The sequence below is a fragment of the Carcharodon carcharias genome, chromosome 10 (genome assembly GCF_017639515.1).
Source record: "Carcharodon carcharias isolate sCarCar2 chromosome 10, sCarCar2.pri, whole genome shotgun sequence".
NCBI classification, from domain to species: Eukaryota; Metazoa; Chordata; class Chondrichthyes; order Lamniformes; family Lamnidae; genus Carcharodon; species Carcharodon carcharias.
In genome coordinates this window covers 38,688,596-38,976,953 of record NC_054476.1, presented here as the reverse complement: position 1 = coordinate 38,976,953, position 288,358 = coordinate 38,688,596, and the positions used below count along the sequence as shown (strand labels likewise).

Here is a 288,358-nt window from a genome sequence, read left to right as displayed (position 1 = left end):
TTAATGAAAATTAACACACATTCATGGTTCCCTCTCCAAGTGGCAATCTAAATTCCCTTTGACAATTTATAGATTCTTATTCAAAACAGTGGCAGAAAGTTCCATATTCTAACTAGACTCCCTGTTTAAGTAAAAGCTTTTCTTGCCACTGATGCTTAAATTTGGTAACTTGGTGCACTGCCCATAGAGTTAATAAGTTATTAGTTGTCTTATAACTTTGAATCAAAAGGATGATGATGTTGGCAAATGGAACACTTTTGTTAGCGGCAAGTGTTCTCCTGGCCTCAGTAAGGATTGGCAGCTTAGTATTGATTTGTGCTGTGGGTATACCAAGCTTATCCACACGGGCATGTTTCACACAGGTGATGTTTGGGCTTCTGGGATGTAATGTTTTTGTTATAATCTGTACACGGGTTGTAACAGATATGGTGGAGTTGATCTGTTAATGTACTTGTAGTGGAATTATAGTCTCTGCTTCAGAGACCATTGTGTAGTCTTCACAGATCAGGTAGGAACGCCCACAATTATTGCAGAGAGAGTGCATTTTCTGTTGCTCAGTGACCATGGAGCAAATGTAATTGCACACAAGGTAATTTTGTCTGTTCCCCTGCTTGCATAATTTAGTGAGGAGACAGTGATAATTAAACTCGGTATCCTGGTATGAATGATGGAGCACTGCAGATGATGCCCAAGAGCATTGATGGTGTCTGATTTAGTTGTGACCTAATGGAAGATTACTTCTGATTATTAGTCTCTCTTCTCTTTCCCTGATGCACAGTATTGTGTGTGCCAGACAACAGGACTCTCCATGGCTCTATTCCATTCCCCCAAGGCAGCTTGTGACATTGTGAGCACTCGGGCTGCCAGTTTTGCAACTGATATTTCCTCATTTCCCAGGACGCTGGCTAACAGGCTGAACTAGCAGCACGATGGCTGCTTCTCTCTCGTCAAAGTCCAGGCCAGGGAGGCAACAAAAACCATGAAATTGCCGCTTGTGCCTATTTAGAAAGAACAGGTAGACTGAGTGAGAGCAGGGGTGAGTGGGTTATTCAGGATGGACTAGTGCAGGAAAAGCCAGCACAGAAAGACTAAGAACAGAGGATGACCAGAGGAAAAAATTGTGCACATTGGGACAGAGAGAGACACCACAGACAGCAGAAAACCATACAGAGAGGAATGAGAGCATGATAAATTAGAATAGGGGTTGGTTACTCTGCCTCTTGAGCCTGTTGCTCTTGATTGTTGGGGTAACTCTGATAACTTGGAGTCATTAACCAGAGCAATACCAAGGTTCTCCCACAGAGGGCACCAGCTTCATCCCTTTTCTGAAGAAGAGTAATATGGAGTCGAAACGTTAACTCTGTCTTTCTCTCCACAGATGCTGTCAGACCTGCTGAGTTTTTCCAGCAATTTTTGTTTTTGTTTCAGATTTCCAGCATCCGCAGTATTTTGCTTTTATCACCCCTTTTCATGCCTGCCTGCCTGTCTCCAACAGCTGTAAGCGTCCAACCCAGGGTACAATGACACAGCCAGTAAATTAGTAAATAAAGTCATTATCTCAGCTTCCACACTGCATTCACCCTGGATGTAAAAGATCCCATTACACTATTTCAAAGAAAAGTGATAGAGTTCACCCCGGAGTTCTGCCCAACATTTATACCTTAAATAATGCCACTAAAAACATTATCTGGCCATTTATACGCATTGCTATTTGTGGGAGCTTGCTGTACGCAGATTGGCTGTCCTGTTTCCTATTTTACATCAGTGACTACACTTGAAAACATTTCATTTCCTGTGAAGAGCTTTGGGATGTCATGAGATCGTGAAAGATGCTATAGCAGGCTTGTCCAACCTGTTCACGTGGGGGCCACATTTCAACATTTTTCTCATTCAAGGGGCCGATGAGAAAATTTCAGAAAGATAAACTTAATTTAAAAAAAATGCTGAGGTATGAAAAGAAACAACCTGGTAAGCAAAGAAAACACAAATAATGATGAGTATTAGAGTGTAAGAGGGTGTGTGTGTGTCCGGCTCACTCCCAGTCTCGGGTGCCCACTTGCTCACCCTCACCCACTGAGAGAGTGAATAAGAATGCATGTTGGTGTGTGGGTGAGGGTGAAAGAGAACCATGATACTGGGAGTGAGCCAGGCTTATATTCACACTCTGCCCCATGCACGTTCCTTGTCTCCCCCCCACCCCTCCCCTCTAGCCCGGGCCCCCTCTCTACCCTTCTCTCTCTCCCCCACAGCCTCCAGTTACTCACTGAGTCAGACACCATTAGGACCTGCTGTTGCTGCCTCAAGCTCCTGACCACCTCCGCCCTGCAGGCCTCACTCCCTGGGTCCAGGTCCTTGGCTCCCTGCTTTTGGGCTCCACGGGCCTGGCCTCACCAGCCTGCCCTGCTTAGCAGCCATTGCTGGCCCAGCCCACCCCGGGGCCCCCTGCTGGATAGCCCTGTGCTATAGAAATGCAGTTTAGGCACTGCTTCTGATAATGGGAAATGTTGCCATTTGTCTGATACAGATATGAGGGGGGCAGCATGAATGGTGGAACTTATAAAAGGATTTGATAGATTGTGGAAGAACTTGCATTTGTATGCCTTTCATGACCCCAGGATGTCCCAAAGTGCTTTGCAGCCAGTTAAGTACTTTAGAAGTTAGTTACTATTGTAATGTAGGAAATGCAGCAGGAAGTTTATGTACAGCAAGATTCTACAAGCAGCAATGTGATAATGATATGGTGCTCTGTTTGAGTGATGTTGATTGAGTGATAAATGTTGGTCAGGACACTAGGGTGAACTCTCCTGCTCTTCATTGAAATAATGTCATTGGATCTTTTACATCACCAGAAAGGGGTAAATAATAATGCCTCCATTTATTGTATCATTTGAAAGGCAGCATCTGAGTGCAGCACTCCCTCAATATGACCCCTCCGACAGCGTCGCATTCCCCCAATACTGCCCCACTGACTGTGCGGTGCTCCCTCATTGCTTCCCCTTTGTGCTGCTCTCCCTCAGTACTGTGCCTGAAATGGGATTTGACCCATGAACTTCTGAATTATAGGTGAGAGCGCAACCTTCTGAGCCACAGTTGACACGATTAAATTCATTGACTATTTTGGACAGGTCAAGCAGCTATAAAATGTAAGTCTCTAACTCTTTTTAGTGAGCACCACCACCACCAGTAATCTCCCTCAATTGCTTCTTGCAAAGATGAAAAAGCTGAGGAAAAATTGACCCAACGCCTGTGTTATTCTGCCCTGTCCAGCTCATATAAAACAAACCCCTTCACTGGTCAATCACTTATTCATTGTAGATCACTTTGTCTCCAACATTCTTCTGTTAGTCATGAAGTAGCAACTTCAGCCTGACTACAAACACCATAAAGACTGGCTGGACGAACAGCTGTTCCATTCCACCTGAATATGCAATCTGCTTGAACCACTTTGGTTGTCTTACAGCTCAGCTCCACCCATTTTAGCAACTGTGACTGTTTGACACAACCCCATTTTGAACAGGTGCAAGAGAGTGGAGAGGGAGGGGGGATCAAGTATCCCTCTATAGGGACAGATTTCATCTATGTATTCCTGTTCAAAAGCAATCTACTACAAATATTGGAATAAAATCAGAAAATGCTGGAAATAATCAGTAGACAGACGGTTTGGTGTTGCCTGACCTGTGTTCCCCGTATTTTCTGTTTTTATATCTTTCCAGAGGTGTGGTTCTCAAACTGCCTCCAGTACTCAAGATGAGATCTACCAAAGCAGCACTTCTGCCATTTTGTATTCCAACTTCTTTGAAATAAAGGCCAACATTCCATCAGACTTTTTGATTACTTTTTGTACCAGTGCATTCATTTTTAGTGATTTGTATGCCTGGACACTCAAATCAATTTGCTCTTCCACAGCTCCTGGTCTGTTGCCATTAGGAAAATATTCCAATGTCTTTCTCCAAAGTGGAAGGCCTCACTCTTTCCCACAAACTGCCACAATTTTTCCCACTTAATTAATTTTATCTTATGTCCAATTGTAACTTCCTTCTTGCATCTGCACAACTTAATGTGCATTCTGACTTAGTATCATCTGTAAACTTGGATAAATAACTCACCCTTCATCCAAGCTATTGACAAATATAATGAAAAGCTGAGGCTTCAGTATAGATCTCTGGGAGAAACCACTTGTCAAGTTTAGCCAATTATCCCCACTCTCATATTGCGAACCAATTACCAATCCATGTCATAAGTTTACCTCTAATTCTAGTCACTTTCATCTCTAATTTCTTCCAGCGCTCCAGATTTTAATTGTTCCACATTGAAGGTCATGCCTTCTGCTTTCTAGGCCCTGGGATTCCCTCCCTATACCTCTCTTTCCTTTAAAATACTCATTAAAGTCTGCCTCTTTGACCAACCTTTTGGCTATTTGGCTCGATGTCAAATTTTGTTTGATAGTGCTCCTGTGAAGTAACTTGGAATGTTTTACTAATGGTAAAGGTGCTATATAAATATAAGATCCTATAATTATAAAATCTTTTACTGTTAACCTCAATATCACTTGCAAGCTTGTCTTTGCCCTCATTATTTTCTTTGTATCCTTCCATTGTCTTTTGTAGTGCTCTCGGTCCGTCGCATTTCTACTTGTGTATGCCTTTTCTTTATGCTTAGTTCTGTCTCTTTCCCTGTTTGTTGACCATTGTTGCCTAACTACATGAGTTAAGCTTCTGCCTTGAGAAGCATGTACTGGTTTTGAATTGGCCCAAATGTTCCTAAAATGCCTGCCACTTTTTGCAGGTTCACTCATTAATGGGTCAATTTATTTCTCACCATTTAGAATTTGCTGTACTTGTGTTTAAAGTCTTTTTCTCTATGGTAGGGGAATCAAGGATAAGGGAGCACCATCTTAAAATTAGAGCAAGGCTATTTCAGATTGAAACTGGGAAGCACTTCTTCACACAAAGGGTAGTGGCAATGTGGATTGGTCAGGAAAACTGGCCTCTGCGTTCCGGGAATGTTATTGTTCTAGTCACCAGAAAAGGGCTAGGCTCTACTCAGTCAGTGGATTTCTTCCAAGGTGTTTTAGAGAATAGGACCTGTTTGTATAATTAAAATAGCATTATGGTGCAGCAAAGAGTTCTATAGACTGAGGGGCAGTCACAATTGTGTGAGTACACTGGGACATTTCACTCCCATCACAGCCTGCACTGATTGAAGATTAGCCAATAATTGCAACAGATTGCTGTTTATTTACAATCAAAAGAATGACAACATATCATTTTGAAACGATTCGCAGCCAAGAGCAAATTTATTGGGGCCTGTGTTGAAGGGGAGGCTGTGGACTGGGGCCTGTGTTGAAGGGGAGGCTGCGGACTGGGGCCTGTGTTGAAGGGGAGGCTGCGGACTGGGGCCTGTGTTGAAGGGGAGGCTGCGGACTGGGGCCTGTGTTGAAGGGGAGGCTGCGGACTGGGGCCTGTGTTGAAGGGGAGGCTGCGGACTGGGGCCTGTGTTGAAGGGGAGGCTGCGGACTGGGGCCTGTGTTGAAGGGGAGGCTGCGGACTGGGGCCTGTGTTGAAGGGGAGGCTGCGGACTGGGGCCTGTGTTGAAGGGGAGGCTGCGGACTGGGGCCTGTGTTGAAGGGGAGGCTGCGGACTGCGGCCTGTGTTGAAGGGGAGGCTGCGGACTGGGGCCTGTGTTGAAGGGGAGGCTGCGGACTGGGGCCTGTGTTGAAGGGGAGGCTGCAGACTGGGGCCTGTGTTGAAGGGAAGGCTGCGGGCTGGGGCCTGTGTTGAAGGGGAGGCTGCGGGCTGGGGCCTGTGTTGAAGAAGAGGCTGCGGATCATAAAATTATAGGACGTTTATGGCATGGAAAGAGGCCACTTGGCTCATCATGTCTGGGACAGCTGAAAAACCAGCCACCCAGGCTAATCCCACTTTCCAGCATTTGATCCATAGACCTGCAGGTTACTGCACTTGAAGTGCACGTCCAGACACCTTTTGAATGAGTTGAGGGTTTCTGCCTCGACTACCCTTTTAGGCAGTGTGTTGAGGAGAGGGCTTGAAGAGGAGGCTGAAGATTGGGGCCTGTGTAAAAGAGGGGGCTGAGGATTTGGGGCTGTAGAGAAGAGGGGGCTGAGGATTGGGGCCTGTGTTGGCTTTAGTCTCATGTCATTTGCAAAATTTGATCCATCAGGTGAATCTCTGGACAGATTTGAAATGTTTCTCTGGGCGTTGGAAAAATAAACCTGACAGGGTGACTGCATTTGCTCTGAGCTGATCCTCTGGCTTGTTGAAAAAGGACAGACAGTCCATGATGTAAGAGTGGATCCTGTCAGGGAAGTCTTTGATGAGTTGTTGTGAAATAACCCTCAGGAACTCCATGTAGTTCAATGTAGGCTCCCCTAAATATTTTGTAATCATTGAAGCTGCCTTGGGTGAGATAATGAGGGGGACGACCAAATGCAGTGTCAGGTTGCAAGACCGAGAAACGTCCTCGTTATTTCCATCTAGCTGCAATAACAAGCGAACTAGATTCGAATGGATTTGTCTGCACAGGTATGATTTGGGATCTCTAGTTCCACACTTGGCTAAGATCCCGAATATGCTCAACGCCTCAGCCCTTACTTTATCACAGGTAAATTCAAAGAATGGTTGTATCCCAGTGAGGATTTTGTTTAGAAAGGGTTTGACAGTACTTGCTTTCAACAGCTTCAAGTGTTTACCAAGGCAGGAGAGCACCTCAAACATTAGTACCTCATTGTCGTGCTCCCTGGATCCCATAATACAAATGATTGAACACAGTACTTGGCGAGAATATTTTTCTATGCAGTGAGGAGCTCCGGTGATGACGTTGTCCAATCCCCTGATACACAATAACTGAACAACAGGCGAAGAATTGACTAGACATTGAAGCAATCTGCTCATCAGGGTATCTGTGAGCTCCAGCTGTGCGACCCGTGGAGATCTTAAAAGCTCTCCGAAGAATGCAGCCACGGTGACTTTCTGACACTCTTGTAGGGTGGGGATGAGTTCTGTGAGCTCATCTACAATTCCAGTCAGACTGGCACCAGCATATTTACCCATTGCTTTGGCCAACTGGACAACTCCTATATGGCATTTTTGGAGATCCATCATTTGATTCCAGCCTTCATTTTCCATCATACAATTTAACACTTGCTGATTCCCTGTCTGATCTAGCAAGCCCATTAGAGTCTCTGCACATTTCATACATATGTCCCCACTTCTAGGTGTTTGCGGCTGAATTGCAAATCCCATCTGCACCACTTCAGAATCAGGAATAAAAACTTTGGGTAGGCGAACAGTGACAGAGGAGTTGAGATGAATGAGCAGAGCACTGAATAACTGTGGAAACAATTTGGTTAAAGCCTCTGCCGATTCAGGTGTGTTTATCATCTGACACAGAGCATAGACAGCAGCCAGCAATTCGAGAGTAGGATAGAGTGTCACCTTCTCACTAATGGAATAGGCTTTCTTCTCCCCAGATAGTAACTGTTTGTTCAGTGTGTCCAGAAGTGCTTTCATTGCGCTAGGTGCACATTCTGTGTCCTCAGCTAGTGACCTCCATATATCAGTGGTGTACTTGTCTAAAGGGACAGGGTAAGTGAGGAGACATGATACAACTGCTGTTGTATTGTGCTCGGCAAGAATGGCAATACTCCGCAGAACTGAAAGTTTCACCTCTTTGCAAAGATTTAACTGCAGTTGACCCCTCAACACTGCAAGTAACTCCGAAACCAGATTCTGAAGTTCACTGCCATGCTTTTTAATGATGGTTTTAATGAGGATAGCAGCTGCACTGGAACAGCTGGGGCATTGATCGGACAATCCGTTGAAGGCCATGAATAGCAGGTTGCCCAACTGGTCATGGGGCAAACACTTTGAAATGACCTCTGCGACCTGGCAGCATGTTTGATGGAGGACTGAAGTGTCAGGGTTAATTAACTCTTCTCTGACTGATTTTAGAACCTCTAGCTGCTCCTTATCCTGATCCAGATTGGTGCTTTCATAGGATAACCAAACGTTCAAGATGATGTACAAACAGTCCATGGCCATCTGCCCAATGGATAGCGATGGGTCTGCACAGCGTGGCATTATTCGTCCAATCAAAGTCCCCATGTTAATTAATGCCACTACATTACTGACATCGAGCTTCTCCATGTAATATTTCAGCAGTATCAACGTCATGTTCATGGCTCTCTCTCGTTCATGGTCCTTTGTTGAAATGATCCACTCTTCAAGTTGTTTAAACATGGCCTGAAGACCTTCAGAAGACAGGTCCTGAAGTAATATTTGCTTTAGAAGCTCTTGCAGGGCAGTGATAGTTTGGGTATAAAGTATTGTGATCTCTTTGTTACTATCTGTGTCTTTGTCTTTATCTAGTTCTGAAGGTAGAATGCTGAAAGTACTGGTCAGGCAGATATGAATCAATTGGGAGGTGTCCATTTGGTTTGATTCAGTATGCAATTGTACAAGATGTAGACAAGCATTCATAGCTAACTGTCGAACAGGGCTGTTCAGCAGCTCTCGTGGTTCGGCCTCAATAAGACCCTGCATGTAGGTTAGTAGCTCTCTCTTTCTAATGAAGTTGAAGGGAATACTCTGGTGATTTGGGTGTAGGGATCTGGCTATCATTGTTATGGCCTTTATTAGGCTAAGCTTTAGTGTGTAATCCTTGGGTTTGGCCTTTAGGCCATGACCACTTGTAATGAATTGATTAACAACTGGCAGAATATGGGTCTCAATTCTGGACAGCACTAGTTCCTCAGGTGCATAGAGTGCCATGTTCCCAAAGCACAGAACCAGTGTGCTTTTAGCTTGATCTAGATCCAAATCAGGCTTACCCCTATTGATATTGAAGAAACTGTTAGTACACCTAATTCTGTTAGAATTTGCAAACTCCTCCAGGCTACTGAGGGTGTCACTGAAGTGGGTCATGGCACAGAAACCAATGGCAATGGCTGCTCCCTCTCTCTCTGCACTCTCTCTGTGCTGCACACTCAGTAACATTTGGTGAAGTTCCTCTTTTATATTCTTACTGCGGACCTGACTGAGCACTATGCCAAGAGCTTTATAGAGGAAGCCCTTCTCCTGTGGGGAATGATGATTCGTGTCAATCTGTTGACACAGTTCGTCACTGAGCTGATCGGTCCATTCCTCATCATCAATGATATCCAGAGTTTTAGACAGGAACAGCAACAGTTTCTCTTCCCATTCTTGTTCAGGTAGAGACTCCACTAAATTGTCTTGTAATTGGTCAACTAATGTTGGCAGCTCCTCATCCCACCCGCTCCCTATTGCTGGGTGGATTTTAAAGCTCAAGACTTGCAGTAGTCTCAGTGCTGCAGCTCCTCGGCTTCCCCCTTGATAAGGGCAACAGGACACAAGGAGGAGCCGGGCCAGCAGTGCCTGAGCTTTAGGGATATTGGTATCCCCATTGTAAATAAATGAAAACTTTTCACTGCTGCCTTGCAATTTCTTCTTCCCCAGATGTGCTAAACAGTTACAGATTGTTGTTAAAGCTTTGGTATATTGAGTCAAAATGACACACTCCAATAAAAATGACCAGAGAACATCCTCCATCTTCACCGTATTTGTGATCATAAACATCACTGTTTCACATACTGTGACTAAATCTTCATCTGATACCTGCTGTTCCTGATGATTGATTGATACCAGGGTGGCTGAATCAATGGATGCAGCACACTGTCGGATGAGGAATTCCACCATTGCCTTTCCTTCTTCCGGCTCAAGATAACTGTGCTGGACCAGGGCACATATTACTTGGGCAACTAACTTCTTCTCCTGATTGGTGCAATTGTCCAGGAGCATTGGTTTAATAGCGGTCACAACTTGAGCCTTCTTCCCCTCTAATTGTGAGGAGACTGAGCTGATGAGGTGTCTCAATATACTGAGAGTTCCCACTCTCATTTGTTCCTCTGTATTCTCTAACTTGGGTAAGAGGAAGTCGACCAATGAGTCTGCGTAAGCTGGGGCCAGAGCTGTGAAACAGCGAAGGATCTCGTTCTGGTTCTTCATGGCATGATGGCTGGTAGTCCCCACTGAAAGGCACATCTGCTGGTGGAGATTGTTAAGCAGATTATCCAGCTGTGCTTCCAACCCAGGGTACCTCATGTCCATGGCAACAATCAGTAACCGTCGTAGACACCCTGTGATAGAAAAATGTCCAGGATGTTTCTTGTAGAGAGACAGGATACCTGGAATTATCCTGGGAAGTTCTTTCTCTAATATGTCTTTGGGTAGCAGAGAGCTGACATAGCCTAGAGCTTCCACTATATGGATGTTCAATTTAGAGGGCTCCTTCTCAAGCCACACCTTGAAGAACAAACTATAGATAGTGCTAATCTCTGAGGAGAAAGATTCTTTAGTCACTGTAGGTTCTGGGGCTTTCTCCACATTTTCCAGGTAGGTCAGGATACTCTTGCTAAAACTTCCCAGTGCCGCAGCAAAAACAACTTTCAGCTCATCCTGTTTAATTCCAAGGAGAACTGGAATCATCGTCCCTAAAATAGATTTAAGAAAAGGCACCATGACGTATACATTTTCTGTTGATATTTTGGTCAAGGTCTTCACCATGTACGCATGTGGAAGATGCCCCTCCTTGAAATTCTCCATCGTCAATTCAACAAGTTGATCCATAAACCTGAAGCTCATGGTAACTAGGAGATTGCTTGCAGCTTCCTGGCTATCAGCTTGCACTCCTGTTGATTTAGTGATCCACAGTGCAGCCAAAGAAATAACTTTCTGTGCTAGAGCTTCACTAATTTGGTCAAGCGTTTTTTTAATAATCTCCGCCATGCTGTCCAGTATTACAGCCACCTGTGGAGCTGTCAGTCTGGTGTGATTGGACAGATAGTCATGACAGACCATTAACACTATCTCTGGGTGGTGATATCCCAGAGAGTTGAGACTACCCAGTATTATCTGTTGAGAACCCTCATCTTCCCCAGTGGCCATCTTCACAAGGCTAGCTGAAAATAATTCCACGTTGCGATGCATTTTGGAAATCTTTGCACAGACTGAGACTCAAAAAGCTGAAATTCCTCAGTTCAGTATTCTAACGTATTAATGGTCTCTCACTAAAGATGAGACTTGACATGCTGAGCCATCTGATTTCCTGTATTTTTCTCTTAAGTTCTAATTAGTGTTCTATAATTCGAAGAAACTTTTTAATCAAGTATTTTATGGCTAATTGTTAATTAAAGAAAATAATTGTTCACTCATTCTGATATGTGATCTCCTTCAAGCTTGTCTCTTTTTTGTCTAAGTCTTCTTCTCCGATTAGTACTGCTTTGCAATATTTTCAATCCTCCCTGCAGTAATCTTCTAGATTCAGGTGGATTTGATAAAACCTTGCTTTTGCATTCTCTCTTAATGGCTATCATGTGTACAAATGCGCAATGTGTGCCACTTTGTTGTGTTTTGTCACCTATCTGTTGTTATGGTTTTCATTGTGAAGCCAGATGACATAACCCTTTGGTTGTGATGTAGAACTTTGAGTGGTGGCAGTTTTAGGTGGGTAGTGATGTGGCCTAGACATGAGATGCATACAAGGCAACCACCCCAACCCTTAAAAGCCATGTTGGACTGTGCTCCCAGTAAAGATCCTATTGTACCGAACTCTTATCATACTCATGCCAAAATATGGCACTGTGGAGCAGCCAGTTCATATTGCACAAAATTAGAAATAAAAGATCTGACCAACCTAACCTTTCACTAGTTAGAACATAAAAGTATAATTCCAGCCCCTGGCATTGAGGAGCCTTCACCTTTGTGGAATAGTATCAAAGAATATGGAGTAGGGTCAGATGCCATTTGTAATTGGCTAGAAAGTTTTGGTTTGTGCACACACCACAGGCTAAACAAATGATTCCTGTGTTTTTTATATGTGTATTCACAGGGATGGAACTGCATCATGATATCCAGAGCAAATTGTTGTGACGTCCAGTTTATTGTATAAAATGGGATCTCAAGTTTGAATCAAGAAATAGAAAGAAAGACTTACATTTATATATCACCTGCCCCAGCATGTACTGAAGCGCTTTACATCCAATAAAATACTTTGTGTAGTCACTTTGGTAATGTAGGAAACATGGCAGCCAATGTACATATAGCAAACTTCCACAAACAGCAATATGATAATCTATTATAGCTATTGTTTTTTTAAATTCATTTTATGGGACATGGGTGTCAATGGCTAGGCCAGCATTTATTGCCCATCCCTAATTGCAGTTGAGAAGGTGGTGGTGAGCTGTCTCCATGTAGGTACACCCACTGTGCTATTAAGGAGGGAGTTCCAGGATTTTGACCTGGCGATTTTGACCCCAGTGAAGGAACAGTGATATAGTTCCAAGTCAGGATGGTGAGTGCTTGGAGGGGAATTTCTGGGTGGTGGTTTTCCCATGTGTCTGCTGCCTTTGGCCTTCTAGATCGTAGCAGACCTGGGTTTGGAAAGTGCTGCCTAAGGAGACTTGGTGAGTTCCCATGGTGCATCTTGTAAATGGTACACATTGTGTCTGCTATTCTTCGGTGGTGGAGGGAATGAATGTTTGTGGAAAGGTTGCCAACTAAGTGGGCTGCTTCATCCTGGATGCTGCCGAGCTTCTTGTGTTGTTGGAGCTGCACTCATCTAGGCAAGTGGAGGGTATTCCATCACACTTCTGACTTGTCTTGTAGATGGTGGACAGGCTTTGGGGAGTCAGGAGGTGAGTTATTCACTGCAGAATTCCTAGCCTCTGATCTGCTCTTGTAGGTTTTAGGCTAACTATTGGCCCATACTGGTAGAACACCTTTAACCCTTTCCGAATAGTGTTATGGGATATTTTGCATCCGCCTGGTAAGGTAAACATAACCTTGGTTCAATGTCTCATTGGAAGGATGGTACCTCAGGCAGTGAACAGAGTGCTGAGCACTCTGGAGTGAGAATCGAACCCACAATTTTCCAACTCAGACAAGAGAGTGCTACCATCTGAGCTATGCCTGATATTTTACAGAGGAGAACAAAGAACTTATTTCCAACGTAATTTCCCCCCCCTGCCCACCAGCAAATATGTCGAATAGCTCTTTCAAACTAGCAAAGGTCCAGCCTTTGGGCCTGCTCTTGTCACAGTACTTCTGCAGTTGTTAATCTACTTGAGAGCTGGCTGTCTTTGATGCACTTATCCCCATTAAAAGTTATTTCACTTTCTCGCCTCGGTCGTTCCTCTGGCCAAGCCCCATCTTTGATCCCTCAAGTCCAAGAGGAATTTAGCATATCTGGCACACAACTGATTTAGCCCATCTGGCTGGACCAGGGAATTCCATTTTTCCCCCTGGATTGGGCATACATTGCTGTTCCTTCATTGAAACTAGGTCAATATCTGTATAACCATGATGGAGAACTGGCGGCATAGGGACTGCACCCCTGCCCCATTCCATATTAGGGCATAGAGGGACGTGTAGGAGACATGTGTAGTAGACGTGTAGTGGTCTTGCCAGCATTGCATACACCCTGAGAAGAAGTAAAACTTCTGAAAGGTTTCTTGATCACTAATATGAACAAGGTGTAAATGAAAGATGCTTTTACTAGAATTTTTGGCATGTTGCCTTGGAAAGCAGCCTTGGGCCACATTCAGCGATTCAACTGCTTAGCGAGGAATTGGGGTGACTGAAGTCACCAGTAAGATTTTTACCCTTTGTATCTCATCAATAACATGTTGCCATCCTTATCCTGGCCAGGAGTCTTCCTCAGCTCATTGAGGCATGCCAGAGTATATAGTTTTATGCTTCCCCCAAGAATATTTTGGATTTTTGGTCTTTGAGCAAATGGATATGAAATGAGCAGCAAGCGAGAATGTGGAATTAAGGCAGAAGATCAGCCATAATTGTATTGAATGCTGGAGCAGGCGCTATGGAGCCTTTAAAGTACTTCGGTTGTGCTGGAGTGGTGAAAGGTGCTATATAAATGCAGGCCTTTCTCTGAATTTCTGGGCTCTAAAACTGGAGATTCCATTTTACACAATAAACTGGATGTTCTGATGTCACAGCAACTTCCTCTGGATATCATGATGCTGTTCAATCCCAAACAGTAGGCATGGTCTACTCCTGCTCCTACTCCTTAGGTTCTTATGTGATATCACTTCATTCTTTCTTCTAAGCCTCCATTTTCTTAACTTATAAAGCTTACCTACTTGCCTTTTCCTGTATATAATGTAATTCATGAATAAAATACTCGTAATTTGAACTCATTCCCATTTGCTGGGGTGAGCTGTGTTTCTGTACTACAGGGATGAGAAAGCATCATCAATTAGCGAATTTCCAATTTCTGACATTGGGGTTTTGGAAATCTACCATTGGCATTTTCCTTTCTGACCTTCAGACCCGATAGTGACTTTTGAAAAAAAAAATCAGAACTGGCAGTTTAAAAGCCCATCGGAAAAACACGAAGCTGCCTGAAGTTTGGAAGCAGCAGCTCCTACTTAGAGCAACTGTTACAATTCTTTAAAATAAAGCCTGAATATAACTGTCTGAAGGTCTTTCCTGCTCTCAGCAATTCCGTTTCTTTTTAAAGGGCATTAATTATTAGTTAAACTGACATTTGTTGAGAGCAGGAACTGAAAGCAGAGCAGTGATTGGAGGAGCAGCAGGCGCATGAAAGACGGAGCTACTCCTCCAATCACATGTTTTGTCTCTTCCCATGCTGGCTGCTCTAGATCCTCCAATCACATGTTCCCTCTCTCCCAATCTTGCTGCTCCTCCAGGAGCAAAATGTGATTGGGGGAGCAGCAAGAGCAGGAGAGAGGGGACCTGTGAATGGAGGAGCTAGAACTTGGCCAGTCCTGCTGGTCACCTTTCATCTGCAGTGAATGATTGGTGATGACAACCTCCAGGAGGCTGAGGAGAAGAAGCAGAAAATGAAAGAACAGGAGGGGGTGGTCTCTGCCAGTAACGAGGCTGGAGCAGGCCCCGAGGAACTGTCACTTAGGCCAGACCCAGCTGTCATCTGCATCTGCAGCATGAACCACTGCTGGGTAACTGGAGGGGACTAATTTGGTACTTATTCCAAGTAAGCTAATGCAGGGCCAATCTGAATGCCTTCCTGAAGCCCGTCCTGCATTAATTTTCTCCAGGAATTAATTGCTATTTGGTGCAGAATAGACAATGGCACGATAATAACTGTGAGGCAGGGTGCAAGATTTAGTTTCTAGGAAATATGCCCTTCCTGGAGGCTCTGCACAGTTTAATGGCAGGACCTGATTTAATTTTTTTCAGTTTCCCAGTTGTTAGCAGTTAAATTGATTGTCTGCTTGTCTGTTAGGTAGACAGCTGGGGAATGGAATGGAGGTGAGTTGAGCACTTCTGGGAGGGGGTGTGGGATTTGAACATTTGACAATTGGAGTGAGTTGGACATCTGACGTTAGGAGTGGAGAGCATAAGAAATTGGGAGGTGAGGGAATTGGACTTCAGAGATTGGGCGTAGGAGTTGGACATCAGACATGGAGCCACGAGTGATTTGGACTTGGGGGCAGGCAAGTTGGATGTTAGATATGTGGTGGGGATGTTGCTTGGCCAATTTATGCAAAATTAGGTTGAAAACAGCACAGGCTTGTCTCAGATGGCCCCTATGACTAAGTAGCTTGCTAATACCCATTATCTAAGCTTACTTGTAAAGCTTGACCATTTGGACCAATGATCAGAGGGTGGCTGGTGGCTTGGAGCAATACTCTATATGAGGCATGCCTTTGGAAGAGGATTAAAGGAGGTGGTTCTGTAATGGAAGAAATACTCAGCACAATACAATTTATTTTTATTTTTCAAAGCATGAATATAATTTCTAGCAATGTTTTCCAACAATTTTTTTGATTTTAAGGATTACTTCTTGTCTTAATATCTTAACAGTTGCTATGTTACATAAAATGTAAATGGTAAAATCAAATCAGATGCATTTATAAGACAACTAGCTGAATCAAATTTAATTATCACAAACATGCTACTTATGGAAATCAGTAGCTTTAATGTAGCTTTTTCTGGACATTTAAAATGATGCCTGCTTTTAAATTTTTTTGTAAATGTATGGGAGGAGAGGTGTATGTGATTGCGTGGTGGTGAGGTTGCGGGGTGGTGAGGGAATGATTCTAATGTGTGTGTGTGTGGGGGGTGCTGTGGAAGGAAGAGGGGCCTCACTGAGTCTTCTGTCATCAGGGAATATGGAGAGTTTGGCTGAACCTACATGAGCATATAAAATAATATTTTTACAAAATAATTTAAAACACATTTTCATATTTATATGCTGTATTATTGTATGTTGATCTTTAATACTTGGACTTTAATAATTATACATTGAATATTCTATGCTGCTTTATGGGAGGGTTTTTTTGCTGTATTTGGGATCATGTTAAAGTTTTTGTATATTCTTTCATGGTATGTGAGTATCGCTGGCAAGGCCAACATTTATTGCCCACCCCTAGTTGCTCTTGAGAAGGTGGTGTTGAATTCAAATGGGGTCACATTGGAGAATAGTTTGAGGCACTGCCATTGTCCTTTGCTTCATTTCACATGTACATAATCCAGCAAGGTCATGTTCTGTTGTTAGTATTGACTTCATCCTGTATTACATGCACAAATTGAATTCTGAAATGCTGAGGTCACTTTGGTAATTTGTTACAAATGCATTGAGGCACAGTGTTAACAGTAATAGAAGGTAAACAAAGGGAAAACTAATGTTTCTACCCAAATCTAATAATGTCACCTATTTGAAACGGCCTTGAAGCATTTGCATTTCATTACAGATCATAAAGTGCTATAATTGTATGATTCCTTGTCACAGAATTCAGTCCTTATTGTCTTTGGCCACTGTCATCCTTGGTAATATATCCACCTGTTCCGTAAGCCTCTTGACTGTTGCACCATATTGTCTGATCCCTCAGATTTAGGAATAGCTGATTAATAATACTCTCTATTTTTCTCTTTGTTTTCTTTGCCTGGGTTCACTTTGCTTTGTAATTTCTATCTCCACGTCACTGCTTCAGGCTTTGCTTTGTCTGATTTTAAAGTCCAAACTCCTCCTCCCTTCTCATTGCCATTCCATCTCTGGATTACGGCCCCTGTCCTTGTTGCCTTGCCATGTACTGTGGCTAGCATGTAGTAATCTAAGGATGTAAACAGTGTCCAAGGTTATGCCAGCAAGGTAAAGGTGATCGGGCCAAAGACTGCGTCTTTGTGGAATTAACACAGTGATGCAGCGCCTATGTGACTTGGATGTTGCAAGGTTATTAATTTTCACCAATTTACTGGTTATTCTGTGTATTGTGATCAGTGAAACTTTGACCCTGTGTAATGTTTTAAGTACCAATCTCAATTACTGTAATGTTGTCTTTTTTTTTAAATACTATGGCTCTCTCCTCCCATGGTGGAGTGTATTAGTGTTGGGCACAGTTACAGAGTAACTGGCCAGTATCTTGCCCAAGCACCTATTTATGCATAGAGGAATGTGGTTTGAGTAATTTGAGACATGATGTGTAGCGAGCTTGGGAGGAACAGGTGACTTTGGACTTATGGCTCCCAAAGCTCTCCATTAGGGGTTTTCCTCACCATGTCCGAGTCTGTTATGGACTCATTGACAGAGATTGGTTGCTGTGATTGAACAAAACTCCATTATTGTTGGATCATGTGACTACCAGGATGGTAGAAGGTGAACTAGATAGACCTGGGAACTTTATTGTGTGGCAAATCCTGTGAACTTACACAATAAGTTTCAGTCAACTATTTGATTAAAGGACACAATATAACTGAAGTTCACAGATTGACTAGTAATTGGGAACAGGTACCTTGGCCAATTAGATTTATTTTCCCTTCCCTCCATAATAGAGGAACACTAAGGCCAATTATAGTATACAGGGTTATAGGGAAAGGGCACCATCATGGGACTAATTGGATAGCTCTTCCTACAAACTGACAATGGGCCAAATGGCTGCCTTCTGTGGTCCTGTATAATTTTGTGATCTCTGCTGTCACCCTAAGATCAGCTTCCTACGTTCAGATATTTTCTCAAGAAGATACTTATTCCCCTTGTAGGCTATTTCAATCTTTGTTTTCTGAAGTATTCATGCTCTCAGCAATTTGCTGCATCCTTCCTTATTATAACCTTGTAAATAAATCTGACTTTTTGTTTTTACACTGGATGGAACAATCAGGTGGTGGCAGGACAACGTGTTGGCCATTTCACTGTGGTGGGTCAACCATTAATCCCAGTGTAGTCTAACACTGACATTGCACATAAAAGAGCAGATTTTAGTTCATGGCAGACTTGGTTTGCGTATGGAAACTGTATTTTTGCCATAAACATGATTTCAAAGCAAGTTGAATTATAGTTCCTATACAAGAGTTGACATTTCATAGAATCATACAAAACAGAAGGCCATTTACGTTGTGACAGGCAGTCTTGTCAAAGCAAAAAGATGAACAAGGCAACTGCCCTGCTCTTCATGTCCACAATTAAGAAAGTAATAAATCTCCTTGGCCGTCATTAGCTAGAATCCCCAATGTGTTTCATTCTTATTGTATCTTTTAAAATTTAGTTCTCCCGAGATTTATGTTATGACACAGACTCTCTGTGATTAGTACTGTTAGTTTCTGTCTCACTAAGATGTTGAATCAGATCCTCTTGTTTAATCTTGTACTTCCTCTGATTATTCACTTGGGTATCTTTCAAGTAATGAGCATGTTGGGAACTGCATGTATACAGATATCCATTAATGCTGACTTAACAGCTGGGTAATGAGGTACTTTGTTATACTTCAAACAGCCTTAAGAGGAATATGTTGATAGGGTGCGATGAAGGCAAAAGGAGGTTCATATGGAGCATAAACACTGGCACAGACCAGTCGGGCCATATGGCCTGTTTCTGGGCTCTACGTTCTTTAGTGATCTAATCTGACCAGACACAATATTCGAGACAGAAATGGACATGCTGGGAGCTGTTTATGCAGGTTTACAGCAGTCGCAAAGGTGAACGAGTAAAACTTAGCAAACACTTGTTGGAAAAGCAGACTGAATCACTGGCACCAATGCAGGAATCAGATGGACTCAGAGCCTATGGCTAACTTGCACTACTGAGGAAATAGAGGATCAGCAAGAGATCTGAAAGAACAACACGGCAGTAATGTTAGATGATTTTAATGAACCAAAGGTAGTTTAAAAATAGATAATCCATGTGGTCAAAGTGTAAAGCACTGTTTGGAATGTATATGAGATTGATTCTGACATCAGTAGGTAGGAACAAAGGAATTGCTAGCCATGAAACAAGGTTCATCTCGTTTGCCATCTACCATCCTGGCAGTTGCATAATCCAATCACAGTGAAGTTGCTGACTAATCACAGCAATCAATCTCTGTCAATTACTGCAACAGACTTACTTGAGGCAAGGGGCTGAATGGCCTACTTCTGTTCCTATCTGGCTCCTTTTTAAACTCTAGGTGGAAATATCACTACACCCTAATGACATGCACCCTAGGCTGCTAAAAGAAGAAGAAACATGCATTTATACAGCAGCTTCAATATCCTCAGGACATCCTTAAGTGCTTTACAGCTAATAATTTACTCTAAAACGTGGTCACTGTTTGAAGCCAGACCTGGCAGCCAGTTTACACACAGCATGGCACCATAAACAGAAGTGAGATAAATGACTGATTTATCTGTGGTTGAGGGATCGATGTTAGCTGGGATTCTTATCAAGGGACCAGTGTTAGCTAACACTGTTTCGAGGGATCTGGGTTGATGGGGACTCTGTCAAGGGATCAGGGTTGGCGGGGACTCTAAAAATCCATCTAAGTGATCTACAATCTGTATTCACATGCTTGTCATTTATTTTCCTGTTCTACAGGTCTCGGCACAAGTGCAGTGGACCAAATGCTTGATGCAGAAAACAAACGAATGGCAGATAATTTGTCCAGCAAAGTGTCCCGGCTCAAATCGGTTTGTCATATTTTAGTTTCTAACATCTTTAACGCCTCGTCTCAAAATCATCCATGACTTTAAAATTCTGGGCTTCTCTTGCACGCATGATCCCATTAACCAATGTCAATTAGATGGTCTTGGTACGGAATTGTGATGCTGATTAATAGATCAAAGCAGACTTGCGTTTGATGAAGTTCTTTCAAGTATAATCCAAACCTGTTTTTAAAATGCTGCAGCACAATAATCCTAAAAGCCCTCACTAGATTCAGTTGAGAAGACTAATAGGTGCCTGGGGATGATTAGTCAACTTCTTCTAAAACCTGTGATTACTATTATTCATCAATTTGTTTGATTCACAAATGATGGATTTAGAGTAGCTAGTAACTAATGGAGCAGTTTAAGCTGTTTGACCACACAGTTCAGATTTTTGTCCATATTTTCTCTGGATTATTCATTACAATAATGATTAAGATCCTTGGGAATCATTTAAGGATATGATTCCAAAACAACAGCTGTGAGGTGCAGCCTATCTGTTCCAGTCAAATGCATGAAAGATTAATTCATGGGGAGAATTTAATATTAGCAAAATATGTAGCAGGTTGAATTCAGGAAAATGTTATAAGACACTTCACAGAGATATGAGGAAACTGGATGCAAAGGTGGAGAGGCTAGAATGGGGAGATCAAAAGACTAGTCAGTGTTGGTGGGGGGGTCCTTAACTTAATTGAGGGAGATGGAAGGGTTTAAGGAGGAAATTCTAGGGAGCAGGGCCTAGTTGGTTAAAGCCAAGGATGCCAATGGTGGGATGAAAGGACTGGGTCCAGGGTGGGGGCTGGTGCGTGAGGCGGGTTGCATAAGAAGTCAGAGGAATAGGGAATTAGTGGAGGGTACAGGTTGTAGGGCCTAGCAGAAGTTGCAAAGGTAGATATAGAGGGTGAAAGCTGGTCAGAAGAGCATTGCAGTGAATGAGTCTGGGGATAATAAAGACGTAGAAAGGTTTGAATAGCAAGTGGGCTGAGTTAGGAGCATGGTTATCAGGATAGGGCGGAAAAGTGAAGTTGATATAGATAATCAGCCGTGATCTTATTAAATGGCAGAACAAGCTTAAGTAGGTGATTTTGTGATGGGCAAGCTACGGAAGTCAGAAACGCAGCACGTGATTGATTAACCAATGCTGCATACAGTTCAGTCTGAGGCGGTGATTGGGGAGAGGGATGGAATCAGTGAGCAGAGAATAAATTGGGGGATAATGACAGTTTTGCTTTTCCCAGAATTTAGTTAGAAGAAGTTAATATTCATGGAAGGCTGGTTGTTAGGCAAGCAGTCTGACAGCACTGAGGCAGTGGGTGGATCATGGTTGCCTCCTTGTTGAAGCTCAGCCATGTCTAAGAATGATATACCCAAGAGCCAATACGTAGATGAGGAAAAGGGGCTGTGATGAATCTTCGGGGGGGCTTCTGAGATAACCAGACTGAAATAAAACAATTAACGGAGATGCTTTGGCTATGTTGAAATGCGTAAGAGGGCAGTCCCTAGTAACTGGACAACAGGAGCAATGTTGGAGGAAGTTAGTATGGTCAAACTTGTTGAAATTGCAGAGAAGCTGAGGAATGATACTGCATCACAGTCAGAGAATGGTGCTGAGACTTTGAGGGTAAATGGTCAGCCATTTTGAGCAAAACCATACAGAATGTGAAAAGAAAGACTTGCTTCTCTCAACCTCAGGATATCTCAAATAACCTTACAGCCAAAAAAGGCACTCTGACAGTGTGGCCCTCCCACAGCACTGGTGCTCTGACCCGTACTGGTGTGGCTGCTTAGATATTGTGCTTCTGTCTTCCCTGGTACTGTGAAGAGGAAATGCAATCACTGAACCATGGTGGACACCTGTTGTGTATTGTAACTTGCAGTCTTTGTGGATTTCTAACCATGGATTTTATGATCCTTAGTGGCCTTGGTCTGTGTCAGTTGTTCTGTTTGTAGCTTGTTAATAATCGATTCTCTGTTCAAGCAGATTGCTCTGGACATTGACCAGGAGGCAGATGAACAGAATAGATATCTAGATGGCATGGTGAGTATACAGGCTTTACTGATTATTTTCAAAAGGGAAAAAACCCACAATATTTTATTTAGCAAATTTGGCAAAGCACTAAATTGAGAAATTGAAACTAGAGGCCATCCTGCATTATTGCACTGACACTTCAAGACAGGCTAACAGGAGCAGCGAGAGCTGATCAAGCTCAGGTTTTGAAAACCTGTCAGTTGCAGACAGAATGGAAGATTGACTATGTTAAGAGGTGATGTTATTTTGAGAAAGGAAAGGATGTGTTGGAGTCAGAGAGGCTACAGTGAACCTTGATTTCAACACAGTGAACCTTGATTTCAACACACTAATAAAATAAATGGGGCATAAATGTAAGATCATCACCAGAAGGACAGGAGAAGACATCGTGCCTTTCTTACATGTAGTTATTAAGGAAAGTCCGAACAGAGATTCTGGGTGAAGCAGACCCCAGCATAGCTTTTAAATGTGACATGGATAAATATTTGGTAAAGAACATTTTCAGAGGGTTTGGGAATGGTAGTAAGGGAGCAGCTCTTGCAGAGAGCAAGTGGCCTACTCCAGTGTTATAATATTTAAGGAGACAGGGTACTCAGTAGTATGGAGGAGAGCTGCCTATGATAGGATCAATTAGAGTGGGCAAGTGAAGCTGAGAAAAAGAGAGAGATCGGAAGTGAGAGAGGAAGAGGTCGGAGGTGATTGGTGGCAGGGGTTCTGTCTGTTTAATTGTGTACTTAACATCTCGCCCAGGTGCAAGTGCACTGAAGCTTCAGATATGGAAGATTGTTCTAATCTAGATTTGGTTTGAATTAATTAGATAGTTTATCTTTTAATAAGTTTTTTTGTTTCTTTGCCAGGATTCTGATTTTTTGAGTGCTACTGGACTTTTGACAGGAAGTGTGAAGAGATTTTCCACAATGGTGAAATCTGGCAAGGACAATAAGAAGTTGCTGTGCTACATATCTGTCGGGCTGGTCCTTCTTTTCTTCATCTTGTACTACCTTGTCACCAGGATTCAGACTTGATCTGTTTACAATCTCACAGTGTGACAAGGAACAGATCCAGTGACTGGCGAATAATTGCCAAGCTTCATTTGGACACAGCCAAGAGGGCTGACTGCTCTCTCCTTTGCACCAAAGTTTTTACTTACAGCAAGTCTTCAAGTGGTTCCCTTGATCAGCCTGGGAATCAGTGATGAAGATGCACTTTACAGAAGTGGTGAGGGAACATGATTTTACATGACATTGTACTGTACTATGTCATACACATACACACTAATGAATAGTGCAGAAAATGGACCAGTCTCCAGTGAGAGTGTTTTATGCAATGATAAGCCTGTATTAGAGCCCCAATCAATCCCTTGGAGGAAGAGGAGGATAAATCAGGACTCCCGCCCACACGCAGCTGCCACTTCTTAAAATAAATGATTGGCAAAAGGGCAGCTTTAGATTTATTAATTCATGACATTTTAATTTTTCAAAGGATGTTTAGTAAGATTAGTTCCCAAGATGGTGATAGTTTACTGATTTAATAATCTTTTGAGTTAAAGGACTTAGTTTCCAATATTCATTTTTGTTGCTTACAATAGTGAAGTATGATAATTGTGAATCATTAGTGTTTGCTTTTATTTTCCTCAATAAATATTGATCGCCTAAACTGTTTTAAACTGTAGTTGTGCATACAGTTTATTTTCCATTTGGTTTACCCTGCCTGCTTTGCTCAGTTACTCAATGCAGGCAACTGTGACCTGGTCCCTTGTCCCTCAGCCATGCATAAGCTTGGTACTTATTGACTTCATTGTACACCCTCAAGGGAATTTAACTACTTTGTTACATAAGGAGACCAAAACAGTACACAGTACACCAGGTGTTCTCTGACCAAGGCTTTATACAATTGTTGTAAGGCATCTTTACTCTTATAACCCCATCTCTCTGTAATGGATACTAACATACCATTTGCTTTCCTAATTGCCTGCTCTACCCGCTGATTAACTTTGTGATTTGTGTACAAGGGCACCATGGTGTCTCTAACTACCAACTTCCCAGTTTATCATCATGTAAAAAATATTATGGTTTTCTACTTTTCCTACCAAAATCGATAACTTCATGCATTATACTTTATCTGTCAAGTTCTTGCACATTCGCTTAACCTATCTAGATCCCTTTAAAATTTCTGCGCTCTCCTCTGTAGTTTTCTTTCCCACCTAATCTTTTAACTTCTGCAAACTTAAGGATACATTTGCATTTGGTCCCCTCATCTAAGTCATTGAAATAGATTGTAAATAGCTGAGGCCCAAAAACTGATCTGTGCAGTACCCCACTAATTATAACCTGCCAACGTGAAAATAACCCGTTTATTTCTACTCTCTCTGTTAACTGTTACAATCCCTGTAGAGACCAATTTCTTTTAAAGAAATTTTGAGACATGAATTTCCCAGTGACCAACACAGAACCTCACAAGAAGATTTCGTGTTTTATGACTTTTACTGTAACAAGCAGACTAAAGATCAATATTGTCTAAACATTACTTAGTAGGCAACTAATATACTAAACTACAGAAAAGGTATTCCCTATTAACTTCTTAACACAACCAAAACCCCCACGCCATATTTATACATTATGCTGTACTCTCAGGAGAAGTGTAGCCTTGTGTTTAAAGTCCCTAAGCTCCGCCTGGCTTTAACAGGATTTCTCCTTCCTGCCCCACCTGAATCTTCTAGTGTCCTTTTAAACAAAGTCCCCTTCACTCAATTTTCTGAATATATACAAATGGACTTGCAGTAGCAAGTCACTCACTGGCAACCACTGTTCCCCCTAACCCACGCACCTGTGTAGTCATGCCACGGCCCATCAAGTACAGCCTACATACTGATGATTAAATGAGATTCATTGCCACCCGAGCTCATGAACAAAGAACTGGTAGACTCCTCTGTGACAGGAAATTAAAGGACAAGAGCAAAGCTCGACAGGGTTAATCAAGTGAAATTAGTAGCTGAAATTCACTCATGTCAGTTCCTGGAGCCTGAAACTACGTGATTGCGTATTTCCCTACTGCCGGCTCGTCAACCCTTATGCTCGCTTTTCCTCCTGCTCGCCGGTTTCCCCTCTGACCCTTCCACCCGCTGTTTCCCTCCCACCCACCACTTCCTTCCCTGACCCTTCCACTTGCCACTTCCCTTCTCAACTCCCCCATTTGTGGTGCCTCGCACTTTCTCATTCACTTCCTCCCTCTCAACACCTCTCTCCCAAGCCCTCGCTCACAATGAGGGTTCGGGAGGAGGAAGTGGCAAGAGGGTGAGGCGACGAGTAGGAGGGTCGCGGAGGGAAGTGGCAAGTGAGAGGGACAGGGAGAAAAGCACCGAGCAGGAGGATCATGGAGGGAAGAGCGAGCAGGAGAGAGGCAACAAATGGGAGGGTCGGAGAGGGAAGAAGTGACAAGTGGGAGAGAGGCAATGAGTGGGAGGGTCAGGGAGAGAGGCAGTGAGCAGGAGAGCGGTGACAAGCGTGAGGGTCACGAGGGTTAAGAGAAGCGGTTAGTTGGGAGAGGCAGTGAGCTGGAGGCAGGAAGCGATGAGCAGGAGGTAAGTTGAAAGAATTAGTGAGTTGGTAAGAGGATTTTTGGGCCAGTTAATACCACTGATCTAATCGTTCTGCTGCAGCTGGTTTTGTAGAAGAAAATTGATCCGAAAGGCATTTAACACACAAAAAAAACAAGAGAATTTCTAGGGATTTTGTAAAAAGTTTTGGATTCCTAGCCCAGTTCTCCAAATAATAATGCAAAAGTTCTTGTGAGGTTATCTCATAGTACATTTTAAACCTTGCATACTTCCAAATACCACCTCTCCCCAATTCATTTTTGTATATGTGTTGGATTGGACAGACAAGTGGCAGGTGAAGTTCAATGCAGAGAAGTGTGAGGTGATTTGTTTTGGCAGGAAAAATATGGTGAGACAGTGTCAAATAAAGGGAGAGCTTCTAAAGGAGGTGCAGGAACAGACGGATCTGGGTGTATATGTAGATATGCCATTGAAGATGGCAGGGTATGTTGAGAGAGCAGTTGATAAAGCATATAGTATCTTAGGCTTTATTAATAGGGGCATTGAGTACAAGAGAAAGGTGGTCATGTTGAACTTGTATAAGACACTAGTTAGGCCTCATCTGGAGTACTGCAGTCCAGTTCTGGCTGCTATACTTGAGGAAAGATGTGAAGGCATTGGAGAGGGCACAGAGGAGATTTACAAGAATGATTCCTGGGATGATGAACTATAGCTATGAGGATAGATTGGAGAGGTTGGGACCCTTCCTTGGATAAAAGAAGGCTGAGAGGAGACTTGATAGAGGTATTCAAGATCTTGAGGGGCATGGACAAGGTAAATAGTGAGAAACTGTTCCCACTCAAGAGAACATCAAGAACTAAAGGGCACATATTCAAAATAATTGACTGAAGGAGTAAATGTGTTGCGAGGATAGATTTTTTCACCCAGAGGGTGGCTGGGGTCTGGAACAAACTTCCTGAAAAGGTGGTGGAGGCAGGTTCGATCGAGGTATTCAAAAGGGAATTGGATTGCTACCTGAAAAGAGAGAATGTATAAGGTTATGGGGATAAGGCAGGAGAGTGGGACTCGGTGGAATGCTCTTTCAGAGAGCCAGTGCAGACTCAATGGGCCATTTGGCTGCCCCCTGCATTGTAATGATATTGTGATACTTCGTGAGAGACGGTTTACTTTAAAAATGGTGAACCGATTTATTCCTTTACAATTCATAGATTTTAATTTTAAAAAACTGTAGGTGGAATAAGTGCCATTACTTCCTTAGAAACTACCTAAACAGTCATTCTTCCCCCTTCTCTCTTTGTCAATTCCCAGATGTAGTTTCCCCCTTCAATATTCATTTAATTTACAGGTTCACTTTTTCTCTCTGACCTTTATCCTCCAGTTCCCAAGAGGCAATCTCTCTCCAAATTCATGGAGGCATTTTACCTCTGCCTGATTATGTTTGTTGATGTGAATAAATGATTCAGCTATTTTCCCCTCTATTCATTGCAGTCTTAAGTAAAGTAAACACTCAATTTACTAAAAATAAAAGTTGCCTTTTTACATTTTCTATCAATTCAAAAGACAAGCTTGTTTTTCCAGATAGCATCCTTCGGGCAGATTTCATACGTCACTCCATTTTATCTTGAATTAAAGGAGCTAGTTTAAAGCATAACCATTTTATCAAGTCCAGCGTGTTGCATGTTCAGTAGGTTTCATGAAGAGGTTCTGAATCTTGTAGGGTTGAACATTATTTATTGGTAGCATAAAATGATGTACATTTATACAGGGCATATCCCAAGCTGCGAGCTAACTCCAGGCTTGGTTCTACATAGGTATCTGTCCAGTCCACAACTAACTCTTGCCTCAGGTCATGTATCTCTTTACATCATATTGTGGGTAGTACTGTTTCCCAGTCCCATATTACCCTTGGTATGCCAGATACCCTTATACTACACCTCTCCCCAAGTCTTTATCCAGTGTTTTTACATGACAGTCATGCTACCCCTTCTCTCCCACTCAAGCCCCTAGCTTTATAAATTCGGACAGCCTGGAGGCTTGACAATTTTTCCACATCTCGTTCTAGTCACATTCTGAGGAGTGATAGGCTCTGTTGATTTGGACAACCTTTGCTGATTTGGAGTCAGAGTTGGAGTCTGTGTTTCTGGCACTTGGTTGTCATCTTCTGAAACGCTATTTTCGCTCCTTGGGGTTGAACTTCTCTTTGTCAACTCCCCATCTTCTCTGCCTGGGACCACCAGCTTGTCCTGTTCTTTCCGGAGAGAATGTTCACTCCGTTCATTCATGGTATGGACCCAGCTTTTCTTTTCCGTATGGTCCGCTGTGATCCTTGTGGGAGTTAAGGGGGCTCTGCCTGTCATTTGGATGTCTGTCATCAGTGGGCTTACCTTACAGTTTGGCTTTTATTACAACACTGTCCTTCCGTGTGTCTTCATACCTCAGAGGTGTGCTCTGGTGAGCTGATGGTTGCTAGTTGTTTGCTCCAGCATCATCTTTCAGCTTTGCACATGACTGGAGATTGCAGTGCCGTGTCGTGGTCTTTACAGGTAGTGTGACTTACAGGTAGTACTCCAACCATTGGAGTCTGGGGTTGAGGCTCATTCTTGTGTTCCTGGTCATCTTCTGTGTGTCTTCCACTCAAGGTACAGTGGTAATTATCTGAAGGTTTGGCTGGTCTGACCAAAGAGAAACTTCTGCCGCCTGCAAAGAAATTGGACAAACTGGCTCTGTGAAGAGTGAAGCCATTTCAGAACTGAAGTCCCAGTCGCGAGTCTCTTTACTGATGGACATCTAGAGAACTTGCAAGTCCGTGTAATTGATGACAGAGGTGTTGACATCTTCTACCATTTTAAGAAGATTAAGGGCAACACAGGCGTCTGAAGATTGGTTTTGGATGACGTACATGACTTTACATGTCTGCTTCTCACTACATCTTAGTGATTCGAGGATCACGCCTGTGACTGGAAGTCTGATTCTTCAGGGCCATCGAGTCGTGTCTCTGTTATTCATAGCCAGAGGGGTCTCAGCCATGGTTCCTTATCCGAGAGGACTGTAACACTGGCTCCCATGTCCAATTTGAAGTTGGTGTGGTTTGACCATTTACTGAGATGTCCGCTTTCTAAAAAGAGAATACAGAATCCTTGACGTCACCCAAGAAGCATAGCTGGGACCCTTACTGGTGTGGTACCTCAATCCTCCACCCGTCTGGGTGTCTTAGCTTTGCATGGCTTTCTGAAGTGTCCCAGGTGGTTGAAGCTGAAACACTACACTGAGGTTACTGACATTGCTTTCGTTTGTGAGGTCGTTTGGCTCCTCAGTGCTGACATAGCCATCCACCTTCTTGGGGTCTCTTTGGATATTGCCTTCCTTAGCCTGGAATCTGTCTGACCCTTTGTTGTTTCACTAGGTGGGCAGTTGAGGTTACTCTGTACCGTGGCTTGCTTTCGTCAAGTAAAATGGATCTGTGCTGTTTGCGGATTTTAGACTGTCTGACTATCTGGATGGTGTTTTCTAGAGTCAGATCTTCTTTGGCCTGTACTATGTCTGGCAGGGCCTCGTCACCCACTCTGGCAACACTTCGAGTTCTTACGAGTTCTGACTTAAGGTCACCTTCAGCCAATCCGTATAATTTGTTTATAAGAATTAATCCATTCTCCTGTTAGGCACGTTCGTTGAATTCTGTGCTCTCCAGAATTTTATTGCTTAGATTAAAATATGCATCGAATAATTTTAGAACTTCATCAGATTTATCTGAGGATTTGTTTATTCTTTGCCTCGCAATAATATCAGCTATCGGACGTACTGAATCAAGTAATGTATTGGCTTGTTCAGCTTCTGCTTTGTGATCTAATCCTGAAACTATCATGTATCCTGAGAATCCTATCCACCAAAATCCCCAATTTTTCTTTGGTCTGGCCCTTGGATCAGTCCAAATTAGTCTGGTAATGTTGATTTGTTGTCCATGGTTGCTTTAAACTTCAGCTGAGTACAGCTTTAAATGCTGCGCAGGTTTTAAAGATGGTGCTGTAGTACCAAAGAGTTTTCCCAGAATTATTGCATTTTGGCAGGCTGCCGTGGTGACGGCATTCCTGATCTCTTTTTGGGGGTTTTGTTTTTTTTGCAGCAATTTGTTAAATCTACAGCTTGGGGCCTTCCCTGAGAGAACAGAGGGTTTTCGATTTTACAGTTGATTCCCAGCTTTGGCTGAGGTTCTTAAACCTTTTTTATTCTTATAACAACCTCGGCCGTCACGTGGTATGGTGCCGACTCTGAACCTGAACTGGCCTTGGTGATTTTGGAAACAGGCTGCTCTGACTTTTTTTCAGCACTGAAGCTTTTTAAGTTAGTCCTGACTTAGAACTGAATTTTTTTGCTCACCCCTGCTTAGGTCCTTTGACTCTGCACTCTGTGGGCATTCACAATGGACCTTCACGAGATCTTTTGGAGTTCTCAGCTGCACTGTAGATATTTTCTTCTGTCTTTCAACTTCCAATTCTGCAATGGAGCTTTCAGGCAATATCCATCTATGTCTTCACTTCAGGTGCTTTTAATGGGGTCAGAATGGTGTTCCTTAGTTTTCCAGCATTTGAATTTCTGTTGCAGTTTCTCTGAGGCTCTGGGTTTTTCCATTCACTGCCACCATGTCATACGTTCAGTAGGTTTCACAAAGAGGTTGAGTCTTTTATGGTTGAATGTTAAGTGTTTATTGATAACACATGCCTATGTACATATATACAGGGTATAGCCCAAGCTATGAGCTAACTCCATGCTTGCTTCTCTGTCCGGTCCACAACTGACTCTTGTTTCAGGTCATGTGTCTCTTTATATCACATTGTGGATGGTACTGTTTCCCAGTCCCACATCAACCCTTGCTATGCCAGATACCCTTGAACTGCACAGTAGTCATAAAATAACCAATCCTCAAAGCCAAAATATTATGCTCAGTCCCATGAGCCCTAATTTTGTGTAGTAATTTCTTATGTTCCACCTTATCAAATGCTTTGTGAAAATCCAAATACACTATATCCACTGGTTCCCCTTCATTCACTTTGCTCATTACACCCTCAAGATACTCTTAGCAGATTTGTCAAACGTGATTTCCCTTTTATAAAAATAAAAGCAAAATACTGCGGATGCTGGAAATCTGTAACAAAAACAAAAATTGCTGGAGAAGAAGACAGAGTTAAGGTTTTGATTCCGTATGACTCTTCATCAGAACTAAAGGGAAATAGAAATGTGGTGAAATATAAGCTGTTTAAGGGGGGTGGGACAGTTGGAGCTGGATAGAGAGCCAGTGATAAGTGGAGGGAAAGGAGAGATTGTCATAAACAAAAGGTCAAAGGGGTTTTGACAGTGGTGATATTAGCTAAAGGATGTGCTAATGGTGACATTAAGGGTAGAAAGCAGGATGAGCAAGTGACAGGTGGCCTTGGTGGGGTGGGGGAAGGGATCAAAATAAAAGGTGGAGATAAAACAATGGATGTAAATAAATTTTAAAAATAATAATAGGAATAGGTGGGAAAAGAAAAAATATTTTAAAAATAATTATTAGAAAAAAGGGGGTGAGGATGGAGGAAAGAGTTCATCATCTGAAGTTGTTGAACTCAATGTTAAGTCCGGAAGGCTGTAAAGTGCCTAATCAGAAAATGAGGTGCTGTTCCTCCAGTTTGCATTGAGCTTCACTAGAACAATGCAGCAGGCCAAGGACATGTGGGCATGAGAGCAGGGTGGTGTGTTGAAGTGGCAAGCGACAGGAAGGTCTGGGTCATGCTTGCAGACAGACCAAAGGTGTTCTGCAAAACGGTCACCCAGTCTGCGTTTGGTCTCTCCAATGTAGAGGAGACTGCATTGGGAGCAGCAAATGCAGTGGACTAAATTGAAGGAAGTGCAAGTGAAGTGCTGCTTCACTTGAAAGGAGTGTTTGGGCCCTTGGACGGTGAGGAGAGGGGAAGTAAAGGGGCAGGTGTTGCACCTTCTGCGATTGCATGGGAAGGTGCCATGGGAGGGGGTTGAGGTGTAGGGGGTGATGGAGGAGTGGACCAGGGTGTCCCGGAGGGAACGATCCCTGCGGAATGCCGTCTGGGGGTGAAAGGAAGGTGTGTTTGGTGGTGGCATCATGCTGGAGTTGGCAGAAATGGCGGAGGATGATCCTTTGAATGCGGAGGCTGGTGGGGTGATAAGTGAAGATAAAGACCCTATCGTGGTTCTGGGAGGGACAGGAAGGTTTGAGGGCGGATGCGCGGGAGATGGGCCGGACACAGTTGAGGGCCCTGTCAACTCCCGTGGTTGGAAAACCTCGGTTAAGGAAGAAGGAAGACATGTCAGAACTATTTTGGAAAGTGGCACCATCAAAACATGGGGGCGAAGAATCTGAGAGAATGGGATGGAGTCCTTACAGGAAGTAGGGTGTGAGGAGCTGTAGTCGAGGTAGCTGCGGGAGTTGATGGGCTTGTAATGAATATTGGTGGATAGTCTATCACCAGAAATTGAGACAGAGAGGTCAAGGAAAGGAAGGGAAATGTCATTGATGGACCATGTGAAAATGATGGAGGGGTGGAAATTGGAAGCAAAATTAATAACTTTCTCCAGGTCCAGATAAGCATGAAGCGGCACCGAAGCAGTTATCGATGTACCGGATTAAGAGTTGTGGGAGGGGGCCTGAGTAGGACTGGAACAAGGAATGTTCCACATATCCCATATAGAGATGGGCATAACTGGGGCCCATGCGGGGACCCATGGCCACACCTTTTATTTGAAGCAAGTTAAACAAGTTTAAGGAGGAATTGTTCAGTGAGAGAACAAGTTCAGCCAGATGGAGGAGAATGGTGGTGGATGGGGATTGTTCGGGCCTCTTCAAGGAAGGAGCGGAGAGCCCTCCAACCATCCCGGTGGGGGATGGAGGTGTAGAGGGATTGGACGTCCATGGTGAAGAGGAGGCAGTTGGGGCCAGGAAACAGGAAATTGTTGATATGATGTAGAGCATCAGAGGAATCGCAGATGTAGGTGGGAAGAGACTGGACTAGGGGAGAGAGAATGGAGTCAAGATAGCGAGAAATGAGTTCCGTTGGTCAGGAACAGGCTGACACAATCGGTCTGCCGGGACAGTCCTGTTTGTAGCTTTTGGTTAGGAGATGGAAGCGGGCTTTTGAGGTTGGGAGACTATGAGGTTGGAAGCTGGGGAGGGATGATCTCCAGAGGAGAGGAGGTCAGTAACAGTCCTGGAAACAATGGCTTGATGTTCAGTGGTGGGGTCATGGTCCAGGGGGAGGCAGGAGGAAGTGTCTGCAAGTTGATGCTCAGCCTCTGCGAGGTAGAGGTCAGTGCACCAGACAACAACAGCACCACCCTTGTCAGCAGGTTTGATGACAATATCAGGGTTGGACCTGAGAGAACAGTGTGCGGCAAGTTCAGAAAGAGACAGGTTAGAGTGGGTGAAAGGAGCAGAGAAATTGAGACGACTGATGTCACACCGACAGTTCTCAATGAAAAGATCAAGAGCAGGTAAGAATCCAGAGGGAGGGGTCCAATGGAGGGAGAATATTGGAGGTGGGTGAAAGGATCTGCTGAACGGGGGGAGGACTCCTGCCCAAAGAAGTGAGCACGGAGATGAAGGCGGTGGAAGAAAAGTTCAGCATCGTGCCGAGCCCGGAATTCATTGAGGTGAGGCATAGGGTATGAAACTGAGTCCTTTTCTGAGCACTGAACATTCACCATCAGAGGGGTGTTCCTTTTGTTTAAGATATCTTTGGCAATCTCTCCTTTGCCTCCACCTATCACTGGCCCTCTATCCAGCTCCATCTGTCCCACCCCCCTTAAACAGCTTATATTTCACCACATTTCTATTTCCCTTTAGTTCTGATGAAGAGTCATATGGACTCGAAACATTAACTCTGTCTTTCTCTCCACAGATGCTGTCAGACCTGCTGATTTTTCCAGAATTTTTTGTTTTTGTTCCCTTTTATAAACCTGTGTTAATTCTGTCCAGTCATATGATTTTCTGAGAGGCCTTGCCATTGACTGTTTTCCTTCTAGTTTTCCTTCTAGTTCCTCTTTCTCTCCAACATTCTCTCTGACTAATAGAAACTCTCCAACCTGTTAAATTTAAAATTATCTCCGAGACCCTCACTCCATCTGAACTCTACAACCTTCACCATCCTGAGAATGCTCTGCTCCTTTGACTTTTGAATACTGTACATGTCCCCACCCCATCCCAATATTAGTGACATTCTGGGTTTCTTCCTGTATATTTCTCAGCCTCCCTGTCTACCTTTTAAAAGCTTTCTCAGAACCCCTCTGACCAAACTCTCAGTCAACTCTGAATCTGTCCCTTTCTGTTTTGTGTTTCCTTAACTCTATTCAGTTTCATTCACAATTCCTCCATGATAGCAGGACCTGGACAACACCCAGGCTACTGCTACCATTAACCAAAGAAGCTTAACTGGACCAGCCATATCAACATCATAGCAATAAGCCTCTGATATGCCAATGGTAGCCAGAGTTGAAGTGTCTTCTCTGTAATGAGTGTGTTGGGCTCACTGTTTGTTAGTAAGCAGAATACCCATCACTGCCTTGTGAATTAACAATCCTGGTCTCACAATGTTGTCTTTATCAGATTTTCCCCTCTGGGATAACTTACATATCACTGTCTCTGATAGATCCTTTCCCTTAAAAACACCCTTCAAACCCACAAAAAAAAGTAAATGAGACAGAGAATATCTTACTAAATGGTTTATTAAATAGTTCAAGGTATTACAATTAAACTATTCCTTTAATTCAGAGGTTTAAGTTTACATTTGCAACCCAATACATTGCAGCTACCCAGAATAGAACTCTGTTGTAAATATTCTGACTGGTTTGATCCCAGTGAATGAACCATGGTAAGAATCCCTAGACCAGTGCAACTTGTGTTGATGTGTTAACTGAAATGTTATGTTACCTGAGGGATCACAGTTTACCTATACAGTGTTATTCTATCCTATTTGGGGCAGTGTGGATAAAAATTCTTGGACTAATTCACAGCTATTGAAGATTGGAGCCTAGGCCTACTTTGGTTCAAAGGCCACCATGTGTGACAAATGACTGACTACTCCATCTGCCCTTTGCTTGGTCTTCCTGGCTGCGAGTTTGATCGAACTGGCGTTTATGGCTGTTCCAACAATTCACTTGCTCTCAAGAAGAAGGAAACAGATTTATTTTGACTTCTGCACAGTGAGTATCAGGGAGCTTTTAAAACCTAACAATTAAAAGTAAAATACTGCACATACTGGAAGTCTGAAATAAAAACAGAAAATACTGGAGATATTTAACAGGGCAAGCAATATCTGTGTTTCTCTCTCCAGTATTAACATTTCACATTGATGGCTTTTGACGAAAGGCCACACATTTGAAATGTTTACCCTATTTAATGCAGTTAATGGTCCTAATATTTATTTTCCTCTTGTGCGGAGGTGTCCAACTATACTTTGTAACACAGTGGTATGACTGAAAGTAGGAGATGAATATATGCAAATCGTTGACATGGACCCATGTCCCATCACTGTGTGGGGAAATTGTAGACACACTCACGTCCCAGGTACAGACCCATGTCCCATCACTGTGTGGTGAATCACAGACACAGATCTACGTCCCATCACCATGTGGGGAAATCATAGATGCAGATTCGCGTTCCATCACCATGCAGGGAAATCACAGACACAGACCCACATCCCATCACTGTGCAGGGGAAACACAGATACAGATCCATATCCCATCACCATTTGTGAGAATCACAGACCCGGAACCACGTCCTATCACAAGGTGTGAGAATCACAGAGATCCATGTCCCATCGTCATGTGGGGGAATAACAGGCACAGACCCCATCACCTGGTAGCTGATTTTTAAAAAAATCTATCACTTGGGATGGTCTCTACAGAAAGTTTGAAATATTAGACAAAAAGTATAGTTAGTTCCTAAATGATTCAGAAAAATTTCAAGGAAAGGAACTCAGATCAGAAAATGGCAAATTGTATACAAGGTTAAAACATTTTCTAAGTAATGAGTTTGTGATGTTACACAGCATCGACGATTACTGGTGCCAGGTACTCAGAATGCCTGATGCCAAAGGAGAAAGCAGGAGCTACATTGCGATTCACTACAACCTGTGTGTGAGTCAAAGAGAGGCATTGTAATCAATTTCAGGCAAGTAAAATGAGCATTTCAAAATTGTTGTTAGCTTCATTGTGGATAATTAAAAGCAATTAGAATATTTAAATCAAATCTATCTTTTTTTGTACAAACATGTTCTCAGATTATAAAGTGAATTAAAACGGCACTGCTCCATAATCCTCTGAAAACAATTCAGTATATCTCAAATTGCCTTTTAGATGGAATTTACAATACAGGAACAGGCCATTCTGTCCAATTGGTCTGTGCTGGCATTTCTGTTCCATGCATGCCTCCCCTCACTCTTTTATAAATATAGAGTTTATTTGGTAAGTAGCTTGTGTAGGGAAGCAGTCTGTGCACACACATTACTGAATGCTATGCTCACTTGACACTCAGCACTGTCCGAAATTCAGTACTCACATCAAAAAAATATACTTAGGAAATGAAGAGTATAAATAACAAACATATATATTTGAAAATCTCTAGTTGAACTGGCCACTTCTGATTGGACAGGGCTCGACTGCAACAGAAGATGCTTCAGGCCATCATTTCTGACATATTTAAACTTAGTCTCTGACGAGAGTTAAAAATTAATTTCTGTTGCTGACTCTTCAATTCTCTTTCATTTTTCAGACCCCATAAACTGGGGCCTTAGGAAAATGGAAGGGATCACAGAACATAATCCCAAAAATACAGGAGACTGTAATTAATACAGCATTTAACCAGTTTTAATCAATTGTAGAATGTGAGTCCAAGATCGCAGTTGCTTTCTCAATCCTAGTTATCTTGTATTCTAGTTTTTGTATAATTCTGAGTTTTATAAATTTGGCCGTTTTTAATTTCTCTAGTTTTGGTTTGCAGAACCTTTGGTCTCCATTATTTCCACTTACTTGATTGGAGTGAATGTGAACTGGCAATACGACATAAATGCCAGTGTGCAATTTACTGCCATCAGGAGTTGTGCAGGATTCACTCAGCTGCACAATTGCACAGTTGGTCACTTGTAAAGTATTTTATTCCAAGTAAATTTACAATGCTCACCACTGTAAAGTACATTTACAGTGGTGGGCAATTAGAGCAAGAGAGCATCATGCTGAATACTTGAAGGTTCCTGCACAAATGAGTATCTTTCAATTCATCCCTTGTGCATTGTATGCTTTAAATCTTTTACTTTGAAAACAGCTGTGGAGTGAATACTTGCTGTAGAATCTGTTCCTGACTGCCACTGATAGCTCTTTCCTGTGACCTTGTGTATGAAGATTAAGGAATGCCCAATGGCATCTACTCTAATGCTATCTTATCTGTCTACACTTGCACTTGTGTCAAGAAATTGCAGTTTAATTTTATTTTCACCAAATCAATGCAGAATGAATAGGGCAGATTCTCTGTGGTCTATGTGAACTGAATATGGAATGACTTGAGAGAATAACCAATTTAGTTCTGCAACAAAACTACTTTTCTTGTTTGTTCAAATTATGGATTGTTCTTTTTAAAAACTTCCAAGACTGTTAGAATTCATCACAGGTTCTACATTTTGATTGTTACTGCTAATTGCTGTTTGTTCATCACAGCTGAATTAAAACCAATGTTAAAACTTATGACGGATATAGATAGGGTCAGTGAGTAGGCAAAAATCTGGCAGGTGGAGTATAATGTGGGAAAATGTGAAATTTTAACTTTGACAGGAAGAATAAAGAAGCAAAGTATTACTTAACAGAGAACAACTGTGGAATTCCAAGGTGCAGAGAGATCTAGGTGTTTTAGTGCATGAGTCAAAAAAGTTAATATGCAGCTGCAGCAAGTTATTAAGAAGACCAATGGATTGCTGTCCTTTGTTACGAGAGGAATTGAACATATAAATAAGGATGTTATGCTCCAGTTATACAGGACATTGGTGAGACTACATCTCAAATACTGTGTGGGGCTTGGCCTAAATAGCCAAGTGGTTATGGTACTGGGTTTGTAACCCCAAGATCAAGAGTTCAAATACTGTGTGCAGTTTTGGTCTTCTTATTTAAGGAAGGATGTAAATGCGTTGGAGCCGGTTCAGAGGAGGTTTACTAGATTGATACTTGGAATGAGCAGGTTGTCTTATGAGGAAAAGGTGGACAGACTGGGCTTGTTTCCACTGGAATTTAGAAGAGTACATGGGAACACCACCACGTGGAAGTTCCCCTCCAAGCCACTCACCATCCTGACTTGAAAATACATCGCCGTTCCTTCACTGTTGCTGGATCAAAATCCTGGAACTCCCTCCCTAACAGCACTGTGTATGTATCTACACCACATGGACAGAAGCTGTTCAAGAAGGCAGCTCACCACCACCTTCTCAAGGGCAACTAGGGATGGGCAATAAATGTTGGCCCAGCCAGTGACGCCCACACCTTGTAAATGAATTTTTAAAAATGTGAGAGGTGACTTGATTGAAGTATATAAGATCCTGAACGGTCTCACCAAGGTGGAAGTGGAAAGGATGTTTCCTCTTGTGGGTGAATCCAGAACTAGGGAGCACTGTTTTAAAATTAGGGATCGCCCTTTTAGGACAGAGGTGAAGGTTTCTTTCTCTGAGGGTTGTGCGACTTTGAAACTCTCTGCCTCAGAATGTGTTGGAGGTGGGATCATTGAATATTTTTAAAGCGGAGGTAAATTCTTGTTAGGCAAGGGAATCGAAGGCTATCGGGGGTAGATGGGAATGTGAAATTTGAAACACAAACAGATCAGCCATGATCTTATTGAATGGCGGAGCAGGTTCAAGGGGCCAATTGACCTACATCTGCTCCTTTTTCGTATACTACTGATGTGACGAAAAGAATAAGTCTTGAACTCATTACCATCAGTAATTAACAACAACTTGGATTGATATAGCTTGTTTAAAGTAGTGAAACTTCCCAAGATGTTTCACAGGAGTATTATGAAACAAGACTTGACACTCAAGGAGATATTAGGACCAGTGCAATCCAAGAGGTAGATTTTAAGGAGTGTCTTAAAGGAGGGGAGAGAGATAGAGAGGCGGACAGGTTTAGAGATAAATTCCAGAGCTTAGGGCCCAGGCAGCTGAAGGCACAGCCACCAGTAGTGGAGTGATTAAAATCAGAGGTGTGTCAGAGGCCAGAATTGGAGGAGTGCAGATATCTTGGAGGGTTGTGGTGCTGGAGGAGGTTACAGAGATAGGGAAGGGATTGGCCGTGGAGGGCTTTAAAAACAAGGAAATGAAGTTGAGGCACTAGTTGACCAATGTGGGTCAGCGAGCACAGGGGGTGATAGGTGAATGGGATTTGGTGTAAATTAGGGTACAGGCAGCAGAGTTTTGAATGAGCATGACAAACACGCTGGATAGGTCAGACAGTTCTGGAAGGTTCATATTTATTACCTTCTCTGGACTGTGACTCCCCGGCCCTGGTTTCCTTGTTGAATCACTGGGCAGCTGGTTCCTGCCTATTATGCTGTACTGAGGAGGTTTGTACTTGTATGTATTTGGATCAGTGACTTTATATGCCCCAGGTCCTGGAGTCTGAGGAGAGAAAATAAAAATAGTGTTTTGAAAAGGCCTTATGACCCTGTCCTCTGCCTTAAACATTCACTCACGGGTGCACAGTGGTGGCAGTGTGTATCATGTACAAGATGCACTGCAGTAACTCACCAAGCCTCCTTCAATAACACCTTCCAACTGCGTGACATCTACCAGCTAGAAGGACAAAGGCACCTGATACATGGGAACACAACCACCCGCAAGTTCCCTTTCAAGTCATGCACCATCCTGACTTGGAACTATATCACCGTTCTGTCACTGTCACTGGGTCAAAAATCCGGAACTCTGTCCCTAACAACACCGTGGGTGTACCTACACCACATGGACTGCAGCTGTTCAAGAAGGTGGCTCACCAGCTCCATCTCTGGGGCAGTTAGGTGTGGACAATAAATGCTGGCCTTGCCAGCGATGCTCAGTTCAATTAATGAATAAGTAAAAAAAGTTGACTCATAATCAAGAGATAATATTGAACAATCTTTGTTGAATTGCTGAATTGACCAATCATAAAATTCAATAATTAATTCAAAAACAGTGCCTTTTGCCTTTTAAGGTGCCAGCTGTGGCTCAGCGGGTAGCACTCATGCTTTTCAGAGAGAAGGCTTTCCCCATGATAACTGGTAGACAATCCATCACCTCAGAGCACAGAACAGAATTGCTTTCTGGGTTTAAACAGGCTGCTATCCCTAATCATCCCAACAGAACTTTGGAAAAAGAATTAGTCAATCGTGGCTCAGATAGGTACGAAATACTTTTTCAAAGTCTCTGCCATTTCCTTGTTTCCTGTTATGAATTCACCAGTCTCACCTTCTAAGGGACCAATGCCCACTTTAGCTATTTTCTTCCTTTCTATATACTTATAGAAGCTTTACTGTCTGTATTTATATTTCTTGCTAGTTTTCTCTTGTACTCCAATTTCTCTCTTTTTTTAAGCCATCCTTTTCCGGTTTTTAAAATTTTCCTAATTTTCTGAGCTATCACTAATCTTTGCATCATTGTGCATCTTTTATTTTTCAATTTGATACCATGCTTAACTTCCTTAGTTAGCCATGGATGGTGGATCCTGATAGTGTCTTTCATTCTTAAAAGAATATATCTTTGTTGAGAGTTATGAAATATCTTCTTAAATATCTGCCACTGCTTCTCTATAGTCTTACCTTTTAATGTATTTTCCCATTCCACTTTAGCCAACTCTGTCTTCATATCCTTGTAATTTCCATTACTGAAGTTTAAGATACTAAATTCAGACTCAAATTTTTCACCCTGAAACTGAATGCAAAATTCTATAATGTTATCATTATGGATCACTCTTACTTAGAGGATCCTTTGCTATGAGGTCATTAATTAGCCCTGCCTTATTATATATCACTGTTGTAGAGTGTTGGATACAGGTCTTAATGAAGTCTTTGTAGTCTTAAGTAGACTAACTGTATTGTATTTATTAATTACAAGAACTATGTACCTATATGCAATAAGGGATTCAAGCCAGGAGTTGGCTCCATGTTGCTTGTGCACACAGATCTGTCCAAAACTAGACTGACTCCAAGGTGTGGGTCATGTGTTCTCTTACATCGCTGTGTGGCCGGTAGTGTATTCAGTCCCACTTTAACCCTCTATGTACCAGACTCTTATACTACAATTACCAGGTCTAAAATTATCCCTTGGCTCCACTTGTTATGACCTCATGATAGTCCCTGTGTGGCACTATGGTAGTGCTGCATTGCTGGAGGTACCATCTTTCAGGTAAGACATAAATTAAAGTCTGCCCTGTTGAGTGGATGTAAAAGAGCAGGGGAGTCCTTCTCAGTCTCTGGCCAATATCTATCCCCCAACCCACACAAAACAGATGATCTTTTATTTCATTGCTGTTGGTGGGATCTTGTTGTGTGCAAATTGGCTGCTACATTTCCTACATAAAAGCGGTGAATTTGTGCTCAAGTCTCTAGACTAGGACTTGGACCCATGATCTTCTAATTTAGATGTACGTGTTGCCCCCGCTAAGCTTCCAATTCCTTTTCTACAGTTATGGTTAGGTGAATGAGGGGGTATTCTGTCTAACCTTGCAATGTTGTTCTAATCTGTGCAAGTGGTAGTAGGTCCAGCAATCCCAACTTTTGCATTTGATGTCATTTGTTTGAAAGGTGCTATTTGTCCCAAGGTATTATTTTACATCTGTACTTAATTTTCCACATGCAACAGCAAAGCAAACTAGGGCAATTCCTTCCTGTAGCAGCTATCACCTCTAAATCTAAATATTTAATCAAATCTCATCTTGAAAGAAAGAACCAGTATTAATATAACAAGTTCTCAAGATCTACCAAAGCAATTAAATACATTAAGTGTGGTCATCTTTATTATTTTGACAAACATGGCAGCCAATTTTTACACAGCTAGCCCCTTCAGGATGATGTAAAGGTAGTGAAAATCTGGACCTCTCCCCCGCAACAACACTGTTGATGCTAGAGATTGATTGAAGCTTTAAAGACTGAGATGGATAGATTAGATTGCACATCAGCCATAATCTAAATGAATTGCAGAGTAGGTTTGGGAGGCTGAATGGCCTCCTTCTGCTTCTAATGTTTTAAGGTCCTAGGAACAGCAATGAAATAAATAACCACTTATATTCTAAGACGTTGGTTGGAGGGATAAATATTAGTCAAGATACCACGAGAACTGCCCCCTCTTTGTTTTACGTCCACCTACAATTTTGCAGATGGGGTCTCGGGGGAAATTATGGTGTGCTAGAGTTTGTAGTGGTATTTAACCCCATGATCTGACAGAGATTCAAGTCCTACCAACTGAGCTAAGGATAATACCCATGACTCAATGCTGTCAGCCAGCTGGTCTGTGCCAGTGTTGCTCTTTTCTTACCTATTCAGCAGTGTCCTAGAAAGGACCAGATGGTGAGCCTTGGATGGGACAGGATGGTAAGTGCTATACAGGACAGGATGGTTTGCCTTGTTCCCTGTAGAGAAGGACTGAAATACACCCCATCAGGAGCTTAACCATATGTTGAGGCACTGGTGTAGAACCTGTGCCCATCACAAAATGGCACAGGATTAATATGCAATTTGTATGTCAAAACCTTATTCAACAGTCTTCAAGGTTACACATCCATAACTCTTTTTCTCTTTCCAGTTTCAGAGCATTCTCATATGTGCTTATCCATGGCCTTGTTCCAGGTTCCATGTCAGCTAGTTGAAGAACCGTTCAGGGCAGGACTTCATAACATAGTGTTATGATTCAATTGTATGTTGTGATGTGACGGGAACACCATCACCTCTACACCAAACACCATCCTGGCTTGGAAATATATCGCCGTTCCTTCACTGTCACTGGGTCAATATCCTGGAACTCCCTTCCTAACAGCACTGTGGGTGTACCTACAGCACATGGACTGCAGTGGTTCAAGAAGGTGACTCACCACCACCTTCTCAAGGGCAATTAGGGACGGGCAATAAATGCTGGCCTTGCCAGAAATTATCACCCCAGGAACATAGGAATAGGAAGAGGCCATTCAGCCCATCAAGCCTGTTCTGTCCTTCTCAACTCCATATACATGCCTTTGCCCCATATCTTATAACACCTTTGCTAAACTTATAGTCAAATGACATGGGAGAAACTATTTGCTGTATCTATGTAGGTGCACTGAACTAACTGGGAGCTTTGTGATTACCAACTCCCCAAACCCTGAATGGGTCTGTGCTGTTGCCAGTTGCTTTAGACATTATAGAGCTGAGGTTGCTGCTGGCATGCCAAGACTCTCACACCAGATACTAACAGATGTTACTGAGGTGAAAGTGCTGTTTGGAACCAGGTGTAGACAGATGTTACCTTCTGGAAGTCCTCATGGAAACTACCGACTTTACTTCGTCCACTGAGGGAGAAATTGGCGGAAGATGATTTGTTTACAATGTTCGGGCCTAGTACAGAAGGCAGTAGATAGGCCGCAGGACCTGAACAAGAAACAGTTAAGAGCCTGTTCATTGATAGATTTGCTCCAGAGAAAGAATTTAACAATAAGAAATTCAGCTATAGCAAAATGATAAGATCTAATAAAACTGGTCAGCAAATTAATCTGTTTCCATGGCCTGAATTTTACCCTTGACAGGCGCACGTGATTGGTGGGCTCAGGAGCAACCGGGAAATGGACCCCTGACCACAATTTCACGCTGGCTGGCCAATGAACGGCCAGCCAGTGTGAAACACCGCTGAAAAGCTCATTGTTGCCAGGTGGGGGCGGGCGATGATGTCACCGCGGGTGTAGGTGAGCACTGTGAGAGAGCTCCCTGAAGGCAGATGGCTGTCTCAGGGAGCTGCAGATCTGCAAATGATGAAACAAACCTGTAAAAAGCTGCAAAAAAATGTCCATGCATCACAATCAAGCACCTGAAAGCATACCTCATAAAAATGCGGATATTTATTTTATTTCATAACAGAAATTTCATCCCGCACTTGGATGGGGTTTGATGAAAAATGCAAAGGCCGCCTGGCCAATTCACCTGTCCGCCAACCATAAGGTTGGATGAGCCATGAAAAATCAGAGACAATTGCACCATTAATGGGCTTAATTGCCCTCTTAACTGTCAGTGGGCATGCTTCTGACTTTTGCGTGCGCCTGTCGAGTGAAATATCGTGCGAGTGCACAATGATCTCGGGACATCATCTCACGCGATTTTAAGACCGATAGGGTTGGGTGTGTGCCCGCCCGCAGGGTTTAAAAGTCTGCCCCATGGCAATTCTATGCAGATAAACAGGTGTTACTCCTGTGAGAATCGACACCACTGAGTGACTAAAGTCAGTCCCGCTAATGCTGAACAAGACAAGTAAAGTGACCACACCTGGTGACCGGTCAGTCCTGAAACCTTTCGTCCTCCCAGCAATGGAAAACGAAGGAGCCACACTGAAGGCTGACTTCCCAGCCTTCTCCGGGGAGTAAGTACCTGTGCAGAGATCAGACATGACAACGTTCAACACCTGCCGAAAATATCATTCCGTTATTTATTGTTTTGCGAATGCAAATTCCTGAAGCCAAGTGATAGCCTCCTCATTTGCTGAGTTTAAGGTGATTAATCCACCACTTAGCCTGTAGAGGGGACACTCCTCAGTAATATGCAGCATTGTTTGTGTCTCTCCACAAGTGAATTTCATTCCATTGGAACAGTTGGCTCAGACCTAACTGCAGCCAGGGGCAGGACCAAGGTAGTCAGCACAGTATTAAACCGAGGGGGAGTCAGATGGGATGCAGTCTGTCTGTGAAAGGGTGGGGCATTGAATCAGGTACAGAAAGGGTGTGGTGTTGGATGGAGTACAGTTTCTGAGAAAGGGTGTGGTGTTGGATGGGACAAAGTGTGTGCATGTGTGTGAGTGAGAAAAAAGGACAGGGAGTTGGGTGGGATACTTGTGAGTAAGGGTGGGGAGTTGGATGGGATACAATGTTTATGTGAAAGGGGGAGTTAGATGGTGGAATGTGATTTATTGATATACATTTTGGGGATGTGTGCTGTTTGCTTTGTTGTATATTGAAATGAAACTTTGTTTTATATTTGCTATGTTAAAAATGTATTAATTATGAAATATGGGTACCTAGAATTAAACACATATCCATTATTAAAACATTCAGCTTTGTTATTGGGCTGGAAACTGTCTCACCATCTGCTCACACTGGCCTTATCATTCGCTCTGCACTATCAATTCTTTTCAAGTATTTGTAAACCCTGTTATCATATTCATACTTCACTAGGTTACCTGGGCCTGGGGTCTGGAATGGATTGATGTCCTTTGGCCTGCCATAGAGGGAGTAGGCTGGTGTCCCATCCCTGCCTCTCCTGGTGAGCAGTGATGGGATGAGGTAGGCTGGACCCGGTGAGCTGTCCACGGTGAATCTGGCATGTGTCACTCCAAAGCTGTATGCTGGAGACTTGTACTTGGTTGCATCATGCTGGACATAACCTGGACAAGTAAGTATCGATAACATCAGAGACTGGCTGGTGAGGGCAGAGGGGCAGAATGAAGACATAGGGAGGCAAAGTGAAGGAGCAGGGTGGCGGAGAAGAGTGGTGGATTGAAGCACGGAGAGATGGAGTGAAACAGGGTGGTAGAGAGGCAGAGAAGGGGTGGAGAGTTGGAACGAAAGGGTGGAGAGTCAGAGTGAAGAGCATGAGGGAAGGGGTTGTATGATACGATGAACAAGCTGGTTGCAGTGGCATGGAGACCGAGAGCTGCTTCTGATCCATTTCTCAATTGTCATTCTGCTCTGTTACAGGACATTGATTCGGTCTTTCACAGCACAGTGCGCCTAATGGATAAATGGATCTCTTAACCCTTACAGTGCAATGGTGGATTTATTCCCTGAGTACGTTAACATTTGCAAGTGTCTGTTAGATTTTATTCCCACTGAAGAAGTCAATAATAATAAAAATGGAGAGATATAGAAGGGCCTGCTGATTCACCATCATCCAGTCTCTACTCTTGCACAGAGTCATTATGTGTTATCCATATAAATTCATGTTCTTCAGTTCTCTGCCCAAAGGCACGTCTGACCCACAGCACCACACGCTCCACCACTGATAGGGCAAGGGGGTAGGTGCCAAATCTGTAGTAGAAGAGTCTGGTACATAAGGGGTTAATGTAGGACTGAGTACAGTACCACCCACACAGTGATGTAAGAAGACACCTAATCCAGGCTCAGTCTGGAGATGTACATAGTTGGGTTAAGACCTTATTTCCATACCTGTACCTTCTACTGTAAATAGTTATGAATTGTTAACTATTAACATACTCCAGACTGGAAGTGTACTTCATGGTGTCCAAAGCAGGATTCTTCAAAATCCACACCAACCAGAACAGGGATCGAACTTGGTGCTGTTGGCAACAATCTGATCCACAACAGCCATCCAGCCCCTCAAGGCGTACAAGTTACTGTGGCAACATATACTTTTACATGCATGTTATAGCCTGGAGCTATGGATAGCGATAGTCGAGACTCCAATTTTCTTTCCATCACATGGCTGACCAGGAATCTTTCCCGCTCTTACCACCTGCCATGTGTTAGAGGATTTAGAAGTTGATACCAGTTTGGCCATGTTATGAGCACATCTTCCTTGGCCATCAAGTCCCGGAGTGGGGCTTGAACCTAGAACTTCTGGCTTAGAGGCGGGAGTGCAACGCTGCGCCACAAGACCTCCTTTCAACTAAATAGGAGGTGTTAAAAGTTGATAACATGTTAACATCAGATTTTTTAAACAAATTGATCATTGGGGTTTTTTTCAGTCCAGCTGATCTCCAAATCAATGCTTAAGAGTTGAATGAGTATTTTTCAGCAGAGCTTGTCACATCCCTGGAAGTTCAGTTGTTTCACTGATACCCGATACAAGGTTAATCTTTATCTGAGTTGAACATTGGTGACACAAAACATGGTGTATTTGTCCTCAAAATAGAGTCAGAGGAGGGTTTCACAATAACAAATAATAGTGGTCATAGTAGGTGTAAAGACAGACAAGCACACAAGATTGATGCCATACCCAAAACATAATAATTTAACATTAGAGAGAAGTAGATAAAAAGAGGAAAGCATTTAGAATATTAATCGTTGATCCTTCCAATGTTTAATATGTACCCTCCATTAACTGTACCCTCCATTTCCTCCATTGTTTAATAGTAATAACTGTACCCTCCACCTCATGATGTCCCTATTTCTCACTATGCTTACTCTGCTCAAAGGGCAGGATTTTCCAAATTGAGACTAAGCCCTGAGGCTGAGGTTAAATTCAGATTGCATACGAACATACATATGAGCATACAAATTAGGAGCAACAGTAGGTACCTTGGTCTTTCGAGCCTGCTCCGCCTTTCAATGAGATCGTGGCTGTTCTGATTGTAACCTCAACCCCACATTCCCTCCTACCCCCGCTAACCTTTCACCCCCATGGTAATCAAAAATCTGTCTACCTTTGCCTTAAAAATATTCAAAACTCTGCTTCAATTGCCTTTTGAAGAAGAGAGTTCCAACCATCTGAAAAGAGAAAATTTCTCCTCATCTCTGTCCTAAATTGGCGACCTCTTATTTTTAAACAGTACTAGATTCTCCCACAAGAGGAAACATCCTCTTCACATCCACCCTGTCAAGTCCCCTCAGGATCTTATATGTTTCAATCAAGTCACCTCTTAATCATCTAAACTCCAGCCGCTAAAAGCCCAGCCTGTCCAATCTTTTCTCATAAGACAACCTTCCCATTCCAGGTATTAGTCTGGTAAACCTTCACTGAACTGCTTCCAACCAACTTACATCCTTCCTTAAATAAGGAGACCAATACTGTACACAGTACTTCAGATGTGATTTCACCACTACCCTGTATAACTGAAGCATAACCTCCCTACTTTTGTATTCAATTCCGCTCACAATAAATGATAACATTGTATTAGCTTTCCTAATTACCTGCTGTACCTGCATACTCGCCTTTTGCGATTCATGTACTAGGACACCAAGATCCCTCTGAATCTCAGTGCTCTGCAACCTCCCACCATTGAGATCAAGCTTGTCAAACGTCTGGCCCACAGGCCAGATGCAGCCTCTGAAGCCCCTATGTGTGGCCCCTGGAGGTAGTTTTCAAAATACATTTCAAGCAGGTGAGTTTCAATGGAAGATTCTGCATGTAGCTGCTCCTCCAATCAGAGACTGCTCCTCTACCACCATGTGGGAAATAATCAGTCTCTGATTGGAGGAGCAGTGAACACCGGTGTTGGTGATTGTGCTGAGGGCTGCCGGGCAGAGGGAAGCAAATGTGCATTGGGAACGGAGTCAGGAGCACTGGGAATGGAGTCTGGGGAGTCAGGGGTGTCAGGGATGGAGCCCAGGGAGTCAGGAACATCAGGGCCCTGGAGGGTGAGGTTTTGGTGGGCCCAGGGAGGAGACGGTGCCATGATGAATATGTGGAATTGAAAGAGTGTGTCTGTGTCTCTGTGTGTGTGTCTGTGTCTGTGTCTCTGTGTGTGTGTGTGGATGTTGGGGGGGTGAGAGAGTGAGTGTTTGTGTGTGAGGGAGTGAAAGAGTGAGTGTGTGTGTGGGAGAGAATGAGAGAGTGAGTGTGTGTTGGGGGAGTGAGAAAGCGATTGTGTATGTGGGTGGGGGGGATAGTGAAAGAGTGTGTGAGTTTGTGGGCAAGTGAGAGAGTGACTAAGAGAGTGTGCAGGCGGGAGTGCGAGAGACTGAGTGCTTGTTGGGGGAGGGGGGAGTGTGAGAGACTGAGTGCGTGGTCGGGGGCAAGTGTGAGAGACTGAGAGTCTTGGGGTGGGGGAGCGGGGGAGCGCTAGTCTGCCTTGTGACCAGTTTCAGGTTTCTCACTCATGCTCACCACTGACACATATACACGTACTCACTCACAGTGAATGAGGGTGAGTACCCTGAGACTGGGAGTGAGCCGGACACACACACACTCTGACCCTCTCACACTTTGGTCATTTTTGTTAATTATTCTTTTTTAATTTAACAGTTTATTGCTATGACATTTCTGTACTTTTGCTCAGCAATTGTTTTTTTCCTTAAAACCCAGCTTTTTCGATTTATTGTTGTGCCAAACCTTATCCTTTTGAAATTTGCTCATTGGCCCCTTGAGTGAGAAAAATATGCAAATGTGGCCCCCCAGAGCGAAAAGGTTGGACAAGCCTGATTTAGGTAATATGCTTTTTTTTTATCCTTCCTGCCAAAATGGACAATTTCACATTTTCCCACATTATACTCCATTTGGCAGATCTTTGCCCACTCACTTAACCTATTGATACTCCTTTGTAGTCTCCTTGTGCCCTCTTCGTATTTTACTACCTTACCTATCTTTGTGTCATCAGCAAATTTAGCAACAATACCTTAGGGTCCCTTCATCCAAGTCATTTATATAAATTGTAGAGAGTTGAAGTCCCAGCACAGATCCCTGTGGCACACCACTCATTACATCTTGTCAACCAGAAAAGATCCATTTATGCCTATCCTTTGTTTCCCGTTAGCCAGACAATCTTCTATCCATGCCAATATGTTACCCCCTACACCGTGAGCTTTTATTTTTCATAATATTTTGATATGGCAGCTTAACAAATGCCTTCTGGAAATCTAAATTCAGTACATCCACCAGTTCCCCTTTATCCACAGCACATGTTACTTCTTCAAAGAGCTCTAATAAATTGGTTAAACGTAATTTTCCTTTCATAAAAGCATGTTGAATCTGCCTGATTACCCTGAATTTATCTAAGTACTCTGCTATAACATCTTTAATAATAGCTTCTAACATTTTCCCTATGACAGATGTTAGGCTGACCGGCCTGAAGTTTCCTGCTTTCTGTCTCCCCCACTTTTTTGAATATAGAAGTTACATTCACTATCTTCCAATCTAATGAAACCCTCCCTAAATCTATGGAATTTTGGAAAATTAAAACCAACGTATCAAGTATCTCATTAGCCACTTCTTTTAAGACCCTAGGATGAAGTCCAGGGACCTGTCAGCCAGCTGTTCCAACAATTTTTTCAGTATCACTTCCCTGGTGATTGTAATTTTCCCCAGTTCCTCCCTCCCTTCCATTTCCTGATTTATAGCTATTTCTGGGATGTAACTTGTATCCTTTATAGTGAAGACTCTCAAAATACTGGTTCAATTCATCTGCCATCTCCTTATTTTCCATTATTAATTCCCCAGACTCACTTTCTATCGGACTAATGCTCACTTTGTTAACCCTTTTTGTCTTTAAATATCTATAGAAACTCTTACTATCTGCCTTTATATTTCTAGCTAGCTTTCTCTCATACCCTAATTTTTCCTTCCTTATCAATCTTTTGGTCTTTCTTTGCTGTGTTTTATATTCTTTCCAATCTACTGACCTGCCACCCATCTTTGTACAATTATATGCTTTTTCTTTAAGTTTGACACTAACTTTATTTTTTTTTAGTTAGCCACAGATGGTGGGTCCACCCCTTGAAATTGTTCTTTCTCATTGGAATGTATCTTCTGTGTATTCTGAAATATCCCCTTAAATGTCCGCCACTGCATTTCTATTGACCTATCCCTTAGCCTAATTTGCCAGTTCACTTCAGCTAGCTGTGCTTTCATGCCCTCATAATTGCCATTATTTAACTTTAAAATACTAGTCTTGTACCCACGCTTCTCCTCCTCAAACTGAATGTAAAATTCAATCATATTATGATCGCTGCTACCTAGGGGTGCCCTCACAATTAATTAATCCTATCTCATTGCACAATACCAGGTCTAGTATAAAAACAAAAAAACGGCGGATGCTGGAAATCCAAAACAAAAACAGAATTACCTGGAAAAACTCAGCAGGTCAGGCAGCATCGGCGGAGAAGAAAAGAGTTGACGTTTCGAGTCCTCATGACCCTTCGACAGAACAGTTCTGTCGAAGGGTCATGAGGACTCGAAACGTCAACTCTTTTCTTCAGGTCTAGTATAGCCTGGTCTCTGGTTGTCTGCAGAATGCTCTGTTCTAAGAAACTATCTAAAAACATTTTATGAATTCTTCATCTAGGCTACCTTTTCCCACATGATTTTCCCAGTCTATATGCAGATTAAAATCCCTCCTGATTATTGGCATATCTTTCTGACAAGCTCTCGTTATTTCTTCCTTTAAACCTTGTCCTACTCTATGGTTACTGTTAGGGGGCCTGTACACCACTCCTACAAGTGACTTCTCGCCTTTTTCGTTTTTCATCTCTATCCAAACTGTTTTTACATCCTGGTTTCCTGCACTTAGGTCACTCCTCTCTAATATGCTGATACAATCACTAATTAACAGAGCCACCCCTCCATCTTTCCCTACCTCCCTGTCATTCCTAAATGTCATGTACCCTTCAATATTCAGGTCCCAATCTATGTCATCCTGCAGTCATCTCTCTGCAATGACTATCAGATCATACTTATTTCTATTTGCATTCTCAGTTCATCAGTTCTGTTTTGAATGCTACATACATTCAGATACAGAGCCTTTAGTTTTGTCCTTTATTATTTTTTAACCTCTAGCCTTAACTGCTCATTTACTCTTAGAATTGTACCCCCTGTACTTTTTGTCCCTTCTTGTCACAGTCTGATATTGGTTCTCACATTAATACCATTCTCTCTTGTCTTTTCTCTGCTCTTTGATTTACCACATCTCCCAAATGTTATCCCTTGCCCCCATTTTTTAGTTTAAAATCCTCTCCACATCCCTAGTTATGTGGCTTACTTGAACAGTTGTCCCAGCATGGTCCAGGTGTAGAATGTCCCAATGGTACAGCTCCCACATCCCCCAGTATTGGTGCCAATGCCCTATGAAATGGAACCCACTTCTCCCACAGCAGTCTTTCAGTCACGTTTCTAATTTTTTTGTACCCTATGCTAATTTGCATGTGGTTTCGGTAGTAATCCAGGTCCTGTTTTTTAACTTAGTGCCTAGCTCCTCATCCACTCCATGCAGAACCGCTTTCCTAGTTCTACCTATGTTGTTGGTACTTAAATAGACCACGACAACTGGATCCTCCCCTTCCCACTGCAAGTTCCTCTCCAGCCCCGAGCAGATGTCCCAAACCTGGCACCGGTCAGGCAACTCAGCCATCTGGACCCTCACCCTTTTCTGCAGAGGTAAATGTCAATCCCCCTCATTATACTGTCCCCTACTACCACTACATTCCTGTTTGCTCCCTCCATTTGAATGGTTTTCTATACCACAGTGTCATGGTCAGTTTGCTCATCCACCCTGCAGCCCTGACTCATCCAAACAAGCTGAGAGAACCTCAAACCTATTTGATAATTGCAAATGCTGAAAGCTCCTACACTCCTGCCCTCTGGGTCCTCTTACCTGCCTCACTCATAGTCACACCTTCCTGTTCCTGACCACTGGCCAAATCAGAAGACCCTGTCCTAAGTGATGTCACTGCTTCCTGCTACAAAGCATCCAGGTAACTTTCCCCTCCCTGATGTGTCACAGTGTCTACAGCTTGGCCTCCAGGGCAATGATTCTGAGCCAAAGACCCTCGAGCCACAGACACTTATGGACCTGGATCACACTGGTATCCACGAGCTCTCACAAGCTGCAGCCTTGACACACCACCTGTCCTGCCATCCTTAAAGTATTTTAATTAATTATTTAATTATATTATTCACTTATTTAGTTTCCTTTTTTATATATTTTATTAACTTTACCACCAGTTTGTATCCTATTTTAAACCTCAGGACTGGAACAGACCTTACCAGATACTCACCAAACAGCTAGCTCCTTTCCCAGTGGTAGTGCAAGAACCAATTCCTACAAGGTGAAAACAGTAGAAAAATCAAAAGGAAAGGAACACTTCCTTCCCTCCTCACCAAACTCTCCCACTCACCAAACTCCCAAGTATGCACTCAGTTCCAAAGCTACACTCATTTGCTTTAGCTATACTAAAGAACCCTGAATTTATGATAAACTGAACTGGAGCTAAAGAAACCAGATGCAACCAGTTAGCTAATTAACTACTCAGCTCTCTCAGCAGAGTATGTTTACCCTGCCTAAGGCTGAAAGCAACAAAGAAACTTAGTCTACTTACACAGTACTCTCCGCTTACGGCTAATTACAGACTAGACTAGATATTTCAAGAATAAGATTAACACTTAAAACTCCCCCGCTTACCAAGATCCCAGGTATGCACACAGTTCCAAAGCTGCACTCGATTGCATGGCTGCTGACTTTCTTGGCCACCTTCTGTCATGCCTTCTTCATAAGTCTTATTGACCAACCCGTCCTGTCCTCTGGGAACCAAATCTTTCTCTGTTCCCTTGCCCCCTGCAGAAGCACATTCAAGGAGTCATTAAACTTTGGCATCACCCTTCCTCTGACTTTAGCCATTTTGGCTCCCCCCGCCTGCCAAACATTAGTTGACTGCAGATGGGAAAATCCCTGAAGATGTCCTGCCACCCACACTTGAGGCTGTATGGATTTGACCCCGGCATTGAGACACAATTAGAAAAGTTCTGCCCATGGAATCATACAGCGCAGAAGAAAGCCATTTGCTCAGTTGTGTCTGTTTTGTATCCAACTAGTCCAACTACCACCCCCCCTCCCCTGTTTTGCTTGTTCCCTATAGCCTTGTCATTTTTTTTCTTTCTGAGTAAAATGTCCTTTGCAAAACTGCTATTGCATCTGCTTCCACTGCCCTTTCAGGCAGCACATTCCAGATCATAACAACTCACTGTGCAAAAATATATCTCCCCCTTTAGCCTTTGCCAATTACCTTAAATCTGAATGCTCTGGTCACCAACGCTCCTGCCACTGGAAACAGTTTCTCCCATCAATTCTATAGAGAATGAGAAATGTTCCAAATCCATTCAAGTGTTGTTTTCTCTGAGCTGATCGAGGTTGACTGCCTTAAATAGCGAACTGTGATAAATATAGTTGCTGTATCACAATTGAATCCATTAATCTGCCCTATGAATGTGTGCTTTTGTCTGTATCCTGAGAGAGCTTCCGAAGGGGGTGATTAGTGACTATTTACGTAGAGAAGCAGTCATCACTCAGTAAGAGACTGCTAGCTACACATGTGTCCTGGAGAGATTCTCCTCTTGACTTCTCACATCTCTTTTAACCCCCAGCATCCCCAACTTTACTTCCAGCATTTCCCTCTCTCAGAATCAGAAATACCTTGATAGGTTCTTGACCTTGTTCCGTCTGTTAAAGTCCACACATTTGGAGTGAGACTCGCTGATTTTGGTTCAGCATTGATTGATCGTGTGGCATCTCAGGTTCACTGTGTGTTAAATGGATTTGCAACAATTCCCATTCTCTTGGATCATAAAAATCACCCTTGTTTCCCATGTGTTGATGAGCCTTCCAGTAAATGGGGAATTTGACATTTGAAGAATGATGTGCAAATCCATGTCCCAATCCTCCACAGCCCAGTTTATTGCCTCTCCTAAATTATCCTAAGTGTCTTTCACAGCAACTTGCATTTATATACCTCATTTAGCAAAGTAAAACATCCCAATGCATTTCACAGGAGTGTTATCAAACAACTGTCACACTGTCCCACAGAAGGAGATATTAGGAGATTTTATCCCCACGTTTAATCCTATTTTCAATCTTTTTTCCCACCACCATCCCCTCCCCCCACCCCACTCCTTCAAGGGTCATCTGTTACTTGTTCATGTCGTTCTTTCCAGAGTGCTTACCTTTGTCCTGCTATTATCACATTCTGCTTTCTGACCTGAATGCCACCATCAGCACCTCCTCTAGCCAGTACCACTATCATTAATACCCCTTTGTCCTTTTGTCCATGGCATCTCTGGCAATCTTTCCTTTGACTCCACCTATTACTGGCCTTCTATCCAGCTTTACCTGCTCCACCCCCCTTAAACAGTATAAATTTCATCCCATTTTTAACTTCTCTTTAGCTCTGAAGGACTCGAAATGTTAACTCTGGTTTTTTTCTCTCCAGAGATGCTGTTAGACCTGCTGAGTTTTTCCAGCATTTTCTGTTTTTGTTTCAGATTTCCAGCATCCACAGTATTTTGCTTTTATCCCTAGAGCATTATCCTGGGCCTCTGGATTACTAGCCTAGTGATAATAACACTATGTCACCACCTCCCTTTATCATATAGTTTGAATTAATTACAATTTTTTTTTGACATTCTTACAAGATAAGTTGTTCTAAATTGGCAGTGTGAAGGAATTAAACGATCAGAAGATTATTTCACTGACGAGGGAGGGAGGGTATCCTGCTTTCCATTATCCATTGTCCATCTTACAACATCTTTTCAGTACCAGACTGGAGCTGTGTGGGAGCCGCACAGTTCAGATTTAAAACAATGCTGTGGGTTAAAGAACTTATCTGGACACTGTGATGAATAAACATTGTCAAAGGGAGTGAAGAGCTGTACAGTGATGCAATCATGCTATCTGCTCCTGAATTCTGACAGCAATCTCCACTTGCCTGGATGAGTGCAGAACTCAGGCCAGAGCTCCTGATGTTAGCTGCTGAGGTTTAATTATTACCAATACTGCAAAACGTCACTCAGAACTAAATACTTTTACTTATTCTTTCATAGGATATTGTGGGCTAGGTCAGCATTTATTGCACATCCTTAATTACTCTTGAGAAGTTGGTGGTGAGCGTCCTTTGTGTTGCAGTCCATGTGACGTAGGTACATCCACAGTGCTGTTATCCAGTTCCAGGATTTTGACCCAGCGACAGTGAAGGAACAGGGGTCTAGTTCCAAATCAGGATGGTGTATGGCTTGGAGGGGAATTTGCAGGTAGTGGGGTTCTCAGGTATCTGCTGCCCTTGGTGATAGAAGTTGCAGGTTTGGAAGGTGGTGTTGAAGGAGCCTTGGTGAGCCTTGCTGCAGTGCATCTTGTAGACGCTACATAATGCTGCCACTGTGTGTAGGTATTGAAGGGAGTGAATGTTTATTGTGGTAGATGGGGTGCTATTAAAGAGTGATGCTTTGTGCTGGATGGTGTCGAGCTTCTTGAGTGTTGCTGGAGCTGCACTCATCCAGGCAAGTGGAGAGTATTCCATCACACTCCTGCCTTCCAGATGGTGGACAGGATTTGGGGAGTCAGGAGATGAGTTACTTGCTGCAGGATTCATAAGAAATAGGAACAGAAGTAGACCATTCGGCCCCTCGAGCCTGCTCCGCTATTTAGTAAGATCATGGTTCATCTTCTTGTGTTTCAAGTTCCACATTCCCATCTAACCCCGATAACCTTTGATTTCCTTGCCTATCAAGAATCTATCTACCTCTGCCTTAAAAATATTCAATGACCTGCCCTCCGCCACCTTCCGAGGCAGAGAATTCCAAAGTCGCACAACCCTCTGAGAGAAAAAATTTCTCCTCATCTCTGTCCTAAAAAGATGACCCCTAATTTTAAAACAGTGCCCCCTAGTTCTGGGCTCACCCACAAGAGGAAACATTATTTCAAAGCCCACCTTGTCAAGACTGTTCAGGATCTTGTATACTTCAATCAAATCACCCCTCACTCTTCTAAACTCCAGTGGAAACAAGTCCAGTCTATCCAACCTTTCCTCATAAGACAGCCCACTCATTCCAGGTATCAAACTAGTAACCGTCCTTTGGGCTGCCTCCAATGCATTTATATCATTCCTAGCCCCTGACCTGCTCTTGTAGCCACAGCATTTATACAATACAAGGAGATATGTCTTGGTAATCTGTGAGATGGTTGGCAGGAGTTTTAATTATATGCTATTGAATTGGTCTTAAAGCTACCTAAGGAATCCAGAGGAGGCTATTGTTGGCAAGTTTTACTGTAATTTAATCAGTGCGGTTCAGTGACTGGCATTGAGATCTCTGAGTCACAAACTTTGCTCCAGCACCAAAGCACCTGGCACTGCAGTGCTGGAGTGCAAGCCCAATAAACTAATTGTTGCTTTGGAGATTATTTAAAGAGCAGGAATCTCTCAATGGGCCGTAACTTCCAACTATCATCAGAAAGTGCTGGCCCACAGGAATTAAAATAAATAAGTGCACACTTACCTGGTGTTGAAAATTACGCTGACCATTCCGTTCACTGGAGCTGCTTGGGGCCTGCATTGAAAGGCTCCTCGCAGGCCCCAACGAAAGGTAGCTCTGGCGGATTCAAGGAGGCCCCGCCCCCTTTTTTGTGGTAAAGCAGGTAAGGTTAAAGGGCCAGGGAAATTGACAGGCCAGGGAAAAGGTAAACATCTAAGGTAAATGGATAGGATTGGGGGGGGTGGGGGGGGAGTGGGGGTGTCAGGGGGTGGTCCGGGGGGTTGGTCAGAGGTCCATGGGTGGGTTTGGGGGGAGGCCCATGGGATTGGCCTGTTTCTTTACAATAGTTACTCAGAAGTTAGAAGAGGTTTTAATTCTTCTAACATCTTCTGCATAACCATTCGTGTAACCCTGGCGAGCCATTCAAAGTTTGCAATTTAAACCGCATTTTCGGATTGTTCCCAGTGCAGCGCAATTGTCCAGAGGAATTGTGCACTTCTGGGTAATTGTTGTGCAAACCCTTACCTGAGAAATTCCCAGAGGCGATTCCCCAGCGCATCTTAAATATTACCACCCAAACCAAGATGAGCAAACAACTTGTATTTCTATAGCAGCTGTAATGGAATAAAGCACCATGAGGAGCTTCACAGATCAGCACCAGTCAAAACCTGACCCTGAGCCACATAAGGAGATGTTGGAACAAGTGACCAAAAGCTAAATCAGTGGTAGGAGCATTTTAAAGGAGGAAAGAGAGGCAGGGAAGTTTTGGGATGGAAGGGGCCGGTCATTTATTTTGATTTCTGCTTTTGTGATCTCACAATGCACAAGTACCTGATGTATCTCCTACCTAACACTAACTGCACTTTGAGACCAGCTGAGAATGGAACAAGTGTTCAATAAATGCAAGTCCTTTATCCAGTTTAGGAGATGTGAACTATCCTGGTTTCACCCTGGCCAGGAGCAATTGACTTCTTGCTGCGCGTTGTACACCATACAATGTAAAACACATGTACCAGTAAGTTTTGATGAAGAGTCATACGGACCCGAAACGTTAACTCTTGTCTTCTTCTCTACAGATGCTGTCAAACCCGCTGAGCTTTTCTAGCAATTTTTGTTTTTGTTTCGGATTTCCAGCATCCGCAGTACTTTGCTTTTAGCTTGTACCACTAAGATGCTGACTCTTATTTCCACTCATAAAAAGCTCACATTAATTTCATACTCAGCTTATCTTTTGCTTCTTTCTCTCTCTCAGCCCTTAGAGTCGGAAGTCTGAACCAAGGTCTCAGCTTTCACTATAGATTCTAGAATGGGAGTGTTAGTTGCCAGGACCGGCAAACCGCTTTCATTCCTTCCCCTGGAGCACTCTACCGAGTGCCAATTTACTGAAATACAGCTGGGGACAGCACTGCAGCCTGCAGATATTGTGCAGAGGGCTGTGGGGGAGAGGAATGGTCCGTGGACTGGAGCATTTACCAAGCGAAGGTTGTGTATTTAGCACCTACCTGTGGAGCCCGGGAGTCCATACTTAGGCCCTGGACTGCTGTAAAAAGCTGCAATCGGTCCTCTGGACCGATGTGGTCTCCAGTTTCCGACCCACGTCCCGTTACTCATCGCTGCAGCTTAAAGTGACAGGACCTTCAAGAGAAAAAAACGATTCATCACTATCCCGGTTTCACCCTGGCCAAAAGCAGATGACTTCTTGCTGCGCGTTGTACATCATACAATGTAAAACACATGTACCAGTAAGTTTTGATGAAGAGTCATACGGACCCGAAACGTTAACTCTTGTCTTCTTCTCTACAGATTCAACAAAGCCACACTTCTCACACAGGCTGTAGCAAAAATACAAGGGGAGCAGCGCTGGATTAGAGAATGAAACGTCTTTCAATGTGATAATATCTGTCTATTAGTGTGAATGTCAAAGAATGATATCCCCACTGCCGAGGCTAGATTAACGCAACAGGCAATGTTCGGGCGGGGGCGCGACAGTGGGGTTCGGGAGAGTCAATGGGGTTGGGGAGAAAGGGAGTGGGGTTTGGGAGAAAGTCTGTGGGGTTTGGGAAAGGCAGTGGGTTTGGGAGAGAGGCAGTGGGATTTGGGAGAGAGGCCCTGGGGTTTGGAAAAGGCAGTGGGATTTGGGAGAGAGGCCCTGGGGTTTGGAAAAGGCAGTGGGTTTGGGGAGAGGCAGTGGGTTTTGGGAGAGGCAATGGGGACAAGCAGTGGTTTAGGTACTTACGGACGGTGTGTTGCAGCTTGGAGCCCTGTTCCGAGCAAGTGCTCTCAATGTCCCTGAGTTCAGATTAAATCCAACAAACAAACTCTGCCCTGAACTTCCGATCTCCATGGAGACTGTACACAATCCCCATAGCAATCCGCTCCACTCCAGGATACAGCAACAGTTCCGTGGGTGATTCCGAATCAGCGCCGGTTCCCGGGAGATTGAATCAGCCCTTGCCCTTGGAGTTTGAATCAGCGCCGGTCCAGGGTGTTACTCCGGATTAGCGTCGGTCCCATGAAGTTATTGCAGATCAGAGTCGGGCCGGAGTTACTCCACCCGCCGTTCCAGACAATTCCAGTGTGAATGGAATTGGTTTGGGGAACTGGAGGGGGAATGGCTCGGTGTCTCTCTGATATGTTGTTAGTGTGTGACCCGATCTCTTCAATGTCTTCGAATCATTGAATCATACAGCACAGAAGGGGCCATTCGGCCCATCGTGCCTGTGTTGGCTTTTTGATCATTTGATCATGAGATCTAAATTATTTATTTCTATTTGTGCACTCAGTTCAGCTATTTTATTATGAATGCTTTCATTTTATTTTTTACTGCTATTATTTGATTGGGCGTTATTCGTTGTTACCATTTAACTGCCTGTCCCTTCTTGTTCATTCTGCTTTTCTTTACCCATATGTCTATACTGCTCTATTGCTTCGATGGTTCTCTTTAGCTATCAAAATCTTCCTTCACCTGACTCCCCCCCCACCCCCCCCCCCCCCCCCCCCTCCCCACTATCTTTTAGTTTAATGCCATATCCAATATACAGCCCTAGTTATATGGATCACCAAGACAGCGATCCTCTCAGTGAGGCAGCTTTTAACTGAATGTGGCATCAAGGAGCCCTATGAAAACTGAAGTCAATGTGAATCAGGGAGAACCTCTACTGGTTGGAGTCATGCCCAGCACAAAGGAAGGCAATTATGGTTTTTGGAGGTCAATCATCTTAGCCCCACAGCATTGCTGCGGAAGTTTCTCAGGATAATGTCCTAGACCCAACAATCTTCATCTTTTAACCTTCAGAAGGTCAGAAGTGGGGATGCTCACTGATCATTCAATTCCATTCAAAACTCTTATATATGTTTCTCTCTCTTTAATATGTAAATTCCATTGTTCCCTATATTTTTGGAACTTTACATTTCCCATAATATAAAAACTTTCATGTTGCCAATATTGTCAATAACCTTTGGGAAAAATAAGCACACACCTTAGCCTTGCTTCTCTGTCTAGTTGTAAACAGTCTAACATCCCTTTGAAGTCCAGACAATCCCTTCACTTATCGGAAAATGCAAATTCCCCTCACACCACAGATGCTAAGACAGCATCCATGTTTACTCATTAACATTTCAAGTACATTTCTACACCTTTAGATAATTTCAAGCCTGCAGTCTACCTGATTCCAAATGTAATTAAATCACACAGAGAGAATCATACACGCTCACACACATAAACCTACTTGACAATAAACCAGAATAATATTATGAAAATTATTATGCTTTCATGACAGTTACTTATCACAGAATTCCCAGCCTCTGACCTTGTCTTGTAGGCACAGTATTTATATGGTTGGTTCAGTTAGGTTTCTGGTCAATGATAACCCCAGGACATTGATGGTGGGGGAATTCAGCTATAGTAGTGTTGTCAGGTGTCAAGTCAAGATGGTTAGAGGTGGTCATTGGAGATGGTCATTGCCTGGCATTCACGTGGCACAAATATTACTTGCCACTAACCAGCCCAAGCCTGAATGTTGTTCAGGTCTCGGTTCCTCATGGCCCTGGTTTCTCAAGACCTCTAAGTTCCTTGTCCTATAGGAGGTTCACAACTCCTGGCAGAAGCACTCTCTCTGTCTGTTCCAAGCTGAAAGCTTCCAAGCGAACTGTTTGCTTTCCCTGAGCAAAACCCTACAACCCATCTCCATGGTAATGTGGCATACTTTTCAGATGTTCCAAACAGAAATGGAAACTCAACCCTTTGATTTTGTGATACGTATGAATAATTTATACCTCTAATTAATATAATTGTCCTCTTTCCAGACTCACTAGTTCCACCAAAAGCTCCAAGATATGGACCATCCATTGTTTAAGGATACCACCACACACCCCCACCCCCAACCTTCCAACTCTGACCGATTTGAATAAACACAGGTTATTACTTAACTATAATTAACCCAGGCTTGTTTGATTTGCATTTACATCAAGGTTGTGTTTTCCATTTTTCTATATTTTCAAAAATTCCAATTCCAAACTAAAGGTTATTTTCTAAAACTTAGTTATAAAATTAGATATTCACAATACAAGGCACAAGTTAGGAGTGTGATGGGATCTCTCCACTAGCCTAGATGAGTGCAGCTCCAACAACACTCAAGAAGATCACCAGCTTCCAATCTAAAACAACATGCCTGATCAGCACCCCTTCCATCACCTTAAATATTCATTCCCTCCACAAATGGCACACAATGTGTACCATTTACAAAATTTACTGCATCAATTTGCCAAGGTTCCTTCAACTGCACCTTCCAAACCTGAGATCTCGACCACCTAGAACAATGTTCTTCATTGCATGGCCCGCGAGCCAATACCAGCTCCCATCGACGCGAAGTGCGGCTACCCAGCCAATGGTGTAGTGCTGCCGGAGCAGGGCCTGGAGAACAGAGTGCGGCAGAGCAAAGGTCCAGAGTCCTAGGGAGGAGAGGCTGGCTGCAAGGTGTGTGGCCTCTGGAAAGAGAGGCTGGCTGTGGGTCTGGGGCCCCAGGAAGGAGAGGTTGGCTGGAAGCTTTGGGAGTGAGCTGCTCCAGAGCATTGCAACAGGTCATGGGGTAGAGAGTGGGGTGGGGAGGGAAGAAGGGACTGACTGTTTGTGTGTGGGAGTGAGAGAGAGAGAGAGAGTGTGTGTGTGTGTGTGTGTGTGTGTGTATGTGTGTGATTGTGTGTTTGACTGAGACAATGTGTATGTATGTGTGGGAGATCTGTTTGTATCCAGGAAATGGACCCACACCTTCAGGAGTGAGGTGATCCTGACATTGGCCTCCACGCAGGGAGGTGTCACCTGGCATATTGATGCTGTTGGCGACTGAAACTGTTTAAGGGGCATCTGCCATCGCAGTAGCATACAGGTGTGTGCCACCATCTCATCGGGAGAGAGAAGCACATTCTGCAGGTAAATCCCTCACCCTGGTACTGTGGCAAGACCAAGTCAGTCCACTTCAAGCCTGCATTCCCCCAGAAAAAACAATGTATTCTGCTTTTCGATTAATGTTCTTTTTTCCTTTGTGTTATTGCAAGCAGGAGTGAATCAGCAATAGCATCTATTATAGCAGTCAATGTGGCTCTCACATAGCAGGCTTTTTGCTAAAGTGGCCCTTGCTTGAAAAATAGTAAAGATCACTGACCTAGAAGGACAGGGTGGCCGACACATGGGCCATCACCTGAAAGTTCCCCTCCAAGTCACACACCACCCTGACTTGGAAATACATCACCATTCCTTCACTGTGGCTGGGTCAAAATCCTGAAACTTCCTTCCTAACAGCAATCTGGGTGTGCCTACAGCACAGAGGCTGCAGCCATTCAAGAGAGTGGCTCACCACCACCTTCACAGGGGCAATTAAGGAAGGTCAATTAATGTTTACCTCATCAATGACATTAACATTCCATGAATGAATAAAAAATGCTTTCTTTCTCCGAAAGAAGATGTTCTTGTTAGTCCCTAACTAGCCCCACTCTTCCTTTGGCTACTCTTTTAAGATGTATATGTTTATAAAAGATTTTACTGCTCCCTTTTATATTATCCACTAATCTTTTCTCATACTCTCATTGCCCATCTTATTCCCTTTTTCAGTCCTTCTCAGTACTATTCTTATTCAGCTTGATTCTCTATTATCAACCTCGCATTTATCTTAATTTTTTCTGTTTCCTCTTAAACTCTATAATCTTGGTCATCAAGGATCTCTCACTTTGGATTACCTTCCTTTCCCCCTTCTGGGAACATGTTTGTACCCAAACTATCTCCTCTTTGATATCTCCAGTCTTCACTATTCCAATACATTCCTGGCTAGCCTTCCACTTGACATCCTTTGTAACATTAAGGTAATCTTAAACTTTGCTTCCTGCAACCTATCTTGCCCCAAGTTCATTCATCCATCACCCTTGTTCTCGCTGACCTACATTGGCTCTTGGTTCGACAATGTCTTGATTTTAAAATTCTCATCCTTGTTTTCAAATCACTCCATGTCCTTGGCCCTCCTTTTCTCTTTAACCTCCTCTAGTCCTTCAAACCTTCGAGATCTCTGTGCTCCTCCAATTCTGGTCTCTTGCACATAATCAATTTTTATCACCTATCACTGGCGGCTACGCCTTCAGCATAGGCCCCAGGCTCTGGAATTTCCTCCTTAAATCTCTCTTCCTTTATCTTCCCCTTTAAAATGCTCCTTAAAACCTATATTTCCTTACGTGACTCAGTACCAAATTTTATCTGATATTGCTCCTGTGAGGTGCCTCGAGACATTTAACTAAGTTAAAGGTGCAATAAAATACAAGCAGTGGTTGTTTAATCTCCTTGTTGGCTGGGGATCGACAGATGAAAGGCTACAATCTGACAGGTGGGTTTTAGGCAATCCTTATCTTCCCTAATATCTAAATGAGCTGGAAAATTCATTCTATAGTATTAAGTAGATTTGGCACATTGTCACATGTTGTTAATTGGATGCCAATTGAATCCAAGCTGCATCTCCATTTATGCTTCTGTATGAAAGGAAGGCAATGGATACAATGCAGAGACCCTCTTAGTATCTTTGGATCTCTATTCTCCTCCCTGTGAATTGATGTTAATAGGGTCCTATTGAAGAATTGTACCCATGTAATTTACCACCTGACTCTGCGGATTATAGGATTTGCTGAGGAAAACTCCAAGGTTTTTACATTTTCTTTTTTTAAGCAGTTTGTCTCTCATTTAAATGTGATTACGGGTGTATTGCTATGTGTTTTGGGAGGTTTCTTTGTATTCTTTCCTCTATAAATAAATTTGACCAAATAGTTTAGCCTGTACACATTGGCCTAGCAATGTGATACTTTCTGTCTTTGGAAATGATACGAGACTGTGGTGCATATCCCAAATATTTGCCAGTTAATAGTTTATCTTGGTGTCAAGTTAATTGTTGAAAAGGTTGACTCTAACCTGAAGAAGATGGTAAAGCTCACAGCCCAGCTGGGGAAAGTGTAGTCTAGCTGTAAATGTCAAATCAAATGTTGGGAAAACTGCAACAGTGAATTGAAGATATTTCTTGACAATAGTTCTTCTACTCGATTCTTACAGATTACCTTGTTCCTCCATAGTGCCTTCACAGAACTAAAATATTTTTTGTTTTTCAGATCAATTTCCACATTTTTAATCATCAGATTTTTACAGCCATTTCTTCACCTGTTTTAAGGTATCCCTGGCAAAAAGTTCATTATGTGCACTGCATGCAATGAAATTCTAAACCTGATCTTTGCAAAGAAGTTTACAATCTAATTATTGTGTAATGTGGTGTCAATGAGATTGGTGGGTAACATTCCTATATCTGGGTCAGAAGGTCATGGGTTCAAGCCCCACTCCAGGGACTTAAGCACATAGTCTAGGTATGACATTACCAGTGCAGTGTTCAGGGAGATCTGCACTGTCAGAGTTATAGAATTATTGAGTCTTTACAGTACTGAGAGAGGTCATTTGGCCCATCGACTCTATGCCTGCTTTCTGTGGAGCAACCAGTCCTGCTTTATTTAACCCTTCATGTCCCTCGTTCCCTCATGTTCTCATCCAATTTCCTTTTGAAATGATTGATCATCTCTGCTTCCACTCAGTGCATTCAGTGGGTTTCAGGTTGTTACAACTCACTGCATAAAATAGTTCTTCCTCCCGTTCCCTCTGCATTTCTTGCCCAAAATCTTAAAACCGTGTCCCTCTGTTATTGTACCATAAGCTAATGGAACAGCTTTTCTTTCTCTGTTTTATCTAAGGCTGTCACAATCTTATACACCTCTATAAAATCTCCCCTCAATCTCCTTTGCTTCAAGGAGAACAGCCTCCAGCTTCTCCAACCTAAACCCTTGTAGCTGAGATCCCTCATCCCTGGAACCATTCTGGTAAAACTCTTTCACATCCTCTCAAGGACCTTCACATCCTTCCTAAAGTATGATGATCAGAACTTGTTGTGATATTTTAGTTGTGGCTTAACCAGGGCTTTGTGAAGGTTCAGCACTACTTATCTGCCTTTGCACTCAATACTTTTATTTATGAAGCCCAAGATCCCATATGCTAGTCTCTCAATATGTCCTGCCACCTTCAAAGGCCATTGCTTATGAACTCCCAGATCCCTCTGTTCCTGTACACTCTTTGAACTGTGCCATTTAAGCTATATTGTTTCTCCCTATCCCTTCTGGCAAAATGCTTGCCTCATTTGTGTGGCCATTCTGCTGGCCTATTGATGCCCTGTTGTAGTTTAACCTCTCATTCAAGAGATGGCATTCCCAACAGTGCACTGTTCTCTGAGTGCTACCCCTCTTACAGTGCAACACTGCCTCAATACAGATCCTGCTACAGTGCAGCACTCCCTTAGTACTTCCCTTGGACACTGCAGCTCTCTGTCAATGCTTATCCTCTGACAGTGCAGTGCTCCCTCAGTATTAGGACTCCAAATACAGTGGTCCCTCAGTACTGCCGCTCTGACAGCGCAGCAATCCCTCATACTTACCCTCCGCCAATGTGGTGCTCACTCAGTACTACACTGGAGTATCAGCTTGGATTATGTGCTCAAGTCTGTGGAGTTGGACTTTAGAACCAGAAACATCTATGGCTCCAACTGACCCCTGAATAATTGTTGAAATTAGAACTGTTGGCTGTTGCTTTGTTTTTTTTAACTCTAAATCGTTTGCTGTCTAAGCTTTAATTAAGTGAAACATTCTGGAGGCTATGTTACATTCTAATAATTTTGTGCACTAAACTGAATCCAGTGGCAGGAGGGTCAGTAACCAGATGACACAGATATAAGATAATTGGCAAAAAAAACAGGAAAAAAGAGGAAAATATTTTTATCTTGAGGCCCTCCGAAACCCTGCTGCCCGTGACTTAACTTGTACCAAGTCCTGTTCTTCTTTCACTCAGTCTTTGCTGACCTACATTGGCTCCCGGTCAAACAATGCTTTGATTTTAAAATTCTCGCCCTTGTTTTCAAAGCCCTCTATTGCCTCTCTCCTCTCTATTTTTGTAATCCCCTGCAGCCTCACAAACCCTCTGAGATATCTGTACTCCTCTAATTCTGGCCTCTTGTGCAGGTCCCATTTTAACCACTCCAGCGTTGGTGGTCGTGCCTTCGGGTGCCTTGATCCCAAGCTCTGGAATTCCTTCCTTACACCTCTCCATTTTTCTACCTCATTTTCCTCCTTTAAGAAATTCCTTCAAACTAACCTCTTTGACCAAGCTTTTGGTCACTTGTCTTAAAATCTGCTTATGTGGCTCGGTGTCATATTTTGTGTCATAATGCTCCAGAGCAGCGCCTTGGGGTGATTCTTTATGGGAAAGACACTATATAAATATAAGATTATGCTGGTGGTTGTAATAGAAAATATGCACTACCTGAAGCAGCGGTGCAAGCAGTGTCAATAGTAACTTTCCAAAGGGAATTGGATAAATATGCAAAGGAGCTAAATTTGCATGGCTGTGGGGAAAGCGCAGGGAGTGAAACTAGCTTAGATAGCTCTTCAAAGAGCTGGCAAAGCCACAGTAGGCTGAATGGCCTTTTTCTGCGCTGTTTCATTGCATGAAATTTTAAAAAGCTAATTAAAATGCTAATGCAATCATTGTATACACTAATAGCAAGGATAGCAGAAAGGGAGCAGATTCCATTTACACTACACACCTAAGAAAATCATAGAATCTTAGAACCATTGAATAGTTACAGCACAGAAGGAGGCCATTCGGCACATTGTATCAATGCTAGCTCTCTGCAACTCAATTAATCTCACTCTCATGCCTTTTCCCCATAGTCCTGCAAATATTTTTCTTTTCAGACAATTATTTAATTCTCTTATGAAGGCCTCAATTGAATCTGCCTCCTGCAAGGTCTCAGGCAGTTGTGATGAAATCTGAAGTGTGCAAGCTGTTGCCTGCACTAGCTTTTGGTAAAGCCTGTAATTTTTGAGACATTCCTTAAATGGAAACAGAAACCAAAACTTCAGGCTTCTGGGGAGAGGTGGACTGTAAACCGACGTCCTGGCTGTGGCATTTTCTGGGAAATCAGCCTTAGGTTGTTAGGGAAATGGAAGGTGATTGGGGAAATAAAAACAAAAAGCTCAGGGATCAGTTTTCAGAAGGAACAGTACAGGCTAGCAGTGAAGTGCTGGGTGAAACAGCTGAAAAGACTGAAACCTGAAGAGTGTCCTCAACTGAGCTAAGGTGGTTCTGCAGAAGTGAATCTTTTTGGTGATAAGCATATCTGTGGAACTCAGATAAATTAAAGCTGTTGCTGGGTGGGGAGGGGGGGGGGTACTTGATGAGCAAATCCTGTGTGAGGGAAAGAAGTTGAACTCTACTTGAGGAAGCCAGGGTCTTGGGGACTGTATGTGTGCAATATGTGCTGGGGGAACTGCCAGTAAATCAGTGAGATCTAACTTTGCTGTATCAAGTATTCAAAGTGTAATTTATAATTTCTATTGAATACAAATTTCCTGTTAATTTATGTTTAATTTATGCTGATTTTGGTTTGATTGTTAGGGTTAAAGATATAAAAAGTGAAATCTTGTCCATTGGCTTTGTCTGTTTTTGGGAAGTTTGGCTCTTTTAGTTTATTGGTCTCCATGGAGATCAGAAGATAGTATATTCCAGATCCTAACTGCTCAATACAATATGAAAAGAAGTTTTTCCTCATGTTGCCATTGCTTCTTTTGCCAATCACTTTGGATTGGTGTCTTCTGGTTTTCTATCCTTCTGCCAATAAGAACAGTTTCTCTCTATATCTACTTTGTCCAAACCCCTCATTGTTTTGAACACCTCTATGGTCTCTCCTCTTAATTTTCTCTTCGGTCTCTCCTACGCTTGCTGTTCCAGCTCTTCCAATAATGAATTCCCTCTCTCTTGCTCTTGCTGCTGTTCCTTCAGTATCTGAGAGGAAATCTCTGATTGGAGGAGTGTGTGGGAGGAGTATGTGTTTCTGTGTTTAGAAGACCTGCTCCTTCTCACCCACACTGGCTGCTCCTCCAATCATAATTCTGGCCGGTCCCATGAGACTTCCAGCTTGTCCTCCATTGCTGGTGATGCGGGGACATCACCTTCCTGCTCTTTTACCACCCTCACCACCCTCTGACCACCACCCCGCTCCACTCCTGGGGAACCTTACCCCTGTTGTGCAAATCTCGCATTTGGCAACCACATTAAGGTACACGTGCTAGTATACAGGGCCACCAGATACTTGTTCTTGGAGTGGGCTCTCTTGTTAATGTTGAAGCAACTCTCCAGGTGGACTGAGTGCCTGGGAATGCAACTTTGTGCCTCTATTTGAACTGTCACTTTGAACTAACAGTTATTGAGTAAGTTATCCGTGACTCTGGTCATTGTTCTCAATAACAATATAAAAGTGGCCTCAAAATCTGAATCTTTAAACATGCTCTATTTAGTTTCAAGTGAAGGTGAATATCTCCTTTCATCAATATTGCCTATAGGTCATGACTAGTCAGTGATTCTCTTTATTGTGTGGATTTGCTTCATAGAATCATTCTGGAAAAAATTATAGTCCTTAATTGCAAATGCAGCATTTTGTCACAAAAGGAACCTCAAATATTTCTATGGGCAGAATTTCACAGTTGGCATGTGGGGGCGGGCCCGACGCACATGCATGTAAAATTACATGTGATGATGTCGGGCGTGCATCCCGACGTCACCGCGTGTCATCTGATATTTCGGAAGGTGGGCGCAATGAGTTCGGAGGCGCGCCCATCATTAATTAACATGCAGCATTAATTTGTTTTTCCTCATGTTGCCTTTGGTTCTTTGTCAATCACCTTTATTCATGTCCTCTGGTCCTCGACCCTTTCGTCAATGGGAACAGTTTCTCTTTATCTACTCTGTCAATACCTTTCATAATTCTGAACACCTCTAATGAACCTCTCGTCAACTTTCTCCAATCTATCCACTGATGTCCCTCATCCCTGGAACCTTTCTCTTAATCTTTTATGCACCTTCTCCAATGCCTTCATTTCTTTCAAAATATTGCCTTTCCTCATTCTTCCTATGATAATGTGGCACTTCGCATTAGCCAGCAAGAAAGAGCAACTCCATCAAACATCAGATGAGAGGCACCCTCTACATGGTCATACACCTGCACCCAGCCACCTAAAGTCAAGGAAGAGCTTCATGAACAGCGTTGTTCCATTACAATCAACCCCATCTGAAGCCTGCATCGCCTTGTGGAAAGACTGGCTTGCCAGTCTTGAACAAACCCCAGCGATGGAAATTCTACCGGATGAAAGCCTTCCCCCAGGAGCTAATTGCAATTGGGCAACCTGAAAGTGCCTTAACAGACTTAGGACTGGTGTAGGTCATTCAAAGGTGTCCCTAAGCAAATGGAGATATACAGCCTGCCTGACAACTTGTGAATATGGAACTGAGCCACAGACTATGCAACATCTCCTGCAATGTCTATTGCTAGAGGAACACTGCACTGTTGCAGATCTTGCCGAATTCAACAGCAAGGCCCAAAAATGTGTCCAGTTCTGGCTGGGCCATGTATAGACTGTCCGTGGACACGATAAGAAAACATCGCTGTGACTTGTCCATACATTTCATAAGCATGTCGGTGTCCCCTTGAAGTCTAACTACCTCCCAGAAACTCACATCTTGACTCCCTGAAGTCTTTCAATCATCTGCAAGGCACAAGTCAGGAATGTGATGGAATACTCTGGACTTGCCTGGATGAGTGCAGCTCCAAAAAAACTCAAGAAACTCGACACAAGCCAGGACAAAGCAGCCTGCTTAATCGGCACCTCATCCATTACATTAAACATTCACTCCCTCCACCACCAGCACAGAACGGCAGCACTGCAGCAACTCAACAAGGTTCCTTTGATAGCACCTTTTAAATCTGCGCCCTCTACCACCTAGGACAAGGGTAGCAGATGCATGGGAACAGCACCTGCAAAGTTCCACCTTCAAGTCACACACCTTGCTGACTTGGAAATATATCACTGTTCCTTCACTATTGTTCGGTCGAGATCCTGGAACTTCCTCCCTAACTGCACTGTAGGTCTACCTACATTACATGGACTGCAGTGGTTTAAGAAGGCAGCCTACCATCACCTTCTCAAAGGCAATTGGAAGGATATCAAGATCTTGGAGTGTGTACACAGGAGGTTTTACAGGATGATTAAGGGACAAAGGAGTTCAGTTATGCGGAGAGATTGGAGAAGCTCTCAGGGCAGAGAAGGTTAAGGAGAGATCTAATAATTCAAAATTATAAGGGGCTTTGATCGAATAGGTAGGGAGAAACAGTTTCCCCTGGAAATTGGATCATTAGCTAGAAGCCATGGATTTAAAATAACTGGGTTAAAAGAACTAGAAGGGAATAGGAGAAGAAATTTCTTCATACAGAGAAATGTTAAAATCTGGAATGCATTGTGTAAATTGGTGATGGAAGCAGATTCCATAGGAGGTTTCAAAGGGTAATTGGTCATGTACTTGTAGAGGAACAATTTGCAGTTTATGAGGATAATGCGAGAGTGTGGGACAAATTGATCGCCCTTTCAAAGAGCTAACACAGGTACATTGGGCTGAATAGCCTCCTCCTATGCTGTATTATTCCATGATGGTATTTTATTTAAAGAGTATGTTTAGATTTTAAAACCCTCATGAAACCTTATCCCGCCCATGGATTAGGTTTCATAATTTTTCTGAAGGCCGCCTGGGCTCTTCGGCTGCCCACCAACCTTAAGGTTGGGTGGGCAGGTCCATTAAGTGTTTTAAGCACCTCACTCAAAGGGCCTTAAGTGGCTGTTGACAGGTCGGCGGGTGCCCAGCCAAGTCGGCTGCGTGCCCGCCAAACTGAAAATCTAAATGACTTGCGGTGATATACGGACGCCCGCCTGATGTCACCATGTGTAATTTTACGTGTCAGCGAGTGGGCCCTACTCTAGCTCGCTGAAAGGAGAATTCTGCCCATACAGGATTTTGAAAGGGATTGTCAGGGTAGATGCTGAGAAGATGTTTCTAGTTGTGGGGAATGGTGGCATTGTGGTTATGTCACAACTAGTAATCCAGAGGCCCAGGCTATTTCTCTGGGGACATGGGTTCAAATCCCCACAACTGCTGCTGGTGGAATTTAAATTCAGTTAATAAATATCAAGCTAGGCTCAGTAATGGGGACCATGACAGCTATCATTGATTGTTGTTAAAAACCCATCTGGTTCACTAACCTCCCTTTAGGGAAGGAAATCAGCTGGCCTACATGTGACTCCAGACCTCAGCAATGTGATTCTTAACTGCCTTCTGAATTGGCCTAGCAAGCTGCTCTGTTCAAGGGCAATTAGGGATGGACAACGAATGCTGGCCTTGCCAGTGATGCCCATATCCCAAGAAAGAATTTTAAAAAACTTGGGGGCACAGTTTTAAATAAGAGATCTCCCAGTTAAGACAGAGATGAGGAGGACTTTCTTCTCTCAGAGGGTAGTTAATTTTAGAATTCTCTCTTCCAGAGAGCACTGGAGGTTTGCTGCCTATATTTTTGGCTGAGTTAGACAGGTTTTTGATTGACAAGGGAGTCAAGTGTTATGGGAACAGGCAGGAAAGTGGAGTTAAGGCTATATCAGATCAGCCATGATCTTATTGACTGGTAGTTTAGGCTCAAGAGCCGAATGGCCTACTCCTGCTCCTATTTCTTAGTTCTTATGATTTTATGTCTACCGTGTTCAGGATGTTGTTGAACTTCTTTGCAATATTTTATTGTTGTATCAAAAATGAGCCTTAAACAGTATGCTGCTTGGATAAAGGTTTTGGATATGTGAGTTCAAATACCCTTGCAGTGAGGGTTTCAGTGTTTATACTGGGAGTGAATATCAATCAAATTAAAAAAGAACTATTTGCACAGGTCTGTCAAACACTTTATGGCCAATTACATATTCTTTTGAAGTGTAGTCACTGTTGTGATGTAGGAAATATAGCAGGTAATCTGCGTTCAGCAAACACCCACAAACAGCAATGTGATAATGACTATAAGATCAGATAGTCTGTTTTTTGTGACATTGATTTAGGAATAAATACTGACCAGGACATTGGGATATTAACTCCCCTGCTCTTCTTCAAAATAGCACCGTGGGAACTTTTACATCCACCCAAGCAGACGGGTGGGCCTTGGTTTATGTCTCATCCAAAACAGCACCTCAAACAGTGCAGCACTCCTTCAATGCTGTGTCAGGAATGTCACCCTTGATTTTTGTGCTCAAGCCCTGGAGTAGGACTTGAATGTGAAGCCTTGTGATTCAGACACTCACTGTAAATTAATGGAATTTTTTAAGACTTTAACTAATAAATAAATAAATGGCAGGCTGCTCCAACCTTGAGAGTGGCCAGGGAGTGGCGTCAGTTGCAGCAGCTTGAGCTCCAGGTTGTGGAACTTGAGCAGCATCTGGCATCACTGTGGTGCATCCATGAGGCTGAGAGCTACATGGATAGCATGTTTATAGATGTGGTCACCCCACAGTTTAAAAGTGTGCAGGGACAGAGGGAAGGGGTGACCACTACAAAGTTAAAAAAGAACAGGCAGGTAGTGCCAGAATTCCTTGAGTGCATCCCACTCTCTAACCATTATTTAGTTCTGAATACTGATAAGAGTGATGGTTCATCTGGCTCAGCTGCACAGGACTGGGAGTACAAGAAGCCTGGAAGAGCAAAAGTGATAGGTCATTTGATAGTTCAGGGAACAGATAGGTGTTTTGTGGCCATAGATGTGAATCCAGGATGGTGTGTTGCCTCCCTGATGCCAGGGTCAATGATGTCCCCCCTGAGGGGGGGGAGGGTGAACAGCCAGCAGTCATGTTCCACAATGGTACCAACAACATAGGTAGAAAGAGGGATGTGGTCCTGCAGTCAGAACATAGGGAGCTAGGTAGAAAATTAACATGCAGGACCTCAAAAGTAGTAATCTCTGGATTACTTCCAGTGCCACGCGTGAGTACAGAAATAGGAAGATAAGACAGATGAATGCGTGGCTGGAAAGATGGTGCAGGAGAAAGAGCTTTAAATTCCTTGCAGGGCATTTTGCTAGTGTTGTTGGGGAGGGTTTAAACTAACTTGGCAGGGGCATGGAAACCAGGAGAAAATAACAGGAGGAAACCAAGAGAGGAGTACCACAGTGCACAAAACACTGGGAGAGACAGATAGCACTAAAATAGAGAATAGAAAGTTAATAGATGGGGTCAGAGTAAAGGAGAAAGTAATAGAGTCTGAATCAGGGATACAGTGCATGTATGTGAATGCATGGAGTATGTATGGTAAATAAGATTGGTGAGTTATAGGCACAAATTTCAATGTGGAATTATGTTGTGTCTATAACAGAGACCTGGCTCAAGGATGGGCAGGACTGGGTATTAAGTATTCCTGAATAGAAGGTTTACAGGAAAGATAGGAAAGGAAGAAAAGGGGGAGGGTTAGTATTATTGATTAAGGAGAACATTGCAGTGCTGGAGAAAGAAGATGTCCCAGAGGGGTCAAGGACAGAATTTGTTTGGCTAGAGCTAAAGACCACAAAACGGTGCAATTACATTGCTTGGTGTAGTCTATAGGCCACCAATTAGTGCAAAGTAGGTAGCGGAACAAATCTGCAAAGAAATTACAGAGAGGTGCAACAATTATAGAGTAGTTATAATGGGGAACTGTTCAGGAGAATTTTCTATAACATCATGTGTCCAGTCCAATGAGAAAGGAGACATTGCTAGACCTGGTTCTTGGGAATGAGGTGAGCCAAGTAGATTAAGTGATAGTGGGAGAGCATTTAGGGGACAGTGATCATTGCATCATAAGGTTTAGGAAGACTATGGAAAAGGACAATGAACAATCCAGATTAAGAATAATTAACTGGGGAAAGCCAACTTCAGTGGGCTAAGAATGGACCTGGGCCGAATAAATTGGAGCCAAAGGTTGGCAGGGAAAATGGTAGCTGAACAATGGGCTACCTTCAGAGAAGAGATGGTTTGGGCACAGTCAAGGTATATTCCCTTAAAAGGGAAAGGTAGAGCAAACAAACCAAGAGCTCCCTGGATAACAAAGGAGGTAGAAATTAAGATAAATTAGAAAAAATGTGCCTATGACAGATGTCAGGTAGGAAATGCAATTGAGAATCGGCTGAATACAGAAGGTTCAAAGGGAAGATAAAAAAATAAATACGAGAAGCAAAGAGAGAGTATGAAAAGAACTGGCAACGAACATAAAAGGAAATACCAAAGTCTTCTATAGGCATATAAATAGTGGCAGGGTGGTAAATGGAGTAGGGGGGCTGATTAAGGACTCAAAAAGAGGATTTACACATGGAGGCAGGGAACATGGCTGAAATATTAAATGAATACTTTGTATTTGTCTTTACTAAGAAAGAAGGGCTACCCAGGCCATGGTGAAAGAGGAGAAAATTCAATCACTAGAAAGGTTTAAAATTGATGAGGAAGAGGTATTGCATAGGCTGTCTGTACTTAAAGATGATAAGGCACCAGGATCTGATGAGATGAACTCAAGGATATTGAGGGAAGCAGAGAAACTGCAGAGGCACTGGCCATAATTTTTCAGTCTTCCTCAGACTCAAGGGTGGTGCCAGTGGACTGGAAAATTGCAAACATTATACCCTTGTTAAAAAAAGGGGGTAAGGACAAGCCCAGCAACTACAGGCCAGTCAGTTTAACTCCGCTGGTGGGGAAACTTCTAGAAAAAATAATTTGGGGTGGAATTAATCATCACATGGACACATGTGGGTTAATTAAGGAGAACCAGCATTGATTTCTTAAGGGAAAATCATGTTTAACTAACCTGCTGGAGCTTTTTGAAGAGGTAACAGAGAGGGTTGATGAGGGCAATGCTGTCAAAGTGGTGTAAATGGACTTCCAAAAGACATTTGATACAGTGTCGCACAACAGGCTTGGGAGAAAAGTTACGGCTCATGGGATAAAAGGGAGTGTGGCAACATGGATACAAAATTGGCTGAGTAATAGGAAACAGAAAGTAATGGCTAATGGATGTTTCGGGCTGGAGACTTGTTTGTAGTGGAGTTCCCTAGGGGTCAGTATTGTGACCCTTGCTTTTGATATATATTAATGATCTAGACTTTGGTGTCTCGGTAAAATTTCAAAATTTGCAGATGATATAAAACTTGAAAACATTGTAAACTGCGAGGACAACAGTGTAGAACTTTAAAAGGACAGAGACGAGTTGGTGGAATGGTGGATAGGTGGCAGATGAAGTTCAATGTGGAGAAATGTGAAGTGATACATTTTGGTTGGAGGAACATGAAGATACAGTATAAAATATAGGGTATAACCCTAAAGGGGATGCAGGAGGGGAGGGACCTGGGTTTATATGTGCATAAGGCATTCAGGGTGGCAGGACAGGTTGAGGGAGCAATTAATAAATCACACAGTATCCTAGGCTTTATTAATAGGGGCATAAAGTACAAGAGCGAGGGGGTTATGTTGAGCTGTATAAGACACTGGTTAGACCTCAGCTGGAGTTCTGCGTACAGTTCTGGTCACCACATTTTAAGAAAGATGTGAAGGCATTGGACACAGAGCAGAAGAGGTTTATGAGAATGACTCCAGGGATGAGAAGTCCCTGGATTATATATAGGTATATTTGAGAAGTTAGGACTCTTTTCCTTGGAGAAAAGGAGGCTGAGAGGAGATTTGATAGAAGTATTCAAAATCATGAAAGCCCTGGACAGGGTAGATAGGGAGAAACTATTCCCATTGGTGGAAGGATCGAGAACCAGAGGGCACAGATTAAGGGTATTTGGTAAAAGAAGCAAAAGAGACATAAGAAAAATATTTTTCACACAGTGAGTGGTTAGGGCCTGGAATGCGCTGCCTGAGTGTGGTGGAGGCAGATTCAATGGAGGCATTCAAGAGGGTTATGAGGAGAAGCAGGAGAATGGCACGAGGTGAATTGCTTATTTAGCGAGCCAGTGCAGACACGATGGGCCGAATGGCCCCCTTCTACGCTGCAACAATTCTGTGATTAAAATCCAATTTTATTTTGTAAATTAACTTCACACCACAGACTGACGCCTGATTGTTCTGATGAAAGGTCACAGATTTGTAACTTTAACTATTCTTTTCTCTTCACAGATGCTGCTTAACCTGCTGAGAATTTCCAGCATTTTCTGTATTATTTCAGATTTCTAGCATATGCAGTATTTTGCTTTTATATTTTGGCCTCTGATTGTGTGTATATTTACTTTTTAATGCAGTTAATAAAATGCTCCTTGCTGAATTATTTTGACTAAAATCTGAGCGCAGTAAAAGAGGCCAAAATAAAGTTCAGAAAAAACACATTTCGCCAAAAGTTTGCGCACCGAAGTCACGCCCCCTCCTTCTCGGGTTCGGCAAAGATCCGCATCACCCGCGCCGTTGGGAGGGTTCGGGATCACTCGGGCCGGCGGGAGGATTCGGGATCACTCGGGCCGGCGGGAGGATTCGGGATCACTCGGGCCGGTGGGAGGAGGGTTCGGCATCACTCGGGCCGGCGGGAGGAGGGTTCGGGATCACTCGGGCCGGCGGGAGGGGTCGGGATCACTCGGGCCGGCAGGAGGGTTCGGCATCACTCGGGCCGGCGGGAGGGGTCGGGATCACTCGGGCCGGCAGGAGGGTTCGGCATCACTCGGGCCGGCGGGTGGGATCGGGATCACTCGGGCCGGCGGGAGGGATCGGGATCACTCGGGCCGGCGGGAGGGATCGGGATCACTCGGGCCGGCAGGAGAGTTCGGCAGCGGCCGGTCGCCGCTCGGCGAAGAGGCGATGGAGGCGAAGGGAATCGGCATGGAGTCGCCTGAAGTGACGGCAGTTTCGGTGATGGGGGAAGAGCAGATCGACATCGCCGAACAGTTGCCGAGTGCGGACGAGAGCGGCTTCGCAGGCGAGTGTGGCCGCGAAGGGTGAGGGGAGCACCGGCTGGATGTGAAAAATAAAAGGAACCGGGCGGGCCCTGCGGCAGATAAAACAATAAATAAAATTAAATGAAGCGAGGTAGCGTCGGCCACCCAGCCGGTTCAGGCTCGGGAGGTGACAGGAAAAGCCGAGCGGAGCCGAGCAGGCCCGAAGGGGTTCGGCTGCAGCTGTCGTTCTCGGCCCGATGCAACCGGAATTATTTTACCGCCGACTGATATTGAGTGTTTAAAGGTGGTGGAATCGCCATGCCGGGGAAAACAAATCATTGGTGGCTCGAGAGGGATATGGTGTCGGGTAGATTTTGGGGGAAAGGAGTGTGGGGAATGGTGGGAGATTTTAAAGGGTGGGGAAGGAGTGGGGCTTGATTTTGGGGGGTGGAGAGGGCTTGAATTTAGGGGTGCAGGGGAAGGGGTGGGGGGCTTGATTTTGGGGGGTGCAGGGGAAGGGGTGGGGGGCTTGATTTTGGGGGGTGGAGAGGGCTTGAATTTGGGGGTGCAGGGAAAGGGGTGGGGGGCTTGATTTTGGGGGGTGGAGAGGGCTTGAATTTGGGGGTGCAGGGAAAGGGGTGGGGGGCTTGATTTTGGGGGGTGGAGAGGGCTTGAATTTGGGGGTGCAGGGAAAGGGGTGGGGGGCTTGATTTTGGGGGGTGGAGAGGGCTTGAATTTGGGGGTGCAGGGAAAGGGGTGGGGGGCTTGATTTTGGGGGGTGCAGGGAAAGGGGTGGGGGGCTTGATTTTGGGGGGTGGAGAGGGCTTGAATTTGGGGGTGCAGGGAAAGGGGTGGGGGGCTTGATTTTGGGGGGTGCAGGGGAAGGAATGGTGGCCTTGATTTTGGGGTGGAGGGAAAAGGGTTGGGGGAGATTTTGGGGTGGAGGGGAAGGGGTAGGGAGTGATTTAGGGGGAATGGAGGGGAAGAGGTGGGTGGGAGATTTTGGCATGGAGGGGAAGGGGTTGGGGAGATTTTGTTGGATAGGGGAAGGGCTGGGGTGGATAGATTGTGGGGATGACTGTTGGATGGGACTGTGAAGTGTGTTCTAGTACTTGTGAGGGGAACTGGGGTGGAGGGTGTGGATTGAGGGGGGAGAAAATGGTACAGGAAATAAGGGGATATGTGGATACGCTTCTCCATGGGTTGAGCGGTGACTTGTCTGAGGTGTAACTGAGGCTCGGGGACAAGGTGCGATTGGGGTGAGGGGGAAACCAGGATCCAGGTATACTGAGTTGAGGGGACATCCAGGAGAATAACAGGGTTTGTGGCAAAATGGAAGGGGGTGTTGCATGTACAGAGGGGGAGTGAGAGATTTGTGATCAATGCTATGAACCTTCAGCCTGGGTTCTGATTCATAGAGTAATGTTTGATGCCATAGTATTCTTCCTCAGGTGAAAATGCTGGCAGGTGAACAAGCAAATTTGAAATATTTTTGAAAAGTTAATAAATTTATAGATGGAAAATTCTTGTGTGACAGGGAATTTGGCAATAAACTGAGAGAATATGAGCAGAAGTATGTTCAAGTGTCAGGGTTTTCTCACTCAGCTCATTGTATTGGATTATATTGGTGGCAACATGCTTTGAAGTTATCTGATGTTGATAATTCACCACCTCCAATTATTCCCGCAAGTCATGGCTGATTGCAGCTCCCTCATTCTCATGTTCAAAGTGCTTTCTTCACACTTGATCCCCAATTTGGAGGTATAGAATCTGCAGTTTCAATTTTTGCCCCTGGTATTCCCAGATGGTGTCCTAACCAACATCTAACCAGGCCCATCTCTGCGTAGCTTCCAAAATTGGCACTGTGCAAATGTATTCCCCAACTGATGTGGACACCAAATATTAGACCACAAGTTCAATGAAGGGTCCTCCTGGCCCACAAGGGTTTGAGGACCTGGTCTGGCTTCATTCCAATTCACTGACCATTCACGCAGTTTTGATTGACTAGAATTGATGAGATCGTTTTAACTGTGCACCATCATATTTTACTAGCACGCAGTCACCCTAGTTACCTGAATCATAGGAATTGTTGGGACCTTCTCTCGCCACATAGGTTTCCCCAATCTTCTGGCTCTTGAGTTGTTTGCATATTGGTTCACTGATGTCCTTTTTGAAAGGAAACCTACTGTCCTTACCTGGTCTGGGCCTCTATGTGTTGCACTAAACCTGCTTGACTCTTCACTGGAATGACAAGAGCTAGCTGCTTAATTGTGTCAAATTCATTACATGATCGAGTGACGCCCTGCATAGCCCTCACTAACATTTTGGGATTTGCACCAAAGTTTGGAGGTCTGTCCCACAGCTTAGTCGACCAACAGCCTGACATTGGTTAATAGATAAGATTTTGTGAGTGTGCCAATGCCCCAGATGTCTTCACCACCTTTCCTGGGCGTACAGATAGCCATTTGGTAGTACAAAACTTGAGTCCTGTGAAAAAAGACACGTTGTCAAAGCTTTTTGTCTAGAACTTATCAAGACAATTCAAAAGAATATCAAATTGTAAAGGGGACAGCAATTTATATTGCATGAGAAGAGAGTGCTGATTAGTTGGCAGGTGAACTCTGATTGGTAGAGGCATTGTCATGGAGAATGCACCAGTTAACTGATAACTCTCAGTTGACTGCCAAGCTTTGTTTAAATTCAATAGCTCGCAGTGTGGCTCACTTACACATGCTGGAAGCTACATATATTAATACACAGGGCCCTGTCCTTTGTAGATAAAAAAAACATATACAAACATTGCGCGTTTTTCAACTAAACAAAATGGCATATTCTTCAGGGCAATGCCTTGACCAATCATAGTGAACCTGCCTGGTTTGAATTGGAACAAAATTTGGCAGTTAACTGTCAGTTATCAGTTAACTGGTGCATTCTCCATGGCAACAACGTCAGCAATCAGAGTTCACTTGCCAACCAATCTGTAAACTCTTCTGATGTAGCATAAATTATCGTTCCCTTTACAATTTGGTATTCTTGCAAATTGTCCTGATGGGTACAAGACGAAAAGCTTCAGCAATATGTGTCTATTCCTGGGTATATTCTGTCCCACCAGCAGGACAGACCCACCAGAGATGGTAGAACAGTATTTACAGTTGGGAGGGAGTATCTCTGAGAGTCCTCAACATTTATTCCACACCTCAAGGTCTCATGTCTTCAAGTCTGATTACCACCTACTGCCCTCAGCTGATGAATCAGTGCTCCTTCATGTTGAACACCACTTGGAAGAAGCACAGAATGCAGTCTGGGTGAACAACATCAGCATCCACAATCAAGAATGGCTTGGTGACACTACCACTGATTGAGCTCGCTGAGTCCTGAAGGACATGTCTGCCAGACCGGGCCTGCGGCAGGTGAGAAAACCAACATGAGGGGAAAGACCTATTGGACCTCATCCTTACCAACCTACCTTCGCAGATGCGTCTGTCCATGACAGTATTGGTAGGAGTGACTGCCACATAGTCCTTGTGCAGCCCATACCTGTTGTCATGTTGATCCTCCATCTTGTGTGACACTACCAATGTGCTAAATAGGATAGATTCAGAAAAGACCTAGCAGCTCAAAACTAGGCATCCATGATGCATTGTGGCCATTAGCAGCAGAAGTGTATTCAAACACAATTTGCAACCTCATGGCCCAGCATATCCCCCACTCTACCGTTATCATCAAGCCCTGGGACCAACTCTGGTTCAATAATTGCAGGAGAGCATGCTAGGAGCAGCACCATGCAGACCTGACAATGAGTTGCCAAGCTGGTGAAGCTATAACATGCATACTAAACTGTGGAAGCAGCATGCAACATACAGAGCTATGTGATCCCATGACTAATGGATCAGATCAAAGCTCTGCAGTGCTGCTAAATCCACATGTGAATGGCGATGGGCAATTAAACAATTAACAAGAGGAAGATGCTCCACAAACATCCCTATTGCCAATGCAGGTAGGAACCAGCACATAAGTCCAAAAGACAAGGCTGAAGCTTTTACGACCATCTTCAGTCAGAAGTGCCTAGTTTTTAAAAAAATCATTCATGGGATGTGGGCTTTGCTGGCTGGGCCAGCATTTATTGCCCATCCCTAACTGCTCTTGAGAAGGTGGTGATGAGCTGCCTTCTTGAACTGCTGCAGTCCATGTGGTGTAGGTACACGCACAGCGCTGTCGGGGAAGGAGTTCCAGGATTTTGACACAGCGACATTGAAGGAACTGTGATATATTTCCAAGTCAGGATGGTGAGTGACTTGGATGGGAACTTCCAGATGATGGTGCTCCCATCTATCTGCTGACCTTGTCCTTCTAGATGGTGGTGGTTGTGAGTTTGGAAGGTGCAGTCGAAGGAGCCTTGGTGAATTCCTGCCGTGCATCTTATAGATGGTACACACTGCTGCTACTGTGCGTTGGTGGTGGGGGGAGTGAATGTTTGTGGATGTGGTGCCAATCAAGCAGACTGCTTTGCCCTGGATGGTGTCAAGCTTCTTGAGTGTTGTGGGAGCTGCAATTATCCAGGCAAATGGGGAGTATTCCATCACACTCCTGACGTGCCTTGTAGATGGTTGACAGGCTCTGGGGAGTCATGAGGTGAGTTACTCGTTGCAGGATTCCTAGCCGCTGACCTGCTGTTATAACCACAGTATTTATATGGCTAGTCCAGTTCAGTTTCTGGTCAATCGTAATCCTCAGGATGTTGATAATGGATTTAGTGATGGTAATGCCATTGAACGTCAAGGGGCGATGTTTAGATTCTCTCTTGTTGGAGATGGTCATTGCCTGGCACTTGTGTGGCACGAATGTTACTTGCAACTTGTCAGCCAGCTTCAGTATCTGAGGAGTCGTGAGCGGTGCTGAGCATTGTGCAATCATCAGCAAACATCCCCACTTCTGACCTTATGATGGAAGGAAGATCATTGATGAAGCAGCTGAAGATGGCTGGGCTGAGGACACTACCCTGAAGAACTCCTGCAGTGATGTCCGGGAGCTGAGATGATTGACCTCCAACAACCACAACCACCTTAATTTGTGCTAGATATGACTCTAACCAGTGGAGAACTTCCCCCTGATTCCAGCTTTGCTAGGGCTCCTTGATGCCACACTTGGTAAATTGCTGCCTTGATGTCAAGGGCAGTCACTCTCACCTCACCTCTGGAGTTCAGCTCTTTTGTCCATGTTTGAACCAAGGCAGTAATGAGGTCAGGAGCTGAGTGGCCCTGCTGGAACCCATACTGAGTGTCAGTGAACAGGTTATTGCTAAGCAAGTGCCACTTGACAGCACTGTTGATGACCCCTTCCATTACTTTACTGATGATCGAGAGCAGACTGACATTGGCCATTGGATTTGTCCTGCTTTTTGTGTACAGGACATACCTGGTCAATTTTCCACATAACCGGTAGATGCCAATGTTGTAACTGTATTGGAACAGCTTGGCTAGGGGTGTGGCACGTTCTGGAGCACAAGTACTATTGCCAGAATATTGTCAGGGCCCATAGCCTTTGCACTATCCAATGCCTTCAGTCATTCCTTGATTTTACCTGAATTGGATTGAAGACTGGCATCTGTGATGCTGGGGACCCTCTGGAGGAGGCTGAGATGGATCATTCACTTGGCACTTCTGGCTGAAGATTGTAGCAAATGCTTCAGCCTTATCTTTTGCATAGATGCGTTGGGCTCTCCCTTCATTGAGGATGGGGATTTTGTGGAGCTTTCTCCTTCAGTGAGTTGTTTAATTGTCCACCACCATTCATGACTGGATGTGGCAGGACTGCAGAGCTTAGGTCTGATTTGTTGAGTGTAGGATCACTTAGCTCTATCTCTCACTTGCTGCTTGGCATGTAAGTAGAACTGTGTTCTAACTTCACCAGGTTGACACCTCATTTTTAGGTATGCCTGGTGCTGCTCCTGGCATGCCCTCCTGCACTCTTTATTGAACCAGGCTTGATGGTAATGGTTGAGTGGGGGGTATGCTGGGCCATGAGGTTACAGATTGTGTTCAAGTACAATTCTGCTGCTGCTGGCCCACAGCACCTCATGGATGCCCGGTCTTGAGTTGTTAGGTCTGTTTGAAATCTATCCCATTTAGCACAGTGGTAGTGCCACACAACACGATGGAGGGTATCCTCAGTGTGAAGGTGGGACTTTTGTCTCCGCAGCAACTGTGCGGTGGTCACTCCTACCGATACTGTCATGGACAGTTACATCTGTGGCAGGCAGGTTGGTGAAGTCAAGTATGTTTTTCCCCTCACCACCTGCCACAGAACCAGTCTAGCAGTTATGTCCTTTAGGACTCAGCCAGCTCGGGGTCAATAGTGGTGCTACCAAGCCACCCTTGATGATGGGATTGAAGTCCCCTACCCAGAGTACATTCTGCACCCTTTCCCCCTTAGTGCTTCCTCCAAGTGGTGTTCAACATGGAGGAGCACTGATTCTGCAGCTGAGAAAGGAAGCATGGTAATCAGCAGGAGGTTTCCTTGATGGGATCCAGGTTCGATGTTGAGGACTCCCTCCCAACTGTATACCACTGTGCCACCACCTCTGCTGGGTCCACCCTGCCAGTGGGATGGTGATAGCGGTGTCTGGGACACTATCTGTGTGATGGTTATATCTGTGAGACAGCTCTCCCAATTTTGTCACAAGCCCCCAGATGTTATTAAGGAGGACTTTGCAGGGTCGACAGGGCTGAGTTGTCATTTCCAATTTCATTTTGAGTGGCTTACTAGGCCATTTCAGAGTGCATCTGTGACAGATTAAGGGACATTTGATGATTTTTTAATACAACAATCGACAACGGTTGTCATTAGACTTTTAAATTCCACCATCTGCCGTGGCGAGATTCGAACCTAGGTCCCCAAAGCGTTACCCTGGGTCTCTTGATTACTAGTCCAGTGACAATACCACTGTGCCATTGCCTCCCCTAGTCCAGCTCTGTTTCCTCCTGAGGTTCCCATTACATAGATACCAGGCTTTAGCCAGTTTGGTTCACTGGGCATAGTGAAGACTATGGACCCTGACAACATCCTGGCCATAGTACAGAACTAGCTATATCCCTAGCCAGGCTGTTCCTGGAGAGGCACAACATTGGCATCTACCCAACGATAGGAAATTTGCCCAGGTACTATATGTCCTGTCCACAAAAAGCAGGGCAATTCCAATCTGACCAATTACCCCTATCAGTCTACTCTCAGTCATCATCAAAGTGATGGAACATGCCATTTACAGTGGCCATTAAGTGGCATTCACTCAGTATCTAGAAGCACAAGTGCAGGAGATGCACGGGAACACGAGAACCTGCAAGTTCCTCTCCAACTCACATGCCATTCTGAATCGGAACTATATCACTGTTCTTTCACTGTAACTGGGTCAAAATCCTGGAAATCTCTTCCTAATAGCACTGTGGGTGCCCCTACACCACATGAACTGCAGCGGTTCAAGAAGGCGGCTCACCACTACTTTCTGATGGGCAATAAATACTCGCCCAGTTAGCAATGTTCATGTCCCAAGAATGAATAAAAACATTGTATGGTCACTCTTGATTCCTGCAGTGAGTGCTGGATAGAAATTTGCTACTGTTCTCGCATCCTGCACCCACCTTTGATCACGAATGAGTACCAGCGTTCAAATTTCACAAATAGATGGAAATATCGCAGAGGATGCAACCCCTCATTAGCATTTCATTCTAATACACCTGCCTAATTACGGGTGGGATTATTCAACAATGCAAGGACTAGGGACGGGAAAGTGTGTGGGAGAGATGTGGGGGAGTGTTGTGTTTAATTGATGGGTGGGGAATATCACCACTGTATGTTCCTATTATAAATTAAAAGTTAATGCAAGTTTGACTTTCAGGTGACTGGCACAAGTTCAGATTAGCAGCACACAAGGTCTTTGGTCTTAATTTCCATGATGGTCCTAGATGAGTGTCAATGTTCCCAAGGAGCCCTGGGAATGCGGCAGTATTCCTGGGAGGGAGTTCTGGGGGTGTGTCAGTATTGCTGAGGGGGACAGGAGCGTGTCAATATTTCCAAGGGTGGGAAGTGGGTGTTGCTGGAGCACATTCCCAGGAGGGGTGTCCTGGGAGTGTGCCAGTGTTCCTGGGAGAATGTTCCTTTACTGTGCCAGTGTTCCCGGGAAGAGATCTTAGAAGTGTGTCAGTATTCCCTGGGAGTCCTGGGAGTGTGCCAGTCCCTTGCACTAATGCAAGGAAGAAATAAGCTTGTTATTTTTAATAGTTATTTTTCTACTGGTTTCTGGATTCCAGAAGTGACAACAGTGACAGTGGGGAATATGGCTGGACCCGCGGACAATGTTTTTACAACATCTGTTGCAAACGCCTCTATATCAGAACACGTGCTGGTAAGTGGTTTCATTTACTCATGCATTGGCTCACACATCCTGTGTTCTTTATCAGTTTAAATTTATTTTGCACTGATCTTGGTGATGTTCTTGGATCTGTTTGCTGTGTTGGTACAGTATATGTAGTAGCGATTCTTTTCCTGACAAAATCAGATTTCTATCAGTGTTAGCTGTGGCTCAATGGGCAGCATAGTGCTGTGGAGTCAGAAGGTCATGGGTTCAACTGCCACTCCAGAGACTTTTTAAAAATTTGTTCATTGGTTGTGGGCACCGCTGGCTAGACCAGCATTTATTGCCCATTCCTAATTGCCCTTGTTCAGAGAGCAGTTACGAGTCAACCACATTGCTATGGATCAGGAGTCATGATCTAGGCCAGACCAGGTAAGGACGGCAGATTTCCTTCCCTAAAGAGCATTACTGAACCAGATGGTTTTTTACAAAAATCAACAATGGGTTCATGGTCATCATTAGACTTTTAATTCCAGACTTTACACTGGGTTTCTGGATTACTAGTCCAGTGACAATACCAGTATGCCACTGCCTCTTCTTGAGGGGTTAGATAGGGCTGGATTTTCATGGAGTTGGAGAGACTTTGTGGAGGTATGAAATAGTGGGTGGGATCTGGATCTGGAAGTCCCGCACCCATTCCAGGGGTTTCCAATTTTCGCAGCTGTGTGACGTAGAGCACACACACGGCTGTTGCAAATCAGCCAGGCTGTTTAAAAGTTAGGATAGAACAGCAAGTTGTGATTTTCACTCCCAAAAAGTCCTCAACACGCAGTGTGTGTTCCATAACTTGGTGGCAGATGGTTGAATTTGAACATATGTATTAGGAGCAGGAGTAGACCACCTGGCCCTTCAAGCCTGCTCCGCCATTCAATAAGATCCCAGCTGAGATTATCCCTGGGCAAGCCTGATCCGAGGGGAACTCAGCTTGATAGATGCTAACTTTTATTTGTTTGTTTAGATACTGAACAGAGGCACAGGAGTCAGCTGATGAACTTTTAACAAAAGAATAAAACATTTATTCAACAAGAAAAGATTAACTATATTACAATACTCCTTCACCTAAAACTATACCTTTACAGATATACAGATTTATAAGGGTAACACAAGTTACAAAAGCTATCTTATACTCTAATGGCCCACAGTAAGTACACAGTCCATGTACCAATGAGCACTCTGTGGTCAGACACACCACACTCTGAAACCAAATGACAGATGCCGCCTCAACTAGATGCTATGGATCTCTCCTCAATTTCCCCCAGATTCTTGTCACATCGTGAGCCAACCAGTCTACTGAACTTCTTCTTTCACACAAGGGTTTCTGATCTCCACTCTCCAAGAACTCCCCTTGGAATTTTCTCACAAAGGGACGCCTTCTCTCAGGCGCCTTCCGCAAAGGTTCACCTCCAGGTTTTCAAACTCTCCTTCTGATATTCTTCTTCTCTAGGTTGCCACATGCTTTCAAGCTGTCTTCCATGCACTCTCTCTCTTCTCACTTACTCAGCTGTCGTAAGTACTACTGCTCCTTTTGCCCATAGCAAAGAGTTACTGACTTTCAGCTGTTTGTTTGGATCTTCTGGCCTCTTGCAAGCTGTTCTCACTTTAAATCTGCTTTTTTTTAAGCTTGAAGCTTTAACCTTGAAGCTTGGAGCCTTTCTCTGCCCCTCACTCTTCACTTAACAGGGCCTTTTCTAGGATTCTGTCCTTCCTATGGCTAGAAGGTCTGCTTTGGAATTTCCCCTCTTCCACTCCCTGGATTTTGGGGCTTTTCCTTACCTTGGGATTGGCTATCTGTCCCTTCCAGGTGGCTTCATTTTTGCAGCTGCCTTCCGAACCAGCTGAACTCCAAACAGCTAAACAGCTTCCAAGTCAAACTGCTGTCTTTTTTCTTCCGTGTGTGTCTATAGGAGAGACCTGTCTCTCTAGCCCCCTGTTGCTAGGCAACAGTCCAATTCTTCTACCCTTGTTTGTTTACCTTTTCTTTAGGAGTTGTAAAACTCCTCATTAGAAATGCAAGCACCTTTTAAAGTGAAACTAAAACTCCATTTGACCTTTCTTAACAGATACAAAAATACAAATCAAACTCAAATACCAAAGCTAAAATTCATTCCTAACTCTTAGAAAATACAAATATAGCTTATTTAAGCTATCTCTATTTTCTAACAATGCTGCCATGACTCTTTCATCTTGAGGGAATCAAATCTGCCGCATCTTTTTAGCCTATACTCCAGGTCCATAGCTGGCTACTGGGGACATAAGTTTCCCATTGAGGAGGTGGATGCATACTCCAGTGCACCAACCATGATGGTAAAAGAACATTGTTATAATACCAGTTACCTTCAGATCAAGGCACTCATCGAGGAGGCTAATGGACTTTTAAAATGTGTTTCCAATGCTTTGACCGCTCGGGAGGAGCACTGCAATACTCATCTGCAAGGATGTCAAGGATAGTGGTGGCCTGCTGCATAATATGGCACAGTGAAGGAGTGTACAGATGCAGGATCCACTGTGAAGTAGATTCCTTTTTGGAGGAGGAGCCATTTCCCTCAGATGAAGATGAGGAGGAGGAGAAGGGTGACATTGGGGGAAATGGTGAGAGGTGTGACCAGGTTACTTAGGGCCAGCTCAGCCCATGATGCCATAATCAACAGGGAGGACCGAATACAGAGATACTTCAACTAAGCAGCATTGAGGATCTTGCTCCACCTTCAGAAGCAAATGACTGACAAGCTGTTGCTACGTAAGTGTCCTTGAGATCTTCCAGGAGATGCCCATTCCCCAGCAAGAGAGAAAATCTGCATGTCTCTTTGAGACTCTCTGGCATCACAATGGCTGAGTTCTTCACAATCAGAAGTCTGGATTCATCCATCTTGAGGGATTGACCTTGAGATGCCCTTTGCCCTGGAAGTATACCCTGGAGGCTGCCACAGAAATGGAGATCAAGTCACCTCGTAACAAACTGAAGCCTGGCCCCTATCTCAGGAGCGCACCTATGTATTGAGAGTTGAGACTCATCATGTGCGCATATGACTGCTCGACTAACAGAAACGCTGCAACTCTAAACTATGCAGGATAAAGGCACCTATATGATGGCCAAACCATTCATTTACTTTCAGTTTAAACTGGCACCACTTTGGCACTTGTGAAACATCCACAATGGTCATTGCAGCAACTCACCATGGTTCATTTTTAGACCGTGGCCTGTAATACCAAGAATGACAAGGACAGTGCTGTATTCCTGAAAGGCATATGCAGTGCTGACCTGTGAAGTCACAGCTGTGCAGTGAGTGAGGATTTGCAGAAATCTTCCTGCCTTCACCTCAGGACTATGGGTGGGCCAGACGGATTGTCACTTATAAATTGGTCTACTCAGCACAATCTCCTGAAAGACACCAGCGAATGGAAACAAAATGGTCAAGGGGGGGCTCATGACGTTTATATCCCACAGTTAACTGCTATCAGCACTGAAAGCATTAGTAAGCACCCGACTTTACTATGCTGGGCTTGGATGGCCACAGTCAAGTATCAGGGAGACAGCTGGCTGCAATCTTCAGCGACACTGGTAAGAGTATACGCCCAATCTGCATTGCCCTCTCTTTCATTGGTTTAATGAGCCTCGGGTTCGCATGCCCATCCCTGGTCCATGCCACCTCCTTGGAGTTTTGCGTTCTCTTCTCCTGAAAGTAATCAATAAAGACAGATTTAAGGTAATTGAATCTGGCATCTAAGGAAGAGCCTGATCAATTTGGCAGTGTGCCACACTGTGTATTCAGATGCCACCCATTAATGCTTGGACATACAAGAGCATCCTATCCATTCGGTCATCCTTATTGATGGGGAAGTCTGTGCCATTTGTGTCCCTTCTGATGCCTCAGTCAGCTGACATCCAAGCCAGAGATAAATGTGTGCTTCTGTCAAACAACTTGTCTTGCCTGAGTGCAGAGATCATTGCTTGTGGCACTATATCCAAGATCTTTCATATTTGCCTGTTGTGCTCACTGCGGCTGCTATTTCCTATAAAGTTCTTTTCATATGGCTAGAGGGTTCCTTCCATCGGTTGGATTCAGGATATCCCTCTGGCTTTTGACCCCCTGCACCAAGATCTCTAGGTCCTGGTCGCCGAACCTGGATGCAGCTACTCCATGAGACTCACTCACACAGTTCCTCTAGGACATTCTGCCATGACAACGAAGGAATCATATAGATGAGTATGGATTCTCTTTTTCTGCAGCGCCACTCAATACCCATGTATAATCACATGCTGGAACCTTAATCTCGAGTTGTGCACAGACTGGTCTTGTTGGAGGGTCTGGGCATAGATTGGGTGGATTGTGCTGGTGTATAAGCACCCTAAAATGTCATGGTGTGTTCTAGAGCTTATAGGATCCTGCTGTATTATTCCCTTGGGGTCACACTTGCCTGTAAGGACAGTGTGCTGATGTAAAAGTGATAGGCGAGGCACTTTTGGGTGCCCACACTTGAAAATGTGATAGGTGAAAGGGTATGTGGCAAGACATTAGGGATCTGCTTGTGGGGTTCTGATAGCAGCCCCTGAGGTGTAATGCTTATTTCGCTTGCTGTACAAGTGTTGTGGCTTGCTGCAGCTGCAGACATCTACATGGCTCGATGTGGCAGATCTTTGCGAGCAGTGAATGACAGATGTGTGGACACTCTTTACACATTTACAATAGGCAGACTTCACAATCTAAAGTTTCCTACAGAAGGCTCATGATGGGCTATCTTTTGCATTAGTATCCAGTTGGCCAGAATTTACTTTTACTCACATGACGGCATTCTGAAGTCTCCTCTCACGCAGTCTTCCCAAATTCTCCTGACTCCTGCTACACGTCTCGGGTAAAAATCCAGGCCATAATCCAAAATCTAGGTGGACACTCCCAGGCAGTACTCAGTGAGTGCTGCATTGTCAGAGAGGCAGTACTGAGGGAGCGCTCACTTCTGCAGGTGGGATCTTTTTGATGAGACTTTAAACAGAGATCCCATCTGCTCTCTCAAATAGATGTAAAAGAATCCATGGAATATTTGAAGGAGAGCAGGAGATCAGTCTCCTCTGATATCTTGGTCAATATTTATTCCTTAATCAACATCACTAAAAACAGATACTCTGGTTATTATCATTGCTGTTTGTGGGAGCTTGCTATTCAAAAATTAGCTATCACGTTAGCTAAGTTCTAACAGTACTTCATTGGCTGTAAAGTGTTTTTGGGACATCCTGAGGTTGTTACATGTGTTATATAAGTGAAAGTTCTCTCTTTATTTAAATGATTGGATTTGTTTACTTATACTTTCCTTATATACTATTCTGCTCCCTGTCTCCTTCTCCTTGATGTGACTACAAGGTTCCTGTTCCAGACTTGCTACCTACTTTATGGCTGGTTCCCAGAATTAGTTTTCATCCCTCAGTTCCCATTCCCATCCACAGAACTTCCACATAATCCGCATCTAGCTCAGGTGACTCCCTCCCCGCCCTATTTGACATAGGATGTTAAACCCCTCCCAGTGCTTTTCTACCTCTGTGAAGTAATTTATTGTATCCCTTTGACATTTTTATTTTTTGAATATTTATCCAATTACCTCTTCCCTGAATTAAGGGCGCTGTATCTGAATGCTCGAAGCACTCGCAATAAAACAGATGCATTGTCAGCTGAAATTGAAATTCATATGTGTGACCTAAAAGCCATTACAGAGATCTGGCTACAAGGAAACCAAAACTGGGATCTGAATATCCATTCAGGAAGGACAGGAAACTGGAAAAGGGTGGTGGGGTAGCTCTGTTAATTAAAGAGGACATTGGTACTGTAGTTAGAGATGACCTTAGTTCTACATATTAAGACATAGAATCAGTTTGGGTGGAACTAAGAAACAGCGAGGAGCAGAAAACATTGGTGGGAGTTGTTTATAGGCCACCAAACAGCAGTTGTAATGGAAATCACAGTATAATTAGAGGTGAGTGTAACAAGGGTAATACAGTAAGCATGGGGGATTTCACTCTACATATAGACTGGGTAAACCTAATTAGTACTAATATGAAGGACGAATTCTAGGAATGTATGCAAGATGGTTTTCTAGAGTGGTACATTGAGGAACCAACTAGTGAACAGGCTATTTTAGATCTAGTATTGTGGAATGAAAAAGGGCTACCTAATAATCTTGTTGTAAAGGAACCTTTGAGGAAATCGTGACCATAATATGATAGAATTTTACATGAAGTTTGAAAGTGGTGTCCAATCAGAGACTAGGGTCTTAAAGCGAAACAAAGGAAACTATGAAGGTATGTTGGGCAAATTGGCTATGGTAGATTGGGAAACTACATTAAAAGGTATGATGGTAGGCAGGCAATGATTAACATTTAAAGAATTAATGCATAGTTTACAACAGAAATACGTTCACTTAATGCACCAAAACCCAGCAAAGAAAGTTGAAACCGTGGCTAATGAAAGAAATCAAAGTTTGCATTAGGTCAAAAGAAGAGATGTGTAAAATCGCCAAAAAATGGTAAGCCTGAGAATTGGGAGCATTTTGGAATTCTACAAAGGAGGACCAAGAAAAAGATTAAGAAAGGGAAAATAGAATGAGAGTAAACTGGAGAGAAACAAAAAAACAGACTGTAAAAGCTTCAATAGGTATGTAAAAAAGAAAAGATTAGCAAAAACAAATCTGGGTCCATTATAAGTGGAGTCAGGAGAATTTATAATGGGGAATAAGGAAATGGCAAAGAAATTATGCAAATACTTTGAGTCTGTTTTCATGGTGGTAAATACTAAAAACCTCCCAGAAATAATGGATAATCAAGGGACCAGTGTAAACAAGGGGCAGGATTTTACGTCCCATGGGTGGGTGCATGCCCGACCCGATCAGGTGTAAAATCATGCGCGATGACATCGGACGAGCATCCTGACGTCATTGCACACTCGCGCAATCTTTCGGTCAGCAGGCCCACGTGAGAATCAGCAGCGTGCCCACCAACAATTAGAGGCCTATTAAGGCCCTTTAGCAGGTAATTAATTTGTATTTTTCACTGCCTGCTCAACTGTTCGGTTGGCGGGCAGGCGACCTTTGCATTTCTTACTAAACCTCATCCATGGGTGGGATGAGGTTTCCGATGGCAAATAAAAAAGCGGAGAAAAATTTTCTACTTAACTTCAAACATGTCCCTCCTCATGTGACTGAGTCACATGTGGGGACATGTTAATATCATCTTTTAGAACTTTATTTTTGTTTCTCCAATTGTTCAGCTCCCCGAGGCAGCTCTGTGCCTTCAGGGAGCTTTCAGCGTGTGCTCCCGCATGCACGCGCACACTTCCGCACTTGCCCTCCTTTCGCCCCCACCCCAGCAGAGTTGAGCTCTGAAGTGCACCTTTCAAACTGGTTTGCCATTAGTTGGCCAGCCAGCGTGAATTCGCAGTCGGGAGCCGATCGCAGGCTGTGAACCTTCCTCTGGCTGCTCCCAGGTCTGCCCGCCACGCCCGCCCAATGAAGAGAAAATCCTGCACAAGGAAATACAAGATATTAATATTAATAAAAAACAGCAGTAGAGAAATTAATGGGACTTTAAGTAGATAAATCCCCTGGACCAGATGATATACATCCCAGAGTGTTGAAAGAAGTGGCTGCAGAGCTACTAGATACATCTTTCAAAATTCTATAGATTCTGGAATGGTTCCTACAGATTGAAAGGTGGTAAATGTAACCCCACCATTTAAGAAAGGAAAGAAAAACAGGGAACTATAGACCTGTTAGCCTGACATCAGCAGTGGGGAAAATGCTAGAATCTATATTAAAGGATCTAATAACCGGACATTTAGAAAATAATGGTAGGATTGGGCAGAGTCAGCATGGATTCATGAAAGGGAAATCATGTTTAACAAACCTGTTGGAGTTTTTTGATGATGTAACTAGCAGAATAGGTAAAGGAGAAATGGTGGATGTGGTATATTTAGATTTTCAGAAAGCTATCGATAAGGTTCCACACAAGCAGAGGGAGCTTTGTTCTGACTCGGGAATGCCTTATACTGATGCTGTCATTGTCAGGCATTACTCAAATGTTCCACTGTAATGTAGTAAAGTCACCATTAGAGGGCATTAATGTTCAGTTTTCCAGCCCAGACTCTGGACTGAGGGCAGGCTGTGAAAGACCAATATTCTCATCAGCATGCTGTCAGGCTCAGGATTTCTAGAATTCTCTCTTTTCTCTCATTTTCACTTTATAGAATATTAGATGTTTGGATTAGAGATTACATCCTTGAAGTTTTATAAAAATCATTCTAGAAATTTACAGTGTAGAAATTATATGGGGGCTACAACTTAAATATTATGTAGAGATAATAGTTTAGCAATTACATAGAGTTAATAGAGTAGAAATTATATGGAGGTTAAAGTTTAGAGATTACATGGTGTTTGCAGTCTAGAATTACATACGTTATTACCTAAGAATTTCATATCTCTTAAAGACCAGAAAGTAGACAGGATTACAGCCTAAGGATTAAATATGACACTACATGGAATTACATGATTGCGGTGTGGAAATTACAGACCAGAAACACGTTACTAAAGCTTTAACACTTTCATATAACATTCCTCTGTTTTCTGGTTCATTGGAAGTGTTTACCCCTTTATAGTAAGTGGTGCCTGTGTTATACTACAAATTTTAATCATTCACTGATTTCACAAGCAGTAATTTCTAACTGTCCTAGTTGATTTGAGAAAAAGTTTATTTTTTTCTATGACTCTACTGTGTTCATCCCTGTTGGTTATAAACATACAAAAATAAATGCTCCTATTTTATGACTTACTTTTCCAGCATCGCCATGTGTCACACTCAAGCTTTTTCTCACCCTACTTCTCAAATTAGCCCTGTTCCTTCATCCTCTGCCTATTTCTCTTTTAGCATTTCACACCCTCCAGCTCACACAGGAGGGATAGAACAAGCAGGACAAAGGAATCATTTAAACAGAGTTGTTGATGTTTGGAAAATATGAGCAGCAACCTTTGAGTGCAGGAAGAGAGCATCAGATTGTGAAGCCTGTTTACGAGATGTGAGATACATTAATGATTTTGAAATCTGAATGTAGCCATTGTTAAAAAATGTTGTAAATTCTCAGCAGGCCTGGCAGTATATGTGGAGACATAAATAGTTAATATTTTAGGTTGATGCCCTTTCATCAAAACTGGGAAAAGTTCGAAATGAAATAGGTTTTAAGCAAGTGAAAGGAGGGAGGGTGGGAAGAAGAACAAAAGAGAAGGCCTGAGATAGGATAGAGGGCAGGAGAAATTAAATGACAAATAGGTTGGTGGTGCAAGGCAAGAGGGAGTGGTAATGGGATAAATAAAGAAACAAAAGATGTGTTTAGAGGAGCTGTGAATGGCAGAATGATGAACAGCTGCTGCCTGAAAGTGAAGAAATAGCAAAACAAGACAGTAAAACCAAAACCTGCATGGTAAAAGGAAATAAAATGGGGGCAGAGATTTTTAATGAGTGCAGGGCTGAATTAGGCGAATATTGTGTGAAGTTAATGCCAAATACACAGCAAGTTCATTAAGCAGCAGAAAAAGTTTAGAGTTTTGGTAATACTCCTCTGAGCACCCTCACGCTGTGAGTCTTACCTGTTCTTTTCAGCTGATGTCTTTCTAAATTTTCAGTTTTAATGTTTATAGTTTTAACTTTTAATCCAGTCAGTTCGGTGCTTGAGATTGGGGTCCTGACTTTCTTTGGGTGGCCTCACAATTTGAGATTTCTTGCTCAGATGCTGCTTATTTTGCTCTTCCTCAGTCGGGAAGAACCACACTTCAGATTGGAGAAGGACTCCCCACCGACAAAGCAACGCTGATAGTCGTTCACACGGACGGGAGCATTGTGGAAACAACTGGATTAAAAACACCCAGCACACCCATAACTCCAGGTACTGTCCTGTACTGTCCTGTGCTGATCACTTCTCAGTACAATCAGGGGAAGGAGAGCTGGCAGGTGGATTGAATCATGAGAGCCACTGGAAGGAGTGCTTTCTGGTGGAGGGGTGGAAGGGAGTGGGTTAGAGTTTGTTAGAGTTAGCTGTGCTGCGAGGTTACTTCTGATTAAAGCTCCAGTTGTGCCACTGACAATCTAAAGCACCAGCCAGTGTCCATTTGTCACTAAACAACCCAACTTTCAGCTGCCCTTCCTCACGATCACCCCGAGCTAGGATTGCTGGCTCTGTATCCTGCCTTCTTCATAACAAACAGCAACTACTTGAATTTCTGCAGCAAAACATTCCTAGGTGGCTCAGAAGAGCATTATCGAATAAAATTTGACACTGAGCCAGCAAAACAGTGAAACGCAGAGAGAGCGAAACAGCAAAACACTGAGACAACGAAACAGCAAAACACTGAGAGAGCAAAACAGCGAAACACTGAGATTGTGATCGTGATATTAGGACAGGTGACCAAAAGCTTGCTCAGATATGTGGGTTTTGAGAAGCATCTTAAAGGAGGAGCGAGAGTAGGAGAGGTTTAGGGAAGGAATTCTAGAGCTTAGGGCCTAGGCAACTGAAGACATGGCGCCAATGGTGGAGCAAATAAAATCAAGGGCATGCAAGAGGCCCAGATTGGAGGAATGGAGGTATCTTGGAGGGTTGTAGGGCTGGAAAGGTAACAGAGATAGGGAGGGGCAACACCATGGAGGGATTTGAAAATGAGGATACCAAGGGAGGGATTTTCTGACTCCACCAGCAGCGGGTAGGACAGGAAAATTTGGAGAGCAACTAATGGTCAGTTGACTTTTAACAGTTTTCCAAATATTCCCATCCTGCTCGCAACGATGCCTGCCATTGGCGTGACCGGAAAATCTTGCCCCAAGTCTTTATTTGAAAACATATATTGAGTTTTGAATCCACTGATTCTTATAAGTCTTTGGTAACTGCACTTCTAAATTTTCCACCTTAAACTCTAAGCCCCCTCTTCCTCCTCAATGTTTTAAAATCAATATTCATCAGGCCCCTGAATACAAAGATACAATGAGGAATCTGTACAAATCATTGGTTAGGTCACAGTTGAAGTACAGTGTATATCTTTGGTGTCTTGTTATATAATGGATCACATAAATGTGCGAAGTAGCATGATGGGAGTGGAAACATTTATGGTGAACTTGGGAACATGGTTTTACGAAAGGGAAAATGTGTTTGACAGATTTAGAACAGAATTCAAGAAATAGAAGTAGAAGTAAGCCTTTCAGTCCTTCAAGCCTGATCCTCCATTCAATAAGATCATGGTTGTTCTTCTACTTCAACGTCATTTTCCTGCACTATCCCCATATCCCTTGATGTTTCTAATATGTAGAAATCTATCGATCCCAATCTTGAACTTACTCAATGACTGAGCTTCCATAGTCCTTTGAGACAGGGAATTCAGAAGATTCACCACCCTCTGAGTGAAGAAATTCCTCCCCATCTCAGTCCTAAATGGTCTGCCTCTTATTCTGAGTCTGTGTTCCCTGGTTCTAGCCCACCCATCAGCCAAGGGACACAATTTTCTTGCATCTACCTGTCAAGTCCTGTAAGAATTTTGTATGTTTGAATGAGATCACCTCTCATTCTTCTAAACTCCAGTGAATAAAGGCCCAGTCTATTTAACCTTTCTTCATAGGACAATCCCTCCATCCCAGGAATAATTTAGTGAACCTTCATTGCACTCCCTCTATGGCAAGCATATCTTTCCTTCGTTAAGGAGACCGAAACTGCACACAATCCTCCAGGTGTGATGTCAGCAAGGCTCTATATAATTGCAGTTAGACATTTTACTCCTATCCTTAAATCCTCTTGTAATAAAGACCAAATACCATTTGCCTTTTTAATTGTTTTGCTTACCTGCATGTTAGCTTTCAGTGACTCATGAATAAGGCCAACAAAGCCTCTTTGAATTTCAACGCTTTCTAGCCTCTCACCATTTAAGAAATACTCTGTGTTTCTGTTTTTCCTACCAAAGTGGATAACCTCACATTTCTCCACATGGTATTCCATTTGCCAAATTTTTGCCCACTCACTTAGCCTCTCCAAACCCCCTTGAAGCGTCTTTGTATCCTCCTCACAACTCACACTTCTACCTAGTTTTGTGTCATCTGCAAACTTGGAAACATTATATTTGATCTCCACATTCAAATCATTGATGTAGATTGTGAAAAGCTGGGGCCCAACCACTGATCCTTGCGATACCCCATCACAGCTCATAGCTTGCCAACTTGAAATGACTCATATATTCTGACTCTCTATTTTCTGTCTGTTAATCTGTTCTCAATCCATGCCAGTATATTACCTTCAATCCCATGTCCTCTAATTTTTTTTACTAACCTCTTATCTAAAGCTTTTTGAAAATCTGGTTCCCCCTTATGTATTTCCAATTACATCCTCAAAAAACTCCAACAGGTTTGTTCAACATTATTTTCCTTTCATAAATCTATGTTGACTCTGACCAATCCTACCATTATTTTCTAAGTGTCCTGTTATTACATCCTTTAATATAGATTCTAGCATTTTCCCTACTACTGATGTCAAGTCTGCAGTTCCCTATTTTTTCTCTCCCTCCTTCCTTAAATACATTTGCCATCTTCAAATCTGCATGAACCATTTCAGAACTTTGAAAGATGCATCTAGTAGCTCTACAGCCACCTCTTTCAACACTCTGGAATGTAGATCATCAGGTCCAGGGGCTTTATTTACTTTAAGTCCCATTAATTTCTCTAGCACTATTTGTTACTAATATTAATATCTTGTGTTTCCTCGTTTACACTAGCCCTTGATTATTCATTATTTCTGTGAGGTTTATAGAACTTACATCTGTGATGTAACTTTCAGGGTCGATAAAGGGGAACCAGTAGATTGGTATACTTGGATTCCCAAACAACATTCAGTAAAGTGGCCACACAAAAAGGTTGAAATGCAGGATAAGGATTCATGGAGTTGGGAGTTAATGTTATTAGCATGGATGAATGATTAGCATGGACAGGAAGCAGAGAATAGGAGTAGACATGGCATTTTCAATTTGGCGGGCTGTGACTTGTGGAGTGTTACAATGATCAGTGGTGGGTCCTTAGCTATTATAATCTATATTCGTGACCTGGCTACATTACTCAATCTCTTCAGTTGTCAGTTTGTTGACAACACAAAGCTGAATGGGAATATAAGCTGTGAGGAGGACACAAAGAGGCTGAAAAGAGATATAGACAAGTTAAGTGAGCAGGGATCAGGTGGCAAATGGGGTATAATGTGGGAAGTGTGAGGTTATTCACGTTGGTCACAAGAATAGAAAAGCAGAATATTTTTTAAAAGGTGTGAAACTTTTAAATGTTGATGTTCGGAAAGACTTGGGTATATTTGTACAAAAAACAGGAAATTAGCATGTTGATACAGCAAGCATTAGGAAGGCAAATGTCATGCTGGTCTTTATTGCAAGGGGTTTGAAGTGTAAGAATAAGGAAGTCTTGTTACAATTGTACAGGGCTTTGTTGAGACCACACCTGGATTACTGTGTGCTGCTTAGATCCCCATATTTTAGGAAGGATATATTTGCATTGGAGGCAGTACAGTGAAGATTGACTAAATTGGTCCCTGGGATGAGGAGGTTGTCCTATGATGAGAGGCTGAGTAAATTGGGTCTATACTGTCTGGAGTTTCGATGAGTGATTTCATTGAAACATATGAAAGAATCTGAAGGGGCTTGAAAGGGCAGAGACGGAAAGGTTGTTTTCCCTGGCTGGGGAATCTAGGAGATAGGGGCACAGTCTCAGGATGAGGGGCTGATCATTTAGGACTGAGATGAGAAATTTCTTCATTCAGGTTTGTTAATCTTTGGAATTTTCTATCCCAGACGGCTGTTGGTATTCCATTCTTGAGTATATTCAAGGTTGAGATAGACAGATGTTTGGTCTTTCAGAGAGTCAAGGGATATGGACAGTGAGTGAAAAAGAAGAATTGAGGTAGAAGATCAGTCATGATCATATTGAATGGCAGAGCACACTTGAGGGACTAAATGGTCTATTCCTATTCTTAATTCTTATGCTCCTACTAGGGCTGGAGCAGGGCCAATTAAACAGGGATTTATTGGAAGTGAGCAAACTTATAACAGGGTTTCATGGGTAAATAGTGAAAAGGTATTTCCACTGGTCAGTGACTAGGTAACAAAGATGTGAAGTCAAGGTTAGCATGAGGGGTAAGGAGACAGAAAAAGGAATCTGTTCATACAGCGGCAGTTTGAATATGGAATACATTGCCACAGGCCAGAGGTTTTTAGTCGGCTGTATTATATAAGGAGAAGTGTTCATGCAGTGGTTGTTGGGGGTTTGGTTATAGACAGACACTGTAGGCAGAATTTTATGGACATAGCAAATAATTGAAGTTTGAGACAATTTGCAGTTCTGGAGCCCACACTTCTCGACAGCATACCGCCGGTACTTTTACAGGAAGTGGTCTACTAATCAGCCATCCAATTAAGGATGGTGGGTGATAGGCCTGACATCAGATGGCCAATTGCAGGGCCTGAAGGGATGGTCAGCTAGCAGATTCACTGGAAGAGATGAGCATTGCTCAGGCAGAGGGAAACCTTGGGATCGGCTTGATTAGGAGGCATACTCCAATGGGCTCAGACAGAAAAGAAAGATGAAAGCCCAAAACTGACAAGGCTAGAATCTATTTCATTAGAGTTAAGAAGCATTACTGGGTATATTCTACAGGCTACCAACTAGTGGGAAAGATATAGAAGGCCAAATTTTCGAGGAAATTGTAGATGTACAAAAGCTATAGAGTAGTTATAATAGGAGAAATTAATTATCCTAATATAAACTGGAATGGTAATAAATAAAGGGCAGAGAGGGGAAGAGTTTCTGAAGTGTGTTCAGGAGAATTTTCTAGATCAGTATCCTTTTGGTCCAATGAGAAAGGAGGCATTCCTGGATCTGGAGAATGAAGTGACAAGTGGGTTGCGAGGGGAAAGATTTCAGGGACAGATAAGATGGAATCAAAGATTGGCAGGCAAAGCTCACTGAACAGTGGGCTGCCTTTAAAGTGGAGATAGTTTGGATACAGTCGGGCTACATTCCTAGTAGACGGAAAGGTAGGCTTATAAATAGTAAAAGGGCAGTTAGAGGAGGAGTAGGGGTGATTGGGGACTAAAAAGGGGATTTAAGCGTTGAGCAGAGGGCATGGGGGTGCAGGAGCACCTGTCTGCTTCTGGTGAGTGAATTGCCAATTCTACATATAGGCTGCCCCTATGCGGGACCACACAGGGAAGCTGTCCCGATGGGGTTTTCCCTTTTTTTCCAGTACCCCCACCTCCAAGCATGTGATAAAATTTCCCCCCTGTATGAATCTATGTCATTCTAAGAAAAAAAGCAGATTATCTGGTCATTATCTTGGTTCTGTTTGTGGATTTTTTTGTGGGTAAGTTAGCTGCCACATTTATTTAATTACAACAGTGACTATACTTTGAAAGTATTTCATTTGCTGCAGAGAGTTTTAACATGTACAAAGGTTGTGAAAGGTACTATCTAAAAGCAAGTCTTTTGGTCCTATTGTGTTTACTGTCTGCTGCTTGAAGCAAGCAATACAAATGGACACAGTGGCCTGTATTTTCACAGGGTTGTGAAGACTCCGAGGACCTTCCAAAACGGTGGGTGGATCCAGAAGTCTCACCCCCATTTCTAATCGATCCTATTTTTGCCTTGGGGTGGTGGAGGAGTGGGGAAACAGGGGCAGGACGTGACTCCCATTTGCGGCAATCCTAAACTAAGCTGGGCCATTTGAACTCAGTGCTGAGTTCAAACAGATCCCATTTTCACTGGAGCAAGGGCCTTATCTCACAATGTAGGAGCTATGAATCTTTGGAGAAGTTGTAAATGCTCTTGAAGGTGGATAAGGTCTGTAGAACTGTCAGGTCATTTAAATGGACAGCCCTTTAAACATTGAAAGAATTGTCTGTCTGTGTCAGTGAGAGTTGAAAAATATCTGTGCTAGCAATTTCAATAGTTGTTTCAATAGTTATGTGCTATCATAAAGCATTATTAATGTTTCACTGCTTTCAGCTACCTATCATTGTCACAGTGCTGGGGTGGGGGTTGTAACTCTTTCAAGTACAAACACGTTTCCATCTGTTCCTATTCAGATGAAGTTACATTGTTTCATAGTTTGCCATTGTGAGATTTGAACTCTTGATCTTGGGGTTACAAGCCCAGTACCATAACCACTTGGCTATTTAGGCCAAGCCGGGGTGGGGTAGGGGTTGTAAGTTTGCAGTTGGATTCAACGATTAAACGATTATCTGTCTTTGATATGGGTTATGGACACAAGTCTGTTTGTTTTGATAATGGATTAAGTACTTGAAGGCAATTTAATGTTTTGAATGATCATTCATGAATGGATTTTTTTTAATATAGTGAACTCTAATTGATAATTAGAACTTCATTTTATTTCATCTCAGCATGGCACCTGAGGCCTACCCATGATGGATACTGGATGAGTTAGCTTGGAGGTTGTAAAAAGTAGTGGGGGGGGTGGGGGGAGTCATGAGTTAGCACAAGGCTATAACGGGCCAAGGGTTTGGGTGGAGAATATGGCTTGAGTTGGCATTGAAAGTATGAGGGGCCATTGGGGGCGGGTGGCAACATGGGTTGGCATGTATGGGCATGGGGAGTGGGTGGAGGAGTGAAGAGGGATGAGGGCTAGAGAGCCTAATGTTTAAGAAAATAACTAGGATGAAGTCTCAGAGAACCAAGGCAGGCCTTTTAAACAGCCACTCGGCAGCTGCTGTGGCCGCCTCTGATCTTGTGTCTTGGGGGCAGCTCTATCCCACACCCGTCCTCCATGGAATGAAGATCCTGCTATTTGGGGCACTTTTTTCTGAGGCAGGTGCAGCAAGCCAGGAAATTTTGCGATTCATGCTACCCGACTCTAGAGCAAAAATCTAGGCTAGTGTCTCCAGTGATGTGTGCGAATTTGTCACTATCTCTACTGAGTCAGTCATGGTATTTAAAGGAAATTATGTAAACTGTTAAAATATTGGCCAGGTTTTGGAGTGGATAGCTTTGATGTGGAGTTAGCACAGGTACGGCATGGCGGGTACTCATGCTGGCTCCTATGATCTCCACAAACTAACTGGTTCCCAGGCATTCCAGACCAGAGGTGGTTACTTCCCATGAGGTTTTCTTCGTTCTGGGACTGAGAAACTATGAAATTTCCTCTGAATCTTGTTATTATCTGATCACTGCATCATCTTTTTTTATTTGAAGGGACACTATTTGAATAATTGAAAAAGAAGGGTCTTTATGTTTAATGTTGTTTCTGTTGCTTTTTTACCAGGTCCACAGATATCTTCAACTCCTCTGACACAAGGCCCTGACAAAGAGGGAACGAAATACAACTGGGATCCTTCTGTGTATGAGAACGAGCTACCAGTCAGATGCCGGAATACTAGTGGAATTTTGTTCAAAAACAAACTTGGTTCAGGTGAGAAAATCCACAATTTCCTAGGGTTTTCCCCACCAATGCCTCGGTCTGGTGTAGGCTAATTGATAGAGATTGATCAACGTGGTTAGTCAAAGTCACATGATCCAATGGTATTGGAGTCAACCAGGATTGTAGAAAATAAACTAGATGGACCTTCATCCAGCAATTCCTATGTTCCTGGGTTCCGACCAGAATTCCTGATGATTGTTCTCTTCCAAAGGAGAACCAAAGTGCGATATTTTTCCACAATGAATATTTCTAAAATGTAGATGTTGATGCAGTCTTCGTATTAAGTCAGTTCACCACCAGTCCTGTGGTGCAAGCACGGAACTTTGTTCTGTTTGGAATTAGCTTGGTCTGGGGTTTGGGAAACTGACTGGAGGAGGAACCAGTTTGGGTGGGGTTAACCAGCCTGGGTGGGGGCAACTGATTTGGATGAAATGGCCTGGATGGAGGGTTCAGGTGATGGGGTGGGAACTGTATTGGAGGAACCAGCCCAGTTGTGGGGAACTGGCCTGGGTGGGAGGAACCGGTCTGGATGGGGAAATCAGCTCAGGAAAACCAGCACGGGGAGAACTGACCTTGGTGGCGCTAATCTGTGTTCTTCAGTGGTGTTGCCAGGCAAATCTTTCCAGAGGGGGTGTAGGATTGGTGAATTGATTGTATGAGAGCCCAGGAAATCTCAATATTTTAGAGCCCCCTGTACACCATGGAGGCTACTGGTAGCCCTAGGGATATCATTGAGCACTTAACCCTGTAGGCAATCTCTGAACATTTAGGTCAGCCTATGATCCTGGTCAGGGGACAATGAGCTTGAAACAGGGAGCGCCAGCTCTGTGTTTGGATCTCGTCCTCAGTATCCATGACTATCCCAGGGTGTTGCAGACCATACAATCAGAATCAAACAGCACAGAAAGAGAATATTTGGCCCATTATAGTGTGCGGGCTCTTTGAAAGAACTGTCCAATTAGACCCACTTCCCCATCTCTATCCCTGACTCCTGCAAATTTTTCCCTTTCAAGTATTTGCTTAACATCCATTTGAGAATTATTATTGAATGTGCTTCCAGCATCCGTTCAGGCAGAGGATTGTAATCATCATAGCTCACTGCATAAAAGAAGTCCTCTTTTCTTCTGTTTGGCTTTTTTTGCCAATTATTTTAAATCTGTGTCCTTTAGTTACCAATCTTCCTAGCACTAAAAACAGTTTCTGCTTGTTCACCGTCTCAAAACCACACGTAGTTTTGAACATCTTGAACAAATCTCCCCTTAACTTCTCTGCTCTAAGAGGACAAATTCCAGCTTCTCCAGTTCTCCGAATAACTGAAACCTCTTATCCCTGGTATCATTCCAGTCAATCTCCTCTGCGTTCTCTCCAAGGCCTTGGCAAAAATGTGGTGCCTAGAACTGGATATAATACTCCAGCTGGGGCTTAACTGGTGTTTTATAAAGGTTTTGTTTTAATTGCTTGCTTTTACAGGAGAGAATCTGAAATGTCATGTCCCCTTAGGTTAAGTGAGCTATAACCTTTCTGAAAATCTATCTGTTATCACTTAATCCTTTCCTGCCTGGTTCTGACCTCCAGCTGTGAGGTTCACTGGACTTTTTGTTATGCTAAGGAAGTTTGTTATCCTATGTGCATCTTATTACAAGGCAGGAGATCTTTAATTGGCTTTGTTAGATGGAAATGAGTGTTCATATTGAAAACAAAAACAAAAATACCTGGAAAAACTCAGCAGGTCTGGCAGCATTTGCGGAGAGGAACATAGTTAACGTTTCGAGTCCCTAAGTAAAAATAGAAGAGAGGCGAAATATAAGCTGGTTTAAATTTCACCTCTCTTCTATTTTTACTTAGTTCTGTTGAAGGGTCATTCGGACTCAAAACGTTAACTGTGTTCCTCTCCGCAGATGCTGCCAGACCTGCTGAGTTTTTCCAGGTATTTTTGTTTTTGTTTTGGATTTCCAGCATCCGCAGTTTTTTGCTTTTATCTTAGTGTTCATATTGAGTTACTTTCCTTTCAAGCTTTACCTTTAATAACTGGGCCAGACATGTGGGCTTAAAAGGAACTGTGAATGACCTGTGATCTTATTTTCAGGAGGACGGGGGCGTTGCATTAAACACGGAGAGAACTGGTTCACTCCCACGGAGTTTGAAGGCATGGCAGGACGAGCTAGTAGCAAAGACTGGAAAAGGAGCATTCGATATGCTGGGCGACCCCTTCAATGTCTGATACAAGTAAGGGCACTATAATCATTGTGAATGTTAGTGATAATGGCTTAGTAATCATCGCTGCTTTAGAACATTCTGTATATTTTATTGTTGTGTGAATCTGCATCATAAGCTGTCAAGAGGATGGAGTTCAGTATGATTCTCGCTATGGTCAGCTTATAAATTGTTCAAAAGCAAAGCAGTGTACATCTAATAGCCAACACAAAAGATGAGAGATAAAAAGCCAGCTTTTAAATGCTGGCTGCTTGTGACATGCAGCTTTAAACTTAGAAATCTTTTAATATATACATGCTTTCGTAGAGTTATAGAAACTTACAGCATAGAAGGAGGCCATTCAGCCTATCATGTCCATGCTAGCTGTTTGAAAAAGCCATCATGCATAGAATATTTTCTGTAGCCCTGGAAGATCTTGATCCTCAAGTTACTGTCTAAGTACCCTTTCAAAATTATTTATGGAATCAATTTCCATTATCTTTTCAAGTAGAATTTCCAGATCTTGATAATTCTGCTTGAAAACATTTCTACTCATCTCCACTCTAAATCTCTTTTCAATGGTTTTAAATCTATGACCTCTTGTTTTTGACCCACTTACAAGAGGCAATATTTGTCCCTATCTGTTCTATTATTCTATTGTTCTATTCATCATCTTGAAAACTTCTTATCCTTCTCACTTCGAAGGAGAAGAGTCCTAACTTTTCAATCTCACCTCATGATTGGAGTTCCTCATCCTGGGCAACACCTTGGTAAACTTCTTCTATCCCCTTTCTAAGGCCTTTACATCTTTCCTGAAGTGTGGTGCCCAGCATTGTCCACGATATTCCAGCTGAGGCTCAACCAATGATTTACAAAGTTCTGACATGACCTGTTTGTTTTTAAGGCCTTTACGTCTTTCCTGAAGTGTGGTGCCCAGATTGTCCACGATATTCCAGCTGAGGCTCAACCAATGATTTACAAAGTTCTGACATGACCTGTTTGTTTTTATATTCTCTGTGTTTATAAACCCAAATAATCTAAATGTTTCTTTAACCACCATATCAACTTGCCCTGACATCTTTTAAGGATTTGTGACCCTGAACATTAAGGCCTCTTTGCTCATCTCTTCTTTTTAAAATCATGCTGTTTACAGTACCGTCTTTCCATATTAGTCCTTAAAATACATCACTTTTCCATATTGAATTCTACCTGCTCATTTAACCATCTTGTCATCCTGAAGTCTACCAGCAACTCTCATCATTATCTATAACGTTCTTAAGTTTTGTATCATCTGAAAACTTTATACGCTGCTCCCTATACCCAAGTCTAGGTCATTAATAAATATTAAGAGGAGTAAAGGACCTATAACTGACCCTTGGGGAATACCAGTCCAAACCACCTCCCAGACTAAAAAACTCCATCCACCATATTTATCCTTTGATTCCTGTAACTGAGCCAATTCCATGTCTATATCGCCATTTTCCCCTAATCCCATTGGCTTCTATCTTCCTTATCAGTCTCCCATTTGGCACTTTGTAGAATACCTCTGAATGTCCATATATACAACATCTACTATGCTACCTTGATCAACCTTCTTAGTTATCAATCACACTAGTCAGACACGATTTATCTTTAACAAATCCAGGTGGGTTCTCCATGATTAACCCATGCCTTTCCAAATTAAAGTTTATTTTGTTGCTGATAATGGTTTCCAGTAATTTTCCCATCAATAATGTTAGACTGGTTGGCCTGCAGCTTCCTGGTTTATCCTTCTCCCCTTTTTTTGAATAGTGATATAACTATTAGCAAACCTCCAGTCCTCTGGTAATACTCCTGCATGCAATAAAGCTTAAAAGCCTGTAACAAATGCCTCAGCTATTTCTACCTTTGATTCTTTCAGCAACTTAGGATCATTCCATCTGGACAAGGTGATTTACCAACTTTAAGTAATGATGACCTTTTTAGTATGTCTTCTCTATCTATTATTATTCTGTCCATTGTTAAATTTTGAATAACCTCAAACTGTGTTTACATAAGGACATAAGAAATAGAGGCAAGAGGAGGCCATTCGGCTCCTCAAGCCTACCTCGCCATTCAATAAGATCATGGCTGATCTGCCCCAGGCCTCAACTCCTCTTTTGTGCCAGCTCCTTATAGCCCTCAACTCCCCGATATTTCAAAAATCTATCTACCCCCTCTTTAAATACTTTGTGATCTACCTCCACAACTCTCTGGGCAGAATTTTGTGTTTGATGTGCGGGGGGGTGGGGTGGGGGGGGGGGTCCCCCCACACGTCAGCACGTAAAATGACGTCGGGCGAGTGTCCCGATGTCAACGTGTGCTATCATGGTATTTCGCTGGGTGGGCGTGCAATGTAGTTTGATGCACGCCCGCCATTAATTAATGGGCTAGTTAAGGCCCTTAAATCGGCAATCGATGCCGATTTTCAGGCACCCATGCGTTCTTCGGGTCGGCGCACGGGCACAACGGGCAGGCAGGTAAGAGACTTTTTAATAAAACTCATCCACGGACAGGATAAGAGGGCTCAGTGGGATTGTCAATCTGGTCTTTGAGTATTTATTGCAGAAAGTTTTTTAAACTTGCCTGTGTGAGCTGTAGCAGTTCAGAATGAATTCCAGCAGCTTTCTGTGTACTTTGAAGCTTCAGTTCACCAGTCTGCAGTCAGTAATCTTTATTGGGCCTGCAACTTTCCGGAGGCTTCCCTTTAGCCTGGGTATGGGTTCTGACATCTCCCCTGGAGGCAGCTCCTTTGAGGAGGAAGGGAGGGATAGAATAAGGAGGAGGCCAGGAGTGCACAAACAGCCTCCAGGGGAGCCAGGCACAGGCACAAGGGGCACAGGGCCAAGAGGTGGTCCAAGGTGGAAGGGCCCGCAGAAGATGCCACTATCCTGCTGCCGGGGTATACAGGCGGCGAAGTAGCTACCTCAATATGTCTGAGGTGCAGTGCCGAAGGAGGCTCCGACTGTCAAGGGAGACAGTCAACTATATCTGTCAGATGATTGGCCCTGAGATCTCTCCTAACTGCGTGGGTGGACACCCCATGCCAGCGGCTCTGAAGGTCACAGTTGCCCTCAACTTCTATGCCTCTGGCTCCTTCCAGGGTGATCTTTACGGTGTCTCCCAATCAGCTGTGCAAACTTGTATCACGGAGGTCACAGATGCTCTGTTCAGGCTTGCATTGACCTTCATCCGCTTCCACTGGGACCAGGCAAGCCAGACACAGTGAGCCAGAGGCTTCGCAGCCATTGCTGGCTTCCCCCGTGTCCAGGGTGCAATAGACTGCACACATGTGGCCATCAAGGTGTCAGCAGGTGAGCCTGGTGCCTTTGTCAACAGGAAGGGCTTCCACTCCATGAACATGCAGATAGTGTGTGATCACAGGATGCAGATTCTACAAGTCTGTGCAAGGTACCCAAGCAGCTCCCACGACACCTACATCCTCAGACACTGCCAGGTGCTTCAGTGCTCCAGCCTGGCTGGATGGTCGGCTGCTGGGTGACAAGGACTATCCCCTCAGAAGGTGGCTCATGACGCCTCTCCACCAACCAAGAACAGAAGCTGAGCAGCGCTACAATAGGAGCCATGCCTCTACAAGGGCTGTGGTGGAGAGAGCCATCGTCTTCTCAACATGTGCTTCCGATGCCTGGACCGCTCAGGGGGCGCACTCCAGTACCCACCAGATCGTGTCTCGGTGATAATGGTTGCATGCTGCACTCTCTACTATCTTGTGCTGGAAAGGGGGGATACAGTGGACGATGCAGATGTTGACGCAGTTGATACGGCTGCACACGATGAGTCCAACACTGATTCTGAGGATGAGGAAGCACAGGGGAATGATGAGGGGCTAAACGCTGACCCGGGACTACACCAAGGAGGCAGGGACACCCGGGACACCTTAATCCAATGAACCTTCAGCTAGCTCAACACAAATGGATCAGGAGCACCTGCCTTGCCTGGCACTTCCATACTCAGCACTTAAGTGCTACATCTGTCACTTCATCAGCTGCAACTAAGGGCTTTGGACATAAACCTCAATGTTCACTCAAACATTCATGACATGTATGTAAAACATACAAATGCAGAACAAAGGAGCTACCCTCAGCCATGGTAACACATCTGGTTTTAATTTTCACTATCATAAGGTCACACAAAATCAAACCAAAACATTTTTCAAACATGAACAAATAATAATTTCCTAATCTAGGGCCAACACAAAAGCACCTGTGATAAACCCATGGTGTGCCTAAGGTGCCTTATGCTTACATTTACAGGTGCTACTTCTTGGTGCCGCCCCATCACTCGGAGTGGCATTTGAGACAGCCTGCTGACTCTGCTGTCCTGTTGGCCTCGATGACCTTGGCGGCCGTCCTCTGGCCCTTGGAGCCTGTGCTGGCCCCGCCTCGGAGGGATCTGCCAGGTCCACAGCTGACATCTTCACAGTCGTCTCAGCCTCACCGGATGAAGCAGTTACTGGGAGAGGGGCGGAAGAGCTGTTGCCCTCATCCGGAGCGCTGTGAGAGGAGCCCGCAGATACGACAGGCAACTGCTGCGCCGACGTGAGGTCATCCCATACATCCCTGCTCACCATCGATGGACGGGCACCGAGCTGGGAATCTTGAAGCCCACACCATCTCCCAAATTGGCAATGACCAGCTGTGGCCACAGGCGCTGTGAGGGCTTGCAGGTCCGAGCTTGACCCCAGGAGAAGCTGCTTGTTCTCTTGGAAGCCCCTCTCCAAGAGTGTCGCCACTCTCTATATGGATAAGCATGACGCTTTGCCATGAGGCTCATTGCATCACTGATGTTCCACGTGGACTCCTCCAACATGGACACCAAGCGATGCATAGTCTTATGCAACACTCCCAGATGCTCTTGCACATCTGGCCGCATTTCCTGCAGCTGCTGTGTTGCGGATGCCTCCAGAGGCATATTATCATGCACCGACTGAGCATGAGCCTGGTCCCCTGCAGTCCTCCGACTGCTGGCACCATTGGCACTTTCTGTCTTTGCCAGCTCCTTCAGCAATTGTGAAGTGTCCTCTCCACTATGCCCCTGGTCACTAGCTGATGTTGCAATGCCCTTCGATGTGCTAGTATCTGCGCTGGTGCCTGCCTCGCAGAAATGGTGTGATGCAGGTGACACTTGATGGCCCCCAGGTGTGAGAGGGGGCATCTGCAATTGCTCCTGGTGGACAGGCTCTGATAATGCCGAAATTAACAACAAGTACAGTGGATCAGTTAGTGTGCACCCAGTGACAAACTTCATCCCTTTCCCCCAGCGCATTATGTGCTCAACCTTCCAGACCTATGGAGACGAATATTGGTGGGGTGGCAAATAGTCAGGAGGAGCCCCTAATATTACAGGAAGATACAGACGGGTTGGTCAGATGGCCTAAGGAATGCCAAATGGAATGTTATGTGGATAAGTGTGAGGTAAAGCATTTGGGCAGGAAAAACAAGGTACAGGAATACACTGGAAATGGTAGGACCATGGAAAGTAAGGAAGATTAGAGGGACCTTGCTGGGTATGTTGACAGGCCCGTTAAGGTAGCAGGACAGGTACATAACGCGTTTAAGAAGGTAAATGCCATACTTGCCTTTATTAGCCGAGGAATAGAATATAGGAACAGGGAGGTCATGTTGCAAGTGCAGAAAACGCTGCCGAGGCCACAGCTATAGTTCTGCATGTAGTTGTGATAGGCGCTTCACAGGAGGGATGTGATTGGAGTGGAGAAGGTGCAGAAGTCGTTGACCAGGTTGCATGCTAGGCTGGAGAGTTTGAGTTATGAGGAGACATAGCATAGACTGGATATATTTCCCCTGGAGCCGAGGAGATTGAGGAAGTGACATTATTGAGGTTTAACATTATGAGGGGCATAGATAGAATCAACAGAAAGGAACTTTTCCCCTTGGTGGCATTGATTTAAAGTAAGGGGCATGAGGTTGACAGGTGAGGTGATGAGCAACTTTTGCACATAGTAATGTGGGATGCACTGCGTGAAAGGGTGGTGGATGCAGAAACCCTTCTAATATGTAATAAGTATTTGGATGTGCAGTTGGGATGCCATGGCATACAAGGCCATGGGGATAGTGGTCGGAAATGGGATAAGGCAACATTGGAAGGTGCTTGACAAGCGCATCTTCAAAGGGCCGAGGGACCTTTGTCTATGACCCACATCTCTGATTGTATCAGTTTGTGAATGAGCAATGTTGCAGCAATAATGATTCAAAAAATCACCAATGCTATGGATGGTGGGAAGACAAAGCAGGTGTCACTGCTGACCTCAAATACCTGGCCGTTCCACCCCTGCCTCACCGACACCAGTGGACCTGGGCGCATGGCACCCCTCAAGTTCCAGGGCCTCCTGCTCGAAGCAGCTTAAAATCATCAGATGGGCCTGGCCGCCTCCAGTCCGCGAACCTTCACAGACATTGTGAGCATTTTTCTCCTGAAAAACAGAGAAGACCACTCACTGCGGCTAATCACACATGGACTCTGCACGCACACGCCACATGCCAACCACAGTGGGCCATATTAGGCCTCCAGTGCGTCTTCTCCATGCTACTGCTGATCAGTCACACAAAGATAGTATGCCTGCTCCCAACCCCCCTAAATGGCCACCTTAGACACATTCTGCATCCATCACTTTAGGAAACACACGGTCTTAGCTCCCATAGCAAGGATGCTCAACTACTTGCAGCGTCAAGGGCAGCAGATGGCTCTTGGCCACGAGACCTTGAGGCTTCCCTTCCACAATCTCATCACCGTGAACAGGACATGTGTTGGAGTTCTGAGAATGTGCCTAGCTGCATCTCCTGCAGGTTTCCCCCAGACTACTGATGTGCGACTAAGAGCAACACATGGTGCGAGGGAGAACTCATCTCCTCATGGACCACTCAGGCTGATGTAAGCATGGGCACTATCTGCTTGCTCACCCACATACGAGAAATGGCCAACATGATTCAATGCAGTCACAGCAGTAAGACTTCTGGAGGAGGGCCCTCAAAGGCTAAGGCTACCTGCTGGGTTAAATGCCCAATGCCAACTAGGTACTCACCCTTCCAGATTGTTGAAGCACTTACGGCACTGGATCCAGGTGCACCACACCACATTGTGGGAGCTCACCACCTCCGCCACCTCCTCCCAGGCACGTTTGGTCATGTGAGGGGGGCCTCCGCCTCCCATCCTGGGGGACCAACACCTCCCGCCGTGCTGCCACCTCCTCGAGGAGGGCAGCAAGGCAGTCATCAGAAAAGCAAGGGGCACGTTGGCCTACCCTGCAGCCTGCCCTGTTCCTGTGGCAGACCCTGCAGCCTGCCCTGTTCATCTGCCGTTCCCCCCAGACTGTCCTGCTCAGCAGACCCCTTGCGGTTGGATCTCGAGGTGGCCATGGTGAGCAGCCTACAGGAGGCTGCCAGGCCTTCTTTCAAACAGACTGCCGAGTCGCCATTGGACCATTGGTCTGTGCACGCCCGCCGCAGCCTGCACACTCCCGCTATCCACGGGAATCGGAAATGCGGTGGGTGGGCCTTAATTGGCCTGCCCACACAAAATGGTGGTGCGGCCCTGATCGCAGGCGCCGATTGGGGCCGCGCCCGCCCACGTCCGCTCCTGCTCCGCCCACCCGTCAAACAGAAAATTTTGGCCTCTGGGGTACAGAATTCCAGATATTCACTTTCCTCTTAGAGAAGAAATTCCCTCATGTCTCAGTTTTAAATGAGTGTCCCCTTATTCTGTAACTATGTCCCCTAGTTTGAGATTCCCCCAATAGTGGAAACATCTTCTCAACATCTACCCTGTCAAGCCCCCTCAGGATTTTGTACGTTTCAATAAGATCACCCCTCATTCTCCTAAACTCCAATGAATAAAGGCCCAATCTGTTTAGCCTTCTTGATCAGTCAACTCTTTCATCCCAGGAATCAGCCTAGTGAATCACTTTTGAATTATCTCCACTGCCAGTATATCCTTTCTTAAATATGGGGACCAAAACTGTACACAGTACTCCAGGTGCAGCCTCACCAACACCCTGTACAGTTGTAACAAGACTTCCCTATTTTTAAACTCCAACCCCCTAGCAATACAGGCCAAAATTCCATTTGCCTTCTTAATTACTTGCTGCACCTACATGCTAACTTTTTGTATTTCATTCACAAGAACACCCAGGTCCCTCTGTGCTGCACTTCTTTGCAGCCTCTCTCTATTTAAATAATAGTCTGCCTTTTGATTCTTCCTACCAAAGTGCATGACCTCACACTTTCCTACATTAAACTCCATCTGCCAAGTTTTTGTCCACTCACTCAACCTTAGCAACAATTAGACTTTGTTGCTTAAAGGGGCAAGACAAATTAAATCTAACTACTCCTTGAAAAGGCTTGCAATTATACAGCACCTTTCATTGTATTACAGTCGACCAAAACCTAGACGGCCAATGAAATATTTCTTAAGATGTAGTCACGGTTGCAGCAGCCAATTTGTGCACAACAAGATCCCACAAGAGGCAATGCAATAATGACCAAATAGTCTGTTGTTAAGTAGTGTTCTCTAAGGGATCAATGTTGGCCAATGCACCTGGGAAAATTCAAGTGCTCTTTCTCAAAATAGGGATCTTTTATATCCATCTGAGAGGGCAAACATGGTCTTAGTTCAACGTCTCATTTGAAGGATGATGTGCCGGAGGGGCAGAACTGAAGGAGTACTGCACTATTGATGGGGGAGTGAGGGAGTGGTGTACTGTCTGACGGGCAGTACTGAGGGAGAGCTGCACTGTTGGAGAGGCAGTAGTGAAGGAATGCTGCATTGGTGGAGGGGCAGCACTGAATGAATGTTGCATCATGGGATTGGCAGTACTGAGGGAGCACTGCATTGTTGAAGCAGCAGTACTAAGGGAGCACTGCACTGTTGAAGGGGCAGTACTAAGGGAGTGCTGCACTTGTCGAAGGGTGGGTACTGAGGGAGAACTGCAGTGTCACAAGGACAGTACTAAGGGACTGCTCACTGTCAGAGGGTCGGTACTAAGGGAGTGCTGCACTGCTAGTGGGGCAGTACTGAGTGAGTGCTGCATAGTTGGTAGAGGCCAGTACTGAGGGAGCACTGCACTGTTGAAACGGTAATACTGAGGGAGAGCTGCATTTGTCACTGTCAGGCATCTGGGAACCCCATGGCCTCTGACAATTGCCTTTGTAACATACCGCAGGGAGAATAAGTGAGCCGTGAGGAAAACTGCATTGACTCAGAATCAAAATGGGACAAATTGTTCTTCTGAGAGCTAATCACATAATTCTAAACATTCATTTAAATCTTGGAATACTGACAAAATCAGCATTTAGGCCTAACAGTCTCTGAGCTGCTAATGTTTCTGGGGATGTCTTTATGCTGTTGCACCACTTTCCATTGCAGCAGATTGGCTCACCAGTCACATCACACCTTGCACACAACCATAAGATAATTGTTCTTTGTTTACTTCTGATTACCTTACATTTTAAATAAATCATCTCAAACCATAGCTGAATATCAAAGAATGCAGTGATTTAATTTGGAATAATTCTCCCCTCTAACTCACAATGGGAAACTGGCCTCATTGATTACTACAATGATGCCCTTTAATATCCCATCCAGTCTAATCCTCCTCTCCTGCATGCTCCCCATTCCCTTTAATATCCAACTCAGTCTAATCCCATTCTCCTGCTCACTCCCTGTATCTTATAATATCCCACCCAGTCTAATTCTAGTCTCCTGCTCACACCCCATGCTCTTTAATATCCCACCAACTGCCCTTGACCCGGAACCCGCGCCTTAGTCCCAACTCTGAGCCCTGGTTGGGCTCTCATGCGGCACCAGTTATAATACTGTATTTTCCACCTTATGAAGCCCAGCTGTTCAACCTGACTCCTGATGGCCTAAATTCTATTCTCCAGCTTGCTGCTTCAGACATGATATACCACTTATAGTTGTCCCCCCACCCCTCTCCAAGAACCCTGGCAGCTGCTCCATTATTTCCTTTACCCTGGTGTGTGGAAGGTAACACAGAGATAAAAAGAAAAAACTGCGGACATGAGGACTCGAAACGTCAACCCTTTTCTTCTCCGCTGATGCTGCCAGACCTGCTGAGTTTTTCCAGGTAATTCTGTTTTTGTTTTGGAAGGTAACACACCATTCAAGATGCATGTTTGCATTCACAGAGGTGACTGCTCCTCCCACGATCCAATCTCTTTCAAACAGTGCTCTTGGACGTTCCTCTTGGCATGACCTTGTTCATCTTTCACTCTTCACTCTATCAAAACCCTTCTAGTAAACTTCTAGTAAATCTTCTCTGCTCTAGTGGAAACAATGCCATTAGCTCCAGTGTATGGCTGCCGGTATCTGTTCTAGCTTCATCCATGGCATCATCCAAGTGAATCTATATTGTTCGCTTTTTGTGAGGTATGTGGAAGCATTGGATTCACCCAGCCTGGCTTCAGGCTTTTATAGGTTGGTGGATGTAAATCAGATCCCTTTGAGCTTGGATGTAGTAACACTAACAACAACTTGCATTTATGTGGTGCCTTTAATATAGTAAATCGTATGTACTTTACAGGAGCATTATCAAACAACAATTAGCAACGAGTCATGTGAAATATTAGGACAGGTGAACGAAAGCGTGATCAAAGAGAAAGGTTTTAAGGAGTGTCTTAAAGGAAGAGGGAAGGTTTGGGACAGAAATGCTGAGGAAGGGAATTCTAGAGCCTGAAATTGTTATGAGCAAAGTCTCATTTTATGCAGAAGTTCTGTTCAGTGCAACATTCAGCATGCGTGGGATAATAATTGGACCCTAATTTCTCCCCAGGCCAGGATCGATTCTGTGACTCTGTAAAGACATTTCTGTGGTTCTGTTTTCCAGGATGGTATCCTAAATCCCCATGCAGCCTCCTGCACCTGTGCTGCTTGCTGTGATGACATGTCTTTGGTAAGTTACTAATTGGGAATTAATGGTTATAATGGTGCTGTTAACGTTTAGAGTCACTGACTATCCATTCTCACACATGTATCGTATGATTACAGTCTCCATGGTCCAATATCTCAGTGAATTGCTGAGAGAGAGACATGTACATGTTAATTATGTGCTCCCAGCTGTGGAGCCACAACACAATGCAAGTCTGAGATAGATGCTGGAATTTACCCAGCTCTATGGAGGTGGAGAAACATGGAAATTTAGAAAGCAGTGTGTTGCTCCCTGACACGTTCCCACCTCTGGACTAATTTCCTGTGGGATCGGCTGCCACCCAATGGAGTTGTGCAGGCAATTAAGACAGTTAATGGCCTCAATTAATAGCCATTTTCATAGAAGGGATTAGTTTTCCAGCATCGCATGGGCATTGGAGGTGGCTTAACAGCAGGATGTCCAAGCTATGAAACAATTGAGGTCTTTTATTTATTTGCTGGCAGTAATTCTCAATGTTCAAGTTTCATAATGCAGAAGGCTTGGAGTTACAGTCAGTTCATGGAGATTGGAGATGTCTCCACTAACACAGTACCTTCTACAAAGGCAGTCGTTTCCTTTCCTACTGAAGGTGCCTCCATTATGCTGCTACCACTCCTGCTGCTGGCCCTCAGCAGCCATATCCACAGAGTGCACTGAATGTACCTCCTGACACTGGAATCCAGCCACCGTCCTGAACTGGACAGGGATCTGGAGACAACTGGCTAATTGGCTGCCTCTGTTAAAATTGCACAGGCTGGAACTTGGGACACCAGGAGGATGAGGAAATCATCGAGATTTTTACAATTCAAGAAGATTCCAGCAAGAGTAACAAGGTTGTAGCCTGATTTCCCCCATATCATATTCTCTGCAAATGAGGCTGTCCCCAGGGAGGTCGGATAGGACCAGGAGGAGGCTATTCAGCTCCTCAAAGCTGTAATTTTCAGTTGACACCCCTGCCTCAGCAGCTTTTTGGGGGAGACAATTCCAGATTCCATTAGCCTTTGTGTGAAGAAGTGCTTCCTGACCCCACCACTGAAAGGCCTGGCTCTAATTTTAAGGTTATTCTGTCCATCAGAGGATCATGGGGTTAACCCCAGAATGTAAAGGGGACTGCAGGAATCTCTCACCTCACACAGATAGGGTTTAACTTCCTTTGGTGGTGCAGTGGTTATCATGTTTGAGTTAATTTAACACAGCTGCTTGTGTATTCAGAATAACTAAAAAAACTGGTGAGTAGTTAAAGTCCCTGGTGAGCTTCACTTCTGGTCAATTTCAGAAAATGTGATCACTTGGTTGTTCTATTTAACACGGTCTGGTCAATCTGCACCTTTTTCTTGGTCACTGCGCCTTTTTCTGAATCACTCAGCTCCTTTTTCTCGGTCACCCTGCGCCTTTTTCTCGGTCACCCTGCGCCTTTTTCTCGATCCCTCTGCGCCCTTTTCTCGGTCCCTCTGTGCCCTTTTCTCGGTCACGCTGCGCCTTTTTCTCGGTCCCTCTGTGCCCTTTTCTCGGTCCCTCTGTGCCCTTTTCTCGGTCCCTCTGTGCCCTTTTCTCGGTCACCCTGCGCCTTTTTCTCAGTCACCCTGTGCCTTTTTCTCGGTCCCTCTGTGCTCTTTTCTCGGTCACCCTGCGTCTTTTTCTCGGCCCCTCTGTGCCCTTTTCTCGGTCCCTCTGTGCCCTTTTCTCAGTCACTCTGCACCCTTTTCTTGGTCACTCTGTACCTTTTCCTTGGTCGTTCTGTGCCTTTTTCTTAGTAACTTTGTGCCTTTTCTCAGTCATTCTGTGCTCCTCGGTTTTGCTTGAAGCCCCTTTTTATAAAGATGTTGTGATGAAGTTTTGTGCTATTTGATGGGAGCAGTTTTAGTGATTGGAAGTGGAAGATGTTTTGGTTTTGTGCTCAGTTTTAGAATCTGGTACTTCGCAATCCGGGTATCAAATCTGCTGATGCAGAATGACTCTCCGCTCTGCCACAATAACCTGTCTCTGTCCCCAAACTGCGGAAGTTCCTTGTGATATCCCTGTCTCCCAGTCAGACAGTCAGTCATTCTAATAGGAATTGAGTTGCTGCATTCAGTGTGAGGTTTTTTTTAGCCACTGGAATGCACAGACATTAGTTTATGCAAGATTTAAACTCAGATTAGAGTAAGAAAATGAAGGGCTTGCACTTCCACAATACCTTTCACATTCTTGAGACCTCCCAAAACACTTGATAGCCAATTAAATGTTTTTGAGTTGTTGTAATTCAGGAAAGTGTACAGTATATTGCCCCACAATGTTCCCTACCTTGTCCTCTGCTTTTAGTCTTGATGAAACTTTGCAAAAGATATTCCTTGAAGGAGGCACCTGTACTTTGAGCCCACATTTAATGCTCAGTGATGGAGTAAAATCTATGTGCTAAAGATGGAGAGCAGCAGTCTGTCCTGAGCCTTTGAGTTTATGGAGGGGCTGATTTTGCAGATGCTCATTGTTGCCAGAGAGCAGGAGATAGCAGTGTCTATAGATGGAACCAACAGGCAGTGTATCTCCAGAATCCTGGCATGTTGGACTGGTGCACGAGGCTCTCTCCCTTATTCCCAGCAAACTTCTGCTGAATTCCCCCACTGGTAGAAGGCAAGAACAATATCTTTGTACAGGCTAATAAGAATTAGTTGGCTAATGGACATTTCAGCTAAAAACAGCATCTGTGATATCACAAACACAATTTGGACGAACCTTTTCATTTGATTTGTTCTGGGGCTGTGGGTGATATGGAAAAAATTGTATTTATTGTCCCTCCCTAATCGGTGTGGCAGCTCAGCCTCTTCAGAGGCTCACAAGGGTCAACCACACAACTCGAGTCAAATGGCAGGTGGTTGGGAACCTGAGAGAGAGCTCAGATTTGAAGCAATACTGGTAACAGGAAGTAGAAAAGTAGTAAGCGAAATTAGAAGGCAGATGAAAGAAAGGCAAGCATCAAATAGGATCAGAATATGGAATAATGTTAAATAGACAAAGTTAAGGGCACTCCATCTGAATGCATGCAACATTTGCAACAAGGTAGATGATTTGAAGGCCCAAATAGAGCCAAATGGCTATGATTTAATGCCATTGCCAAGGTTACTGGGTGACCAGGACTGGGAACTGAATATTCAGGGTTTTCATCATTTAGGAAGGATAGTTGGAGGAGTAAAGGAGGTAGGTTAGCACTGTTACGAAATTAGTATATTAGTGAGAGAGTATCTTAGATCAAAGGATCAAGATGTAGAATCAGTTTGGGTGGAGCTAGGAAACAGCAAGGGTCAGAAAACATTGGTGGGAATTACTTACAGACCATCAAACTGTAGTGGTAATGTTGGGCATGGTATAAATCAGGAAATTAGAACTGTATGTAACATGGGTAATACAGTAATTATGGGTGACTTCAGTTTACATAGACTGGGTAAACCTAATTAGCACTAATGCTATGGAGGGTTATTTCCTTGAGTGTGTGTGAGATGGGTTTCTAGAGCATTACATTGAGGAATCAACTTGGGATCGGTCTATTTTATATTTAGTATTATCTAATGAGAAAACACTAATTAATAACCTTGCTGTAAAGGAACCATTGGGAAATAGTGATGATAATATGATAGAGTTTTACTTTAAGTGTGAAAGTGACATAGTTCATTTTGAAACTAGGGACTAAATCTGAATAAAGGAAATTATGGAGGCATGAGTGGCAAGTTGGCTATGGTGGTTTGGGAAAATACATTAAAAGATTTGACATTAGACAGGCAATGGTTAGCATTTAAAGAAGTACTACATAGTTTACAACAAATATGCATTCCTTTAAGACACAAAATCCCAGCAGGAAACGTGAATCAACCGTGGCTAAAAAAAGAAGTTAAAGATTGCATTAGATCAAAGAAAGTGGCTTACTACTGTCATGAAGAGATTAATGTCTATAATATTATTGGAAATTATTTTTTTTAAATAGAGTTTAGTGGTGTCTGTCTATGTGTGTGTATGTGTGTGTGTCTTAATTTGATTAAAGCCAGCTAGTCTGGGTGCTTTGATATATAGTAGTTTGAGATGTTAATTAGATAAATATAAGGAAGTTAAAAAAGGGTTAAATGTACATTTGCATTTGTTGAATAAAGCATTCAAGAGTGGGAGTAAAATCTTGCTGGGAGATGCCAAGCAATGTGTTTATATTATTAATAAAATTGGTGGAATGAAAGGGTTATTGTTAGGAGAGGTAAAATTAAAAAACCTAGTAATACAATGGAAAATTTACATTCAAAAGGGGAAGCTAGTTATAAAGAGGGAAAGGAGATTGTGTGTAAGTCAGAGGCATTTAAGATCTAGCCAGCCTTTAAGTCTACAATTGTGCCTGCAAAGGAAACAAATTGCAAGGAACCTCATTTTGAATTCGTAAGATCAAATGCGCTTTGCCCGGGGTCTTTTTAAATCAATGAGTTTTACTGTTGCCTTAATGGGGGTATAACTGAGAGTCAGATTAATTAGGGGATTATTGTAGTTATTGTAGTAGCAATTTTGTAGACATATGTATGTGCTTACAGTTTTTCTTGTATTAATAAATGTTTAATTTAGTTTTATAAAAACCTCTTGGGACTCAGTGGCCTTATCACTAATGAATTCAAGGCCTGCATCTCAAAACGTACAAATTGCAAAAATGGATTATGACAGTTGTTTCAAGTTTTCCTCTGGGATTTAAACAACTCAGCCTTTACCAACTGCTGTGTCATAACAATTAGGTTGCCAGAAAAAGTGATAAGCCGAGGTTTGGGAGCAATTCAGAATCCAGCAAAGGATGATCAAGAAACTGATAAAGAAAGGGAAAAAAGAATATGAATGCAAGCTGGCGAGTAACACAAAGGTGCACTGTAAAATCTTCTTTAGGTATGTGAAAAAGAAAAGATTAGCTAGGACAAATGTGGGTCCATTAGAGGTGGAAACAGGAGAATCCATAATGGAGAATAGGAAAAGGTCAAAGAAACGAAACAAATACTTTGTGTTTGCCTTCACGGAGGAAGATACAGAAAATCTCCCAGAAATACTGGGGAACCAACGGACTAGTGAAAGTGAGAAACTGAAAGAAAATAATATTAATAAAAAGGTAGTATTCAAAAAATTAATTGGATTGAAGGTTGATAAATCCCCTGCACCAGATGAGCTACATTCCAGAGTGTTGAAACAGGTGGCTATGTAGATAGTGGATGCATTGGTAGTTATCTTTCAAAATTCAAAAGATTCTGGAAAGGTTACAGCAAACTGGAAAGTAGCAAATGTAACCCCACTATTTAAGAAGGGAGGGAAAGAGACAACTGAGAACTACAGACCTGTTAGTTTGATGTCAGTAGTAGAGAAAATGTTAGAATCTATTATAAATTATGTGATAACTAGACACTTGGAAAATAACGGTAGTATTGGGCAGAGAGTCAACATGGATTTATGAAAGGGAAGTCATGTTTGACAAACCTATTGGAATTTTTTGAGGATGTTACTTGTAGAATTGGTAAAGGAGAACCAATGGATGTGGTGTATTTGGATTTTCAGAAGGCTTTCAATAAGGTCCCACACAGGAGCTCAGTAAACAAAATTAGAACATGGGGGATTGGGGGTAATATACTGCTATGGATTGAGGATTGGTTAACAGACAGAAAACAGAGAGTAGGAATAAATGGGTCATTCTCAGGATGGCAGGCTGAGACTAGTGGGGTACTGCAAGGATCAGTACTTGGGCCCCCACTGTTCACAACCCATATAAATGAGTAAGAGGCACATGGTTACAGAGGGGAGACTTCGGCCTGAGTGAGACAGAGACCTAGTGAGTATATTTGGAAATTTGGTTCAAAATGGGAATTCGGTGCATGGGGGAAAGAGGTGCTTTAGGTAAGGTTTACTGCAAGAAGTGTGACTTAGAATAGAGTGCTGGGAATTAGATAATTAAGGGAGTTAGGGAAGGAAGGGAAGGAGGTGCTCTTCTGCTTTCTGCCTTCTAACTTACTCAGTCTTCAGCAAGTGGTCATACTCTGCTACAGGAGAAGAAGCTAGTTATTTGGTAAGTATTTGGTAAGTGACTAAGGTTTATTCTATTCCTAAGGTTCAAAATAGCCTAGCGACTCATGGTAAGGATAATAAAATATATAAAAACAAAAATAAAATATATAATTGAATAAAGTAATTAAATAGTTAATTAAAACACATTAAGGATGTCAGGACAGGTGATGTGTCATAATGGCAACATGTGGGAGGTACTGGGTGCCAGTTTGATTCAGGGCAAGCACATCTGCAGTAAGTGTTTGAAGTTTGAACAGCTTCCGCTCAGAGTTTATGAACTGGAGGCTGAACTACAGACACTGCGATGCATCAGGAAGGGGGAATGTTACAGGGATTCTTTGTAACCAGAAGGCAGTCACACCTCTTAGGACAGGGTCTTCTGATTTGGTCAGTGATCTGGGACAGGAGAGTGAGGCAGTTAAGAGGACTTGAAGGGCAGGAGTTCAGGAGCCTTGGCCCATGCAATTGCCTAACAGGTTTGAGGTATTTTCAGCTTGTTTGGATGCGAGTATGGGCGGCAGGGTGGATGAGTTAACTGGCCATAGCACCATGGTACAGGAAGCCATTCAAGTGGGGGGAGCAAAAAGGAATGTAGTGTTAGTAGGGGACGGTATAGTCAGAGGGATTGACACCTTTCTGTACTGCAAAGAGTGAGAGTCCAGACAACCGCGTTGCCTGCCTGGTTTCAGGGTTTGGGGCATCTGCTCGGGGCTGGAGAGGAACTTGCAGTGGGAGGGGGAGGACCCAGTCATCGTGGTCCATGCAGGCACTAATGACACAGGCAGGCTAAAGAAGGAGGTTCTGCATAGTCAGTATGAGGACCTAGTACCAAATTAAGAAGCAGAACCTCAAAGGTCATAATTTCTAGATTATTATCTGAGCCACATGCAAATTGGCTAAGGGCAAATGAGATTAAGGAGATTAAGGTGTGGCTCAAAGACTGTTGTGGGACAAGTTCTGGTTCATGGAGCATTGGCACCAGTACTGGGGAAAATGGATCTGTATCGTTGGGATTGTCTACACCTGAACCATGCTGGGACCGGTGTTCTAGCGAGCTGCATAACTAGGGAAATAGAGAGGGTTTTAAACTAAATAGTGGGGGCAAGGGTACAAATTTGGGAAGATGCAGTAAATCAAAGAGCAGAGACAAGGCAAAATGAAAGGTATTATTATGCAAAATGATAAACAGACCATGACAGGAAGGGATAGAGAGTACAAATCTAACAGTAAATCAACAGATGAAACTAGAGATTATAAAAAGAATAAAAGGATAAAACTAAAAGCTCTGTATCTGAATGCAGGTAGCATTCAAACCAAAACAGATGAACTGAGAGTGCACAAAGAAATAAATAATTACGATTTGATAACTATTATGGAGACATGCTGCAGGAGGACATAGATTGGTACCTGAATATTGAAGGGTACAGGATATTTAGGAAGGACAGGAAATGAGGAAAGGATGGAGGGGTGGCTCTGTTAGTTAATGATGGTATTAGCACAATAGAGAGGGATGACCTAAGTTCAGCAAACCAGGATGTGGAAATAGTTTGGGTAGAGATGAGAAATGGTAAAGGCAAGAAGTCACTTGTGGGAGCTGTGTACCAGCCCCCTAACAGTAACCACATGGCAGGGTGAAGCATAAAGGAAGAAATAATTGGAGCTTATCAGAAAGGCACGATGGTAATCATGGAGATTTTAATTTACTTAGACTGGAAAAGTCAGATAGGCAAGGAAAGCCTAGATGAGGAATACATTGAATGTTTTCTGGATAGTTTCTTAGATCAGCATATTCTGGAGTCAACCCAAGAGCAGGCTATACTAGACCTGATATTGTGCAATGAAATGAGAGTGAGGTAACCTCATTGTAATACATCTGCATATCATTATTAAGCCAGCCTGCCATCGAAACGGTGTGTTTCCCTGGAATGCATAACTAATGCGGCAGGTTTGGACGATACGACGTGAAAACCCACCATTATGGCCAGCGGTTAAAATGTTGTTTTACTCACCCGCTACTGCACTTATTGGAAAGCTGGGACAATTCTGCCCTATTTCTTTAAACTTAAATAAGGGCAATTAAGAGGGCATGAAAACTGAGCTGGCTAAAGTGAATTTGCAAATTAGGTTAAGGTAGAGGTCAATAGAGATGCAGTGGCTAAAATATAAGGGGACATTTCAGAATGCACAGAATAGATACATTCTAACGAGTAAGAAAAAAGTCCAAAGGATGGACACACCATCCGTGGTTAACTTGAAAGGTTAAATATAGTACCAAACTTAAAGAAAAAGCATATAATTGTGCAAAGACAGGTGGCAGGTCAGGAGATCGGACAGAATGTAAGGAACAACAACGAAAGACTAAAAGACTAATAAGGAGGGAAAAATCAGAGTATGAGAGAAAGCTAGCCAGAAATATAAAAACAGATAGTAAGAGATTTTATAAATATTTTCAAAGAATGAGTTATCAAAGTGAGCGTAGGTCCTATAGAAATTGATTCTGGAGAACTGATAATGGAAAACAAAGAGATGGCAGACAAATTGAACAGGTATTTTGCATTAGTTTTCTCTACAGAGGATACAAGTAACATCCAAGAAGCAGCTATAAACCAGGGAATGGAAGTGGGGTAGGAATTCAGGAAAATTACAGTCACCAGAGAATTGCTACTGAGTAAATTGTAGGAGCTGTGGGCTGACAAGAGCCCACGTCCTGGTGGACTTCATCCTAGGATCTTAAAAAAAGTGTCTGGTGAGATAGTTGATGTATTGATTTTAATTTTCCAAAACTCCCTAGATTCGGGGAAGGTCCCATTGGACTGGAAGAAAGCAAATATAACTCCATTATTCAAAAAGGGAGGAAGACAGAAAGCGGGAAACTACCGCCAATTAGCTTAACATCTGTTGTAGGGAAAATGTTAGAAGCTATTATTAAAAAAGTTATAGCAGACCACTTGGCTAAGCTCAAGGTCATCAGGCATAGTCAACATGGTTTTGAAATGGAAATTGTGTTTAACCAACTTATTGGAGTTCTTTGAGGAAGTAACATATGCTGTGGATAAAGGGGAACCGGCGGATGTACTGTACTTGGATTTCCAGAAGACATTTGATGAAGTGCCACATCAAAGGTGATTGCAGAAAATAAAAGCTCATGGTGTAGGGGGTAACATATTGGCATGGATAGAAGTTTGGCTGGCTAACAGGAAGCACAAAGTAGGCATAAATAGGTCTTTTTCAGGTCGGCAAGATATAACAAGTGGTGTGCCATAGGGATTAGTGCTGGGACCTCAACATTTTGCAATTGATATAAATGATTTGGATGAGGGGATGGTTGGGATGGTTGCCAAATTTGCTGATGGCTCAAAGCTAGATGGGAAAGTAAGTTATGAAGAGGACACAAGAAGGCTGCAAAAAGAAAAAGATAGGTTACGTGAGTGGGTAAAGATCTGGCAAATGGAGTATAATATGAGAAAATGTGAAATTGTCCATTTTGGCAGGAAGAATAAAAGAGAAGCATATTATCTAAATGATGAGAGATAGGAGAGCTCTGAGGTGCAGAAGGATCTGGGTGTCCTCGTGCATGAACCACAAAAGGTTAGTATGCAAGGAATTGGGAAAGCTAGTAGAATGTTATCATTTATTGTGAGGGGAATTGAATACAAAAACGGAGAGGTTATGCTTCAGTTGTACAGGGTACAAGTGAGACCACATTTGGACTGCTGTTTACAGTATTGGTCATCTTATTTAAAGAAGAATATAAATACATTGGAAGCAGTTCAAAGAAGGCTTACCAGACTAATACCTGGAATGGGTGGGTTGTCTTATGAGGAATGGTTGGACAGGCTGGGCTTGTATCTGCTGGAGTTTAGAAGATTATGTGGCGAGCTGATTGAAACATATAAGATCCTGAAGGGTCTTGACAGGGTGGATGTGGACATAAGGACTCGAAACGTCATCTCTTTTCTTCTCCGCCGATGCTGCCAGACCTGCTGAGTTTTTCCAGGTAATTCTGTTTTTATTTTGGATGTGGAGAGGATGTTTCCTCTTGTGAGAGAATCTAGAACTAGGTGTCACTGTTTAAAAATAAGGGGGTCGCCCATTTAAAACAGAGATGAGGTGAATTTTTTTCAGTCAGAGGGTTGTGAGTCTTTGGAACTCTTCCTGAAAAGATGGTGGAAGCAGAGTCTTTGAATATTTTTAAGGCAGAGGTGGATAGTTTCTTGGTAAGCAAGGGAGTGATAGGTTATCGGGGGTAGGTGGGATGCAGATTTCAGGTTACTATCAGATCAACCATCATCTTATTAAATGGTGGAACAGGCTCGAGGGGCTGAATGGCCTACTTCTGCTCCTTGCTCATGTGTTCGTATGTAATATTTCCAATATAATAAAAGCAAAATACTGCGGATGCTGGAAACCTGAAATAAAAACAGAAATAGAGCAAAATAGAGGTCAGGGATAGGTGGGAGCTCTGGAGAGATTTGACAAAGATGTCATGGACACAAGACAAAGGGAGTGTTAATGGCAGTGTTAAAGACTAAAGAAGGTGCTAATAGTGGCATAAAGGTATGATAGGAGAATGTGTTAGTAGCAAAACAAAGGTCAGCGCTCTGTGAAAGCAAAACGTAAGAAGAAGTTACAGATGGCTCTGTGGGGGCAGGGGGGTTGGGAAAAATATTTAAAAAAAAAATTGAAATGGTGAACAGAGTTCATGGTCTGGAGTTGTTGAACTCAATGTTAAGTCCGGAAGACTGTAAAATGCCTAATTGGAAGATGAGGTGCTGTTCTTCCAGTTTGCATTGGGCTTCGCTGGAACATTGCAGCAGGCTAAGGATGGAACGTAGGAAAGAGCGTAAGAGAGTGGTAGGTTGGGAGAAGGGAAAGGTGACAGTGATGGTCCAATCCTACCACAGCCCACCTTCAGTCAGCCAATCATGGGGGTGGGGGGGCTTCATTGTCAGAGGCTTGAATTATTCCCACCTCCCTGCTGAATTAAGCTGTGAGACATTGAGCAGCTATGGCTGGGAGTGCCTTGTTTATGCAATGTGAGGGAAATGGAACAGTTTTGAGGGGTTTTACTATTCACATTTGATATTTTGTGCCATTAATCTTTAAAGTGTAAAGATGATGTTGATGGTGATGATGTAAAATGCTGTGAAAGGGACATGTTGGTTACGATTGGAGAAGGGAGTAGAGGTTATAGTCAGTGTCCTTTGCTTTTTTGCACACAGACTGGCCCAGTCAGGCTCTTCGTCCCTTACAAAAGACGCAAAAAGGAAAATGAACAAAGTACGACCCCAGTCAAGAAGGAATCTCCCAAGAACATCACTTTACTGCCTGCAACAACTGGAGCAACCTGTACGTGAAACGACATAAAAGTATCTGACTCTCATCCTCTGTGCTGGGGGTGCTGGGGTGGTTGTCTTACAGAAATTCCGATAGAGCGCCGCACTTGGGAGAGGCAGTTGAGATGACAGCTTCCATGTAACAATAGCCCAATCAGGGTGTGTGCTTTAATGAGGGGGGCACCTACAGCTCACATTGCCTGTCCAACAATTGTCATCCTCGGTAATCTGTGCGCTGTGTCTTCAGATTGAGCTTGAGTTCCGGACAAATGGAATATGAAATATCTTCTTCGGAACAATACAACCTCATTGATTTGAATATTTGTTAAAAATTGATTTACTTTTCCCTCTATCTCTGCTCCCTTTGATACCTCGCTGTTCAAAGGTTGGAACTCATGATAAAGTGCAGATTTCCTGGTGCCTACGTCATGTCTGACCCTAGTGCATATTGGTTGGAGGGAGGCATGCTGAGAAGTCACATTCTGTCCTTGCTCTGTGCTCGATAACCCGCTAAGCTCTCAGCCCATCAATGGCTTAATTTTAAAATTCACATTCTTTCTTCAAGTCTCTCCATGGCCTTTCCTGTCGCCATCTCTGTGACCTCCTACAGTTCTGCAACCTTCTGAAGTCTCTGTTCTCCACCAATTTCAGCCTCTTAGGCATCCCCAATTTTCATTGCTCTACCATTGACAGCCATGCCTTCAGCTGCCTGGGCCCTAAGTTCTGGAATTGCCTACTAAACCGCTCTGTCTGTCTTTGTACTTCTCTCTCCTCTCTTTCAGACTCTCCTTAAAGCTTACCACTTTGAGCGAGCTTTTGACTTTAAGCCCTAATATTCCTTTATGAGGCTAAGTGTCAAATGTTGCCCAATTATCCTCCTGTCAGGTGCTTGGGACATTTTCCTACACTAAAGGCACCATAAATGCAAGTTGCATTTGTTATTGAATATCGATCAAGAAGAAAATCTCACTTTCCAGTCTCAAGATTGCTGAGTGTAATTTATTACAATTTCTATTTCCATACAAACTGAGACTGACTAACTCAACATTGGCCAAACTCCTCTGGGTCCATGTGGATCATAACCTGGTAAAATAGGCTGTTAGAACTCAGTGTTGGGATCCTCCCTGAGGAAAGCTGAGTTGGAGGGATATATGAGGGCTGTGGGTGGATGTGGAAGCCTGTCTTCGCTTGATATCATTGTTGGGAGCGAGGAGGAGGAAATTATTGATATATTTTTATATTAACCTTAGAAATGATCAGATCTACATCAAGCTGTAGTGAATTATTGTTAAACACATTTGAAAACTGGGAGAGTTAGAGATTGAATTCTAACAGTTTATGGCAATTGATGAAAGTCCTTTGCTTTAAAATATTTAACTGATTGATTTCCAGTTACAGTGACACCGGCTGGGCAGATCACTCCTTCTGGGACACTGGCCTTTGATCGAGCCTCCACAGCAGATGCCACTGCCATTATTTCAGATAGTGCCGCACAGGGAGATGTCTTCACTAATACCACAGGTAAATAGCACTGCTTGCTCCACACTGTCACCAGAGATGTGATTTAAGAAGTTGAGAAAAGGTCACCCAGCCCAACGTGTTTGTCCTTCACCAGCCCCAGTGTCCACCTTGTGCAGCACGGTTTCCAGTTCACCTAGTCCAGTGTCCAACATTCCCAGACCAGGGCCCATCTATAGCCTGTTCCCTGGGTGTGGGTGACGCTCACTGTTCCTGGATTTCTGAACCTTCTCGTGCCGTGTTGGGGTTTGAAGTGATGATCGTTGGATTGCCTGTTCAATACAGTAAACACTCAGCTACTGTGCCCTTAATGTCTTCAGTTCTGCTGTTGCAGTGCGAACATTATTATTCTCCTTTGAGTGAATAGAGCTTTTGTCCACAATCTTGTGCAAATTTCTTTTCACTAATTTGCACAATGTCCTTATAACATATTAACCCGACTGAGCTTCAAGTCATATTCTAGGTTCAGTTCACCCACCTCTGTGTAATTGCCCTTAGCCACTTCCTGCCTAAACCAGAGAGCATCTCTGATTTTTCCTTAAGGTTTTTCTCAAACTAAGCTCTGCCTTGAGTTGCTGGGATGTGGAAATGACTGAGTTGGTTAACTCCCTCCCTATTCACTCCTCATTTGTCTCAATGTGTCCTGAAAGCTGTGACTCACACTGAGCTCAGGCTCCACCTGACAATTTCTCCAGGTGGGTGTTCTTCATGCAACCTCAGCAGTGAGGATCAGCAGGCCATTTGACCTCAGAAGGCATTACAACTAAGGTGTCGCCTGGTGTCCACACACAAGTGCTTTCTGGCAACAATCACTGGATAGTCACTATCCAATAGTGATCAGCAGGAAAGCTGATTGATTTTTATCTCTGGTGCCTGTGGGACACATTCTAACACCTCCACTGCAGCCGTGAAAAGCTCAGAGAATTCTGTACAACCCAGATATGGAGCCTGGAGGCTTCCTGCTCTGTACAGTTCACTACTACACTTGGAGTGCACCTGTTATACCCAGTCAATTGCAATTGATAAATACATTGATTAATTAATACGAAAGGCAGCTGATTTAACATTTACGTATCAAGCTAAAAACATGTAGGGAATGTGCTTTCTGTGTGAATGCTAGCTAAAGGAGACAGGGTGCAATCAGAATGGTTTCCTGTACTGGAACATGTGTGTTCTATCTTCTACAGCAGCAGCAGCTAGGACTTTACTGGAGATAACTTAGATAAAACACTCTTTACCAAACAGGAGGGAGCCAATCATGTAATTTAGTTCAAGTTAGCAGTTGCTAACAGTTATCTGTTACCAAAATCCTGCCTGTGTGCACTGAGATTATTTTTTGGAAAGGCGATGCCTGGTATCTGCCTGACTGGAAGGGGCCCACATCTCCTTGAGGAGCAGAAAAAGAGGTCATATGTACAGATCCCTGAAAGTAGCTGGATAGGCAGATAAGGTGATTAGGAAGACATATAGGACACTTACATTTTATGCCTCAGCTAATAAAAGAAAGAGGTGGAATGTTATGCTAGAGTGTTGCTTGTAGTTCTGGTCACTGCTTTACAGGAAGAATGTGATCACACAGAAAGGGTACAGAGGAGGTTGTAGTAATCTGATGTGTAATATACCTTTAAGACGAATGTTGTAATGAAAGGTCACATGATCTTGGTATCCAATAGCAGAGTAGCACGGGCTACCTCTGTAGTTGGTAGTCTTGAGTTAGAGTCTAAAGTGTAAAGACAGAGTTTTGAGCTGTAAGCACACAAGTGTAGCTGGTGAGTTCCTTTTGTAAATAAACAGAATGTGTTTCTTCTAATAACGATCTACTAATCTTCTCTGTCTATGGTATCAACTGGGCCACCCCTAAACAAGCGTGCAACCCGGATCCACAAGTCCCAGCAAACCAGGGCACAGGATCCAACAAACTGGCGATGAGAGTAAAAAGCAAGAATAGACACGAAAGGACGAGGAAAAGCAATAAAGAACGAAGGAAATCAAGAGAACTGAAATTGGGTTGTACCTCGCACGGTAATGGTGAAGACATCTCTCAGTGCAGCACTATTTGAAGTAATGGCAGTGGCATCTGCTATGGAAGCTTGATCAAAGGCCAGTACCTCAGAAGGAGTGATCTGTCCAGCCGGTGTCACTGTAACTGGAAATCAATCAGTTAAATTCTTTAAAGCAAAGGACTTTCAAAATTGCCATAAACTGTTAGAATTCAATCTCTAACTCTCCCAGTTACCAAATGTGTTTAACAGTAATTCACTACAGCTTGATGCGGACCTGATCATTTCTAAGGTTAATATAGAAATGGATCAATAATTTCATCCTCCTCCTCTCCCGGCAATGACATCAAGTGAAGACATGCTTCCACATTGACCCACAGCCCTCATATTATTGATTGTCGAATCAATCCACTCAAAGTATGCTGCAATTTGGAAGAGTTGAACCTTTCAATCCAGCATCGGACGATTGGTCTCATTATGTTGAGCGCCTCGCGTTCTTCTTCCAGGCGAACGACATTGCTGGGGAGGAGAAGATGTGCGCGATTCTCTTATCCGCGTGTGGGAGTAGGATGCATGGATTAATTAGAGATTTGTTGGCACTCAGTGCCCCAGATTTGAAAAGTTTTGATGACTTAGTGAACTTTGTAAAGAATCATTACCAGCCAAAACCCTTGGTGACGATGCAGCGGTTCAAATTTAACTCAAGGAATAGAGCTACAGAGGAGACAGTTACTCATTATGTGGCTTGTCTGAAACAATTAACAGAATATTGCGAGTTTGGTACATCTGTCGATGATATGCTTAGAGATCATTTGGTGTGCGCAATAAACGAAGAAGTGATTCAGAAGAGATTATTGTCTGAAACAAATTTGGATTTTCAGAAGGCATTGGAAATTGCTCTGGCAATGGAAGGCGCAGTGCGGGACTCAAAAACTCATATGAGGAGCACAAAATGGCGCTGTCCTCTACATTGGACGGGGAGCCTCAGCCAAAAAGCGCGCGAAAGTGCAAGGCTTTGCTCAGAAGCAGGAAGTAGCCACTGCTAGCAGACAAATAAAAAGAGATAACTTAGCAGCAAAAATATGGCATAATGATAACAGAGGTAGAAGCAGACAACCTTGTAATGAACCAGTTTATAAAAATCAAATGTTTTTTTCTGTCATTGGGATGGACACCTGATGAGACATTGTAAAGGTAGAATCAGGCAGACTTCCAAACGAAAGCAAAAACCCAATGAGATCTACAGCATTAAAAAGCCTGAAGTAATAGATTCAGTTATTTCTTCATTGTATAATTTAAAGGTGGGAAGAACAGAACCTACCTATGTAACCATAAGAGTTAATGAGAGGCTTATCAGAATGGAGGTGGACACTGGAGCTTCCACTACGGTGATAGGTGAGCATACTTTTAAATACCTGAATCGTGGGGAACGTAAACTAAGTCTGGAAGAAACAGATGCCAAATTGTAAACTTACACGGGAGAAGACATACAAGTCAAGGGCATAAGACGTAACTTAAACTCAGCAGAGCGATGGTATAACAAGGCTCATGCTGCAACTCGCAACATGGTGGAGCAAACCATCAGAATGCTCTAAATGATGTTCCGGTGCCTGGACTGGTCTGGTGGAGCTCTGCAATATAGTCCACAGAGGGTGTCATGTATCATCGTCACTTGCTGTGCCCTTTACAACCTGGCTCTGCAACAGGGAGAGGAACTGGTTGAGGAGGAAATGCAGGAGCTGGAGGTCTCCTTCGATGAGGAGAACGTCGATGGTGATGAGGGTGAGGAGGTCCTTGAAGGCGGCAATTACGGTGATGAGGTCCTTGCACTGGCCAGACAAGGCAGGCACGCTCGGGAGGCCCTCATAGCTGCTAGATTTGTGGAGGATGGTGATGACCTGCAGTATGCAGATGCCATAAGATCCTCACTTTGCATCTATGAATGTTTGACTCCAGTCTGGCTTACGGTAATGCACATACCCTTTGTGATGATGCTCCTGTCATGGAGACGCAGTGGAGGCCCTAATTGTCTCTCGAGTGCAGGAGAATGATGACGACATAGATATTCACATAGTCTCTGAGAATGTCTAACTCCTCTCTGGTCAAGGGCAGCTCACTTACAGTTTGTGATCAGGGTCATGCAGCCATGAAACTTTAAAAGCATCTGATTCTTTGCCTGCCTTCAGCTCCTGAGCCCTGCAGGAGCACAGCATCACTGGTCACAGATGCTGAAGAGATGCGGGCCAGCCCCACCTTAAAGGTGCTGAGAGCACATAGAGAGAACCCTGTGGCACCTGCCCATGAGATTCTGGCAGCAATGACTAGCACCTTCGGGGTGCAGGCATCAGTAATGTGTCCACGGAGTGTGAGGCCGGACCATCGCTTTGGTCTGAAGGCTGCACAAAGCACAGGGATGAGGCCCTGGACTGAGACACTTGCCTTTCTCTTGTGCAGAAAGGTTTCACATCTGAATGACACAAACACTGCTCATCAGAACAAGGAGCCATAGGCAGGGAGACATTCTTGAGAGTTTATTGACAATAGTGAACATTATGTACAAGTGATTAACACCCATGCTCAGGCTGTGCAACTACATCTTCCTAACCTTCCTAACCTTGTCGCTACATCCTAGTGCTCCCCGGAAATGCAGAGCAGGGGTGGAAGCAGCCTACTGACTGCCACACCCTGTCTGTGATGGCCTTGACAGGCCCCCTCTGAAAGGCTGAGACCTGGAGGGACCAGGCTTGCCTTCGGAGACCTGCTGAGTGGCAGCGGCACCCTCCTGGACCTGTGGAGTCAGAACTGCTGGGGTCACAGGAAGAGGGGACTTGGTTGGGCTGGACACTCCCGGAGTCACCTGAGTGGATGGTCCCAGGGTGTGCACCTGCTGATCCTCCTTCCTATGAATGCCCGAGGGCCCCTGGCTGACTCCTTGAGGAGAAGGTGTAGCTGGAGTGAGATTGAGCTGCCCTGCACCCCTCTTGCTAACATACTGTTGGAGGCCAACTATGGCATCAGTGATGGAGTTCAGCCCGTGCAGCAGTGCAGGAGCAATGTCCTGGACCAAGGTCTCCATGTCGGCCGCCATCCTAGCAGTGTTGACCTTGGTATGCCGGCACTATTACCTTAGCATGAAGGCAGATGGACTCCTCCATTGTGCCTTGCAATCTGAGGAGTGCAGCGGACATCCCTTCCTGATGTTCCCGAGCTTGCCTTTGCAGCTCCAGCAACTTTGACATGACCGAGTCCAGACACTTGTCATCTGACTCAGACTCAGCATGTTTCTGGCCTCCAGCAGTCCTCCAAGTGTCGGATGCCTGGGAAGTCCCTGCCGATGCCTGCTGTGATCAGAAAGTGTGATGTGCTCATCAGATTGTGATCCCAACACTACTCTAAAACTAAGTCCCACCAAGGTGTGTGTCTCTGCATTGGTGGAGGGTGTGGGTGAGCGCTGTGACAGGACTTCAAGGAGGGTGCCTTCAGATTCCTCTTCAGAGGTTTCTTTGGGGCTTGATTGGAGGCCCTGGGTCGTGGACTCCATTGGCTGTTTGGCAGATGTGCCTGTGAAAGCAAGAAGAGATAATTGGTGCATGGCAGTGACCTGTGAAATAGGACACACAGCATGGTTGTCTGATGGATGTTGCACTGCTGGATTCTCACTTGGTAGAGAACTGCCGACCTCACCATCAGCACAGGAATGGTCCAGATCCTCGCTGGTCAGCTGAATGGCTCTGTTTTCAAAGTCCGTGAAGACCTTGATTTCAGGCATTCCTCCAATGGTAAGTGACCTCTCCCCCTTGTTGTGAGCCAGTTTGTCCTGTATGAATAGAGATGGGGAGAATGTATCAGGGTGCCTGCCAGGTCAGATGATAAATATGCCTGACATGCGTGGGTGGTGAGTGGTCCCATGAATGGGATAAGGAAAATGAAGGTGTGTATGTTAGGGTATGTATGAACCGGCAGTGAGTGAGGTCCCTGTGGATGTGTGATGGGTTTGTGAGATGAGAGTGATGAGAAGCGTGACTTACCCTGGCAGAAAGGAGGTCATTTATCTTCTTGTGGCACTGGGTAGCTGTCCTCTTTTGCAGGGTGTTGGAGCTGACCACTGCCTCCCAAGCCAGATTAGCAGGCAGAGTGGGGGTAGGGGACATCACAGCAAGCCTCCACTGCTTCCAAAAGTCACTCGAGGGATGCATCATTAACCTGGGGGCTGCAGTCTTTTGCCCTTCGGGGCCATGTCTTCTTTGCAGCCGTTGTGGGCTGGCAGCACTGAGGTGTGCGCGTGGTTGCACTTTAAATATGGTGCCCAGCGTGATGAGGCAGCGAGATAATGGTGTGACGGGCGAATGAGTGCCAACTTGCCATGGAAACGGCGAGTTTCCTGGGAATGTATAATTAATGCGGCGGGTTTGGGATGAAATGGCGTGAAAAGCCACCATTGCGGCCCACAGATAAAATGTCGTTTTACCCACCCACTACCTCACTTAGGGCAGAATCGTCCCAGATTTGCACCATGTTTCTATAAATTTATGTTCCATGCTCTACTGACTGCAGAAACTGAACACTTTCTTCTGATAGTTAGAAAAGTATATGTTGAAAAGAAAATGATGCACCTCCTTAAAACTGGGGGTGGCAGAGGTTGGAGGTGTGGGCATATTGGGCAGGGGGATGGCAGGGTAGTCAGGGGCTTATGGGCAATGGGTGAGGGGATGAGATAGATTGGCAAGTACTGGTGGGGGTTATTATTCAGTGAATGTGAGCAGTGCTGTGTCTGGATGGGTGGGCCTGAAGTTTCAGGCAGTCTTTTCTCATCTTCCTTTGTATTTTTGTCTCTGTATTTTGCTCACTCTTCTTTTCTCATATACGTACTGATGAAGGAGTGATGGCTAAGCTGGTTCAAAGCCTCCTTGGGAATCTCTGCCATTCCTTGGTTGAGCAGCCTTGAAACACTGGAGCTGGCCTTGTGATATTTGATGGCTTTTCTCATCCGAGTGTTGATCTTATAGAGGTTTGTAAGATCACTGAGGAAATGGAAAACGTAAATTTGGAATATTTTTGAAGTTAAATTTTGAGCATTGAACATGGGTTCAAACTAATAAAAGGCAAATTCAAGATTGATGGCAAGTAATTCTTCTTCATGCTCAGTAATTGATACCTGAAATAGATTTTGGATATTGTGATGCAGGCAGAATCTATTAGAAAACATTTGGATGCTACAGTGTGAGGATTGTAGGGTCTCCCTGGGTGGTTGAACTCAGATGGTCTGTCTGAAAAACCCTCTTCACCCATTACTACTTAAGTGATGCAGGAAGAGCTCTCTTTATGCCAGTGGTTTCCTGCTGACTACAGGACAAGCAAGAGGGAAATGGAAGCAATTCAGAACTCACAGAAGCCTTTGTTCAATTCACAATCTGGCATATTCCCACCCAGGCGTTATATGGGAGGGTGTATCGTGCGGCAGTTCTGTAATTACCTCCAGTTTAAATAGATTATCTAATCCTCAGGACTGTGGAAGTCCCATGGATGCCATCCGTGCACTGACAGCTTCATACCTCCTGTTTCCTACAAGTGTGAACCATGACTTTCTGACTGAATTTGAAACACGTGATTCTATTGTTTATGAAATAAACATTCAGTATTAAAAGTCACAGAGAACTGGAGAAAAGAGATATTACAACGGAGAAGAGACAGACAGACAGACAGACAGACACACACACACACACACACACACACACACACACACACACACACACATCCCCAACAACGGGTCCTTTGTTGGAGGGTGATTTGATAATTAGTGATGCTACAATCAGTGATTGTATAATGGTGATTGAGGTGGAGGGAGTTGATTTTGAGGCTAGTTGATGAGATGCTGACGGCTTTGTCCTGGATGATGTCAAGCCTTGTGAGTGTTGGAGCTGAACTCATCCGGGCAAGTAGGGAGTATTCCATCACACTATTGACTTGTGCCTCGTAGATGTGGGAGCCAGGAAGTGAGTTACTCACTGTGGAATTCCCAGCCATTAACCCGCTGTTGTAACTATGACATTTATAACAGTCATAATGAAACATCACTCCACAGAAGTGATCTGGTACAGTGGGGTTTACTCAGGCTAATGTTTATTTAAACAAATTCCAACTCCCTTTTCCTGCTGGCAGTAGTAAAAATTAAGAGACCTTTGGTCATCCCAGCAGCCAAGATAGAAACCAAAATATGAAAAACAATCAAACAAATAATAATTGTGTTCCTGCCCTTATATATTTTCATCTTTGCTGTATGCAAATAGGTTTGTGGGAGGGACATTTTAATAGAATGTTTGAATGCAGAATAAATTTTGCATTTGTCTTAAATTAAGACTTTTTAACAAGGTTACATAGAATTAATAACACAGAGACATTGGCTCAGCCAGTCTGTGTTGGTATTTATCCTCTCCTAGGCAGTATTGTTAATCCCATGTGCTCATCCCATTCCCTTATCCCTTAATTACCCCACCTAAGGAACTGATTCTTAAATGTTTAAATGGTCTCTGATTCATCACGGACTCATTCGTGAATTCGTTGTAAAAGCTTTGCCTTCTCTGGTCCAATGACTAGTTGCTTCAATGAGTTTGATCAGCCTATAATTTTCACGAGGCTGGGGAGAGTGACAGGTAGAGAGCAGATCAGAGATGGCTGTCTTTCAGGAGCTGTACTGTTCCTGGCCTGTGTCTGAAGTGGCTGAGAGATTGCAGTTTATCACCATTCTACTGATAAACAGCAGCTTTTTACAAACTGCAGAGTTCAAAACCTCAAAGAGTGAAATTGTCAAACTCATTTTCTGGTACCAATCGTGTTAATTGCTCTCTTATCTGCTGCTAATTTTCAGTCTAAAGTTAGTAATTGTAATGTTTTGTAATTATCACAGATGAAAAGCACCATATGTGCATCCAGGATTTTATAGAGCAAATTACAGTCTATGGGAGCTGGAACAAGTGATCCAAGATAGCTTTGCTGTAGATTGTTCATATTCCCCTCTGGATTTCTGTGTTCAGTGATGCATTTCAATTACTGCTGAGTCTAGTGAGTGGTCAGTGCAGTATGCGGTGTGATTTTGAGTTATACACACAGGAGGCTCTCAGCTTCACCCACCTGCTTGTGCCGAGTTAGATGTCAGACTGGAAAACCATAGGGAATACAATAGCTGACCTTGATCCTTCGACCTCCGAGGGAAAATTCAGCCACAGTGCCCTCTCTGTTTCTCCCTCCACCAATTTCCCATGCTCACACACTGTCTCTCTCCCTGCACCTCTCTCTCTCTCTCCCACACGCTCGATCCCTTTCTCTTCCTCCTTTCATTCTTACCTCTTTTTTTCTTCCCCTTAATCTATTTCTTCCCCCTCTCTTTCTCCCCCTTACATATGATTTAGGAGCAGGAGTAGATCACTCGGCCTTTCAAGCCTGCTCCGCTATTCAATTATATCGTGGCTGGCTTGACTGTAACCTCCCGCCTATTCTCGATAACCGTTCACCCTCTGTTTTGTCAAGAATCTATCTAGCTCTGCCTCGAAAACATTCAAAGACTCTGCTTCCACTGCCTTTTGAGGAAGAGAATTCCAAAGACACATGAACTTCTGAGAGAAAAATTGTCTTCTCATCTCTGTCTTAAATGGGTGACCCCTTATTTTTAAACAATGACCCCTAGTTCTAGATTCTCCCACAAGAGTAAACATACTCTCCACATTCCCCCTGCCAAGACCCCTCAGGATCTTATATTTTTCCAACAAGTCACCTGTTACTCTTGTAAGCTCCAGCAGATACAAGCCTAGTTTGCCCTCTCTTTCTTGCCTCTCTCTTTCTTGCCCCTCTCTTTCTTCCCACCTCTTTCCTCCCCTTCCCCCTCTGTCATCTCTTCCCTCTCCTCCCCTTGTCACATTCTCCCCTCTCTCCCTTCACTCCCTCTCTCTCTCCCCTTCTTCCTCTGTCTCTCTACCTTCATACTTTGTCTCTTTCCCTTTCCCCTCCTCTCTCCTTTCCACCTTCTCTCTGCCTTATCCTCTCTCTCTCCACTGCCCCCTGTCTCCCTTGCCCCCTCTCTCCCTTCCACCCTCCCTTCTCTTCCCCCTTCCCCCTTCCCCCTTCCCACCTTTGCTTCCCAATCCCTTTTTCAATTGCTTCCCCCATCCCCCAACTCCCTTTCCCCACTCCCTTCCCCCTCTCTCTCCCTTACTATGCTCTCTCCCCATTCCACCTCTCTCTCCCTTCCCACCTCCCTCTCTTCTCTCTCTCCCTGCCTCCTTCTCACTCCCTTCCCCTCTCTCCCTTCCTTCCCCCCCTCCCTCAATACCTTCACCCTTCCGTCTTTTCCCCACTTCCTCTTCTACCCATTCTCCCTCTTCCCCACTCCCCTTCTCCCCCCTCTCTTATCTCCCTGCCTCTCTTATCCTCCTCCCTCTTTTAACCCCCTCCCTCTTATCTCCTTCCCTCTCTTATCCCCCTGCCCTCTTACCCTTCACTTTCTCCTATCCCCCACCCTCTCTTATCCCCCTCTCTCTCTTACCCCCAACCCTCACTTATTCCCCCATCCTCTCTTTTATGCCCACCCTCTCTTATCCTCCTCCCTCTCTTATTCACCTCACTCTCTTATCGCCCTCCCTCTCTTATCCCCCCTTCTCTTATCCCCTTCGTTCTCTTATCCCCACCCTCTATTATTTCCCCCCTCTTATCTCCCACCCTCTTTTCCCCCCCTCCCTCTTTTAACCTCCCTCCCTCTATTACCCACCCCCACCCCTCTCTCTTATCCCCTGTCTGTCACTGCCCTCTGGCTTTTGGTGGAAATGGTGAGTATCTGGATATTGGGACTGACCATTGTCAAGTTTGGCCTTCCGCAGTCAGCTAACCTGAATAATAGTCACTTGGGCACCACAAGAGCAAGAGGTTACAACCCAGCATTGACAGGTTAAACAAGTAGGTGAAACTTTCCAAATAGAGTTTAATATGCAAAAGAGTGAGATCCTTCACTTTGGACCTGAGAAGGACAAATCAGAATATTCTCTTCACAGCTTGAGACTAAGAGCTGTGGTAGAGCAAAAAGATTTGAGAGTTCTGGTACACAAATCACCAAAAAATAGTGCACTAGTAGAAAAAGTAATCAAAAAGACTGGTAAAATGGTGGCCTTTATCTCACCGGCCTTGAACGACAAAGGGGAGAAAGTTGTACAAAGCATTGGTCAGACCCCCTGTCTGGAGTATTCAGTCCTGAGCTAAATTATGGGGGAAGGTTGAGAGGTGATCGACTTTGTTTAACTGACAAAGGAATTTGATAGGTTTTCTGAAGGAAAACTATTTTCCCTGGGCTGAGGAGTCCAGAACAAGGTGATACAATTTTAAAATTAGACCTAGGCCATACAGAGCTGAAATCAGAAAGCACTATTTTACACAAAGGGTAGTAGAATACTGGAACCTTCTCTCCCCCACTCCCCCAAAAAACGTGAAGACTGGAGGTCAGTTGGAGATTTCAAGATGAAGATTGATACATTTTTGTTGGGTGAGGGTATTGGGGGATATAGATCAAATGTAGGAAGATGGAATTGCGATACAGACCAACCAATGGAATGATGGTGCAAGTTCAAGAGGCTGAATGGCTTCCTCCTGTTCCTGTGTAAAAGACTTGAGAGGTTGAATGGTCACATCCTCTTCCCATAAACCACCAAAGTGCAAATGATGCCTGAAAATCTCCATCATGGGTGTCAATCTTCAGGGGAAGGACGAACAGTCTATACAAGGCCAAGCTTTAGTGTTCGTGCCTTGTCAATACTGAGTGAAAAAATCATGAGTGCTCCGTTAAAAAGAATTGATTTAACCAACATTGACTGCAGAATGCATTGTTGAAATGTCTGCGCATTGTGTGGAGCATAAATACTGATATAGACCTGTTGGGTAAAATGGCCTGTTTCTGTGCTGTAAATATTATGTAATTGATCAACTGAGTGACAATTATCCTCCATTTGAGAAAAGAATTAGCTTTCATTCCGATAGCCTCATGTCCTCAGGATGACCCAAAGAGCTTCACAGCCAGTGAATTACTTATGAAGTGGTCACTGCTGAATTATAAGGAAATGCTATAGCCAGAGGGTTTCAGACTTCTCTTACCCTTTGTGTGCAGGAGACAATAATGCAAGTCAATGATATGGGGAATAATAACCAGAGTGTGATAGGAAGGGACAGAGCATACAAACATAAGATTGCACCAGCAAATAGGGTCAGAGTAGGGCAAAATAGTAAAAATTATGAATTAAAGGCTCTCTATCTGATGTGCGCAGCATTCGTGAAAAGATGGATGAATTGGCAGCACAAATTGAAATCAATGGATGTGATATGATATCCATTACAGAGACATGATGAAAAATTTTCAGGTCAACGAGTGGGGGCAGGGCCCACTCGCCGACGCGTAAAATGATGCACGGTGACATCGGGCGGGCATCCCGACATCACCACATGGCATTTAGATTTTCAGGTTGGCAGGCAGGCAAAGAGCCCAAGGCGGCTTTCGCATTTTTCATGGAACCTCATCCACAGGCGGGATGAGGTTTCATGAAGGGTTTATAAATTAAATTAAGTTTTTCATTAACTTTCATTGACATGTCCCAGCTCATGTGACACTGTCACATGAGGGGACATGTCCTAAAATTTTTCCTTGCCTTTATTTAAATTTCTGAAACTTAAACTAATCTCCCTGAGGCCAGAGTTGTCCCAGGGAAATTTCTGTGCTCTTTCGCATGCCTGCGCAAAAGAGCGCAGGCCCTGACTCAGGGAATTCCCGCTCACCCCACCACCCCACCTGCACAGGGAGCGCTTAGCGATTCTGTGTGTGCGTCACGCTGGGCGGACCTTAATTGGCCTGTTCATGTAAAACGGCAGCACGGCCCCGATCAGGGGGGTGCCAATTGAGTTCATACCCACCCCTGCCTGCCCCCGCACAACTCTCCTGACAGGGGGAAATTTCTGCCCATGGTTGTAAGTTGACTAACCCAAGGCTGGGAGATAAATATCCAAGAGCATTTGACTTTTCAGAAAGATAGGAAGAAAAGAAAAGTAAATGTTACTAAAGGATGAGATCAATACAGTAGTGAGAAATGTTTTTGACTTGGAAGATCAAGATATAGAATCAGTTTGGGGGGAAAAAAGAAATAGCAAGGAAAATAAATCATTGGTGGGAGTTGCTTATAGGCCCCCTAGGAGTAGCTACATTGTAGTGTTCTGATGCCCTTGGCCTTCTAGGCGGTAGAGGTCACAGGTTTGGAAGGTGCTGTCGAAGGAGCATTGGTGATCCAAATGGCCTACTGCTATTCCTATTTCTTATGTTTTTATGTTATGTCCTTATACCCTATCTGTTCTGCTTAATATCATGAAAACTTCAATCAAATCACCTGTTAAGTTTTTAAATTCAAGTTGCCCTTGGGGTTCAGTTTCAATTCAGTGAACCTACGCTGCACTCCCTCCAAGACCAATATATTCTTAAGGTTTGGTGCCCAGAACCCCCACAGTAATCTAGCTGTAGTCTAACCAGGGCTTTGTACAGTTTTAGCATAACTTGTATTCTAGTCATGGCCAGCATTTCATTAGCCTTTTTGATTATTTTCTGTACATGTTCATGACATTTTAATGATCTGTGTGCCTGGACCCCCCAAGTCTCTTTGAACCTTCACTGTTTCTAGCTTTTCCTCTTTTAGCAAGTACTCTGTTCTATCCTTTTCAGGTCCAAAGTAGATGACTTCATATTTGCCTACATTGAAATCCATTTGCCACAGTTTTGCCAGTTTGCTTAATTTATCAGTATCCTGTTTTACTTTTATGCCACCACCCAGACTGCTAACAATGCCACCCATATTTATGCCATTAGCAAACTTGAATATATGGCTTTCCATCCCATCATCTCATTCTTTAATAAATATGGTCAATAGTGGAGCCCAACATAGATCCTTTAGGGACACACTAGTCACATTTTGCCAATTAGACTACCTGTGATTATCCTTACTCTCTGTCTACTGCCATTCAGACAATTTCCTAACCAACTCAATAGTTTGCCTTCAATGAGCTTCAACTTCAGCTAACAGCCTCTTATGAGGGGCATTATCAAATGCCTTCTGGAAGCCCATTTAAATAACATGCATAGACATTCCCCTGTCAACCATTTTAGCCACCTCTTCAAAAAGATCAATCAGGTTCTTCAGGCCTGTTCTACCCTTTACAATTCCATGCTTGCTCTCTCTGATCAGCTGAAAATTATCAAGATGTTCAATCACCTTACCCTTAACTATATAGACTCTAGTAATTTCCCAACAACAGACATTAGGCTAACTGGCCTATAATTCTCCCCTTTATCCGCTCTCACCTTTCTTAAATAGTGGAATGATGAGCAGTTTTCCAATCTAAAGGAACAGTTTCCAAATTAAAGTAGATTTGGAAGATTATATTTAAGGGCATCTGTGATGTTCTCATCATTTCACTTAAAACTCTGGTCCTGGGGATTTGTCATGCTTTAATGCCATTATTTTCGACATTACTGCTGCTTTTCTGTTAATTTTGGTGAGATCTTATGCCTGATTCAATATTAGTTTACTTGGGATGCCCGGCATGTTATCCTCTTCCAATGTTGCAGTGGTTATGAAATATTTTTCGTTGAAGGACTACTTTTCAAATGGATTAATAATCATGGACTCCCCATCTAAATTATAATACTGTATAATACACATCAAATTACTACATAATCAGAGTGCTTTAATGATGCTTTTAAGAAAAGAGGTATTTACTTATAGATATCTATGAGGTAGATGTGCCTGCTTCTCACTGCAGAGTCTGTCTGTATCCTCCAAGGGAGAGGGGATGGGGAGTCAGAGGGGGAGCAGGAGCAAGGGGAGCATTATAGGAGCAGGGGGTGAACAGAACATGCCTCTGGTCACTTCTTGATTATGGCACCATGAGCGGTTCCCCACTTGTAAGGTTGGCCCTACATCACAGACACACTGGAAGGTCTCTGCAGACCTCTGCTTGAGAACCACTGTTCTATTGTAAATACTGATGCCAAGTAATTATTCAGCATGCCCACCATTTCCTTATATTAATTGGCCATAGTATGATAGAGTGTGACCATAGTATGATAGAATTTTACATTATGTTTGAAAGTGATATAGTTCATTCTGAAACTAGGGTCCTATATCTGAACAAAGGAAACTGTGGAGGTATGACGGTGTTATAGATAGGAAGGGGATTAATTTAAACAGCAATAATTTCTCCTCTCACTACCTGTCCGTAAACAGAAAGGTGTTTTGATTTGTTTCCTTCTTTATAAGTGGTGGTGTTTTTCCCCAGCCCTCGGTATTTGTGTGCAAACTCGAGATAGGATGAACTCGAAGGGTTAGTTTATTTGCACACATTCAAAATGTGGGAAGAGGGTTCACAACGTCACTTCCACACTCAGACAGTAAAGAGAGAGATAGACAAAATAAGGTTTTGTAGTACAGAGACCACAGAGAAAGTAAATATTGATTCACGTGGGTTCCAGAGTCTAGAATAAATGTCCAATGAGGTATTCATTCACAGAGGTCAGCAGGCTGAAAACTGATGCTCTATAATTTCACTTTTCTGGTGGTGTTGACTTCACAAGATGAGATGGGTATGTAGAGATGAATCAGTCTTGTAGGCGATGGTACAGAACTTCCAAAAGAAGCAGTGTAGATGGGGCCAGGTGTTCAAACTGGGAAGAACTCCTTTATGTGTGGCTGCTAGTCAGATGTTAAAGAGCAGACTGATCTATTCAGCTCAGCAAGGAAATTTAACTTGTTCAGCAAGCTTGAGGCCTAGGCCACATGACCCCCCACCTCTCCACAAGGTTTTCAACATAGGATGTGTATCCATCGTCTGGAATTCAGCTGGGTTTCAAAGACTGCTAAATGTCCCAGCCATCATGAGTTGAAAGTTGGGAATTAATCTCCTTCCTGTATATGGTAGATTGGGAAAATACATTAAAAATTTGACAATAGGCAGGTAATGGCTAGCATTTAAAGAAGTATCATATGGTCTACAACAAATATACTTTCCTCAAAGACACAAAAACCCAACAGGAAAGGTGAATCAACCGTAGCTAACAAAAGAAGTTAAAGATTGCATTAGATCAAATGAAGTGATTTGTAAGGTTGCCAGAAAAAGTAGAAAGCCCGAGGATTGGGAGCAATTCAAAACCCAGCAAAGGATGATCAAGGAACGGATGAAGAAAGGGAAAATAGAATATGATTACACGCTAGCAAGTAACATAAAAGCGGACTGTAAAAGCTTCTTTAAGTATGTGAAAAAGAAAAGATTAACAACAAAGGAGGGTCCATTACAGGTGGAGACATGAGAATTTATAATGGAGTATAGGGAAATGGCAGAGTCTTTGTGTCTATCTTCTTGGAGTAAGATTCAGAAAATCTCCCAGAAATAGTAGGACCCAAGGGACTAGTGAAATAGAGGAATTGAAAGAAATTAGTATTGATGAAGAGGTAGTACTCAAAAAATTAATTGGATTAAAGGTTGATATATCCCCTGGACCAGATGAGCTATATCCCAGAGTGTTGAAGGAGGTGGTTATAGAGACAGTGGATCCATTGGTGGTTCTCTTTCAAACTCTATAGATTCTGGAAAGGTTCCTGCAGACCGGAAAGTAGCAAATATAACCCCATTATTTAAGAAGGGAGGGAGAGAGAAAATGGAAAAATACAGACTGTTAGTTTGACATCAGTAGTAGGGAAAATGTTAGTCTATTATAAAGGATGTGATAACTGGACACTTGGAAAATAATGATATGATTGGGCAGTCAACATAGATTTATGAAAGGGAAGCCATGTTTGACAAACCTGTTGGAGTTTTTTGAGGATGTTACCTGTAGCAGAGGTAAAGGAGAACTAATGGATATGATGTATTTGGATTTTCATAAGGTCCCACACTTAGCTTAGTAAACAAAATTAGAGCACATGGGATTCAGGATAATAAACTGCTATGGATTGAGAATTGGTTAACAGACATAAAACAGAGAATAGGAATAAATGGATCATTCTCAGAATGGCAGGCTGTGACTAGTGGGGTACTGCAAGGATCAGTGCTTGGGCCACCGCTTGCTGTTCACAAGCTATATAAATAATTTGGATGTGGGGACCAAATATAGTATTTGCAAATTTGCTGATGACACAAAACTAGGTGGAATGTGAGTTGTGAGGAGGATGCAAGGAGGCTTCAAGGGCATTAGGCTAAGTGAATGAGCAAGAACTTGGCAGATAGAATATAATGTGAATAAGTGTGAAGTTATCCACTTTAGTAGAAAAACTGAAAGGCAGAATATTTCTTAAATGGTGATAGGTTGGGAAGTGTTAATGTCCAAAAGTACCTGGGTGTCCTTGTTCATGAGTCACTAGAAGCTAGCATGCAGGTGCAGCAAGCAGTTATGAAGGCAAATGGTATGTTGGCCTTCATCGCAAGGGGATTTGAGTACAGGAATAAGTATGTCTTCTTGCAGTTGTATAGGGCCTTGGTGAGACTGCATCTGGAGTATTGTGTACAGTTTAGGTCTCCTTGTCAAAGGAAAGGTATACTTGTCATAGAGGGAATGAAACAGAGGTTCACCAGACTAATTCCTGGGATGGCGGGATTGTCTTATGAGAAGAGATTGAGGAAACTGGGCCTGTATTCTCTAGAGTTTCGTAGAAAGAGAAGTAATCTCTTTGAAACTTACAAAATTCGCACAAGGGGTAACAGGGTTTATGTGGATAGGATGTTTCCCCTGGCTGGTGAGTCTAGAACCAGGGGTCACAATCTCAGAATAAGGGGTAGGCCACTTAAGACTGAGAGAAGGAGGAATTTCTTCACTCAGGATGGCGAACCTTTGGAATTCTCTACCCCAGAAGGCTGTGGAAGCTCAGTCATTGAGCATGTTCAAAACAGAAATTGATAGATTTCTGGATACTAATGACATCAAAGGATATGGAGATAGTGGGAGAAAATGTTGTAAGAGGTAGATAATCAGCCGTGATCTACTTGAATGGTGGAGCAGGCTCGAAGGGCCAAATGGCCTACTCCTGCTTCTAGTTCCTACGACATTAAAAATAGAGCAAGTTTATGGTACAGAAGGAGGCCATTTGGCCCATCATTATCTGTTATGTGGCCCACATTGCTCCTGATCAACCTTTTTACCCCTGATATGATTGCAAACATTTTTTGTTGATTTTTGATATCACTTGCAAGTTTCTTTTCATATTCCTTTTTATAGCTCTTACTATTGGCTTTGTCGCCCTTTGCTTTTCTTTGTATATCTCCCAGTAACCAGGATCTGTATTAGTTGTCCCATTTTTATATGCTTTTTCTTTTAAATTTCTTTTGTCTCTTATCTCTTTAGCTGTCTTCTTTGGCAAGTAAAGCTCTTGCCCTTTAGGGATATAAATTGGTTCTGTATCATATTAAATTCTTTGAACACCACTCACTTGATCTTTAACAAGTTTGCCCAGTTTACTACAGACAGCCTCTGTCTCAACCTAATCAGCCTTATTTAAACCTAGAAAATTAGTAGCTGTTTCCTTCATGGGTGAAAAGCCTTAAATACCCACCTGACAGCACTGGGAGTGTACCTTCACCATATGGATTGCAGCAGTTCAAAAAGGCAACTCACCATTTTCTCAAGGACAGCTCAGGATGGGTAATAAATGCTCACCTTGCCAGTGATATCCACATTCCTAGAACCAAAAAAAACCTGGAGATTACAGTCGGCCCTAGCTTCATGCATGCAATGCCATGTTATTACAATGAGCAAAATACTGCAAGGTGCTGGGAATCCTGAAATAAAAACAGAAAATGTCAAAAATACTCAGCTGGGCAGACAACCTCTGTGAAAGGAGAAACAGCTTTAACATTTCAGGCCAATGACCTTTCATCAGAACTATAAAATATTGATAAATGAGATGAACAGCTTTTAACTTGGCGCAGAGTCATGGAGAAAGGAAAAGTGGGGGTGGAGGCGGTGGTGGTGGGAAGAACAATAGGGAATATCTGCAACTGGGAGGAGGGCGGAAGAGATATGATGACAAAAGGGTTATTGGTACAAGGGAAAAGGAACTTGGTGTTATGAGAATCCTTTTGAGTGATTTTTTTAAAAGGCCACATGAAGTGCATTTAACTGTTAAGACTGTTTAGTGTTCAGTGTAGAACTAAGATTGAGGTTGATTGAATTAAAAATTTTTGGCACTGGAATAAAATTTAACAGACTTCTGAACACGTCGCCTCTAAGCTTCTCAGTAAAAGAACATTAATGAACTTTGGGTGCTCAGTCGCTCAATGACAGGAATTATACTGGTTGAACAATTTGCTATAAAGGTGTCAGCACAACCCACTGGATCTTAGATATAATTTAGCATTAATTAAAATGATTTATAATGTTTTATCATAAAAGAATGCACATGCCAAGGAGTTGTTAATTTGGATATGTTGACCGTGAGGCTGTGCTGTCTCCATAGGAACTGACAGACTGAATCCTCAGGTACTTTACTGATTACTCTTGATTATTGGTCATCTACTTAGTCCCAGATTGTTCCACTCTAAAAGTGCAGAAGCATGGCATCAGAAATAGAAACCGAAAATACTTGACACCCGTGAAGAGAAGAGCAGGTTAATGTTTGGGGTGGAGAGCTGAGTTCAATAAATACTTGGAAGGGAAAGACTATCAGGGTTACAGGGAAAAAGCAGGGAGTGGGACTATTTGAATAGCTCTTTCAAAGAGCTGGCATAGGCACACTAAGCAGAATGGCCTCCTGCTCTGTATCATTGTGTGATTCTGTACATTTGAAGTTCACAGCTAAAATGCTATGTTGCCTCCCTACAGACACTGAAAGCCTTGTATATTTCCAGGCTTCTTTGTTTTTATATTGGTAGATAGTTGTTTGTTTAATGGCCTTAATTTTGGTAAATTGAGTGATTTTCTTACAAAACTTAGTTTTAAAAATCTGTATCATTGATGCTGATCACATCAGGGCCTCCTTTACCAGGGCCAACCATTCTTTGACCTACACCATCAGGATTTTCAAAGGCAGTCAGTAGATACAGCTTTGTCGGAGACAACCCTGAACCATGGTCTCCGTTAGTACGGGAGATGAGTTTTATTCTGGCCCTAAGCTGATGGTTTCTGACCGACGTGCACCAGCAAGGATACCTATTGTTAGAACACCAGTGAAGGACTGCAGCCACAAACCCAAAATGTAACTCACTCATGCCTCCTCTTTATCACAGACCTTTCCTTTTCTTCTATGCATGTCCGTCTCACCTCCCATACCCCTGTACTTGCTTAAAATCTTTAAGTTCTTGAAGTCATCGACCTGAAACATTAACTGTATTTTCCTCTCCATGGATGCTGCCTGACTTGCTGAGTATTTCTGGCATTTTCTGTTTATATTTCAGATTTCCAGCAGCTGCAGTATTTTACTTTTGTTTCAGAAAAGGCAAAGCTACTGAGTATTAGCTGGGAGTAATTGCTGGCTATAAGAGCACAGCAAGTCCAACAGAAGTACACTCACCCTGTTTCTTCAATTTCAGCTACCAAAGGCATTTTGTGTTTCATTCTGACACACATGAGGGCTTATACAGAGTTACAGCATTTTCATCATTCTCAAGCAATGCGTTCTGTTCTTTCTCTGCAGAGGACGGCCTTCACCAGACACAGCCCTGTCGAGACTGGTGGTGGGATGCGGCAAATAAAACCCCTTACCCCCTACAAGGGCATGAGGCTCATAGGCAGGGAGGCCGAACGGGGCTGGGCGTTCCTGAAGTATGTGGAGATGACGGTGCTCAAGGTGGGTACAGTGATTGGTAACGTATAGCCACAGTGGTGGTGACTTACACTTTTGGGCTTAATGCAAAACGCAGCAAGTTCTGTTATTGTATGGACGATATGCATCATGGGGCAGAATCGTCTGTTTAGCGTGCGGGTGTGCGTCCCGACGTCACTGTGCGTCATTCCAACCTTCAGTTCGGCAGGCTCTCACCGGAGTCAGCTGTGTGCCCGCTGAACTGTCAAAGGCCTGTTAAGGCCATTAATGAACTAATTAAAGTAATTGTCAAGGCTGCCCATCTAACCTTGAGGTTGGCGGGCAGGTGAAGAGCCCAGGCGGCCTTTGCATTTTTCATGAAACCTCAACCACGGGCGGGATGAGGTTTCATGAAGGGCTTATTACATTAGTAAAAATTTTTAAACATTTGATAAGCATGTCCCAGCTCATGTGACGCCGTCACATGAGGAAATATGTGTAAATGATTTTTAACTTTTTTTTATTTTGAACTGTCAAATTCAGCTTAATCTCCCTGAGGCACGGAGTTGCCTCAGAGAGATTTCTGTGCTCTTTCGCGCGCATGTGTGAAAGAGTGCAGGCCCCAACTCTCCCTCCTCCCCCTGCCCGCACGGCACACGTCACGCTGGGTGGGCCTTAGTTGGCCTGCCCACATAAAATGGCGGTGCGCAGCCGATCACGGGTGGCGAACAGCTCCGCGTCCACTCTCGACTGGCCCACTTGACCGGGAGAAAATTCTCCCCATGGTGTCTGTACTGACATTGTAAGATTAAAGCCTATAACATGAGCTCATGGTGCACCATCTCTTTTCACAGGACGACCACAAACCCAGGTGGAAGCCAATACGACAGGACCCTCACGATCATCTCCGCAGTCTGTCTCACCAACATCACTGGGAGCAGCTGCCAGCCCAGACACACACACATCAAAGAGTATCAGTGAGTTTGAGGAGGGAACACAGGGTGAGTCATGAGTAAAGGAGGGGCATAGGTGGTGGGCTACAAGGACAGGGTGTTGCTGTGCAAGGGTACAGGATGAACACAGACCTGTTGAGTGGCTCTATGATTCCATCTAAACAGAGTAGTGGCTTCTACGAGTCACCAGGCTGAGGGCACAGTCAAACTGTTGTACTCAGTTTTGAGACTGTGGATAATATGTCTGAGGGATTTGATGTAACAATCACCATCTTCTTCCTTTGCTTTCTATAGTGTTAACCTCGCTCCCTGCCCTTGCAGTGCCAACTCCTTCCACCCCGACCAAAACCATCTCACCCACAGCCTTGAATGGATTGGAGGTAGCCGAACAGCGCAGCTGGCTCTACCTCGAAGAAATGGTCAACTCATTGATGGCCACAGCTCAGCAGCTGAAGACACTGATCGAGCAAGCAAAGCAGGCCAGCATAGCTTCGAAGGACGGAGCCATTGCACAAGCCAAGCTCCAGGCAGACCGTGAGAGGAAAGGGGTGAGTGGCATCAGCATTGCCTCATGGCAAGTGAAGTACGTGGTATAGCAGCTGGGATAATCGCTGTAAACACACTGGCCACGATGTTAATCGGAGAATGGGACTACACCATGTGGCTGGAGAATCTAGGGATGTGGAAGCTTGGAACTAATCCACAATCCTGCCCCAGCCTAGGACACCAATCCATGATCTCGGACCCCAACCCAACCCACGACCAGATCTCTGCTGCAATCCCAACCCAACAGACAGTAACAGCTCAGGTTTGGTGGGGGGTGGGGAATCTTAATTGCTCCCCACAGTCCCGCTTCCCCTGACCCTCTCCCTTTTGCCCCACTCTGCTGCCTCTATCTCCCCAGCTGCACTGCTGTTTTCTGCTGCATGGCTGCCTCCCGCTCGTTGGCTGCTTGCTTAAGGAATAAGTCATCTCGGAGTTCTGTTCACCCCGAACCCCCAACTGATTCATCATCAAAATTGCTGATTTCCAACTTTGTAGCATTATTTCCTCTGCCCATGTAACACATCTGCTGCTGCTGAAACCCTTCAGCAACTTCTCATCACTTCCAGACATGACTTCTTGCAATGAATTCTCTTCTTGCTCCTGCACCTCTGGTGTTCCCCTGGGATCTATCTTTGGCCCCCTCCTATCTCTCATCCACATGCTGCCCCTTGGCGACATCATACGAAAGAAAATTGATAGTTTTCACATGTATACTGCTGACAACCAGCTCTACCTCTCTCGACACCTCCACTGTCGCTAAATTGTCAGACTGCTTATCTAACTTCCAGTACTGTATGAGCAGAAATTTCCTCCAATTAAATATTGAGAATATTGAACCATTGTTTTTAGTTCCCGTTCCAAACTTTGTTCCCTAGCTACTGACTCCATCCCTTCTCACTGGTAACAGTCTGAGATGAAGCCAGTCTATTCGCAATCTTAGTCTCACATTTGACCCTGAGATGAGCCTCTGACTTTATATTCTTGCCATCACTAAGAACGCCTATTCCATCTCTGTAATTTTGCCTGACTTCACCACTGTCTCAGCTCATGTTTTGTTGAAGCCCTCATTCATGCCTTTGTTACCCCTAGGTTTGATTAGTTCAACAAAATCTTAGCTGGTCTCCCAGATTATACCCTCTGTAAACTTGAGGTAATGGAAAACTCTGCTGTCTGTATCTTAACTTGCAGGAAGTTCATTCCCCACTCACCTCTATGCTTGCTAACCCAGATTGGCTCCTGATTTTAAAATTCACTTCCTTGCTTTCAGATTACTGCAAGGTCCCTCTCTATCTCTGCAATCTTCTCCAGCCGCACAGCCCAATGAGATATCTGTGCTCCTCTAATTCTGGCCTCCTGTGCATTCCTGATTTTAATTGCTCCTTCATTGGTGGATATACCTTCTGGTGGTTGGATCCTGAGCTCTGGAATTCCCTCCCTCCACCTCTCTATCTCACTTTCCTCCTTTAAGACGCTTCTTAAAACCTACCACTTTGACAAAGCTTTTGGCCATCTGACCTCATATCTCCTTATGTGGCTGTGCATCATACTTTGTTTCATAATGCTTCTGTTAAAGGAACTCGGGGCGTTTCATTACATTAAAGGCACTATATAATTATAAGTTGTTGTTGTTCACTTTTCCAGCCCTCTCAACCACCAGCTTCCACAACCTCCAAATTGTCCAGAATAGGTCCCTGCATCTGATTGCCTGCTAAGGCTCATTCACCAACTAACTGTCCCTCATCGCTCTACACTGGCTGATGGTGCTCAAGTGTTCAAGTATAAAATCCTCCTGTCTCCTACTCTGACCTCCTCCACTGTCCCGCCAGTGACAAAGCTTTCACTTTCATTAGCATTTATTTCTCCAGTCTTTCCTCTCTGTGACATAACCCTCCCCCTCTATCACCTCTCGCCTGGATAAACCTTCTATAGATGCTCCTCTCTGGCCTGCTCTTGTTCTCTAATGGGCTAAATAATGACAGAAATTAGTAGGGAAAGTTTCCTCTCATCAGTAATTTTAGTGGAAAAAAATCAGCCCCAAATTCAGACCTTCTGTCTTGTACTTTTGCACTACAGTGATTGGAGGGGGGAATTTCAGCTACTGAGTCTCCAGGTTAATGAGGGGGTGAAGTTAATGAGGTGGTAAGGTTAACGAGGGGTGTGTATGACACAGGATGTTTAAAACCATTTTTCAAAGGTTTGCCTCAAAGTTTTAAGTTTTATACTGTTGGCATTAAATGAAGCTGAAGTGCATTTCACTGACAGTCTGTTTTCTGTAAAATGTAGAGCCTGAACCAGTACCAGAGCCAGGTGCCATTTCATTCAGCAGAGGATGTGGACGGGAAAACTGAGATCATCATCAAGGTGAATGAGAGGAGAATGATCTCACATTTTCCTGACTTACTGTTGCCTGACGGGAGTGAGATGTCGGCTAGTAATCTTTACAGAAACTCAAATATCTAGTCATGGTGCTGCCACTGGGATCACATCCTGCTATACAAGAGTGACGACACTTTAATAAACAGCATGTCATTGTCTGTAAGGTGTTTTGTGACATCTTGAAGTTGTGAAAGATGCTGGAGAAATGTCTTTTTTTTTAAACATCATTTTCCAAGATTTGTAACTGTTGGTGTTTTATTGCAATGACAGCAATGGCCACCTAAACCTGCTTATCCCAAGCTGCTGCCTGAATTGTCCAAATATCATCAAACATTTTACATCATCAATTACAAAGGCTTACAAACTTAAATTATGTTGACCATGCTAACTATTTTGGGCAGTTCAATGAGTATTTTCCCTTTACTCACCTATTTAAGAAGCTCTTCAGCTTTCAGGCAAAAATTGGGTCTTTGAGTGTTTTTAATGAGCTGTTTTCACATGTATTATGTGATTATCTGAGTGATGAGTTTCTGGATGTAACTGTGAACAAATAGGAGAGACAAAAGCTAACTGTGAGATTTCCTGTTTTAAAAAGAAATGTTGCTTCCTTTGTTTTTTGGTTTTATCATTCACTGGTGATAATAGGAAAATTGCATTAACATCACCAGGAACAGTAAGGAAATTGTAAGGAAAGGAAAATCACATCAACATCACCAGGAATAGTGGGGAATTTGCATTACTATCTCTGGGAACAGCAGAGAAATCGCATTAACATCACCGGGAATAGTGGAGAATTAGCATTAACATAACCAGGATTGGTGGGGAATTTGCGTTAACAACATTAGGAATAGCAGGGAAATTGCATCAACACCATCAGGAATAGGGGAGAACTTGCATTAATGTCATTATGATTAGCAGGAAAATCACATTAACATCACTGAGAATAGCAGGAAAATTACATTAACATCACTGGGAATAGTGGAGAATTTGTTTACCATAACCAGGAATAGTAGGGAAGTAGAATTAACAACACTGGGAATAGCAGGGAAATTGCATTAACATCACCAGGAATAGTGGGGAAGTCGCATTACCAACACTAGGATTAGCAAGGAAATCACATTACCATCATGGAAGATAGTGGGAAAATCACATCAACATGACTGGGAATAGCTGTAAAATTGCTTTAACATCACTGGGAATTGATAATTATTCAACTGTTTTATGAAAACTGCAATTGAATCTGCCTCCACCACATTCTCAGTGCATTCGCCATTCTAACCACTTGCAACGTAAAAAAGCTGTTCCTCATGTAACAGCTTCTCAAGGGCATCTAGGGTTGGGCAATATATGCTGGCCCAGCCAGCGAAGCCCAAATCCCGTGAATGAATAAAAAAAGTTGTTTTTAACCAATCACCTTATATCAGTCTCCTCGGGTTCTCAGCGCCTCTGCTAATAGGAACAGATTTTCCCTATCTACTTTGTCTACACCCCTCCTGATTTTGAACACCTCTCAACCTTCTCTAAGGAGAACAGCCCAAGCTTCTCCAATCTCTCCATGTAACTGAAGTCTGTCTTTACTGGAATCACTCTTGCAAATCTTTTCTGTCTTCACATCCTTCCTGAACTGTGGTGCCCAGAACTGGGCACAGAGTTTTATGAACCAGAGTCTTATGAAGGTTCTTCATAACTTGCTTGCTTTTGTACTCTATCCCTCCATGAAGCCCAGGATCCCATATGCATTTTAACCACTTTCTCAACCAACCCTGCCACCTTCAACAATTTTGCACATATATGCTCAAGTGTCTGTGTTCATGTACTCCCTTTAGAAATGTATCCTTTATTTTGCATTGCCTGTCCTTGTCCTTCCTACCAAAATGTACAACTTCACACTTCTCAGCATAAAATTTAATCTGACGTTGTCCACCCATGCCACCAACCTGTATATGCCCTCTTGAAATCTATCACTACACGCCTCACAATTCACAATACTTCCAAGTTTTGTGTCATCTGCAGATTTTGAAATTGTGCCCCACATACCCAAGTCTAGGTCATTAATATAGATCAAGAAAAACAGTTGGCTTTAGTGCCACCCCCTGAGGAACTCCATCTGAAAAACAACAACACTACACTCTATTTCCTGTCAATCTGCCAACTTTACATTGCTGGTAAGTCTATTATGTGGCTCTCTATCAACTGCCTTTTGGAAGTCCATATACACCTTATCAACCATCTCTGTTATCTTATCAAAAAACTCAATGAAACTAGTTAAACATGATTTGCCATTAACAAATCCATGCTGGCTTTCCTTAATTAATCCTCGCTTATCCAAGTGATTTTTAATTTTACTCCTGATTATTGTTTCTAAAAGCTTTCCCATCACCAAGGTTGAACTGTCTGGCCTGTATACTGCATCTATCCTTACACCCATTTTTGAACAGGGATATAACATTTGCAATTCTCCGGTCACTGGTATTATCCCTGTATCTTAAGAGATTTGCAAAATTATGCTAATACCTCTCCAGTTCCCTCCCTCACTTCCCTTAGCATTCTAGGATGAATCTCATCTGGTCTTGGTGACTTATCATCTTTAAGTACAGCCAGCCTTTCTAATACCCTTTCTTTATCAATTTGTAGCTCATCCAGTGTCTCACTGCTTCTTTCACTGTGTGTTCGGCAGCATCTTTCTTGGTAAAGACAGATGCAAAGTACTTATTTAGTACCTCAGCCATGCCCTCTGTTCTTGCATAGATCCTCTTTTTGGCCCTTAATTGGTCCCACTCCTCCTTTTACCATCTTTTTACTATTTAAATGCTGATAGAAGATTTTTGGATTCCCTTTTATGCTAGCTGCCAGCCTCTTCTAATATTCTCTCTTTGCTTCTCTTATCCACTTTTTCACTTCTGCTCTGAACTTTCTATATTCAGCCAGGTTCTCTCTTGTGTTATCAACCTGACATCTGACAAAGAAACCTTTTTTCTCTTTCATTCTACTCTATATCTCTTTTATCATCCAGGAGCTCTGGCTTTGTTTGTCCCAGCTTTCCTCTTCTGGAAATGTATGTTGACTGTACCTGAAGCATCTCCACTTTAAAGGCAGCCCATTGTTTCGTTACAGTTTTGCCTCCCAATCTTTGATTCCAATTTGTCTGGGACAGATCTGTGCTCAACCCACTGAAATTGGCCCAGCTCCATTTGAGTATTTTTTAGATTGCTCCTTTCCTTTCCATAGATATCCAGAACCTTTTGATACTATGGACACTGTTTCCCAAAAGTTCCCGGGTTGACTTTTAATCCACTCGTGCCACCAGATTTCCTAGAACCAGACCCAGCAATGCCTCCTTTCTTGTTGGGCCGGAAACATACTGATCAATAAAATGATCCTGAACACACTGCAGAACATCTGCCCCCACGCACCCTCCCCCTCCACTCTGCCCTTTACAGTATTACTATTTCATTTGATATTAGTATAATATAACCCTCTATTAGCTGCTGCTAACAGTCCTGAACTTCCAGTTTGATCTGTTTTACTTTGAAATTTTATTTCAATTAATTACGAATCAATCTGATACTGAGCTATCACTAACTTGCTTTTAATTTCTGGTCAATGTTTGTCCAGTCAAACTTGTATTACTATAGTGCCTTTTACAACCTTAGGATGTCCCAAAGTGCTTTATAGCCAATGAAGTTTGGTCACTGTTGTAATGTTGGAAATTCAACAGCAATGAAATAAATGATAAAGCAATCTTTTTGATTGATTTTGATTGAAGGATAATACACTCGGGAGAACACCCTGCTCTTTTTTGTATAGTGCTGTGTGATCTTTTATGTGCATTTGAGAAGATGGACTGGGTGTAAGGTCTCATCCAAAAGATGGCAATTCCAATAGTGCAACACGCCCTCAGTACTGTCCCCCCGGATAGTGGAGCATTCCCACACTTTGATTCTCCCACCCTGTGTTCGGTTTCTCCCACTCTGCAGTTCTATTATGCAGTCTGTGCTTCCCAACCTGGGCTCAGTGTCTCTCCCCCCTCTTGGCATGTCTACAACATTCCCTCCATGGATGAAAGTCCAGCCAGCGGTCACTGTTGAGGTTTAGATACAGAAGGTGATTACATGGGTGGGAGTTCCATGGGATGAGGGCAGCAAACACCAACAGTTATTGCCCTGGGTGTGTCCATACACTCAGTAGAGGAGGGCTGAAAACTGAAGGGAAACAAAAGCAAGGGTCAGCCAGTGCTGAATTATACTTGCATTGCAAGTGGTTCGCAGGATATCAGCTCAATCAAAATTTCCACAGCCCTTAAATGGGCATCTTTAAATCAATGTTTCACTCAGTGTTCAAAAAGTAAGAGTGATTTAGGGACATACCTATGGAAAGAATAGAAGGATAGGTTCATGAGGTTTGGTGGAGTAGAGGTATAGAGCTCATGTGGAGCAAAAACACGGGCACAGACCAGTTGACCCAAACAGTCTGTTTCTGTGCTGTTAATTCTGCGTAATGTTTTGAAAAATCTACTTTGTTATTGTGAAGCATTTGGCAAAATAGGCTTCTGCAAATTTGCAACACAGAATCCAAGTCAGGAGCAACTTTGAGAGCCCAATGAAAGCTTGTGGACTCAGGCTGACTGATGCATCATACTGTGTGATCATTCTGTTCACTCCTAACTACTTGCTGGTGTGTAAATAGCTGGTGGTGTTTATTGTCCATCTTCTGAAGAAGTTAGCTTGGTTTTCATGGTTTGTATCTCTTGTACATTGCATTCCGTTTACCTGTTTACTTAAAAAAGGTCTTTTTGTCAAATTTCAGATAATGGTTTGGACCAAACATATAATAACAAAGCTTCCCTGGAACATTTGTAACTCATCTTTTCCCTAACCACAATTCTTTACAGCAAACCTGTGTGAACTGTGGGCGTGAAGCAATGAATGAATGCACTGGATGCCACAAGGTTCATTACTGTTCAACATTCTGTCAGCGAAAGGTAAGAAAGAAAGTACTTCCATTTCTATAACTCATTTTATAGCCTCAGGATGTCCCAAAGCATTTTGTAACCGATGAAATGCTTTTGAATTGAAGTCACCATTGTAATGAAGGAACCTTTGCAGCCAATTTGCGTTCAGCTAGCTCCCCCAAACAGCAATGTGATAATGACTGGATAATCTGTTTTAGTGACATTGATTGAGGAATAAATATTTGCCCCAAGACAGTAAAGAGAATTCCCTTCTCTTTTTCAAATACTGCCTTGGGATCTTGTAAATCCACATAAGAGGGCAGACGAGACATCAGTTTAGTATCTCATCTGAAAGATGACACCTCTGATAGTGCAGCATTCCCTCAGCACTGCCCGATACTGCAGCGTTTCCTCAGCACTGCTCTCTGATAGTGCAGTACTCCCTCAGCACTGTCCTCTGATAGTGCAGTGCTCCCTCAGCACTGCCCTCTGATAGTGCAACGTTCCCTCAGCACTGCTCTCTGATAGTGCAACACTCCCTCGGTACTGCTGCACTGAGAGAGCAGTGATTCCTCCATACTGCTCCTCAAACAGGGCATCCCTCCCTCATTCCTGCTCCTCTGACAGGACAGTGCTCCCTCAATACTGACCGTCCAACAGTCCAGCACTCCTGTGGCCCTGACTTGCCAACAGTGCAGCAGCCCCTTAGCACTGCTGCTCCGATGGTGCAGCACCCCTGAGCACTGCCCCTCCAATAGTGCAGCTCTTCCTCAGTGTTGTAGTTTGGATGATGGGCCCAGACCTCTGCAGTGGGACTTGAACCCAGAACTTCTGACTCAGAGGTGAGAATGCTACCCACTGAGTCATGACAGACACTTTGTGAGTTTTCTCTTTTTTACCATAATACCTGTGGGAATAATGTCAACACCAATTACCCAAGGTCATACAGCACAGGGTAACAGAGTAAAGCTCCCATTTAAGCTATCCCTTCAAACACTCCCAGGGCAGGTGCAGGTACAGTGGGTTAAGTACACTGTCTCCACACTGTCCTATCAAACACCCTCATAGCCAGGTACTGTACAACATGGGTTAGATACAGCATAAAGTTCTCTCTACACTCCCAGAGTGGATACAGAATAAAGCTTCCTTCTACACTGCCCTGGACCCAACTTCAGAGGACTATCTCCTCTTCGGGTTTTACTGTTGGTTATGCTCAGTCACTAAGTGAGATTGACAGTTGGTTCTGAGTTTTGTTTTACCTTTTTATTCTTTCACAGGATGTAGGCATCGTTAGCAAGGCCAGCATTTGTTGCCCATCCCTTAATTGCCCTTGAACTGCCCATGTTAGAGGGCATTACTGTGGGGTCTGGAGTCACATGTCAGCCAGACCAGGTTAGGATGGCAGATTTCCTTCATAAGTGAACCATCAACCAATGATAGCTTCATGGTCACCATTGCTGAGACTAACTTTATAATTCCAGATTTATTAACAGAATCCAAATTCTACCAGCTGCCATGCTAGGATTTGAACCCATGTCCCCAGAGCATTGGTCTGGGTTTCTAGATTACTAGTCCAATGATATTACCACTGTGCTATCATCTCCCCCATTTGTGTTTTAGTCTAGTCCGTGGTGAAATTCCCAGCTGTATGTCCATACAGGAAACGGTGGTCAGGGGAGCTGAACAGCCAGTGTCTGACCCACACTGTATGGTAAATTTTCAGATTGCAGCAGTTTCACTATTTTTGTAGACCAACCAAGTGACTTTGCCTATTTCAATGCAATAAAAGCAATAGATAATATGAGCTTTAGGCCAGGGTTATCAGAGTGCTGATTGTACCCATTGATTTGTGACAGTTTAAAAGGATTTTTTTGCCATCAATTTTTTTCTAGGACTGGAAGGATCATCAGCACGTGTGTGGGCAACCGACAGCCCTCACTGTGCAGGCAGAGGAGGTGCAGGTGACAGAGGTCGATGTGGAGAAAGTCAAAGTCTGAGTCTCCTCCCTAAGAATTCAGCGTATCGACTTGAGTGAGTGGTGTGGACATAGAGCTTGACACTGATTCATGCAGTGAAGACACCGTGTTCTTACCCTGCAGGCTGGACCTTTCATTGTTCGGGTACACTGCAGGCTGAGGAAAGGTTGATTCTGTTCATTTCTGAGTAATGAGAGCCCACGTAAGCGGATTTGGGGTTACTCCTGTATCACACAAACCCAGTCGATGCCTAACTGCAGAAAATGCCCTGTAGAATTGTCATGAACTGAGCAATAGTCAGATCCTTGATTCATAACTCAGCCATTGCTGCCTGTTCCTATTTTTGTCTCCTCGGCCTTATACAGGGACTGAGTTACTGCCCATTGCACTCACTCACATGCTCACTCACACACACTTTCAAACCCTCAAACACACACCCACAGCCACCCACTTTCACACCCTCACACGTGTACTCACATGCTCACACTCACTTTCACACCCTCACACACACGTATACACTTTCACACTCTCACTCGCATCCTCATGCATGCCCTCACACACTCATGACCTCTCATACCCATGCCCTTTCACATCCTAACACCCTCCCACACCTTCTTCTGGTTCAGTCTTAGTGGCCAGAGGAAGTGGAGCAATCTGGTATGGACAAGGGCCAGTTGGATGGGGGAGTGGAAATCTGGTTGCTTGTGTTTTCTATAAATTTCAAGGCTCCCGCTGATGAGTATTTTGTTGCTCAGGAAATTAGATGGTTGCATTTACAGGTTACACCTGATGAGCTCTATTCGACATGCCTTGTCTCAACCAGTGAGGACTGTGAACTCCTGTTGTCGCTTTCTGATCTTTCACCTACAGACTGACTACAATGTGCCCTTGTAGTTTACCTGTAGGAGGCACCCTTCTGGGGGAAAGGAGCAATTAAAAGGCATGTCCATGATGCGATGATTGTGTATTTAGTGATGTTGAACTTCCAGTTTTGAGCTTTGGACAGATTTGCAGCATTCCCATTGAGTGAGTCCTGGAGCTGGCAGTGCCTCTTTGTACATGGAGCATTGTTCAGACATACTTAAACGAATTGAAATCGGAAGTCTGTGGAACCAGGTGATGCATGGTTGTGCAGCAGCCCAATTGATCTCTAGTGTTAATGAGTTTACACCATCACTGTGATCCTGGATTGAGGAGGAGAACAGATCATATCTCAAATGCAGTATACCAAAATTTTTGATGCCCCCTGTTTGTCATTGGAAGGATTTGAATATTGCAGTAAACTATATTTTTAATTCAAACTAATGCTCATGGTTGAGAAAATCAAGGAATGAAGAAACATTGTATAATTTACTGGCACAAAATTTTTCATAATAACCGGGCAGAGGCTGCGATCAGACAGGGGTGCTGAGAAGGTTCATTGAAATCAGGAGCAGTTTTCATGGGAGATTAATCACTGCTGATTAAACTCTCGTTGTATCTGCAATTTCACACTTGAAGGATTACAGAGATATTTGTGTGTGTGGATTATTTTTGGTAGTCCAGACATTAACTGGATGATCTTTTCTCTTAAACTTGGGAAACTGTGTTTCCGAATTGCTTCTTCCAAGGAGCTGTGAAATTCACAATGAATAGAATGTCTCTGAGAGATTAAAGCAGAATTCCTCAATTCCTCCTTTCTGGGAGAGTGAGCCTATTTCGCCAGTGGAAGTGAATACTTGTAAATAAGGGTGTAAATTGCTGTGAGGTGTGTTTATACATATTGGGGAAGTTGTAGGTTATGGTAGCGGATGCCCTTCCCACTGAGTATTACTTTTGATAAGAACAGGCTTAGCCAATGTACTTTATTTAATTTCTTGAAATCCCGTTAGCAAGCTATTCTTGTATTTTGTAAGTTTTCTGTATTTTTAATTGTCACAAAGCATGCTTTGCTGTATATGTTCAGTAAATGATGATAGTGTTTTATAGAAACTATCTCAGTGTCAGATATTTTCTTTCCTGTTTATCTGAGAGGTAATTCCAGCATCTGGTGCTGTGTCTGGGGGTGAGCTTTGCTTGGTGAGTAGGAGATCATGAGTTGTGCACCCAAGGTGCATCCCCTCTAAATTTCACATCACAGAATCAGAACTTGCTCTCTTCAGCAGCAGACTGAGCATTGGTTCACTTTCCAATAACTTCACTGCATACCATAGAAAAGCTTTTATTGAATGTGTACAGAATTATTATTACACGGACACCATGTGAACCCAGAAGACAGCAGGATCTGGCCCTCTGCAATGCAGAACCTCACTGATTCACACTGCTAAGCCTTCCTACAGACTGAGGGAAGACATACAGACTCCTGGTTGTGTATGCTACACAAACTACCCATAAGTGTAATTTGTGGCACCTGGAGAGAGGTGCCTTACTCCTGCACTGTACAACACTCCCAAAAAAAGTTGTGACATCTGCAAGTCTGACAAGGGAACATAACTGGCATCTCTCCTTCCTTGCTCAGCTTGGGCAGCAGCACAGTCTTCACTTTCCTTACAGTAACAGCCAATGATGTCTTCGGCAACTTGGTAGCAGCTCTGGACAAATGAGACATAGATTGTGCAAGCGCTTTGAGTGATCACAGACTCTTGATGGTGAGCAACAAAGCTGGAGTCAGTGCAAAAATTATAAGTCAAATTTGAAACTGCAATCAAACTAGCAGTTTTGTAGTTTTCACTGTATTTTACATCTAGAAGCTCTGTGTGGTTTAACTTTCAAATTGTTATGGATGTGGTTAATAAAACTAAAAATTGAGCAATAGCATGTTAATTGGAAGAATGCGACGTTAACATGACTGTCACTTATATCAACACTGTAGTGAGGGATGGTCAGTCATATCAATGCTAGTGAAGGACAGTCAGCTATATTGCACTGTAGTGAGGGATCATTAGCCATGACACACTATATTGAGGGACCCTCAGTCATGTCACACTGTAATGAAATGGATTAGTTGTTGAGCTCCCAATGTTGTGAAAGATTTTGCTGAATTGCCGCACAGCTATTAACTGCAAGCCCTTGATTTCATGGTGGACATTACAAGCACCTGACTGACCATACCAGTGACAGAATACCATGACAACCATCAAGCCTTTTGTGTAAGCTGTGACTCAGTGGGTAGCTCTCCCATCTCTGAGTCAGAAGTTTGTGGGTTCAAGTCCCACTTCAAAGACCTGAGCCCATAATCCAGGCAGAAACTCCCAGTGTAGTATTGAGGGAGCGCTGCAATGTCGGAAGGGCAGTACTGAAAGTGTGTTGCACTGTCAGAGGAGCAGTACTGAGGGAGCACTGCACTGTTGAAGGGGCAGTACTGAGAGTAGTGCACTGTCAGAGGGACAGAACTTGAAGGAGTGCTGCACCATCGGAGATGCCATCTTTCAGATGAGACAATAAACTGAGATGTATTCTGCCTTTTTAAATGGATGTAAAAGATCCCATGGCTACTATTTGAAGAAGAGCCAATATTTATTCCTCAACCACTATCGTCAAAAACAGATTATCTGGTCACCATGGGAGCTTGCTGTGTGCAAAAAGGCTGCCACTTTTCCTACATGCCAACAGTGGCTATAATTTAAAAGTACTTTGGTGCTCTGAAGTGCTGTGGGGCATCCTGAGATTGTAAGAGGTGCTACATAGTTGCACGTTTTTGTAAATTAGCACATTTTAAAAACAGCAGCATATTCCATTTAGTTTGTTACATGGACTGTGTGCAGGTGCTGATCATTGTGACTCATTGTGATGGTGGGGCTGATTCATTTTCCCTTCGTTAGTCTCCAAATGTGGAAATCCCCAACATTTATGGTTAGCAGAAGGTAAGAGAATGTCACAGCAGGAAACTGAACTTTAATCATCTGTACAAAATGAGGAGACACCACTATATATATACATATCATTTCAATAATCAGAGTTTCACGTCAACAACAGGGGTGCAAAACTTTCCTGAAGAAGTTCCTGAATTCCATGTTGAAGATGGTGTAGATGATGGGATTGACAGCACTGTTGACATATCCGAGCCACGTTACGATGCTGAGGAGATGAGATGAGATGTGGCAGGACTTACAAGTTGCTCTTGTTATATGAACCACAAAAAATGGAGTCCAACAAAAGAGAAAAGCACCTGAAATGAGAAGGAGGAGAATAATCGAAAACGTGGGAGTGCTGACAAATGTGCCATTTGCTCACAGTAATTGAGCATGCAATTTACAATGATAGGAACATCAGATTAGGGAATGACCAATATCCCTGCTTACAAGTTAAATGTTTATTGTGTGAATTCATATAGAGATTCCTTCAGAGGCTGAGGATTAGACTAGCTCACATTTTTACCCAGTGAGTGGTAATGTCCTGGAACTCCCTGCCTATGAGGGTGGTGAAAATGGAGATGATAAATGATTTCAAAAGGAAATTTGTTGGCCACTTGAAGGAAACCAATTTGCAGGGCTATGAGGATAGCGAAGGGGAATGAGGCTGAGTAGATTCCTCTGCAGAGCACCATAGGAACAGAAGGCCATTCAGCCCATCAAGCCTGCTCCACTATTCAATAGAATCATGGCTGATCTAACACTTCAATGCCTTTTAACTACACTATCCCCTTAGCCATTTATATTGTTGTTAATCAGAAATCTATCAATCTCTACCTCAAACATACTCAATGATCGAGCATCCGTGGCTCTTTGGGGTAGAGCATTCCAAAGATTCACAACCGACCAAGTAAATAAATTTCTCCTCATCTCAGTCCCAAGTGGCTTCTCCTTTATTTTGAAATTGTGTCTCCTGGTTCTAGACTCCCCAGCCAGGGGAAACATCTTACCTACATCTACCAAGTCTATCCCTTTAAGTATTTTGTAGGTCTCAGTGAGATTACCACTCATTCTTTGAAACTCTAGGGAATACAGGCCCAATTTGCCCAATCTCTCTTCATAAGACAGTCCTGCCATCCCTGGAACAAGACTGGACTTGATGGGCTGAATGGCCTGTTGTGCCTTAATGACTCTGTGATTCATCATGTCAGGAATGTATCTAACTCTCGTTGTGCTTAATACCAGGGAGACTGAAAACACTGTGCTCATAATCCAGCATGAACTCTGTCCCTTTGCCATTGACTTGGTCCTGCTCCCCAGCTATGCACTCGGTCCAATTCATGCCATGTTAAATCTGGGTTCAACCCCATGTCCTATCCATTCTAGGGCTGCTAGCCCCATCACTCTAAGTTTTCCTCCTTATGGATATCTTTTCACCTTTATGCCAAAACATAGCTACTCACTTCCAGTCCTCACTGAACCTACAGTGGTCTCCTTTCACCCAAAGCACTGAATTTAATTTTCTTTTAATCATTCGTGGGATATGGCAGTCACTATCAGGGGCAGCATTATGCTACCATGCCTAATTGCCCTTGAGAAGATGGTGGTGAGCTGCCTTCTTTATCCATTGCAGTCCCTGTGGCATAGGTACACCCAGAGTGCTGTTAGGGAGGAAGTTCCAGGATTTTGATCTAGTGACAGTGAAGGAATGGCAATATATTTCCAAGATGGAGAGTGACTTGGAGGGGAACTTCCAGCTGGTGGCGTTCCCATGTGTCAGTTGCCCTTGTCCATCTAGATGGTAGTGGTCGTGAGTTTGGAAGGTGCTGTCTAAGGAGCCTTGGTGAATTCCTGCATTGACCATTATGGCCAAACAGACAGTGGCCTCTGCCCAAATCTCTGAAGTTTGTCTCAAACTCTTAATTCTCCTCTCTGAAGCAAAAGTTCTTAAATTTTCACCCTTGTTTTATTACAATAGTGAGGTTTATAAGATTAATATATTTTGGCTGTGGCTTTAAATTGAGACTAAATGAAGGGGTTCATGTGACATGTTCTGAAGTCTGCCTGACAGCAAGCCTGGGTGGTTTGATTATTAGAGATTAAAGGAAGGGTTAAATTGTTTTACTGAGCAGAAAGTGCAATGTATTTATGCTTGGAGACTCAGTAGTCTGAGTTAACCATGAGTAGATCTTGAGTCTACCAAAGTCCTAGAAAGGTGTTATAGGTATCGGCTTGCAAAGAGTTGTGCCGTAGACAGTCCATTTACTTCTAAGATGAACGGGAGCTGTGATTAAAGAGAGCAAGGTTAATGTGTTTCATGTTGTCATGAGGTAAAGGGCTGAGGAAGCCATTTTTGAGATCAGGTTACAGGCTTCCCTACATATCAATGAATAGCACAGACAGACAACAGAGGTTCTGTGTGGGCAGCAGAGAGAAAAGACTGCTTGACTTTACGAGCTACCAGAGCTGGGTGCGGGGCAGATTCTATCTCTAATTGAAGAGGCATATCCAATAGCCCTCTACCAATTCTAGGAAATTTGTTCTCGCATGGCCAGAGGAAGAAGAATCATTGGAACAGACCTCACTACTAGCGGTGGATTTAAGAAACTCTCTGAAAACTGAGGAAAGTGCCTGGGGATAGTCACTTGAAGTTACTAGTTGGTAAAGTGGGGATACAGGAACCCATCAGAAATTGGGAATAGCAGAAATGTTTGCTAAAAGGATTGTAATTCAGCGGAGGGTGCGGTGAGTAATAAGTTATCAAGAGGAATGTCACTTTCTGTAAAGTGTAAGTTGCTTACAAAAAGAAAATAGTAGTTTTTAAAGTCATTTTTACAGTAAAAGTTTTAAAACGTGAAATTTTGTTGGGTCATTCTTTCATCTATTATCTGGAAGTTCAAATCCATTTTTAAAAGTTAACTGTCTCTACCGAGCAAAACTTGTACATTCCTGGTAACATCGTCGTAAACCCCTTTCTACCACCTCTGTATGATTACATCTTTCCTGTAATGCGGTGCCCAGAACCTGCTGTTATTCTCCAGACCTTGGGTAATAAAGGCAAGTATCCTATCTACCTTTCTAACCAGCTTTTCTACTGTCCTGCTCCCTACTTGTGTCAGCTGTGACTCAGTTGGTAGCACACTTGCGTCTGCATCATAGGATCCATTCCAGGGCTTGAACACAAAAATCAAGGTTGACACTGTAATGCAGTACAGAGGTAGCACTGCACTGTCAAGAGTCAGCTTTCGGATGAGATGTTAAACTGAGGCCCCATCTGTCTGCTTGGGTGGATGCACAAGATCCCTTGGCACTATTTTGAAAAAGAGCAGGGGCATTCTCTCTGATATCCTGGTCAATATTTATCCCTCAAAGGACATTACAAAAAAGTTTGCCTGGTCATTATCACATTGCTGTTCATGAGAGTTGGTTGAGCATAAATTAGCTGCAGTGTTTCCTACACTAAAGCAGTGAGTATACTTCAAAAAAGTAATTCATTGGCTGTAAAGTGCTTAGAGACATCCAGTGGTCATGAAAAGCTCTATATAAATGCAAGTTTTTCGTTTTACCTTCAGGGGTCTGTGGACATGCATATCAAGCTCCTCTGTTCCTCCACATTTCTCAGAATTTTGCCATTTATTCTGTGTATTCCCTTGTCTTGTTTGCCCTTCCCAAATGCCTTACCTTTCATTTATCCAAACTGAATTCTATTTGCAATGGGTCTGTCCACCTGACCAGTAGATTGCAGTCTACAGCTATCTTCCTCACTAACAACCACATAGCCCACTTTTGTATCATTTGCAAATTCTTTAGTGTCAGCAAAGGATCAAATTTGGAAGGAGGTGGTAAACCAAAGAGTAGAGACAAGGCAAGAGAGAAAGGTACTAATATGGGAAATGGTAAACATACCATGACAGGAAGGGACAGAGAGTACAATTCTAAGAGTAAATCAGCAGATAAGGCTAGATGCTACAAAAATAATAAAAGGGCAAAACTAAAGGCTCTATATCTAAACATAACATTCAAAACAAAACAAATGAACTGATAGCACAAATAGAAATAAATAAGTATGATCTAATAGCCAATACAGAGACATGGCTACAGAATAACAAAGATTAGGACCTGAATATTGAAAGGTACATGACAGTTAGGAAGGACAGGAAGTTAGGAAAAGGTGAAACGGCGGCTGTATTAATTAATTATGGTATTAGCACACTAGAGAAGGATGACCTAAGTTCAGGAAACCAGGATGTAGGAGCGGATTAGGTTGAGATGAGAAATGATAAAGGCAAGAAGTCACTTGAGGGAATGGTGTACAGGCCCCCAAGTGTATAAAAGAGATAATGGGAGCTTGTCAGAAAGGTACAGCGATAATCATAGGGGATTTTAATTTACATATAGACTGGAAAAATCAAATGGGCAAAGATAGCGCAGATGAGGAATTCATAGAATGTTTGCGAGATAGTTTCTTAGAACAGCACATTCTGGAGCCAACCAGAGAGCAGGCTATACTAGACCTGGTAGTGAGCAACGAGATAGGATTAATTGATAACCTCAAAGTGATGGCACCCCTAAGTAGCAGCGATCATAATATGATTGAATTTTACATTCATTTTGAGGTAGAAACCAGTGCATCCAAGACTAGTATTTCTAAACTTAAATAAGGGCAATTATGAGGGCATGAAAGCTGAGCTGGTTAAAGTGAACTGGCAAATGAGGTTAAGGGATAGGTCAATAGAGGTTCAGTGGCAGACATTTAAAGGGATATTTCAGAGTGTACAGAATAGATACATTCCAATGAGAAAGAAAAATTCCAAGGAGAGGACCCACCATCCAGGGTTAGCTAAAAAAAGTTAAAGAAAGGATCAAACTTAAAGAAAAAGCATTTAATTGCGTAGAAGGTCAGAAGATTGGAAAGAATATAAACAACAGCAAAGAATTACAAAAAGATTAAGGAGAGAAAGCTGGCTAATAATAGAAAGACGGATTGTAAGAGTTTCTGTAGATATTTAAACAAGAAGAGTTATCAAAGTGAGCATTGGTCCTATAGAAAGTATGTCTGGGGAACTGATAATGGAAAACAGGGAGATGGTGGTTGAATTAAACAGGTAATTTGCTTCAGTCTTCACTATAGAGGACACAAGTAACTTCCCAGAAATAGCTGTAAATCAGGAAATGAATGGGAGGAAGGAACTTGGGAAAATTACAATCATCAGGTATGTGATATTGAACAAATTGTTGGGGCTGCGGGCTGACAAATCCCCAGATCCAGATGAACTTCACCCTAAGGTCGTGAAAGAAGTGACTAATGAGATAGTTAATGCATTGGTTTCAATTTTCCAAAATTCTATAGATTCATGGAAGGTTCCATTAGATTGGAAAATAGTGAATGTATCTCCTTTATTCAAAAAGGGAGGGAGACAGAAAGCAGGAAATTACAGGCCAGTCAGGCTAACATCTGTCATAGGGTAAATGTTAGAAGCTATTATTAAAGTTGTTATAGCAGGGCACTTAGGCAAATTCAAGGCGATCAGGCAGAGTCAGCATAGTTTTGTGAAAGGGAAATCACGTTTAACCAATTTATTGGAGTTCTTTGAAGCAGCCACATGTGCTGTGGATAAAGGGCAACCAGTGGATGTACTGTACTTAGATTTCCAGAAGGCATTTGGTAAAATGCCACATCAAAGGTTATTGCGGAAAATAAAAGCTTTTACAATTTATGTAAGTGACTTGGATGAAGGGACCAAAGGAATAGTTGCTAAATTTGCTGATGACACAAAGATAGGAAGGAAACTAAATTGCAAAGGGGACATATGGAGGCTACAATGGGACATAGATAGGTTAAGTGAGTGGGCAAAAGTCAGGTAAATGGAGTATAATGTGGGCAAATGTGAAATTGTCCATTTTGGCAGGAAGAATAAAAAAAAATTATTATCTAAATGGTGAGAGATTGCAGAGCTCTGAGGTTTAGAGGGATCTGGGTGGCCCAGTGCATGAATCACAAAAGGCCCGTATACAGGTACAGCAAGTAAATAGGAAAGCTAACAGAATGTTATTGTTTATTGCAAGGGAAATTGAATACAAAAGTAGGGAGGTTATGCTTTAGTTGTACAGGCTACTAGTGCGCCCACATCCGGAGTTTTGTGCACAGTACTGGTCTCCATATTTAAAGAAAGATGTAAATGTGTTAGAAGCAGTTCAGAGAAGGTTTACTAGTGTCAGGAAGAGAGAGCGAGAATTACAACTGAAAGTGTTGGCAGTTAAAAAAGAGACGCAGGAGGTGAGGAAGGAATTATCACCAGAGTAGAACCCTGTGGGGAGATGTTTACATCTGTACAAACTCTTGCAAAGTTTGAGGAATAAGATATTGAGGAATTCTTTATATCATTTGAGAACCTAGCTCAGCAGATGAAATGGCCACAGGAAAACTGAACGTTATTATTATAGTCTAAGCTGGTGGGTAGAGCGCATGAGGTATATGTTTCACTATCGGAAGAAATGTCAGTGAAATATGAAATGGTGAAAAAGGCTATTTTGAGTGCATATAAGTTGGTTCCTGAAGCATACAGACAGAAATTTACGAACATGAGAAAACAGCCTGGGCAAACTTATATTGAATTTGAAAGGCTAAAACAAAGAAATTTTGACTGGTGGATACAACGTTAAAAATAGAATCAATGTATGCAGCTCCTAGGGAAGTAATTCTTTTGGAAGAATTTAAAGATTCAATCCCTTCGGTAATGAGAACTCATGTAGAGGAACAGAGAGTTGATTCTGTAAGACATACAGTAGAGATAGCTGATGATTATAAGTTACTTCATAGAGCTAAACCTTTTTTCATCACTCTTTCAAATTGGAAATGGATAGGAAGGTGAAAGAATGGTAGGTAGTCAGGAAAGAGGAGTGGCTGGAAGTTCCCAGGAAGCCTTTTTCTCAGAATAAAAAGGAAGGTGCTGAAGGTAGAAGTGACATTAGAAAATTGAGATATTTTCATTGTAATAAAGTGGGGCACACAAAGCCAGTGTGTTGGAAATTGCAGGGAAAGACTGTTGTAATTATTGGGGTACAGAAAAGCACTGGAAGTAAAAGTACTGCGGGTTCTGAGGTTCAGGTACAGGAGAAACCAGTGGTTTGTGTACAGGTGAAACAGGGAGAATCAGTGATAGGTGAAGAAGTGGGAATGTATTCACAGTTTACACAAGAGAATTCTGAGGAGCAGGTTGCAGAAATGTTTAATTACTTTGTATGTGGAGGGAAAGTATTTCTACGTGTACAGGCTGGAGTAGGTAAAGATGTTAAAATTTTAAGAGACACAGGGGCTAGTCAATCCTTAATGTTGTGGGATAGTGATATTGGTTATTCAAAAGGAGTATTGCAGGATCAGGCAATAAGTGGGGTTCATGGAGATGCTAAATCTGTTCCATTGTGGAAGGTAAATTTAAAGAGCAAATGGAAGCCAGGTGAGTGGTGGAAAAATTGCAATTGCAGGGGTTCAATTTATTCTGGGTAATGATATAGCTGGATCGTGAACATGGATGATGCCTATGGTAACTCTTTCAAGTACAAACCCGTTTCCATCTGTTTCAGATGAAGTTACATTGTTTCATAGTTTGCCATTGTGAGATTTGAACTCTTGATCTTGGGGTTACAAACCCAGTACCATAACCACTTGGCTATTTAGGCCAAGCATGATGCCTATGGTAGTTGAACAGCCTGTAGAAGTGTTTTCAACAGAGGTGTTATAGATGGAGCATCCTGGATTGTTTCCTGATTGTGTCATAACGAGATCAAAGGCTCATAGGGAAGAACAAGAAGGGCAGGGAGTTCAAAGGCAAGATGAAGGTGTCAAAATCCAATTAGCTTGCACTGTGTTTGATAACATTGTTCAGCAGGAAAGAATACAGGACAATTCAGCTGGAAGTGTTTAACTCAAGGAGGTTGGTGGAGTTACAGAAAAATTATTTGCAATTAAAACAGTTATAACAGAAAGCTTATTCAGAAACAGAAGCAAAATGTATTCCAGTATGTTATTGCCTTCAGGAAGACATTTTAATGAGAAAATGGAGGTCAGATCATGTCACAGCAAATGAAAGCTGGAGGGACGTGCATCAGATTGTTATCCTATTAGGGTATAGAAATGAGATTATGAGAATTGCTCATGAAATTCCAATGGGGGGACATTTAGGAATTAGGAAAATACAGGAAAAGATAGAAGTTTTTTTGGACAGGATTGCATAGGGATGTAGTCAAATTCTGTAGAACCTTTCATACGTAACAATTAACAGGAAAACTACAAGCAGTGATTAAGCTGACATCTTTAATCCCAATACCAGCATTTGAAGGACCTTTTACCAGGGTCATGATTGATTATGTAGGACCCCTCCCCAAGACTAAGTGAAAATCAGTATTTACTGACAATAATGGATGTGTCTACCAGGTTTCCTGAAGTGATACCTTTAAGAAATATTACAACTAAGAAGATTGTGGAGGAGTTAACTAATTTTTTTTTACAAAATATGGTTTATCCAAGGAAATATAATCAGATCAGGAGGGTTCGAATTTCATGTCACAGCTGTTTAAGGAAGTAATGAACAGTTTGGGGATAAAATAGTTTAAGTCAACAGCTTATCATCTGGAGTCACAAGGAGCTTTGGAAAGATGGCATCAAACTTTAAAAACTATGATGAGGACTATCCACAGGATTGGGATACAGGAATTCCATTTTTGTTATTTGCTATTCAAGAAGTTCCTAATGCACCAAATGGTTTTAGCCCTTTTGAACTAGTTTATGTAAGGGGACCACTGAAATTGGTTCATGAAAAATTGGTGTGTCAATATTCAGAAATTATTCTCCTGGATTACGTATCAAATTTCAGGGAAAGATTGATTAGAGCATGTGAGTTGGCTAGGGAACATTTAAAGATATCATAGCAAGTGATGAAAGTGAAGGCAGATAAGAAAGCTAAAACTCTCAGTTTTGTTTCTGGAGAGAAAGTACTAGTTTTGTTACCAGTACTAGGTGATTCATTAAATGCAAGATTTAGTGGGCCTTACAGGATTGAAAAGAAATTGAGTAAAGTATATTATTTAATAAATACTCCAGATAGAAGAAAGAAGCAGAGAGTGTGTCATGTAAATACAGTTAAAAAGTACTTTGACAGGGAAGAGGAAAAAAAATAGATATTATTGATGGTGGATGATGAGAAAGAGGTAGAAATACAGGACTCTGGAATTGATTTTCCTCTAATCAAATTGGATATTTAGGGGGTGCCTGAAAATTTAAATGAAATATTGGGTTACCTTCCAAGCAAGTGTCAACGTGATTTGGAAAATCTATTGCAAGCACACAAACCTATTTGTGGAAATAAGCTGGGAAGGACAAATTTAGCTATACATGATGTCTGTATAGAAGTTTCATCTTCAATAAGGCAACATCCTTATATATTAAATCCCGCAAAGTTATCACAAGTACAAAAAGAAATTGATTTCATGCTTCAAAATGATATAGTTGTGTCTAGTTGCAGTAACAAGTTTGCTTATTGTACTGGTACCAAAACCAGATGGAACACAAAGACTTGTGCGTGGACTATTGAAAGTTGAATGCGGTGACAAAAGTGGATTCATATCCTATACCACGGTTAGAAGATTGCATTGAGAAAGTGGGATAGTTGAAATATATCACAAAGATTGACTTGCGAAAAAGATATTGGCAAGTACCATTGTTGGAGAGAGCAAAGGAGATATCAGCTTTTGTAATGCCAAGTGGACTATATCAGTTTAAAGTCTTGCCATTTGGTATGAAGAATGCACCTGCAACATTTCAAAGACTGACAAACAAAGTAATGGAAGGTCTAAGCAATTGTGCTGTTTATATTGATGATCTAATCATTTTCAGTCAGACTTGGGGGGAGCATTTTACAACATCTGGAAGAATTATTTACTCGACTACAAGAAGCTAATTTGCTGATGAACTTGGCTAAAAGTGAATTTGCAAAATCGCAAGTTACGTATCTAGGCCACACCATTGGACATGGTAAGGTGGCTCCAAGAGATGCGAAAGTCAAGGCTATCATGGGTTTCCCAGTGCCTGCAACAAAACAAGAAGTTTTGAGATTTCTGGGCATGAGTGGGTTTTACCAGAAATTTGTATCAAATTTTAGCCGAGTGGTTGCTCCACTGACTGAACTATTAACAAAGATCAAGAAGTTTCAATGGGCATTGGAGTGTCAGAAATCATTCGATAGTTTGAAAACTGTATTAACTATGAAACCAGTTTTGGCAGTACCTAATTATGCCAAGCAATTCAAATTGGCCGTTGAAGCAAACGATATAGGTATTGGGGCTGTACTGTTACAAGAAGATGACACTGGATTGAAAAACCGATTGGAGATTTTTCACGGAAGCTGAATGTACAACAGAGAAGATATTCAACGACTGAGAAAGAGACTTTGAGTTTGGTGTTAGTGTTGCAGCATTTTGAAATTTATGTTACAAACAATTCATCAGAAACTATCATTTATACAGACCATAATCCTTCGAAATTTTTGGACAAATTTCAAGACAAAAGTGCACAACTTTTCAGATGGAGTCTATTATTTCAACCATTTAATCTATGGATTATACATGTTGCTAGTACAGAGAACCTGTTTGCAGATGCGTTATCAAGAGTTTGAAGCTTAAAGGAAAATTGGACATTTAATAAAACACCTGGATGCTGAACTGGAGCGATTTCTGTTGATACCAAGGACTTGTGTATATATATTATATTAATGCATGCATCTGGTAATGTAATAGGGTAATAATTGTAGGAGGCAGTGTGAGATAGGTTATTAAAAAATGAAGCCATCTTTTAGAATTATGACTTCATTTTTCAATAGGAAGGGGGATTTCAGGAAGAGATACTAATGTATATAATGTTATCAGAATCTTTTTAAAATAGAAGTTTAGTCTGTGTGTGTGTTAATTGGATTAAAGCCAGCTAGTCTGGGTGCTTTTATGTATAGTTGTTTTGAGATGTAAACATGAGGTAGAGGGTACATTTGCATTTTGTTGAATAGAACATTCAAGAGTGGGAGTGAAATCTTGCATCTAGCTAGGAGACACCAAGCAATGTTTATATTACTAATAAAATTGGTAGTGTATAAGATAGTATTGTTAGAAGAGGTGAAGTCCAAAGGGCCAGGTGATACAGTGAGAATTTGCATCCAAAGGGAAAGCTAGGTATAACCTGAAAGGAATTTTGTGTGTACAGGTCAGAGGCATGTAAGATCTAAGCCTGTAAACCTACAACTGTCTGCAAAGGAACAACATTGAAAGGAACCTTATTTTGAATTCATAAGGTGAAAATGCTTTGCCTGGTGTCTGTTTAAGTCTATTAGTTATTCTGGCCTTAGTAGAGATTAATTTGGGAATTTGTTAAAAGTTATGATAGGAGTAATTTGTAGCCATGTGTAGGTGTTTAATTTGTTGTAAATTAATAAATGTTTCATTTAGTTTGATATAAAAACCTGTCAAAAACTGGTAGTCTTATTCCTGAATTTAGAGCTGAAACTCAAAACATATCAATTGAAAATATAGGTTATGACAGTTGTTTAAAGTGCACTCTGGGATTTTAACTAACTCAGCCTTTATAAACTGCTGTGTCATAACATGAGACTAATACCAGGAATGGGCAGGTTGTCTTATCAGGAAAGACTGGGCAGGTTAGGCTTGTATCCGCTGGAGCTAATAAGAGTAAAAGGCAACTTGATTGAAACTTTAAGATCCTGAGGGGTCTTGACAGAGTGAATGTGGAGAGGATGTTTCCTCTTGTGGAAGAATTTAGAACTAGGGATCACCGTTAAAAATATGGGATCGCTCATTTAAGACCGAGATGAGGAGAAATTTTTTCTCTTAGAGGATTGCGAGTCTTTGGAACTCTCTCCCTCAAAAAGCAGTGGAAGCAGAGTCTTTAAATATTTTTAAGGAAGAGCTAGATAGATTCTTGATTAACAAGGGGGTGAAAAGTTGTCGGGGGTTGGCAGGAATGTGGTATTGAGGTTACCATCAGATCAACCATGATCCTATTGAATGGTGGAGCAGGCTGGTGGGGCCGAGTGGCCTACTCATGCTCCCAATTCATATGCTAAATCATGCCTCCTACATCAAAGTCTAAATACATACCATGAAAAGCAAGGGACCCAGTGCTGAGCTCTGTAGAACACCACTGGAAACAGCCTTTCAGTTACAAAACACCCATCACCATTACACTTTCCTTCTTGCCAGAATCAATTCTGGATCCAACTTTCCACTTGCCCTTGGATCCCATGAGCTTTTAATTTTCTGACGAGCCTGCCATGTGACCTTGTCAAAAGCCTTATCGAAATCCATATAGACTGCGTCAAACACACTACCCTCATCGATCCTTCTTGTTAATTCATCAAAAAGACAGTCAATAGTCAGAAACAATTTTATCTTAACAAATCCATGCTGACTATCCTTGATTAAAGTGTGTTTCTCGAAATGATGATTTATACCATGTCTCAGAATTTTTTTCAATAATTTGCCCAGTACTGAGGTTAAGTTGATTGGCCTGTAATTAATCTGTCTACCCCTTTCTTCCTTTTTAACCAATAGTACAATGTTAGCAGTTTTCTAGCCCACTGACACCACATTTGTGTGAAAACCCTGTAATCAGGCATGGTGAGCTGTTACTTTCTATTTTTGGGCATTTAATATTCCAAAATATGTAATCCTGTGTAACCCAGTGAATTTGCACAAAAAACATAATCAATTACTGAAAGTTTATCGATCTAGCCTGAAATTTCATATTTTTATTTTTCATTTCATAAAATAGAAAAAAATTAATTGACATAACTGGAAGACATATACATGATAGAATCCTGCACCACAGGAGGAAGCCATTCAGAGTTTTCCAATTAATCCCACTATGCCCCTATTCTTTCCCCATAGACCAGTCACGTTTCCTTTGCAAGTATTTATCCAATTGCCTTTTGAAAGTTACTACTGAATCTCCACCTCCCTTTCAGGCAGCGCATTCCAGATCACAACTGCTCCTTGATTGAAGAGAAATTCTCCTTATTTCCAACCAAATGTTAGTTACAAACATTTGGAGAATGTTTGATCTGTGATCAGATTGTGAGGCACATTCATTCCCACCCTCTCAATCAGACAGTGTTGTGAGAATGTGTCTGCATTCAGATGGCTGTTATTACACCATTCACACCACCTCTAGACATCTTTCGTTCCTTTACTTGATAATTGCCATTCACTTTGGCCTTGTACCATGAAACTTCTTGTCATTTAATCGCCCCTGCCCTTCACTTTTTCTTTTTGTTCTTCTTCCACCCCTCTCCCTTTCACTTTTTAAAAAAATTATTGCTTCATGGGATGTGGCTGTGGCTGGCAGGGCCAGCATTTATAGCCCATCCCTAATTGTCCTCGAGAAGGTGGAGGTGAGCCGCCTTCTTGAACCACTGCAGTCCATGTGATGTTAGTATACCCACAATGTTGTTAGGGAGTACCAGGATTTTGGCTCAGCAACAGTAGGAATAGCAATATAGTTCCAAGTCAGGATGGTGTGTGGTTTGGAGGGGAACTGGCAGGTGGTGGTGTTTCCATGTGTCTGCTGCCTTTGTCCTTCTAGACGGTAGAGGTTATGGGTTTGGAAGGCACTGTCAAAAGAGCCTTGGTGAGTTGCTGCACTGCATCTTATAGCTGGTACATACTGCTGCCACGGTGAGTCAGTGGTTGGGGGAGTGAATATTTAGGGTGGTGGAAGGGGTGCCAATCAAGCGGGCTGCTTTGTCCTGGATAGTATGGAACTTAAGTGTTATTGGAGCTGCATTTATCCAGGCAAGTGAAGTGAATTGCATTACACTCCTCACTTGTGCCTTGTAGATGGTGGACAGGCTTTGGGGAGTCAGGAGCTGAATTATTCACCATAGAATTCTCAGTCATTGACCTGTTCTTCTGGTCACATTACTTGTATGGCTGGTGCAGTTCAGTTCCTGGTCAATAGTAACGCCAGGATGTTGACAGTAGGGAATTCCATGTTGGTAATGCCATTGAACATCAAGGGTAGATGGTTATATTCTCTCTTATTGAAGAGGGTTATTGCCTGGCATTTGTGTGGCAAGAATGTTACTTACCACTTATCAAACCAAGTTTGAATGTTATTCAGGACCTCCTGCAAATAGACATGGACTGCTTCAATATCTGAGGAGTCGCGTATGCTGCTGAGCATTGTGCAATCTTCAGCAAACATTCTCACTACTGACGTTATGATGGAGAGGAGGTCATTGATGAAGAACTGAAGATGGTTGGGGCAAGGTCACTACCCTGAGGAACTCATGCAGCAATGTCCCAGGACTCAGTTGAGTGGCCTCCAACAACCACAGTCATCTTCTTTTGTGCTAGATATGACTCCAACCAGTGGAGAGTCTCCCCCCGATTCCCATTGACACCAGTTTTGCTAGGGCACCTTCGTGTCACACTTAGCCAAATCCTGCCTTGATGTCACACTCACCTCACTTCTGGAGTTCAACTCCTTTGTACATGTGTGGACCATGACTATAATGAGAGCAGGAGCTGAATGGCCCTGGTGAAACACAAACTGAGTAAGTACTGCTTCGTAGCACAGTCGATGACACCTTCCATCATTCTGCTGATGATCAAGAGTAGACTGATGGGGCAGTAATTGGCTGGGTTGGATTTGTCCTGCTTTTTGTGGACAGTACATGCCTGGGCAATTTTCAACATTTTCAGGTAGGTGCCAGTGTTGTAGCTGTATTGAAACAGCTTGGCTAGAGGTGCAGCTAGTTCTCGAGCACAAGTCATCAGCACTGTTGCTGGAATATTGTCAGGGTTTATAGCCTTTGCAGTATCCAGTGCCTTCAGCCATTTCTTGATATAAAATGGAGTGAATTGATTTGTGATGCTGTTATCTATGGAGGAGGCTGAGCTGGATCATCCAATTCAACCTTATCTTTTATACTGATGTTCTGGGCTCCCCAGTGTGGATTTTTGTGAAGCCTCCTCCTCCAGTTAGGTTTTTAATTGACCGCCACCATTCATGACTGGATGTGGCAGGACAGCAGAGTCTAGACCTGATCTGTTGTTTGTGGGATTGCTTAGCTCTGTCCATCACATGTTGCTTCCAGTGTTTGTCATGCAAGTAGTCCTGTGCTGTAGCTTCACCAGGTTGATACCTCATTTTCAGGTATGCCTGGTGTTGCTCCTGGCCTGCCCTCCTGCACTCTTCATTGAACGAGGATTGATCCTCCAGCTTGATGGTAATGGTAGAGTGGGGGGTATGGCCGGCCAGGAGATTACTGATTGTGGTTGAATATAATTTGGATGCTGCTGATGGCCCATAGTGCCTCATAGATGCGCAGTTTTGAGTTGCTGGATCGGTTTGAAATTTAGTATGGTGGTAGTGCAACACAAAATGGAGGTTATCCTCGATGCGAAGACAGGATTTTGTCTCCAACAGGACTGTGCAGTGGTCATTCCTACCAATGCTGTCATGATGGACAGATGTGTCTGTGACAGGTAGATTGGTGAGGATGAGGTCAAGTAGATATTTCCCTCTTGTTGGTTCTCTCACAACCTGCCGCAGACCCAGTCTAGCAGCTATGTCCTTTAGGATTTGGCCAACTTGGTCAGTAGTGGTGCTATCAAACCAGTCTTGATGATGAACATTGAAGACACCACCCAAAGTGCATTCTGTGCCCTTGCCACCCTCAATGCCTACTTCAAGTGGTGCTAAGCATGGAGAAGTACTGATTCTTCAGTACTTCTGAACGGAGTGTAGTAGGTGGTTATCAGCAGAAGTTTCCTTGTCCTTGATTGACCTAGTGCCACGAGACTTCATGGGATCCAGAGTCAATGTTGAGGACTCCAGGGCAACTCCCTCCCAACCTTATACCACTGTGCCACGATCTCTGCTGGGTCTCTGCTGGTGGTGGGACAGGACATACCCAGGGATAGTGTTGGTGGTGTCCAGGACATTGCCTGTAAGGTAGGATTCTGTGAACATGATTGTGTCAGGCTGTTGCTTGACTAGTCTGTGGGACAGCTCTCCAAATTTTGGCACAAACCCCCAGATAGAAACATAGAAACGTAGAAAATATGTTAGTAGGAAGTCTTTGCAGGGCCAACAGCTTGGGTGAGCCACTGCTGTTTCCGATGGCGAGGTCAATGCCAGGTGGTCTGTCTGATTTCATTCCTTATCGACTTTTCTGTAACAGTTGGATACAACTGAGTGGTTTGCCATGCCAGTTCAGAGTTGACCACATTACTGGTGGTCTGGAGTCACTTGACCAGATAAAGATAGCAGATTTCCTTCCCTGAAGGGCATTAGATTTTAATGACAATCAACAATTCATCATTACTGAGACTAGCTTTTATTTACAAATTTATTTATTGAATTTAAATTCCACCAGCTGCTGTGAATTTGTGTCCCCAGAGCATAAGCCTGGGCCTCTGGATTGCTAGTCCAGTGACATTACCACTATACCATCACCTCCCCACCTTCCTCAAAAATTAACTTTTCTCAGTTCTGACGAAAATTCACAGCTCTCTTTCTCTCTTCACAGCTGTTGCTAGACCTTATGAGTTTTCCCAGCATTTTAATTTATCATTTCAAAATAGAGGTGTTTAGATAGAGTTAACAAGGACAAAATGTTCCCAGTGTCAGGATGGTCGATTATCAGAGTACACAGATTTAACTCGATTGACAAAATAACTTTTTAAAAATTCATTCACGGGATGTGGGCTTCACTGGCTGGGCCAGCATTTATTGCCCATCCCGAGTTGCCCTTAAGAAGGTGGTGGTGAGCTGCCTTCTTGAACTGCTGCAGTCCATGTGATGTAGATACACCCACTGTGTTGTCAGGGAGAGTGTTCCAGGATTTTAACCCAACGACAGTGAAGGAATGGCAACATTTTTCCAAGTCAGGATGGTGAACTACTTGGAGGGGAACCTCCAGGTTGTGGTGTTTCCATCTCTCTGCTGCCCTTGTCCTTCTAGGTGGAAGTGGTCATGGGTTTGGAAGGTGCAGTTTAAGGAGCCTTGGTGAATTCCTGCAGTGCATCTTGTAGATGGTACACACTGCTGTTACTGTGCATCGCTGGTGGAGAGACTGAATGTTTATGGATGTGGTGCCAAACAAGCGGGCTGCTTTGACCAGGGTGGTGTCAAGCTACTTGAGCATTGTGGGAGCTGCACTCATCCAGGCAAGTGGGGAGTATTCCATCACACTGCTGACTTGTGCCCTGTAGATGATGGACAGGCTTTTGGGAGCCAGGAGGTGAGTTTTTCATCGCATAATTCCCAGCCTCTGACCTGCTCTTGTAGCCACAGTATTTATATGGCTAGTCCAGTTCAGTTTCTAGTAAAGGTAACCTCCAGGATGTTGATAGTGGGGGATTCAGTGATGGTAATGCCATTGAACATCAAGGGGCGATGGTTGGATTCCCTCTTGTTGGAGGTGCTCATTGCTTGACACTTGTGTGGCGCGAATGTTACTTTCTAGTTGTCAGCCCAAGCCTGGATATTGTCCAGGTCTTGTTGCATTTGGACATGGACTGCTTCAGTATCTGAGGAGTCACAAATGGTGCTGAACATTGTGCAATCAGCGAACATCCCCACTTTTGACCTTATGATGGAAGGAAGGTAATTGATGAAGCAGCTGAAGATGGTTGGGCCCAGGACACTACCCTGAAGAACTCCTGCAGTGATGTCCTGGAGCTGAGGTGACTGACCTCCAACAACCACAACCAGCTTCTTTTGTGCTGGGTATGACTCCAAGCAGCGGAGAGTTTTCCTCCTGATTTCCATTGACTCCAGTTTTGCTAAGGCTCCTTGATGTCACACTCGGTCAAATGCTGCCTTGACGTCAAGGGCAGTCGCTCTCACCTCACCTCGGGAGTTCAGCTCTTTTGTCCATGTTTGAATCAAAGTTGTAATGAGGTCAGGAGCTGAGTGGGGCCTGGCGGAACCCAATTTGGGCATCAGTGAGCAGGTTATTGCTAAGGAAGTGTCGCTTGATAGCACTGTTGGTGACCCCTTCCATTACTTTACTGATGATGGAGAGTAGACTGATGGGGCAGTAATTGACTGAGTTGGATTTGTCCTGCTTTTTTGTGTACAGGACATACTTGGGCAATTTCCCACATAGCTGGGTAGATGCCAGTGTTGCAGTTGTACTGGAACAGCTTGGCTAGGGGCGTGGCAAGTTCTGGAGCACAAGTCTTCAGTACTATTGCCAGAATATTGACAGGGCCCATAGCCTTTGCAGCACCCAGTGCCTTCAGCTGTTTCTTGATATCATGTGGAGTGAATCGAATTGGCTGAAAACTGGCATCTGTGATGCTGGAGACCTCTGGAGGAGGGCGAGATGGATCATCCACTTGGCACTTCTGGCTGAAGATTGTTGCGAATATATGTCCTTCCTTGGCTCAATAGCAATTTCTGTTTTGATAATGCTCCTGAAACTCCGAGGGACAGCTTATTGCATTAAAAGCACCACAAAAATGCATGTTGCTGTTGTGATCTATATTTTTCTGATCTGTTTTGGGGGTTTTTCCACAAGCTTGTGACTCTGGCACTAGCTGTCAGATTCCCGGGATCCCTCTCCTAACAGTTTCACAATTGGGAAATTCCGGCACGTGAGGTTGGGGGTTATGTTTGTCATTGAGCGCAACACAGGGTTTGTTTTTTTTATTCATGAGATGCGAGTGTTGACAGGATTGTGAGAGAGTGTGAATCAAGGAGGCAGCAAGTGCAGGCCAGGGAGGTAACAGGTCAATTTGGGGGCATTTGGTGGTGGCAGACATCATGGGCAGAATTTTGCCCTCGTCGGGTGGGCTCAGCAGGGGCAAACGAGAGTGGCCATGAAACAGACTGCCTGCGATGGGGCCGCGACTGTGATTTCATGCTGGCAGACCAATTAACGCCTGTGCAGCCTGAACGCTGGCTGCAGAATGTTCAAGAAGGGGCGGACGTGGGCGGAGGCCTGTTGGCTGCCGAGTCCAATGGCGATCCGACCGCCGGTTCAAAAGCTGTGCAGGCAGCTCCAGGGCGGTTGCCCACGTTGGCATTGCTGCAACGACATGGCTGCGAACGAAGATGTAGATGCCAGGCGGGAGGTGAGGTCGACTGGGCATTCGGCCCCCCCCTGTTTTTTGGATGAGTGTCTCACCACCCTCCTGGAGGAAGGGACACCCTTGTCCACAGAGATGGGAGGAGGAGGAGCCACAGCACCTCACAAAGAGGGCATGGGAGGAGGTGGCATCTCAGCTGAGCAGCCATGATGTGAAGTGGTGCACCTGGGTGCAGTGCCGGAAGAGGTTTACTGACCTGCTATGCTCAGGAAGGGTGAGCACTGTGCTGGCATGGGTCAGTGAGTTGAAGTGTTTTGGGCTGGCCGTCCCCTCATGGAGCTCAGGGGTGTTAGTGTCTCAGTGCAAACTGTCGATGATGTCAGAGCTGGCCAAAGCCCTGGTTGCTTTGCCTTGCGGCTCGAGGGCCATGACACAGATGTGCCCCGCAAGGTGCTCCTCAGGTGGGGTTGGCCAGGCTGCAATGGCGCTGCAGGTAGAGAGTGGACTAATCAATGCTCCTTTGTTCTTTCAGACATCCCATAACAATATTGAGAGGTTGTGGACTGGCAGAGGACCCCCACAGCACCGCATCCTCTCCAGATATGAGCAGGACGCCTTGGAGCTCGAGAGGTGCCATGCACCTCAGTCAACTGGCCACGGAGAGGCTGGAGTGTCAGACGAAGATAAGAGTGCAGTGCACTAAGTTGAGAGTTTCGGAGGTGCAAACATTCTTGTGTAGTCTCTTCATTGATGGGAGCCTCCAGACTGGATTCCTCATTGACCATTGAAAGACGATGGCACCATGATGCAGATCTCCATTGTCTCATCAGGGTCCCTGGCATGCACAGTGACAATGTGATGACTTTAACTAATGGCGTGTCCTTGTTCTCCCTTAGATCTGCCACCAAGCAGTCAATCTCAGGACCCCCAGGAGCTACCCCTAACACCGGAGGATCACCAGAAGCACCTGTGTCACACCCACTCTCTGAACCAGGCACCAGCACAGATACTTCAGTGGGCATTAGATCAGTGGCTAGTATCTCGGTGCACATTGGTGAGGGCACTTCACGCTCACTTGAGGTGCAGCGGAGGCACATTGTGCCCAGGGCACTGGCAGTCGGAGGACTGCTGGAGACCAGGATGATGCTCAGTCAAAGGATGATTATGAGCCTCTGGAATCATTCATTAGGCAGCAGATACTGGATGTGAGGGAGGATCTGGCAAAAACCCAAGAGGGTATGTGTGCCAAGGTCTGTTGTGGAGGAGTCCCTGCGGAGCATGAGCACTGTGTTGACCCTCACAGCTGAGCGCAATGCCTCCTCATTGAGAGAGTGGTGACTCTCGTGGAGAGGCTACTTCAGGAACAGAATCAGGGGTTCCTGGGGTTGTGCTATGACCTGCAAGCCCTAACACAGGCACTGACCTCAGGTGGTCAGTGTCACTGTGGGAGATGGATGAGGCAGCCAGTATCCCAGTTAGGTGCCCATCCATCAATGGTGAGCAGGGAGGTCCACAGCAATCTCATATTGGCGCATGAGGTGCCTGCTTCTCTCTAGGCTCCTCTCAGGGCACTCCACATGATGGCAGCAGCTCCTCCGCCCTCTGCCAGTGACTGTGGCATCTGATGAGGCTTTGGCGAGATGCCAGCCATGGCACTGGCCGCTCCCTCCCAGGCAGGGCAAGCACAGGCTCCACTGGCCAGAGGATGACCGCCAAGGTCATCAAAACCAACAGGACACCAGAGTCAGCAGGCTGTCTCCAAAGCTGGTGCCAGCGAGGGGGGAGGATCTAGATGTAGCACCCGTAAACATAAGCTTAAAGCACCTTAAGCACAAGAGGAACTGGTCATGGGTGATCTTTTGTTCTCCCTTTTTTTTTCCTTTTTTAATGGTGTGACCATCAACACCTGTTATTGTTATGTTCATAATCTGAGAGTGCCAACATTATATTACATTTGCTTTTGTGTTATTGGCCTGAGTATACTTCATTTGTTTTGTAGGTGCAGGGTACACCAGTATGTAATGCTGGACCTAAGTGGCTCAAAACTTTATTGCACAGGCACTGAGTGTATCTTGTGGGCAAAGGAAAGGGTCATTTCTGAGATCCAGGATGGTGGTGGCAGCCCTGGCATGAGGTGGTAGCGCTTATTTGGCAGCCTAGCTGAAGGACCGTTGGGTCAAGGTGTCCTTGGTATCCCTGCCTCCCTGGAGGCTACCGAGGTCTGGCTCCACCCCTCAGCATTCTCCTCATCGTGCTTCTCTTCTGACTCACTGCTGGATTCATCATCTGTGGCCTTTGCAGCTGCCTCAAGATCCTCTTCCTCCAGTGGGTACCCTCCTTGCCAGTGCCAGATAGTGGTTGCATGTTGTACTCTCCACAATCAGTGACACCCGCTCTGGGGGGTGTTGCAGTGCTCCACCTGAACGGTCCAGGTATCGGAAGCGCATCTTGAGAAGACCTATGGTTCTCTGTCCCACTGCCCTTGCAGAGGCATGGCTCCTGTTGTACCGCTGCTCTGCCTCTGTCCTTGGGTGTCGGAAAGGCGTCATGAGCCACCTTTTCAAGGGATAGCCCTTGTCTCCCAGCAGCCATCCATCCAGTCAGGCTGGAGCACTGAAGACCCTCGGCACCTGGGAGTGTCTGAGGATGAATGCATCCTGGGAGCTGCCAGGGTACCCTTGCACAATCTGCATCTTGTAGTCACACACTATCTGCACGTACATGGAGCGGGATCCCTTCCTGTTAACAAAGACACCCGGTTGAACCGCTGGCACCTTGATGGCCACATGAGTGCAGTCAATGGCACCCTGGATGCAGGGAACCCATCAATTGCTGCAAAGCCTCTGGCTCACTCAGCCTGGCTGGCCTCATCCATACGGAAATGAAGGAAAGTCAAAACCCGCCTGAACAGAGCTTGAACAGATTGACGCACTGTGGACAGCTGATTGGGAGACTCCACACAGATCCCCCACTGAGCCCTGGAAAGAGCCGCTGGCAAAGATGTTGAGGGCCACTGTGACCTTCAGGCCACTGGCATGGGGTGTCTACAATCAGAGTTGATCTCAGGTCCAATCATCTGACAAATGGAGGTCAGTGTCTCCCTTGAGAGGTGGAGCCTCCTTCGCATTGCACCTTGGACATATTGAGATAGCTGCATTGCTGCCTGTAAACCCTGACAGCAGGATAGTGGTGTCTTCTACAGCCCCTTCTGCCTTGGACTACCTCCTGGCCCAACCCCCTTGTGCCCATGCCTCTCTCCCCCTCCCTCCCGTACCTCCACTGGAAGCTGCATTGGGACACATGGACTCCTCTCCCTTCTGCCCCTCTCTTTCTCCTTAGAGGAATTGCCTCCAGCAGAGACCACAATCCCCATTACCAAGATAAGGGAAGGCTGTCTGATACCTGAAAGGGTCCATACAGTCTGAATCCTCACGGGGCCTTGGAGACACCAATGAATCCTGAAATGAAGCATGGAAATGCTACAAATGAAGCCTTGAACAGAGATGAAGCTGTCAAGTACTGAGAAGCCACCAGCAAACTATCTCCAAAACTCCTCACTACCCACACTGGCATTGCTGCTGACTCTTTTTATCCTGCCTGTGGATGAGGTTTTGCAAATTGTGGGCTGCCCGCCTGTCTGTTTTGCCTGTGTGACGAGCGAAAAATCACACGGGCAACGTTAAATCGTTGTCAACTGGTTTGTTAAGAGGCTTAGTTGGCCTCTTAATTAATGGCAGGCACGGCTCTGACTCCCGTGTGCACTTGCCGATCGAAATATTGCACAAGTGCACGATGACGTTGGGACACTCGCCCAACATCATCGCATGTCATTTTATGCTCATTCAGTTCGGGCGCGCGCCTGCCCGATAAGTGGAAAATCCAACCCCATGCAATAAGCATTAAAAATGAGACAGCCAATTTCCACACTACAAGGTTGTACAAACAGCAATGACCAGATAATCTTCTTTAGTGATGTTGGTTGATGGATAAATATTGGCCCCGGGATCTTGGGAAGAACATTCCTGCTCCTTTTCAAATACTAGCTGTGGAATCTTTTACATTTTAAAAGGGCAGATGGAGCTTCATTTTAACATTTCATGCAAAAGATGACACTTCCAACATTGCAATGGTCTCACAATACTGCCCCTTTGACAACACAGTGCTCCCTCAGTATTGTCCCTGATGGTGCAGTGGTCTCTCAGCAACGTGCTGTGAGTGCAATGCTTCATCAGTACTGATCTTCTGATGGAGCAATGCACTATCAATACTTCTCCTTTGACAGTGCAGCACTCCTGCAATACTGTCCCTCCAGCAGTGCAGTGTTCCTTCAGTACTGATCCTCTGACAATGCAGCTCTCCCACATACTGCTCCAATGAGTGCAGTGCTCCCTTGTACTGACTCTGCAAGAGTGCAGCACTCCCTCAGTACTGTCCCTTGACACTGCAGCCCTCCCTCAGTATTGTCCATTTGATCATGCAGCACTTCCTCAGTATGGCCCCTGAAAATTGCACAGTCCCTCAGTACTGCCCCTCCAACAGTGCAGCACTGCCTCAATACTGATTTTCCAACGGTACAGCACTCAACGCTACCCTTCTGACAGTACAACACTATTTCGTACTGCAGTGTTTTCGTATATTATGGACTCGAGAGCTGGTTTTTACATTCCCTCGCTTCTTTTTAGGCTGTCCTTCAGGGTTGAGGATGACTTGCTTCCACACTAAGAATGAGTTCTCAGGTGCCTGAAGAGTCCAATGCGTAACCTACAGTCTCTGTCACAGGTGGGACCAACGGTGATAGGGGGAATGGGTGGGTGGGGTGCCCAGGTTGCCATGCACTCCTTTTGCTGTCAACGCTTGGCTTCGACTAGCCCTTGGCGATGAGGCTCAAGCTGTCCAACTCCTTCCTGGATGATCTCCCTCCACATAGGGCGGTCTTGGGCCAGGGATTCCTAGATGTTGGTGGGGACGTTGCACTTTTTCAAGGAGGCGAGGGTGCCCTAGAAGCATTTCCTCTGCCCTCCCTCGCTTGCCGTGTCGAAGCTCCGGGTAGACCACTTGTTTTGAAAGTCTTGTGTCAGGTATGCAGATGATGTGGCCCACCCAGCAGAGCTGATCGAGCGTGGTCAATGCTTTGATGCTAGAGATGTTGGCCTGAGTGGGAACACTGATGTTGGTACGCCTATCCTGCCAATGGATTTGTAGGATCTTGCAGAGGCAGTGCTGGTGGTACTTCTCCAGTGTTTTGAGGTGCCTGCTGTACATAGTCCACATCTCTGAGCCATATAGGAGGGCAGGTAGATCATGTAGGTCATGAGATTGGTGCCGGGTCTGAGGTCCTGGTCTTCAAACACTCTTCCTCAGGTGGCCGAAAGCTGCACTGGCACACTGAAGGTGGTGTCGAAGCTCGTCATCGATGTTTGCCCTGTTGGCACTAGACTCCAAGGTACAGAAAGTAGTCCAGGTTGTCCAAGTCCTCATCGTGGATTTTGATAACCGGGAGTGTAGTGTGGTATGGAAGGGGCAGGTTGATAGAGGACCTTTGTCTTAGGGATGTTTAGTGTAAGGCCTATGCTCTCGTACGCCACGGTGAAGGTGTTGACGACGGCTTGGATCTCAGTCTCCGAATGTGTGCAGATACAAGCATCGTCTGCATCCTGTAGTTCAATGACAGAGGATGGAATGACCTTGGACCTGGCCTATAGGTGCCGGAGGTTGAACAAGTTCCCATTTGTTCTGTAGTTTAGCTCCACTCCAGTGGGGGGGCTTGCTGAAGGCAAGATGGAGCATTGAGGCAACAGAAATTGAGAAGAGCGTCAGTGCACTGACAGCACCTTACTTGACCCTGGTCCGACCGTCGATTGGGTCTGTGGTGGATCCGTTGGCCAGGATCACAGCTTGCATGTCATCATGAAGTAGGTGGGAGAATGGTGACAAACTTTTGGGGGCAGCCAAAGTGGAGAAGGATGCTCCATAATCCTTTGCAGTTGACAGTGTCGAAGGCTTTTGTGAGGTCAAAGATGTACAAGGGTTGGTGCTGTTCCCTGCATTGTGAGGTCAAAGATGTACAAGGGTTGGTGCTGTTCCCTGCATTTCTCTTGCAGTTGCCACATGGTGAAGATCATGTCCATTGTGCCCCTTAGTGGGTGGAATAAATATTACGACTCTGGAAGAGTTTTTCAGCCTCAGGGAGAAGGTGATTGAGGAGGATTCATGTGATGAGCTTCCCTGTGCTGACAGCAGGGAGATTCCTCTATAGTTATCACGGTTGGATTTGTTACCTTTCTTGAAGAAGGTCATGATAATGGTGTCTGAGATCTCCTGGCATGCTCTCCTCCTTCCAGTTAAGGGAGATGGGGCCATGTTTTCACTGTCGAATGACCTTTTCTACCTCTTGCTGGGCTGGGGTTGTGCTGAGATGGTGGTGGGTGGCATGCTGCGGAATGGAGTCGAGGACACTTGCTTGAAGACAGAGGGCAGAGTTTTATGTCCTGCGGGTGGCTGCATGCCCAACCCAATCGGGCGTAAAATCGCACGATGTTTCGCTCGGCAGCTGCGAGCAGAAGTTGGAAATGTGCCCTACTGACAATTCAGAGGGCAATTAAGCCCATTAATGGGGCAATTGTCTCTGATTTTTCGTGGCCCATACAACCTTACTGTTGGCAGGCAGGCGAATCGGCCAGGCGGCCTTTACGTTTTTCATCAAACCTCATCCAAAGGCGGGATGAAATCTCTTATGAAATAAAATAAAACATAAATATCTGTGGACAGCAATTTTATGAGGTATGCTTTCAGGTGCTTGATTGTGATGAATGGACATTTACAGCTTTTTAAACCTTTGTTTAATTATTTGAAGGTCGCAGCTCACTGAGGCATCTGTCTGCCTTCGGGGAGCCCTGTCCAAGTGCTCACCCATGCCTGCGGTGACATCATTGCCTGCCCTCTTCCCGCCCCCACCCCAGCAGCGCTGAGCTTTACAGTGTGTGTTTCATGCTGGCTGGCGAATGAAATTGCGGTCGGGGGCCAATTGCGGTTGGGGGTCCATTTCCCAGATGCTCCCAGGCACGCCGATCGCACACGTCCACCAAGGCCAGAGTCTCTGTTAAGAAGATCTTCGAAGTGCCCCTTCCATCGGATGCTGACTGCCTCTCTGTCTTTGATGAGTGCCTCTCCATTCTTGGTCAGCAGTGAAGTGGGGCCTTGGGTGCTTGGGCTGTAGGTGGTCTTGACTGTGCTAAAGAAACCTCGCATGTCATGGTTGTCAGCTAACTATTAGATCTTCTGCGCTTTCTCCACCCATATCATCTGTTCTTTTGTTTAGAGTGTCCACAGCGCCTGGTCTGCCTTCAAGGCCTCCATCACCAGCACCTGCGAAGAAATGTTTGGTCACTTGACCAGGAAATACTAAGACTGGTTTGATGAGAACAACCAGGAGATCCAGGAGCTGATAAGCCACAAGCACAAGGCATTTCTGAACCTGAAACAGCAACCCAACTCGAGAGCAAGTAAGCAGCTCTACTGACAGCTGAAGGCTGAGGTCCAGCAAAAAAAAAAAATCCTCCCCTGCTGGAGGGTTTGAATGTAGGGTGCATGTGAAATCCAGCTGGTGGCCCTCCTGTCGTTTATCTGCCCATCTCCAACCCGCCTGAAAATTTATGCAGAGGGACAGGGAAGGCATTGGGCAGTCTGCCCACCCTTGGGCTTATTGAGGCCTTTAAATAGCCCAATTGATGGCCACTTAATAGGGCTTCATCTTGCCCTGCCAGTATTTTATCTGCAGCGGGGGCCAGGCCATGTCAGAAGCCCAGCAACCTTAGTTGCACAGGCTGATGTCAGTCAAGGCCTGGGGATCGTGGGCATGCTCCACCCTGTCTTTTTAGCTGGGGACGGGGGAGGGGAGGTTGCGGGGACCATGGTACCTCATGAAATTCGGCCCCAAGTCTCTGGATAAGACTTGAACCTGCTACCTGCTGATTTGAAGTCTTGTACCCACCCTGCCGAATCAAAATCAACTGTGAACACTAAAAAATGAAATGGTGAAGGTGGGGAGAGGTGGGAGGGAAATCTATCATAAATGAACTCGTAGGGTTTGAATTGATCACCCCGAGCAAATACATCTCTCAGTAGTCAGCACTCAATACAGAGACTGGCCTTTTTTTGGCTTAATATCCCAAACTGTTAAAGGCTAGCCCTAATGCCCTCAACCTGCTGCTGCTGTTGCTGCTGAGTACAGCACACATTCTATCTGCTGGGATTATTGGATCAGATACAAGATTAGTCTGAACTCTTGAGCACTCGCGTCACTGGCTCCCTGCATGCAATGTATGGACTCTGTTCACAAGAGATTAAACCTGACCTGTCACCTCATCACCTTAAGTTATTCAGTAACAGAAATAAAGTATTGAACTAACTCCTCACTATGAGTCTGAAAGCACTGTAGTTGAAAGAGTTTATCTACACCAGGTTGTTTTATTGGTAAAATATTGACAAAAATGTGAACAGGAGCTGATCTTTAGCACCTACTTTCTGGAAGTTTATAGGTAGACTTCATTCAGGAACTGGTCACCAAGTTATCACCCTGTGTTCATTCAAACAGGTACATTAACGTATATGAAAAACCTGTCACTGAGACTCTACTAACTTCTAGCAGCTTGATAATTGAGAGAAATCTGGCGAAAATATTAAAATCAATGTTACAAATGTTGACAGAGTAAATGTATTAAAGAAATATTTGATAAATTACTGGCTGAACCTCAGGGGGAGTATTGTGTCTAATTTTGGGCACCACACTTTAGGAACAATGTCAAGGCTTTGGAAAGGGTGCAGAGTAGATTTACCAGAATGTTGTCAGGGATGAACGACAACAGTTATGTGGATAGACAGGAAAAGCTGGGCTTATTCTCTGTAGAGCAGAGAAAGTTAAAGGGAGAGTTAATGGAGGTGTTCCAAATAATGAAGGGTCTGGAAAGCATAGATAAAGAGAAACTGTTTCCATTGGCAGGAGGATCAGTAACTAGAGGACACAGATTCAAGGCAATTGGCAAAAGAACCTGAGAGGAGATTAAGAGAATGTTTTTTAAACAGTGAGTTGTTGTGACCTGGAAAGGATGATGGAAGCTGATTGAGTAGTAACTTCCAAAAGGAACTTGGGTAAAGACTCAAAGGGGAAAATTTTACAGGGCTATGCAAATAGAGCAGGAGGGACAGCGACTAATTACATAGCTCTACCAAAGATTCAGTATAGGCATGATCTGCTGAATGACCTCCTTCTGTGCTGTAAGATTCCAATTTTAATGCGTCACTGGAACCAACTGAAATTTCCTGTTGGTGTCAAGCAGGGCTAAAGAAAAGAATTTAAACAGTAGCAATGGAATGAAAATGAATTGGTGACAGATGCAGAGTCAGACAGGACAACGACTCACCTACAATAATGGGCAACACTTTCATTGCTTTGCGTTCTCTTCCATTAATCTTTGCACGCTTCCTCCTGTTCGCTGGGTGCGACTGAATGTACTTGACTTCTGAAAAAGTTATGGTTTGCATGGACCGGTCCACGAACTGTCTCGATAAATCACAGTCTGACTTTGGAAAGAGATGCAGTTCTTCACGTTTGATGTGTGGCGGATTTCGTTCTATTAATGGAGGAGGACTTTGCCGCTCTGAGGGGTCCCCGTTAATCTTCTTGAACCCATGCAAGTTATGTCTTAGCTTGCGTTTCCGTGCTTCCTCCCATCGTCTGAGGCCCCGGAACATTCCACAATACAAGAGGAGCATTATTGGGCAGGGGAGAAAGAAGGAGCAGACAGAAGAATAAATGATATAATTGTCATCCTCTAATTGACACACAGTCTGATCTCTGCCAGGAACATTGTTCAGGCCAAAGACAATAGGTGAGGCAACAGCAAACGCCAAGATCCAGGTCATGGAGATCAGGACCATCTGTCGGAGATCAACGTGTTTCCTGTTGTAATTCAACGGGATCAATACAGCGATAAACCTAGAGAGAGGGAGAGAGAAACAGTCCTGTTGAGTAAGGCTGGCAACACACAGGGTCCTCAATAATATTCAGTAGGTATGAAACTAGCAGAAATTCTGGTGCTGATATTAACAGAGTGAAACTCTCTCCATGTTATTATTTATTAAAACAGATTCATTAAAATAATGCTGTGCTATATGATTGGTAGCATCACTGGTGAATATGGGGCAGTCTATGATGGCAATCTGATTTCCCAAGGTGAATCTTTACCCCAGGTGTCAATCTAGCTACAGATACGTTGGGATATTGGAGTATTGGAAGTGAATGGGCACAACACTGCACACATCTGCTCCTGAAGCCCCCGTTTATGCCTCTGTTACTTCTAGATTCGACTATTCCAACACTCTCCTGGATGGTCTCCGACATTCTACCCAGCGTAAACGTCATCGCACCCAAACTTTGCTGCCCATATCCTAACTCCTACAAAGTCCCTTTCACCTATTACTACTCTGCGCTCGCTGACCTACATTAGCTCCTGGTCAAGCAAAATCTTGATTTTAAAATTCTCATCCTTATTTTCAAATTGCTCCATGGTCTTACCCCTCCATATTTCTAATCTCCTGCACCCCTACAAACATCCTCTAAACAATCTATTCTCTTGACTCTGGTATCTTGTATATTTGCTCTCACCTTTCATCCCATCATTTGTTCCTGATCTCCATAATCTGGAATTCACAACCTATTCTTCTGTCTCCATCTCTTTCAATAAAACGCTCCTTAAAACTCACCCCTTTGATCAGACTTTGAGTGACATCACATTGAAAGGGCCCTGGGATGGTGAGATTGTCTTATGAGGAGAGATTGAGGAGACTAGGTCTATATTCCCCACAGTTTCGAAGAAATCTTGAAATTTACAAAATTCTTACGTGGTGTGATTGGATGGATGTAGATAAGATGTTTCCCCTCGCTGGTGAGTCTAAAACCAGGGGACACAATCTCAGGATAAAGGATAGGCCATTTAAGACTGAGATGAGGAGGAATTTCTCCATTTAGAGGGTGGTGAATCTTTGGAATTCTCAACCCCAGAGGGCTGTGGAAGCTCAATCATTGAGCATATTCAAAACAGAAATTGATAGACTTCTGGAGACCAATGACAAAGGGATATGGAGATAGTGTGGGAAAGTGGCATTGAGGGAGATGATCACCCATGATCTACTTGAATGAAGGAGCAGATTCGATGGGCTGAATGGCCTTCTCCTGTTCCTATGTTCCAATGGAAATCCCTCAAGTCTGCTCTGCTGTTCAACTGGATCATGGCCAATTTGTATCTTAGCTCCATTTACCCACCTTTTCTCCATATCCCTCAACACCCTTGCCCAACAATGAACTATCAATCTCAGTATTGGAAGCTCCAATTGAGCCCTTGCCCTTTATGAAGATAAAGAGTTGAACAGTCAGCAACTTTAGAGAGAGTGAACATTTCTGGCATGGAACTTTTGTCAAAACGGAGCTCTGTGTGGTGGAGATAAGCAAATAATCAGACAGGCAAATACACCCAACAGTTTGTAGCATTTTGACTTCTGTTGTCGGTTTCGCAGCTTTTCACCAGCCCTCAAGTAAAGGGAGTTGTAAAACATTCATGGCTCAGAACCCATTTCCCATTCAGGAGCCAGTGGGAATGACTTTTTTTTATTCATTCATGGGATGTGAGCGTCACTGGCTAGGCCAACATTTATTGCCTATCCCTAATTGTCCTTGAGAAGGTGGTGATGAGCTGCCTTCTTAATCTGCTGCAGTCCATGGGATATAGGTACACCCACAGTGCTGTTAGGGAGGGAGTTCCAGGATTTTGATCCAGTGAGGGCATGCTGTATTGTTGGAAGAGCAGTACTGAGCGAGCGCTGTAGTGTCAGAAGGGTAGTACTGAGGTGGTGCTGTGTTGTTGCAGGGGCAGTACTGAGGGTGTGTTGTACTGTTGGCGGGGTAGTACTGGGGTTGCTGATCTGTCAGCGGGTCTCTACAAAGGGAGCACAGCACTGTCAGATGTTTGATATTGAGTGAGCGCTGCACTGAATGAGGGTCAGGTTTGAGGGAGTGCTTCACTGTCAGAAGGGCAGTACTGAGGAATCCCTAAACTGTCAGGAGGGCTGTACTGAAGGACCACTGCACTGATTGAGGGTCAGTACTAAAGGAGCTCTACACTGTTAGAGGGTTGGTAATGAGGGAGCACTGCATTGTCTAAGGGTCAGTATTAAGTGTACGCTGCACTATCAGAGGGGCAGTACTGAGGGAGCACTGGCCTCTCAGAGGGTGGGTAATAAGGGAATGCTGCACTGTTGGAGGTGCCATCTTTCAGATGAGATGTTAAACTGAGGCCCCATCTGCTTTCTGAGGTCAATAAAAAAAATCTCAGCCACTATTCAAACAAGAACGGAATTATCCCTGGTGTTCTGGTTAATATTTGTCTCTTAAATCACTAAAGCATCTAATCATTATCACATAGCTGTTTGTGGGAGCTTATGTGCACAAATTGGCTGCTGCATTTCTTACATGTAAGTAACTACACTTCAAAATTACTTAATTGGCTGTAAATAACTTTGGGAATTCCTGAGGTCATGAAAGGCACTGTAGAAATGCAAATTATAAGCAGGTGTTATGGATTTACTATGCATGTTGGTTTTACTGTTGGATTAGACTTCAAAGGTAACATTTATAAATCACATAGATCTCTTAAGTCAGAGGGGCATGTTAGTGGGGTGGTAAAAAAGGCATATGGGACACTTGCCTTTATCAATTGAGGCATAGATTACAAAAGTAGGGAGGTCATGTTGGAGTTGTATAGAACCTTGGTGAGGCCACAGCTGGAGTATTGTGTGCAGTTCTGGTTGCCACATTATAGGAAGGATGTGATTGCACTGGAGGGGGTGCAGAGGAGATTCATCTGGATGTTGCCTGGGATGAAACATTTAAGTTATGAAGAGAGGTTGGTTAGACTTGGGTTGCTTTCATTGGAGCAGAGAAGACTGAGGGGCGACCTGATCGAGGTGTACAAGATTATGAGAGGAATGGACAGGGTGGATAGGGAGCAGCTGTTCTCCTTAGTTGAAGGGTAATTCACAAGGGGGCATAAGTTCAAGGTGAGGGGCAGGAGGTTGAGGGGGATGTGAGGAAAAACTTTTTTTACCCAGAAGGTGGTGACGGTCTGGAATGTACTGCCTGGGAGGGTGGTGGAGGTGGGTTGCCTCACATCCTTTAAAAAGTACCTGGATGAGCACTTGGCACATGATAACATTCAAGGCCATGGGCCAAGTGCTGGAAAATGGGATTAGGTAGGTAGGTCAAGTGTTTCTCACATGTCGGTACAGACTCAATGGGCCGAAGGGCCTCTTCTCCACTGTGATTCTGATGTGGACATATAAGAGTTGACAGGCTGTGTATCCACTGGCCTCACTGCTCTATGTAAGCTGGTGCTTGGAAAATGATTTGAGTGGATAATAACAGCCCCTTATAAAGCTGCTTAAGCGTTCTGGCTCTTCAAATAAGCCACATTGGATTTAGGATAATTTTTTTACTTCATTTATGGGATGTGGGCATCGCTGGCTAGGCCAGCATTTGTTGCCCATCCCTAATTGCCCTTGAGAGGTTGGTGGTGAGCTGCCTTTTTGATGTGCTGCAGTCCCTGTAGTGTAGGTACACCCACAGTGCTGTTAGGGAGGGAATTCTAGGATTTTGACCCAGCGACAGTGAAGAAATAGTGACCTATCTCCAAGTCAGGATGATGAGTGGCTTGGAGGGGAACTTTTAAGTGGTGGTGTTCCCATGTATCTGCTGCCCTCGTCTTTCTAGATGGTAGTGGTCGTGGGTTTAAGAAGGTGCTGCTTAAGGAGGCACCTCAACCCCCTCCCATGGCACCTTCCCACTCAACTGCAGAAGCTGCAACACCTGCCCCTTTACATCTGCACCCACAGATGCTGTCAAACCTGCTGAGTTTTTCCAGCAATTTTTGTTTCAGATTTCCAGTGTCTGCAGCATTTTGCTTTTATCTTAATGCTGTCTAAGGAGCCTTAATGAGTTTCTGCAGTGCATTTTGTAGATAGTGCATACTCTGCCACTGTTCGTCGGTGGTGAAGGGAATAAAAATGTTTGTGGATGGGGTGCCAATCAAGGGCTATTTTGTCCTGGATGGTGTCAAGCTTCTTGAGTGTTGTTGGAACTGCAGTCATCCAGGCAAGTGGAAAGTATTCCATCACACTCCTGACTTTTGCCTTGTAGATGGTGGACAGGCTTTGGGGAGTCAGGAGGCGAGTTACTCGCCGCAGGATTCCTAGCCTCTGACCTGCCGTTGTGCCAGTGATGTAATATTTTTTTGATACTGTTATTGCAGTTAACAAGCTGATATACATCAGTAAATGTTTGTTCCTGGTTTTCTTTTCAAAGGGAAGTGGAATGATTTGATTTTTCAGAATGATAGTTAGAGTATTACATCCTCTGAGCCCTTGTTTCATACTCCTGTTGGTCAGAGGTAGTTGGACAAGTTCCATTAGCGCAAGTTCAACCCTGAGCTCTTGTACTGAGTCCTCACTTCAAACAGCCATGGTTTTAAACTACACTGAGACACAGCTATACCACCAGTTGAAAAACTGGATCCTGGGACAGGTTAAGGCCCCCATGCCATTCCCCCCCCCCCCGCCCCATACTTGTACATTCACAGTACAGAGAGACCCACCCAAACAAAAAGACACCCGCAGTATAGAGGGATGCCCATCCACTCCCTGTGTTCCAATCACTCTATTGAAAGACCAGGTCATCAACCTGTGCTCCATCAACATTCTCTCTCAGTTAACGCCACCACCAATAGATTAATGGGTCATTCATTCACTGACTGTGGGCAAACTAAATTGGAATGTTATTACACTTGTTATAAATCATATTGGGGTGTACAGGGAACATGTTAAGGTATTATTTAGATGTGCAAACTCTTTCTTTCCTGTCTTTGGAGTCTGTTTCCTGGCTTATAGCTGTATTTCGAGTAGAGATGATTGCATAGTGGTAATGTTACTAGACTGGGACACCAGGGGATATGGGTTCAAATCCTACCATGGCAGGTGGTGAAGTTTTAATTTAATTAAAATCTGGAATTGAAAGGTAGTCTCAGGAATGATAACCATGGACCTATTGTTGCAATTTTGGTTCACTAATGCCTTTTCAGGAAGGAAATCTGCAAACCTTACCTGGTCTGGCCTACATTAGGTGCAGATCCAGGTACTTTTTAAGTAAAGTGCTGTAAGCTGCAGGGCTATGGGCTGAGTGCAGGAAGGTGGGATTAGAAAGGGCACCTGGGTGTCCTCGGGCTGGCATGGACAAGATGGGTTGAATGGCCTCCTTCTGTGCTGTAACTTTTCTATGGTTCAATGTGACTTCCAGACCTTTGACTCTTAACTGATCTCTGAAATGGCCTAGCAAGCCACTCAGTTCTAAGGTAATTAGGGATGGGCAATAAATGCTGGCCTTGCTAGCGACACTGCATCACAAAAATTTTTTAAAATTCTTTACATTATGTGCCCTATGTGCTCATATTGAATACAGCGGAAATGGTTGTATTGCAATATTTATTTCTCTTCATTTTATATTCTGCTGTCACTGAGGCTGCTGTGAAACTCCTGGATTAATGTGTGCATTGATGTTTTACATCAAGAGTAAACAGGCTGGGTTCTTTTCTATAGAAAAGAATAGATTGAGGAGTGACCTGATAGAGGTCTTTAAAATTATGAAAAGGTTTGATAGGGTAGACGTAGAGCAGATATTTCCATTTGTGGGTGGAGACCAGAACTAGTGGCTGAAACATGAAATAGTCACTAATACATACAATTAGGAGAAAATTCTTTACCCAGAGAGTGGTGACATTGTGGACCTCACTACCACAGGGTGTATTTCAGGTGAATGGCACAGCTACATTTCACTTTGAACAGCTGGAAACCTAGTCAGTCTGGATTCTGTCCAGAATTCCTCTTTGCTACTCAATCAGAACATCAGAAACTTGGTGTTTCTATAATGTGTCATTGCACCCTCACTGTTAAATGGTCCCAAGCCAGATGAAGTACAAAACAAGATACAGATCCTACCCTTGTTAGTGGGTTTATTCACAGGATGCGGCATTACAGCTCTTGGCCTCCCAACTACAAACTCAGTATCCCAGCTGACTCTTTAAATGTGCTCTCAATCTTACAACATGATCAACCAATTATTAACAGATTTCCCTTTCTTTAAAAAAAAATTAACATACTTAATTACAAAGCAATAAAAAAAATTGTTTTCTATATTCCTTACAATTTAAAAAAAAATTCATTCAAGGGATGTGGGCTTCGCTGGCTGGGCCACCATTTTTATTGCCCATCCCTAGTTGCCCTTGAGAAGGTGGTAGTGAGCTGCCTTCTTAAACTGCTGCAGTCCATGAGATGTAGGTACACCTACAGTGCTGTAAGGAAGGGAGTTCCAGGATTTTGACCCAGCAACAGTGAAGGAGCCGTGATATACTTCCAAGTCAGGATGATGAGTGACTTGGAGGGGAACTTCCAGGTTTTGGTGTTCCCATCTATCTGCTGCCCTTGTCCTTCTAGGTGGAAGTGGTCATGGTTTTGGAAGGTGCTGTCTAAGGATCTTCCTGCAGTACATCTTGTAGATGGTATACACTGCTGCCACTGTGCAGCAATGGAGAAAGTGAATGTTTGTGGATATGGTGCCAATCAAGCTGACAGTTTTGTCCTGGGTGGTGTCTAGCTTCGAGTGTTGTAGGAGCTGCACTCATCCAGGCAAGTGGGAAGTATTCCATCACAATCCTGACTTATGCCTTGTAGATGGTGGACAGGCTTTGGGGAGTGAGGTGGTGAGTTACTCGTCGCACGATTCCTAGCCTCTGACCTGCTCTTGTAGCCACAGTATTTATATAGCTAGCCCAGTTCACTTTCTGGTCAATGGTAACCCCCAGGATGTTGATAGTGGGGGATCCAGTGATGATAATGCCACTGAACATCAAGGGGTGATGGTTGGATTCTTTTGTTGGAGGTGGTCATTGCCTGACACTTGTGTGACATGAATGTTACTTGCCACTTGTCAGCCCAAGCTTGGATATTGTCCAGGTCTTGCTGCATTTGGACATGGACTGCTTCAATATCTGAGGAGTCGCGAATGGTGCTGAATACTGAGCAATCATCTGAGAACATCCCAACTTCTGGCCTTATGGTGGAAGAAAGGTCATTGATGAAGCAGCTGAAGATGGTTGGGCCCAGGACACTACCCCACTACCCTGAGGAATTCCTGCAGTGATGTCCTGGAGCTGAGATGACTGACCTCCAATAACCACAACCATTTTCCTTTGTGCTAGGTATGACTCCAAGCAACTTATCATAACACTAGACGCCCTCTTTTAGGACCTGCAATAATTTATTGGAGCAAGCGTTCCTCTCTGTAAAACAGCCTAATAATTGATGACTTGCATTGACCCATTTTAATTTAGAGATCTCTTTTCTTTCCAATATTTCCTTTGTACCAGCAAGGTCCAACCTCAAAGTGACAATCTTTGTTGTATGAACCTTATCCCAAAGAGAACATTTACCCGCATATTATTTTATGGGCAATCTTTTCTCAGAATGTCCCTTGTACAGAATTTCTTTCAAACAAACATACTAATTAGGAGGAGTAGGTCACATGGCTCCTCAAGTCTGTTTCGCCATTCAAAAAGATCATGGCTGATCTGATTGTAACCTCAACTCCACATTCTTGCCTACCCCCAAAAACCTTTCACCCCCTTGTTTATCAAGAATCTATCTACTTCTGTCTTAAAAATATTCAAAGACTCTGCTTCTACTGCTTTATGAGGAAGAGTTTCAAAGACTCACGATCTTCTGAGAGAAAAAAATTCTCATCTGTCTTAAATGGGTAACCCCTTATTTTTAAACAGTGATCCCTAATTCTAGAGTCTACAATTCCAGTTCCGAATGTTAGATAAGTACAATCCCATATCTATTGCATCTAACAGTGCAAGTGTTTCTGGAGCTAGGGTACTTTTAAATGTCCTTTTTATTTGTTTAGTTTCCCAGGCCAAGGGAAACATTTTCTATTTTCAACCACCAAGAATATGATAAACCCAGTTATACTCTAATCCCCTAAGAGTGGCATGGAAAACATTGCAAAAAGGACTAACTTCATATCTTTTGGGTTATCCAAGGCTGGAAACTTGATTCTGCATTTCTCCAAATTTAATTTCTTTAATATTTTATTTGCGCTCAAAATCTCCTCAGCTTTGGTGTGTTTTGTCATATTACTAAGTTCCAATACATCATAACTGGCATTGGATCTTGTCTGAGTCCATAGCCAGTTTAACTGTCCATCAAGCTTCTTAACTGCTCTGTTTCTTCTTTGGATGCAAGACCATCTTTGTGAGGACCTGGCCTGCTTCATTGGGATACAATAAACACTTTCTATATATGATTGTTGATTCAACATTACTCCTAACCTATTCTGTTTATTTAAAAAAGGTCCCCAAAGCCTGACTTCAAATCTTAAATTCCTCTTATTTTTTTCTGTATCAAATTGCTCACATTCTGTAGAACCTCCCTTAGAGAATCATTGATGTGCATCATTAAAATGTCTGAGAATTTCTCTTTGTGATACTTATAAAAATGTTTCTGGGCTTGCTTTCAGCTGAATGCAACCTACTTCTAGGGAGACAGACCTAACCAAGAAATACCATAAATAAATAAATGCATCATTTAATCCATAAACACATTTGTTTAATTACCACAGCTTCCCTTCTATATCACTCACTCATTTCTTTAGGTGGTTTCAAAAACAATTAAGATTTTCACCCTGCAAAAATGCTGCTCGGTGTCGATCAACCTACATTCTCATGAATATGTGGCTAAGAGAACTAAGAAATTCTTCAAGATCACTTTTCCTGCTGTGGGTGAGTCCACTCTAACATCTTGATCTTCAAGTCTTTCTTCAAAACCTGAGCTGCTAGTCCCATTTAACTTTATGCGCCTCATCAGGAAATACTTTTTCCATAAAATGTTCACCTATGCGATAAGGCTGGCTGTATCCTATCTGGCACTTCACAGTAGACACAAAACTCTTTCCAACTATCTAATTCCTTTTGTTTCACATCTCTTATCAATTTTTCTTCTAATTTGTTTGTAGCCACAAAACGTCTTGATCATAAGGGCTTCTACTTTTAGTGGCATTTCTAGATTGTTCTACAGTCCTTGTTATCGTCAAACCAAGGCCTCTATCTGCCTTCTACCCTCTCTCTCTCTGGACGACTGCTACAGGATCTCTGCCTCCCACAATCAGGAGTTCTGTTGCCAGTACGTAATCATTGCCAGTATGTAATCATTCCCTAGGGCCAGAGTCACTTCCCAATCCATTATGGGAATTTGCACTTGGGTTTTTAGCTTTCTATAGTTTCACTTCATTTTGCCAATCCATAGACCATCATCTTGAATATTAAGCCAATTTTTGAATTTGCCAGTGGCTTTTCATGCTATTTCTACAATGGTCATATTCCTCCATTCACTGGATCCTTCTGGTATGTATGTTACCCTACTACCAACTTTCGGTGATTGTCCTTTGGGTAAAATAGCTCTATCCTGTGCATTGTTATCACTTTAACAAGTCATCATCCAGCCCCTTACCTACCATATTCTGCTCGTCATAACTCTCAAACATATATGAGTATGTGAGATGCAAGGTACCTCATCACCTATTAATTGCTCAAATTCTGCAAGTTTATAATTAATCCTAATTAACCTAAATATTAGTCAAATTATTAAAAGATACATTCATGTCAGATAATTACTGTCTTCCTATCACTTTACTTGAAGCTTTCCATTCTTTCTGACCCTGTTATAGTATGCTAAATCCCCAGGATTAAAGTTTATCTCTGACGGTCTTATGTGATGTCATAAGGCTTGCCAAATTTTCTCAGACTCCTGCCTTAATGAACGTCCTTCTTCTTGTACGTAGAGCATGCAAATGTTCAGAAAAGGTGGAATTAATTGTAGTCCCTTCCAAAGCTGGGGAATGATCAGAGGGTATTTTTGGATTTCTCCCATAGATCAACTGATACTGACTATAGTCCTGAACCATTTGAAGTGGATTCTTTACATGGACTGCTCATACCAGGGCAGATGTTAGCTTACAGTTTGATTTGTCAGCTAAGATCTTATGAAACATCTCATCAATCACCATGTGATTTCTTTCACAAAGCCCATTACTGAAGGACTTTCAGCTGCCATGTTCATCACGACAATGTTCATATTTTCACACATATCTCCAAATTCATCATTGGCAAATTCCACCCCCTGCCCCCACCATTGTCAGTTAGGAATTTAGCCAGTGCCCCAGACCTTTCCCCATCCATTTTTCCCTGATTTTATCCACAATCACTCTTTTGACTTTACCATATATTACTGCAGAAAGACTGAATCTTGTTGCCATGTCTATGAAATGTAAAATGAAAATGCTTCTGTCCTTGTGCCACACCTTTAAATCCATAGCTACTACTTCATTAAAGTCTTATACCAATTTTTCTTTTAAAAAAAGCTCAGTCTGCGGTCAACTCTGAAGAAAAATCACTGAAGATCAAATTAAGATCTCGGCCAATGTAAGTAAACTTTAAATACGCTATCATCTTTCGTTGCTTAAATGTCTGTTTCCATTTTAAAGAGCTGTAAAATGGAGCAATAAACAGTGAACATAATGCTCATTTTCAACTGATTATTTGACAAGGCACTCAGTTAAATGTATTGAGTTAATCTGACAATTGTGATTAAGTTCATTGTGACATTGCAATGACGTTACTCAGTAAAATGGTACAACTGCATGCACAGCTTTGGCAGCAAACGCAGCCTTAAGACATTTTACTTTTTTTCCTCTCAAACGTCCATTACTGGGTGCCAATAATGCTTCTTTAACATTCTGATTATTGCATTCCTTTAACAAAACCCAGCATCTCTAATGTCCTGATTGGGTAAATGGCAAATCTACTGACTTTCCAAAGACAATTGCTTATCATGTTTCATGTCCAATTTCATTTGTGCCTTTTTCACAGATGGCTTGCTAAGTAGCAAGAGTATCTCACTAGATACTACACCTGTACTAAAAAGTGGCTTACTCCAACAATTCTGCATGGAATCGCCACTTTTCAGTGACTTTAAAGTGTTAACACAAACCTGAAGGAAGTAGAGCTTTTATGCTCCTTAATCTATTTCAGTCCTTACAGTTGAGTGAATCTAAATGACATTTCAACCAATCTATTCCACATACTGTGGGTGTGCAACCACTGTCTAACACAGTGCAATTAAATGAATCCATGACTAGTACACTCATTGCTGGACTGAAGCTTATTACCAATACAAATCCCTCAGACAGATATCATCATCATCATCTTCCCCTTACAAACCTTCTGTTGTGCAATGTTTTGAAAATCCTGTTGTTCCATTTTGGACAATTTACCCCAAAATGATATTTTGAATCACATCTGAAACACCAGTTAATAATTCCCTTTCTATTCCTGGAGTTCATTCTTCAGTTATTATTACTCCAATCCTGCTCTCTGCCAGATCTGCCAAGAAGGTCTCCATCCTAATTTCTTTTTCTGTGATTCTTGTTGTATTGATGCCTGCGCCCCATATCTCAATGGTCTCTAAATGCCACAGGCTTTGAATCCTCCATCTTTTGTGCCAGCATCAAACATCCTATTTGTGCCATGGAAGCAGCTGGAAATCATTGCTTTCCCAGGAATCTTTTGAAGCCTCAGGCATCTGATTCAAAAGCATGTCACTTTCTGAGAATATAACCCCAGTTAAGACCAGGGGCCTATCCACATACAACAATTCAGCACAATCCACCAATTTGAAAGCAAGCATTGAACCAGGAATTTATAAATAGAATTTCAGCAATCTTGTATATAGTCTTAATTCCATGATATATCCCTCCATGGAATAATCACCCATCTTTCTCAATTTATTAAAGTCTGACCATGCCTCATATGCATTTAATAGATCATCTTTCTTATAAGTTTTCACCATAAATTTTAAGAGACTATCCATAGCTTCCTATGTCCTTTAGCTTTTAGCCTTTAGCTCCAAAAAGACTTTGCATCTGATCCTGCTTTTGTTAGGAAGCAACAGTGCCAAGGCATATCTTGCTTTTTGTTTGGTAAGGACATAATTTGTGTCCACATATTTACTTAATTTTCCCATTGTTCATAAGTATTACTGAAGAAACATTCTTTGTCGAAGCTTCATCTTGCACTCATCAGGACAATTCACAAGAAAATGCCAATGTCAGGGGAAACAACAATTTATACTGTGTGAGAAGAGAATGCTGATTGGTTGGCAAGTGGACTAGTGCATACTCCATGGTAATATCCCTACCAGAGTCCACTTGTCAACCAATCAGCATTCTCTTCTCAGACAGTATAAATTGTTGTTTCCCCTGCCATTGGCATTTTCTTGCAATTTGTTCTGTTGAATGCAAAAGGAAAAGCTTCAACAAAAATGTCCCTTTTTTTAGCAATAGTCAAGTTCTGTACTACCAAATGATTATTGTTCATAAGGTTCAGATTCAGAGAACAGAGAACATTGATAAGAAATTGTACCTGACACTTCTCAATTGGTTTCAGCCATTCTTTTACCCTGATTACAATCTTCTGTCTGAAAAGAAATTCTTCTTAGTTTCCAATCTTCATATTTAGGCAACAAACCTCTGCTATCATGGAAGGATCCAAACCATATGGTGAAGTATGAAACAAGACACACATCTTTTCTTTGTTAGTAGGTTTATTCTCAGGATTCAGGATTCAGGATTACAAATTCTTGCCTCCTAACTACCAACTCAGTATCCCAGCTGATTCTTTTTATATGTGCTCTCAGTCCTTAATCAACAATACCCATCACCTGTGTACCTTTAACAACATAATCAACCAACCAATAACACTCAGGACATCCCAAACAGCTTCACAGCCAATGAAGAACATTTCAAGTACAATCACTGTTGTAATGTAGCAAATGCAACAACCAATTTGTGCACAAACATCAATATGATAATGACCATTTGAACTGGTTTGGCGGTATTGGTTAGCAACATAAGTAAAATAATAAAATGTTCTCAGGCTGTATCTGATTGCTTTTAAAGTATAAAAGAACTGAATATCATCATTAACTGTGCTAATGTGATATTCAGAATATAAATCCCAGTGCAGCAGAGCACAGATTCTATCTGAAACCTCAGGGTGTGAACTTACAGAATAGTCACTTCCTGCAACTTAACAATAATAAGACACAAAACAACTGTCCTTAATAAACATAAAGCTTCCTGCTAGATTTACAGAGACTTCCAAAAGCGCTTGGAGAGAAACCTTAATGATTTTCTCTCACTGATAGGCATTGCAAATGCCATTTGAATTCATGCTCATGGAGGCCACGCATCACAAATCTGAATATTTTCCATTCTAGATCTGATAGACTCTGAAGTTTTATTTTATTTTGGCAAGGCCAGCATTTATTGCCCTTGAGAAGGTGGGGGCCAGCCATCCTCTTGAAATTGTACACCCGCAGTGATATTGGGAAGGAGTTCCAGGATTTTGACCCAGCAACAGTGAAGAAACGGCGATATAGTTCTAATTCAGGATGGTGTGTGACTTGGAGGGGAAATTGCAAGTTATGGTATTCCCCTGTGTTTGCTGTAACTAGGTAGTAGAGGTCATGGGTTAGGAAGTTGCCTCAAAGAAGGCTTGGTGAATTGCTGCACTGCAGCTTATAGATGGTATGCATGCTGCCACTTTACGCCAGTGGTGGAGGGATTGAATGTTTAAAGTGGTGGATGAGGTGCTGATCAAGTGGACTGCTTTGGTCTGGATGGTGTTGAGTTTTTGAGTACGTTTGGAGCTGCGTTCATCCAGGCAAATGAAGAGTATTTCATCACACCCCTGATTTGTGCCTTGGAGATGGCGGACAGGCTTTGTGGGGGTGGGGAGGTGTGTTGGCGGGGGGAAAGTGGGGAGGTGTGTTGGGGGGGGGGGAGTGGGGAGGTGTGTTGGGGGGGGAAGTGGGGAGGTGTGTTGGGGGGGAAGTGGGGAGGTGTGTTGGGGGGGGAAGTGGGGAGGTGTGTTGGGGGGGGAAGTGGGGAGGTGTGTTGGGGGGGGAAGTGGGGAGGTGTGTTGGGGGGGTAAGTGGGGAGGTGTGTTGGGGGGGGTAAGTGGGGAGGTGTGTTGGGGGGGGTAAGTGGGGAGGTGTGTTGGGGGGGTAAGTGGGGAGGTGTGTTGGGGGGGTAAGTGGGGAGGTGTGTTGGGGTAAGTGGGGAGGTGTGTTGGGGTAAGTGGGGAGGTGTGTTGGGGTAAGTGGGGAGGTGTGTTGGGGTAAGTGGGGAGGTGTGTTGGGGTAAGTGGGGAGGTGTGTTGGGGTAAGTGGGGAGGTGTGTTGGGGTAAGTGGGGAGGTGTGTTGGGGTAAGTGGGGAGGTGTGTTGGGGTAAGTGGGGAGGTGTGTTGGGGTAAGTGGGGAGGTGTGTTGGGGTAAGTGGGGAGGTGTGTTGGGGTAAGTGGGGAGGTGTGTTGGGGTAAGTGGGGAGGTGTGTTGGGGTAAGTGGGGAGGTGTGTTGGGGTAAGTGGGGAGGTGTGTTGGGGGGGAAATTGGGGAGGTGTGTTGGAGGGCAAGTGGGGAGGTGTGTTGGGGGAGGAAGCGGGGAGGTTTGTTGGGGGGGAAGCGGGGAGGTTGGGGGGGAAGCGGGGAGGTTGGGGGGGAAGCGGGGAGGTTGGGGGGGAAGCGGGGAGGTTGGGGGGGGCGCAGCGGGAGGCGTGAGGGGGAGCGGCGGGGAGGTGTGGGGGGAGCGGCGGGGAGGCGTGGGGGGGAGCGGCGGGGAGGCGTGGGGGGGAGCGGCGGGGAGGCGTGGGGGGGAGAAGCAGGGAGGCGTGTTGGGGAGGAAGCGGGGAGGTTGGGGGGGGAAGCGGGGAGGTTGGTGGGGGGGAGCGGCGGGGTGGCGTGTTGGGGGAGCGGCGGGGAGGCGTGGGGGGAGCGGCGGGGAGACGTGGGGGGAGCGGCGGGGAGACGTGGGGGGAGCGGCGGGGAGACTGGGGGGAGCGGCGGGGAGACTGGGGGGAGCGGCGGGGAGACTGGGGGGAGCGGCGGGGAGACGTGGGGGGAGCGGCGGGGAGACGTGGGGGGAGCGGCGGGGAGACGTGGGGGGAGCGGCGGGGAGGTGTGGGGGGGAGCAATGGGGAGGTGTGGGGGGGAGCAATGGGGAGGTGTGGGGGGGAGCGGCGGGGTGGCGTGGGGGGGAGCAGCGGGGAGGCGTGGGGGGGAGCGGCGGGGTGGCGTGGGGGGGAGCAGCGGGGAGGCGTGGGGGGGAGCGGCAGGGAGGTGTGGGGGGGAGCAATGGGGAGGTGTGGGGGGGAGCAGCGGGGAGGTGTGGGGGGAACGTAGGGGAGAGTGGCAGGGAGGTGTGCGGGGTGGGGAGCAGCGGGCAGGTGTGCGAGGGTGTGGTAGTGCAGTGGTGGTCATGAGGTGAGTTACTCACCATGAAATTTTCAGCCTCTGACTTGTCCTTGTAGCAAGGTTATTTATATGGCTGGCCCAGTTCAGCCTCTGGTCAAAGTTACCCCCTACGATGGTGGAGGATTCAGCAATGCTAATGGCATTAAATGTCAAAAGGAGAGGGTTAGATTCTCTCTTGTTGGAGATGGTCATTGCTTGGCAATTGTGTGGCATGAATGTCACTTATCGGCCCGAGCCTGAATGTTGTCCAAATCTTGCTGCGTGAAGTCATGTACTGCTTCAGTGTCTGAGGAGTTACAAATATTTATTAATATTTTTATTCCAATGCTGTCAAGCTTGGAACATTCTGCATTTCAGCGCTGATGGCCTCATGGGAGGGAGGGGTGGGAATTCATCCTTGACCAAATTGCTGAATTCAGCAGGTTAATTACCAACTGTGGTTCGATGTATCACTTAGCTTCCCATTTCTATCAGTCCAACCTGGTCAAACAGCTTTTTGTCCCATCTCCAATATTTTTATAATTATTAAATATAAGTTTCAGAGAACGTGAAAAGAAACACCATTATTTTACAAGCCAATGACTTTTCCCCAGAGTTTTGACCATAGCATTGTCCTAAAGGTGAATCTTTTAATTCCTGGAGACTTTAGGTTGCAACTTTGGAACCTCCAAGAGATTATTTAATTTTCTGTGTGGCCCTTCTGTCAATATTTCATCAGGTCCCAATGTTGGTTTGCTAGGTAAATTCTAGTCGTTTTACAACTGAAAGCCCAAGTTGGAATACAATTATTTAAGATTTGGGAATTACTCACCTATCCACACTGATGGAACACAGATTGAAAATCGACGCCGTGCACAGCATCACATCCATAGTCATGAGATAATCACAGAGACCTGGGCCAAGGGTCCAGACTCCACCCTGGAACTGAAAACACAAACCTTCCTCACAACTGGTAAATCATAACATTGACACAATCATGCCCATCTAATGTAAAAAGCAACAATGATTTATATTTATATAGCGCCTTTAATGTAATTAAACTTCCCAATTGCTTCACAGGAACATTATAAAAGTATGACACCGAGCCACATAAGGAAACAGTAGGTCTGTAGCAATTCTGATGAAGAGTCATACGGACTTGAAACGTTAACTCCATCTTCCTCTCCACAGATGCTGTCAGACCTGCTGAGTTTTTCCAGCAGTTTTTATTTTTGTTTCAGATTTCCAGCATCCTGCAGTATTTTGCTTTTATGTTAGGAAATATTAGGTTAGGCGACCAAAAGTTTGGTCAGAGGAAGGTTTTAAGGAGGGTCTTAAAACGAGGAAAGCAAGGTAGAGAGGCAAAGAGTTGGAGAGGTGTAGGGAGGGAATTCCAGAGGCTAATGAAGGCACGGCCACCAATGGCGGTGCAATTATAATTGGGAATCCACAAGAGGCCACAATTAAAGGAGTACTGAGATCTAGGAGAGTTGTGAGGCTGGAGGTGATTCCAGAGATAGGGAGAGGCAAGGTCATGGAGGGATTTGAAACAAAAGATAAGAATTTTCAAGCCAGACGTTGCTTGACCAGGAATCAACGTAATTCACCAAGCACACAAGACTTGCTACGTGATAAAACATGGACAGCAAAATTTTGGATGACCACAAAGGGTAGAATGTGAAAGGCCTGCCAGGATTGTGTTAGAATGGTCATATCTGGAGGTAACAAAAGCATGTAAGAGGGTTTCAGCAGCAGATCAGCTGAGGCAGAGGGACAAAGTTATGGAGGTGGAAATAGGTAGCACGAGTATGAGGTCAAGAGCTCATCTCAGGAAAAAACATGACACCAACATTGCAGACAGACTGGCTTAATTTCAGATTATAGCCAGAGAGAAGGATGGAGTTGGTAGCTAGGGAACAAAATTTGAATTGGTTTCAGACCTCCCAATACCTAATTGGAGGAAAATTCTGCTCATCCAGTATAGGATATCAGATAAGCAATCTGATAATTTAGCAGCAGAGGAGAAGTTGAAAGAGATATTGGTGAGATAGAACTGGGTGTCATCAGCATACGTGTGAAAACTAATGCTGTGCCTTTTGATTATGTCACTGAGGGGCAGCAGGTGGATTAGAAATAGGAGGGGTCCAAGGGTAGATCCATGGGGGACACCACAGGTAGTAATGCAGGAGCAGAAAGAGAAGCCATTGTAAATGGTTCCCTGGCTACAATTAGAAGGATAAGAATGGAACCACGTGAAAATAGTTCCATCTAGCTAGATGACAGTGGAGAGGCGTTGGAGGAGGATGGTGTCGTCAACCGTGTCAAAGGCTGCAGACAGGCCAAGAAGGATGAGGAGGGAAAGTTTACTTTTGTCATAGTCATGTAGAATGCCTGTGATAAGAACTTTTTCGCTCGTGTAACAGGGGCGGAAACCTGATTGAGGGGTTCAAACATGGAGTTCCATGAAAGATGGGAAGGGATTTGGGTGGTGACCTGTTCAAGGACTTTGGAGAAGAAAGGTAGGTTGGAGATGGGGTGGAAGTTTGCAAGGACGGTGGAATTAACGTTTGGTTTCTTGAGAAGGGGGACAATGACAGCAGATTTAAATGAAAGAGGGACAACATCTGAAGAGAGAGAACCATTTACAATATCGGCTAACATGGGGGACAGGAGGGGAATTTGGGTGATCAGCAGTTTAGTGGGAATAGGATTGAGGGAAAGGAGGTGGGTCTCGTGGACAAGATGAGCTCAGAGAGGGAATGAGTGGAGACAGGAGAGAAAAGAGACTAGAGAAAGATGGAAATGCAGGCCTAGGGTGGGGGAAACATTAAAGGAAATTTGGCTAGGTTGGCTAATGGAGGGGAGGGACACGGCAGAGGCAGCTGATCAGATTGTCCAAATCTTACTGAGAAAGAAATCCATGAGCTCCCCACATTTATTGTTGGAAGTGAGGGCGAAGGAGAGAGGGGTCTGAGAAGATGGTTTTGCAAACTGAATGATCACTAAGAGATGGGCAAGCCTCATTTGATTCATAGTCTATTTCCTCTTCGACCACTTTGTTTGAATAATAAAGGTTTGAGGAAAAAAATTGCTGAACTGAATCACAGATGGTTAAGATACATTTTGAAGCCTTTGAAATAATGCTTTAGATGTGAGCCTCTCGCAAATCTGCTCAACCTCTGCTCCCAGACATTTTCCTAATGCTATCATTAGCACAAATAATTTAAGTATACGTATTAAAAAAAACATGTTGTTAAATTTTGCTGAAATTAATCATCCTGCCAGTTTCAGTTCCATTATTAAAGGATGGAATGATGGTGAAACCCTTCACTAAGGAGAAAACTATTGACAGAAGTAAAACTGCGAGCAGACGGTTTCTTTAAAACACAAGAAAAACTTAATTAGCCACTTTTTAAAACTCAAATATAATAACCAACATAGGAACAGGAGGCCATTCAGCCCTTTGAGCCTGTTCTGCCATTCAAAGATATGATGACAGATCTGAATCTTAACTCTATCTACCTACCTTGACTTCATACACCTTAATACCTTTGGTTAGCAAAAAAAAAAATCAATCGACTTCAGATTTAAATTGATTAATTGAGCATGTACTGCTTTTGTTGGGAGAGAGCTCCACACTACTGCCACCCTTTCTGTGAACAATGGTTTGCTAACTTTTCTCCTGAATGGCCTGGCATTGATTTTTAAGGTTAGATTGGCTAGTCCTATCCTATCCCCAGCAGTAGGCAATAGTGAAGAGTCAGCATGGTTTGTGAAAGGAAATTTGACTAGGTTGGCTAATGGAGGGGAGGGACATGGCAGAGGCAGCTGATCAGATTGTCTCAATCTTACTGAGAAAGAAATCCATGAGCTCCCCACACTTATTGTTGGAAGTGAGGGTGAAGGAGAGAGGGGTCTGAGAAGACGGTTTTGCAAACTGAATGATCACCAAGAGATGGGCAAGCCTCATTTGATTCATAGTCTATTTCCTCTTCGACCACTTTGTTTGAATAATAAAGGTTTGAGGAAAAAAATTGCTGAACTGAATCACAGATGGTTAAGATACATTTTGAACTAATTTATTGGAGTTTTTTGAAGGAATAACGTGCACAATGGATAAAGGGAGCTTGTAGACGTACTGTATTGGGATTTCCTGAAGGCATTTGATAAGGTGCCACATCAAAGATTATTACGGAAAATAAAAGCACATGATGTAATGGGTAACATATTAGCATGAATAGAAGATTGGCTGGCTGGCAGAAAGCAGAGAGTATGCATAAATGGGCCTTTTTCTGATTTGCAGGATGTGATGAGTGGAGTCCCACAGAGGTCTGTTCTGGGCCCTCAACTTTTTATGATTTACGTCAATGACTTAGATGAGGGGAATGAAGACATGGTAGCTATATTTGCAGATGACACAAAGATACTAGGAAAGTGTGTTGTGAAGAGGACATGGGGAGATTGCAGATGGATAGAGATAGGTTGAGTGAGCGGGCAAAGATCTGGAAAATGGAGTTTAATGTGGGAAAATGTGAAGTTGTTCACTTTGGCAGGAAGAACAAAAAAGCAGAGTATCACTTAAATGGAGAACGGCTGCATAATCCTGAGGTGTAGAGGGGTCTAGGTGTTCTAGTACATGAGTCACAAAAAGTTAGTATGCAGGTACAGCAAGTAATTAAGAAGGCTAATGGAATGCTATCCTTTATTACAAGAGGGATTGAACATAAAAGTAAGGATGTTATGTTTCAGTTATACAGGACATTGATGAGACCGCATCTCGAATACTGTGTGCAGTTTTGGTCTCCTTATTTAAGGAAGGATGTAAATGCATTGGAGGCTGTTCAAAGGAGTTTTACTAGGTTTATACCTGGAATGAGTGGGTTGTTTTATGAGGAAAGGTTGGATAGACTGGGCTTGTTTCCACTGGAGTTTAGAAGAGTGAGGGGTGATTTGATTGAATTATATAAGATCCTGAACAGCTTTGACAAGGTGGGTGAGTCCAGAACCAGGAGGCACTGTTTTAAAATCAAGGATCGCCTTTTAGCACAGAGATGAGGAGAATTTTTTCTCTCAGAGGATTGTGCGATTTTGGAACTCTGCCTCAAAAGGTGGTGGAGGTGCGTTCATTGAATATTTTTAAAGCAGAGGTAGATAGATTCTTGTTAGGCAAAGGAATCAAAGGTTATCGGGGTTAAATGGGAACATGGAAATTGAAACACAAGATCATCAGCCATGATCTTATTGAATGGCGGAGCAGGCTCAACAGGCCGAATGGTCTACTCCTGTTCCTATTTCTTATGTTCTTGGAAAATATTTCTCTCCATCTACCCCATGAAGACTGCAGAGAAGAAGTGAGCAGACAGTGCAATCTCCTCCCAGGACCCTCAGTCCCCATGCACCACGACCAATGTTCGACGTGGGGTCCACCATAGCTAGGCCCAGCAGTAGGGTGGTCAACAGGACTTTAAACTAGAAAGTGGGGGGAAGGGAAGGGTAAAACTCCAAGAAGTGGAGTGGTAATGGTAAACCAAGCAGCAGGTTAGCATGTGGGGGGTGGGGGGGGGGGGGGGGGGGGGGGGGGGGGGTGGCGGATTCAACGTCATGGAACATTATGAAAAAACTGAAAAGAGAGGAGAGCCCAGGAGAGGCTATTAAAGTCTCCAGAACACAAAATAGGACAGAATGTTTGGAAAGGGCTAGGAATCTAACTTCAAGCACATCAGATAAAGGAACGACAATGAGAAGGGGGATGGGAAATACAGGACTGAAGGTGTTGCATTTGAATGCACGCAGTATACGAAATTAGGTAAATGAGCTTGTGGCGCAGATTGAAATTGGCAGGTATGATGTGGTGGGCATCACGGAGACATGGCTGCAAGGGGATCAGGACTGGGAGCTAAATATCCAAGGATATACATCCTATCGAAAAGATAGGCAGGTTGGCAGAAGGGGTGGGGTGCTTTGTTAGTAAGAAATGAAATTAAATCGATAGCAAGAAATGACATAGGGTCAGATGATGTAGAATCTGTGTGGGTAGAGTTGAGGAACCGCATAGGTAAAAAACCATAATGGGAGTTATGTACCAGCCTCCGAACAGTAGTCAGGATGTGGGCCACAAGATACGCCATGAGATAGAAAAGGCGTGTAAGAAAGGCAAGGTTACAGTGATCATGGGGGATTTCAATATGCAGGTAGACTGGGAAAATCAGGTTGGTAGTGGATCCCAAGAAAAGGAATTTGTAGAATGTCTACGAGATGGCTTTTTGGAGCAGCTTGTGATGGAGCCCACTAGGAAACAGGCAATTCTAGATTTAGTGATGTGTAATGAGGCAGATTTGATAAGGGAGTTTAAGGTGAAGGAACCCTTAGGAGGAAGTGACCATAATATGATAGAATTTACCCTGCAATTTGAGAGGAAAAAGTTGGAATCAGATATAACGGTATTACAGTTGAATAAAGGCAACTACAGAGGCATGAGGGAGGAGCTGGCCAGAATTGACCAGGAGGTGAGCCTAGCAGGAATGACAGTGGAACAGCAATGGCAGGAGTTTCTGGGAGTAATTTGGGAGACACAGCAAAAATTCATTCCTAGGAAGAAGAAGCATACTAAAGGGAGGACGAGGCAACCATGGCTGACAAGGGAAGTCAGGGACAGCATAAAAGCTAAGGAGAAAGCATACAATGCGGCGAAGAGCAGTGGGAAGCCAGGGGATTGGGAAGACTACAAAGACCAACAGAGGACAACTAAAAAAGAAATAAGGAAGGAGAAGATTAAATATGAGGGTAAACTAGGCAGTGATATAAAAGAAGATTGCAAGTGTTTTTTTAGATACATAAAGGGTAAGAGAGAGGCAAAAGTGGACATTGGGTCGCTGGAAAATGAAGCTGGAGAAGTAATAAAGGGGAACAAAGAAATGGCGGAGGAACGGAATAGGTACTTTGCGTCAGTCTTCACGGAGGAAGACATGAGTAACATCCCCAAAATTCAAGAGAGTCGGAGGAACAGAGGTGAGTATGGTGGCCATTACCAAGGAGAAGGTGCTAGGAAAACTGAAAGGTCTGAAGGTGGATAAATCACCTGGACCAGATGGATTATCAGGAGAGTTCTGAACGAGATGGCTGAAGAGATAGTGGAGGCATTAGTGGTGATCTTTCAGGAATCACTGGAGTCATAGAGAGTCCCAGAGGACTGGAAAATTGATAATGTAACCCCCCTGTTTAAGAAGGGAGTGAGACAAAAGACGGGAAATTACAGGCCGATTAGCCTGACCTTGGTCATTGGTAAGATTTTAGAGTCCATTGTTAAGGATGAGATTTCAGAATACTTGGAAGTGCATGGTAAAATAGATCAAAGTCAGCATGGTTTCATCAAGGGGAGGTCATGCCTGACAAATCTGTTAGAATTCTTTGAGGAGGTAACGAGTAGGTTAGACAAAGGAGAGCCAATGGATATTATCCTTGGACTTCCAGAAGGCCTTTGACAAGGTGCCGCACAGGAGGCTGCTCAGTAAAGTAAGAGCCCATGGTGTTAGAGGCAAGGTACTAGCATGGATAGAAGAGTGGCTGCCTGGCAGGAGGCAGAGAGTGGGTATAAGGGGGTCTTCTCAGGAAGGCGGCCGGTGACTAGTGGAGTTCCGCAAAGGTCAGTGTTGGGATCACAACTTTTCACTTTATACATGAATGATCTAGATGAAGGAACTGAGGGCATTCTGGCTAAGTTTGCAGATGATACAAAGATAGGTAGTATTGAGGAGGCGGGGAGGCTGCAGAAGGATTTAGACAGGTTAGGAGAATGGGCAAAGAAGTGGCAGATGGAATACAACGTGGGGAAGTGTGAGGTCATGCACTTTGGTAGGAAGAATAGAGGTGTAGACTATTTTCTAAATGGGGAGAGAATTCAGAAATCTGGAGTGCAAAGGGACTTGGGAGTCCTAGTCCAGGATTCTCTTAAGGTTAACTTGCAGGTTGAGTCAGTAGTTAGGAAGGCAAATGCAATGTTGGCATTTATTTTGAGAGGACTAGAATATAAAAGCAGGAATGTGCTGCTGAGGCTTTATAAGGCTCTGGTCAGACCACATTTAGAATATCATGAGCAATTTTGGGCCCCGTATCTCAGGAAGGATGTGCTGGCCCTGGAGATGGTCCAGAGGAGGTTCACGACAATGATCCCGGGAATGAAAGGCTTAACATATGAGGAACATTTGAGGACTCTGGGTCTATACTCGATGGAGTTTAGAAGGATGAGTGGGAATCTGATTGAAACTTACAAAATACTGAAAGACCTAGATAGAGTGGACATGGGGAAGATGTTTCCATTAGTAGGAGAGACTAGGACCCGAGGGCACAGCCTTAGAGGAAAGGGAAGACCTTTTAGAATAGAGATGAGGAGAAACTTTTTTGCCAGAGAGTGGTGAATCTATGGAATTCATTGTCACAGAAGGCTGGGGAGGCCAGGTCATTGAGTGTATTTAAGACCGAGATAGATAGGTTCTTGATTGGTAAGGGGATCAAAGGTTACGGAGAGAAGGCGGGAGAATGGGGTTGAGAAACTTATCAACCATGATTGAATGGCGGAACAGACTCGATGGGCCGAATGGCCTAATTTCTGCTCCTGTGTCTTATGGTCTTATCCAGGAGGAGGTCGTCCGCAGTAGACAGCCACGTACCAGGAACAACCTGTTGTTGTGTTTTTATTGATACCCTTGTTCTCCTAGAGTCACCTGTCAGTTAGTTCAGCCTATTAATGAGCTGCTCAAGACTCTCATTCTCTCTGGCCTTTTGCCTGTTGGTGAACATGTCTAGTAGATTCACCACCAAACCTCAATGAAAAGTCATGGAGTTTATTTTTTGATTGAAAGTAGTAGATACAGTAGATTCTGGGGCCAAACTTACAAAAAAACATAAGAAATAGGAGCAAGAATAGGCCATTGGGGCCCTTAAGTCTGCACTGCCATTCAATAAGATAATGGCTGACCTGATCGTCGTCTCAACACCACCTTCCTGCCTGACCCCCATAACCCTTGACTCCCGTGGATCAAAAAACTCAGTATTGAATATATTCAATGACACAGTCTCCATTGCTCTTTGAGGTAAAACATTCCAAAGATTAATGTCCTTCTAAGAGAAGAAGTTCCTCCTCATCTCCATCTTATTCCTTATTCTGAAGCTGTGCCTCCCAATTTTAGATTCCCCCACAAGTGGAAACATCCTCTCACCATTTACCCTGTCAAACCCACACAGAATCTTATATGAAATTAGGTCACCTTTCACCCTTCTAAACTCCAATGAGTATAGGTCCAACCGGCTTAACATTTTCTCATATGACAACTCCTTCATCCCAGGAATCAATTTCGCGAACCTTCTCTGAACTGCCTCCAATCAAGTATATACCTCCTTAAAGCAGGAGGTCAAAACTATATAGTACTCTAGGTGTGGTCTCACAAATGCCCTATACAGTTGTAGGAATACTTCCTGACTTTATTTGTAATAAAGGCCAACATTCCATTTGCCTCCCTAATTACTTGCAGTGGCTGCATGCTAACTTTTTGTGATTCATGTGCAAGGGCACCCAGTCCCTCTGTAATGCAGCATTCTGCACTCTATCTCCAATTAAGCAATATTCTATTTTTCTATTCTTCTTAACAAAGTGGACAACCTCACATTTTTCCATATTATACTCCATCTGCCAAACTTTGATCCATTCACTTAACCCATCTATATTGCTTTGCAGACTCTTTAGGTCTTCCTTTCCCACTTGGCTTTGTATTGTCGGTCCTTCATCCAATTCATTAATATATATTGTAAATAGTTAAAGCCCCAACACTAATCCCTGTGACATCCCACTAGTTACAGTTTGCCAACCTGTAAAACCATTTATCCTGTTTCCTGTTAGTTAACCAATCCTCTATCCATGCTAATATATTAACCCCATCACCATGAGGTGTAATGCAGTAGCCTTTTATTTGGCACCAGTTGAATGCATTTGGAAAACCAAAAACACTACATAAAGGCTTCCCTTCATCCATCCTACTTGTTACACCCTCAAAGAACTCTAATACATTTGTCAAATACGCTTCACCCTTCATAAAACCATGTTGACTCTGTTTTGATTTTATTATAATTTTCAAAACGTCCTACTGCTAGTTCCTTAATAATAGATTCTAGCATTTCCCAATGACAGATGTTAGACTAACTGCCCCATAATTTGCTGTTTTCTGTCTTCCTCCATTTTTGAATAGAGGATGCTACATTTGCAGTTTTCCAAACTGGTGGATCTTCCCAGAATCTAGGGGATTTTGAAAACTTACAACCAATGCATCCATTATCCTTGCAGCCACTTCCTTTCAGACCCTAGAATGCAGGCCATCAGGTCCAGAGGACCTGTCAGCCTTTAGTCCTATTATTTTTCCTAGCACATATTCTCTAGTGATCATGATTGTTTCAAGTTCCTCCCTCCCTTTTGAGTTTCTACTATCATTGGAACGCTTTTAGTGTCATCCACTGTGAAGACAGATACAAAATAATTTTTCAAAGTCTCTGCCATTTCCTTGTTTCCCAATTAGTAACGGTCTTATCTCTAAGGGATTAATGTTCATTTTAGCTACTCTCTTCTTTTCATATACTTGTAGAAGCTCTTACTGTTTGTTTTTATGTTTCTTGCTAGTTTACTTTCATATTCTAACTTATCCCTCTTTACTTTTCTAAGTCACCTTTTGCAGGTTTCTAAAATATTTCCAATATTTTGGCCTACCACTAATCTTCACAGCATTAAATACCTTTATTTTCAATTTGATGCCAGGCTTAACTTCCTTAGTTAGCCATAGATAGTTCCCTTCTCATAGGGTCTATCTTTTGCAATGGAATATATCTTTATTGATAGTTATGAAATATTTCCTTCGATGCCCGCCACTGTTTATCCACTGACTTACCTTTTAACCTGTTTCCCAGTCTAATTTAGCCATCTGTTTGTAGAATTTTGTTATTGCCTTTATTTAACTTTAATATGTTAGATTCAAAGTTCAAATGTAGGAGTTTACTAATTTGTAAGAACTTTAACTACTTATGAGAATAATCTCAGACAGGTCTTTGATGGGAGAAACTGTCCTTTTTTTAAATTCTAAAAGACCTGTTAAAAAATTCATCTCTTAATACATCTGCTTAGCGTTTGCTGCCAACAGCTTCTGTGTCCTTTGCTTTCAATCAATCAGATTAGGGTTAATTTTGGCTACTACATTCATTTGAATATTTTATTTAAGTCAGAGGATGTGTTGGGTACACTGTCATGGGAACAGAATTTGAGGCTTCTTGGCGACGTTGTACATGTCTTGGATTAGGCTCCTGGGTCTAGGCACCACCATGAATATAACTGGTGCCATCTGGAGGGATGCGCACTGACACAGACACCAATTAATACCCAGGAGATTTAAGAGTCAGTAGCAGCACGGATACAAAATTGGCTGAGGGACAGACAGCAGACAGAAGTCATGAGCAATTATTTTTCAGACAGGAGGGAAATATACTGAGGTGTCTAGGAAACGAGAGACCGTTACGCAAATCTTTGACGGTAGCACGACAAGTTGAGAAATTTGTTCAAAGGACATATGAGGTCCTTAGCTTTATCAATAAAGGAATAAAGTACAAAAGCAAAGATGTTATACTAAATCTTAGCCCTCATCTGGAATATTGTTGCCAAAACTGGCCACTACACTTTAGGAATAACATCAATGCCTGATGAGAGAGTGTACATAGGAGATTTACTGGAATGATACCAGGGAAAAGGGATTTACTTATGTGAAGAGGCTAGAGAAGCTGGGGTTGTTCTCCTTAGAGCAGAGGCGGTGAAGGGGAGATGGAATAGATGCTTTCAAAAATCATAAAGGGCAGAATTTTATGCCTCACGGGCTGGCGCGCGCCCATCCCAATTGGGCGTAAAATGTGTGAGAAGACAATGGGCAAGTATCCCGACATCATCCCACACGCGCGGAATATTCAGGTCGGCAGGCGGGCACGCGGGTGTTGGAGCCGTGCCCGTCATCAATTAAAAGGCCACTAAAAACCCAATTGAACCCAATTTTATGTTGCCCATGAGATTTGGCACTTATTGCATGGGCAAAATGGGCAGGCGGGCAGCCCACATTTTGCAAAACCTCATCCAAGAGCGGGATAAAAGGGGTCAGCAGCAGTGCCAGTGTGAGTAGTGAGGAGTTTAGGAGATAGTTTGCTGCTGGTTGCTTATTTGAATTTGACATCTTCATCTCTGTTCTGAGCTTCATTCTTAGCATTTCTCAGCTTCATTTCAGGACTCATTGGTGTCTCCAAGGCTCCTGGGGGATTTTGACTATGTGGACTCTTCCAGGTATCAGACAGCCTTCTGTTATCCTGGTGATGTGGATTGTGCTTTCCGCTGGAAGCACCTCCTCGGAGGAAGAGAGGGGCAGAAGGGAGAGGAAGCCAGGTATCCCAATGCAGCTTCCTGGGGAATGACCTGTGGGACAAGAGGCGCAGGCACAAGGGGCACTGAGCCAGCAGGTAGTCCAAGGCAGAAGGGGCCGCAGAAGATGCCATTATCCTGCTTCCAGGGTTTACAGGCAGTGATGCAGCCACCTCAACATGTGCATGGTGCAATGCTGAAGGAGGCTGTGCCTCTGCAGGGAGACCGTGACCTCCATTTGTCATAAGATTGAATCTGAGATCACCTCCAACTGTGTGGGTGGAAACCTCACACCAGTGGCTCTGAAGGTCACAGAGGCCCTCAACTTCTATGCGTATAGCTCTTTTCAGGGGTCAGTGGGGGATCTTTGTGGAGTGTCCCAATCAGCTGTCCACTGTTGCATCAAGCTGGTGACAGAAGTTCTGTTCAGGCGTGTAATGACATTTATTCATTTCCATATGGATGAGATGAGTCCAGCCAGGCTGAGCGAGCCAGAGGCTTTAGAGTGATTGCTGGGTTCCTCTGCATCCAGGGTGCAATCGACTGCACACATGTGGCCATCAAGGCGCCAGCGGGTCAGTTGGGTGCCTTCGTCTACTTGAAGGGATTCCACTCGTTGGACGTGCAGATAGTTTGTGCCCACAAGATGCATATTCTGCAAGTCTGTGCAAAGTACCCTGGCAGCTCCCAGGTGCCAAGGCTCTTCAATGCTCCAGCCTGGCTGGATAGATGGCTGCTGGGGGACAAGGGCTATCTGTTGAAAAGGTGGCTTATGATGCCTCTTGCCACCCAAGAACAGAGGCAGAGCAGCGTTATAATAGGAGTCATGCCTCCACAAGGGCGGTGGTAGAGAGGACCACAGGTTTTCTCAAGATGCGTTTCCAATGCCTGGACCATTCAGGGGGAGCACTACAATACCCCACAGAGCAAGTGTCACTGATTGTGGTTGCATGCTGTGCTCTCCACAATCTGGCACTGGCAAGGGGGGACCCACTGGAGGAGGAGAATCTTGACGCAGCTTTACAGGCCACAGATGGTGAGTCCAGGAGTGAGTCAGAAGGAGCATGGTGAGGAGAACGCTGAGGGCATGGAGGCAGATGTCTATATCCTTCAGGGAGGCAGTGACATCACGGATGCCTCGACACAATGCTCTTTCAATTAGACTGCCAAAGATCTGCTTCAATCTCATGTCAGGGCTGTTGCCTCCATTCCAAATATCTGAAATGACCTTTTCATTTGAACCCAAAGTCCACTCAGTGCCTTTGCAATAAAGTTTAGAGCCAGTCACGTCCAGCATTACATACTGGCATACCCTGCTCCAAAAAAATAAAAGGGTGAAGCATATTCAGGCCATTACAATAAAAACAAAATTTATGTCATTTTCAAAATCCAAACAAATTAACATACCCCTCTCTGGTCTTCATTCCCAGACCAGTATACATAAACAAAACATTACAAAAAAGGTCAACTGTGACCAGTCGCTCTTGTGCTCATGGTGCCTTAAACTTGTGTGTGTGTGCTATGTCTTGGTGCCCCCCAACCCTGCTGGCAGCAGCATAGGAGAGCCTGCTGACTCTGGTGTTTTGTTGGCCTTGATGACCTTGGCAGTCGTCTTCTGGTCAGTGGAGCCTGTGCTGGCCCCACCTGGGAGGGAGCAGCCAGTGCCACGATCAGTCAATGCAGCCTCATCAGATGCCACAGTTACTGGCAGAGGCGAAGAGGAGCAGCTGCCATCATCCAGGGCGCCCTGAGAGGAGCCAGCAGAGACAATGGGCAGCTTGTGCACCAACGTGAGGTCACTCTGGACCTCCCTGCTTGCCATTGATGGACAGGCACCGAGCTGGGATATTGGGTGCCTCATCGATCTCCCACACTGGCACTGACTTCCTGAGGTTATTGCCTGTGTGCGGGCTTGCAGGTCCGAGTTCTGTCCCTGGAGCTGCCTCTCCTTGCCATATTGTCCACTCATGCCTGCCATGAAGCCCAACTCTAACAGAGACAGGAAATTCTGGCATGAGTCCCTGATCCTATAACTGAGAGACTCGGACTACCTGACCCTATAACCGAGAGACTCGGACTCCCTGACCCTATAACCGAGAGTCTCGGACTCCCTGACCCTATAACCGAGAGTCTCGGACTCACTGACCCTATAACCGAGAGTCTCGGACTCATTGACCCTATAACCGAGAGATTCAACGCTCTTGTGTTCTCTGTCTCTACACTGACTGCGGAGAGGCACTGAAGCCAGTTTACCAGTGATTGGAAGTACTCCTGTACGGGGAGATGGAATTAAACTCGGATTAAAAACCTCCTTTCTGTGTGCTGTTATAAAGTCCATTGTCTGGCAAGTCATGTACGGCAATAGCAACCCAGTTTAGCAATTTAAAGCGGACAAATATTTCCAGCTAAGATTCTATCTGAGGATCAATTCCCATACAAACATTAATTCCTTTACAGCAGCTCTAAATATGGACACCCGCTGGTTATTGGAATACACGAGGCAGTGCTAGAATTTGAAATAAATTAATTTATCTCAATATTTCAAAATGCAACATTAAAAAACCCCCACAGCTCTTTTCTCTCTCTCTGAAGGTTGCTTAAACTTGGCTTAAACGCTTTTTCACTGAATTAAAACCCAATAGTGATCTGGATCTCCAACAGCCTCAATTACTCGCCCTCAGTATACGGGTCCTCCCCTCGTGGGTGTCTTCCCTCCCCCCCCAACCACCAGGGGTCTCCTCCTCTTCACACCCGGGGTCTCTTCCCCGCCCCATCCCCACCCGGAGGTCTTCGCCCCCACCCGGTGGTCTCTCACCTCCGAGTAGACATACAGTGGGAGGACGAGGATGGCCAGCAGGAGGTCGGACACGGCGAGACTGACGATGAAGTAGTTGGTTGTTGTCCTGAGCGGTTTTTCGGTCCAGACACTGAGGCAAACCAGCAAATTCCCGGCGGTGATCAGGAGGATGAGGAAAGTGCCCAAAATCAGAGCCGGGAAATCATGTCCCGGGGACTGGGAACCCGGCTCCGTCCCATTGCCGCTCACATTGTTCATATCTCCAGCTCCCGGTCCGGGGACCTACCTCCCCTGGGCTCCCCTCAGACCCGCACGCAACCAGCCCCACATCTCACTGGACAGGAGCGCCGCCCAGGGACCCCCAAAACCCAGCCCAGAGACCCCAGACCCGACCCCAAAAATCTAGCTCTCTCAGAGACACCAGACCCGACTCTCAAAACTAGGGACCCCACACAGACTCCGCAAAACACGACCCAGAAATCTCAAAAGCGGACACCCAGAGACCCCAAAACCCAGACCCGACCTTAAACCCAGAGACCCCAAATATGCCCCTTAAAGCCAGAGACTCTTCCAAACCAGGCAAAGAAAGACCCCCAAAACCTAGCCCAGATACAACCTTAAACTGAGAGAATTTCCAAATCCAACCCGGAGACCCAGAACCGAGACAGAGACCCCAGGCCCACCTAGCAACCTTCTCCAGACTCCAAAACCCAGAGAGACCCCAGACCCGGACACCCTTTACCCCAGTTTAAGAGGTCTCAATCCTCTGCCCTGTTACTGGGAGCTGGCCGGTCGGTGTGGGAAGTTTTCCAGGAGAGGAGCCGAGACTCGAAACCGCTTCGCCCTGATCCGGTCTCAGTCTCCTCCTCCGCTCTGAGACAGGCGGAGTTCCGGCTCCAGGTGCCGGTTCGGGTCCTTCCCCACCCGATGCAAACTCTGACTGATGGTTCGCACCACTCCACCGGACTTCGTTAATGCTCCGAGTTTGTGGAGCGTGCTGCAAATTCTGCTCTCGTTTAGGGCAGACAAGCAGCTTGCACTATAAATGTATCTATAGTCTCTGTACTTTTATCAATGTGTGTGCAGATATCCTCTCAGGTAAAAGCGAGATGTCCTAGCGTGACTATTTGGAAGAAGAGCCGGGAAGTGCTCCCCAAATGCCCTGGACGATGTTTATTCCTTAATCGGCATCAATTAATATTATCTGCTCATTACCACATAGCTGGCATTGTGATCTTGCTGGGTGCAAATTGACTGCTGGCTTTTCCACATTACAAAAGTTCTCCCTTCGGAACATCCTTAGGTTGGGAAGATCCCTATAGAAATGCAAGTTGTTCTTTTAAGAATATAGGCATATTTAAAGATTTATGAAGGGGTGTGTATACACAGCTGCCAGTGAGATTGTTGACACATGGATACACACAACTCTGCCATATTTGCGGACATGTATACAGCTCTGTTAACTGAGATATGTGAGCAGGTATGTGTTGTACAATAGCCAGCAAGGTTGAGAGTGGTGCTGAGGGACTTAAAAGCAGAATTAAGTATAATTATTCTTTTAAAGAGCCAGCAATGACACGATAGGCTGAATGGCCTCCTTTTTGCTGTAAGTTCTGGGAGAGATGGGACCTGTATAGGCTAGGCAGACAGGTTGCACCTCGACAGAGCAGGGACGAATTTCTTTGTGATTTGCTAACTTGGAAGGGGAGGGATGGGAATCGGGGGTAACATTAGAGAGAAAAACCAAGGTGCACAGAGCACTGGGGGTGACAGATAGCACTCAAGTAGGAAATAGTAAGGTATTAGGTAGGGTCAGAGTAAGAAGAAATGTAATAAGCTCTAAATTAGACACCTTACAGCCTTCTGGACTCAACAATGAGCTCAACAATTTCAGACCATAAACTCTGTCCCCATGTTGATTCTGTTTTTTTTAAATTTATGCTGGTCTTAATCTTGTTTTTCATGTTTTTACTTTTGGACAGAGCTATTCATTATTCTGCCATTCACACTCACTCTGGACAAATGCTTTGTTTCTTTACTACAAACATTACTACTCCCTTTGCATTTTGTTCAATGGCATGATTGCTATTTAATCTCTCCCGCCACTAATCTATCCCTGACCTGCCCTTTTGTTCATCCACCCCATCCTCCCTTTCAACGACATAAAATCCATCACATTTCTACCTTCTTTCAGTTCTGAAGTATCATATTCAACTCAAAATAAAACATTAACTCTGTTTCTCTCTCTGTAGATGCTGCCAGACCTGCTGAGTACTTCGAGCACTTTCTGTGTTTATTTCTAAATTAGTTTTACAATATGAATGTACAGAGTGTGGTAAATGAGATTGATGAGCTATAAGCGCAGATAGCCACATGGAAATATGATATTGTGGCAATAACAGACAGCTGGCTTAATAAATATTCTTGGATACATGGAGTTCAGGCAAAATAGGAAAGAAGGAAAGGAGACGGGATGGCAATATTGATTAAGGAAAACACTTCAGTGCTGGAGAAAGAGGATGTCCCAGAGGGGTCAAGGACAGAATCTATTTGGCTATAGCTAAGAAACAGTGGAAGTGTAATTTCATTGTTTGGTGTAATCTGTGGTCCATGAACTAGTGAGAAAGATGCAGAAGAACAAATTTGCAAGGAAGTTACAGAGAAGTGCAAGAATTATAGAATAATTATAACAGGGGACTTTAATTATCCTAACATAGACTGAGATAGTAATAGTGTAAAGGGCAGAAAGGGGCAAGAATTCTCAGAGTGTGTTCAGGAGGATTTTATACAGTATGTTTCCAATTCAGTGAGAAAGGAAGCATTGCTAGACACGGTTCCTGGGAATGAAGTGGGCCAAGTGGATCAAATGTCAATAGGGGAACATTTAGGAGATAATATTTTATCATAATGTTTAGGTTGGCTATGGAAAAGGCCAAAAGCAATCCAGAGTAAGAATAATTAATTGGCAGAGGGAAAACCTCAATGGGGTGGGAACAATCTAGCCCAGATAAATTGGGTATAGTCATGATACTCTCTGGATGACGTATGAGTTAGAGAGTAAGATGAAGCAGGAAAAAGGGTGCATATGACAGATATCAGGAAGATAATACAATTGAGAATCAGGCTCAATCTAGAATGTTCAGAGAGAATTGATAAGACAATTAAGAGAACCAGAGAGAGAGAGAGAGAGAGATAGAGAGTATGAGAACTGAATAGCAACTAATATAAAAAGGAAACCTAAAGTCTACTATAGGCATAAAATTAGTGAAAGGGTGATAAAAAGAGGAGTGGGATCTAAAGGGGGATTTACAAATAAAGGCAGTGGACTTAGCAAAGGTGCTAAATTAATATTTTGCATATGTCTTTATCAAGGAAGAAGATGCTGCCCAAGTCATGGTGAAAGTCAAGGTTGTTGAAACACTTGCTGAGTTAAAAATTGATAAGGAATAGGAATTAGAAAGGATGGCTGCATAAAAGTATGACCAGATGAAATACATACAAGGATACTGAGGGAGGTAAGAGTGGAAATTGCAGAGGCACTGGTCATAATATTCCAATTCTCCTTAGATTCAGGGCTGGTGCCAGAGGACTCCAGAATTGGAAATGTTGCACCCTTATTCAAAGAGAGTGCAAGGATAAGCCCAGCAACTACAGGCCAGACTCAGTAGTGGGAAGTTTTTAGAAATGATAATTTGGGATGAAATTAATAGTCAATTGGGCAAATGCAGGCTAACTAAGGAAAGCCAGCATGGATTTTTTTTTTTCAGGTCAAATAATGTTTAACTAATTTGCTTGAGGTTTTTGATGAGGTAAAAGAGATAGTGGATCAGGGTAATGTGGTTGTGGTGTACATGGACTTCTAAAAGGCATTTGATAAAATGCTGCTCAACAGTCTTGTGAAAAAAATTAGTACTCATGGAATAAAAGGGATAGTAGCAACTCAGATATGAAATTGGCTGAGCAACAGTGGTGGATAGTTGTTTCTCGGACTGGAGGAAGTTTTACAGCAGGGTTCCCAGAGGGATGGTGTTAGGGCCCCTGCTCTTCCTGATGTATATTAATGACCTGGACTTTGGTATACAGGGCACAATTTCAAAATTTGCAGGACACAAAACTTGAAAGTATTGTGAACTGTGATGAGGAAAGTGTTAAAATTCAGAAGAATATAAGTGGAATAGGTAGACAAGTGGCAGATGGAATTTAATGGAGAGAAGTGTGAAATGGTTCACTTTGGTAGGAAAAACAGGAAGAGGTAATATAAAACAAATGGTACAATTATAAAGGGGGTGCGGGAGCAGAGGGACCTGGCGATCCATGTGCACAAATCATTGAAGTTGGCAGGACAGGTTGAAAAAATGGCTAATAAAACATACAGATCCTGGGCCTTATAAATAGTGATATAGAATACAAAAGCAAGGAAGCTATAATAAACCTGATAAAACACTGACAAAAGCAAAGTACTGTGGATGCTGGAAATCTGAAATAAAAACAGAAAATGCTGGAAATATTCTGCAGGCCTGCGAGCATCTGTGGAGAGAGAAAACAGTGTTAACATTTCAGATCAAGGACCTTTCTTCAGAACTGAAGGAAGTTAGAAATGTAATAGGTTTTGAGCAGATGAAGGGGAGGAAGAACAAAAGGGAAGGCCTGTGATAGGGTAGAGGGTGGGAGAGATTAAATGACAAAACATTTCATGGTACAAAAGGTAAAGGGAGTGGTAATGGTTGCAATAAAAATACAAAAGATATGTCAAGAGTGGGTGTGTATGGCAGAATAATGGACAGTTTGCATGAAAACAAAAATATGAAAAACAAGATTAAGACTGGCTCATGCAAAGCAAAATACAGAAACACGCTCTGAAATTGTTGAACCCAATGTTAAGTCCAAAAGACTATAAAGTGCCTAATCAAAAGATGAGACACTGTTCCTCGAGCTTGGGCTCAACTTCACTGGAACAGTGCATCAGGCTGAGGACTGAGATGTTTGCGTGAGAGCGAGGTGGAAAATTAAAATGACAGGCCACCGGAAGCTCAGGGTCATGCTTGCGGACTGAGTGCTGGTGTTCTGCAAAATGCTAACCCAATTTGTGCTTGTTCCCCCTAATGTAGAGAAGAATATATTGTGAGCTGTGAATACAGTATACGCCACACCTGGAAGGTATGTTTTTTGCCTTGAATGGTGAAAGAGAGGAGGTAAAAGGGCAGGCATTACATCTGTGTTTGCAAGGGAAGGTGGTGTGAGACAGGGGCGAAGTTGGCAGGTGATTGAGGATGGACCAGGGTGTCACAGAAGAAATAGGCCCATCAGAATGCTGGTGAGAGGGGAGGAGAAGATGTGTTTGGTGATGAAATCATGCTGGAGGTGGCAGAAATTGCAGAGGATGGTCTGTTTGATGCAGAAGCTAGTGGGGTGGAAGGTGGGGCAAGGGGAACCTTGTCATCATCCTGGGAGGGAGGGAAAGGGTTGAGGGTGGAAGTGTAGGAAATGTGTCCGACATGGTTGAGGGCCATGTCAACCAATGTGGTGGGGGAGTATCCTTGCTGAAGAAAAAAGAAAAGACATCTTGGAAGTGCCATTATGGAAGGTAGCATCATCAAAACATATGTGACGGAGATGGAGAATCTGGGAAATGGGAACGGACACCTTACAGAAGGCAGGATGTGAGGAAGTGTGGTCAACGTAGTTGAACAAGTCAGTGGACTTATAATGAATATTAAGTGATAGCCAACACCAGAAATGGAGATGGAGAAGTTAAGGAAGGGAAGGGAAGAGTCGGAGATGGCCTATGTGAAGGTGAGAAAAGGGTGGAAAGTGTAAGCAAAGTTGATCAAGTTTTCAAGTTCCAGGCAAGAGCAGGAAATAGCACCAATATCGCCATCAATGTACCAGAAAAAGAATTGAGGGTGGGGGCCCGAGTAGGACTGGAACAATGAATGTTCCACATATCCTACAAAAAGTTAAGCATAACTAGGATTCATGTGGGTACCAATATCAGCATCTTTTATTTGGAGGAAGTGAGATGAGTTAAAGGAGAAATTGTTCAATGTGAGAACAAGTTCAACCAGGCAGTGGAGGATCGTTGTGAATGGTGACTAGTTGCGCCTCCATTCAAGGAAGAAGCTGAGAACACTCAGGTTGGCCTAGTGGGGAATGGAGGTGTAGAGGGATTGGATGGTGAAGAGGAGATGGTTTGGACCAGGAAACTAGAAATCATTGAAACAACATAAAACATCAGAAAAATCATGGATGTAGGTGGTGAAAAACTGGACAAGGGGAGAAGAAATAGAGTCACGATTGGGCGAAATAAGTTAATTGGGGCAGGAACAGGCTGGGTCTACGGGCAGGAACAATGCATCTACTAGGACAGTCCTGTTTGTGGATTTTGAGAAGGAGGTGGAAGCAGGCTGTTTGGGGTTGAGAAGCTGTGGAGGGAAGATCTCCAGAGGAGATAAGGTCAATGACAGTCCTGGAAACAATGGCTTGATGTTTGGTGGTGAGGTCATGGTCCAAGGGGAGGTAGGAGGAAGCATTTAAGAGTTAGAGCTCAGCCTCTGCAAGGTAGAAATCGGTAGGCCAGGTAACAACAGCATTACTCTTGTCAGTAGGTTTGATAAAAATGTCAGGGTTAAGCCGGGGAGAATGGAATGTAGCAAGTTCAGAGGGAGACAGGTTAGAGCGAATGAAGGAACAGAGAAATTAAGACAGCCAGTCATGCTGAAAGTTCTCAATGAAAAGATCAAGTGTGGGTGAGAGACCAAAGGGAGGGATCCAGATGCAGGGAGGATATTGAAGATGGATGAAAGGGTCCACTGACTGGGGTGAGGACTCCTGGCTAAAGAAGTGAGCCCTGAGGTGTAGGCGATAGAAGAAGAGCTCAATGTTGTGCCGAGATAGAAATTCATTAGGAACGTAGGAGGATAAGGCTGACTCCTTTGCTGAGGACAGATCGTTCAGCATCAGAAAGGAGAAGGTTGGAGGGTATTGTGAATACATGGAAAGAGGTGAGATTATAAGAAGAGATAGGGTCAGAGTGAAGTGAAGGGGAAGAAAGAGCTGGATAGATATTGGTACTGAGGACTTGTTGGAGCACTACTGCTGCACTGTCAGAAGGCCAATAATGGGAGAGTGTGGCACTGTTGGAGGTTCTATCAAGGGAATGCTGCTTCGTTGAGTGGCCGGAACTGAGGGAACAGTGCACTGTTGAAAGAGCAGTACTGAGGGAGTGCTTCATTCTTGGAGGTTCAGTACTGACACTGCATGGCACTGTTGGAGGGGCAGTATTGAGAAAGCACTGAATTATCAAAGGGACAGTGCTGAGTGGCACTGTTTGAGGGGCTGGTACTAAGGGAGCATTGCACAGTCAGAGGAACAGTGCTGAGAGAGCATGGCACTGTTGGAAGGGCAGTACTGAGAGCACGTTGCATTGTTGGAGTGGCTGTACTGAGGAAATGCTGCACTGTCATAGATGTTGTTGTTCAGATGATGTACAACACTATTTAAAAATCTAGGAACTTTTTTGATGTCCAGGCTATTTAGCCCCAACCCATTAATCCCATTTGTTAGCGCACTCTCCACCTCCGCCCTTTGTTAATCTCGATTGAAGTGCATGGTAATCTTTCAATCTTCAGCTGTACACTCAATACTCCCTTCCTGATATATGTTTCCAACATTTTCTGTTTTATTTCATATTTCCAGCATTTGAGTTTTTTCTGTTGTTTATAAACATGGAACTTTCTCTCCTGCAGTAGATGCAGGAAGCAGTTATCCAGTAACTAGGTGACACCCTATAGGTCTGGGCACTAGCACCTGGTATTCAGAGGTACATTATCCCTCTTAAAGAATCTTGCAATGTATATAACCACAACTGCTAGACCAGCAGACCTGGACTTTCTCATTAATGTGAAAGATTTGAATGGGGATGAAATTGTTTTTCAACCATACAGCTTGGAAAGGGCAATAGTGAATTGGTACACCGTCTTACATCCCACCCAGGTCCCCAGTGTAAGATGGGCTGTCAATTGACAATGCCTTTTGTCCGGTGTCACCTGTAATGAGTTTATAACCTGCTAAAGTAAGGTTGATTGAAGAATCTGTGCGAGGTGTCTGTGCTTTTACCATGGTGGAGTATACAGGTTCCATGGGGGCGGGGGGATATTTTAAACTATTCCCCATTGATACCCAGAGATCCCAAGTTGCTAATCCTAACAGATTCCACTGCTCTGATTCACCAACAAGGCACCAGCTTGCAGGAACATAGGAACAGGAGAAGGCCATTTGGCCCCTCAAGCCAGTTCCACCATTCAATGAGATCATAGCTGATCTGTGACCTAACTCCATACCCCTTAATACATTTGGATTACAAAAGTCTATCAATCTCAGAATTAAAATTTGTTTTATTAGATCTATTTTATTTGAAACTTATTTTTATTGATCCAGCATCAGTTACCATTTGCCAAAGTGAATCCCACCCTTTGTATGTAGACTCACCTTCTTGAACTGCTGTAGTCCACCTCGTATAGGTACACCCACAGAGCTGTTAGGGAGGGAGTTCTAGGATTTTAATCCAGTGATAGTGAAGGAGTGGCAATATACTTCCATGTCTCGATGGTGTGTAACTTGGAGGGGAACTTGCACGTGGTTGTGTTCCCATGTGTCTGCTGCCCTTAGTCCTCTCCACAGTAGAGTTCATGGGTCTGGGAGATATTTATTTCCTTTATTCTTTCATGGGATGTGGGTATCACTGATTGGCCAGCATTTGCTGCCCATCCCTAATTGTTCTTGAACTGAATGACTTGCCGGGCCATTTCAGAGGGCAGGTTTGGAGTCACATGTAGGCCAGACCATGACATTTCCTTCCCTAAAGGATATTAGTGAACCAAATGGGTTTTTATGACAATCAATGATAGTTGCATGGTCGCCATTATGGAGACTAGCCTTTTTTATAATTCCAGATTTAGTAATTTAATTTAAATTCCACCAACTGCCATGGGATTTGCACCCATGTCCCTCGAGCACTGGACAGGACCTCTGGATTAGTGGTCCAGTGACATTACCATTATGCCACTGTCTCCCCCTAGGAGGAGTCTCAGTGAGTTGCTGCAGTGTATATTGTATATGCTACACATCTTCCAGCCATGGAGGGAATGAACCTTTAAGGTGGTGGATGAGATCCTGTAGATGGAGCATACTGCAGCTTCAATGGAAATAAAAGTTGTGCAGTTTCTGTAATGCACAACTGATCCACAACACCATTTGTCCATGGCCCTCCATCTCTTCTTATCAATGAAGAAAAGGATTTGTGAGGTATTGCCAATGTTGGAAGGCCATGGAGACTCTGTATTATACAAATAGTATTCAGGCCACTGTGCCACTCTCTACTGGAAAGCTTCACCAAAGCTTCAATACCATGGAGCATGGAGTGATCAGGCTAGGTTGTGCAATCATAAGGCCAATGGTGATATATTGCTGCATAATTGTGCCCAATGGTAGTGACCCAATGATAACACCAATGATGACTCCAAAGTTGAACCATTGGTGACCCCAATAATGACCCATTGATGACTCATAGGTGACCTCAATACTGACCCAACGGTGACCCATTCAGTTTCATCAGTTACCACTGGTGCTTCGTTTGGAAAAACAAAATCACTTCAAATCCAAAATCTCCTTGGGAATGTTTTATCCTGATGGGGGAGTAAAGTTACACAGTATTTTCAACACAGAAATAGGCGACATGACGTGACAGACATGTGCCTGTGTTTGTGCTCCACACGAGCCTCCTCCCATCCCGCTTCATCTCACCCTATCAAGTGATCCCCCTATTCCTTTCTTGATCACATGGTCTATTGAATTTCCACTGAACAATTCCTTGTGATAATGAGCTCAACATTCTCTAGATAAAGAAATTTCTTCTGAATTTCTTTGTGTAACACAAGCAGCCAACACAATGGTGTAATAGACCATGTCATTAATAATGTACCTGAATTTGCTATCCTGATATGTGATAATGGTCAGAGATGCTCTTGCCACCTTGGTCTTTGAGAAATACAAATGAAAATAATTCAGACATTGACTTCTGAATATAACGTGGGTCCAAAGTCTTGTCAGGAAACACATATTGAGTCTTGTTTATTGTCAACTTCTGTTAGGATGCAGTTACTGTTTCAAAAGTCTATTCCATTCATTGTACAGCAAAAGCACAATCCAATAAAATGTCTAAATTTTACGAAATACAGCTTATTTATTACTGTGTGTCACCAAAATTCCAGTCTAAGACATACTTTTTATAACTGATAGAGCTTGCAAACAACTGAAACAACAGCAAGGAATGATTTGTATTAGACGATTTAGACTTCCCCTCTTTCATTGATTGGAAGTTGGAACATACAGACCAGCACAGAGCCCTTCAGGTAAGAGAGCACAGCATATCAATACTAATATCTGCTTCTTTATTTAGCATCTAGCTTGTTTTCTTATAGTTTGTGAAATATTTACCAACGTTAAATCTTCCCTTATTGGAAATACAACCTATTGTTATTGCTACTGCCATTGTTCTTCATTCAGGTCAAATCCGGCATATTGAATTCACACCTGGAGTATTGTATTCACATCAGGAATGCTGTATTCACATCTGGAATATTGTATTCACATCTTGAGTACTATATTTACATCTGGAGTGTTGCATTCACATCTGGAGCACTGTATTCAGATTTGGAGTATTGCATTCACACCTGGAGTATCTCTCACACACACAAACATTTGGAGTACCACATTCACATTTGGGCATTGCATTCATATACTGAGTACTGAATTAACATCTAGAGTATTGCACACACATCTGGAGGGTCACATGCACATCTGGAGTATTGTATTCACATCTGGAACACTGCATTCACATCTGGAGTGTTGCACTCTCACCTTGAATATTGTATTCATATCTGAAGTATTGAATTCACTTCAGGAACACCTGTAATCACATTTGGAATACTGTTTGTCTTCTGGGATACCGTATTCACACCTGGAGTATTGCATTCACTTCCTGAGCACTGTATTCACATCTAGGGTACTGTATTCACTTCTTGAGTATTGCACTCACACCTGAAGTATGGCATTCACATTTGGAGTAACTGCATTCACATCTGGTGTAGCTGGATTCAGTTCTGGGTACCCTGACTCAGCAAGGATTATTGGCTTTGGAGGGGCCAACAGCAAAGATTCATCAGAATTTTACTGGAGCTAAAACGGTTAAATTATAAGGACGTGTTGCAGATACTGGGCTTGTCTACCTGTAGTATAGAAGATTAACGGGTGATGTAATTGAGGTGTTTGCGATGATTAAAGGAATTGATAGAGCACATAGAAAGAAACTATTTCCTCTGGTGGGGGAAGTCTAGAATAAGGGGGCAGAACCTTCAAATTGGAGCTATAAGCAGATCCTCTGTTCCCCAACTTGGATATTTTGTCAACTGACTGATGTTGGATTATTTCTTCAATCTATTCTCCATTTCTAAACTGTAAAAACTTATTTCAATTGTGATGCGTCTTTCCTAAAGACATGTGTTAGATTGTTGCTTCTCTTGGTATTTTTCTGTTTGTGTGAAAGGAGAAGGTAGTAATTAAGTCTTTGTAAACATCTCTCAGAATTTCCTCAAAATACCACATACATCAATGACTCAGAACTTATCTGGAGCAGTGAGATGTACATAGAATTAAACAGTCTTTACAGCACAGAAACAGACCATTTGGACCAACTGATCCAAGCCAGTGTTTATGCTCCACACGAGACTCCTCCCACCCTACTTCATCTCACCCTATCAGCATAACTGTTTATTCATTTCTCTCTCACTTGTTTATCCAGATTCCCCTTAAATGCATCCATACTATTCACTTCAACCAACCTCTGTTGCAGTGAGCTCCACATTCTCACCCCCACTCTCTGGGTAGAGAAATTTCTCCTGAATTCCCTATTGGAGTTATTAGTGGCTATCTTATATTTCTGATCCCTAGTTCTGACCCCCTGCAAGTAGAAGTATCTTCTTTACACCTGTGCTATCAAAATCCTTTTATAATCTTAAAGTCATTTATTAGGTCACTCCACTTTTTTTAGATCTCTTTAGCTGTCACTTTGCCTGTTGACCATTCTTTAATTAACTCTACATTACTTTCTCTGTCTCTTATTGTCTCTATGGCTATAGCTGCAGAATCTATCTCTCTCGGGTTGGAAGAGTGTGACTGGACAGTGTTGCAGTATGTGCAGGTTAAGACAGAAGGTGGGCCAGCCCAAATCTATCCAGACATTGAGGTCAGTGGAAAGCAGAGAGTAGAGGCAGGGTTGGCAAATGGGTTGGAACAAGCTAACAGAAGAAGAAGTGAATGGGGTCCTCCTGAATAACTTCTCCCTATGAGTGGGGCCCTATGAGTGCAGACTCTATTGATAGGTATGCAAATCTGATAGCCATTCCTCCACAGCGAGATTCCACAATGAGCTGAATGAGCAACATATCTCTTTTTGCTGCTGTTGGTTGTGGGAGGGTTTAGGACATTGGGAGAACTCTTCAAATTCTTCTGCAACTTAACACATTATTAATAGACAAACAAGGCTGTGGTTTATCAAATCATCTGAAAGGTGACTCCTCTAACAGTGCAAGACTCCCTCAATACTGCTCCTCTAAGTGCAGTGCCCCCTCAGTACTGACCCTCCAAGAATGCAGCACTCCATCAGTATTGTCCTTCCAACTGTGCAGCACTCTTTCACTACTGCCCTTCCAACAGTACAGCACTCCTTCAGTACTGCCCATCTGTCCAGCATTCCTTCAATTCTGCCTCACTGACAGTGCAATGTGCCCTCAGTACTACGACACTGACATTGCAGCGCTCCCTCAGTACAACTCCTCTAACAGTGCAGCACAACCTCAGAACTGCCCCTCTAACAGTGCAGCACTCCTTCAGTACTGGACTTCCAACAGTGGAGCACTCCTACAGTACTGCCCCTCCAACTGTGCAGCACTCCCCCTGTACTGTCCGACTGACAGTGCAGCACTCCCTCAGTACTGTGCCACTGACAATGCTGTGCTCCCTCAGTGCTATGCTACTGACAGTTCTGCGCTCCCTCATATTTGTGCTACTGACAATGCCATGCTTTCTCTGTACTGTGCCACTGACAGTGCAGCACTCCCTCAGTGCTGTGCCACTGACAGTACCATGCTCCCTCAGCACTGTGCCACTGACAGTGCAACACTTCCTTTGGGTCAGTGATGGGGGTGCCCAAGAGGCAGGTCAAGAGACAAGAGGGGGGGGCAGAGGGAGTTCCATTTTCCCTAGCCTAGTAGGAATCCCTTGGTGAGACCTGAGACCAGTATATGGAGTCAGAGGAGAGGCACATGGAGAAGGTACATGGAGTACGTACATGGTAGAGGAGAGATACATTGGGTTGGTTCATGGGGCAGGTATATGAAAGATGAGAGTTATATGGGCTATGTACATGGGAGAGAAGAGGTATGTGGGCAGTCACGTTGGAGCAGGTACATGGGCAGGTACATGCAGAAGGGACATGGGGCAGGTACATGGCAGACGTGAGGTACATGGGGTATGTGATCTGGATTCCTCATCAGTGTTCTCTTGATTCAAAGAGGCCAGTTCCAATCTAGGCATGAATTCTTCACTATGAGGCCAATTATAGAGGTGTGACTGTCTCAGCTTCCTCTTGTGCCTTTTGCATATCTTTAACAAGTACACGATGGAAAGTGTCGATGAATTAAATTAACCAGCCTCCCAGCATTTGATCCTTGAGAATCAATGGTGTCTGTTTGAGTTACATTGATTTGTTTCAGAGATTGAGTGTTGAATGAAGAGTTTTTTGGTGCAGTTTTGCTCTTGTCATTCAATGTTCACCACAGTTTAACTCTTGAATTAGATTCCGACTGGATTTGAAGCCCGAGGCCTGGATTTCAACTTTTCTGACTCACAGGGAGAGGGTGTGTTTTGTGGGGAATGGTCAATCAGACACACCATCCTTACTTCTGTCCTTATGATTTAGTAGCTGAACACGTTTGGACCTAGGACATTAACCTGAGGAACTCCTGCAGTAGTGTCCTGGGGTTGAGATGATTTGCCTCTAATATCCACAAATATCTTCCTTTCCGTTAGATATGGCTCAGCCAGCAAAGAATTCTCCCCCTTATTCCCATTTAAATTAATTTTCTAGGTGTCTTTGATGCCACACTCCTCAAATGTTTGATGTCAAGGACAGTCACTCACCTCAGCTCTGGAGTTCAGCTCTTTTGTCCATGTTTGAACCAAGGCTGTAATGGAAGAAGCGAAACAAGTGTAAGTCTTTACTGACTCTTAGAACTATTTACAAATATACAGTAAAGGGTACAAGCTAGGAGCTGTCTCCATGTTTGCTGGTACACACTTTTCTTCCATTATTTCGTGTTGAGCGATGCTTGATCGGTTCGGCTGTTGCGCTGGTTGGTGATTGCTACACTAACTCATTTCTTGCAGGGTGGATGAACATTGTGCTCGTCTCTTTAACACTTTTTTCACTTCTTCTGTCATCGTTGGGTCATCACGATGTTCTCTGTGGTGGAGGATGAGGGTTCCTGTGACTAGAACGAGGTTTAGTGATACGCTCACCTCTGCGTTTTGATGTCGGCAATGGACTGCTGCTACCACGTTCCAGCATCCTATGTGGCTTTGGCATGCTCACTGGGAGATGCATCCTATGTTTGGTGGCTGCAATGTTGACCTGTTGTACCATCATTAGAGCCAGAGGTTGAGGTTCATCTGACTGCTGGTCGCTCTCTTTTACATCCTCCACTGGAGGCATTGTGGTTACCTCCTGGGTGGTTGACTGGTCTGACCATTGAAGATTTTCCAGCACCTGTAAGATGCCAAGACAACCACTGTCACTAATCATACAGAACTGCAAGTCCCTGGGTAATCAAACATAAAAGAGCATCCTGACTGGGACCTCAGCTCTGAACTGTTTCTCCATTTTCAGAAAAGCCGGCTCTGCAAAGAGAGAAGACAGTTCAGAGCTAAAGTCCCAATCAGGATGCTGCTCTTTATTGTTTAGGTACTTTGGAAATTGCAGTTGACCGTTATTCATGCATGAGAGATGGCCTTTGGAGAGAATCTACTCTCCGGATTTAGATTAGTCGTGCACAAGTTGGAATCAGAGCAATCCAGCAACTCACAGGATTGAGCATTCTTTAGCTGACAGGTGAAAATTTGTGACTGCATTAAACAGAACAATAGATTTTATTTTAACTTGCTAGAAATCAATTATTTTTATAATTAGAGTTCTGCACAAGGTCACATGGCAGGGATTGATTGTCAGGAATTGTCAGCTCTTCAAGAAATACAGGTATTGGAACTAGTTTACAGACCCCATCACCCCCTTAATTATCATACACTGCATTTAAGCAAAGTGAAGATTCTATTTCAATCCCTATTTGCCTCTAGGTGGTGTCAGTTTCACTGCATAATTAGCATAAAATAGCTCTCAAAAACCAAAGCTGTTTTAACTGTTGCTTTCATTAATATTCAAATTAGACCTACAGTAAATGCTGGGTTTTGCCCACAACTGATTCAAAGGGTGATTAGGAGCATGTGTTGGATTCAGGACATCTCACACCTTTACTGTTATTGGCCATGTTCTAAAATTATTTCTAGTATCTGTGGAGTTTCTAGTAGAATGTGGAGTTCAGTCTGCTGAAATGGATAGTGATCTAGCTCTGGAATAATCTGATGAAGTTGGAGGTGTTTTGGAATCATTCATATCACAGGTACCTTGCTTGGAGAGATATAAGGCCCACATGCCCCTTGGAGTTTGGATGCTGTTTTGGGACAATGTTCCTTGAATGTTGTCTCCTTTCTGAAATTGCACAGCCAGAGGTGCCGTCTTTCAGATAAAATGTTGAGCAGAGGCCCTGTTTTTCCTTTCAGGTGGACATAACAGACCCTATGGCACTATTTAAAGAAGAGTAGGGGAGATCTTTCCTGTGTCCTGGACCAATGTTTATCCCTCAACCAAAACCTAAAAACAGATTATTTGCTCAATATCACATTACTGTTTGTGGGATATTGCTGTTCACAAGATGGCTACCATGTTTCTGACATTGTAACAGTGACTGCAATTTAAAAGTACTCCATGGGACATCCTGGAGTCCTGATAGGTGTGATATAAATATAAGTCTTTCGTCTATTTAAAATGGCAACCAATGTAATGCTGTGACTGAATCACTTTGGATTAATTTAATCCAGAGTATCTGGAATGACATCAAGCCAAGGATTGCAATAATGTTGAGTGAGAGTTCCTGCAAACTTTATTAAATCAGAAAACATGTTTGTGTGGTAAATATAAAGTAGGATTGTATGTGAAGACATATTAACAGTGTGATTTTAACTGACAGATCTCATTGGCAACACAAGCAGGATTCCCTCTAATCTGAATGTGCTTGCAATGCATTCATTAATCCTTATTAGAGTAAATTAAAGGAACTCCAGGTGGAGATTGTGTTTAGCTGTAGATTCTGTGCATATTTCTCAGGACCATTAAAGACCCATGACATGGACGTTTTCACCTGCATTTTATATTCCGTGCAAATCAATTTCAGATAATTTAAGATCTCAGTTGCTGGTGGTGGCTGTTACTGGCATTTAAACAGGGTAGGTCAGCAGGCTGAGATAAAAGCAAAATACTGCAGAAGCTGGAAATCTGACACAAAACCAGAACATGCTGGAAAAACTCAGCAGGTCTAACAGCATCTCTGGAGAGAAAGACAGAGTTAATGTTTTGAGTCCATATGACTCTTCTTCAGAGCTGAAGAGATGTAAACATGTAATGGAATTTACACTGTTTAAGGGGGGGTGGGGCAGGTGAAGCTGGATAGAAGGCCAGCGATAGGCGGAGACAAAGGAGAGATTGACAACATGAACAAAAGGACAAAGGGGTGTTAATGATAGTGGTACTGGCTAAAGGAGGTGCTGATGGTGGCATTAAGGTCAGAGAGCAGAATGTGATAATAGCAGGACAAGGGTAAGCACTCTGGAAAGAACAACAATAACAAGTGACAGATGGCCCTAGTGGGGGTGGGGTGGGGTGGGGGGAGGGGAAGGTGGTGGGAAAAAAGATTGAAAATAGGATAAAAGGTGGGGATAAAACACTGAATAGAAATGAAAATAAATAAAAATAAGTGGATAAAATATAAAAATAAAAAAATAAAATGAATATTGAAAAAGGCGATAAAAAGAGGTGAGGATGGAGGAGAGATTTCACAGTCTAAAGTTAACTTTAGAAGATCGCTCCTGAACAGTGACCTCATCCTGAGGGTTCGGTTTCAGGAAGAGGCCTGACCGTTATTCATGCATGTGAGATGGCCTTTGGAGAGAATCCACTATCTGGATTTAGATCAGTCATCAGACGGTCAAGTGATAACCAGTGACTGATGATGGTCCTCTTTGAGGTGGCTCTAGACATACTACCATGTGTGCATCGATGTTTCTGGTGTTCCTGCCTCTTGAAGGCTGTTAAATACTGTGGCTACAAGAACAGGTAAGAGGCTAGGAATAGTGCGACGAGTAACTCACCTCATGATTCCCCAAAACCTGTCCACCATCCACAAGGCACAAGTCAGGAGTGTGATGGAATACTCCCCACTTGCCTGGATGAATGCAGTTCCCACAATACTCAAGATGCTTGACACCATCCAGAACAAAGCAGCCTGCTTGATTGGCACCCTGTCCACAAACATTCACTCCCTCCACCATCGACGCACAGTAGCAGCAGTGTGTACCATCTACAAATGTCACTGCAGGAATTCATCAAGGCTCTTTAGACAGCACCTTCCAAACCCACAACCACTACCATCTAGAAGGACAAGGGCAGCAGATAGATGGGAACACCACCATCTGGAAGTTCCCCTCCAAGTCACTCACCATCCTGACTTGGAAATATATCGCCGTTTCTTCACTGTCACTGGGTCAAAACCCTGGAACTCCCTTCCTAACAGCACTATGGGTGTACCTGCATCTTATGGACTGCAGTGGTTCAAGAAGGCAGCTCACCACTACCTTCTCAAGGGCAGTTAGGGATGGGCAATAAATGCTGGCCCAGCCAGTGAAGCTCACATCCCGTGAATGAATGAATAGAAAATAGTATCTCATGGGCATGTCTGCCACGTCTGACCCATGCAATGGCCTTTTCCTGTGGGGCATCATCATCCTCACCCTCTTCGATGTCATCCCTTTTGGCATGCTGCTTATTGGAGTAGACATGCAGCTCCTCCATCTCTCCATGTGGTAACTCATTCCCCCCTTTCTAAGGTGTAGCAAAACACAATAATTTGGGACAGCCTCTGGGGAGACTATTGGAGAATGCTGCCTAATTGATCTAAACATCTGAAATGCATCTTCAACATGCCAATGGTCTGCTCAATTAAAGAGCGTGTCGCGGAATGAGCCGCATTGTACCACTCCTCTGAAGCACTCTGTGGCCACTGGACGGGCGTTATTAGCCATGTCTTTAGGGGGTAGCCTTTATCACCGATGAGCCAACCCTGAATGTGTTGAGGACCCATGAAGAGATATGGCACCTGTGAGTGACCAAAACTTAAGAGTTGTGCGAGCTCCCAGTGTACCTCGCACAAACCTGCATAATCTGCTTTCGGTTTTCACGGATCAGCTGCACATTGAGAGAATGGAAGCTTTTTCTATTGATAAATTATAATGACTGCTGCCAGGAATCTTTTGAGTCTACATGTGTACAGTGGATGGCACCCTGCACTTGTGGGAGCCAGAGTTCAGTGCAAATTCCAGTGCTCTGGCAGCCTGACTGACATCATCTAAGAGAACTGGATGTAATCGTGTGCCTTATTGAAAAGGTGACCTTCCTTATGCATTCATGAGTATGGGATTGTGATATTCTACAGAGGTCCGTAATGGAACCTTGGAATGAGCCACTTGCAAAAAAGTTGAGTGTGGTGGTCACCTTTAGAGCCATCGGCACTGGATGGCCCCCTAATTTTTATGGTGTCAGACCCGACCGAAGAATGTGGCAGATGTGAGCCACCATATCCCTTGACAAGTGAAGGTGTTTGCGTCACAGTCTCTTGCTCATCTCCAAGTTTGAGAGGCATCTTTGATACACCCTGGATCTTGCCAAATGCCTCAGTGGAATTGGTCTCTCCTCCTCAGCTCCTGGGAAGTCATGGGGCCCCTCTGGCCCATGTTTCTCAGGGTGAGGCTCTTCTGTTAGCCCTGCCAGCCAGCGATGGGCCTTTCTTCTCCTTCTCAGTTACATCAAAGCCATCAAGAAGCCAGAGTGAAGCCTGCATGCTGCACTCCTCCTTGAGTCCATGGGAAAATAGATTAGAGACATGATTACACCTTACCGTGCAACGATCACCTTCCATTGCCAAACTAGGAAGTCATTGTGAAGCCCTTGGGCTGTCCTCATTCCATACATTCCATCCCCAGGTCTTCCCTTGCAGCTGAAGCACATCCTGAAGGATCATAGGTAGCTGAGCTACCCCCCCTATTGTTCCCCCCACCCCAAGACCACCACCACCCCAGGCTTGACAGTGCATTCACAAAGAGGATTGGATCTGGTTAAGTACAGCCATGGACTTCCAAAAGGCTTTGGATGCAGTGCCACACAACAGACTTGTGAGGAAAGTTATAGGTCATGGAATAAAAGGCGCAGTAGCAATGTGGATACAAAATTGGCTGAGGGATAGGAAACAAAGGGTACTAGTTAATGGGTATTTTTTGGGCTGGAAGAAGGTTTGTAGTGGAAGCCCCCAGGGGCTCAGTATTGGGATCCTTGCTCTTCTTGATATATATAAATGATCTAGATCTTGGTGTGCAGGAAACAATTTCAAAGTTTGTGGATGACACAAAACTTGGGAGAATTGTAAACTGTGAGGAGGACAGTGTAGAACTTCGAAAGGACATTGACACATTGGTGAAATGGGCAGATAGGTGGCAGATGAAGGTCAATATGGAGAAGTGTGAGGTGATACACATTGGTACAAAGAACATGGAGAGACAGTATAAAATAAAGGGTACTATTCTAAAGGGTGTGCAGGAGCAGAGAGACTTGGGTGTATATGTACATAAGTGATTAAAGATGGCTGGGCAGGTAGAGAGAGCTGTTTCTAAAGCATATTGTATTCCAGGCTTCATTAAAAGGGACATAGAGAACAAGAGCAGGGAGGTTATGATGAACTTATATAAGACACTGGTTAGACCTCAGCTGGAGTATAATGTACAGTTCTGGGCACCACACTATAAGAAGGATATGCGCACATTGGAGACAGTGCAGAAGAGATTTATGAGAATGGTTCCAAGGATGAGACACTTCAGTTCTGAGGAAAGATTGGAGAAGCTGGGACTATTTTCCTTGGAGAGGAGAAAGCTAAGAGGAGACTTGATAGAAGTTTTCAAAATCATGAGGGTTCTGGACAGAGTGGCTGGGGAGAAACTGTTCCCACTCGTAAATGCATTGAGAATGCAGAGGGCGGCACAGTTTTAAATTGTTTTGCAAAAGAAGCAAATGCGAGGTGAGTAAAAACTTTTTCACACAGCGAGTAGCTAGGGTTTGGAATGCACTGCCTGGAAGTGTGGTGGAAGCAGGTTCAATTGAGGCATTCAAGAAGGGATTGGATGATTATTTAAATAGAAACAATGTGCAGGGGTACGGGGAAAAGGCAGGAGATTGGCACAAAGTTAAAATGCTCAGAGAGCCAGTGCATACACAATAGGCCAAATGGCCTCCTTCTACACCATAACAATTCTGTGATTCTGTGCTATCAGCCTCAGCCAGGGCACTGTCAGTGTGCCTCCTTTTGACTAGACCACAGCCCAGCCTTGCCCTAATATAAAGACTGCAAGTCTTGAGCCGTGTAAGCCCTGAACTGCAATGTGTAAGTTTGTCTGAAGCATGTTACATATGTACTTCAGCTGTGGCCCCCTAATATTTTGATCCTTCTGACCCAGTTTTTCATATTCCTCTATGATGGACAAATGGTCAATCATACCAAATCAAAATTTGCCCTGAGCTCCAATGAACTGTAGAAAGAATGCAGTCCATAAGTTAAGGTGCCCAAGTCCTTCAATTGGCATTTGACTCTTCATAACATTTTTCATCTGAGCCTTGATCATTATATTCCAAGATTTTTTTCCAAGGCTATTTTTCAACGGTGTCATTCCATTGGGCTGTCGAAATGGTTCTCTCCAATTCTATTTCAAGATCAGCTTCCAACCCCCTGCTGTTACTGTCCGAGTCCACCCTATCCTCCTCATCATGTGCAAATTTCCATTCCTCTGATGACTCTCCTGCCTCCCACTTTAACCCTGAAGCCCATCATAAATGTTGTCAATATTCCTGCCCTCCCCGCAAACCATTTTTGTCGATGTACCCATGTCAACCTCATACTCCCATCTTGAGGCCAAATGCACTGTGACCTACAGGGACCATGCCCCTCGCCCCTCCACCTATGAGACCATTGACTATGCCCCCTCTTACTTACCAGTTCCCCATTTACGGGTTGCAGAAGCCTCCTGTGACTTTGACAGTGTCATCTGCTGCCCAATACTAAGCCACCAATCCCCACGACCCAAATGTGTGAGGGACTGACCACGCCTTGCACACCATGCTGTGCACGACCGACACTGTACAGACAGGCCTTCCCCCTCCCTGGACTACGACCTAGACACGTGTGCCAGACATAGCCTTGTAGCATGGTCCACACTGCCTCAGGACTGGCTTTAAATTCAGGCCTCAACACTGTGCTCCACACTTCCCCAAAACTGACTCACACTTCTCCCCTCTTTTCCTTTAAACCCACCCCCCTCTTCCATTCCCCCATTCATATGTCTCTGTCCGCCCTTAGGGATGTGACTTATTGGATGAAACATTAAACTGAAGCCCCTTCTTCCCTAATGCAAAAGTTCCCACTACACTATTTTGAAGAAGAGCAGGAGAGTCCTCCTCAGTGTCCTGGCCAAAATTTATCCTCAACTAACATCAGGAAAATAAGTTTTCTGGTCATAACCACACCCTGTTTGTGGGAGTTCGCTGTGCAAAAATTGGCTGCTGTATTTCCTACATTACAACAGTGACTACACTTCAAAAGCATGTCATTGGTTGTGAAGCACTTTCGGACATTCTGGAGCTTTGGAAGGCATTACAGGAATGGGAACTTCCTTTTTATTTCATTCAATGTCTTACTGAGGTCTCTGTCTCAGCACTTCTGTGATTACCGGTGGAAAGGTCATTCCTTATGTCACTGGCTGAAAATAGGAGATAAGTAAATTAAGCTGTAGCTTTGTTAGACATGAGTGACTGAAAGAAAAGCACATCTCAGCTGTTCATTGTCCATATGTCCTTCAGATTGGCGGTCATTCTAATAAAGCTGCTTAAAATGTTTTAGTATCCTGCACTGATCCGACATCCCAGTGATTGTGAGAGACTTTTTTTTTTACAGAAACAGAGGCTGTAAGTCTTGTGGTTTGATTTTCCACTCTGCCCATTTGCATCAACTTTTATCTTCTTTCACTGCTATCCATACCTGAACCAGGAGTCGAACAAAGCGTTGTTCAAAAACCTGTCTAATTTGCTCTGCTCCATCTTTCACACCCTGAATGCTAGTGCCAGCCACTGCTTTATGTAAGATGCAATTATTTACACCTTGCATGGTGATAATTACAGCTTATATCCCCCAATGCGATGGACCATTTGTGCAGTATTAGAACCCTAAATACACTGACCAGCTTTGCAAACTAGCACTAGCAACAGCTCCTAAAAAAAGTTCCAGAGCTTTATACCAAACAAAAACAAGGGCCTAGATCTTCTGAGGAGTGGCAATCATCATCAGATTGCCACTCCACTTGAGTATTCCCCCAACTCGGTGCAGTTCTGTATTTGTACCCGGACCATCTGAGCCCGACTTTTCTAGAAATGTGGAGTGCAGCATCCCTCAAAGACCTTCATTGAACCAGTATAGATTGGTGAGAAAGAGAAAATATGCCTCCTTTTTAATGGCACCAGCTGCCATAAGGTAAGTTTAAATGTCCAGTTTGAATGTTAGTGAATGGGTGAGTGGACGAATGAGTCAATAGATAGGGTGGTAGTGGTGGGTGAGGTAAGTGGGTAAAGTGGGTAAGATGAGGTGGATAACTAGGTAGGGTGGGTAGCTGGGTAAGGTGGGTAGGGGATAGGTTGGCGAGGTGCTAGTTGGGTGAGATGGCAGGTGGGTGAGGTGTTAGGCAGGTGGGGTGGGAAGTAGATAGGTGGATAAGTGACTAGGGCATGCAGGTGATTGAGATGGGGCCTGGGGATTTGTTGGGTTGGAGGGTGGTCGAGTCAGTGGGTAATCAGATGGTCAGGGATAGTAGGATGGTTGGAGGGGTAGGTGGGTCAGTTCAGGGGGTAGTTGGGTCAAGTTAGGAGGTTAGAAGGGGAGAGGACAGTGTGAGTGATTGGAAAGAGTCAGTTGTGTAGTTACCCCGATGTTAGACTAGGTTTTAATCTGCCTAACATTTTCTGGATAACTATCCACATTAATACCGTGGAACTGTCCCAAGTCTCTAATTCAGAGTCAGACGCATTTGCGGAGGATGCTGGGGAGTAGGGCAATTGCCCATTGCAAATTTCCACTTCTCAGGCAATTTCCACATAGGTCAGAGCGTCAGGACTTCCACAGGGTTCTGACACGCATCTCAAGAATTGTGCCAAGGCGTTAGAATGAAAGTACAGTGGGACACAGAATCACAGAGTTTTAACGTCGCAGAAGGAGGCCATTTGGCCCATCATGTCTGCACCAGCTCTCCAAATGAGCAATATGACTTGGTGCCATTGCCCTACCTTTTCCCCATACCCCTGCAGCTTGTTTCTATTCAAGTAATCATCTAATGCTCTCTTGGAAGCCACAATTGAACCTGCCTCCACTACACCAACAGGCAGTACATTCCGGACCTGAACCACTTGTGTGAAATAGTTATTTCTCACTTCACTTTCGCTTCTTTTGCAATTACTTTAAATCTGTGCCCTCTCATTCTTGAACCTCTTACAGGTGGGAACAGCTTCTCCCTATCTACTCTGTCTGGCCCTCTCATGATTTTGAACATCTCTATCAAATCTCCTCTTCTCTCCAAGGAGAACAGTCCCAACCTCCAATCTATCCTCAGAGCTGAAGTTTCCCATCCTGGAACCATTCTTGTAAACCTCTTCTGCACTCTCTCCAATGTGTTCACATCCTTCCTATAGGGAGGAATTTTTGGGTCGGCAAGCGGGAACAGGGACTGCTCGCCAACGCGTAAGATGACACGCAGTGACGTCGGGCAGGCGTCCCAACGTCACTGCGTGTCACTTAGATTTTCAGTTCGGCGGGCAAACAGCCAACTTGTCTGCACGCCTGCTAAACTGTCAAAGGCCGATTAAGGCCCGTTAAAAACTAATTGAATTAATAAAATGAGCTGCCTGTCCAACCTTAAAGTTGGCGGGCAGGCGAAGAGCCCAGGCAGCCTTCGCATTTTTCATAGAACCTCATCCACGGGTGGGATGAACTTTCATGAAGTGTTTAAAAATTCAATAAAATTTTTAAAAAAATTCATTGACATGTTCCAGCTCATGTGACACTGTCACATGAGGTGACATGTTTTAAAAATTTTTATTTTCTTTATTTAAATGTTTAAACCATAAACTAATCTCCCTGAGGCACCTCTGTGCCTCAGGGAGATTTCTGCTCTCTTTCATGCACATGGTTCCGGGAGCGCATCACATTGGATGGGCCTTAATTGGCTCGCCCACCTCAAGTGGCGATATGGACCCGGTTGGAGGCGCCGATCGGGTTTGCGCCCGCTCTCGCCTGCCCCCGCATAACCCCCCCCGACAGGGGGAAAATAATGTTGTGCCCAGAACTGTACACAATACTCCAGCTGAGTTCTGATGAGTGTCTTATATAAAGTCAGCATAACCTTCCTGCTCTTGCACTCTATGCCCTTATTAATAAAGCCCAAGTTACTAATGCTTTATTAATTGCTCTCTCCACCTATCCTGCCGCCTTCAATGATCAATGCACATATACACCCAGGTCTTTCTGCTCCTGCACCCACTTCAAAATTTCACCCCTTATTTTATATTGTCTGTCCTTGTTCTTCCTACCAAAATGCATCACCTCACACTTCTCTGCATTCAACTTCATCTGCCACCTATCTGCCCACTCCACCACTTGCCTATGTCCTTTTGAAGTTCTACACCGTCCCCTCACAGTTTACAATACTCCCAAGCTTCGTATCATCCGTAAACTTTGAAATTATTCCCTGCACACCAAGATCTAGATAATTAATATGTATCAGGAACAGCAAGGGTCCCAATACCGACCCCTGGGAACCTCCACTACAAGCCTTCCTCCGGCCCGAAAAATATCTGTTGACCATTAGTCTCTGCTTCCTATTTCAGCCAATTTTGTATCTATGTTACTACTGTCCCTTTTATTCAATGTGCAATAATTTTTCTAGTCTGCTTTGTAGCACTGTATTAAATCCCTTTTCAGATTCCATGTACACCACATCAACAGCATTACCCTCATTGACTTTTTCTGTTACCTCTTCAAAAAACTCCAGCAAGTTTGTTAAACACAATTTCCCCTTTAGAAATCCATGCTGCCTCTTCCTTGTCAGCCTATATTTTTCCATGTGACTACTAATTCTATCCCAAATAATTGTTTATAGAATCTTGCCTACCACTGAAGTTGAATTGATTGGTCTATAATTGCTGGGCTTATCCTTACAGCCTTTTTTGACCAAGGGTGTAATATTTGCAATTCTCCAGTCCTCTGGCACCTCCCCTGAGTGTTGGGAAGACTGAAAAATTATGGCCAGTGCCCCTGCAATTTCCACTCTCATTTCCTTCCATATCCTTGGATGCATCTCATCTGGTCCCGGTGCCTTGTCAACTTTAAGTACTGATAGTGTATTCAACACTTCCTCTTTATCAATTTTGTGACAGAGTTTCCTCATCTGTCGCCATGGCCTGGGTAGCATCTACCTCCTTGGTAAAGATAGATGCAAAGTATTCATTTAATACCTCAGCCATGGCCCCTTCGTCCATGTGTAGATTCCCTTTTAGGTCCCTAATCGTTCCTACTCCTCCTTTTACCACCCGTTTACTATTCATATGCCTATAAAAGAGTTTGGGATTCCACTTTAGGTTGGCTGCCAGTCTTTTCTCATAATCACTCTTTGTTTGTCTAATGAGATTTTTCACCTCCCCTTGGAACCTTCTGTATTCCTCTTGTTTTTCAATTGTATGTTCTACCTGATACCTGTCATAAGCACACTTTTTCTTCTTTATCTTAATTTCTACCTCCTTTTTCATCCAGGGGGCTCTGGATTTGTTTGCTCTACCTTTCCCTTTCAATGGAATATACCTTGATTGTGCCTGAATCAATTCTCTTTTAAAGGTAGCCCATTGTTGAGCTAGTTTTTCATTACAATCTTTTATTCCAATCTATCTGGCCCAGCTCCATTCTTGCACCATCGAAGTCGGCTCTCGTTTAGTTAATTATTTTTACTTTGGATTGCCTATCATCCTTCTCTATCATTATCCTAAAACATACAATACAATGATCACTGTCTCCTAAATGTTCCCGCATTGACACTTGGTCTACTCGGCCCACCTCATTTCCAAGAACCAGGTTCAACAGTGTATCTTTCCTTGTTGGATTGGACACATACTGCTGTAGAAAATTCTCCTGAACACAATCTAGGAAACTTTACCCCTCTCTGCCCTTTACACTACCACTGTCCCAGTCTACGTTTGGGTAATTAAAGTCACCAATTATAACTACTCTATAATGCCTGCATCTCTCTGCAATTTCCCTGCAGATTTGTTCTTCCACGTCCTTCTCACTATTTGGCGTCTATAGGCTATACTGAGCAATGTAACTGCACCCTTTTTGTTCCTTAGCTCTAGCCAAATTGATTCTGTCCTTGAATCCTCTGGGACATCCTTTCTCCAGCACTGTAGTGCTCTCCTTAACCAATTACGCCAGCCCTCCTCTTTTCCTTCCTTTCCTATCTTTTCTGAATGCCTTGGACCCGGGGATATTTAACATCCAGTTCTGCCCTTCCTTGAGCCAGGTCTCTGTTATCACTGCAACATCATATTTCCACATGACAATCTGTGCCTTAACGCCCCAATCTTATTTACTATACTCTGTGCATTCGCATACATGCATTGTAATTCTGATATAGATTTTGTTACTTTCTCTCTCAGCCGGACTTCACCTATTATCTTACTATTCTCTATACTAGTGCTATCGGTCCCTCCCAGCATTCGGTGCACCCTGGTATTCCTCTCTAACATTTTTTCTTGGTTCCCACACCCCTGCCGAATTAGTTTAAAGCACACACTCCCACCACCCCTCCACCCCCAACAGCACTAGCACAACGCCCCAGAAGGAACTCAGTCCCAGCTCTGTTTAGGTGCAACCTGTCCAGCTTGTACAGGTGCCATCTCCCCCAGAGGCAGTCCCAGTGCCCCAGGAATCTAAAGCCCTCCCTCCTGCACCATCTGTCCAGCCACGCATTTATATGACTTATCCTCCTAGTTCTGTACTCACTGGCACGTGGCACTAGGAGTAATCCAGAGATTACTACATTTGAGGTCCTGCTTGCTAATTTTCTACTTAGCTTCCTAAATTCTGATCGCAGGACCTCATCTCCTTTCCTACCTAAGTCAATGGTACCAATGTGGACCACGGCCTCTGGCTGTTCACCCTCCCCCAGAAGAATGTCCTGCAGCCACACTGCAACAACCTTGACCTGGCACCAGGGAGGCAACATACCATCCTGGAGTCATGTCTACAGCCACAGAAATGCCTGTCTGCTCCCCTAACCAATGAATCGCCAATCACTATTGCCCTTACTCCCCTCCTGTACAGCCATGGTGCCACAAACTTGGCTCTGACTGCACTCCTCTGAAGAACCAGTGCCCTTACCAGCTTCCAAAATGGAAAATCGATTGGTGAGCGGGACCCCAGGGGACTCCTTCACCATCTGCCTACTTATCTTGGACTGCCTGGTTGTCACCCATTCCTGCTCTGTCTCTAGGCCCTTAAGCTGCGGTGTGACCTCTGAATGTGCTATCCATGTAGCTCCCAGCCGCACGGATGTGCCACAGTGACTCCAGGTGCCGCATGAGCTCTGAAACCTGGAGCTCAAGTTTCTGCAGCTAGCAGCACTTCCTGCATGTGGTCGTCTAGGGCACCGGTAGCGTCCATGACTTTGCACATATTACAAGACACACATTCCACTCGACTGAGCGGCCCTGCCATGTCATATTTCTACCTCCCTTATGTTAACTTTATTCTACTTTGGATTATTTATGTTACTTTATTATATTGGCCCTAAATTTCCCTTACTCTTGTCGCTTCTCAGTTAAAGTATAGCTACTTATTTAAAACTATTACACTTTTATAATTTACTCACCAGGTCCTACTTACCAAGGCCATCACTCTTCTTTCTGAGGAAAGATAGAAAAGGAAAGAGCACTTCCTCCCTCCTCACTGAACTCCCTCAGTCACCTCTGGTCTTGAACTCTCGCCACTTCTCGTGCTCTTTTTATAGCTCCTCTGCTCTCCTCTAGGTGCTGCTGATTGCCTGGCTCGGAGTCCTCCTCTCACACTCTCTTCTGACACAGGTTCATCACAGGTTCATCATAACGTAAGCTGCAGAGATACACAACATTCCATCAGCATCATATGCAAAAAATGTAAAAGAAGAGTTTGCAACAATGATGTATTTAGAAATTACAAACAGGCTGTAAGTGTAGAAAGTGTGGGATTTATTTTTTGATGCTCGACTTTAGAATTATAAATTTATATGTTGATTTCTGACCAAGAATCCTCCTACCCTCGAACCCAGAATAATATATCAGAATTGGCTACCAGCATGCAACACCATGGGAAACCAAACTGGTATAAATATTGACCCAGCTGCCTGTTCAATTCTATGGGCAGAATTTTACGCTGATCAGACAGGCGTGTGCCCAACCCTATTGGACGTGAAATTGCGCGAGATGATGTCGCGCGAGCGTCTCAACGTCATCCCGCGCTCATGCGATATTTCGGTCGGCGGGCACACGTGGGTGTCGGAGCCATGCTCACTAGCAATTAAGATGCCAGTTAAGGCAATTAAAAATGGATTCGACCAAGATTTCATGTTGCCCGTGCGATTTCACGCTCATTGCACAGGCAAAACGGGCAGGCGGTCAGCTGAAAATATGCAAAACCTCATCCAAGGGCAGGATAAAAAGGGTCAGCAGCATTGCCAGTGCAAGATAGTTTGCTGCTGGTTGCATATTGGTACTTAGCAGTTTCCTCTCTGATCTGGGCTTCATCCTTAGCATTTCCAGGCCTCATTTCAGGACTCATTGGTGTCTCCAAGGCCCCCCGGAGAATTCAGAGTGCATGGACCCTTCCAGGTATCAGACAGCCTTCCATTACCCTGGTCTCTGCTAGTGGCACATCCTCTGAGGAGGAAGAGAGGGGCAGAAGGGAGAGGAGACCATGTGTCCCAATGCAGCTTCCAGGGGAGCAACCTGTGGGAGGAGAGGTGCAGGCACAAGGGGCACAGGGCCAGCAGGAAGTCCAAGGCATTAGCATCTGCAGAAGCCACAACTATTCTGCTGCCAGGGTTTACAGGTGGTGATGCAGCTATCTCAATATGTCTGAGGTGCAATGCCGAAGGAGGCTCCGCCTCTCAAGGGAGACCGTGACCTCCATTTGTCAGGTGATTAGGCCAGAGATCACCTCCGAATGTATAGGTGGACAGCCCATGCCAGTGGCTCTGCAAGTCACAGTGGCGCTCAACATCTATGCATGTGGCTCTTTCCAGGGCTCAGTGGGGGATCAATTAGCTGTCCACAGTTGCATCAAGCTGGTGATACTGGTGATAGAAGTTCTGTTCAGGCAGGTATTGACATTCATTCATTTCTGTACGCATGAGGTAAGCCAGGCTGAGCGAGCCAGAGGCTTTGCAATGATTGCTGGATTCCCCCGCATCCAGGGTGCAATCGACTGCACACATGTGGCCATCAAGGCACCAGCGGGTGAGCCCGGTGTCTCTGTCAACAGGAAGGGATTTCACTCCACAAACGTTCAGATAGTGTGTGATCATAGGATGCAGATTCTCCAAATCTGTGCAAAGTACCCTGACAGCTCCCATGACACTTACATCCTGAGACACTCCCAGGTGCCAAGGCTCTTTAGTGCTCCAGCCTGACTGGATGAATGGCTGCTGGGTGACAAGGGCTATTTGTTGAAAAGATGACTCATGACTCCTCATCACCATCCACGAACAGCAGCAGAGCAGTGTTATAATAGGAGCCATTTTTCCACGAGTGCGCTGATAGAGAGGACCATCGGTCTTCTGAAGATGCGCTTCCGATGCCTGGACTGTTCAGGGGGAGCATTACAATACCTCCAGAGCAGGTGTCACTGATAGTAGTTGCATGCTGCGCTCTCCACAATCTGGCACTGGTAAGGGGGGTCCCACTGGAGGAAGAGGATTTTGACACAGCTCCACAGGCCACAGATGATGAAAGCAGTAGTGAGTCAGAAGAGGAGCCCGCTGAGGAGAACATTAAGGGCATGGAGGCAGACCTCTGTAACCTTCAGGGAGACAGGGACATGAGGGACACCTTGATCCAATGCTCCTTCAGCTAGGTTGCCAAAGATCCGCTCCCACCTCATGCTGGTACTGGGCTGTGTGATCGCTTGCAGCTCTGAGCGCAACCCCAGGAACCCCTGATTCTGTCCCTCCATGCCTCTCCATGAGACTCACCACTCTCTCAATGGAGGAGGCATTGTGCTCGGCCATGAGGGCCAACGCAGTGCTCATGCTCCGCATGAACTCCTCCACAACGAAAACCCTAGCATGCAGACCCTCATGGATCTCCATCAGATCCTCCTGCATATCCCCCTGGACGTCCAGCATCTGCTGCCTAATGGATGACTCCAGAGGCTCTTCATCTGCCTTCAATTCAGCATTGTCCTGGTTCCCAGCAGTCCTCTGACTGCCGGCGCCTTGAGCACTCTCTGCCTCCGCCTGCACTTCAAGCGAATGTGAAGTGCCCACACCAATGTGGACCAGCAAGGTAGCTGATGATGTAACGCCCAGTGAGGTGTTGGTTTCTGCGCTGGTGCCTGGTTCAGAGTGCAGGTGTGATACAGGTGCAGATGAAGCCCAGTGGTCCTCCAGCGCCAGGGGTGGCCCTTCAGGGTGCAGAGAAAGAATGTGTGCTGGTGAACCTAAAAGGGAGAATAAGGGCATGTCATTAGTTAAAGTCATCAGACTGTCACTGTGCATGTCAGGCACCCTGGTGAGACAATGGAGATCTGCATCATGGTGCCATTGTCCTTCAATGATCAGTGGGGACTCCAGGTTTGAGGCTCACATTAATTAAGAGACTGCACTGGAATGGTTGCACAATCCAAAACTCTCACCTCTGTGCACTGCATTCTTACCTTTCTCTGGCACCTTCACCTCTCCATGCCTGGTCGCATAGGGAGCCTGCCGGCTCTCCAGCTCAAGGGCATCCTGCTTGAACCTGGTCAGCAGCAGCATGTTGGGCGGGCCTCCACCTGCCTGTGACCTCTCCAATTGGTTATTGTTCATCTTCTCCTAAAAGGATAGAGGAGCATTGATTAGTTCACTCTCTACCTGCAGCGCCATTGCAGCCTGGCCAACCCCAGCTGAAGAGCACCTGGCAGGGCACATTCAAGTCGGAGCCCTTGAGCCGCAAGACACTCAGTCCAAGCAGCCAGGGTTCACCCCGTTGGCCAGCTCCCATTTCATTGACAGTTGGCACTCAAACTCGAACACTCCTGCGCTCCAAGGGGGTACAGCCAGCCCTTAATGCTTCCCCACACTGATTCATGCCAACATGGTACTCACCCTTCCTGAGTGCAGCAGGGCACTGAATCTCTTGCGGCACTGCACCCATGTGCACTGCACCACGTCACGCTGACCTGTGCTGCCACCTCCTTCCATGACCTCTTTGTGAGGCGCGGTGGCCTCCTCCTCCCATCTCTGGGGACAAGGGTGTCCCTCCTGGCAGCCACCTCCTCCAGGAGCACAGCGAGACACTCATCCAAAAAGCGGGGGGTGCTGAGTGCCCACCTGACCTTCCCTCTCATCTGGTGTCTCCAGCCGCACCTGATTCCATAACTTTACTGTTGAAAACGCAGAGATACATTCTTCCATGGCAGCCTTCAACGTGCTGCCTGTGCCTTTTTTAAACCAGCCACCGGATCGCCATTGGACCTAGCAGCCAACAGGCCCCCGCCCCTTCCGAACCACTGGGGAGCCGTGTTTCATGCTGGGCGGACCTTAATTAGCCCGCCAGCGTGAAATCGCAGTCATGGGCCGATCACGGGTGGCAGCCCGTTTCCCGGCCAATCTCGGGCCCGCCGATTGCTCCCGCCTGATGACCTGAAAATTATGCCCTTTATGTTTATATCCATTAGACTACCCTTTGATATATAGAGTTAGGAATTTATTAATAAGTGAATCATGTTGAGTTTGGTAACAGGGTGATCCTGAAACCACGCTAATCACAGTGGCTCTATCAATTCTGCTTTGAAGATGGTTGAAAGACTTGAAATCATTTCCTTACATATTCACCTTTCACACTTGGAGCAACTTCCACTCTCTGCAGAATGGATAGTGAGACTCCTTCGGTGTGCAGGAAAACACCCTGTAACCTATCCAAGTTTGCTAATGATACAAAGCTACTAATCCGTGAGGGGGACGTAAAGAGTTTGCAAAGGAATATCAACAGGTTAAATGAGTGAGCAAGAGCGTGGCATTTGGAATATAATGTGGGGAAATGTAAAATTATACACTTTGGTAGGAAGAATGGATCAGCAATTTTTTTTTAAAAAAGGTGGGTAGAGTAATAAATGTTGGCATTCAGCAGGACCTAGATGTCCTTGTATACAATCCACATGCAGGTACAGCAAGCAATTAAGAAGATAAATGGTACGCCAGCTTTTACTGCAAGGGGCTTGGAGTATAAATGTAAAGATATCTTGCTGCTGTTACACAGGGCCTTGATGAGACCACACTTGGAGTATTGTGTACAGTTGTGGTCTCCTTATCAAGGAACAATATCATTAGAGCAGGTGCAAAAATGTCCACAAGGTTGATTCATGGGATGAGAGGATTGTGTTATGATGAGAAGTTGAACATAATAGGCCTGTATAGAATGAGAGGTGATCTCACTGAAACTGATAAAATTTTTAGAAGGCGTGCAGGGTAGACACTGAGAGGTTGGTTCGTCTGGCTGGAGAATCAAAACATAGGATCACAATGCCAGAATAAGGGATTGGACATTTAGGACTGTAGTGAGGAGAAATTTCTTCACTCAGAGGCGCTTGAATCTTGGGAATTCTCTACCCGGGAGAGCTGTAGATCCTCAGTCATTGAATATGTTCAAAGCTGAGATTTTTGAATACTAAGGAAATAGAGCAAGAAGTGGGAGCTGATGGAGAAGTTCAGCCATGATCTTATTGAATAGCGGAGCAGGCTTGAAGGGTTTATGGCCTACTCCTGCCCCTGTTCTTCATGTTTTTAAACCAAGGAACTTCAAATCCATCACAAACACTGGAAATGTATTAAAAGGTTTCTCAGTTTCACTCAATGAAAACTTCATGTAAGCAGAAGCCAGTTAGACCAAAAGGCCTTTTACTAGATATTTATCCTACATATCAGAACAGACGAAAATATTCAAATCTCAAAACTTTCTTGGGCCTTAGTAATTTTGACTCAGCACTGTAGAGTCATACCTCTAGCCAAGATGTTTCTGACAACACTGACATTTACAATGACAGTAACAACATCTTTATTTATATGGCACCATTAACATAAGAAAAGGTCACAAGATACTTTATGGGAGCATTATAAAGCAAAATTTGACACTGAGCCTCATAAAGAGATATTAGGACAGGTCAAAGAGATAGGTTTTAAGGAGTGTCTTAAAAGAGAGAGTGAGAGGTAGGGAAACAGAGAGGTTTAGGGATGGAATTCCAGAGCTTAGGGCCCAAGCAGCTGAAAGAACAGCCACCAATTGTGGAGCTATTAAAATTGGGGATGCAGTTCACAGTACTATCAAGTGGTACTTACCAAGCAATAACCTGCTCACTGGGTTCCACCAAGGGCACTTGATCCAAACCCCCTTACAGTTTGTTCTATGGTATCAGATGTTCACCATCCTGACTATGCTCCTCTCTAAGAGGGATGCAGGTGAGGTTGGGGGGAGGGGTGGTGAGATTAAGTTCCATGGGAGTGGTGTTATGATTGTTGCCTACTTGCCCTTTTGCACCACTGTGAGTATTTCACTAGCAGCGGGGGAGGCTTCAACCATGTAAGGGTCTCCTCCTGACACCGCTGGAATTTTACCTGTGCTTGGGGAAACTGGTATCAGGTCTCCAGGCTGCCCAGCAAGAGCTGCTGACCTCATGGATGGCTAGGTGGGGGTGCCTCCTGGTCGGACTACCTGTGCCCATTGAAGATTGCCCCCGAGGTGCGAACCTTGGCAGGGGTTGCCAGCTTAACCCTGGCGTGACCCCGGACTCACTCAGCTCGGGGTCCATTGTTTAATACCTTCTTTGAGGACTGTTGCAGTACCAGCAGTGGTGCTTCTGGGACAAGCGAGCTGTCGGCCATTTGTTTGGTTGGCAGCCTGCTGAGGCAAGACTTCCTCCACAATGGGACCTCAAGTCAATTAAAGGCCCAAAGGCCATTAAATGGCTGCAGGGTGAGCTGGGCAAGCGCAGGCAGGCAAGTCACCAACTTTTAGACCGAGGGTTGCAGGGAACCTGTCACGGTGTAAAATGCAGCCTTAGATCACTGCTCTTTCATTGGTTCTGGGTCAAAATCCTGGAACTCCCTTCCTAACAGCATTGGGTGTACCTACACCACATGGACTGCAGCAATTCAAGAAGGGAGCCCACCACAACCATCTCAAGGGTAATTAGGGATGGACAATAAATGCTGGCCTTGCCAGCAATTCTCATATCTAGATATAGAATGAATAATAAAAGAAACTAGTTTTCTTCTCAGAGTTCAAAATAATGAGGTTCTCAGGTTTTGAAATTAAATGCTGTGTGTCACTTCTTGATTGTGATAATAGAATATATGGTCAGCTATTTCACTCACTCACTTCTTGTCTTTGCCTGTTTCTGTAAAGGAGATTTTTGGGCCAATGATTCTGTTGGTGGAATCCTTTCAGAAGATGAGCTTCAGTTTCAGTTGGTGCAGAACTGTGAGACAGTTGATTTTCTGGATTCTCAAAGGAGTTTGTTTTTAGTAATAATGAGAGTGGGAGGATTTTGACAATGAAATAAGGGCTTGACAGTCAAACTGAGAGCCATTTTCCATACCTGAATCCTGCTATCTCCCACAGAACTGCTCTCCTGCTTCGACATAAATGTTTTCATAAGATCAAAAAGTGCACAAATCTCTCCTTACTGAGTTTCGCCTACATGATGTTCACTCCACTTATAGGGAATTCATGAGCAAAACGCTTTGATTCATTTCGATGATGTAGTGAGGTGTTAAACAAATTCGAGTCTTTCTTGTCTCTTTGTCACAATCTCCTCAACCAAATGCATCAATGAATAAATATCCACGTGTGTCATCTGTAATGAAAAGTTGCTCATAAAGAGCATCTTAGATTCTGCCACATATGGAAAAAAATCTCAAACAACATTCACCTGTTCTGCGCCAGTAATATTGGTGTCAGGCCTCCAGATTTCACATCCGATGCACGCAATCTGGAACAGAAGTGCTCCAATTTCACGTCTTTTAGTTGTCTCGATTACTTTTCTCAAACAGGCATTAGGTTTCTTAAATATGCAAGTAGGGATCCTACGCCAATCTTAGGTCAAGCATGAGAGGGTGACTGGGAGAAAGTCTGTTAGAACCATGGGCGGAATTTTATGGTGCCGCCGAAGCAGAGGCAGGTAAAATGCGGTGAGCCATTCAAAAGGCCATTGACTTCAGCAAGACCTTAAAATCCCGCCCCATAAAACCGTTGACCTGTTCTGAGGCTCACCACCTACATTCAGCATTAAAAAAGGGCAACATGTCACAAGCAGACCATATTGGCATCAGGTACAGACTGTAACCACAACGTCAATGGCATGGCATGGCAGGGTGGGGTGGGGCAGATTGTTCTCTTTAACCAGTTTGACATTCTTTCCATTATTTCATTCTCCAAGGATCCAAGAGCAGAACTGGTGAAATATGTTTGTGATGACACAATTGGCGAGCCAATGAGATTGCACCTCCAGGAATATTGGTCAGCATCTGTTGAATATGCAATTAGGCACTAAACCTTGTCAAACAGCAGGGTGATAATCACTCCAATGGCTCCTTAAAGAAGACAATGAACGTGTTTTATTATCAGGCCTTAAGCTTCTGGTGAAGTGCAGAGAGAAGGCACTGTGACATGATTTATGTGATGTCACTGATTTAATTCTAAGGGGAGGACCAATATCCATGGTTAACTAAAGAAATTAAGGAAAACATCAAACTTAAGGAAAAAGCATATAATTGTGTAAAGATGAGTGGCAGGTCAGGTGATTGGTCAGAATATAAAGAATGGCAGAGAATGACTAAAAGTTTAATCAGGAGAAAAAAATGAGAGCATGAGAGGAAGCTGGCTAGAAATGTAAAACCAGCTAGCTAGAGTTTCTACAGGTATTTAAAAGGGAAAAGGGTAAATAAAGTGATTGTTGGTCCTCTAGAGAGTGACAGTGCGGAGTTAATAAGAGATAATAAGGAAATGGCAGATGAAATGAACAAATATTTTGCTTCTGTCCTCGCTATAGCGGATACAGAAATAACTGTAAATCAAGGGGTGGAAGGGAAAGGGGAACTTGGTGAAATTACAATCACTAGGGAAGCTCTTGGATTTCCAGAAGACATTCGATAAGGTGCCACATCAAAGATTATTGTGGAAAATAAAAGCTCATGGTGTAGGGGATAACATATTAGCATGGATAGAAGATTGGTTGGCTGGCAGAAAACAGAGAGTATGCATAAATGTGTCTTTTTCTGATTGGCAGGATGTGACGAGTAGAGTACCACAGGGGCATGTGCTGGGGCCTCAACTTTTTACGATTATATCAATCACTTAGATGAGGAGCGTGAAGGCATGGCAGCAAAAGTTGCAGTTGATACAAAGGTAGGTAGGAAAGTATGTTGTGAAGAGGACAAAAGGAGGTTGCAGAAGGATATAGAGAGGTTGAGTGAGTAGGCAAAAAATCTGGCAGATGGAGCATAATGTAGGAAAGCGTGAAGTTCTTCACTCTGGCAGAAAGAACAAAAAAGCAGAGTATTACTTAAATGAAGAATAGCTGCAGAATTCTGAGGTGCAGAGGGATCTAGGCGTTCTAGTGCATGAGTCACAAAAAGTTAGTATGCAGGTAGTTCTGTTGAAGAGTCATACAGACTTGAAATGTTAACTGTGTTCCTCTCCACAGATGCTGTCAGACCTGCTGAGTTTTTCCAGCTATTTTTGTTTTTGTTTTGGATTTCCAGCAACCCGCAGTTTTTTGCTTTTATTTTAATTAAGAAGGCTAATGGAATGCTATCCTTTATTACGAGAGGAATTGAACATAAAAGTATGGATGTTATGTTTCAGTTATACAGGGCATTGGTGAATCCTCATCTCCAGTATAGTGTACAGTTTTAGTCTCCTTATTTAAGGAAGGATGTGGATTGGAGGTGGTTCAGAGGAGGTTTACAATATTGATACCTGGAATGAGTGGGTTGTCTTATGAGAAAAGGTTGGACAGACTGGGCTTGTTTCCAATGGAGTTTAGAAGAGTGAGGGGTGATTTGATTGAAGAACACAAGATCCTGAATGGCCTTGACAAGGTGGATACCGAAAGGATGTTTCCTCTTGTGGGTGAGTCCAGAACAAGGGGGCACTTTTTAAAATTAGGCGCCGCCCTTTTAGGACAGGGATGAGGAGAATTTTTCTTTTCTTGGAGGGTTGTGTGACTTTGGAACTCTGCTTCAGAAGGCAGCGGAGAGGGGGTTATTGAATATTTTAAAGGCAGAGTCGTTAGATTCTTGTTAGGCAAGGGAATCAAAGGTTATCAGTGTTAGATGGGAACATAGAATTCGAAACACAAACAGATCAGATATGATTTTATCAAATGGCCTACTTCTGCCCCTATTTTGTATGTTTGTATGGTCCCACATCACCTCATTAGTGTGGCGGATACAGCAGGAGGAATAAAAATGTGATAACTGTGGCATAAATTTGTCAGGAGCAGGTTCACAAGAAGATCAGATCTGCAGAAATTCACAAAGGTAATTAATAAATATTAATGAGGACACACATCTGCTACAAATAGAGGTGGAAGGGCACCTTCCCTGGGACACTTGTCATCCTGGATTACTTGTCCCTATTGAGGAACTGGAGTCTAAGGAGGCAGCAAGGTGACCAAGGGAACAAGTCACATGTTGAGCACAATTAGCATAGAAACTATTAAAGGTTGAGGTGAATTATGCAATATCTTACATCTGCTCCAACAGGAGCTGTTAGGGTTAGATTCTATGTTGCTATCTCAGTTTGTTTTATTAAAACTAAATGCCAGATATAATTGCCTGTTTTGATGCTCACAGTCACATCACTGGACCCTCCTCCATTTATAAGCAGTTTCTGAGACATCACTATGGCAACACTCCCCACTGATTTTTAAGACATGAGTCAACCGCTAACAAGCTGTCACAGCATCAATTCTTTGGATTCAGTGTCTGGCCTTGCCTCTGATAAGTGAAAGAGCTCAGAGCTTAGAGTTCTGACTATACAATGCTGTGAAAGGAGTACCCCACATGGGTTAATGAGGATTGCCTGTGTCTTATCCTTGAAGTCATGGATAGTAGGAATATTGTCCTCAGTCCCTCATTCTCATTTTCAGTTTGAAAGTCCTTCAATTTTTAATGGAGATGTTCTGTGGATGTTGGAATGAGATATGTGGACAGCCTGATGGGAGGCAGTGATTTATCAGCTAACAATTAGTCCTCAATCTACACCTAAAATGCATGGTGTGGGCTGGGGTTAAGCGGGTTCAATCTCCTCCTGAAATGTAACAATCTCTACCCCAATAGTCCCTTATAGAAATTGGATCAGTCGTGGAGTTAGAGGCTGAATACCCTCCTGGAGGTGGGTGCTGCTGTAGCCTGTCACTCACAGCACAGCCCCACATGTTGCACCATGCTGAGAAGAATGCTCGCTGAATTGGCAATGTCATGATGTCACACAAACCAGCTGATGCGATTCCCATTTTCTAAATTTGGACAATGCAGGTCCAAATAAATGAAATTGCACATCACTCGTGATTTCAATTGTTCAGCTGCACGATGGGCCCAGAACTCATGCTACTTAAAAAGGGCCAGGTACCTAACTTCCAGATAAAGTGTATTCGAAGAACCTCTGCTATTTGCAAAGTGTCTGCATGTTCTGTGGAGTGTTTTCTGGAGGAGTTGTGTTAAGGTCGTGGATATTCCAGTGAGTGTTGCTGCATCTTCACAGGGATGGCAGAGGAGGAGGTGACATCAAACATGAAGGCTGCAATAGGTAAAGGGGAGCGGCAGCGATGTCAGTGCCTCTGGGTCTGCAGCATGACAGGGAGGTAAAGCAGAGGCTACAGAGAGGGTAAGCTTTGTACGATACCTTCTGCCAAGACTCCGCCATGCTTATTGACAGTGACCGGAAGCTGCCTGGCAGGCCTGCTGATGCACCCAGCATCTTGGTGTACATGCCCATTGAATACAATGTTGCATGCTGCCCCATTGAATTCCTCATCTGAGTCCCATGTAGAAAATTTGCCTCTGAATTCACCCTCTGGTGATCCGGCAAACAAATTACTCTTCACTCCCTGGCCTGGCTGCAGCCCACTTGTGCCCAGTGACTCACCATGTTCTATCCTAACTCTATACCAGCCTCCAAGGTAAATGCAGTGCAGTGTCTGAGCTGGTAGCTGCAAGTGTGAGATATAGTGATGAGGCCTCTTCATCAGAGCTATGCTGTTTCTCTACTTCCTCCAGCTGGGTGTGCTCTGGCTGGTCAGGCAGCAGTTTTTGAGTGTCTGAGTACTACAGCAATAGTATTCAGTAACAGCATCCTGTCAATCAATAGTTTTCATTTAAGAGGGACAGACTGTCTTTAAGAACAGAAAGGTGGGTGCCTAAAAGCAGGAAATCAGAAGGGGAAGATTGAGGTGAGGGAAGGAGGTGTATGGGTTGAGAAACAAGAGGTCCATAGTCACGTCATCAACAGCTTGCTCATCCAGATGGCAGGATGAGGGTGAGCTGGAAGTTGAGAAGGAGCATAAGGCAAGAAGATGCCACCATCTCCAATGTTCCTAGTGATATCAAATGACATGAGCCCCATTGCAGTGGCCCCAGGAAGCTGAGAGCCATTTCCTTCATAGGTTAAGGAGATGCAGATGTCTTTATCTCCCATACACCCTGCTCTATTGTGTGCCACCTTGTCCTACAGAAAGAGGGCAGAATGTCAGTGACTGTGGTGTGCTCTGTTTAGGTGATATACCTACCACAGCTGAATAGCTGGAGGTATTTGGAGGCAGCAAGAGGAGAGTGTGAGGCTGGGATATTTGGGATTTGAGGGTGAGCTGGAATAGCTAGATGTTAGACCTGATCCTAATCCTTAGAGATTGTTGCTGGGTGAGTGATAGAGGTGTAATGCATTGAATAATGTGAGTGGTTGGTGCTGCAGGGGTAGGGGATGCCATGTGAAGATGCTTTCACTGACCTTGAGTACCGACAGCTGTGACACTGCTGCCAGAACTTTAGGTCCAGACACTTGGAACTGAATTCCCTGCTACCTGCTCCTAACCCTCCTGAGGGTGGTCTTTGAGGGTCTCCTGCCCCTCAGGGAACCATGGTGTTTCTCTTCCTGCCCATCTTAACCCAAAGGTCCTCAATGCCACATCTGTAACCCTGGAGCCCTCTCTCTGCCCGGGCCTGAATTTTACTGAGAGTGTGCCTGAAGTCAGCACAGCCGGAAGTGGATGTAAAACCCACTCCCGGCCGAGTTTGCGCTCTTACACTGGGTGGCCAATTAAGGCCCGCCCAGAGTGAAACACGACCACCTGATGTGTTTTCTGTGCGTAGAGGTGGGAACGCGTCGGGCATCAGGTCGAATGGGGACCTGACGGGATGTTCAAAAAACAGAAGAGGCAGTCTCCTGAAGGTTGCCAGGAGTTGTGGAGGAGGCTGAGGGAGCTGCCTGGAAGCTGTTCAAGAGGCATGGCCTCAGCATCTGATGGTCATGGAAGGTGGGAGGGAAGGTCGGGTGGGTACTCTGTCCCCCTATTCCTCAGATGAGTGCCTGGGAGTGCTGATCGAGGAGGTCAGTGCCAGGCTGCATATCTTAATGCCCAGGGATGGCAAGAGAATGCCACCTCACCTGACCAAGAAGACCTGGACAGAGGTCACTGCCCAGGTCAGTGGGCAGGTTGTGGTGCACCACACATGTGGATCCAGGGCCGCAAAAGGTTCAATGATCTGCTGCGGTCAGCAAGGGTAAGTGCAGAGATGGCTTGGATCTGTGCGGAGAACTTTAGTCGGGTTTCTGTTTGCTCGGAATGTTCAGGGGTCTAAGAGTGTGTATGCCAACTGGCACTGAAGCCTGCCCTGCCAAGGCTGGGATGACAGCACGACTGGCCTCAGTGCATTGCAGAGTGAGATGTGTCACAGTGACACGGTCCGCTTAATGCCCAGGTGGGAGGCCAGGTGGAAACCAGGAAAGGATGTTCAGGGAGATGGAGCAATAATGAGGTTATATTTCCCTGTCAGGGGAAGAGGAGACGTTGTGGTGCATCGCAGAACAGGTGGAGGAGTGCCAAATCTGTACTTCCTCATGAATCATGAGAGCAATGCACTGGATCTGGAATGCCACCGGCCGGCTCGTTCCTCCGGCCACGGTGAGGAGGGGTCTCGGATGAAGGTAAGAATGCAGGTGACAGATGTGTGTATGGTGGGCACTGGAAACGTAACGGGCTCCTCTCATCAGAAACTGACTGTCATAGCCAGAGAGCCCACTGAAGCTCCAATGCAGATGGCATCATGCAGCAGGTCTCCACTGTCTCCTCAGCCCGCTTAGCATGCATAATGACTTTGTTGATCGAATTTACTGATCTTTTGCCTTCCTCCCACAGATGCAGCATCCGTAGGAGCCACCGGCGACCCTGAGGACCCCCCATTGAGCTCCGAGGCAGACATCACACCTGCACCAGTGTCACACTGTCTCTCTGAACCAGACACCAGCACAGATACTCACACGTCGTTGGGCATTAAGTATTTGGCTCCACAGGTAATGCACAGCATTAATAGCAAATCACACTTGCATGAGGAGCTGGCAGAGACAGCGAGGTCCCAGGGAGCCGACAGTGGGAGCACAGCTGGAGACCAGGACCGTGCTGCGTCTGAGGCAGATGACATGCCTCTGGAGTCATTCATCAGGTGGCAGATGCTGGATGTCCAACGGGATGCGCGGGGAGAACTGGCGGAGATCCATGAGGGCCTGTGTGCCATGGGCTCCGTCACGAAGGGGTCCATGTGTTCAGCGTTGACCCTTAACACCTGTGCTCAAAGCCTCCTCCTTTGAGAGAGTGGCGACTCTCATGGACAGGCAGCTTCAGGAGCAGGCTTAGGGGTTCCTGGGGTTGCACTTGGACCTGCAAGCCCTCACACAGGCAGTGACCTCAGGAGGTCACTACCAATGTGAGAGATGGATGAGGAACCTAGTCTCCCTGCTACGGCCCTGTCCATCAATGGTGAGCAGGGAGGTGCAAACGCACCTCAGGTCGGCAAATGAGCTGCCTGTGGTCTCTATGGGTTCTCTGAGAGCATTCTGGGCAAGGGCACCAACTCCTCCACCCCTCTTATAGTGGCAGCTGCATTTGATGATGCCCTGATGACTAATGAACGCCCAGCTATGGGGCAGGGCGCACCCTCCCTGGCAGAGGTTACGCAGGCTCTGGCGGCCAGAGGACAACCGCTAAGGCCATCAGGGCCACCAGGAGAGCAGAGTCAGCAGGCTGCTTTCAACACCACCGTCAGAGATGGATGCTGCACCTACAGACGTAAGTTGAGCACCGCAGGGGCACGTCATGGGTGACATTTTTTGTGCTAATTATTTTGACGCTTGGTGTTAGGGATGGACACTTTGTTCTTTGTTTGTTCATGTGAAGTAACAAACTTTTATTTGACTTAAATGAGCTGAGTTGGCTGGATGGTTTGAATAGGTGCCAGATGCAGCACAGGCTTGTAAATGTGTTCTTGGTGCTGGTGTACTGCATTGGGCTCTCATTTATTGATTGTTAGTAAAGGAGACAGTGCCATTGGCCAGACGAGGCATTGATGCCTTGGATGCCCAGCAGAAGGTTCACTGCATCAAAGAATCCCTCCTGTCCTCTGCCTCTAGGTCCTCTGAGTCATCACTTGAGTCATCCTCCATGGCCTGTGCAGCTGCCTCGCTTTCCTCAGTCTCCAGTGGGTACCCCCTTGCCACAGCCAGGTTGTGCTGAGCGCAGCTTGCGACAACAATGAGGGAGACACACTCTTGAGGATACTGCAATGCTCCCCCTGACTGGTCCAGGCATCTGAAATGCATCTTCAGCAGCCTGATTGTCCTCTCCACCACTGCCATTGTGGAGACTTGACTCCTGTTGTATCTCACCTTGGCCTCAGTTCCTGGGTGACGGAGCAGGGTCATCATTTTTTTAAAATAGAGTCTTAGCCTGTGGGTGTGTCTGTGTGTGTCTTAATTAAATTAAAGCCAGCTAGTCTGGGTGCTTTGATGTATATAGTTGTTTTGAGATGTAAACAGAGGTAGAGGTACATTTGTATTTTGTTGAATAAAGCATTCAAGAGCGGAAGTGAAATCTTGCACCAAGGAGACGCCAAGCAATGTTTATTTCACTAATAAGATTGGTACTATGAAGGGGGTTCAAAGGGCCTGGTGATATAATCAGAATTTGCATTCAAAGGGCAAGTTGGGTATAATGTGAGAGGAGTTTGTGTGTGAAGGACAAAGACATGGAACACCAAAGCAGCTGTAAGCCTACAACTGTCTGCAAAGGAACCAAATTGAAAGGTACCTTATTTTGAATTCATAAAGTGAAAATGCTTTGCCTGGTGTCTAGTTAAGTCTATTGGTTATTGTTGCCTTAGTGGACATTAATTTGGGAATTTTTTAAAAGTTATCATAGTAGTAATTTGTATATGTTTAATTTGTTGTAAATTAATAAATGTCTCATTTAGTTTGCTAAAAAATACCTCTTGAGAACTGATGGTCTTATTCCTGAATTTAGAGCTGCATTTCAAACATACCAATTGAAAACATAGGTTATAACAGTTGTTTAAAGTTTCCCTCTGGGATTTTAAATAACAGCCTTTAGCAACTGCTGTGTCATAACAATTGGGGGCTCATCCAGGATAATATTTATAATTCCTTGATTGGTTTGGAATTGGTGAATCTTATAGTTATGAGTACCAGAAGCAGTTTGAGTTCAGGAGTTGGTGAGATTTTTTAAAAGCGTCGAGACTGCAAGATGGCTTTGGCAATTGCTAAGAATTTTCTGAGAGTAAAAGGTACAACTCTGATTGGATTGGAACAAATAACCAAGAGTAAGTTAACAGAGTTGGCAAATAAGTTAAAATTAGGGTTATCTGCAGGGGCTAGGAAATCAGATATAATTAAAAGAAAAGCACAGCATCTATTGTGGAAGTGAAACCTGACATTAATAAGTCACAACTGGAGGAAGTGAGACTTCAGTTACAAACGAAGATGCTTGAATTTGAACAAGCAAAGGAACTGAAGAAGCTTGAATTAGAAGTACAGAGAAATGGCTTTTAAAAGGGAACAGGTAGAAAGGCAGGAGAGAGAAAGAAAACAGGAAAGGGAATTTGAAATTGTGAAGATAGAGGAGGAAAGAGAAAGAGAGAAGGAGAATCCCAACTGAAAAAGTTGGCAGTTAAAAAAGAGACACCTGTAGGTGAGTAAAACCCAATGGGGAGATTTATTACAAGCTCTTCCAAAGTTTGAGGAAAAAGATATTGAAGCATTCTTCATTTCATTTCAGAAGCTAGCTAAACAGATGAAATGGCCACAGGAAAACTGGATGTTATTATTACACTCTAAGTTGCTTGGTAGAGCGCATGAGGTATATGCTTCGCTATCAGAAGAAATGTCGGTGAATTATGATATGGTGAAAAAGGCTATTTTGAGTGCATATGAGTGAGTTCCTGAAGCATAGAGGCAGAAATTTAAGAATATGAGAAAAGAGCCTGGGTAAACTTATATTGAGTTTGGAAGAGTAAAACAAAATAATTTTGACTGGTGGATACAGGCATTAAAAATAGAGACAATGTATGCAGCTCTTAGGGATGTAATTCTTTTGGAAGAATCTAAAGATTCAATCCCTTTGGAAGTGAGAACTCATGTGGAGGAACAAAGGGTGGATTCTGTAGAGATAGGTGATGATTGTGAATTAGTGCATAAAGCTAAACATTATTTTTGTCACCCTTTCAAATTGGAAAAGAGTAGAAAGTGGGAAGGTAAAAGGAAGGCAGGTAGTCAGGGAAGAGAAGGAGTAGTTGGAAGTTCACAGGAAGTTTTTTCTCAGAATAGAAAGGAAGGTGCTTGTTGTGTTGTCTTTGATGAACGGACCACAGGAGACTCAGGCACAGGTTACGATCGTTTATTCGAGCAATTGCAAGGAGGGCACCATCTCAATGCAGCTTGAGACATTACTCTGCTAAACTACAAGTGTTCACCATATTTATACATTATTGGTCACGTACAAGAACATCATCCAGATTCTGATCTTGTCAACATATAGGTTTACATTAAACAGACAATTCTCTGGTACAAAGGTACATGCATCACCTGACCATACCTTCACTCAGGCAGAGACCTGCCTTCCTATCTAAGCTGGGACCATCTGTCCTTCCCCTATATGTTGAAGAGCACACTTAATATATGTTATTGCCATCCTCTGACTCCAGTCTAACTCTGAGGACCTTCCTGGTGATTGCAAACCCTGAGGGTGTACAAAGTTTGAGAGTGTACAAGGTTCAATGGTTTAACTGTTTAATTGTTGATTTACTGATTTGCGCTGGCCTGCCTATAGATTCTAATTTAAGTAATTCATTCCCTTATTATGAATTCTCCCATACCATATATTCTCATTTACTTTCTTCCCCCTAACAGTGCTGAAGGTAGAAGTGACATTCGAAAATTGAGGTGTTTTCATTGTACTGAAGTGGGACACACGAAGTCAGTGAGTTGGAGATTTCAGGAAAAGTCTGTTGGAATTGTTGGGGTACAGAAACGCTCTGGAAGTAAAAGTACTGTGGGTTCTGAGGTTTAAGCAAAGGAGAAAGCAATGGTTTGTGTACAGGTAAAACAGGGAGAATCAGCGATAGATGAAGAAGTGGGAATGTGTTCACAGTTTACTCAAGAGAATCCTGAGGAACAGGTTTCAGAGATGTTTAAAGACTTTGTGTGTGAAGGGTGGAGTAGGTAAAGATGTTAAAATTTTAAGAGACCCAGGGGCTAGTCAATCTTTAATGTTGTGGGATAGTGATATTTGTTGTTCAAGGGGAGTATTGCAGGAGCAGGTAATAATAAATGGGGTTCATGGAGATGCTAAATGTATTCTATTGTGGGAGATAAATTTAAAGAGCAAATGGAATTCAGGTGAAGTTATAGTTGGAGTGGTGGAAAACTGCCCATTACAAGAGTTCAATTTATTCTGGGTAACGATATAGCTGGATCATAAATATGGGTGATGCATATGGCAGTTGATCAGCCTGTAGAAGTGTTTTCAACAGAGGTGTTACAGAATGAACATCCTGGATTGTTTCCTGGTTGTGTTGTAATGAGGTCAAAGGCTCATAGGAAAGAACAAGAAAAACAAGAAAGGTAGGCAATTCAAAGGCAAGAATTAGCTGACACTGTGCTTGATTACATTGTTCAGGAGGAAAGATTTCAGGACAATTCAGCTGAAGTGTTTAACTCAAGGAGGTTAGTGGAGTTACAGAAAAATGATTTGCAATTAAAGCAGTTCTATCACAAAGCTTATTCAGAAACAGAAGCAAAATGTATTCCAGTATATTATTACCTTCAGAGAGATATTTTAATGAGAAAGTGGAGGTTGGATCATGTCTCAGCAAATGAAAGCTGGAAGGAGGTGTGACAGATTGTTATCCCATTAGGGTAGAGAAATGAGATGCTGAGACTTGTTCATGAAATTCCAAAAGGGGGACATTTAGGAATTAGGAAAACACAGGAAAATATACAGAGCTTTTTTTTGCCAAGTGATGTAGTCAAATTCTGTAGAACCTGTCATACATGTCAAATAACAGGAAAGCCACCAGTAGTGATTAAGCCGACGCCTTTAATCCCAATACCAGCATTTGAAGAACCTTTTACCAGTGTCATGATTGATTGCGTAGGACCCCTCCCTAAGACTAAAAGTGGAAATCAGTATTTACTGACAATATTGGATATGTCTATCAGGTTTCCTGAAGCGATACCTTTAAGAAATATCACAACTAAGAAGATTATGGAGAAGTTCATTACATTTTTTACAAGATATGGCTTACCTAAAAAAGTACAATCAGATCAAAGGTCAAATTTCACGTCATAACTGTTTAAGGAAGTAATGAACAGTTTGGGGATAAAACAGTTTAAGCCAACATCTTATCGTTTGGAATCACAAGGAGCTTTGGAAAGATGGCATCAAACTTTAAAAACTATGATGAGAGTGTACTGTCAGAATTATCCACAGGATTGGGATACAGGAATTCCATTTTTGTTATTTGCTATTAAAGAAGTTCCTAATGCATTGACTGGTTTTAGCCCTTTTGAACTAGTTTATGGTCCTGAGGTAAGGGGACCACTAAAATTGATTGATGAGAAATTGGTGGGTCAAAATTCAGAAACTATTCTCCTGGATTACATATCAAATTTCAGGGAAAGATTGAACAGAGCATGTGAGTTGGCTAGGGAACATTTAAAGATATCACAGCAAGTTATGAAAGTGAAGGCAGATAAGAAAGCTAAAACTCAGTTTTGTTTCTGGAGAGAAAGTACTAGTTTTGTTACCAGTATTAGGTGATTCATTAAATGCAAGATTTAGGGGCCTTACAGGATTGGAAAGGAATTGAGTGAAGTAAATTGGTAATAAATACTCCAGATAGAAGAAAGAAGCAGAGAGTGTGTTATGTAAACATGCTTAAAAAGTACTTTGATAGGGAAGAGGAATAAAAAGATATATTAGTGATGGTGGATGATGAGAAAGAGGTAGAAGTGCAGGACTCTGAAATTGATTTTCCTCTAATGAAATTGGATAATGAGGGGGTGCTTGAAAATTTAAGTGAAATATTGAGTTATGTTCCTAACAAGTGTCAAAGTGATTTTGAAAATCTGCTCCAGTCACACAAACCTATTTGTGGAAATAAGTTGGGGAAGACAAATTTAGCTATACCTGATGTATGTATAGAAGTTTTATCTTGAATAATGCAACATCCTTATAGATTAAATCTGGCAAAGTTATTACAAATACAAAAATAAATTGATTTCATGCTTCAAAATGATGTAATTGAGTCTAGTTGCAGTAATTGGAGTTCACCTATTTCACTGGTACCAAAACCAGATGGAACACAAAGACTGTGTATGGACTATCAAAAAGTGAATGTGGTGACAAAAGTGGATTCATATCCTATACCACAATTGGAAGATTGCATTGAGAAAGTGGAGCAATCAAAATTTATTACGAAAATTGACTTGCTAAAAGGATATTAGCAGTACCGTAATCGGAGAGAGCAAAGAAGGTATCAGCTTTTGTAATGCCAAACGGACTATATCAGTTTAAAGTCATGCCATTTGGTATGAAGAATGTACCTGTGATATTTCAAAGACCGACGAACAAAGTAATTGCAGGTTTAAGCAATTGTGCTGTTTATATTGATGATCAAATCATTTTCAGTCAGACATGGGAGGAACATTTACAGCATCTGGAAGAATTACTTACTTGAATACAAGAAGCTAATTTGGTGATGAAGTTGGCTAAAAGTGAATTTGCAAAATCGCAAGTTACATGCCTAGGCCATATCATTGTGCATGGTAAGATGACTCCAAGAGATGCGAAAGTCAAGGCTATCGTGGATTTCTCAGTGCCTACAACAAATGAAAAGTTTTGAGATTTCTGGGCATGAGTGGGTTTTCCTGGAAATTTGTACCAAATCTTAGCTGTGTGGTTGCTCCACTGAGTGAACTATTAAAAAAGAACAAGAAGTTCCAATGGACACTGGAGTGTCAGAAGGCATTCGATAGTTTGAAAACTGTATTAACTATGACACCAGTTTTGGTAGTACCCAATTATGCCAAGCAATTCAAGTTGGCCAATGACTCAAGCAACATAGGCATTGGGGCTGTATTGTTACAAGGTGATGACACTACAATTGAAAAACCATTAAGGTATTTTTCACGGAAGCTGAATGTACAACAGAGAAGATATTTAATGATCGAGAAAGAGACTTTGGGTTTGGTTTTAGCATTGCAGCATTTTGAAGTTTATGTTGTAAACAATTCATCAGAAACAATTGTTTACACAGACCATAATCCATTAAAGTTTTTGGACAAATTTCGAGACAAAAATGCAAGACTTTGCAGATAGAGCCTATTATTACAACAATTTAATATACGGATTATACATATTGCTGGTAGAGAGAATCTGTTCGCAGATGCGTTATCAAGAGTTTGAAGTTTAAAGGAAAATTGGACATTTTTAAAAACCTGAACACTGAACTGGAGTGATTTCTGTTGATACCAAGGACCTGTGTATATATATTGTTATGTTAATGCATGCATCTGGTAATATAATAGTGTAATAAGTATAGGAGATAGTCTGAGATGGGTTATTAAAAATGAAGCCGTCTTTTAGAATTATGACGGTTCATTTTTTGATAGGGAGATGTCATGAAGCTGTTAATGTATATAATGTTATTGGATTTTTTTTTTAATAGAGGTTTAGTCATGGGTATAAAAACAAAAAAGATAAAAACAAAAAACTGCGGATGCTGGAAATCCAAAACAAAAACAGAAACAGAAATACATGGAAAAACTCAGTAGGTCTGGCAGCATCGGCGGAGAAGAGTACAGTTGATGTTTCGAGTCCTCATGGCCCTGGTAAAAGTTATGATAGTAGTAATTTGTAGCCATGTGTATATGTTTAACTTGTTGTAAATTAATAAATGTCTCATTTAGTTTGCTATAAAAACTTCTTGAGGACTGGTGGTCTTATTCCTGAATTTAGAGCAGCATCTCAAACATACCAATTGAAAATATAGATTATGACAGTTGTTTAAAGTTTGCCTCTGGGATTTTAAATAACAGCCTTTACCAACTGTTGTGTCATAACACCTTGTCACCCAGGACCCATCTATCCACCCATGCAAGAGCCATGAACAGCCTTGGTACCTGTGATTGCCACAAGATGTAAGCATCGTGTGAGATCCCAGGGTAACAGGCACAAACTTGGAGAGTCTGTGTCCTGTGGTCACAGACAATCTGAACATTCATTAAGAGGAACCCCTTTCTGTTGACAAAAGCTCTGGGCACACCTGCTGTAACCTTGATGGCCGCATGATGTGGAGTAACCCAGCCATCATAGCGAAGCATCATGCTCTCTCTGCCTCGCTCGCCTCATCTATCCGGAAGGGGATGAATATGCAGATGTGTCTAAAGATAATGAGTTTGACACAACTGTGCGCAGCTGAATGAGAAATGCCACACAGATCCCCCACTGAGCCCTGAAAAGAACTGGAGGCATAGAAGATGAGGGCCACTGTGACTTTCAAAACCAGCATCATGGGGTGTCCACCCATGCAGTTGGAGGTGAGTTCCAGACCTATCATGTGACATATTGCTGTCACTGCATCCCTGGAGAAGCGGAGTCCCCTACAACACTGAACCTCTGACATCTGGAGGCAGTTAGAGCACTGCCTGAACACTCTGGATGCTGGGTAGTGGCGTCTTTGGTGTGGCCTCCCACCTTGGGTTCCTGGCTGCCCCTGCACCAACTGAGCCCGTGCCTCTTCTCTTAAAGGTCTGTCTCTGGCCTCCTCACCCGCCTGACCCTCTCTCTCTCTTGCAAGGAGGTTCCACCAGTGGAATACATTGCCCCCATTAGATGGGATGCAGGGGAGCAATGCCTTGAAAATGAAGGAGCACGGTGCTGTAGTACTCAGAGGAACCTTCCAGGGAAGATGAGGACCTGGGATGCTGAATACAGGCTTAACAATCAAACAAGATGTCAAAAAACTATGGGACAACCTGAACACGTATAAAATTGCGCAAAAAGACATCAGGCGTGTGTCCCAACATCATCATGCACACACGCAATATTGAGGATGGTGGGTATGCGCTGGAGTCGGAGCAGCACCTGCCAACAATTAAAGGACGAACTAAGGTCATTAAAACTCTGTACTCTCACAGCAAAGGACTGGCAATGACAGAGAAAGTGCTGCTGCTCTGGGGGCCTTTTATCCCATGTATGGATGAGGATAGGATTAAAACATGAATTCTGCCCAGCCGTTCTGCCCATGTGATGAGCTAAAAATCGCATGGGCAATGCAAAATCATGGTCATATGGTTTTTAATGACCTTAGTTCGTCCTTTAATTGTTGGCAGGTGCTGCTCCGACTCCAGCGCACACCCACCATCCTCAATATTGCGTGCGTGCGCGATGACATTGGGACACACACCTGATGTCTTTTTGCTCAATTTTATGTGTGTTCGGGTTGGGCATGGGTCTGCCCTTGGAATGCAAAATTCATCCTGGTGTTTTATTTTCCTTGTTCAGAGCAATAGCGATAGTATTCAGCAGCAATCTCCTGTCAATCTGTGCAGCTTCCATTTAACAGGGACAGACTGCCTTTAAGAACAGAAGGCTAGTTTAATCGTGTGCTCTCTGTGAAAGTTACTTGTTTCCTCCTGAGCACAGAGGCAGCCAATAACACGGCAGTCATTTGATCTTTCACTATTAGCATGTAGATGGGGTGGCACCACGAAATTTATGTACCTTTCATAAATTCCACACCCAGAAAACAAGGCAAAACAAGTTTTAGCCATCTGTCAGCTAATATCTCTCAGTGTGAAAACATTTTAGCTAACTTCCCCTTAATTCACCTTCAGTATATGCCCCTGAAAGTGATTCAACAACCAGTGTGAGCAATGTCACTATTCACTGTTTCATTGTGAAACCTTTATGAGACCCCTTTAAACTTTAGGCTTAACTTTTCTGAATCTTTTCCAGTCTCTTCCCACCCACATCTTGATTCCTCTGATGCCCTACGTCATATCAACAATTTCCAGTTTCCTGCTCCTAACCATCTCCTCTTCACCGTGGATGTCCAATCTCCCTACACCTCCATTCCCCACCAGGATGGTCCATCACTCCGAACACCTCAGCCCCTTCCCACGGCACGTTCCCATGCATTTGCAGAAGGTGCAACACCTGCATTTTTACCTCCTCCTTCCTCACCATCCAAGGGCCCAACTACTCCTTTAAGGTGAAGTACCAGTTCACTTGCACCTCCTTCAATTTGGTTCACTGCATTTGCTGCTCCCAATGCAGTCTCCTCTACATTGGGGAAACCAAACGCAGACTGGGTGACCGCTTTGTGGAACACCTTCGGTCTATCCGCAGGCATGACCCAGACCTTCCTGTTGCTTGCCATTTCAACACACCATCCTGCTCTCATATCTGCCTTTGGCCTGCTGCAAGGTTCCAGTGAAGCCCAATGCAAACTGGAGAAACTCATCTTTCGATTAGGCATTTTACAGCCTTCCAGGTGTAACACAGAGTTCAACAACTTCAGGCCATGAACTCTCTGCTCTACCTTCACCCCTTTTTTAATGCCCTTTCTTTATTTTTTAATTTATTTTTATTTCTTATCCACTTATTTTCATTTTTATTCATTTAGTCATTGTTTTATCCCCCTTTTTATCCCTTTTGCTGTCCTTTTCCCCAACTACTGCCCCCTCCCCCCACCCCACCCCCAAAAGGGCCAGGTTATTTGTTCTATGTTGCTCTTTCACACAGTGCTTGCCCTTGTTCTGCTATTAACACATTCTGCTTTCTTGCCTTTATGCCACTATCAGCATATCCTTGCCACTATCATTAACACTCCCTTTGCCTTTTTGTCCCGGACATCTTTGTCAATCTCTTCTCAGTCCCCACCTATGGCTGGCCTTCTTTCCAACTTCATCTGCTCCACCCCCGCTAAACAGTATAAATTTCATCACATTTCTACTTCTCTTTAGCTTTGAAGAAGGGTCATACAGACTTGAAATGTTAACTCTGTTTCTCTCTCCTCAGATGCTGTCAGAGCTGCTGAGTTTTTCCAGCATTTTCTATTTTTATTTTAGATTTCCAGCATCTGCAGTATTTTGCTTTAACCAGTGTAGGTCAGTGAGCATTGCACGTAATGGGTGAGCGGAACCTGGTGTGATTTAGGATACGGGTAGCAGAGTCTAGATGAACTTGGAAGTTCTTTTTTATTCATTCATGGGATGTGGGCTTCGCTGGCTGGGCCAGCATTTATTGCCCATTCCTAGCTGCCCTTGAGAAGGTGGTGGTGAGCTGCCTTTTTGAAATGCTGCAATCCATGTGAAGTAGGTACACATGGAGGGTGGAAGAACAGGGTGGAGGTCAGCCTAGAGACCATTGTTCTAGTCAAGTCAGGAGAAAACAAAGGCATAGATGAGTGTTTTAGCAGCAGATGAGTTGAGGCAAATGCAGAGTCGGGCGATGTTACAGAGGTGGAAGTAGGTGTTCTTAGTGATAGAAACGAGTTATGAGCTCAGTTTGAGCATAAATGAGACATCAAGATCACCAACAATCAGGTTCAGCCTCAGACAGTAGCTGAGGAGGAACAAAGTGGCTAAACTACAGAGTTTGTGATGGGGCTGAAGACAATGTCCTCTGTCATTGCATTGTTTAGTTGCTAACTTGCAACTTATCTAGTGCTGGATGTCAGGTGAAAAGCGTGACTAACTGAGGCAGTGGAAGAGTAGACAGAGGGGGGTAGAAAAGTAAAACTGGGAGTTCAGTGGTGTACCCAGTTTATATACTCTGGTATTGATCCCCATCTATGCTTTTTACTGTGGAGTTTTACTTGGCGCTGGTGAACTGGATCATGATCATTACCTCTTCAGATAACTCATGACTTGACCAGCTTCCTGGGCAGCCTGTGGCACACATGGGTCTGGATTATTCAGGAGCTAATGGTGTGAAGTTTGTTGTAATGGGTCAGGCAGGAAGCCTCACCCAGGATGAGTGTGAGAGACTGTGAGACAGAGAGCTCTTGATGCTAATGGCTTTGGAGGAGGTACTGGAAATTGGGTGAACCTGTGTCATCATCACTCTTTGATGTATCTGGAGTAACTCTGCACCCTCTCTGGGTCCTGCTGCCCTCTGCTCCTGGCTTTCTATGGGATCTAGTTTCTGTTCCTCATGGACGGCCACATTCACTGTCACACACAGCTTTTTCAGTGATGAAAACACACCACTGCCTTCACACTCGTCTGGTTTCTCTACAGGACTCATTAGCTGACTCCCTCTGCTGTCCAGGCCTATAATTAGCAGCTGAATGAACCAAGTCAACCTGTGAACTACTAACAGATCAAGAGCTGCCTGACAGAATTACGGTCAAAATACTCTGAAACTGCCATGGATAAATTCCCATTCTAAGAGGTTGCATTTGGCTCCTTGAGATCAGTTGAGCAGTTTTTCCCTGATGATAGCCTAATGTCATGGAATGTGACCACATGATGCCGTGAACTTTTGGTTGTTTATATTGATGGGCAAAAGAACCAAAGGTAACATGAGGAATTTTTCTTTTATGCAGTGAGTGGTTAGGATCTGGAATGCACTGCTCGAGGATGTGGAGCCTGCACATTTAATATAAGCTTTTGAAAATGAATTGGATGATCATCTGAAGAGAAAGGTTTTGTAGGGCTATGGGGAAAAGTCAGGGAAGTGGAACTAGCTAAGATGCACTCAAGGGGAGGTGATGGTGTAGTGGTATTGTTGCTGGACGAGTAATCCAGAAACCCAGGGTAATGCTCTGGGGACCTGAGTTCAAATCCTGCCATGGTGGAATTTGAATCTAATAAAAATCTAGTATTAAAAGTCTAAGGATGACCATGAAACCATTGTCAATTGTTGTAAAAACCAATCAGGTTCACTAAAGTCCTTTAGGGAAGGAAATCTGCTGGCCTACATGTGACTCCAGGCCCACAGCAATGTGGTTGACTCTGAATAAGGGCACCTAGGGATGGGCAATAAATGCTGGCCCAGCCACTGAAGCCCACATCTTGTAAATTAATTTTAAAAAACTTGTGGAGTGTCAGCATGGATATGATGGAATGAATTGGTTCCTTCTATGTTGTTACCATTCAATGAACATACGTACATATGAATTAGGAGCAAGAGTAGGCCACTCGGCCCCTCAAGCCTGCTCTGCCATTCAATAAGATCATGGGTGTTCTGAATATAACCTCAACCCCACATTCCTGACTACCCCCTTGTTAATCAAGGATCTATTTAGCTCTGCCTTAAAAAAATTCAAAAACTCTATTTCCACTGCCTTTTGAGGAACAGATTTCCAAAGACTCACTACCCTCTGAGAAAAAATTTCTCCTCCTCTCTTTCTTAAATGAACAACCCTTCTCTGAACTGTTTCTAACACACTTACATCTTTATTTAGATAAGGAGACCAGTACTGTACACAATAAGCCAGATGTGGCCTCACCAATGCCCTGTACAACTGAAACATAACCTCCCTACTTTTGTAATCAATTCCCCTCACAATAAATGATAACATTCTATTAGCTTTCCTAATTACTTGCTGTATCTGCATCATAACCTTTTGTGATCATGCACTAGGATAACCAGATCCCTCTGAATCTCAGAGCTCTGCAATCTCTCACCATTTAGATAATAAGCTTCTTTTTTATTCTTCCTGCCAAAATGAACAATTTCACATTTGCCCACATTATACTCCATTTGCCAGATCTTTACCCACTCACCTTAACCTATCTATATCCCTTTGTGGCCTCCTTACATCATCTTCACAATTTACTTTCTTACTTATCTTTGTGTCATCAGCAAATCTAGCCACCGTTCCTTTGGTCCCTTCATCCAAGTCATTTAAGTAAATTGTAAAAAGTTGAGGCCTCAGCACTGATCCCTGTGGCACAGCACTCATCACATCCTGCCAACCAGAAAAAGACCCATTTATGCCAATCTTCTGCTTCCTGTTAGCCAGCCAATCTTCTATCCATGCCAATATGTTACCCCTGCAGCATGAGCTTTTATTTTCTGCAATAACTTTTGATGTGACACTTTATCAAATGCTTTCTGGAAATCTAAGTACATTACATCACCAGTTCCCCTTTATCCACAGCGCATGTGACTCCCTCAAAGAACTCCAATAACTTGGTTAAACATAATTTCTCTTTTACAAAACCATGTTGACTCTGCCTGATTGCCTTGAATTTTTCTAAGTGCCCTGCAATAACATCTTTAATAATAGCTTCTAACGTTTTCCCTTTGACAGATGTTAGGCTAATTGGCCTGTGGTTTCCTGCTTTCTGTCTCCCTCCCTTTTTGAATAAAGGAGTTATATTTGCTAATTTCCAATCTAATAGAACCTCCCTCGAATCTAGGGAATTTTGGAAAATTCAAACCAGTACATCAATTATCTCACTAGCAACTTCTTTCATGATCTTAGGGTGAAGTCCATCTGGACCTGGGGCTTTGTCAGCCCACAGCCCCAACAATTTGCTCAACACCACACACCTGGTGATTGTAATTTTCCCGAGTTCCTCCCTCCCTTCCATTTCTTGATTTACCTCTATTTCCGGGATGTTACTTATGTCCTCTATAGTGAAGACCAAAGCAAAATACTTATTTAATTCATCCGACATCTCTCTACTTTTCATTATCAATTCCCCAGATGCACTTTCTATAGGACCAATGCTCACTTTGTTAACCATTTTCTTATTTAAATATCCATAGAAACTCTTACTATGCATCTTCATATTACTAGCCAGCTTTCTCTCATACTCTAACTTTTCCCTCATTATTAATCTTTTTGTCATTCTTTGCTGTTCTTTATATTCTTACCAATCTTCTGACCTGCCACTCATCTTGCGTTTCATGGTCTTCACCAGTCCCATAACATAACTCCGCAAAGTAAAATGAATTTCTATTCAATGTGCCTGTGAGAATTGATCTTTTTCTATGATGAATTTTTAATCTTTTATTTTTTATTTGCTTCTATGAATTACCAACTCACACTTGTCAAGAAAGGAAGACTTGTATTTATATAGGGCCTTTCATGAACTGAGTGTCCCAAAGTGCTGCATGATTAATTAAGCACTTTTAAAGTGTGACCATTGTTGTAATCCAGGAAACAAAGCAGCCAAATTGCGCTCAGCAAGACTCCACATACAGCAAAACAAAAACAGAATTACCTGGAAAAACTCAGCAGGTCTGGCAGCATCAGTGGAGAAGAAAAGAGTTGACGTTTCGAGTCCTCATAACCCTTCGACAGAACTTGAGTGAGTCCAAGAAAGGGGTGAAATATAAGCTGGTTTAAGGTGTGTGTGTGTGTGTGTGTGTGTGTGTGTGTGGGAGCGGGGAGGGGGTGGGGGGGTTTGGGTGGGGAGAGAGAGAGAGAAGTGGAGGGGGTTGGTGTGGTTGTAGGGACAAACAAGCAGTAATAGAAGCAGATCATCAAAAGACACCTATGTGTTCTTTTGTTCTGTTGTTTGTGACATCTTTTGATGCTCTGCTTCTATTACTGCTTGTTTGTCCCTACAACCACACCAACCCCCTCCACTTCTCTCTCTCCCCCCCCACCCAAACCCCACACCACCCCCCCCCCCACCCCACACACACCTTAAACCAGCTTATATTTCACCCCTTTCTTGGACTCACTCAAGTTCTGTCGAAGGGTCATGAGGACTCGAATGTCAACTCTTTTCTTCTCCGCCGATGCTGCCAGACCTGCTGAGTTTCTCCAGGTAATTCTGTTTTTGTTTTGGATTTCCAGCATCCGCAGTTTTTTTGTTTTTATCCACATACAGCAATGCTATAATGGCCACATAATCTACTTTTAAGTGATCTCGGTTGAGGGGTAAATATTGGCCAGTGTGAAATACTCCCCTGCTGTTCTTCAAAATAGTGTCTTACATACACCTGAGAGTGCAGAGGGTGCCCTGGTTTAATGTCACATTGAGAAGACAGAACCTCCAACAGTGTGGTGCTGCTTCAGTACTGCCCCTCTAACAGTGCAGCACCCCCTCAGTACTCATGAAGTATCAGCCAGGATTATGTGTTCACGTCTATGAAGCAATACTTAAACCCACGACCTTCTGCCTCAGAAGTGAGAAACTGTGTCACAGATGACACTGCAACCAACTCAGCAGGACCCGGGTTTTTAGATTTTTTCTTTGAGAAGTATTCCAAATGACCATTAACCATTAACCCCTCACAGGCCAGTCCCAGGACTGAAAAATAAAAGATTAAAAATTCATCATAGAAAAAAATTAATTCTTATCACAGGCACATTGAGTAGAAATCCATTTTACTTTGCTAAGTTATGTTATGGGATTGGTGAAGACCATGAGAAGCACAAGATTAAAATCACTTGGGGTTTTCCTGTGATTATTCTGACCTTTCACTATCTTGCCTTTGACTTTTTTTATTTAATACAAATAAATGTAAATATATTTCCATGATATCATAGATTACATAGGATTATATAGGATTACACAGGATATATGGGACAGAAACCACACTATTTGATTCAATCTGTCCTTGCTGATTTATACTCCATCCTCCTTCCTTGACTGTTGGAATTTCCATACCTGAAAGGTTGGCCTGGAATCTCCAGGAATTTCAGATGAATCTCCAGGACACGACTGCTGCAGGAACACCATGAAATTATCATCATCCTTGTGATGCATTCACTTTTTTTTTAGTACTTTCATTTCTTAGTTGTGAAAATATTGGGGACAAGGAAAACACTAATACCGAGCCTCCAGAATCATGGCAGGCTAAAGGAGGTGAGAAGAACTGGATCCATGAGGTAAGTGTATTTACAGCATTGAGGGGCAGGAGTGTTATCCCTGGATGAACAAGATAATCTGCTTCCAGCTCCACACATAGTGATTTGCCTCCAGCCCACAGCATCAGTATGGATGGAGATTAGGAATAACAAAGATTGGAAAATGCTGCTGGGAATAGTTTATAAATCCCTAATGGTATTTATACCATTGAAAAGAGGATTAAGCAAGAAATTATTGGATCTTGTAACAAAGACAATATAATAATTGTGGAGGACTTAAATCTTCTTGACTGTTCACATTAAATGAGCAAAGGAGCTCTGGAAAATGGGTTTGTGGGATGCTTTTGCAACAGTTTCCTGGAACAATACGTTGTGAAACCAATTAGGTATAAAGCTATTTTAGAGACAGTATTATGCAATGAGGTGGGTTTAATTAGTTATCTCATAGTAAAAGATCCACCGGGAAAAAGTGATATTAATACAATTTGATTCCATATTAAGTTTGAGAGTAGCATACTCGAGTTCAAAATGAGAATCTTAAACTTAAAGATGGCCAGCTACGTAGATATGATGGGAGAACTGGCTAAAGTTGATTGGATAGACTAAAAAGGATAGGGTAAATAAATAGTGGGAAGCATTTAAAAAAATTATTCAAAATGTTTACAAAAATGCATTCCAATAAAAAACAAAAACCTCAGTGAGAAATATCCATCCATGCTTGACTAGCAAACTTAAGAATAGTATTAGATTAAAAGAAAAGGCTTATAGTGTTGCAAAAGAATTGTCAGCTATCCCTTGATTCAAGAGTGTTGTTAACTAAGGGTTGCGAGTTTCTGCCATGAATTTTCATGTGACTGATTCTTGAGACACAGCTCTTTGGGCACGTGGGTCAGGATGTCCCACGGGGTAATGGGATCCGAAGTTCAGGATTTTTTTCCTCTTCTTTCCGTCTCTGCTGCCACTCTGCCTCATCATTAAGACATTGGGACTTTAAGTCTGATGTAGCTTGATGGACAAGTTGTCGCATTCTGAACAATTGGTGACAAGCTCCTCACTGTCATTAACGTCAATGCTGCCGCGCTTCAAGAAGAGGTTCAGAGTGCCTTTGTCGTCCCCTGGAATGTTGTCCATTTGAGAACTGAAAGAATGGAAACTGGTGGAGGTGAGGGTTTAGCCATCCAGTCACAGTGTTCAGTCCATTCAAGTCCAAAAAGTCCTCAAGGGCAGAAGAGGTGAAGGAAGATTGTGCATCATCAGATGTGAAGAGTAGTAGTAGACCTGAAGATTGGGCGAGTTTTAGAAATCATAAAGGGATGATCATAATGTTGATAAAAAGGAGAGAAATATGACAATCAACTAGCCAGGAATATAAAAACAGAATTGTAAGATCTTTTAGAAATATGTAAAAAGGAGGAGGGTAGCTAAATTAAACATTGGTCCCTTAGGGCCAGAGATAGGAGAAATTATTATATAAAATGAAGAAATAGTAGAGATGTTGAATAAATATTTTGTGTCTGCCTTCACAGTGGAAGACACAAATTATATACCAGAAATAAAGGGTAACCAAGGGCTAATAAGAGTCAGGAACTTAAAGCAATTAATTTCAGTAGAGAAAAAGTATTAGAGAAACTTCAGGCTCGAAAAGCCAAAATATTCCCAGGGACTAATGCCTGCATCCAAATGGGTGGTTGCAGAAATAATAGATACAATGGTTAGGATTTTTGCTAAGTACAGAACTTGAATATTACTGAAAAGAGAGACGTTGCTGAAGCTTTTTATCTTATACTCATCAGGACAAATGCAAGAATGTCAAATTTCAAATGATCACAACAATTTATACTACAGGAGAGAAAGGTGCTGATTGATTGGCAAGTCAACCCTTACCCTGCCAGTTTCCCTTCTCTCAAACGGCCAATATTCCAGGAAAACACAAAGAAAATCCTTCAAAGACACTCTGAAACTCCCCTTGAAGCACAGCAGCATCGAAATTTATGACAGGGAGGAGCTTGCTACCAAGACCTCTATATTCTCCTCACCACTTGCATCCCATCTAACTTTGTATTGACAGCCCTTCATCCATGTCATTAATATATATCATAAAAGGTTGAGTGCCCAACACTGATCCCTGTGGCATCCCACTAGCTAGTTTGCCAACTACAATCCCAACACAATGAGGTTGTTTCTTGTGGCACCTTATTGAATGCCATTTGGAAATACAAATGCACTACATCTACTGGCTCCCCTTTATCCATCCAGCTTGTTACATACTTTAATAAATCTGTCAAACACGATTTTCCTTTCACAAGACTATGTTGACTCTACCTCAAAATATTATCATTTTCTAATTCCACTACTTCAAACCTGACCATAGATAAATCCTCAAGGAATTTACCCAACCAAAGGTGAGAACATATGAAAATGTGGACCCTTTTTGTCTGGCTTCACATCCATCGGTTTTGCTAGTTCCAAATGTTCAGCTACTGGAGTTGAATGGAAGCAGATCTTTGCTATTGTGAGAGGTAATACTGCTTTAAATTCATTGATCCTAAAGCACAAATATTTTTTACTTTCCTGTTTGCTCTTGTGTGATCTACTGCAGAGAATCAAAGTCTTGCATCAGCTGCATTCTATCTGAGCAACCAGTGAATCCCAGTGATCAGACAGCCAGGTCATCATTCAGACAATGCCTGCCAAGGTCCTCTGGGGGCTAAATTAGAAAGCCTGTCCCCACCACTCTGGAAAAAAAGCTGTGCAGCAACCTCATCCCCCCTCCTCACTCCTTACTTCCCTCTCATCTCATGCTCTGTTCTGAGTTATCAGCTGTTTATTGTGTAAGCCTGCACTTCTTTCTTTGCCCACTATCTCATTGTAATCTTACTCTTGTGCCTTCTTCCTTTCAGGGAACCCAACAGGTACAACTTGAGGACTGCAGAGGAATGCCATGGTCAGAATGATAATTAAGAGACATCACCATCACTTGACTACATACTCACAGCCACCAGCTTAGATACTGACACTCTGCATATCTTAGAGGCAAGATCTGCATGTGGTTTGCCACTGGACATGAGTGGGCTGCAGCTAGGACAGGAAGCAAGGATAACATTGGTGCCAGCTCACTGGAGAGCAAAGCTGCACATGTGTTCTGCTGCAGAGGACTCAGATGAGGACTTTGATTGGGCAACCAGCAGGACTAAGAGGAAGAGCAGGCAGGGAGAAATTACTGAATACAATGGGACTGGGGGTCTGAAATGCATTTGTTTCAGTGCGAGAAGTATAACAGGCAAGGCAGATGAGCTTAGAGCTTGGATTAGTACGTGGGACTATGATGTTATTGCTATTACAGAGACTTGGTTGAAGGATGGACAGGATTGGCAGATAAACATTCCAGGATTTAGATGTTTCAGGCAGGATAGAGAGAGATGTAGAAGAGGTGGGGGAGTTGAAATACTGGTTAAGGAGAATATCACAGCTGTACGACAGGAGGACACCTTGGATGGCTCATGCGGCGAGGCAATAGGGTAGGGCTCTGGAATAGGAAGGGTGTAGTCACAATGTTGGGGGTTTACTACAGGCCTCCCAATTGCCGGTGGGAGATTGAGGAACAGTTATGTAGGCAGATTTTGGAAAGATGTAAAAGCAATAGGGTTGTTGTGGTGGGTGATTTTAACTTTCCCTATATTGACTGGGAATCAATTAATGCTAGGGGTTTGGATGGTGCAGAATTTGTAAGGTGCATTCAGGAGGGATTCCTGAGACAATATGTAGATAGTCCATAGGGAAGGGGCAATACTGGACCTGGTATTAGGGAATGAACCCGGCCGGATGGTCGAAGTTTCAGTAGGGGAGCATTTCGGGAAAAGTGACCATAATTCAGTAAGTTTCAAGGTACTGGTGGATAAGGATAACAGGAGTCCTCGGGTTAAGGTGCTTAATTGGGGGAAAGCTAATTATAACAATATTAGGCAGGAACTGAGGAATCTAGATTGGAGGCTGACATGTGGGGGGCTTTCAAACGTCAGTTGATAAGAATTCAGGACCGGCATGTTCCTGCTAGAATGAAGGATAAGGATGGCAAGTTTCAGGAACCTTGGATAGCGAAGGTAATTGTGAGATTAGTCAAAAAGAAAAGGGAAGCAATCATAAGGGCTAGAAGGCTGGGAACAGATGAAGCCCATGGAGAATATAAAGAAAGTAGGAAGAAACTTAAGCAAGGAGTCAGGAGGGCTAAAAGGGGTCATGAAAAGTCATTGGCAACCAGGATTAAGAAAAATCCCAAGGCCTTTTATACATATGTAAAAAGCAAGAGGGTAGCCAGGGAAAGGGTAGGCCTACTCAAGGACAGAGGTGGGAATCTGTGTGCGGAGCCAGAAGAAATGGGAGAGATACTAAATGAGTACTTATCATCAGTATTCACCAAAGAGGAGGACTTAGCGGTCGATTTGTTTAGGGAAGAGTGTGTAGGTAGCCTGGATCATGTTGAGATCAAAAAAGAGGAGGTGTTAGGCGTCTTGAAGAATTTTAAGGTGGATAAGTCTCCAGGGTCAGATGGAATCTACCCCAGAGTACTGAGGGAGGCAAGGGAGGAGATTGCTGGGGCCTTGACAGAAATTTTTGTATCCTCACTGGCTACGGGTGAGGTCCCAGAGGACTGGAGAATGAACAATGTTGTTCCATTGTTTAAGAAGGGTAGCAGGGATAATCCAGGAAATTACAGGCCGGTGAGCCTTACGTCAGTGATAGGGAAATTATTGGAGAAGATTCTTCATGACAGGATTTACTACCATTTGTAAGCAAATGG

At 43.8% G+C, this 288,358-nt stretch overlaps 4 protein-coding genes across 7 annotated transcripts in view; 2 read left to right on the top strand and 2 right to left on the bottom strand.

The window, feature by feature from the left end:
* bet1l (Bet1 golgi vesicular membrane trafficking protein-like) overlaps positions 1-23,686 on the top strand; it is a 35,701-nt gene extending 12,015 nt beyond the window's left edge. For both annotated transcript variants that reach the window (XM_041197783.1, XM_041197782.1), the window contains 3 exons: positions 19,885-19,976; positions 21,973-22,029; positions 22,878-23,686. In XM_041197783.1, coding sequence (XP_041053717.1) covers positions 19,885-19,976; positions 21,973-22,029; positions 22,878-23,045 — 317 coding nt within the window. In that variant the 3' untranslated portion in view covers positions 23,046-23,686. The remainder of the gene's footprint in view (positions 1-19,884; positions 19,977-21,972; positions 22,030-22,877) is intronic.
* An 11,934-nt stretch (positions 23,687-35,620) lies between these two features.
* Positions 35,621-58,328, bottom strand: LOC121282817 (outer dense fiber protein 3-like). Its single transcript, XM_041196632.1, has 6 exons — positions 58,220-58,328; positions 44,992-45,195; positions 44,085-44,186; positions 43,078-43,199; positions 39,088-39,228; positions 35,621-35,710 (listed from the first exon to the last, which is right to left on the bottom strand). Exons 1-6 carry the CDS (start codon positions 58,326-58,328, stop codon positions 35,621-35,623), a joined length of 768 nt encoding a protein of 255 aa, XP_041052566.1.
* An 18,627-nt stretch (positions 58,329-76,955) lies between these two features.
* On the top strand, positions 76,956-162,601 carry LOC121282924 (deformed epidermal autoregulatory factor 1 homolog). Of its 3 annotated transcripts, none has more exons than XM_041196738.1 (14): positions 76,956-77,112; positions 85,375-85,469; positions 95,263-95,392; positions 102,809-102,955; positions 105,051-105,190; positions 116,055-116,120; positions 127,400-127,526; positions 128,906-129,034; positions 149,721-149,873; positions 150,683-150,805; positions 151,103-151,329; positions 153,611-153,688; positions 158,595-158,684; positions 160,547-162,601. In XM_041196738.1, exons 1-14 carry the CDS (start codon positions 76,995-76,997, stop codon positions 160,649-160,651), a joined length of 1,728 nt encoding a protein of 575 aa, XP_041052672.1. In that variant the 5' UTR covers positions 76,956-76,994; the 3' UTR covers positions 160,652-162,601. The 3 variants fall into 3 exon arrangements, with proteins under 3 accessions (XP_041052672.1, XP_041052671.1, XP_041052674.1); XM_041196737.1 differs by having other exon boundaries at positions 150,683-150,829; positions 151,076-151,329; XM_041196740.1 differs by lacking the exon at positions 95,263-95,392 and having other exon boundaries at positions 77,100-77,112; positions 150,683-150,829; positions 151,076-151,329.
* Positions 162,602-164,566: 1,965 nt separating this feature from the next.
* Positions 164,567-225,143, bottom strand: LOC121283293 (D(4) dopamine receptor-like). Its single transcript, XM_041197709.1, has 4 exons — positions 224,311-225,143; positions 209,898-210,010; positions 192,984-193,558; positions 164,567-164,777 (listed from the first exon to the last, which is right to left on the bottom strand). Exons 1-4 carry the CDS (start codon positions 224,548-224,550, stop codon positions 164,575-164,577), a joined length of 1,131 nt encoding a protein of 376 aa, XP_041053643.1. The 5' UTR covers positions 224,551-225,143; the 3' UTR covers positions 164,567-164,574.
* Positions 225,144-288,358: the final 63,215 nt, after the last annotated feature.

Excerpts from the sequence above, each read along its gene's own strand:
- LOC121283293 (XM_041197709.1), bottom strand. The coding sequence starts at position 224,550 with ATGAACAATGTGAGCGGCAATGGGACGGAGCCGGGTTCCCAGTCCCCG. Across the intron at positions 210,011-224,310 it reads CACTGTATGTCTACTCGGAG|TTCCAGGGTGGAGTCTGGAC; the intron begins GTGAGAGACCAC and ends TTGTGTTTTCAG. Across the intron at positions 193,559-209,897 it reads TGTTCCATCAGTGTGGATAG|GTTTATCGCTGTATTGATCC; the intron begins GTGAGTAATTCC and ends CCCTCTCTCTAG.
- LOC121282817 (XM_041196632.1), bottom strand. The coding sequence starts at position 58,328 with ATGAGTAACGGGACGTGGGTCGGAAACTGGAGACCACATCGGTCCAGA. Across the intron at positions 44,187-44,991 it reads ATTCCAGACCCCAGGCCCAG|GTACTTACTCCCCGGAGAAG; the intron begins GTAACCTAGTGA and ends ATCTCTGCACAG. Across the intron at positions 43,200-44,084 it reads CAGGACTGACCGGTCACCAG|GTCCTGCGGCCTATCTACTG; the intron begins GTGTGGTCACTT and ends TTTCTTGTTCAG.
- LOC121282924 (XM_041196737.1), top strand. The coding sequence starts at position 76,995 with ATGGAGGCGAAGGGAATCGGCATGGAGTCGCCTGAAGTGACGGCAGTT. Across the intron at positions 129,035-149,720 it reads TGTCTTCACTAATACCACAG|AGGACGGCCTTCACCAGACA; the intron begins GTAAATAGCACT and ends CTTTCTCTGCAG. Across the intron at positions 151,330-153,610 it reads CAGACCGTGAGAGGAAAGGG|AGCCTGAACCAGTACCAGAG; the intron begins GTGAGTGGCATC and ends TGTAAAATGTAG.